We start from the raw sequence: 288,358 nt of genomic DNA on the forward strand, positions 1-288,358 counted from the left end.
CTAATTGATGTCAGAAGGGCCAGCCCACTGTGGGTAGTACCAATCCCTTGGCAGGTGGGACTGGGATGTATAAGAAAGTGAGGTGACCATGTGCCTGTGAGCTAGCTAGTAAGCAGCATTCTTTAAGGTTCCTGCTGCAACTCTGGCTATGAAGAGAGTTCTTGGTCAGAGGTAATGGTGTGTGGAAGAGGAAATAAGCCTGCCTTCAACTTTCTGCTTGAGTTCCCACCCTGACTTCTTTCAGTGGTGGACTGTGACCTTGAAGTATAGCCAAATAAACTCTTTCCTCTTGGAAGTTCCTTTTTGTCATTGTGTTGCCCACAGCAACAGAATGAAAATGGAAAAGAAGGAATTGCCTGCCCCACAAGAAACACACACACACACACACACACACACACACACACACACACACACACACCTCTAACTTTCATGTGTATATAATCATTTACGAACATCTACTCAAAACACAGGCTTGGGCAGACAGTGAATATTCAGCTGACCCTTGAATGACATGGGGTTTAGGGATGTCAACTGCTGAAAGTAGCAGAAAATTCAATTATAACCCCTGTCTCCCAAGGAACCTAACTAAGTAAGCTGCTATTGACCAAAAGCTTTACAGAAAAAATAAATAAATAAATAAAAAAAAATAAACAGTTTGTGAACAGGTATTGTGTCTGGTGGGAGTGCTGAAAACCATGCAAAGACAGTGAGAAATCACTTTTTGTTGTGATATGCAGTTTCTTGGAAGAAGAGCAGCTCATGTAGGGGCAATTTGTGTCACGGTGTTTTCAGTAGACTCCCAATGACACTTGCTGCCTCTGCACTAGCAACAAGAGGAAGCAGAAATGATCACACTAATAGGGTGCATGCTGCCGTTAGTTTTAGGCTGCTGTGATATGTTGTTACATCTGTACTTTGGTTTTCATTTCTTCAATTGTGATGGTGCCTGTATTTCTATAGGCAGCTTGTGATGGCTATCCTTGGCTGTCAATGTGATTATATCTGGAACTAACTAAAGCCCAAGAAGCTGGGTACACCCATGAGGGATTTTTCTTTCTTTCTTTTTTTTTTTTTTTTCATTTTGGTTTTTCAAGACAGGGTTTGAGGGATTTTTCTTAACTAAGTCTTTTGAAGTGGGAAGACTCACCTGTAGTGTGGATCTTTTAAGGTGGAAAGATTCACATTTTATCTGGGACACAACTTCTAATGGCATCCTCTAAAGGGTTCCGGGAAAGGAAGTCGTACTTTTTCCCAGCAATCTCTCACTGGTGACGGCAAGTTCATTCCTTTTCTGGCATTAGGGCCTGCTTCTTCAGAATTCCAGCACATACTCAAGACCAGTGAAGACATTCAGACTCCTAAACTGAACAACTACTAGATTCTTGGACTTTCCATGGGTAGACAGCCATTGTTAGATTAGCTAGACCACATGGGTATTGGTGGATTTTAGCCTTTTATAATAGATCAATATAAATTTTATAGTAATAATGATAAAGTAGATTTTTGTCTACACAGCTTTTTTTATATGTTTTGCTTAGTTTTCTTTCAGTGTTTCAAAGTTGTGCAGTTCATCTGTAAGCTTTTTAAAATAGGAATCTCTAAAATTAAACCAATAGCTGTGAAACAAAAAGTATTTATATCTAAGTTAAACCATGACATTCAAATGCATGTTGTTCATGGTTAACTATATGATTATAAACATAAAGTACACACAGACACACACACTCACAGACACACACACACACACACACACACACACACACACACACACACACACACACACACACCGAGTTTGAAAATTTTGTTTGTAAGAAACAGAAAGCCCAACTCAGAAAGTTCTGAACCATAATGGAATTCATGGATCCTGCAATGGTCTTTCTTCTGTTTGTTTTGTATGTCCCAAAGCTGGCCCTCTTTATGTCTATGAAATGTCTGTGGAGCACTTCTTCACCGAATCATAGCATGAATAGTATGACATAAATAAGTCCCTGGAAAGAGTGAGTTATTGGGTGGGACTCTATGTCAGCTTTTCGAGAAGCATGTAGTCTGCATAGTGCAAACAAAAGTCAGATTTTGTTACCAAGAGGCAGCTTAATGGAATCCAGGTAGCCCAGCTGAGCAAATGTCTTTGTCTTCTGCTCTTAGAAATGAACCTACGTGCATCACAAAAATCAGATTCTCATAATTGAAGTTGACCATTATTGGTTTCCTTCCTCCAACCATATTTTGATGGACTCTGTCTACTGAGGAACTAAGAATACCATTAGAACTAATTTGGCCATGCATTTCCATGCATGAGAAACTGATATTATCACAGTGAGTTTATGTAATTCCAGCCTAAAGCAATAAAGTTGATGCTTGAGATAGCCTGGAAGACCTTATGGAAAATAGATTCACAATTACAATTAGAATTATTGAAAAATGAGGAATAGCACATGGTTAATAGGAGTCACTGGGGCTGCTTAGAAAGCACTTTCATCCCAGTGTGCCTTCTTAGGTCAGTGTTGACCAGATCATGCAGAATACAAAGGATGGCTAATCCACTGCACCAAAGCTGGAGGGCTGTCCCCCTCTTACTTCTCACCTCATTCTCTTCCACTTTCTTCTTCGTTTCATTTTCCCCTCTCACTGATAAAGACCCACTGCTGGAGGAAGCATCTTGGACCTTAAGACACACCCCCTACACTCGTGTGTGTGTGTGTGTGTGTGTGTGTGTGTGTGTGTGTATGAAATCTAGTTATTATTCAGAGTATTTATTAGCACCTCTTTCACTGTAGTGGTTTAGTAAAGTGAAAATGTATTTTTATTAATGGTGTTGTACTAAAGTTGCTTGGGTGGTCAACACAGAGTCTTTGCTCCATTCTACAGTGCAAGTCTCCTTCTGCCCAGGTGTTACAGGAACCTTGACATCTTCCAGTAGAGTCTGTATCTCTAACCAGAGGATGAAAGGGGTGTTGCTGGAGGGCTTCTCTCCAGGCTCCACCAAGCCCCACAGTCCCACAATCCACATATAAAATAATCACTCAGAAATTTATAATACTTATAAACTGTATGGCCGTGACAGGCTTCTTGCTAACTGTTCTTATATCTTAAATTAACCCATTTCTATTAATCTATACCTTGCCATGTGGCTGGTGGCTTACCGGCGTCTTCACATGCTGCTTATCCTGGCAGTGGCTGCAGTGTCTCTCTTCCCTTCTTCCTGTTTCCCCAATTCTCCTCTCTCTTTGTCCCACCTATACTTCCTGCCTGGTCACTGGCCATCAGTGTTTTATTTATATAGAGTGATATCCACAGCAAAGGGGAATGAATGGTGACCCATGCATGAATCATGAGTCATCACATACTGAATGAAGCAGGACAGAAGCCCTGTACACAAATCCTGCCTGACTGTACTGCCCAGGACACAGTCCTGGGGCTATGTATGTACCAGAGAACTGGCAAATGATGTTGGAGAATGGATCCAGATGGAAAGAGGAAGATGTTCAGCTTTGATGTCTAGGCACCTCTGCTATAAACAGACAAATTAATGTTCAATTGCAACCCTGCTCTCATGCTCATACACATAGAATGGAAAAAATACATACACAAGAATGGAAAAAATTGAGCTTCAGAAGCTCAGTAATTCCAGCAGGAGGCTAAGATTTATAAGGCCAAACCTTTATTTTAAAACAAGACCATTTGCTTTACAGTTTAGGAAACAGATTTTTTTCCCCTCTCATACATTACATCCTGGCTACTGTTTCCCTTCCCTCCACTCCTCCTAGTTCCTCCCCCAACGTCCTCTCTCCCACAGATCAACTCTTCCTCAGGAAACAGAATTTTTGGGGAAAGGGAAAGAATATGATCAAAGTATATTGCATGAAAAAAACAGTTTATAGACAAAAAATTAAACAGAAATTACTTAATTTTTTTTAACCTGATAGGGTAGAGCATTTATAGCTTCGTTATGAGCTGAATGTGAAGTGTCCCCCACAGGCTCACATGCTTGAGTACCTGGTCCCAAGATGGTTGTCCTGTTTTGGAAGGATTTAGAACCTTTTGGGTATAGAACCTATCTGGCAGAGTAGGGATACAGAGAACAAGGCTCAAGGGTTATTAGCTTGGCCAGCCCAGGCCCTAGCCAGATTTCTCTCTGCTTCTTAATCAGCATAGAGAAGACACTACGCTGATAACCCATGCTCGCTCAGACCAAGCTGTTATGATAACTGTATCTCCTTACTCCATTAACCAAAATAAACCCTCCCTCCTGAAGTTGCTTGTGTCAGGTGTTGGGGGCACAGCAGTGAGAAAGTAACACACCACTCTCAGCATTTCCCAGGGCATGGATGTCTCCTAGCTGCCATACTGCAGCCAGTGGCTCTCATGATCTCAGAAAGATCAATGTGATTTTGTGATACAGTCAATGGGTTAGCATTGTGGCCCAGTGGTGGAGCATGTCCAAGAGCCGAGTTTACTCATAGCACTATAAAAACCCAACCCAACCCAAAACAATCCCCGGCCCCCAGAAAATTCCATAGTCAAAAGACTATGGACTATGGCGGGTTCAGAGTAGGGGTATCTTTATATTAACCAATAGGGAGAAAAATTAGGAGATAGAGAATAGAATCATGAAATTTTTTTGAAAATTGGTCTTCATAAAGTCTAAATCATGAAATGAGGTAGAAGGGATCTAAATAACTCTAGATTTCAGTCATTCTGGATGAAGCAATGACGTCAGAATTCTTTTCTTGCAAAGAAAGTAGAGGAATGCTGCTTGCTGGCTCATTCCCCTTCGCCTTCCATTCATCAACTGTTAGGTTCATTTTGGAGACTAGTTTGTCGAGGTCTTAGATAGATTACTTTAATTAGTGCATCTGTTTGTTTGGTTTTTCTATATATTCATTAATTCATTTATGCAGTAAGACTAAATTTTTTTCAGACATTTCATCTCTCTCTGTAATATTGGATTCCTTTCTAGGGGAGTTGGTGATGGGGCATGGATGGTGGTTGTGCCATATGTTTTGTGATGCTTTGTTAAACAGATCCATTGAAATGGGTTTGTTTTGAATTCCTCTTCTTCTGAGCCTATGCCTCTTCCTAGAGGAATATCTGCATGAAATTTAGCTAGGGTACTGGTTAAACTTGGTGTTGATTCCTGAATGAGTTGTTGAAGTGCTACTGTCTTTGTTCTGTGTGAACAGGACTAATGGAAAGACATTCCATGCTCCTCCTTGATTGGCAGAATTAATATTGTGAAAATCACTACACTATCAAAATTGATTTACAGATTTAATGCAATACCTATGAAAATTCCAATGTCATATTTCATAGGTTCAGAAAAACAATACAAGGATTCATACAGAAAAAAAGGATCATGAATAGCCAAAGAAGTCAGATGTTATAATTAGTCAGAACACTACTGGATATATTTCAATACCCAACCTCAAATTATACTATAGTGCTGTAGTAATAAAGACAGCCTAATATGGGCATAAAAATAAAAAAGATCAATACAATAGAGGACCTGGAAATAAAATGACAAAGCTACGCCTACTTAATTTTTGAGAGAGAGCAAACACACACATTGGAAAAAAAAAAACAAAACAAAAAAAAAAAAAACAGACTGTTCAACACATGCTGCTACAAAATTGGATTTCTACCTGCAGGAGAATGACATAGATTCTTATATCTTACCTTGTATAAAAACCAGTTCGAAATAGAACAAAACCCCCAATTTAAAACCAGAAACTTCTAGAATAAAGCAGATACCCTTTAAGAGACTAGGGAAGGAAAGAGCTTTCTGAACAGAACATCAACAGCACAGATGGGACTACATGAAAATCAGAGGTTTCCATACAACAAATCATCCCCATTAACAGATAGCCCACAGAATGGGAGAACATCCTTACCAGCCACACTCCAGATAAGGGGCTAATGTCTAGAATTTAAAGATTGCAGAAGCTAAATACCAAGAAAGTAAAACTGCCAACCAAATATATAGACAAAACCAAATAGGCAGTTTTCAAAAAAAAAAAAAAGGAACACAAGTGGCCAATAATTATTCTAAAAGTGTTCAATATCTTTAGCCATCAAGGAAATGCAAATTAAAGCTACTTTGAGATACCATCTTACTCCAGTCAGAAGGGCTATCACCAACAAATCTAACAACAAATATTGGAGAGAACATGGAGAGAAAGGAACCATTACCCACTATTGGTGGGGGTGCAAACTTAATACAGTCAGTGAATAAACCAGTTTGAAGATTTCTCAAAAAAGTAAAAATTGAACTATTATATGACCCAACTAGTTCACTCCTGGGCATAAGGCCAGATTATCTCATACCCTACCACAGAGATCTTTGTACCCTGAATTTATTTATTTATTTCTGCTTTATTCACTATAGCAAAGAATTGGAAACAACCTACTTGTCCATCTATAGATGAATGGATAATGAGAATGTTTTATATATATATATATATATATATATATGACTTTATAGAGTTGAATGCAGCTCATATATATGTAAATAATATTCAGTACTTAAAAATGTAATTCTAAAAATTGCAGGAAAATGGGTGGACTTAGAATGTCTATTATTGAAAGAGGTCATACAATCTCAGAAAGAAAACAAAGTATGCTCTCTCTCATGAAAAATCTAGCGAATAACATTTGTGTGTGTGTGTTTAAGCATATATAAACAAATACATATGTGGGAAGAAAACAAGAAAGGCTAAACTTTTGTAAGGGGATGAGGAAGAACTGAATACAGTCAATGGACATAAGTTGTGAAAGAAGATATAAAGCTAATAGCTTCTCTAGTTCTAAGTCTATTAGGAGTTTTTCATTTTGTGCCATGGTAAGTACATAAAATTATATTAGATAGTGAAAGTGTAAAATCCAATGCGAAACTACACAGCTTCTGTTTCAAATGGCTACTCTAACTGTAGAAAAGTACATTGAGTTGTATAATCTTTGCATCTGGTTAATTTCTATGGGTGTTTTTTTTAATTTATAATGATTTCTTTTCTTTTTCTTTCTTTTTTTTCTTTTCTTTTTTCTTTTTCTTTTCTTTTTTTTGGTGTTTTTTTTTTTTTTTTTTTTTTTTTTTTTTTTGGTTTTTTGAAACAGGGTTTCTCTGTGTTGTTTTGGTGACTGTCCTGGATCTTGCTCTGTAGACTAGGCTGACCTCTAATTCAGAGATCTGCCTGGCTCTGCCTTCCGAGTGTTGGGATTAAAGGCATGGCCACCACCACCCAGCTATAATGATTTTATAACAAAGTTTGAAAGTAAAAACAAGAAAAGAAAGTAGAGGAATTGAGCAATTTTTGCTTCCCTAAGATGTAGCTGAAAATTCATGTTTTAGAGTCATAGAGCCGTAGCTCAGAAATCACTAATGAAGTCTCTAAAGGCAAAGTCTCTAAAGGCAAGAAGGATAGAGAGATTGTGGGTAGCAATGGAAGGTACTAGAAGACGGACAGGAAGAAAGTACTGAGAGGCGAGAGAGAGAGAGAGAGAGAGAGAGAGAGAGAGAGAGAGAGAGAGAGAGAGAGAGAGCATACGTGCATGCATGCACACAGGCTCTCCTGTGTGGGGGCCTGAAATTAACTCTGGATAACTTTCTGTTATTTTTTACATCTTACCTTTGAGACAAGATCTCTCATTGAACCTTGATCTTGTAAGTATCCCTGTAGCAAGATGTAGTACTTTTGGGAATATACTCAGTGAAAGCTGAGTATGTTGGCTGTTCCTCTTCCTCCCAGCTTGTACATGGATGTTGAGAATTCACACTCAGGTCCTCATGCTTGCATAGTAAATACTTTATCAACTGAACCATCTCTCTAGGTCTACAGTATCAAAGTATGGTTCATGGGCTTCCTGGGGTCCTCAATTCCATTTAGGGCTCCACAAGGTCAAAATCATTTTAATAATTATATTACTATGTGGTTTTCTTTCATCCTCATCTCTCATGCTTCTAGGAGTATACACTGGATTTTCCAAGAATATAACACTGCATAAGAAGTAAACACGCATCTAGTTGTTTCTACCAGAGAGACGTGATGGAGCCTTGAAAAAAATGTAAAATGTGCACTTTTCTTACTATATTTTTAAATACTTTTTTTCAAATAAGTATATTATTTATGTCAACAGTCTTTTCATTACTATTTATTTTGCAATAGAGTCTCCATATTTAGCACAGGCTGTCTTGGAATTCACCATGTAGCTCTGGCTGGCTTGAGACATTCCATCCTTCCACTTCAAGTCTTCTGAGTGGTGGCATTATAGGCATGGGCCACTATTTCCAGTTTCCATTACTTTAAGTGAAGTCGACAATAAACAGTTTTAAAAAGTTCCCAGGTTCAATTTCTAATACAGTATACAGCCATACATATCCCACATTGAAGAAAAAGCCCTTTGAAACCTCAATCATGTTTGTGAGTATAAAGAATTGTTGATACTGAAAAGCAAGAGACTGATCTGTGGAATGATGGACCAGAACTGAGAAAGACTAGTTCTGCGTTTGGGGGCAAATAACTCTAGAGACTGTGGAACACAGAGCAGTATGTTGTTCTGTCTGAAGAGGAACTCTGGAATAGCCTAAGGAGTCAGGAGGGACTGTTGCAGACAGAGAACACTGGGACATTCAATTTTGCTTTAACCTATTTGTAAGCCTAAATAATTGCAACACTGCCATCTAGTGCTCCATAATGAAACTATTTACCCCTCCCCACCCTTGGTTTATAAAGATTGTTCCAGAACTGAGTAATTCTTTGGATTAAATAGCTCCAACTTCATTGCTCAATCTTATGTCTCCAATTACCCTATTTTAAATGTCTTAAGCGTCTTCCCCTCTTCTATGTATATGTAAGTGCTTCTTTCTTCTTAGGGTTAGGATTCCTACTGGTACATCCTTTCACTCTTTATATTCCTGTCCTTGCGGAGAGAACAGCTCACTTCAGAGTTGAGGAAATGGAACCAGTAACTTTTCTGTGCCCAACTTCTTTCTCCCCAAGAATGTTTTAAAAATCAGCTTTTAATCGTGGACTGTTTTGGCTTAAAGAAAAGTTGCAGGTTGGTTCAGAGAGTCCCAAAGGACACCCCTCCCACCCTGTCTCCTTGTTAATAGCAATCTACATTACTATGGTGTGCCCAGCCAAGCTCTATCCATGGTAGAAATGTTCCACATTTAGACAGATGGCCGTACAATTTCAGAAAAAGAGGCCTGGGGAGCAAAGAGGAAAAAGATAAGACAGGCTGTATAAAAGCTTACAACTCGGTTGTCATCATACCCTCCGTAGCCATGCTAGAAGCCAGAAAGCCATAAACCAGTATCTTCAATTGCCTCCTTCCCCACCCCCGCCACATCACACACACACACACACACACACACACACACACACACACACACACACACACACACACACAAGGGACTGGGAGAAATTGGTTAGAGGAGTATTCTTGGAGAATTATATAACTTAGAAGCCATGTCCATGTACTACATTAAAAGGGAAAATATTAACTTGGTCAGAACCTAGGGCAGTCCAAGTCCGTTAAGAACAAGGGTGAGCTGGGAGAAGAAAGCCTAATCCTTATCTTGGACAACAGGACTCCGAGTTTTGTCACAGCTGTGGCCACTTGAGCGGGGTCCTCCGGCCTAGTGCTCTTCTTATTTTCATTTGTGTTTGCACTCTGAGGCTCTGGGTCTGGGGTGAGAGGTCACCGGTCTTCACAGCTGCTCAACTCCCCTGGCTGAAGTCCGGGCCTCCCCATTAGCTCCCGTTAGCCGAGGGGGACAACTGTATCTCTGCAGCCATGGCTTTTCCTGTGGGGTTCGGATGGGCAGCAGCCACTGCCGCTTATCAAGTGGAAGGTAGGGGAAGATGCTTCTCCCTCACTGGGCCTGGGATGGATACTTCTGGTGGATTCTGCGTTCCTTGGGAGGAGGGTGCAGTGTTGAACAGGCAAAAATGGAAGAAAAACGCAGACGTCTATAAATGAAACTGTCTCTTTTTAGACAGAAGCGGAGGCCACATCCCCTCACTCCTTCCTCAGTGGCAGCGGGTGAGGGATGAAGATGGGATGCAGCTGCTTGGCACTCAGTCCTAGCTACCTGAGGAGTCAGTTCCCATCGGATCAGCTGCTTTTCTGATTGGCTTCTGGAACTAATTTGCCATGTGTTTAGAAAAGAATGTTTTCTCCCAGTGGCTAGGAAAGTATTGAGAAAATTCATCCCAAGAGCTCTTCGTTAGCTGGTAAACATGCTCTGCTCTGTTCCAAGGGAGCCAATGCTAGGCATTACCTTGAACATGTCACCCACTTCTTGGGTTAGTTCATATAAGTGGAATAATGGATTACCAGGTGTAAATGGTAAGTCCAAGTGTGCTTGGTGTCTCAGTACCAGTTTCCACTATTGGTGAAATTATTATGGCCACTCCATGTAGTTAAAAGGGAGGTTTATTTTGTGGGGTAACTTACAAGTGAAGGGATAGTTTACAGGGTCTGGGAAAGGTGTAGCGCAGTCCAGCAGAGAACACCGCTCAGTCTACCTCCAGCGTCCAGGGTCCATGAACCAAGAGAGCCGATGCATCCAGATCTTGGGTCTTCAGGGTCCTCTCTTGGCCCCGCCTTGTAGGTGAGACTGTTACTGAAGCCTCAATGGGGGTTGGAACTTCCAGATCAAAGCTAGAATAGCTACCCACTCCATTCCACCTATAACCTCGACAGATGGCATGAAGCCATTATGCCCACACCTGCCACACACATGATCTGGTCATCTCTAAAACAGAAAAATTGGATTTACTTTTCTAAAACACATGTATCCTCTTGTCCTGCTGAGGAATGAAGAATTCCCCCCCCCAACCCCTGGTTTTTCCAGGCAGGGTTTCTCTGGAACTCATTCTGTAGATAAGGCTGTCCTTGAACTCACAGAGATTTGCCTGCTTCTGCCTCTGAATGCTGGAACTAAAGATGTGTACCATCGCTGCCTGGCAGAATGAAAAGTTCATAACAGCTACCACAGTGAAAATGTTTATTTGGTCATAGAAGCATATGGTGAAACCCTAGGTTAAACAAAGGTAAAATGTTTCTTGTAGCTTTCTATAATTGCTGTAACAAATGATGCCATGCTGTGAGGCTTCAGCAACTAAAATTTGTTCTCTGACAGTCCCAGAGGCTAGTACTGGCCATTTGAAGATACAATTAGCTATACTGTACTGGAGTAGGGTAGGGCTCTACTGATCCACTGTAAGTGAAATTCTAATACAAAGAAGAAGTTTGGACACATGAAGAGACCCACAAGAACACCATGTAACGCCAGGCAGGCACGCCTTTAATCCCAGCACTTGGCAAGCAGATCTCTGTGAGTTTGAGGCCAGCCTGGTGAGTGCGTTCCAGGATATCCAGGGCTACAGAGAGAAACCCTGTCTCAAAACAACAACAACAACAACAACAACAAAACCCCCCAAAACCAAAAAAAAAAAAAAAAAAAAAACCAACAAACAGATAACAAAGAAATAAACAAAAACAAAAAAAAAAATCATGTGACAATAAATGTGGAAATTGGAATGACATAGCTATAAACTAAGAAACCCCAAGAATCAGTGGCCACCACCCCGGACTGAGAGGAGGTGGGAAAGGCTCGTAGTTGAGGTCCTAGTAGCAGCAGGGATCTGCTGACCTCTTGAGTCTGAGCTGCTCCTTTTTAGAAATGACAGAGATCAGATTTCTCCTCATTGTGTGGAGAAAACTAATAAAATGTAAGTGGTAACAGATCAGCCAATGAAGTAATTTCTAATTATGTAAGGGCTGGACTGCCCATCGGTTGCCGTGCGGAGTCATGTGGAAGGCTAGAGAGTGACACAGGATCAGTGTTATTTCACGTAGGGCTGAAAGGATGAGAAGGGAGCCATTTGAATGGAGGACAGGCTTATCTCTGCACAAACAAGGCTGCCTTTGGTCCCAGAAGCTTTTACTGCTATCTCCCAGACCTGAAAGAAGAGTTCTTGCTGTGACTGCCATGTCCAAGGCATCTTCATGGGAGGATAAGAGCTATGATTTAAGTGTCCTTTGGAAGAATGTCTGAGAATGCTCTGGTCAGCAGGGATCCCATGTCACATCTTCCCTGAATGGTCTCTTAGATTCAAGATAATTTTCCACCAGGTCAGGTGGATTACAGAAAGGGTGTCCTCTCACAGTGAAGGAGATGATCTTTGTTTCTTTTCTCTTTGGAAGGGGGGCCCAACAGGTTAGGGAGGAGATGGCATTTCTTTGGAATACAGTAAGTAGAACTAGGCTTTAGACACACAGGACATTATGATGATAAAGATGGGCTCTGGAGCAAGACTTCACAGATGCAGGGCCCACCTCTACTTCTTCCTAGCTTTGTGGTTTTGACAAATTATTTACTTCTCTCTTCTTCTTTTTAACCTTCATTTTTTATGTATATGGGTGTTTTGACTACATGCATGTCTAGGCATCATTTGCGTGTCTTGCCTGTGCATCTCCTGGGACTAGAGCTACTGACAGCTGTAGGCCAACATGTGGATGCTGGGAACTAAACCCAGGTCTTCCATAATAGGGGCAATTACTTTAACCACTGAGCTGTTTGCCCAGCTCCTCTGTTCTTCTTGTTTAGAGAAAAGGAACAAAATTTGGGCAAATTGAATTTAACAGAGTTTATCTGAATAAAGAAAGGATTCATGAATCAGAGCTGTACATATTCAGAGAGCTCCACGTAGTAATGTGAGCACACAGTGATTATAGGCAGATGAAGGGAGTGATGGGGCAATCACTGAATGGGCAGAGCTCAGCAGTCGCCTTTACCCATGTCTTACAGTTTGGAGCCTCTGATTTGACTGACAGCTTGGCTTCTAAGATTGCCCCAGGCTTTGCTATTTTAGTGCCTTCTGACAGAGATGTTGTACACACAGAGCTCTTAACAGCTCTGATTGCTGCACATAACCTGCACAGAGCCACACTGGTCAGTATCCCAGCAGGGATGGGTAAGGGCTCACAAGGCCCACCCCTAGTTGAGTCATGGAGTCAGAAGCTGCTGCAGGAGGGATACTCAGTTTTCTTTAGAGATAAGCCACCTGATAGGATGCCCATGACCCAGTGGCCATCCCTACAACCATGTACATATGACTGACACTGATTGAACTCAGTAGGGTATATATATGTGTGTGTGTGTGTGTGTGTGTGTGTGTGTGTGTGTGTGTGTATGTATATATATATGTATATGTGTGTGTACGAAAAGGACTTGAATTTAAGGGCAATATAGGGAGCAAGTGGAAAGGAGAAATGGATTTCAGCAAAATACATTGTACTTTATTATGTTTTTTAAAATTAAAAAAATCACAATTAAAAAAATACCCTCTAAGTTAGGTTGTAGTTCATTTACATTTAAGCTAGATTTCAATTCTCTTTGCATATAAAGAGCTCCGGGTGAAATTTTGTTGATTTTAAGTCTTCCTTCCTTGTTAGCCTCTTTGTCTTGAAAGTTCACGTCAATCCTGGCACTTCCATCATGGTCATCATTGTAGTAACCTTGTTTGGTATCCGCATTGGCTTCAGAATTCCCAGTGTTAAATTAATTGGATGACTCTTTGTCTTAAATTTTTTTTTGATTTTTATATTATTTTATGCATATAAGTGTTTTGCCTGCATGAGTGTATGTGTACCAAACGTGCATGTCTGGTGCCCAAGGAAGTAAGAGGTATTTGGATTCCCCAGAGCTGAAGGTTATGAGCCACCATGTGGGTGCTGGGGACTGAAACCCCATCTTGTACAAGAATAGCAAGTGCTGTTCATCAGTGAATCATCTCTCAAGCTTCTTTATGCTCTCTTCCCCACATTTTTTTTTTTCTATTTTAACCACAGTGAGGCCACTTGATATACCAAGGATACTGCATTTGTGATTCCTGAGTAGACACAACCTAATTGGGGAGAATATTGTGGTAGACATTAGGAAAATGTGATAAGAAATAAGAGTACTCTTCTAATCAAGAATGTCTATAAGAAAAATTTATCCAACTCAAACAACTAAAAGTTTAGGCAATAAAGATACTCCATCAGTATTCAAGTCCATCTGGTCATGATGTTCGGGGTTTGATGGCAAATAAGACTCCTAATCACTACAAAAACGATCTTATTAAAAAAGGTATCTATTTTTTTAGGTACTCTGACAATGCAGTTGTAGTCCACCTAGAGAACTCCTAAAAATATAGTTCCAGACTTGTTTTTCCAAAGATAATTTCTTTTAAAAAAGTTGTTACTTTATATGTATGGATGTTTTGCCTCATCATAGGTCCATATACCTTATGTGTTCTTGGTGTTCATGGAAAGAGGGCAGCAGATCCCCTGGAACTGGAATTACAAACAGTTATGAGCTGCCATGTGGGTGGCAGGAATCAAACCCAGGTCCTCGGGAAGAGAAGCCAGTGCTCTTCCCCACTGAGCCATTTTTCCAGTTCCCAAAGATATTGTCTTGAGGAGTCTTGTTGGATTTAACTGAGTTATTTTATTTAATCCTTCCCTAGATTCTGTCTAGTAAAAAGTTGTTCAAATAAGGCTAAAGGTGTCAAAAAACCACAAGTCTATGAAGCTCAAATTTGATAGAGAACTCACCCATGACCTCATATGCTGCAAAATATCAATGGATCCGATGGGTCCTTCAAAACTGTGTTTGGTGCTTCTCTGGGCTTCCTGCATATGTAGTTCAGATCTCTCCTCTGATGACAATCTGTTGAAAGGGAAACTTTAGACAAATTGATCTTAGTAGAGTTTATTTGAGCAAAGAAATGATTTATGAATTGGCTTGTTCCCTGAACCAGTCAGGATTCAAAAACTCTTAGCATAACAAGGGAAGATGAAATACTAGTTTCTCAGTTTCCTTAATTGTAGAACATGGAACTCGTGATGTTCACCCTATAGAAGTTGTCTGGGTGAGCATATGTAATTGGAGCACAGAATGCCTAGTGCATGTTGCTCATTAACACGAACACAAATGCTCACATTAACACAAAATACTATCATTTATTTTTCTCTGTCTGCTATGCATACCCCAGTCTGTACTGGTGAGCAGAGCACCATCATCTGCTTCATTTAGTGGGAATGTTCATTTCTTGCTTTGACTATAAGTTACACACTCCCCACTCCTTTCATGTTTTCTACTATTTCTTTGAGCAGTTGCTGAGAGAGAGAAGAGAGAGAGAGAGAGAGAGAGAGAGAGAGAGAGAGAGAGAGAGAGAGAGAGAGAGAGAGAACCTAGCCTTATCTTCCACCATTGTTTAAATTATGCATTCAGGAAGGACACATCCCAGATCAGCATGGCCTGAGTTTAAAACCTGAGTTCAGCTCATCACTTTTTCATTTGGGAACTCTTTGAATTTTTGTTATACTTCAGCTTATGGGACCTCTGCAAGTCACAGCCATTGAGCAATGGTATTTGTAAAAACAATTTAGCAATTCAATGATTTTGTTCTGAAACATCACCTCATATCTATTTTCCACCAATTTTTAAAGCATGACTGTCTGAGTAGGTGTATTTGTCTTCACTCTCTTGGGAGCTATGAGGGATTCTTGCACTCAAAATTGAGATATTGTGGATCTTTGGTTTGGAACCAAGGGCAGTGTCAGAATCTTTGCAAGTGGGGTTAGTCTAGAGGCACAGGGCCTGGCCTTGCCATCACCCTTCCCAATATATTCGTGGCTTGGTTATCTATTTCACCAGAACCACAGCCTTCCTCTTGTGCCTCTTATTCCTTCTGCCTCTCTTCTGGCCACTTCACTGTTTATGGTTCTGAAGAAGAGTTTAATGTTTATTATATAATGGTTTGCTGTGCAGTGCCTTGGGCCTTTTGGAGGAAGGCACAATATAAATCTCATAAATAAATAATAAATAAGTGGTATAAGCAGGAGGAAAATTATGCGTTTTAGGTGAGTTGTAAAGAACATTGCACAGCCTATAAAATGTATTTGTTGGAGTAAAGAGACAGGGAAGAAAACGCAGACAATCATTTTACATACTGAAGTGAGACTTGTCATCATTTTAAGCGTAGAAAACTCGCCAAGATTTTTAACCCTTCACGAGGCTGAGTCTGTACTCTTTAGGGCAGGATGGCAGATAAGGAAGACAGCTTAGAGGAGCTCAGTGATGGCATGTTCATTCCCTCTCTGTGCCCTAGAGGATCTGTGAAAATGACGTTTAGAACCTGATTCTATGACCCTTAGAAGCTTGTGACTGCAGGTGATTTTGGAGAAGGCTCTTAAGGGGTGAGTGTGCTCTGTAAAACCCTACAAGCCCCAAACTAGACCATTAAGGCTTCCTAGTGGGGCCTGGGTTTGTGGTTCTAAAGGAGGCAAAGGACTCAGCTTTATGAGTGTCATTATGAGTCGTTCATGCTGCACTGGTGTCTGTGTTGTGTCTACTTTTGGTTTAACTGTGACTTTGGCTTCACGGTTGCAGAAACCCGGGTTTGTCTTTCACTATTTCTTACTCTGGTTTGTCAAAGATAGAATCCTGTAGCCAAGAGATTTGAAGTTACGTTTACATTTTAAAAGCAGGAGAATGAACAGGGTAGTTATATGAGTAGGATTTAGGACAAGTTTATGACCAGTCTACACTGACTGTTTCTTTTCCCCTCCTTTTAAAAACTCAGTGAGTCCACACAAGAGGCATATTTTATTTACCTGCCGTAAATGCCAGCACAAACTCTACTTCCTGTTTTCTTTTTTCTGCTCAACCAAATCCAACTATTTGTCATGTTCCTCATGACAAATTTTCTACCAATTTGAATTAAAGATTCTGTTTGAGATTAGGTGAGTGGCCACTTTTGTATTTTTTTTCTGGAATAATCCTTGCTGGATAGAGCTGTTCTTTGTTCAGGTCACCTAAGAAAGAAAAAAGTAAACAAATTTTGAGTGTTTACCTCTTGTTGCATTAGGAAAACAAAGAAGAGAAAAATTTACACATGAGATCTACCATAGTTTAACTAATAGAGGTTGTTTCTGTCATATCAACTTTGACTTTTAATGCTGCTGTAACAAAATACCTAATAGAAGCAGCTTCATTTGTGAAAGCTTTTATTTTGTATCACAGTTACAGAGAGATTTCAGTCCACCATGGTGAAGAAAGCATTACAGCAGTCATTAAGGTGTAGGCATGCTCACATGGCAGCTGGCCAGGAAGCAAAGAAAGCCAGATGGGAACCAGTTATATACATTACCTTCAAAGGCCCACACCTAGTGATGTGCTTCTACCAGCCAAGACCCACTTCCTAAATATGCCACAGCCTAACCAAAAGAACAAAACACCAGTAGCTGGGGACTGAGAGTTTATCACATGAGCCTGTGGGGCAGGTTTCAGAGTCACTCTGTGGCATAATCTTTATTTCATTCTTCTGGTTTTAAATTTGAGATCCACAAAAATCTCAAATTACTGATTTTTTTGTTCATACCATGTTATTGACAATGGAAAAAAGTGTAGGTTCTGGGCAATGATGACCTTCAAATGTGCATCAGTTGATATCCACTCACAAACCTCATGCCAGATACAAAGAGTAGGTGTAGACTAGAAGATATAAGCCAGGGCAGGGGTGGGGGGGAGAAGCTACTGGGTCTGTGCTTATGATGGTGGTTGAATTTCAGCCTTGAGTTCAGAGAATGACTGATGCCTCAGGAGCATACCGGACTGCTTACAGACTGTGCAGCACTGCCTACTAGCTTCTTCTTCTTCTTCTTTTTTTTTTTTTTTATTATTTTACAACACCATTCAGTTCAACATAATAGCCACAGATTCCCCTGTTCTCCCCCGAATACTAGCTTCTTTGAGCCTCAGATGTCTCACCTGCAAATTGCTCGTCTGGTGTAGTATATGCCCACCTGTCTTCCTATCTCTTGCTTATTTCATTGTAGGAACACTGGAGACTCTTAACATTTTGTGATTCTTCTCTGGTTACTTTCCTCAACCTTTTCTTCCAAATGAATGTCTTTAGCAGTGTGGGGGAATTTAGCTGCATTCATTCCATTTTTTTCCAGCCCCTCTATTAAGTAAATTTGGTTGTACCAATCAGTTTTATAATTTTTAGGAACAAATTATTTAGTTGCCTTTTTTTCTTTAAAAAGTCATGCTTTGTTTCTCGAATACTGTTATCCTTATGACTCTTTAATATTGCTAGTGTGGAAATTAAGTTGTCAATCTAGCAGCTACACTTTTGGGTATTTATCCTAAAGTTTGAGATAAGTTTGTTGGAGAGAAATCTGCACTCTTATGTTCGCTGTAATGTTTCCCATAAGCCAAGTGTGGCATCAACCTGTGCTCACCAATAGATGAATAGCCAGGAAAACATGGTGTCTGTATACGATAAAACACCATGCAGCCTTAAATAGGAAAAACATAACATAACAAAACAAAACACAACCAAACCACTCCTGTCATCATGGGTAGAAATGGACAATCATATACTCAATTTAAAAAACCAGGTATAGAAAGAGAATGCTGCAGGTTCTCACTTACTGTGGGATCTAAAACAATCAAACTGTTAGGAGCGGGAAGTGGTGACTGCAGAGGTTTAGGAGTAGGGGGAATGAGGTGATGATGGTAAAGACTTAGGCAAGAATAATACATGTTTACTTAGAGCATGGCAAATATAGTGGAAAACTGAGTGCTGCACATTTCAAAATTGCCAAGAATGTACATTTCAAAGTTCTCAAATTAAAAAACTAAGTATTTGAAGGAATACTTAGCTGGTTCATGCCTGAAAGTGTTGCAGATTATAGCATCACTTTATAGTCCACAAACACATCTAACTATGACTTGTCAATTTGCAAAAGATAAAATAGCAAAAAATATTTAAAAAGAAAAAGAAGATTGAAAAAAGAAAAGAGGAGGGATAAAGAGAAAAAACAGCAAGAGGAAAAAATAAAAAAAACTTAATTTTTAAAAAAAGTTTATGATTTGTGAGACTTTTTTTGAGACAAGTTTTGCTGTGTAGTTCAGGCTAGATTCAAATTTGATACTTTGAACTCCTTTTGGCTCAGCCTTCTGAATGTTGGGATTATAGGTGTGGACCATAGTACATTCCCTTCCTAGTTTCACTTACTTTGGTTCTTTCATGTTGGTTGTTTTCATCTAGTGCCTGAAGATCCTAAGATATTTATGAATGAACTAATATGCTGATTAATCGCATCAGCCTACTTATACTTCCTTTAAACTAGATAGGCATCATCAACTAGAACAGGGATGCCTGCAAAGAACAGAATTCTGTTTGTTAGTTGAGGGGGTTGACAGTCAATCCTCACAGACGCTACAACGTATGTGGAGGAGCTAACCAATATTTAGATCTTAGAAATTGTCAGATGTGACTGTAGCTAGAGTTTTCCTGCCTTGCCCACAGTCAGGACAAATCTTTGTCACCCACCAGTCCCACAGCCGCTCAGACCCAACCAAATAAACACAGAGACTTATATTGCTTACAAACTGTATGGCCATGGCAGGCTTCTTACTAACTGTTCTTATATCTTAAATTAATCCATTTCCATAAATCTATACCTTGCCACGTGGCTTCTGGCTTACCGGCATCTTCACATGCTTCTTGTCCTGGTGGTGGCTGGCAGTGACTCCTTCTGCCTTCCTGTTCTTTCTGTTCTCCTCTCTGTTAGTCCTGCCTATACTTCCTGCCTAGCCACTGGCCAATCAGTATTTTATTTATTGACCAATCAGAGCAACACATTTGCCATACAGACCATCCCACAGCATGTGACTGCTTTAAAAAGTTTGTATTTACCTTCGTGCCACTGCTGCTGCCTCTCTCTCTCTCTCTCTCTCTCTCTCTCTCTCTCTCTCTCTCTCTCTCTCTCTCTCCTGCCCCATTATGCATGATATAATCCTTCCTGATAACATCTATCACTCTCATGAAGCATCTCTTAGGACATGCACATGGGGTAGAGGTAGCATTGTCTTGTTGATGGAGGAGGTGAACCCAGCAGGCCATCAGTGGCACAGATGATTCCTGGATTAATTACCAGGATGGGAGGTCACTCTGCTGTCCCCTGTGATGACTGCCTCAGAGGTTGTCAAGCAGAAGCTTTCCAATTTTCTCCAGCTTTCTCCAGAGTCCATGAGTCCTTTGTCTTAGCTTCTCTGATGAATTGGTTTTATTTCCATTTTCCAGAAGTACTTGAGTAAATGTGATGTTCTATTGGGACCTTTTTAATGTAAGCTCAGTTGTGGATCTTATTTACTGTCATTTCAATGGAGTGTGAGAGGGAAAAGAATTAAATATGTATGTTCCACTCTGTAATGAACTTGAAATCTTTATTAACATAAATAAAGACCTTAATATAATATTCATTTATGTATAAGTCTTTATTAACATGTATTAACATATGGGAGCGCTTCTTAAGCAATGAGGTATTATTTAAAACTAATGAACAAAATGAGTTCCCTCTTCTTTTTGCCAATATCAGTCTCCTGTCAGCACTAAGGCACCCAAGTTCTGGAAATTTTATTGGCCTACACTTTGAGGGTACTGTATATCTCTTTGGGGGTACTGTATATCTGTATATCTTCCTAGCTTCTTTACTAAATTTGTAGGTAGATACTCTAGTCATCAGTGTGAGTCTTTCATTGATGGTCTGTCTGCCTTATAGAAGAAATCCAGAGGCCTGACTTCTTTCTTCTGCCCAGTGAGAGCACAACGCAAAGATACTCCCCTTGAACCAGAAGGATGACCTCCCTCAAATCTGAGCAAGCTGGTACCCAGGCCACAGCTTTCAGCCACTCAGATTCTGCTGCTCTACTACAGCCACATGAACAAACAGAGGAAACAAGACAATACAGAATTAATGGAACTTCAGACAGTCTAACAGTAGGAAATGAAAAACTCAGCTAATGTGGGGAAATGTGCTTGGGGGTAGTGGTCAGTCAGCGTGTCTTGAGAGAGGCCATAGATCTGTGCATTTGCCTCTGGAATCATTTACTCAGTCATTTGTCATAATCTCTTACCTCTATTTCTTAATGCACAGAATTTTCTTTTTTTCCAATATAATATTTTTATTGATTATTTGGGAGTTTCACATAATGCACCCTGACCTCACTCACTTCCCAGTCTTCCCAGTCCACTCCTCTACCCTTGTGACCTTTTTCAAAGAAAAGAAAAGAAAAAAAAAAAAAAACAAGACAGAAAAATTCTCTTGTTCCTTAGTTGGCTTCCTAGGTAATTCTGAAAAGTAGCCATTGCCATAACTACTGGCTATGTGGTATTTACTGATAAAGTTCCAATTTTCTTCTTGTACATCCTTTTGTATTGACAGGAATCTGAATTGAATGCTTGCTTATTGTAGGCTTGAGAGAGAGAAGAGAAAGGATATAGATAGTCATAAAAACAAAATAAAGTCTTAAAAAATAAAATAATATATAAAAAATATAATAGCCACGTGAAGATAGAAATTACACAGAGAGTCTGGATTATACTGTCTTTGAGATTTTTAACTAGAGAGAGACATTTGATTGTAAAGGCTGCTGAGGTAAACCAATATACATATTTTAAAGGTATATTGACTACAAAATTTGGGTCTAAAGATATGTTGCTTTGGAAAGAAGACTCTGCTTTCCACAGGAAGCAAGAGGCTATGGATTTGTTTCGGGATAAGATGGATCAGATTTGATCAAGCCAGATCTCCTGAACCTTGACAGATGGTATCTGTCAACAAGGGTTATAGCTGGTCTTCCCAGGACTTGATCATTATCTTGAATTTTCTCAGTATCTCCATAAGATTAACAGCACCCACAGTCAACACAAAGTAGCCTAGAGGACTATGGCCACATCTCCCCTTTCCCAAAAGAGATTATGGATGTTTGTCTTTGTTTAAGACATTGGTTACAAATTGTTATTGGTCATAGTCAATCTCTTTCTAAAAGAACAAAGGGAAATAGAATATAGAAATGATAAGAAAAAGGGTAGATTATTGAATCTACTTTAATCCTAAAAACAACTGTTAATCTGAAAATACTTTACACTGGTATGGATTTTGGCTTATTAATACAAATTTAAGGTCAATTTTGTTACATTGTATGTATATTTCTACTGTTGTTTAAGGTATTATGTTTCTGCAACTCATTTAAAATTATAAAGTATCATTAAGAAGTACAGATTAATAGTCATCTATGATAATCAAACTTATAGTCTTGTTTTATAGTTAAGTTTTTTAGGTATACAAAGATATATTTCAATGAGATAAATAATCTTCAAACACTTCAAAGACCTACAGAATATGGCATTTAAAATGTTTTCTAGACAGTAAGACATGTCTGCTCCTGGCAGTCCCAATTACTTCAGAGAAGATGATGGAGTTTGCTTCTTTATGGCAAAAGTTAGCCATTTAGGCACAAAACTGCTCTTGTTTTGGACTGCTTGACAGTATGTTGTATGAACTGGACATGTAGGACTCATAGGAAGGTGACCACTGAACTTTGCAAGGCCAGATGGTCTTCAGGTTTCTGCTTCACAGAAGAAACTGCCAGAGGACACAGGGAGAGGTGGCAGACAAGCTTCACCAGAATGTGTAAATTAGTCCTTAAAATTTCCTGCTTCACTTAAAAACTATGCCAGAGACTCTAGGCCAATAGGCTGAAGATAGAGACCCCAATGTTACAGAGGAACTTTGGATGACTGTCCAGGCAGCCAGAGGTCTCTGTCATTTCTAGAATTATGGAAGTTGCTTGCAATGCATTTCCTGTTTACTCAGGTAATACTATATTCTTCTGGGGTCTTTGATGGAGTTGAAGACTAGATCGTTATAGCTTAGTCATGATAAAAGGTAAATTAGATATGAAATATTAGACTCACAAAAATAGGATAGAAGATAGAATATTTTCTTTAATTTTTCCAAATACAAATAGACTAGATATTGTAAATGTAATTCTTGTTTGATAACTGTTTTGTTATATGTAATTTTACTATGTTAAAATTAAAACCTTCCTTTTTAAGACAGAAGAGAGGAAATGCTGTGGGATAGTCTTTCTGTACCCTGTGACTATATGTAGCTCCCATTGGATAATAAATAAAGCTGTTTTGGCATATGGCATGAAAGCTTACAGTCAGGTGGGAAATCCAAGCAGAGATACAGAGAGACAAAGGGTGGAGTCAAGAGAGATGCCAGCTGCAGCTGAAGGAATAACAAGCAGACCAGTGATGCCACGGCCACATGGCAACATACTGATGAATAGGAATGGGTTAATTTAAGATGAAAGAGTTAGCAAGCCAGAAGCTGAAGCCATAGGCCATGTGGTTTGTAATTAATATAAGCTTTGGAGTGATTATTTTATAAGCATCTGCAGGACTGCGGGGCCAGGTGGGATTGAGATACATTCTGACTACATATATGTTTTTGCAAAAACAATTGTTCTAAGAAAAATTTAACTGTAGAGCCTGTAAATCATACAGCAAAAACTCAGGTGAATACTGGCCAGACAAGAATCTTAAATTTTGGCATGTATATTTTCAGTCTCTCCCTGCTCATTTCCAGAAGCATTAGGCATACACAGTTTTGTTTTTGTACCAGGATAGCAATGATCTGAAAACAGGTTTACCTTTACTAAGATATTTACAGATATCTTCACAACACATATAACTTCCTTTTCAGGATACGATACAGCATTTTTTTTTTTTTTTTGCATTTTCACTCTTCCCATTCCCTGTTCCCTTGTTTATCTTTTATAGTTGTGCCGAGGATGTTACACAGAAAGCTCAATGAGAGTCAATGTACTTAACCTTGAGAAACAAGAAACAAATCATGGTATCCCAGTAATTTATTTGAAGTATGGGCTTTACATATTGGCCCACGTTTGCTCACGAATTCTTTTGTCCGCAGTAAATCCTTCAGTTAAGATTGGGTATTTGCTTATTTGAATGGATGCATGTCAGCCCTGAGCTGGAGAAAGAAGGTATCAGTTGTGTTGTCCCTTCCTGGGCTTCCCCATCTCACAGGGCTTGCTGTCTAGCTAAGTTCATGGATGCACAAGATAAAGTGACTCTTCGACACTTACTAAAACATCAATAGATCCCAGAGCCAGCAGCATGCAGCTCTTGCAAAATCTTTCCCCTTATGCCCATATTAATTTAGTCAGTCTTTGTTTCTGGCTCATGTAAACATCTTTCTTATGCCTCTTTTCTTCATGATTTCTAGTTTTTCCATTAATTCTAGAGTATATCGTCTCCTCTTAGTCTCCCTCCTTCCTTTCCATGCCCCTCTGATCTCTTGTGTATGTTGCTTCCATCATTCTCTCTTACAGTTCTGCCATCTTCTTATTCTTAAAGGAGATCACAGCTGTGAATATGTGGTACATATTGCATTTACACCCTACCTCAACCACTTACCAGTTGTGAGATCTTGGGTAATAACTACACTTTGTAAGGCACCCTTTCCTTGTTTGTAAAATGGGCATAGTAAGAATGCCAATCTCAGTTCATGTAAATATTAAAGATGTTCAGTAGTATCAGATGTTTAGGGCAGTCAAACTGTGCTCTCTCTATTTTAATAATCATTAAAAAACCTTGATGTGTTTTTATTTCTATAGGATCTGAACTTGCACCGCAGAAAAAAAATTATAATCTTTTCTCAGATGAACCCCCATCCCCCACTGTTTCCTCTCTGTTTATTTTCTATTGCTACCTATTCTTTAACCAAACTGGAGCATGCGTATTTTTTAAAATGTCATGACCTTCATGCCTCTGTACCTTTGCACATGCTGTTCTCTTTGCTTGAATGCACATCTCACTTTGGCATGAGTAAAGAGATGCAGAGGACAAAGGTCCAGGTGTTCTCATTTTCAAGCCCAGATTTTCTGCTCTGTCTCACATCAGTTTTCTGGTTTGTCCTCTGTGTTACTATTCCAAGCCTATCCCTGGCAACTTAGTCGTGATAGTGGGAAGGTTGGTTCTTGTGCTAAGCAAACCCTCAAAAGTAGTATTTTTAACTACAAGCCATCAATTGATTCCTTAAAAAAAGTTTCATTTTATTTATTTGGTGTGTGTGTGTGTGTGTGTGTGTGTGTGTGTGTGTGTGTGTGTGTCAGAGGACAACTTGTGAGAGTTATTTGTCTCTTTCTACCATTTAAGTACCACTTAAGAAACTGGGGTCATCAGACTTGGTGGCAGGTACCTTTACCCACTGAACCATCTTGCCATTCCCTAATAATCAATTTTTATTTAAGGCATCATGCCTTTTAATCTGGGGGTATTTGATCATGACTCCATGCTTCCGACAATAACTACTATTATTCTGAGTGGTTATATGGGTACTGTCACCCTGCGTTTGTATTTTGGATAGGTTGTCTCTGTTGGTGACAGCTGGGACCCTGTTGTTTTTCTTTTATTACACCTTGTGGTCCTCTTCCTTGGGATGCCTGAAGCCAGCGCAGCAAAAGTGTCTTGGTGTTGCATCTTTCTCAAGGTGTCTGCTCTTCCTTTCATTAATGTAGATAATCAGAGTTTGATTGTAAAGTATGCCTGGGCCAAATACAAGGGCTTTTAAAATTGTCTGCTGTTTTAGATTATCCAGGTCACTGATCCCCCTTCCTTAGCATGGACAGTTGAGAGTGGACCAGGCTGAAGAATTTTAAGCAGAACTGATTGGTAAAATAAATGAGATTTAAAAATTCTTTACATTAACTATTAAAAAAGGAATTTCTTTTACTTCAAAATAACTCATTTTACATTTCAAAACTGTAAATATATTTGCTTTTAAATTGCTTCAAGACAAAAATATTTTCTATGATGCAGGCATTTACAGAATACTAATTATGATACACATTTAAAGAAGTTATGAGAAGAATCGAAAATAAAGATAGGAGGTCAGACAGCTTCAGATTCAATGTCAAATCTTATAACCAAGCCTATGTTTCATCTTGGGAACAGCCGGCATACGAGACACTTCAAATTCAGAAAATCTCTCTCCATAGAACAGGCTACAATTGTTTACCCTAATGAGCAATGGCCATTTAGAGAAGGTCATTTTTGGAATGTGTATTTAAGAATAAAAAGATTACTTCTTCTGCTCATCTTCCTATTTTCCCCATGCACCACTGAATGCTAGTAGAAATGTGTCTACATGCCACTAGACTGGGAATTTAAGGGACAATTCCTCAAAGGAACAATGTTGTAAATGGGAGTCAGTGCCACAAAATACCCTTCAGGTGCATAATGAGATAAATAGATTTCAGAGGTTGGCTTGGGAATTAGGAGCATAATGTAAGAGGCAATGATGAGTTCCTGGGCAGGTGACACATAAACAGGGCTTATGAAACATTACCCGTTTTACACTGGGATTTGCCAAGCTAAAGCTTAAAGTTTCCCATAGCACCTATGAATAATCATTTAAATATAAGCTTTGAGACTTGGGGGGAAAAGTACATTATTTACTCTAAAGACAAAAATCTTTCTTGGAGTTATTGCAGTCCGTCATGCAGATGCATAGCAGGGGAACTTAGAAAATGCAACATTTTCTCTTGATAGCCCATTACTTTATACGTCTCATAAATTATTATCCAGGGCTAGGAAGTAGTCCCAAGTCAGGGGCACACACTAGTGACGATGGAACAGAGTGTGGGGCACTACTGATCTTTCACAGGGTGAAATTATGCAGGAGGAAGGACTTTGCTTTTTGCCTCTGGTGTAGTGTGAAGAGAATGTGGGAGGAACAAGTGATAAGTAATATACTATAGTCTTTGGTTCGACTCCTGCTTAGGACTTGACACATGTTGGCCCCCAGAAATTTCTGTTACCCAGCTGGCTTGCTGAAGGGAGAACTGAGAAGTCCTTAATAGAGACATTACACATCTGAGGCTAAATATTTTCATAGGATACTTCCACTATTCTCTCCATGGCTCAAATAAAAGCCAGATGCAGCCACATTAAAGCCATGACATATTTGGCTTGTTGTTGAATAATGACTTTTCTCTTGTTTGGAGAGAAAAGATACAAAATGATACAGAAGATGTTTGTTCCCCATGTTTTTTAAAAAAAATACTGGTTTCCTTGGCAAGGGATGGGTAATTAAATTGAATTATGACTACTTATTCAAATTGCTGATGTATAGTTATTAGTTTATGCCAATTAAGCATGTTCTATAGAGGTTATAGACAGGTGAATAAAAAGATCATTTGAATAAAATCTAAGGGAAGGAGGCGGGCACACAAATATGATATGACATGACAATGTTTAGTAATAAACATACTATTGGGACAGAGGTTGGAGGAGTGTCAATTCAAGAGTAAAATGTGTGAGAGATCGTTTGTGGTGGTGAATTTGCATTTGAAGCAGCAAGGCTTTTAGTTTAGTTTTCAGGGAATGACCCAAGAGGTGAGTATTGGCAAATGAAACATTTTTGAGACAGGACATGAAAGTATGAATCCTTGAACTACATTTGGGGAAAGATATAGTCATGCCCCTAGAAGTAGTTTTGAATTTAAATACTTTAAAATGTATGTAAATCACTCAAAGTTCTTCTAATCATTTGGAGCCCCATATAAGACTACATAGGGAGAATATTTGCAAAGAGCATCTGGGTATGTACATGCTTTGAGAAGCATCCTAGATGACGTTTTGCACTTAGCTCATGCTTTGATAACTGGGTGAATGTCAGGATCTGAAGCTAAGTGGGTAGAATACATACATTGATGCTCATCATCCCTGGCTAATGAGTTAGTGTGAGAGTCATGTGCAGTAGGTATTTGGTAGCAGTAAAGTACTCTTAATCAAAGGAAATAACAGGATCAGTTCTATATATTGGAAAGAGGGGGGCCTGGGAACATATATCAGGATATCCCAGAAGATGAGGTAAATGATAATGATGGATTCTTTGTTGTGATATTGTGTCCCCCAATATACTGTACACCCTAATAAACTTATCTGAGGGTCAGAGAAAAGAATAGCCTAGTGGATCCATGTGGATCTCTGTAAGTTTAAGTCCACACTGTAAACAGAGCCAGGCATGGTGGCAAACAACTTTAATCCCAGCACTTGAGATCTCATGTCTTGCTTGAGAAAGACACACGCCTTTAATCCCAGGAAGTGATGGCAGGAAGCAGAAAGGTATATAAGGCATGAAAATCAGGAACTAGAGGGTCTTTTAAACTTTTAGACTTTTAAACTTTTAGGCTTTTAGCAGCAGTTCAGCTGAGATTCATTTGGATGAGGACACAGAGGCCTCTTAGTTTTAGAAAATAAGATCAGCTGAGGAATTGGTGAGGTGAGGTTAGCTGTGACTTGCTTTGTTTCTCTGATCTTTCAGCATTCACCCCTAAACCTGGCTCCCTGGGTTTGTTTTTATTAATAAGAACTTTTAATATTTGTGTTACAATACTTGGAGTTAAGTGGATGAGACAAAAAGGACACAACAAAAGATAAAGAGACATCATTGATGGAAAAGCAAAAAGACATGTTTATGATGCACTGTGGGGCATGGAGGATATAGGAAAAGACTAATATGTGTCATATGATGATTTTTATGATAATCTGCTTGGCTGATGAAGCTAACTAGGAGTCAGTCCACTGAAGAAGCATGTTCGGAGATTAGATGGATGATAAATATGTTACAGATTCAACCTGGGTTTGACATTCTCTCAGTATCTTAGTTAGGGTTTCTATTGCTGTGAAGAGACACTATGACCATTGCAACTCTTATAAAGGAAACCATTTAATTGGAATGGCTTATAGTTCAGAGTTTTAGTCAATTATCATCATGGTGGAATATGGTGATGCACAGGCAGACATAGTACTGGAGAAGGAGCGGAGAACTCTACGTATTGATCCAATGGCAACAGGAAGTGAACTGAGATATTGGGTATGGCTTGAGCATATATGAGACCTCAAAGCCTGCCTCCACAGTGACACACTTCTTCCACCAAGGCCATACCTACTCCAATAAAGCCATACCCCCTAATAGTGCCACTTTCTATGAGCTCATGGGGCTAATTACATTCAGCTACTATACTTGGGATTCTCAGGAAGTGTCTAGGAGGAAGCTGAAGATTCGTGTCTTCTTTTCAGGTTAGAGTTGCACCTAGTCACTGTGTGAAGCAGATGACTGAAGTCAGGATTGAGAGAGAATGCTTGTAATGAAGTTGTGTAGCTAAACAAGAGGAGAAAGTTTGGGATGTCGGTATTAAGTGATGTAGAAGAGTTAGAAAAACTTAGAGAAGCCACATGGAAGGACAATTTAAAAGAATCTTAGAATGTTTAGAGAGAGCATTAGAAATATTTTAGCTCAGTGACTAATATATTTTAAGTTAGCAGTAAGAGTTTTCAAGACTTACCTCAGAATTCTTGTATATGAGTGACCCAGATGGCGCCTCTGTGGTTTAAGGCAGAGCTGGGGAGTATTTTGTCTCATCCACTCAGTTTTCTTTTTCACTTCTCCTTCCCCACGTGGTAACATCCCTCATTTCTAGGAGGCATGTTTTTTTTTTTTAAATATAATTTATTTATTTTTATTTTATTTGCATTGGTGTTTTGCTGCATGTATGACTATGTGAGGATGTCGGATCTTGGGCTATAGACAGTTGTGAGCTGCCATGTGTGTGCTTGGACTGGAACTCAGGTCCTCTGAAAGAGTAGTCAGTGAGTGCTCTTAACCACTGAGCCATCTCTCCAGCCCCTGGAAGCATGGTTTTTAAAACCATAGACATACTTTTCTTGTTTTACAGAGGCTTCACAGGATCAATGTTTCACAAGTCATTAGCGACAGGAAGAATGAATTGATGTGATGAGTTGCTCAAGTATTAGACAATATGGTCTTCCAACACAGACACTTGTGCAGACACATGAGTTCAATGACAAAGAAACCTTCTCAGTTGTAATATTCAAGAAAGGAGTTGCAGAGGTGGTACATTTTGAGAAATTAAGACAACATGTAGGGACTCAGGTTCTTGCCTACTTAAAACTCAGAGGTAAGGTTTGTACAGGTTAGAAAAAAATGTAAAGTGAATTTTTCTAGTATCTTCAGAATGAAGGTACTTGGTATATATGTTACAACACAATTTCTTCTCACACCACAATCTAAATTCCCATATTGGTAGAAGTTTGAGAAGATCAGGCTGATGAGTCAGTGCAAAGAATATTAGTAACTTTCCTTTCCAGTGCACTTTGGTCAAGTGATTTGCTTAAGGGATGCTGCTAAGGTAAGATCATCTCTGCAAAACATGCAGAGTCTTCTTGTTTGCATGCATACTTATTTAAAAAGAGACTTTTAAATTTGCAAATGGAACACTCCTTCATACTGTCAGTTGCCATAGAGTAGAATTGATCTGTAGTTAGTACAACTGGTATCCAAAATGAACAAACACCAGAAAATTCTGTGTTCAGGGAGTCATTTGAAGGCACTGGCAGAGATCTGTCAAGACTGAAGACTGACTCAGGGGTTCCTGGGGGGACTTCAGGGACTATCATTTGGCTTATAAACCAAAGGAATTTTAAATTATTCTAAGTACCATTGCTGTCATCAGGCTTTCCTGTTCTTGGATTAGCATGCTGCTAAAAGTTCCAAGCCACTGTTCATTCTTAGAAAGATACTTATGGGATGTACATCTTTTAAAGTGCATTTTATTATACCAATTCTTTCATTAAGAAAATTTCTTATTGGCTTGTTACTAAGTGGTCTATTTAATAGTGTCAATAAATCCTAGAATTGGAGGCATAGTATTATAATTTTGGATGCTTTAATGGTCCAAGTTATTTAGTTACTTGACCTTGGTTCACTTTCTTGCCCTTTGTTTGTTTTAATAGCCAATGACCAGTTTTTAATCAACCACAGAGTTAATGTGTTGGCTCTTGACATGTGTGACACAATTCTGAAAAGCACTTTATTAGGACAACTTATCAAACAATATTTGAATGAATAAGTCAGTCCTATTCAACATAACAAAAAAGGTGGGCAGTTGCTAATTTGGGGTGTATTCAAATAAAAATTCATTTTCTTTTCACTCCAGCTGGCTTAGCTGCTGTGTGTACCAGGCTTGCCTCAAACTCACAGAGCTTTGCCTATTTCTGCCTCTCAACTGCTGGGATTAAAGGTGTGCACCATCATGTTAGGCTAAATTTAATTTCTTACAAAAGACTTGATATCAAATACTACTTTGAGTCAGCCATAACTATATAATAAGTCTCTAGATAGAGAATAGGATGGCCATACTGCAGACTCTTAACATAAACAGATGGAGTGGGGGTCGGGGAGATGACTCAGTGGGTAATGTACTTCTCATGAGGCTATAAGTTCACATCCCTAGTACTCACACAAAAAGTAGAGTATGGCAAGTTTAGATCCTAGGGGCTCACTGGTCAGCCAGTACAGTTGAAGTGTTGAATTCAAGACTCAGTAAGAAACCTTATGTTACAAAATCAGGTGAAAAAGCAGTTTAGAATGACACTTCACACTGGCCTCCTCATGTGCCTGCAAGGATGAGTATATGTAGTTGAAAGTTTTCCTGCTCCTTCCTGCTTGCCGTCCAGACAAATCTCTCTCACCCACTGGTCCCACAGCAGTCCTGCAGCTGCTTGGATGCAAATAAACACAGATAGGCTAGTATTATTTTTAAACTATGGCCATGGCAGGCTTCTTGTTATCTAGTTCTTATATCTTAAATTTACCCCTTTTTATAAATCTATACTTTGCCATGTGGCTTGTGACTCACCGATATCTTTACATCTTGCTTCTCCTGGCAGTGGCTGGCATCGTCTCCTCTGCTCTGGCTTTCTCCTTCCTCTCTCTCTAGTTAGAATGTTCCACCTAACCTTATTCTACCTCACCATTAGCCAAACAGCTTTATTTATCAACCAATCAGAGCAACACATATTCATAGCATACAGAACGATATATCCATCAAGTATATAAATGCATACATACAAATGTATGTACATGACATCACACACACACACACACACACACACAGAGGAGTAGAGGAAAGAATTTCAATATGCATGTCGTTTGAAAAATGAGGTAAAGGAATGATTATTGGCACCACTGTTTGTATTTCTACAGGCATAGGAGAGCTAAAAGCCAAAATTGCTTTCTCACATTTGTTTTTTATTTTATTTTATTTTATTTTACAATACTATTCAGTTCTACATATCAGCCACGGGTTCCCCTATTCTCCCCCCTCCCACCCCCTCCCCTTACTCCCAGGCTATCCCCCATTCCCACCTCCTCCAGGGCAAAGCCTCCCCCGAGGACTGCGATCAACCTGGTAGACTCAGTCCAGGCAGGTCCAGTCCCTTCCTCCCAGACTGAGCCAAGTGTCCCTGCATAAGTTCCAGGTTTCAAACAGCCAACTCATGCAATGAGCACAGGACTTGGTCCCACTGCCTAGCTGCCTCCCAATCAAGCCAATCAACTGTCTCACCTATTCAGAGGGTCTGATCCAGCTGGGGGCCCCTTAGCCTTTGGTTCATAATTCATGTGTTTCCATTCATTTGGCTATTTTTTTTCAATAATTGAGTAAAACCGAATTTTATTATAAGCCACAGTCATCCTAGGGACCTCCATGCTATATATATAGACTTTCTCACACTTGTGAGCAATGTAGTTTTATTTTCTTATGCGACCCTCAGTTGAGTCACACAAATCTTTGGTTGTTTATTATAAAGGTAACGAAACAGTGCAGGCAATTTTTTTAGTATAAAGAATAGATTTTTTTTTTTTTTTTTTTTTTTTTTTTTTTTTTTATGGCCGGGCGGTGGTGGCGCACACCTTTAATCCCAGCACTCGGGAGGCAGAGCCAGGCGGATCTCTATGAGTTTGAGGCCAGTCTGGGCTACTAAGTGAGTCCCAGGAAAGGCGCAAAGCTACACAGAGAAACCCTGTCTCAAAAAAACCAAAAAAAAAAAAAAAAAAGAATAGATTTTTTAAAAAGGCCTCAATTTCTCATAATTCTTATAATTTTATCATCACCATAGCCAGCATCACCACCATTATCACTATTGTAATTATCATCTCTGTCTTTATCATTATCATGTCATTCTCCATTAATACCATCATCAAAATTACTATTACCATTATCACTATTGTTATCACTATTCATACTACTATCATTGTCTTTGTCACTATCATATCTCATTTACCATTGTCTTCTTCCTCCTCCTCATCAGTCACACCATCATCACCATCTCTTATGCCATCATTTTCGTCCCCAGACCCATGTTCACATCGATATCACTATATTCACTAGCTCCTAGCATCATCATCACCATCACCATCACCACCGTCTCTCTCACCATCGTTCCTATAACCACTATCACTGCCATCATTGTCATTTCAGCAGTATCATCATTATTGTGGGTGGAATGTTACTTTGGGTCCTCTGAGAAGAGGTTACCAGGGAGATATTTTATAAGCAATAATTTTATCAGAGAGCAATGAAAGAAAATGAGAAAGGAGCCAAGAGAAGCTGGCGTGCATGCTTTACACATGAAGGAGAGAGAAAAGAAAGAATGCAACTACAGTGATATTAAAAAAGAAATGACTAGGTTTCTGGGGATGTATTGTTGATTTAAAGTCACCTGTTTATATCTTGCAGTAATAGCTCTGCCTTAGCTGGCTACCTACAACCAATAGTGGCTATGACCAACCCACAGATATATCTACTCAATGTAAATACTGTGATTTTTTTTTTCCCTAGGCTCATGACTGGTGCATTGGCCAATATTGAGCCCAGAGTTCTGTTCAGTGTGTGTGTATACTTAACGTATGTCACAGAGAGAATTATGGGATTTCAAAAGAACTTCCCATTTTTGATATTTTATTAATTTTTTATATTTAATTAGCATTACTTAACATTTTGAGGCAGGGGTAAAAAATAGTAGAAGCTATTTCCCTCTGCTTGGGTAACATGAACTGTTGTGGCTTCTCTGAGTCTTACTAGTGCTTGCCCAGCTTTTAGCTTGCTTTAATGTTCTCACACGGTTGTGCTATTATTTCAAGTGGACCTTCCCATGGAAAGTTTTATTTCTCTGCTCCAACTTTAATTTCTATTTAGAAACCTGATTTGATTAGAGTGTGAAAGTTTAAGTGTTTGTAACAGGATTCAATTAAAATAGGTCATTCTTGGGGCTCTGAAAATGGTAACTGGCCCTGGGCAAATTGGAACAAAAGTTATAAAATTCAGTTGGATGCATCACAACATTTAACATCTTTAAGGAAGACATTTTGCCTAATAGATTCAATTTAGAAATATTTAGTGTAGGTCATTGGCTTAAGTGCCTAAGAGTGTGTGTGTGTGTGTGTGTGTGTGTGTTTCTCTGCTTAGCTATAACAAAGATCAAGACACCTGGGCTTTGATTGACAAAATAAATAATTTGTGGTGAGACCTTGAAGAAAGTCAGTTAGTTTCTGTGACTTTATCAGTAGGTTAAAGAGGAGACTGTAATATTGGTGAATAATGTACTTAGTGATGTTTGCATAAAAGATGCTTTGTCACTGTAGAGTATTATTGAATATTTATGGTCTAGCAGACTGAGCCAAATGGCCAGGGGAAAAAAACCAGTCAGATTTATGTAAACCTTGTTCAGTGTTCCTGATTCTTCAGGATTGGTACTCTCTCTATATGAGCAAATAAATAAATGGCATAAACATTATTTTAAATCTTGAAGGAACATCAATATCATCTGGGGTGTTAGCCAGTACACCTGACCTATGTCATTGAAATGAAATGTCCTCCTCTGGGTAATGATTTCAACCTCATAAATATTTTTAAAGCCTGAGGCAGTGATGGTAAGTGATGTTTTCTTAGAGTTTTGTGTCTACAAATAAGCATAAATGATATCTTTACCTAAAACCTACAAGAAATGATTGTCTCTCATCCATAGGCTTACTCTGAGAACTCTCAGGCTGAAACTGCAGATCATATACATCCCCTGTCCTGTCTTAAAAAAAAAGAGTTTTACTTACCATCTGCATAGCAGTTTTCTACAACTTTATTGGGAGAAATTTGAACTTCAAAGAAATAATAATGAAATAGCTGTAAAGGATTCCTAGGGACTTAATGGATCTTACTGAGTTTTGCAACACAAAGAGGTGACAGGAGATAAGAGGAGCAGCAGCCATTTGTTTAGATTGAGTCACTGGTATTCAAATGGCTTTAGCCAAAGAATTCATAAACATGACAATGGGCCCAAAGGACCTCCCTGTGACGCTTCAGATCATTCTACCTCTTCTAATTAAGCACTTGTATTGCAACTTCCAGCATATACAGACCTGGAGCCCCACCTGTACTAAGCTCAGAGCTGTGTGTGGGATGGTTACTGCTGCTCTCCCTAGGCAATGGGCTGTGACTCAGTACTGCCTCAAGTTGAGCTATTAATTTCTATGATCCATTGATTTTTGAAAAGATTTTTTTTCTGAGACAAAAATGATACAATTGCCTGATATAGGCTATTATAAAATGAATTTTAACATTTGGCCAAGATGTAAATATATTGTGATTCTAATGAGGGTCTTGAGAACCTAACACACACACACACACACACACACACACACACACACACACACCACATAAATGGAAAAAGCTTGCCATCATGACAATGGCAGAAAAATAACAATAATAGCAGTCTTAAAATAGAACTGTTTGCTAGCCACTGTGTCAGACATTTTATCCTTTTATCCTATCCTTACAAAATCTTGTAAGGAAAATACACTTGCTCCTTGCATAGAAATGGACATAGATTCAAGGAACTTAAATGATCCAGAATGAATTTATATGTAGGAGTTACAACTTCACATTCCTGCTTGGATAAGTCCTGAATTCTTGCCCACTTAGTTGGGGGGATTCAGAATTCCTTCCAGTATAATATCTAGTCAAAACCATCTCGATTTATGTAAGGGTCCTCAAATATTCAACCCCCTCACTTCCTTGCCAGCCTTTCTAATTTCTCTTGGAAAATGGGACCTAGGATTTAAACCCAGAGTTCTGCCTCATATCTGGAGCATCACAGTAGTTCATAAATGATAAGAGAAAGAACCACTTACCCCCACATACTATAATTTTTCACTGGCAAAAAACCAAAACCAAAGCCCATCCAACAATAAACAATGCTATTAGCCTATCATATGATTGTCAAATTACACCAGAAGTCCAGAGAGGATATGTCAAAATAAGTCTATTTAAAACAAGGTGCTCATATTTTACTGAGTAAAAGAATTAATACTCTGCCCAATTCCTAGAACAGACTCAGAGTCCATGTTTGGGCTGAATTGTATCATGCAGTGAAAACTAGTAATTCATGCCTGATAAGAAGATAGTGCAAACTGAGTCAGTACCTGTAAATTTCAGAGTTGACTAGCTTTTGAAATTAGGCTAGCAAATTTCCAGGAGTTGAGATTTCTAATAGTGTTTCCTCTTTCATGTGACATCAGCAAGAAGCTGCAGATCATTAGCACTTTGTAGTTTTCAAATAGCAGAGGAGTAAAGAGTTAAAGGATTTAATTAAGTTTTGTGGAGGGCAGCAGAGGATTGAATGTAGGTACCTTTTGCATTTTTAAACATTGATATTTGTTCCTTGTTGTGAATATATATATATTCACAAATATTACATATATACAGAAGATTCATCCTCTGCCCACCCCCATGTGTGTATTTTTTTTTTTTTTTTTTTAAGAAATAAAGGTCACTGAAAAAAACTGTGGCACTTTGAGAGGACTTTTATATTGGGTTTTGTACTTGAGGCCATTTTATCTGTCTCAAGGCTCTGGAGCCGAATATGTGTTCTTCTCAAAGTGTGGAGAGTTCAGAGATGGAGAATTACCAATCTTAGAGGAATCCAGATACGTGTGAGCAGGATGTGGTGGGTGGGGCAGAAATTCACAAAAAGCCACTTGCCTGTGGCCTTGTGGGCCCCAGCTTGGACAGAGCTGTAGTTTTTTTGGCTTTCTTTTTCTCCTGGTGGGTGATGGGTTCTCACTGGATTCCCATTTTGGAATGCCACCACACCAGGTAGCTGCTTTAATACTCCCTCAGACTTCTACTGTTCTACGCAGTCAACAGACTTGGTAAGTCAATTATAGTATCTTAAAGGATGAAATTAGTTAAAAGAGAATTTTTCCCACATTAAAAAAGTGGGAAATATTTTTACCATGGAAGGAATTTGGTCTCTGCTGGATAATACATTAGGCATTCTGAAAATGGAACAATTAAATAAGAGGATAATTAATGTTGATGGGCTATATGTAACATCAATTATGAATATTATTTGTTTGATCATTTTTAGTTTAACACTAAAAAGATTGGTCAATTTAAGCACCAAGATAAAAGCTTTAGAAAAACCTGTGAAAATGAATCATAGAGAAATCCAGACCCAGACAGGAGAATTTAAAGGTGAACCTAACTCAGGATTGACTTTAGAAAAACCTGTTAAAACAAATTATAGAGAAATTCAGACCCAGACAGAAAAATTTAAAAATGAAATTATTTCAGGACTGACTTATAAAGTTACAGAAAGACAGTCTGTTTTCAAACAACCAAACTTAATCTGTCCAGTAACCTTATAGGAGCTACCTGTTCAAGGGTGTATGGACTCTAGTGGAAATGTTAGATTTAAGGAGATTTAAAGAAGCTATAGTATCATATGGCATGCTTTCTCTATTTGTAAAGCAGATGTTAAACTTGTGATCAACTTGTATAGAATTATCCCTTAGGACTGAAAAGAATTAATTACAGCTGTCCTAGACACCAAAGCACAATTACAATGGAGAACTTGGTTTAAAGAGAAAGCTAAAACAATAGAACAACAATGTAGGACTAGAGGTATGGGAATTTCTCAGGATCACCTTCTCAGAGAAGGTGATTAAACTTATATACAAAGACAATGTTTATATGATAACCAAACCTTAATTCTATGCCACATGGCAGCCATGAATGCATGGGACAGAATTGAGGAAGCAGGGAAGAAAATTGAATCATTTATGAAAGTTATACAAGGCCTGAAAGATTCCTTCACAGAGTTTTTACAAAGACTGTCTTCAGCAGTAAATAGAATGATACTAAATTCAGAAGCTAGACAGATAATAATTGAAACTTAGGGTTTTGAGATTGCAAATGCAGCATGCAAAAGAATGCTCAGGCCATTAAAGGCCAGATCAGCACTCTTGGAGGATTGGATCAGAGACAATATTGAGTCAAATGACCATGACGTTATGTGGATAGGAGAGGTGATATCAAAAGCTTTGAGGAAAAATAATACTGTCAGATATTTTAGTTGCAGTAAATAAGATCATTTAAAGAGGGAATGCAAACAGGGCACTCCTAGAAACAATGTTTATTCAAGGAAAAATGGCAACGTTCCTCCCTTCTGGAGTATGCAGAAGGTGTGGTAAGGGTAAACACTGGACCAATGAATGTAGATCAACAAGGGATAGACAAGGTAATCCTTTGACTTTGCATTGGAAAACTCCCTGAGGGGCCTCATGCAGGTCCCCACAGCAAATTCTGTTCAGACTTTTCCTGCCATCATAGGAGAAACCCCTTCTCAGAGCAATTAAACAACCACATGCCTATTGGAATAAATCAGACTGCTCAGTATGATAGAACAGCTGTAGTAGAGAGAACAGGAAATTCAGGAGAAACCATAAAGTGATTTTTTTTTTGGCAAACTTCTATAAATGAACAAAGACCAAAATTAAAAATACTAATAAATGACTTTCTCTTAGAAGGTCTTATAGACACAGGTCTGGACATTACAATAATTGCACCATAGCTTTAGCATCCAAATTGGCCTCTTCAGGAGGTAAATGTTCAGCTGTTAGAGATTGGAACATTACCTCAAGTGAAACAGAGCACAAGATGGGTCGAATGTATAGGACCAGAAGAACAGAGGAAAATTAAAGCCATATGTGGCTAAAATAGCTATGAATTTATTGGGTTGTGATTTATTACAACAATGGAATACCCAGATTAACATTCCTCCAACATCAGAAACAAATAATAAACTAACACATATTTCTGAGAGAAATATTAGGAGAGATAAAAAGCAGTCACCAGCCATCCAGATTGCACAAGAATAAGGCAAAACAACTGCTTATCTTTCAAAAGCACCAAACAGCTCTACCTTTAAAATGGTTAACAGACAGGCCTGTATGGGTTTAGCAATGGCCTTTAACAACAGAGAAACTGCAGGCTTTAGAAGAGCTGGTAAAAGAGCAGTTAAATGCTCAACATATTGAAGAATTAACCAGCCTTTGGAATTCTCCTGTATTTGTTATTAAAAAGAAATCTGGTAAATTGAGAATGGTAACAGACCTAAGAGCAATTAACAAGGTAATTCAGCCAATGGCCTCTCTTCAGTCTGGAATTCCTTTGCCTACTCTGTTACCTAAAGGATGGCCTCTTATAATTATTGATTTAAAAGACTGTTTCTTTTCAATACCCTTACAAGAAAAAGACAGAGAAAGATTTGCTTTCACGGTGCCTACTTATAATAATTCTCAGCTGGTTAAGAGGTTTCAATGGAGGGTTCTCCCACAGGGAATGTTAAATAGCCCAACCCTGTGCCAATATTTTGTATGGCAGCCATTGGAAGTAATATGTAAACAAATTCCTAAATCTATAATTTATCATTACATGAATGATATTTTACCAGCTGATTCAAATGCAGATACTTTAGAAAGTTTGAAGAAGTAAAGAAAATCTTGCTTTGTTGGGAGTTACAAATTGCTCCTGAAAAGATACAAAGAAGAGATTCTACTAATTATTTAGCATATAAAATAGGTCCACAAAAAAATTAGACCCAAAAAGGTGCAATTTGGGAGAGATTGATTACAGACTTTTAAAGATTATTCCGAGACATTTCCCATTTATAAACTGTTGTTGGGGCATAAAATGATGAACTGAGTAATTTGTTCAAAACCTCAGAAGGTGTTAAGGACTTAAATAGTCCAAGAGAATTATCAACTAAAGCTGAGAAAGAATTGGCCTTGGTAGAAAAGAAAGTACAGGAAGGACCCATGGATCATGTCAATCCAAAGTTGGATTGCATTTTAGTTATTTTCTACTCTAAGCTTTCTCCTACAGAAATTTTAATACAGAGAGAAGAAATTATATTGTAATGGATATTTCTACCAAATAAACAAAGTAAAAAATTAAAAACTAATGTGGAAAAGATCTCTGACTTGATTTTTGAGAGGAAAATTGAGACTTCGTCAATTAGTAGGAATAGACCCAGCAGAAATTGCTGTACTTTTAACTAAGGATTAAATTGACAAATTATGGGCAGAAAGTGAACCTTGTCAAAGAGCTTGCAGTCATTTTTTGGGAGAGATTGACAGCAAATATACCAAAAGTGATAGAATTCAATTTATAAACAGAGCTGATTTGATTCTGCCTCACGTTGTTTGGGAAACACCCATATCTGGAGATTGTACATTTTATGCAGACACAAACAAACAAGGAAAGGCAGGTTACAAGTCAGAAAATTTCAGTAAAGTGGTTCAAAGTCCTTATAATTCACTCCAAAAATCGGAATTGTATGTGATTCTGTTGGTTTTAATGGATTTTTCTGAACCTCTCAACATAGTTACTAACTCTCAGTATGCTGAAAGGATGGTCTTACATATTGAGACTGCAGAATTTATCCTTGATGAGTCATAATTAACTTTGTTATTTATTCAGTTACAAGATATAATCAGGAATAGGAAACATCCTTTATACATAACTCACTTATGATCCCATATGCGTCTGCCAGGCCAAGAAGTCATAGAAAGATCAAATCAAACTCTAAAGGATATCCTAATTAAACAGAAAGGGGTAATAAAAAAAATCCCACAAATAGATTATATAATGCTCTATTAACTTTGAATTTTCTCAATGTTAATGAAAACAAACAACAGCTGTAGAGAGACATTGGATAATAGAAAAAAACTATACAGTTAAATAAGCCTATATACTTTAAAGATGTGCTGACAAGCCGGGCGGTGGTGGCGCACGCCTTTAATCCCAGCACTTGGGAGGCAGAGCCAGGCGGATCTCTGTGAGTTCGAGGCCAGCCTGGGCTACCAAGTGAGCTCCAGGAAAGGCGCAAAACTACGCAGAGAAACCCTGTCTCGAAAAACCAAAAAAAAAAAAAAAAATAAATAAATAAATAAATAAATAAATAAAGATGTGCTGACCTCAGAAGGGAAACCAGGATATGTGTTACACTGGGGATGAGGTTTTGCTTTTGTTTCTACAAGAGAAGAAAAGCAATGGATACCATCAAAATTGATAGAGGTTCGATTTGAACAAGAGAGATCTCTTAATTTAAACTAACTCATACCACTAACAAATGCTTTTCATTTAATCAAATATAACTTGCCAAAAGGGAACCTCCCCAAAGTTAGGCTTTAGTTTCCTTTAGTTTGTTAGAAGAAAAATACAAAATCTCTGTATTATGTCAGAAGAAAGAGCCATCTGATGTGGGACAGAAGAAAACCAAAATTAAGGGACTATTCTATTGCCACTGATCTCAATTTTTTGGTTCTATTTTGATTCTTTAAACTTTTTTTAAGGTATAAATTTTATATCAAAATTTATAAGATTTATATATATATTAAACTTTTGTTATGATATTAATGGTCATATAGAATACTAAATAATTCTAGAAAAAAAGGTTTCATTAGCTGCCTATACATGTTATTGTATTGGAGTCTCTATCAGTTTTCTGCAGGGAATCACAACCAGGCCTAACAGCAAATTTAAGTCTCTATAAAGATGAAGGGCCCCACAACAACGATTCTACGTGGACAATAATAAGATCACTAAGCTGACAAACATCACCCAAGGATGGGCTTTGTACTACAAACTGCTCAGGACAATTTTGAGATGGCAAGCTAAGATGATGCAGCCTCATGAACTATTCAAGCAAGGACTTGAGATAAGCCCTGCACTTTTGCATTATGTAGAAACTAAACAACAAATGACACAGCTACCTCTCTTAGGACTTTATAATTAACCCATTTTTTTTAGGATCCCCTAAATATATCTTCACCCACAAACAGCAGGTAGCAATTTTAAGAACGTAATTCCCCCATTCCCAAGAGGTGGCTGGGTGATTTATGGTCTTTCAATGGGTTTTGGGTAATCTAAATGTAGGAGATTAGATTTAAGGTTCTTCTTTGAAAAAAAATATAGAAATGATAGAATAAAGGGTAGATTACTGAATCTACTCTGAAAAGAAAAAAGGGAGGATATAAACATGATATAGATAAAAAGGTAGAATATTGGATCTACTTTTAAAAGGCAACTATTAGTTTTAAATATTTTACATTGGACTGGATTTTTGTATATTGTATACAAGTCATATATATATATATGAATACAAATTTGAGATTGATTTTTGTCAGAAAATGCTGTATGTATATTTCTAATCTTGTCCAGGATATTGTACCTATACAGTTCATTTAACAATGTAATGCAATTTGCTAATTCTTGAATGTTATTATTACAAACTATTAGAATATGAAGAAATGAAAGTTTGTAGTTAGACATTACAATCAAACTTGTAGTCACATTAGGTATGTTTTCAAGGTCAAGCAGAGATATATTTTAGATAGACAGTTCATCTTCAAACCCTCCAGAGATCTATAGCATGTGGCATTTAAGATGTTTTAATAACATAGATTTTTTTCTTCTTTTTTTATGACTATGAGACATGTCTGCTCCTGGCAGCACCAATCTATTTCAGAGAAGGTATGGGCACTGAAGAAAATACATATGGAGTTAATTTTCATTGTGGCAAAAGTTAGCTGCTGGGCAACAAAGTGCCCTTGCATCAACTGCTGACAGTATGCTATCCAAAATGGACAAACAGGACATAAAACAAAGGACTACCGATTCTTGTCAAGACAAGGTGGTTGCAGCTTTGGCAACAGGCATCCTCTGAGGCCAGGACAATATAGCTCCATTACTGAAATGGCTTTGCAATCTGGAAAAGTTACAGTGCCCTTTGCTTTGAAGTCAGCTGAATAGGCAGTGGTCCTATGGCTCCTAGAGTGCAGTGGAACAGTAGCTGAAACAGTTATTCTTGAAGGAGTAACTAGGCTAACAGAGTCTAACCTCTCAATGGTAGACTGGCATTTAATAAAGGAGATGAAGTCACCCATAAGCCAAGAAGAATGGGAAGCTAAATTCCAAAAATATCAGCAAATTCCAGAATTTAAAATCCTGAATCCATGACAGGACACTGGCAGAATTCAAGCTTATCTGGTATATGGAATACTCACACCAAATGTGAGGTCAAACTGTAGGCCTTGGTACTTCCTATTTCACAAATGAGTCTGTCAGATATGCTAAGCCTGTAGGCTGAAGATGATGCCCCAACGTGCAGAGAAACCTTGGGTGATTGTCCAGGAAGCTGGCTGTTTCTGTCATAACTAATGTTTTTTTGTAAGTCACTTGTTTGTGTTTTCTGTTTTACTAGGTAATATTATTTTCTTCTGGGGTCTCTGAGGGTGTTGAAGATTAGCTAGTTGTAGTTACAGTTTTTCTTGTTAATGAATTCTGAAAAGAAACTCACTAAGAGGTGTTAAGTGTATAAGTTTGAAAGACATCATAAAATAGTTTTCTGTTGGTAATATAAGTTAGGATAGAAAGTGAATTAGGTACATTTTGGACTCACCAAAATAAGATAGATAATGGAATATTTTCTCTGAATTTGTCAAATGGAAATGTACTAAACAATGTTGATGTATTTATTGATTGTATATATTGTATATAGTTATTGTACTTAATGTATATAGTTTTTCTTATATTAGTTATAACTTTTAATTTTTTATTAGACAAAAAAATGAGAAATGTGGTGGTATTTTATTTGTGCTGAAATGTGATGGTATTTTATTTGTGCTTTAATACATAAAGCTTGCCTGGAGACCAGAAGGAATAGCAAGCCATTTTTAGTAAACAAAGAAGTCAGGCAGTGGTAGCACATTAACTTAATCCTATCACTTAGCAGGCAGGATCTCTGTGTGTTCAAGGCCACACGAGGGAACAGAGCCAAGCACGGTGACACACACCTTTAATCCCAGTAACAATCATAGGTCTATACAGACAGACAGACAGACAAAAAGTGACAGAGCTGTATAGGAAGAGAAAGTGAGTTAGCTGGGCTAAGAGAGCCAAGGAGAGAACAGAACAGAAAAGGCATATAAAGGTGAGTATATGGTGACATATATGGATCTACTTGCAATCTTCTACATGTTGACATCCAGTTATGCCAGCACCATTTGTTGAAGATGCTTTTTTCCCCCATTGTATAGTTTTGGCTTCTTTTCAAAAATCAGGTGTCCATACATGTGTGGATTTATGTCAGGGTCTTCAGTTCAGTTCCATTGGTTCACATGTTGGTTTTTATGCCAGTAACAAGCTATTTTTATTACTGTAGCTCTATAGTAGAGCTTGAAGTCAGGGATCATGATGCCTCCAGAGGTTGTTTGATTGTACAGGATTCTTTTGACTATCCTGGGTTTTTTGTTTTTCCATATGAAGTTGAGTATTGTTCTTTCCAGGTTTGTGAAGAATTGTGTTGGGATTTTGATAGGGATTGCATTGAATCTGCAGATTGCTTTTGGTAAGATTGCCATTTTTACTATGTTAATCCTACCTATCCATGAGCATGGGAGATCTTTCCATTTTCTGATATCTTCTTCAATTTCTTTCTTCAGGGACTTAAAGTTCTTGTTATACAGGTCCTTCACCTGCTTAGTTAGAGTTACCACAAGGTACTTTATATTATTTGTGGCTATTGTAAAGGGTGATGTTTCTCTGATTTCTTTCTCAGCCCCTTTGTCATTTGTATGTAGGAGGGCTACTGACTCTTTTGAGTTAATCTTGTATCCTGCCACATTACTGAAGGTGTTTATAAGCTGTAAGAGTTCCTTGGCTGAATTTTTGGTGTCACTTATATATACTATCATGTCATCTGCAAATAGTGAAAGTTTGACTTCTTTCTTTCCAATTTGTATCCCCTTGATTTCCTTTTGTTGTCTTACTGCTCTGGCTAGAACTTCAAGTACTATATTGAATTAGCATAGGGAGAGTGGACAGCCTTGTCATGTTCCTGATTTTAGTGGAATCACTTTGAGTTTCTTTCCATTTGATTTGATGTTGTCTGTTGGCTTGCTGTAAATTGCCTTTATTATGTTTAGGTATGTTGCCTATATTCCTGATCTCTCCAAGACCTTTATCATGAAGGGTGTTGGATTTTGTCAAAGGCCTTTTCAGCATCCAATGAAATGATCATGTGGTTTTTTTTCTTTCAGTTTGTTTATATCATGTATTACATTGATAGACTTTCACATGTTGAACCACCCTTGCATCTCTGGCATGAAGCCTACTTGATCATGGTAGATAATTATTTTGATGTGTTCTTGGAGTCTACTTTCCAATATTTTATTGAGTATTTTTGCATCAATGTTCATGAGGGAGATTGGTCTGTAATTCTCTTTCTTTGTTTCATCTTTGGCTTGGGTATCAGAGTAATTGTAGCCTCATAGAACGAGTTTGGTAACGTTCTTTCTGTTTCTATTGTGTGGAACAATTTAAAGAGTATTGGTATTAACTCTTCTTTGAAGATCTGGTAGGATTCTGCAAGGAAAGAGATACCATAATAAATGAAGACTCTATGGGAATAGGAAGAAGCAGCGTGCTAGAGAGGTCCCCAGAAATCCACAAAGATGACTCCACTATAGACTACCGGCAATGGTTGAGAGGGTGCCTGAGCTGACCTACTCTGGTGATCAGATGGTCGAACACCCTAACTGTCATGATAGAACTCTCATCCTGTGACTGATGGCAGCAGATACAGAAATCCACGGCCAGGTTCCAGCCAGAGCTCCAGGAGTCCAATTGATGAGAGAGAGCAGGGATTATATGAGCAAGAGATATCAAGACCATGATTGGTAAAAGTACAGAGACAACTACCCAAACTAGTGGAGACACATGAACTGTGAACCAATAGCTGAGGAGCCCCCATGGAACTGGACTAGGCCCTCTGGATAAGTGAGACAGTTGTTTAGCTTGAACTGTTTAGGAGGCCCCCAGGCAGTGGGACAGGGACCTGTCCTTGGTGCATGAGCCGACTTTTTGGAATCTAGTGCCTATGCTGAGATACTTTGCTCAGCTTCTGTGCAGGGAGGAGGGGCTTGGACCTGCCTCAACTGAATGTACCAGGCTCTGCTGACTCCCCAGGGGAGATCTTGCCTTGGAGGAGGTGGGAATGGGGGTGGGTTGGAGGGAAGGCTGGGGGTGGGAGGACAGGGGAATCCTTGGCTGATATGTAAAACAATTAGAAAATCTCAATAACAAAAGAAAAAAAAAGATGAGTATACAAGAAGAAACTCTCTTTGGAAGCTACAGAGTTGATGAGGTGAAGTTGGCTGGTGGCTTTCCCTATTTTCCTGATCTCTGTAAGGCTTTAACCCAAATTTCTGGCTCTGAGTTTTTTATTTATTGAAACCAAATAGAAATTCATCTACAGTGGTGGGCATATCTAACAGGTCTGGTTGGTCACCAAGGCATCCAGGAATGCTATCCATGACTCTTGTAGCTTAGTGAAAGGATGCTCCATAAAGGACTAGATAGATGTTTTGAGTCTGTCCTTAAGGGAGGCAGCCACAATAATATACAGCTGCAGTGGCAGGCACACAACAGTTCACAAACACATATGACAATTATATACTGCCTCCCTTCAGGTTAATTTATTTGACTTCAGTCATACATCTAGTAAATTCACTTTGCCAATTAGGAAGAGCAGGCATGATGGACATTCTCATTTTGTAGATGAGGAAACTGAGATAAAGGAGATTGAATGAATTTCCTAGGGTTATACAAGTAGTAATCCCTAGACTTAATATATAGAAAATATTAACTGAAAAGGCACAGAGAGGGCTTTGCTCAGTCATAGATGGCTTAGAAGTTTTTGCTAGCTCCATGAATGTTTCCAAGTCCTTGAACTCAAGGAAACCCTTGGTTCCTCATATTTAAAAAAAGGAATGGAATCACTATTCGTTATAAAGCATGCAAATTGCTTAGAAAAGTGCATGCCTATTATGAGTATCAATAAGTGATATATGCTACCATTATCTTGGTGTTTTCTGCACTTCACTCTTCCATCCTTCCAACTGTTTCTATCATTAGTATAGCAGCAATCAGAAGCTGAAGCCAGCACAGGGGAAAGCAGCGTCTTAATGGATGGAAGGAAGAGTAGTGGGTTCTTTGCAAAGACATAGAGAAAAGTCTCTAACTACATAATATGATCCCATACATAAATGACTGAACACAGAGACTTAATTGAAACTTAAAAGAATAATTATGGGCAATCAGCACAAACAGAAGCATATATTATAAGACAAAGAGCTGCATATATTATACAGCACTAATGAAGATGATGAAGGAGCCACAGAAGTCTTTGGAGTTAAGACCTCTAGCCATCAGCAAACAAACAACACAAGTACAGAGGTAGGGGCCAGAAGTTTAAGTCTAGAATAAGGTTTGAAACATTTCCTCTCACTACTTATCCTCCTAAGAATTTATTACTCGTCTGAATTATTGAATTAGCTGCTGTGATTGTTAATCTTGATTCCAACCCGAGGGATGCAGAATCACCACCATGATCATGCTCGGTCTTTTATAAGGATCTCCAATAGGATTTCTGTGTCAAGCCTAAATCTGCAATGATCTTGTCTCAAGAGAATCAGTCCAATAGCACCTACAAAAAAAATCTTAAAAAATTGAGACAACAAAGAAACCCCCAGAGGGGAAGGGCAGGTGACAACCCATGGAGAGATTGGCATGATCAGAAGGGAAGATAAGAGCTGTATGCAGCATATAAAAGTTAGGGAAGTAACGTGGATAGATCCTTCATGATTGCAGAAGATGCCAACCCTGCCACCACCTCTATCTCAGACTTCTGGTTGTGAGAACAGTGTAAATATAAATTTCAGTTGGTCATGATTTGTTACATTGGATCCAAAAAACAAATATAAAATCTATTTGCCATCTTGGGACAGGTGCTGTGACATCATGATACTTGCTTCATTACCTCAGCCCATTCTGAGATGTGAAATGAACACACAACCTCTCCTTATCCAGGTTCTGTGCCTACAGGGGTCCTGACTCAGCTACAACTTCTCTCCACTTCCTCTTCCAGCCCTTATCTTTGCCTTTACCTCCTTTTCTTTTCTTGGTTCTGGATTCACTTGTCACAAGTTTGGGCTCCCACTTGTCACTTCCCTTAAACTGGGGAATGCACAGCACAGCTCCAGATGGTATATTTGAACTCTGAATTGACTTGTGATTGCTCCCATAGCAAAATTCCACAGACAGGGAGCCATCAGCCACAGCCGTTAGTTTCCTTGTTCTTCTAGGGGCTAAAAGTCCAAGATGAAGGTGGTGTTGGCAGGTTTGCTTTTCCTGTGGCTTACTGCTTGGCTGGCAGACGGTCCCTTCCACGCTGTCCTCACACAACCTTTTCCCACTCTGACTACCTTATTAAACTAATTAACTCCATATTTTAAGCTATGGAGGCTTAGGATTTCAACACACACATTTTGAAAGAATACTATTTGGGTGTATAAATGCTGCCTTCTTAGGGAGAGGGTTTGAAACTACCTTCCTGACTTCTGGATACTGGATTCATGCCATGCTGACATGACCACATCAAATTTTCCTTCAAGAGAACCATCTCCCAAACATCATTAGAAATCTCCAGTTTTGACATGCTTGTAATCAGTCCAGGAACTGGGAGCCCTCTTTTTGAGTGTTTGCAACTGGGTCTAGCATCACAAACAATGTTTTCACATTGGTGCTGTTGACTTTGCATTTGGTCATCTGCTCCATGGGAAGGGAATTACTTACATCCATGTTTCTCAACTAAACGTTTAGTAATTCTTAGTATCATTCCTCCTCTTGCTTTTTTTTTTTTTTTTTAACTTATCTCAGTTCAATAAAAGAGTTATCTATTTAAAAGTATCATGCAGGTACTTTAAGTAGAACAATGAAGGGTTGAGACAAGAGAGGAAGAAAGTGCATTAAACCAAATGAGTTATACTTCCTTTAATTTGGTAGCCTACAAATTACTCATGAATCTCCGAACTCAATAAATACCCATCTTAATTTCATCAATTTTAACGATAGCTTTTAATTTTTAAAAAGAGATAACATTGTAAATAGACTTCAGTTACAGATGTGTGTAAGATGTGTGTATCTCTCTCTCTCTCTCTCTCTCTCTCTCTCTCTCTCTCTCTCTCTGTGTGTGTGTGTGTGTGTGTGTGTGTGTCTTGGGCACACAGAAGGAGAATGACAGATTTTACATGAATAGTTACCTTATTCAATCTTTGTTTGCAAAATACTTGAGAAGAGTTTGGGACATTGTATCTCATGAAGTAAGGCTGTAGAATAGTCTTGTTTTATAGGTGGCCACCTGTACCTCAGAGCTATAAGCTTAGGGGCAAAACTGAACTGTACCCCTCCCCATCCATCAAGTTTCACACTGGCATGAAACATCAATGACTGAGCTTGAGTATTTCAGGAGCAAATTGATTTCTGTGCACAGGACAGAGTCTGGTCTGGGGAAAACTGAAGAACTTCATTTCTTAGCAAATACACCTTGAGGGTACCACTTGTCTAGGACAAGTCCTGGTTGTGCGCTTTCTTGAAATACTTGGTTGATTGCACCATTGTAGTATGGTGTCCTGGAATGTTGCTATCTCTCAGTAACAGTGTGAGACATGGACAAAATTTCTTTTCAAAACAGAGACTTCTAAAAGTCTGCATAGTGAACTCTCCAATTGGAGAAAAGTCTATTTGACTTATTTATTCATGTGCATGTACAGTATGTATGTAGTTTATGTGTACGTAGTATATACACTGGTATATACACATGCACGTGTGGACGTACGTATGCCCGTGTGTTCATGATGAGTTGGCCAGTGGAGGATGCTGGGTGTCCTGCTCTGTCACTCTCCACCTTATTACCTTGAAACAAGGTCTCTCTCTAAACCTGGAGCATGTTTCATTTAGACTGGCTGGCGAGCCCACTTTTTTACATGGATCTAGGGATCTGAGCTCATGGCCTGATATTTGTGTAGCAAAAGCTCTTACCTACTCGTCATCTCTCCAGACCTTCTTTATTTAATTTGGAGACAGTCTTTCTTTGTAGTACTGGCTGAAACTTGTACTCAGTGGTATAGACCAAGATGGCCAAGAATTCCTTGAAATCCTCCTGCCTTCGCCTCCCAAGTACTGAGATTACAGGGATGAGTCGCCATGCCTGGCCAGAAAGCACATTTTAAAGCATATATCTCTCCATAGTGGTTAGTTTTCAAGTTTTTGCCTTTCCTTAAAACAGTTTCAGTATACATTTGCCTTAAAAGCATTTTGTCTTAATTTCCTATTTAATGTAGGATTTAGTCAGAACCTTAAAGAGTGTTCTGAGTGGATATATTGGAGAAGGTGCTTTACAGGCTTACTACTATTTTTTGTTTGCTTTCCTTCTCTATTTCCTTTATTCAGTTTTGTTTACTTATCATGATCTGTGACTCTCATTTGAAAACGTTTTTGTTGCATAACAGTTTATTTTCATGTGTATAAATTGCATGTGAGTACTCCCCCATATTCACGAGTGCATGCGTGTACATGCACACACACATGCACAAATACATACATGCATGTGCACACCTATATACAACAGAGAATAACATAATCAAGTCTCTGTCAGTTTTTGTGAGACCCTCATGTGTGTCAGCAGAATTTTCAAAATATCACTGTGTTTCAATACTCTATTATTAGATTCATAAAAGTTCTTGCCTCCTGAGTTGTTTTGGGGGACTATAGCTTATTCATATGAAATATCACTATATATCAAATGTAATGGCCTTTGCATTTGTTGTTAGATATCCTTAATGTTGTTTAATCTGCTTTATTTTTGTTGGTATTTGTTACATTTTCTCTTAATGCTTACCTTTGTTAAAACCGATCTATTTATCAAAATTATAGTTTTTTTTCACTACCATTGTTTCATAGAATGTTTCATTTTTTTCTGTAAGTTTCCTCTCTTATATTTTCAAATGCCATAGATTGTTTTCTTCTTTCATTTGTATTTTCCTATCTAGAGAGGTGTTCCCCTGTGGAGGTGCTATTGGCACCATACCCAGCTATGCTCATGTTTATGGTACCTGCTTCATGTTGACAGGTTTCTCTATTGCCTCTGCCACTAAATATTGGTAGCACCCCAGTTGTTGGGGAACCCAGACGTTCCTTTGTGCATTTTGCTTGGCCTACCAAGGGTGTCATATTGTGCTGAACTACAAAGAGTGCTCATCAGTTGAAACCCATTCTTCTAGTTTGTCCTCTTTAACCCTTTGTTTTTATCTCTGTAATGTCTGTACATAGTACTGCATTGAGGTGCAGTGAGGACTGGATACTGCTCAACAAGACAAGGTGCTTCATTCCATTTCTCTATAGTTTGTATCTGTGGCCTAAGGCCTATGCATTTTATTTTTTTCACTGCTTATTTTAGTAGTATTTATATCCCTGTTCCTAAAAGGCATACATTTATGACTATTACTTTATTTTCTGTTGACTGTACAACATTAACTGATTATCCAAGGTAAGTTTTTGTCTTCTTGTTTGTTTGCAAACTGACTATATTACATTCACAAAGCCAACATCTCTGTTTTTTTCTAATTTGGTTAAAGAACAAATTTTGTCTAAATTATTGCTACATATTTATATTTCACTGTGCAAGCTGAGTAACCACTGCTCTATGGTTACATTTTTAAAGTAGGTTTTGCTTTGTCTGAGAGTTGATAATTCTCTGTTGTCACTGTTAGCTTCCTTTTGTGTAATCCTTTCAGTAATTCATTTCCACCCTAGCTGACAGAAATGCTGATGGCATCTCAATATTTTCAAACACATTACATACTTTATCAATTCATTTTTTTTATGTTGCTCTTGGAAACATTCCTTCTAGAACCTTCCATCCTCTTATGATAAAGAGGTGAGTCCTGTGTGGTGTGGTGATTGACCCTGTGACTCTGAATGCCGAGTCCTTCTGGGTCAGCTTGGGTTGCAAGTCCTGCTTTTAGATCAAGCAATGATTAATGACTACTGCCACGAAGTTTCACACAAAATAGCTATGCCTAATATACTTAAAGGATGCTATTTTTAAAATTAAACATTTTTTTTTCACAACTGAATAACTTGTGGTGGCATTCAGTTGGATTTTCAGGCATATTTCATCTTTAAATTAAATCATAACTTGCTTACAAATATGAAGATGACTTTTGTACATTCTTGAAGCAATAAAGCAGTAAACACCAACATCCATATTTTGTGTAAAGTTTGGCACATGGAAAGCATTTTACCCAGCACATGATATTATCATATGTCATCCTTGTTACTGGACAGACAGATGAATCAGGAAAATGTGGACCCTGCCTGGACTAGATTTCAAAGCACAGGAGGCAAAGATGTTAAAAAATACCTCTGGTCCTATGTGTTGTTTGTATCCGAGGTGTCTAGAGCAGGTCATAATTATGGGAAGAAAGGAGTATTCCCGAAGACAGTGGTAAGATGAGGCCACTTTTGGGCATTGGAGGAAGCATGATGCACTTGTACACATATTTGCATCTCATTTGTTTTTTACTTGAGATCATTTCCTTTGTGCATAGGACAGAGGCTTACACACATTTTTGACTTCTCAAAGGACGTTGTAGCAATAATAACAGCAATGTGGTATGTGGTGCCATCTATAATCACTTCTTTTTTGTTTGTTTGTTTTTTGAGACAGGATTTCTTTGTGTAGCTTTGAAGCCTTTCCTGGATCTCACTCTGTAGACCAGGCTGGCCTTGAACTCACAGAGATCCACCTGCCTCTGCCTCCCAAGTGCTGTGATTAAAGCCATGTACCAACACTGCCCAGCCCTACAATCACTTCTTACAAGTCAAGAAGCCTCACAATACCAATCACCCTACCCACACCATGCATTCTTGATTACACAGATATGTGCAACTATTGCTGTTTAAACATTTTCTACATGTGCACTATGGTATAAAAAGTGTGTTGCTGTGGAACAATCTTTGTACACTGTAAATATGTTATTAGCTATATTGTTAATAAAAAGCTGACTGACTGATAGCTGGGCAGGAAGAGATTGGATGAGACAGCCTAAGACAAAGAGAATACTGGGATAAAGGAGTAGCCAGTCAGCTGAAGAACAAATGGGACACATAAAATGGGATAGAGGTAAAAGCCATGAGCCTCATGGCAGCACATAGATTAATAGAAATGGTTTGAGTTGTATGAGCCAGTCAGTAACAAGCCTGAGCTATCAGCCAATCATTTATAATTTATATTAAGCCTCCAAGTCAGTTATTTGGGAAGTAGCTGCCAGTTATTTAGGAGTAGTTAGTTGGGACAGGCAACTTCTGCCTATAGCATGTGATAGAAAGAAGCTAAAACCCCAAACTGGTCATGGTTTTTGGATATGTAGTTATTGTTCACTGTCTTGAGCCTAAAGTAGGAGAGGAGAGCTAACATGTACAGCATGTTTTAAAATCCATCATGTTCACTAGTGCTTTGACCATTGCAGATGAACTAGAAAGTCTGTGTAAAGTAACTGTGCTTTCATAACAAATACAGAGAAGTTATATGAATCATTAGCTAGAGAAAACACAGAGGCTCACTCATACCTGTCTGTGGGACCTCTGCAATTTCTGTTATATATTGCAGCCTTGGATGTCATTAATGTTAAATATCAAAATTTTAAATAAAAATTTTATTACATTTTATTTATTTATTGTTTGTATGCATATCCTATTAGTTACTTTTCTATCACTGTGATAAAACACCATGACTAGGGCAACTTATAGAAGAAAGAGATTTTTTGGGCTTGTGGTTTCAGAGAGTTAGAGTCCATTAAGATGGGTTAAAGGCAGCAGGTGGCAGGAGTAGAAAGCCAAGGGCTCACATCATGAACTGCAAGCATGACACACAGAGAGCAAACTTGAAATGGCAAGGGTCTTTAAACTCTCAAAGCTCATCTCCAGTGACATACTTCCTCCAAAGGTCACATCTTCTAAGTCTCCCAAACAGTGTCATCAAAATGGGGATCAAGTGTTCAAATACCTGATGCTATAGGGGACTGTAGGTGGAGATTTTCTGTCCTGCAGCCAAATAATCACCCAGAGGCTTAATATTAATTAAAAATGCTCAGTCAGTAGCTCAGGCTTATTGCTAACTAGCTCTTACATCTTAAGTTAACCCATATTCCTTATTTATGCTCTGCCACATGGCAGGACCTTTATTAGCATAGTATGTTTATCTCCTGCTCCCTCTTTGGTCTGGCTGGTGACTCCTGACTGTGCCCTTCTCTTTCCCAGCATTCACAAATTAGCTTTCCCACCTAACTTTATCACGTTCAGCTATTTATTGACCAGTCAGCTCCTTTATTAAACCAATTTCAGCAATAAATCTTCACAGTGTGTAAAAGGATTATCTCACAGCAGGAGACATTCTCATTGTGTGTGTGTGTGTGTGTGCGCATGCGCGTGCACGTTGTGTATGTGTGTGTATGTATGTAGACAGGAGTTCATTCTCTTCTATCATTTGGGTCTTAAAGATTGAACTTGTGACTTCAGGCTTAGCAGTGAGTGCATTTACTACCTCAGAGACTCAATATTTCCCATTTTTGTTGAAATTCCTTGTAATTTTTAATAGGATGGAAATTCAAAAGACAATTTTATTTTCTTCCAAATATTATTAAAGAATAAATAATATTTCTGGTTGAGAATATTACAGTATTGCTATCTGATGCTTAAGCTCATAGCAGCTCCTTTCTCTAGGCACTGTAAGCACTATATGGGAATCATGAATCAACTTTTCTCCTTATTAGCTACTGTGAGGACTAATACTTACCTTTCTGCAAACATCTACATCAATATGCTTTTTGTGTAAGTCACCTGACTCCTAATGACAGTATCAACTCTTGAGTATGCACTTTTGATTTTTGCTTCATGTTTTCACACAGTTTTTAACAACTCTGTCTTCATGCAGCCAATATTTGTTTGTATGACAGTGATAAAACTGTGAGTTTCTCAGAATGGAATGTATATGTAATACTTGTTAAAAGTATAAATACTGAATAAAACTAATTCACAAAGGAAGATTTTATATTTTTCCATACTTATCCAAGTAATAAGTAACAAAGGCAGGCATTTGCTCTGCTGGTATTGCTATAGGCAGATTGGCACTTCACATTGTGATATTCATTGGTATCTGCTGTACAATTTTGGGAAAGTCACTCGGTCTACTTGTCCTAGTTTTCTATTATTATTGGAACAATAATACTCATTTTGGGGGGCTGGAGAGATGGCTCAGAGGTTAAGAGCACTGACTGCTGCTCTTCCAGAGGTCCTGAGTTCAATTCCCAGCAACCACATGGTGGCTCACAACCATCTGAAATGGGATCTGGTGCCCTCTTCTGTCCTGCAGTCATACATGCTTTATACATAATAAATAAATAAATCTTAAAAAAATACTCATTTTGAATAATATTCATACTTTTAAGGATTATTACAAGGAATAAAATAATGGAATAAAAAATAAGATATTAGTATAAGGTTGACCCAAAACTAATACCTAACAAAAGACCTGCTATGAACAATGAAATGTGTTATACAGTTGGTTTTGTTAGATTCACAATAGTTGAAATGAAATTTATAACATATGTATATTTAATAAAGATATTTTATTAGACTGAAGGAGGGCCCACTCTTGACAGCCTCATAGAGTTATGGTTTTAACACATCTCCAAATCCAGTCCCATGCTCAAGGAGTAGGGGCTACAATACATGAGTTTTTGATAATCTAACTGAGCATCTAGCAGGGTGACTGTGGAAGAGGGAGAAGTTGGCCTAGGTGATAGTCATGGGCAGGGTTAGATGAGAGAAGGCCTTGGCTATCAGGGCTGGTTCATACTTTAGGACTTACAGGTGCCTCGTGCTCGTTTTGACCTGGAAAAGCTCATTGGAATGCAAACAATCTCAGTTTCCTGTCCCCCACACTCTGGCCATTCTGGAAGGCATGTGCTCTTTCAAGCCTATGGACCCAGGGCTGGTCACTGGAATCATACTCCAAGAAGAGATCAGCTTTGACTCTCTGCCTAGGCTGTATTTCCCAGCTAGGTTGGCCCCGAGAGCTTGTCAGAAACTTTCTAGAACTTCCACTTAACAGACAGAGCTACACAAAGTCCATGTTGAGCAGAGTTTTACATAGAGAGGAAGAGAAAAACCAAGGATCAGACTTCTGTCTTTAGTAAACTCCCCATGTCTCAGGAGCTTCAAGACCCCATACTGCTGTTCTATGTTCACATTTCCCTTCCTCTACTTCACTGTGTACTGTTTTCTTTCTCTAAAATGAGGGTCAGACTAACACCACCAAAGGCCTGGCTCTTCAGGTGCCTTTAGATTCTGTAACCCAGAGGAAGTGGTTATGGGGGAAGACATTTCAACTCTGAGTTGAGATGCCCCAAACTCCATCTCCTAGCCAGAGTGAGAAGGCTTGGGATCTGCTTTTCTGAGGCATGGAATACTGGCTGGGGTGAAGAGGACAGACAGGGTGGTGTATTGGCTGGTTTTCTTTCTTTTCCTCCCCTCTTATTGAAAACAGATTTTTTTTTCCAGATAGTATATCATGATTACAATTTCCCTTCCTCCTACTCCTCCCAGTCCTTACCTAACCCCCCTCACATCTGGATCCACTCCCTTTTTGCCTCTCATTAGAAAACAAACAGGCTTCTAAGTGATAATAATACAATAACATTAAAAAAAATCTAATAAGATAGAACAAAAACCAAAACAATGTAACAGGAGGAAACAAACAAACAACGATAACAACAAAACAAGGAAAAGAGCTTAAGAAAGGGTACAAGAAACAGAGATGCAGAGACCCCTCTTTTACACCATTAGGTATCCCATAAATACACTAAACTGGAAGCCATAATATATACTCATAGGACTTGTAGAGTAATAGGAGAGAGAGAGAGAGAGAGAGAGAGAGAGAGAGAGAGAGAGAGAGAGAGAGAGAGAGAGAGAGAATGTGTGTGTGTGTGTGTGTGTGTGTGTGTGTGTGCGCACAAAATAAGACTTAAAAAAGCCATGACATGACAGTGTAAGACAAGGAACCTCCAAAGATAGTATTGAGTTCATTTTGTGTTGACCATCTACTGCTGGGCATGAAGCTTACACTAAAGAGTAGTTTGTTTCCCCAACAAGATTCCTTTGTAGAAAACTAAATTTTCATTTGCAAGTGGTTATCAATTGGAGATAGCTTCTGGATTAGGAATGGGATTACGAGGTCACTTCTCTTTCAGTTCTAGGATCCCATCTGGTGCATAGCCGTGCAGGCCTTGTTTAAGCAATGGACATACTTTCCTCTTACTCTATCTACATCCTCACCAGCATGAGCTGCCATTTGTTTTATTGACCTTAGCTATTCTGATGGTTGTAAGATGAAATCTCAAAGTATTTCTGATTTGCATTTCCCTGGTGCCTAAAGATGTTGAACATTTCTTTTGGTGTTTTGCAGCCATTTGAACTTCCTCTTTTGAGAATTCTGTTTAGATCTTTACTCCATTTTTAAATTGGATTATTTGTTTTCTTGACATTCTAATTTTTTATAGTTCTTTTTACATATTATGGATATTATCCCTCTATTGAATGTGGAGCTGGTAAAAATCTTTTCCCATTCTGTAGCCTGCTGCTTTGTCCTAATGATGATATCCTTTGCCATACAGAAGCTTTTCAGTTTCATGAGGTCACTGTTACTAATTGTTGATTTTAGTGCCTGTGCTAATGGTATTCTGTTCAGAAAGTCTTTTCTAGTGCCAATGAGTTCAGGAATATTCCTCACTTCCTCTTTTGTCAGGTTCAGCATATATAGCTTTATGTTCATGACTTTGATCCATTTTTGAGTTGAGTTTTGTGCAGGGTGATGAACATGGATTTATATAGATTCTTCATGCAGCCATCCAGTTTGACCAGCACCATTCGTTGAAGATGCTGTCTTTTTTCTAGTGTGTATTTATGACATCTTTATCAAAATGTAAGTGCCCATAAGTATGTGGATTTATGTCTGGATCTTCAGTCTGATTCCATTAACCAGTGTGTCTGTTTTTATGCCAATACTATGCTGTTTTTACCATATCTCTGTAGCAAAATTTGAAGTTGGGGATGGTGATTATCAGCAGGTCTGTTACCATTCAGGACTTTGTGTGTGTGTGTGTGTGTGTGTGTGTGTGTGTGTGTGTGTTTCCATATGAAGCTGAAAATTGCTTTTGAAGATCTGTGAAAAATTGTGTTGGAATTTTGATGGGTATTACATCGAATCTGTGGTTTGCTTTTGGTTGGATGGCCATTTTTATAATATTAATCCTACTAATGCATGAGAACTCCTTCCATCTCCTGATATCTTCTTCAATTTCTTTCTTTAATGCCCCAATGTTTTTATCATACAAATCTTTAACTTTCTTGGTTAGAGTTACCCCAGGGTATTTTATATTATTTGAGGCTATTGTGGAAGGTGCTGTTTCTCTGGTTTCTTTCTCAGTCCATTTGTCATTTATATATAGGAAGGCTACTATTTTTGTGAGTTAAGTTTGTATCCACCTACTTTGAGGAAAGTGTTTATCAGCTATAAGAGTTTCCCTGGTGAACTTTTTGGGTCACTTACATATATTATCATATTATCTGCAAATAAAGATACTTTTGAGTTATTCTTATCTAACTTGTATCTCCTTGATCTCCATCAGTTTTCTTAATGTTCTCACTAAGACTTCAAGAACTCTATTGAATAGGCATAGAAAGAATGGAAAACCTTGTTTTGTTCCTGATTTCAGAGGAATTATTTTGAATTTCTCTAAATTTAGGGTGATTTTGGCTATGAGTTTGCTGTTCACTGCCTTTTTTATGTTGAATTATGTTCTTTGTATTCTTAATGTCTCCAGAATTTTTATCATGAAAGAGTGTCAGATTTTGTCAAAGGCCTTTTTTTGCATCTAATAAGATTATTATATGATCTTTGTCTTTCTGTTTGTTTATATGGTAGAATACCTATATTTATGTTGAACCATCCTTGCATCTGGGATGAAGCCTACTTGATCATGCATGGCTGATGACCTTTTTGATGTGTTCTTAGACTCAATTGGCAAGTATTTTATTGAGTATTTTCATGCCTTTGTACATAAGGGAAACTGGCCTGTAATTTTCTTTCTCTGTGGTATCCTTATGGGGTTTGGGTATCAGGGTAATTGTGGTTTTGTAAAATGAATCGAGCAATGTTTCTTCTGTTTGTATTTTGTGGAATAATTAGAATATTGGCACCAACTCTTCTTTAAAAACCTGGTAGAATTCTGTACTAAAATCATCTAGCCTTAGACTTCTTTTTTTTGGCTATAGACTTTTAATTTTTGCTTTTATTTCACTAGTGGTTGGTTTAAATTGCTTACCTGATCTTGATAAACTTTGGTAAGTGGTGTATATTGAGAATATTATCCATTTCATTTCGATTTACAATTTGTTTGAATACAGAATTTTAAAGTAAGTCCTTATGATTTCCTGGAACTTCTCAGTGTCTGTTATGTCCCCTCTTTCATTTCTAATTTTGTTAATTTTTATATTTTCTCTTTGCCTTTAAGTTAATTTGGATAAGGGTTTGTCAACCTTAATGATTTTCTCAAAGAACTAACTTTTTGTTTCATTTAAATTTTCCTTTTTTTGTTTCTATTTTATTTCATCCCTGAATTTTATTATTTCTTTCCATCTACTCTTTTTGAATGTGATTTCCTTTTGTTCTAGCACTTTCTGGTGAGTGATAAGTAACTAGTACAAGATATCTAGTCTTTTTTTTTTTTTTTTTTTTTTTTTTTTTTTTTTATGAAGGCACTTAGTGATTTGACCATATCTCTTAGAACCACTTTCATCGTGTTCCATAAGTTTGGGTATGCATTTTTTGTTCAATTCTAGAAACTCTTTAATTTTTTTCCCTAATTTCAATCTTGACCCATTTTTTATTCAGTATAGAGTTGTTCAGTTTCCATGAGTTATTGTTTCTGTTGTTGGTATCTTGCTTCAATACATGGTGGTCTGATAGGAGGTAGGGTGTTATTTCAGGTTTTCTTGTATCTATTGAGACTTGTTTTATGTCTGAGTAAGTGGTCATTTTTGGAGAATGTTTAATGAGGTGCTCATAAGAGGGTATATTCTTTTGTTCTGAGGTGAAATGTTCTGTAAAAATCTGTTAGGTCCATTTGCTTTTTATATTATCTCCAGCATTTCTGTTTAGTTTTTGTCTAGATGACTTGTTTTGGTGAGAGTGTGATATTGATATCTCTTACTATCAGTATTTGAGGGTCAGTGCGTGATTTAAGTTATAGTGGTGTTTCTTTTATAAACTTAGGTGCTCTTGGGTTTGGTGCATAGGTGTTAAGAATTGCAGCGTCCTCTTGGTGGATTTTTCTTTGGAGATAAGATAGTGCTTCTTATCTCTTCTGATGAGTTTTGATGTAAAGTCCATTTTATCAGATATTAAAATAGATACATCACCTTGCTTCTTGGGTCCATTTTCTTAGAATATCTTTTTCCATCCTTTTACCCAGAGGTGATGTGAATACTTGATGTTGACGTGTGTTTCTGGCATGCAGCAGAAGGATGGATCCTGTTTTCACATGCATTCTGTTAGTTTGTGTCTCTTTATTGAGGAATTGAAAACATTGATGTTGTGAGTAGTGTTTGTTTATTCTTGTTATTTTGTTGTTGTGGTGTATGTGTCCCTCTCTTCTTTTAATTTACTGATCTGCCAGTATTCTTGTGTTTTCTCATATGTGGGCAACCTCCTTAAGTTGTAGTTTTCCACTTAGTGCCTTCTATAGGGCTGGATTTGTATTTGGTTTTTTATCATGGAATGTTTTATTCTCTCCATCTATGGTAACTGAAAATTTTGCTGCATATACTATTCCAGACTGGTATCTGTGGTCTCTTAGAGTCTGTAGAATGTCTGTCCAGGACCCTCTGGCTTTTCAAGTATCTATTGAGAAGTCAAGTGTTAATCTAATAGGCTTGACTTTATATGTTACTTGCTCTTTTTTTCTTACAGCCTTTAATATTCCTTTTATTCAGTACATTCAGTGTTTTGATTATTATGTGCTGAGGGTAATTTCTTTTCTGGTCTAGTCTACATGGTGCTCTGTATGCTTCTTGTATCTTGACAGGTGTCTCCTTCAGGTTAGGAAAATTTTCTTCAATGATTTTGTTTTAAATATTTTCAGTGTCTTTGACCTAGGTTTCTTCTCCTTCCTCTAGTCCCATTAATTTTCAATTTGGTCTTGTCATAGTATCCCAAATTTCCTGGATGTTTTGTACCAGGATTTTTTTTTTGTAGAGTTTACACTTTCTTTAACTGAGGTATCCATTTCTTCTATTGTGTCTTAAATGCCTGAGATTCTTCCATCCCTTGTATTCTGTTGTTGAGGATTGCTTCTGAATTTGCCAATTTTTCTTTTCCAGATTTCCCTCAGTTTTTTTTTTAAATTGATTTATCTTTTATTGATTCTATTCCACTTTCAGGTCTTTAGCTATTTCATTCATTTCCTTCCACTGTTTGTGTTTTCATAGGTTTCCTTTAGGAATTTATTAATTTATTCTTTTTTTTTTTTTTTTTTTTTTTTTTTTGGTTTTTTGAGACAGGGTTTCTCTGTGTAGCTTTGCGCCTTTCCTGGAGCTCACTTGGTAGCCCAGGCTGGCCTCGAACTCACAGAGATCCGCCTGGCTCTGCCTCCCCAGTGCTGGGATTAAAGGCGCGCACCACCACTGCCTGGCCATTAATTTATTCTTTAATGATCCCTGTCATATTCATAAAGGCAATTTTAGGCTCTTCATCTTATGCTTCAGCCATGTTGCAACATTCAGGGTGTACTGTGGTAGGGTTGCTGAGCTCTAGTGGAGATACATTGTCCTGGCTGTCATTGTGTTTTTATGCTGGCATCCAGGCATCTGGGCTTGGAATGATAGTAATTTTAGGTGCTGATCTCAGGTCTTGTATTTGTTATTTGGGTGTTTTATTCCGTGGTTTCTGTTGCCTCTTCTGGTTCTCAGTAGAGTGTGGTGGCTGTGTGTTTCCTGGTAGGGAATTGTCCTGGGATTTTGCTAGGTGTGGCCACTAGTTGTTTGAGTAAAATGGGTTTCTAGGTATTGAGAGCTGATACTTAGGAATGGGGCTGGACTGGGAGTAGGGTGGCATGAGATAAGGAAGTCCACAGGAGGGAGGAAAGAAGGGTTTTCTATCAGGAATACTTAGTCCCCTGGGAATGGGGCAGAGAGTAAGAAGAGTACATAACAAATAGTCTGTTACTGACTGGAGATGGAACTGGGAGGTTGGATTTGAAGGACAGTGGGTAGCATGAAGATCTAAAGCTTGCCTACCAGCTTTCTGCCTACTTGCTTCTCTGGCAGGCTTGGCTGGCAGGTGATCTCTTACATAGGAAACAAACAATCAACAACAATAACAACAAACCTTACTAAATATGTGTTTTCTCTTTTAGGAAGAAACTATTAGCATATTTTGCCTACTTTTCTAGTTTGCCTCAGTTTTTTTTTTTTATATTCAAATATAAATGTGGACTTGGCATTTGGGGGCACGGCTATTTTTAACTTAGGTATTTTTGAAATTTATTTTTATTTTATTTTATTTTATTTTGGGTTTTAGAGACAGGATTTCACTCTGTAGTCCTGGCTCTCTTGGAACTCACTTTATAGAACAGGCTGGCCTCAAACTCAGAGATCTACCTGCCTCTGCTTCCCAGGTGCTGGGATTAAAGGTGTGTGCCATCACCACCTGGCAGTATTTTGAAATTCTGATTAGGTGCATTTATGTTTATCATTGTTAAATACTCTGTATAAACTAAGCTCTATAATATAAAGAACTGACGTTATACCTGGTGATTTTTACCTGGAAATCTACATTGATATTAATATAGTGATTCTTGTTTTCAGGGTAATGGTATTTCTATCACACTTTAATTATTCTTTCACAATTCACTTTAAAGTGAATTAATTTCCCGTGGCTAATCTAAAGTTGTGTTTTACAGTTTCATTCGACATGATAATTTCTGTCTTTCAAATAGGTTGTTTAGATTCATTTATATTTAATAATATTATTGACATGAGTAGAGACTGACTGAACATCTATTTTTTAAGATGTCACAAACCAAAGGGTCTCTAGGAGACTAGCTATATTTATTTAAAGGTTGAAACTTAACAATCTGAATTACAGAACACCAATATCTGAGCCACAGATTTCCTTAGGTTTGCATATTTAACATTCGATTATTTTTTGTAAATTTTTAAAATTTACTTTTGTTATTGAAAATAGGATTTTTTGTTTTGTCAAGTAATATATCCTGGTTATGTTTTCCCCTCCCTCTCCTCCTCCCACTTCTTCCTTACCCCCATGCCATCTGGATCAACTCTCTTTCTGTCTCTCATTAGAAAAAAAGAATAGGCGGACAGGGACCATGTTGATGCAAGAGGCCTGTGTGGCCATCTGAAGCCATGAAGATGTTCATGGTCCACACTGCCACCAAGGGCCATGTTTTGGTCTGTGGTCCTACTGCAGCCAGAGGCTGTATTGATGTCTGAGGCCTGTGTTACCACCAAAAGCCAAGCAGATGTCGGTGGTCTGTGCTGCCCCCTGAAACCATGTTGGTGTCCTAGGGTCATACTGTCACTGGAGGCCATGTTTACGTCCATGGTCTGTGCTGCTGCCTGAATGAAGTCTGTGTCCATCTTACTATTTGATTTCTACTTCTCCCATCTGTCTTTTATTTCCCTCCTTGTTTTTGAGTATTTTTAGGTTACGTTTTATGATTTCATTCATATTCTTTGCAGGTATATTAGCTATAATTTCTTATTTTGTTACTTTAGTGTTTCCTTTAGGGATTTTTACAGTACATATCTTTTGGCCTGTCACCATTAAATGATATTATACCACTTCATATATAATCCAGACTTCTTTTTTTTTTTTTTTTTTTTTTTTTTTTTTTTTGGTTTTTCGAGACAGGGTTTCTCTGTGTAGCTTTGCGCCTTTCCTGGAACTCACTTGGTAGCCCAGGCTGGCCTCGAACTCACAGAGATCCGCCTGGCTCTGCCTCCCGAGTGCTGGGATTAAAGGCGTGCGCCACCACCGCCCGGCATAATCCAGACTTCTTAACTACAGTCAGTTCTTATTTCTCCTTTTCATGCTAATGTTGAAATACCATTCACACTTATATATGTTAAAACCCTCACAAAAGGCCAAGTCATTATTCACTCAGCCTCTAAATCACCCTTCTCACTTTGTGTTCTCACTTCTGTGAGATTCACAATGCATTTAAAATATATTTCCTAATTTAATCCAAGAGTTATAGGTATTTAGAATATGGTTCAGAATATATGTTCCACAGGGTAATGTTAGTCCTTTTCACTAAAGAACAGGCACAGTTTCAGACCAGACATACTGCAATTAGGAGAAACTGAAATATTAAAATCACCCAATCAGCAGTATTTGTGTTGGAGCCCTAGTAAGTGCTGCCTGCTCTCTGTTCCTGACAAAGCTTCCACTGTAATTGTTAATTCTCAATTCAAAGCTTTGTTTCTCATAGATGTACCATATGTTTTGACATGTCTCATCTGGGTAATGTATATAGAATGAGCTGGTCCTCTTCAGAATCTTTTTGTCTGTCTATGTGATTATCAAGTTAGATGGATCATGTATCAAAAATGTACCTTTTAGCCTTTATTCATGGAGTAGTGGGGCATGGTGTATTCTATCTTCATGATTCTGAAACATTATGACTAAGATCAGTATGTTCTAGTGAAATACTTCAAAGATCCAGATACAAATGGCACTCTTACTGCTAATGATGGTGAGCTTAAGAAAATATCAGTGATGGGAGCCCAACCTTTATTGGTCCATAACAAATCCTATTGTTATGATTCATGAGCTGTTGGTTAATACTAAAAATAAAATTACATAAACACATATGTATGTGATTCATAGTAAAGCTAAGCCGGTAAACACAAAATCATAACTTATATTTTACTATTACATATGCTGTGGATATTTTGTGGCTTCCTATGCATGGAGAAGTTTAAGGTGTATGCTACTGCTCATTTTTCCCCAACTCTACATTGCATAATACTCCATAGGTTGCTTGAAACTTGCCATAGTGCAGGTATTTATACCAGAGGTATAGGCATCTGGCAAAACTCAGTTTCTGATTTGTCTTTTTGTTTGTGGTCCAGGCCTAAGTAAGTGATAGAGAAAATGTTAGCAATGCAGCTAGAAGTCAAGCCTTTCCTATCTGTGGCTGGTACATTGGGAGTAGCACAGAACACTGAGAAAATAGTCTGTTGTATAAAATGCTTATCTAACTCAGTAAAGAAATACTGGTGTCATGAGCAAATGAGTTAAGTTCTGAAACTTTTTTCTTTTCATTTTGTCTGTTTCTTTAACTTAAAATATCAATCAACAGTCATGAGAGAACTCACAACCTTGTTAGGTTGCAACCATAGGATGCCTATAGATATAAGAATTTGACAAAATGAAAATGTTCTATCAAAATCAATTGATGACAGGAAACTTACTCTAAGGGGCATTGTGTATTATCATTTGTGAAGTGTATTCATATATCTATTGATGATATACTTCCACATATTTATTAACTCAGCCAACAACAAATACTAGGAAGCACTTACAATGCTTAAATTCTCTCAGATTAAGACTCTTCATTTATTAATCCAGTGGTCAATCCATAAGAATGATACTGGAAATTTATGTTTTCATTTTTGTAACTATTCCACCAGCAGCCTTTTATCATTCTCTCTAATCCCACAGACGGACATGACAGGGGTGGCAATGGCATCTTTGTGTAGTTGTTAGTACCCTAACTTGATATGTTATAGTCACTTTTGCTTGTGTCAAACTCCACCCTTTAGTGATTCTTCCATCTCCTCTTAGTTACCTCCCATCATTTCTTTTATTACCAATGCCTTCCTTTTAACAAGCTGGAGACTACAGTTGATTCTGTTACAGTTAGTCACATGTGAGTCCATAGATTCCCAGTGAGGACCAGAGGGTGCTTGCTGTGGGATGTCATTCTGTATGCTGTGAATATGTGTTGCTCTGATTGGTTGCTAAATAAAATACTGACTGGCCAGTAGCCAGGCAGAAATTATAGGCAGGACAAGCAGACAAAGAGAATTCTGGGAAGAAGAAGGCTGAGTCAGAGTCACCAGCCAGACACAGAAGAAGCAAGATGACAAGGCAGAACTGAGAAAAGGTGCCAAGCCTCATGGCTGAATATAGATAAGAATTATGGGTTAATTTAAATGTAAGAGCTAGTCAGTAATAAGCCTAAGCTAATGGCTGAGCAGTTATAATTAATATAAGCTTCGGAGTGATTTTTTTTATAAGTTGGCCACAGGTCTGTGGGGGCTTGGCAGGACCAGAGATACTTTCTGGCTACATTTGGCGTACCAATGTAGGGCTCTCAAATTTCCATAGGCCTAAAAGAGTTTAAAGGGACTTCTAAACACACCATAATGGAGCCAAAAACAGTTTTCTACTTCATGTTTCATGTGGGTTGCAATATAGAGACACCATCCCACCATTCAGGGAGCAACATGTAAAGCTATGGAACACGTGGTGACATATAGGTTAATAGAAATGAGCTGAGTTTAGTTAAAAGAGCTAGCTAGCAGGAAAATTGAGCCATAAGCCATGGCCATGCAATTTGTAATTTATATAAGCCTCTGTGTGTTTACTTGGGTCTGAGAGGCTGCAGGACCAGGGGAAACACAGAAAAACTTCCAACTACAGGTCCTTGTCACTGCTTTTTGATTATAGTCTTTCTTACAGAGACATTATAGTGAAATATTTTAGGTTTGTAAGGGGATTATAGATTATATAATAGACATCCATCCATATATCTTCTGTCATGTTTAAGGAGAAACACATAGGAAATACCCTTGAAGATCCTTGTATTTCTCTCTAATTCTACTTCCTCTTTTTTTCTCCACATCTAAGCACTAGCCTAAATCCATCATTTTCAGATACAGTCTAGACTCAGGCTTCATAGTTTGTTTTACATGCTCTTAATTATACAAAACATAACAACCCTGTGTTTTACACACACACACACACACACACACACACACACACACACACACACACACACATATTCAATATATTTCATACTTTAGATCAATTTTAAGTTTATAAAATTACCGAGCAGAAAGAAATCTCCTCTGACTTTACCTCACAATTGGAAAATACATTTTCATTCGTCTTTCCTGAATTTCTGTGAAGGCCAGGGCTTTTACATTAGCAGTTTTACAGCTGATAGTTGGAATTGGGTAAGTTCCTCAACAATGTGCACAGCATAGTCCTCCTGAGAATCTCCTTCATTAGGCATAGTGCTTGATCCAAAACATCTGTTGAATTAATAGAAGTACGAACAAACATATTTTAAATCCTAGTATCAACAGTGGAAGCTCCTCGTGTCTTTCCACAAATAACAGGCTGGACCATTAAAGACTTCTCTGTCAGAAATAAAGGAGAATGGGTTCAACTGTAGGCAGCAGAGATAAGGTCTTCAGACTCTCATAAGCAAGGACGAGATTGTCAGTCACCACCAGGAGTAATGTTCTCAAAGCAGCAAAGCTTGCAACTCAAAGACATTTGTAAGCTGGGGACTGCCTCTGTTTACCGGCTGAGAGAGCTTCAGATAATGGACCATGAATGCCTGCTATGCAAGAGCACTATGCAATAAGTTTTCATTTGCTACTAGTCAGCCTTAGGGATCAAGGACAGTTAAACACATAACCCACTCATGCATGTTATTTTAAAGGCACATTTTAAAGTTATAAATATGGTACATTGAGTTAATGAGGTATGTTCTTTTGGTGACAAATATTTACATTCCACATATGCCTCTTGGTGTCAAGACACCATTTCATTTTCTTTCTTTTCTCAGGAGGCTGGGATGCAGATGGAAGAGGCCCTTGTGTCTGGGACACATTCACCCATCAGGGAGGAGAGCGAGTTTTTGAGAACCAGACTGGTGATGTAGCATGTGGCAGCTACACTCTGTGGGAAGAAGATTTGAAATGTATCAAACAGCTTGGATTGACTCATTACCGCTTCTCTCTTTCCTGGTCACGTCTGTTACCTGATGGGACGACAGGTTTCATCAACCAGAAAGGCAAGTGCTTCTTAAAAATAGAAGGTTGCAGCTTTAATTCAAGGTTACTGCTGCAGTCTGGCATAATTAATCCAGCATGCTGTTCTGCAGGGCAGCTTTGAAAATCACAAATTTTCAGAGTGATTATAGGATAAAATTTTTGAAATGGGTTTGCATTAGCTTCCTCAATAATATTTTTGTTTGCCTGGGCTCTTGAACTGTTGGAGGAGGAAGGAGGGGTATATTGGCAAGAAGAAGGCTGGAATAAGGGTTTTATTCAGGTAAGATGTTACCTCAGTGAAGGTGAATTCCCAAAAGCTGTTGTATTAAACTACTTTTGTAGTTGTGTCATCCATGAGGAATTATGAAAGCCCCAAAGAACCTGAAAGGCTTAGGAGAATTTCAGCTGCACTGAGCTCCCAATGACAGCAGAGGGCTTACGTCCCCAGCTCCCTGGAGCGCACTTAGTTGAGACGAGGTGTGAAGCATCCAGTGCATCATTACATACTGGGTGTATTGGTTTCTCTTGGCATCACTCAGTGACTTAGTTTCTCCGTGAGTAGAAAGGAATGCCACAAGAGTTTACACTTCAGAGAATTATTAAAGATTACATGGAATGATTTTGTGCTTCATATAGTACCTGGACTATCATAGACATTTATTAAGTGCTAGCTATTCTTATAATGCATAAATAAGAGAAACATTGACTTTTACATTGGATGCCTTACTTAGGCATTTTAACACCCACTTTCTCTCATTCTCAAACCAATAAGGAAGACACCATGATCATATTTTATAGATGTGAATGTCCAAGTCCACCTATTTGGCAAATAAATCTGAAATCTAAACTTATGATCTAGCTACACTTTATATAAATAGACTTGGAAACTTGGCCTGGGGACCAAATCTGGCCCACCACCTGTTTTTGTAAATAAAGTTTTACTGGAGCACAGCCATGACCATTTATTGCACATCATCTATGGTTGCTTCCCTACTGCAATGGCAAAAGTGAGTAGATGGGGTGGAGAGCATATGGCCTACAAAGTCCAAAATATTAACGATCTGGTTCTTTGCAGGAAAAGTTTGCCAACCCCATATTCTACAGCATATGGCTCCTAAACACACGCCCTTTATTATTACTTGGTCCTGGAAAAGAATTCACGCCACTCATAGAAGAGGTACTAGATCAAGCAAATGAAGTGCGCTGAGTGTAAAATATAGGGAGCATCCCATAAACACAGGATGGACAATTGCATGACCTGAGAGTGGCTCCACTCCCTATGTCACCAAACTTTCCACACTCTCAGATCCTTCATAATGCCATGTGTAAGCTACAGAAGTTAGTGCATGCAACAACTCATGATGCTAGTTCCTGCCTGTGCTTGGGAATTTGCAGTGTTTGTCTCACACGAGACTGGCTATTTCCTCCTTGTGAAATGTATCTACAATCACAGAGGCTTGTAGGACACTCTGGACTTTAGGGCTGGAGCTCCCCAAATAGGAACAACCCAAGATAAGGAGGCCTATTGCTGCAATTCAGGAGATAGTAATCAAATTGAATGTAGAATTATGGCACATCATTGATTGTTTTTATTTCTGACTTTGAACAAGAGGTGGTATGTTGGTCAGCTCAAAGGAGAACCCATATTTTTCTATCTTGCTCACCCAACATCTCTGCCTTCTTTTTTCTTTGGTACCATGATACCTCAGGCTCTGACAATTGACTCTGAGTGAGCTCAGTGTCTTGCTTCTTTCATTTCACTTGTTGCCAATTGTATTTGACTGTCTTTGTGCCTTTGTAGCTGTTAGCCTTCTCCCTTGCTCAGCATCCTTCTAGCCCTCACCTGTTTATTATTTTAAACAAGGACTTTTTGGCATATACAGACAGATTTGCCTGCCTCCTTCCTTTCTGTCCTCCAGTCTTTCCTATAAATACATCCACATCAACTTTCCTAAATCTTGGTCTAATTCATAGTAGGCTGGGTCATCTCCTGCCAAAACAGCATTTGAAAAACATTGTTTTCATTATTTCAAGGCTCAGTAAGAAATTTTCTTCCTCCTGTATCATTCTAAGTTCTATTTGACTTAGTTTTAACTTACTTCTGAGGCCTTCTAAGCTGCCATTTTCCATGGTGTATTTGTATGAAATCTCCCAAACACACAAGGTACCACCACTTATTAAACATAATACACATCTTTCACATTTGCAGGAATTTGCTCACACTCTTCTTCATGCTTAGAATGGCCTTTCTTTAACCCCCAATTACGTTTGCTGAAGGCTTAACCTCCCATTTAGGCTTTTTTTTTTTTTTTGCTCTAAAATGTCCATCTGTTCCAAGCAGAAGATAATCTAATCTCTATTCTCTCTCAGTCTCTCCCTCTCTATCATCTATCAATCATATCTATCATCTATATCTATCTATCTATCTATCTATCTATCTATCTATCTATCTATCTATCTATCATCTACCATCTCATAGCACATGCAAATTTCTCATACTCTTTACTGTTACTTTTTAGAGCACTTTGTATTTAATTCCACTCAGAGTGTATTGAGTATGACTTATGCCTAAAAGACTGTGCTATGTACTCACAACAAAGATGGAAGGGAATCCCTTGAATTGCTTATATTGTGAAGGGCAGATAATTCTGTCTGAAGAGCTCTGAAATCTAGTCTACTGCCTTCCAGAGAAAGATGCTGTGGGATGTCCTGTATGCTGTGAATATATGTTGTTATGATTGATTGATAAATAAAACACTGATTGGCCAGTAGCCAGGCAGGAAGGGTAGTGTAGGCAGGACAAGGAGAGAGGAGAATGCTGGGTAGAAGAAGGCTGGGGAGGGAGATGCTGCCAGCCACCACAAGGAGAAGCACGATGTAAGATACTGGTAAGCCACAAGCCATGTGGCAAGGTATAGATTTATAGAAATGGGTTAATTTAAGATATAAGAACAGATAGCAAGAAGCCTGCCACAACCATACAGTTTACAAGTAGTGTAAGTTTCTGTGTGTTTACTTGGGGGACTCGAGTGGGAGAGATTTGTACTGATTGCCGATAGGCTGGGACACAGGAAAACTTCAGCTACAGAAGGATTCAGTAAATAGTTCCTTAATTTATTAAGGTCAGTAACAATCATAAAAACCACTGAGTACAGTGATGATCTCCTTTTATTGAGCAGGTAGTACATGTCAGTCAGTGTGCCAAACACAGCACTTGCTTTTGCAGTTTTATGTTCCTATTAGGCCCATGCATGAGAGGCCTCCATAACATGGGCCATGGGCATAAGGCTGGGTTCAAAATTTCTAAGATGACAAATTTGGTTATTACTGAGTTCAGCTTAGATCTGCCATCAAAATCCTAGTGCTCAGTATGGAGTGCACCAAAAACCATGCAAAACCACCTGAACTCTGCTGTAATTTTGCTCATCAAATAAGTATAAGTTCCATGTTTCCAAGACTCTTTTCATTGGTGGAGTTTCCAATGAGCTTTCACTTGGATGATACAGAACATAATGATAATAATCTTCAGAACTGTGATTACCACCAGGGTTATAAGACAGCCCTACCATTCCCTCTTTGAACCTCTAAGATCCTGAGGGCTCTTACTGAGGTCTTCTCTACAACTAAACGGGCATTTCAAGTGGAAGTTAATGTATGTAAATATTTATTTCATTATCTTGGTTTGTCATATTTGATGAAGATATTCATATATTTTGCTACAGAGAAAACTGACCCAGACCAACTGTGGTTTTTAACTTATTGTATGACACATGATCTGCTTTTTCTCTCCAAAATGCCCAGATTCTGAAGATATTCTCTCTCTCTCTTTTTTGTTTTTGTTTTTGTTTTTTTCAAGACAGGGTTTCTCTGTGTAGCTTTGTGCCTTTCCTGGAACTCACTCTGTAGCCCAGGCTGGCCTCAAACTCAGAGATCCACCTGCCTCTGCCTCCTGAGTGCTGGGATTAAAGGCGTGCACCACCACCACCTGGCTGAAGATATTCTTTCTTAAGACTTATTTATTTATTCTTTGTGTTGCACAGAGGCAAAAGTATGTGTATATGTACATTTATTTACATGCTTGTAGAGGCCAGAAGACAGTCATTGTATGCCTTTTCTCAGGCTCATTATCCTCCACCTCTCTGTTTTTGAGATAGGGTCCCCTTTTGGCCAGCAACTCGCCAAGTAGTCCAGGCTGGCTGGGCTAGCCAGTGAAATTCAGGGATCTTCCTGTCTCTGTCACATCAGCTCTGATATTATAAGCCTATTCCATCACACCCTACTTATAAATTATTGTTTCTGGGAACTGAACTCAGGTCCTCAGGCTTACAAGGCAAGCACTGTACAGAGTGAACAATCTCCTGCCTTTTACCAAGGTTTTTAGCTAAAGAAGTATGAAGCTGTACCAATATATCAAACATTGAGAGACAGCTTAACACATGCAGAAGTTTGTGGACACACTGAGAGTCAGTGATCCAAGAGCAAGGAGGCAGAGAAACTGGAACATTGACATAGAGGCACAAAGGTTGCTGGAGCTAGTTGAGTGATCTGGGGGTGGTGAGGACAGACTCTTGCCAAGCGCACTTGGTGATCACCTGGCCATCACACACAGCTCTTTTTGTGTTTGGCCTCAGTCATAGCTGATGAATAATCTAAAGTTTCTTCTGAACAAGAAGGCACAGGATGTGCTTACAGGAAGTGGGATTTCAGCAAGCAGCTGCTCATTCTTGTGCAGTGATCTGTTGAAGAGATTGGAATGGTTTAAACTCAGAAAGGCCATTGTGTGCCACCCCATTTAAACATTTTCCCAAAGACCATGTAAAGATTAAAACAAAACATTCTTACTGTTGTTGTCCAGGAACACAAGACACTCTCTCTGTCTCTGTCTCTTTGTCTGTCTCTCTAGGTGTCTCTGTCTCTGTATCTTTCTCTGTCTCTCTGTCTGTCTGTCTCTCTTTATCTATCTCTGTTTCTGTCTCTGTCTGTCTCCCTCTCGCTCTCCCTGTCCCCCCCCATCTCTGTTTGACTACCTATTCCAAAGTTTGATTATGGGACATTTGGAACCTTGTTAAATTCTATGTTCTCAAACCAGGAGAATATTTTACAAAGTAAGATTCTGGCATAGCTTTTCTTTTTCAAATGTCAAGTTTTCAGGGTTTAACAAGAAAAGAATGAGTTGGCAACTGAAGCCACATAGCTCTGTATTTTTTAGCTGTCTAAGTGCATTTTCATATCTGCCACAAATGTAGGTTTTTATGGGATTGCTAGGAGACACAAGTCTTGAAAAGAAAGGGAAAAATGTGAATATACGTGCAGAAAATTCTTGTTCACTTAAGACATCAAGTGGAAGAGTACTTCGTAGGAATGGCTTACATAAGAAGACTAACTCACAGCTACCTTGTGTTTTATGTTCAGCCTAACTGTCGCCTGAATAATGTTTCCTTACATGACAAACATGTAATGTTTTGAATTTTAGACATCTTGAAGACTAGCTAGCAAGAGAAACTTTACAGTAAGGACATGAAGATGAGATTATCTTGGATGATCTGTGTGGGACTACTGTAATCACATGGATTATTAAGGGAAGGAGGACAGATGATTAGAGTCAGAGGAGATATAAGGACTGAAACAGATTGGAGAGGAGAGATGAGGTGAAGATGAAGAAAGGAACCGCAAAGAAGGCATGCAAGGGGACCCCTACCACCCAGAAAAGGCAAGGAGGTGGACTGTACTTGAAAGCTTGCCAAAGGAAGGTGCCTTTATTGCCATCTTGTCCAAAACCTCTTGAAAACTATTTGGATTTCTGGCCTCCAGAGCCATAGACACTTTATGTGCAATTTGTTACAGCAGCAGCAGCAGCAAAGAACTAAAACAGTCCTTGGACCACCCAAGAAACTGGTGGTATGAGTCTAGAGGTGCCTGCCACTCAAAGAATATTAGCACATATCTGACAGAGGTTGGACATGTGATCAAAACAAATTCTATTATAATTTCATAGTTGGATAATTTGGCCTGCCTGACTTCCCTTCTCTCCATCCCTTCATTTCTCCCTCCTCCCATCCCTCCCTTCCTTTCCCCTTTCCCTTTTCATTCCTTCTTCCCTTTCTTCCCCCTTCCTTCTCCTCTTTCTCTCTTCCTTCCCCATCTCGGTCTTACTGGAAGCATGCTTGCTGAAACTTGTAGCTATCTTCTCTTATAACAGAGTTTCCCTATTTCTCTGTTCTGTATAATCCTGTTCACTGCTGATGAGACAAAGGAAAAAAGCCCATTCCCTGTGGTGTCCGACTTCTGTGGCATTGAGAAAAAAAAAAAAAAAAAAAAAAAAAAAAAGATGGCCTTGCCCAGTTGTTTTTCTTTCTCAGGGAAGTCTGGATTTGATCAAATGAGAGGACTGAGTTGGCTGGTAGGTTGTGCAAGGATCTGAGGTTGTGTTGGCAGGTGCAACAGCATTTGGGAGACCACATTAAATGGGTCACATAGAGGCAACTCATTCTGAGATGGAGGCAAAGAAGAGCTATATTAAGAAGAGATAAGTCAGCATGTGAGAGGCCTCTGTGAGACAAATCACCTCAGAATTCAAGTTCCTTGGGATCTACTTGCAGTTAATTTTTGTCATTGGGTGTTTGATGTTGTCATATTATTTCAAACAATGATCACTTTGCCATGCCAGCCCCACCACCCAACTGCTACATGCTACCTTTGTATGCCAGTTAGTCCGAGATGGCTTATTTTTTCATACATCTACTCCAACTTTTCAAAGATCAAATAAACAGAAATGGGCTTATTTAAAACAAAAGTGTGGTATTAACTATGAGAGAAACTTGTAGACATTTTACTTCTTCAAATAGTCAATCTTGTCCTAACTATCTGGAACAGAACAGAGTCCAAATGACCATTCAATGTCAAGACCTTCAGATTGGTCACAGCTGGTCACTTGAGAACATGGAAGATTAGTTGCTACTGAATCTTACTTAGCAGTCTTATTGATAAGTGAAACTTAGTACCTTCAAAACCATGATCTTATCCAATTCTTATAGTCACTGCAAGGTGGCACTGTTAGCATCTCTTTTCCAAAAATGAGGACTGTAGGCATGCAGTGGTCAAGTGGTTTGTCTAAGTTCCTATGATTAAGTTGTGTGAATATGGTACCTTGCTCTTAGAATCTCACTGTAGCTGGACATACAGCTCAATGGCAGACTGCTTGCCTAGTGTTCACAAAAACCTTAGGTTCAATCCCTCCCTATTAACACACACACACACACACACACACACACACCACTCTACCACCTCACAGAAAAGTTGTAAAAGTTGTATTATATCATCAAGTAAACTGTATAAAGCTGAAGCAAAAAAGATGTTCCATTCTAGGATATTACATATAAATTATGCAACAGAGCATGAATACCTAAACACATAAAATGTATTTAATGCCAACTCATGATTATCATGTTGCCTGAATTAAAATTGATTGGTTACCATTAAAGAGTTCTCATAAAAGGATAATAAAAAAGATCTAATATTATGACCAGGTCTGAGTAGGTAGAAGCTGAGGCTAATGAGAAGTCACATTTCCTTTGGTTTAGGAACATTTGTAAACAGGAAAGATGATATGTTGTTGTGGGGGAAACCTCAGACTCAGTATGGGACTAAATATTGTCTATTCCATTTGAGAACACTCAGGCTCTCTTGATATCAGTTTTCATGTGTTTAATAGGAATAAGACTTAGTGCTAGAATTAAGTAAAAGCACATGCTATCTAGTGTATATATAGTATGGACTCAATAAAAGAAACTTATCTGCAAGACAAGCCAATGAAAAGTGTTCATTAGGAGGGGCTTAAAGCTTACCAATACCAAGGTTTAGTTAATGTACTTAGCTTAGACACTACAGTTACAAAGTGGGAAATATGGATTTATATTGGTCAAGAGATGAGTTCGGAACACTTTTTTATTGAGAGAGAAAAGGAAAGCTTCATATATATATGCATATTGCTTTTCCATTGATACCAAAAATCAACCATTACTGACTCAACTACTTAAACCAACACAATCTGTGACATCAGAGCTCTGTTAGCTGGAATCAAGATATCTGTAGTGCTGTGTTTCTTTTTAAAGTATATGAGGCAGTCTCTGTCTTGGTTCATGATACTGTTGACAATTGGCACTGAGGTCCTTATGTTCTTGCTGGCTATATTTTAAAGGTCACTTTTACTTGATTTTATTGGCTTAGGGGTGTCTTTATTCATCTTCAAAACCAGTAGTGGCAAATCAGTCTCTCTCAATATAGCAAGTCTCTACTTCTTGGTTTTTTTTTTGGTTTTTCGAGACAGGGTTTCTTTTTTTTTTTTTTTTTTTTTTTTGGTTTTTCGAGACAGGGTTTCTCTGTGTAGCTTTGTGCCTTTCCTGGAGCTCACTTGGTAGCCCAGGCTGGCCTCGAACTCACAGAGATCCGCCTGGCTCTGCCTCCCGAGTGCTGGGATTAAAGGCGTGTGCCACCAACACCCGGCCTCTACTTCTTGTTTATTGTTACATTTTCTGATCATTTTTTTCCATGCCATACTCTTCTAAGGACTTATGTGTTATATTGAGTCCATTTGAGAAACCTCATGTCAAGGTTTTTACTTCAATTGCATTTTCATAGTAGTCTCCTTTGACTCTATAAGGTAACACACTCATTTATTTTATGGGCATCTTTGAAAAAAAAGGAGTTATTCTGCTACAGTTATAAATGAATATGTTCACAAAACATGGGGTTTTTATGCATGACTCATGTTATTTTCATCTTTTCCACAGGAATGAGCCATGATTAAAAATACTCAGGTCAACAATACCCCAGTGCATAACAAGGTTTCTACTTTCTTCTCTCCATCCCCTTTCCTCTTCTGATGAAGTATCTGAACTTTCATTCCCCAGGAGTGACTTTTTTAAGAGAGTGACTATATAAACACTGGCCAGACAGCATATGAAAATAAAACTCTGACCCACATAAGAAGCCCAGACAGCTAAACCACAACCTCTGTAGCTGTCTGCCCAGAATAGTTAGAGTTAGCTAACAACTTCCACTTTCTATAGTTTTTGTTTCCATCATAGGTCTGCATCCAACTAAGACCAACCAGAGATAGCTAAATATGCCCCCCCAAACCAATCACAGAAGACACTCACTTCTATCCAGCCTTTTCCCAGCTACCTGTGCCACAACTCCAGTTAGAGCACGCCTGAAGCTTTCTACTTTTTCTTTTTCTTTTTTTCTCCCAACTGTCGTTGAGTACTTGCCAAATTTGAGTCATGACAGTTGACTTCCTTTTCTATAGAAAACTGAGTACATTGCCTGTTTTCTTCTTTCCATGGTCTTCATGGCTGTATCTCCTTGGGTGTTTTGGACATTTGGTTCTCCCTGTTCTCTTAAGGAACATTTTGTTCCTATTGCCTTATGATGATCATTTATATTCATCTAATAATAACAACAATATTAATTAGTAGAATGACAGATAACCTATGCTGAGCCCTTATGATGTGTTAAGGAATGTTCTTATTATATTCAGTCTATCAACTGATTAAACCCTCACACAATAATTTACTGAAGTAGGTATCTAGTATTATCTACATTTTATAGATGAGTACAGATAATTCAGGGAGATCTAGTAGCCCAAGATCATGGGGCTAGTAGGTGACAGAGTGTCAGTGGACTTTAAATAGGCTGGCATCCATAGTTCAGTCTTGAATTCATTATGGCATATTGTTTTCAGAGTGTGCTTGCAGATGCCCCAAGTTTAGGATGAGTATGACTTATCTCATTTTAAAATAATATGCTAAACATTATCTGCACTATGTAGTCTTACTATAGTTTACCTATTTATAAGCATATCTGTATTATTTGTAGAATTCTGATGAGGAAGAGGGTCCTGCTTTTATGCCCAGCATATAATTGTTCTTCTATCAATATGCATTTAAGCAGTGAACAAGGGGGATAACTGAATGGGTGAAACAGTGCAGAAGTCTGTTTCTATATTCACTGAGTTAGAAAAGAAAGAGGTCTTCCTTGTCAGTAAGCCTCCAATGCAATACTACATATGATTTTACACCATTTCTCTTGAAACCTCTTAACTCAGGACAGCTTTTCTCCTCTAAGTGCCTGTTCCTTTCATTCTTTTAAACATGAAGCCAGGTATAGTACTACCATACCCTCTCCTTAGAGAGTCACTTTCAAGGTAAGAGTCATTGTATGAGGCTAGTGCCAATATCTTTTTGGCCTTGGTTTCCGAGGCAGAGCCTCTTCAACTTAATAGCATTCTTCTGAACTCTACAACAATTTGGCCAGTACTCGATGGTTCATGCCATCAAGGAAGAATCAACTGAGAGGGAGGGCTTACTTGGTATTTTTGTAAATTGTCAGAATTGTAGACTGAACTCTATCAGGGAGGCACACTATGTGAGGACTCTTGGTATTTTTTATCCACATTCTGGGCTACATATTTAACTCTTTAGTTTCCTAAAAAATGTTATCATCATATTGCTGAGACTGACCTCAATGTACTTGACTCAAAATTTTCCAAGTATTTTGGACCACAGCATGTCCTCCTGTACCTGTCTTAGATGCTAAACCTTTGTGTGTACTCAGTGGAACTCTTTTCCCTGACTTGTAAGGCAAATCGGCCTGGCAAAGAACTGAGGCAATCATTTGATTTGCTTTCTTTGTTTACTTTTTAATACAATTGAGATCTATTAATTGATTCATTTTTTTGAGATCTATTAATTGAACAGATCTTTATTATTCACTGAACTTTTGATATGATTCCAGGATTTGAAAATTTAGAGATGAATTGCACATCCAAACCTCACATAGAGCTTGTGTTCTTATGGAATTGATTTCAATAAATACACAAAGAAACATAATGTTAGGTGAGAACAACTTCCTCAGATGTATCTGTTTTGGAGCAATTATCTTCCTATCCCTGCCTCCCCATCTCACCATCACTTCCTAATTATCCTGTATTCTCTGATATTCACCATGCTTCTTCCCTACCTTTCATTGATCAACTTAAATACAATATATGTCTTGTTTTGAATAAAACTCATCCTGATACCTGTCTCATAAAACATGTTGTTGGTATCCTACTAAAAATAACTTTTTGCTTCTTATATTTTCTCTTCCCAGGAATTGACTATTACAACAAGATCATAGATGATTTGTTAAGGAATGGGGTGACGCCCATAGTGGCCATCTATCACTTTGATTTGCCTCAGGCTTTAGAAGACCAAGGAGGTTGGTTGTCAGAAGGAATTGTTGAAGCCTTTGACAAATATGCTCAGTTTTGCTTCAGGACTTTTGGAGACAGAGTGAAGCAGTGGCTCACCATAAATGAGCCTAATATTCTTGCTCTTTTGGCCTATGACATGGGTATCTTTGCTCCTGGTGTGCCTCACTTTGGGACTGGGGGTTATCAAGCAGCTCATAATTTGATTAAGGCTCATGCCAGATCCTGGCATAGCTATGATTCTTTATTCCGGAAAGAACAGAAGGGTTTTGTGTCCCTATCATTATTTTTTTGCTGGTTAGAACCAGCAGATCCCAACTCAGTGCTTGACCAGGAAGCTACTAAGAGAGCCATCAATTTCCAGTTGGATCTCTTTGCGAAACCCATATTTATTGATGGTGATTATCCTGAACTTGTCAAGTCCCAGATTGCCTCCATGAGTGAAAAGCAAGGCTATCCATCATCAAGGCTTCCAGAATTCACAGAAGAAGAGAAGAAAATGATCAAAGGCACTGCTGATTTCTTTGCTGTTCAATATTATACAACTCGCTTAGTCAGGTACCAGGAGAATAAGAAGGGAGAACTCAGCTTCCTTCAGGATGTGGAGATTGAATTCTTTCCCAATCCATCTTGGGAAAATGTGGGTTGGATCTACGTGGTGCCATGGGGAATACGTAAGCTACTGAAATACATTAAGGTGAATGAATGATGTATTTGTGTCTATGTGTACCTAAGTCACACTCTGGGAAGTCATATGTATCCATGTGTATGAACACCAAAAGGGTTGATTTTAGGTGTTAGTATGTCCATTTGTTGTCTGGGAAGAGAAGAGTAAGATTTGAGTTCATTAGGATGAACTAGCTGGCTTTAACACTAAAATGTGTGGTTAAATTCTGTTGTGTCTATATGAGTAGCTTGGGCATATTTTTCAAGCCAGTGTCACTGTTTTGGTTAGAAAAGACATTTTAAGGAAAGAGAAGTGAATGTTTTCTGAATCTCCCCTATACTGGTAGCTGAAATTACAATTTCAAGGTACTAGTTTTCTGGACCCCTCCTGTGGGTGATAGAAAATGTACCTGCCGGCGGGACCAAGGGGTTAAGGAGCAGTGACAATCAGCAGATGCTGATGGGAAGAAGGATATTTCTGTCTTCTCATTATGTTAAGAGTCATTTGACTGTCTTCATGGACATTTGCACAGTTTTGCTTTTCCATTGTTAGTCATAAAAGGTCAGTGTGTGGAAAATTAAGTTAATAGGGTCAGTGCAATTTGATGAAAACTAGTTTGGGGGTTGTAGCTTCCAGGAGATAGAGGGTAATGCACCTGATTTTATGAGCTTTCTTTTCTTTTCTTTTTTTTTTTTAACATCTGTTTGAAATGAAACTTCTGCTCTCTTGTTCTAGGATACATATAATAACCCTGTAATTTACATCACCGAGAATGGGTTTCCCCAGTGTGACCCCCCATCTCTTGATGACACTCAGCGTTGGGAGTATTTCAGACAGACATTTCAGGAACTATTCAAAGGTACCATTTGAAATGATGAAAGATCAATTGTGCAAACTTAATATAATTTTCCCATGTGCTTATTTGCATTCAGCAAAGACCATTGATTTTGAAAGCTGAAATTCATGTAAATTAGTGTAAAGCCATGTAATTAGGAGAGGGGAGAGCAGGTATTTAGAAGAGGAAAGTGAGGATTAGGCCTAGTTTCTACTGTGCTGAAATTGAATCAAGAAAAAAGTGACTGTCTTCAGTGTTTCCTGAATTGTAGGTGAAGGTAACAAGAATAGGATGGCAGGGAAACCATTAGATATCGTAAAACATCAACACTTCTCCGCTATCACATACTCATTTGCATATTTTGATATCCTAACTGTCAAAAATGAGTTGACAGGATTTACAAGGATTTCAGTCTAGCATTTGAGCTACAGCTAAGTGGCCTGGTTAGAAACAGAGATATGTGAACAACTTTCCAGACAAGATGATGACGACGACGACGACGACGACGACGATGATGATGGTGATGATGGTGATGGCGATGATGACGACAATGATGATTAGGATGATGATGATAATGATGCTGACAGCTCTTCCAAGACAGTTCTTTTAATATTTGATAACAAATGATGAGTCATAATTATTAATTGATAACAAGCATTACTAATTAGTCTGCCACCTTGTCTGCCCTCCTGCAGCTTTTCTTGAAATATTGTTGTTTAGAACATTGCCACTGCCTCAGTTTTATTTCTTGCTCCTATAAAGGAGTCACAGCTGGAAGTAACATAAAATGAGACTGCAATTTCCTTTTTTTCAATCATAACAGCCATATTTATTTATTATGATTCTATTGAAAAGTCTAGGAATTAGTCTCTACAAAATTGCTCAGGAAACACCCAAAGGAATCCTAGAATGTGATGCAAAGAGGTATATTTCTAAAGTCTGACATTTGTGGATTGATTCTTCACTGAGTTCTGGAGCTTATTGAAAGACAGTGATCAGATTCCTATAATCTAACCCAAACTAAAGATATTTTCAAAAATGACATTCACAATGTGTTTTTGTTTGTTCTTTTTTTTTTTTTTTTTTTTTTTTTTTTTTTGAGTGAGAATTCACTTCGGAAAATAAAGGGCAATCTCTGCTTCTCTGAGATTCTTTTCTACTAATCTCTGTGAATGAGTCTGGTTGACCTGCTGGTGTTCTGAGGTTTCATCCTGAAGGGGCGGTAGGCTGTCATGTAGATTTGTGGGTGGTTTATTAGTTACTGTCATGTTGCTGTAACCAAATACCAGAAAGAAGAACTTTGAAAAGGGAGAGTTAGTTATAGCTTATGGTTTCAGGGTTTTCAGTCCATGTTGATTTGCTCTCATGAACAGGAGCCAGACATCTTGTCAGTGGGTGATGTGGGTGAGGAGTGTTGTTTACTCCATGGCCAACCAGAAATCAGTGAAAGGGATGAAGGTGCACTATGACTTTCTACTTTTTTCCCAGTTGTTTTTCCACACAGCCCCTGGGCTATGGGATGCTCCCCCCATTTAGGGTGTATGTTCTTCTCCCTGAAATGAACCCTAGGATAATCTCCTGACAGGCACACCCAGAGATGTGCCTCAACTGTCTCATTAAATCTAAAGAAGTCAAGTTCACAATGAAGATTTTACATCACAGAAGATAGATACAAGAAACCAGAACGACTTGTTTAAAATTAGTATGTACATGTTTGGGAAAAGAGACAAAAATAGGAACTAACCTTTTTCATTTTCAATTTGGTACTGTTTATTGCTAATTATAGAAAGGCGTCTTTGTTGGCTTTTGAAATGATTTTAAGTGCTTGATACAATCCCTGAGATTTCTCATGCTAAACACTCAGTGGTAGGCCTATAAATGTAGTCATTTAGAGATGTGGGTTGTAACAGAATGTGAGAACAGAAATTGTGATTAAATTTGGGTTTCTAAAGGACAGGAAAAAGAAACAGGACTGACAAGCAAAACTACTATTCTTCAGCATGTTGAACTTTCTATTGAGTCTTTAGATTATTGGCTGGAAAATTAACAGGATGTACACAGATGATGCTACCTCAACTTAAGATATTTATACTTTAGAATGGAGAGAATGATATTCACTCAGTAGAAAGGGAACCTGAAATGTTGAAGTTTGATGTTTTCCTGTGAAAATGCTCCATGGTACTATGTTCTGTGACACCAGGAACTGAGAACCACGTCTCTCAATGAGTCTCTGTCACAAGGCAGAACACTCAAGACCTTGGCATCCATGTTGCTTAGCTGGTGACAATTTAGTTAGGACTGGTACAAACATTTTAAACTTAACCGTGGGTTTATTGAGACATAACCCCATGTTATGTTGACTAGTGATTATGTTATATATTTAAAATATCATTTATTTTTAGCATGTGTTATCTTCCTCATCTTACAACATACTCTGTATTTTCATTATAACTAATACACAATGCTGCTTTTATTGTCTGATTTGTTGTCTTTTTGAGACAAGTTCTCATGTATCCCAGGCTAGCTTTAACCTCACTGCTGGTCAAAGCTGGTCTTGAACTCCTTTCCCTCCATAGTTATGTACCACCATGCCAGGCATACAATACCATCTTTGTTTGGGCTTAAAAAAAGATATGAACCTTTAAAATGTTTGGACATTTATATATTGGCAAATACCTATATTAATATGTATTTGTTCTGGACAAATACCTAAACGTGAGCGTGTTTACTTTGAGATGGGTATTGCTGAAATATTTTTAATATGTTTCTACACTAGATGTTAGTAATTTGCTTTGTGTGGTATCATTTTTCCAGTAGCAAGTCTCCTTTTTTCTGGGAGATGGTCATGGTCCTGATTTGTATGCTTAGCACAGGTTCAGCTTGGAAAATGGGAGAGAGTATGGTCCTCGTCAATAAACAATTGGTTGGTTTAGATGGAATCGCATGATGTGAACGGAGCCAATCCAAGCTTCTCACTGGATCCATTCAACTTGAATGGATCAGCTTGTTTCTTAGGTTGAAGAGGGTGGGAAAGCAAGATACCGGGCCAATGATGGCTGCATTCTGCCTTATGAACTTAGAAACAGTATGGAGGGAGCTAGTGCATGGAAAGGGAAGGAGCCAGGAAGCAGGAGGAGCTCTTTCATGGTGTTTAAGTCTTTTCTTCTAGTTTTTCCATGGAATCTTGTTTTATTCATTTCCTTGAGAGACTTTATTTTCACCTCCATAAAAGTTATTACTAAGTGCCTTCTTCATAACTCCATTCTGATGGGAACAAAAGAGTTTTATTGACGCCATTGTTTCACTTCAATCTCAAACAGTGATTTGGGTAATTATTCCTTTCTTACAGATGAGGAAACTGATTTGCAGAGAATCCACGGCACTTTCCCATATCAAAAAGCTACTAAACAACTTTTCCTGTGACAGGGAAGAATGTGTTATTAATATCATTATTGATAATTTTTGTATTATCTATGATCTGTGAGTTAAGGATTTTCCAAGACAGTAATTGTTGTCCTCTCACACAAGGCCTTTTCCTTAAGCTTGCAGTTCAGACTTTACCTAGGTCATTTGCCGTGGTTCTTCATGTCTCTGAAAGGGTCAGGGGGTTCTGTGATGTTGGGGAAATCTTAGGCCCATGTACCTGGCTTCTCACCAGCTGGAGCTACTCATGGATTTTTCTGAGACACCTTGGAGGCAGAGCTGATAATCTTAGCTGGCAAGAACTTAACCTAGTAAGAAGCATCCTGTGAGCAATTAAAAATAATAACAGTTCAAGGAAGACATTTGTGGGAAGCCCTGCAGGTAAGGGCCCACCAACAACCCAGGGTGTCAGATGGATGATGGTTTTGTGATTCCTGTGAACAAAGCCTCCCCAACTCCACGTCATGCATATGGACAGGCACATAATGACACTATAGTTGGATCGATGATATCTGCCTGCAGGGTTTTCAGAGCTCTCCAGGTAAAATCCCACAGCAATTTATTGAGCACTAAATGTAAGCTAATGTTTCTGGCTCATTTTGAGAAAGGAAAAAAAAAAAAGAGAGGGAAGAAATGGGGAGAGCAAGTAGAAGGATATTCACTAGTACCTTTTATTATTGCACTGTTTAATTCTATTTAAACATCTTTAAATAGGACATATTTTAATGAACATAGATACAGATAAGAGTAAAATGGCAACCCAAACTTGATAGAACCAGGCTTACATTTTAGATCTACAAATTGCTCATTGTGGGGCCCTTGGCAAATAACTTAACCTGTTGGTCCTCGATTTGTTTACCGGTGAGTGTGGGAATAATGGTTTCAGTGGCAGAGTTGTTACAAAGATTCCATCTCATCTAATAGTTTACAGCATAAAGCTCTGGAAGCCATTGTCAGGCACATTGGAGGTCCTTAACCAGTGGTAATTATTGTTCCAAAATGTGCATCCTTAAAATATTCTTATCACAGGTTATTTTTCTTGCTATTTAAAGTCTCACCTACATGGCTGCATACACATGAGCTGAACAAAAACAACAACAGACATGCCAAAGTGGATGAGAGAAAGCACACAAGACTTCAACCCTACGCAAGAACCACAGTCAACTAATGAGTACTGAGAGTCGAAATAGTCTTCTCCAAGGAAGAGCACGTCAATTGGTCATCCAACACCAAATCATCAGCCCTGAAAACCTACATACAAGTAACATTATACAGACTGAGCAAGCTGCACTTCTGTAATTAATATATATTCTCAACCATTAATGAAAACAGAGGCCATGAATTTGAAAGAGAGCAAAGGAGGCTGTACAAGAGGGTTTAGAAAGAAGAAGGAGAAGGAGGAGAAGAAGAAGGAAATGATTTATATTATAATCTCAAAACTGAAAGAAATAATAAGAAAGTATCATTATGTGGTCCGTGGGATGGCTCAGTTGGCAAAGGTATCTGCAGCCAAGCATGTAGACCTGAGTTCAAACTCTTGGACGCACATGGTAGAAGGAGAGAACTGTCTCCCACAGTTTGTCCTCTGATCTCCACCCCCACAACAAACAGTATAATCACTATTTAAAATGAGAAATAGCATTGGAGGACTTATTATTTCCTATTCTTTTCCTTCTTTCCACCTTGTAGCAGAAGAGTCTCTCATGACTGCATGCTTTATTACTCTTTGAAGCATTGACTGTTTGGCTATTTCCTACTAGAAATGAGTGGAGAGGCAAATTTCCTTCTGCTTATTTCCTTCTGAGGGGGCAGAAAATGGGGTGAAAAAACCAAATTGCTGGGAGAAAAAGTTATTTAGACGGGTTTTTGTATGTTTGGAGTTCAGTGATATACAAACACTTGCTTTTCGTACAACGTATGAGTCTTTATTCTATTCACAAGCTTAGTAGCAGTGGCAGATACTCAGAGCCAGTGGGCAGTCTTGAAATTCCCTGCACAAATGCTCATGGATGGAAACCTTCCATTCTCAGTGTTGTGAATGGGTATGAGGAAGAGGGAGGCCAGGGGAGGGGACTCTTCAGGGCTAGACTCCATCCAGCACAAACTAATTCTTACGCAAGTGGTTCCAGCCTGGGCTCCTGTTCTTCCTCGTATTTGCTTAACTTCTGTCTGCATCCAGCATGGCTTGTCTTGGTACAGTCTGCGTTTGTAGGACCTTTCCATGCTTTTTAATGGCCTGATCTTCTGTGGTTGTGTAGGACAGTTAAGCCTGTGTGAAGTTATGTAAAACCTGTTTTTGAGATCTGGTTCTGCCAGTTAGGAGCTCATTAACGGTGAGAATTTTTTTTTTTTTATAAGCATTCCTAGTTTTAAAAAGTTAGTTTGTTTAATTAGCATACAGAATAATGGAATTCCATATGATTTTTCCTCCTGTTCTACCATTCCCTCTTGTCTTCTTCTCCTATCTTCTGGTTTTTAATTTTTATTTACTTTCTGTTACAGGGTCTCATAGACCCAAGGCTGGTTTTCAATTTCTAATCATCCTGCCTTCATCCCTGGTGCTGGGGTTATAGATGTGTATCATCATGCCTAACTTGTCCTCTTCATATATGGGCATCATGGTGCTTTGTTTGAATTCAACCTTCTCCCCTACTGTCCTCCCTCTCCCTCCTCCCACTCTTCTTGGTTCCTTTCTTCACCCAAATTGTCGTCCTTTCTGCTATCATACCACAGATATGCCATTACCCTCTCTCTGGTACCCCCTTCCATCTCGCTGCAGACTTCTCCATCACCTCTCACAGACCCTCTCTACCTTCATGTCCTTCATCTAGAATCTGAGTAGGAGCTAAAACGTACTACTTGTCTTTATGAGTCTGGCTTATTTTGCTTAACATAATGGTCTCCAATATCAGCTATTTTTTTCTGCAAATCTCATCATTTCATTCTTTATGGCCAAATAAAATTCCACAATGTATATGCACCACACTTTCTTTATCTATTCTCCTGTTGATGGACACCTTGGCTGGCTGATTTCCCAAGTAGGCAAAGCTCTAGTCATTTAATCACAAAGATGAGGTTATTAAGAACATGCATCTTCCAAGAGACAGTGACAAATGAACAAGATGATGCATATAACGCCTGCATTGACTCTCACCATATTACAAAAGGGTCTGCTAATGGTGGCTAATTTTTTTGGGGGGGTGGGGTAGGGTGGGCATGAATCCTCTGAAGGCTGAGCTGTGTTTTTTTCCTAATTATATATTTAGCCCCAAGCAGTGTTCCTATTAAATAGTGGTGTGCTACACATGTTTGTTGAATTTGATTATGTCTATGAGGGAAGGGTTAGTCCATAGATAATGAGAAATAAATGATGAAATGATTGGGATTCTTCCCCTAAAGAAATATACTCTGCACAATAAAAATGCATTCTTCTAGAAAGTTTCCAAGGCAGCCCAACTTTCCAGTTAGATCCATGCCTGAGCTAGCACAGCGGTGGATGATTGCAGAGAAGGTTTGTTAATGACCAGCTTTAGGCTTTTAATGACAAAACCCCTCAGCAAGATGTCATCGAAGTTATTGAAGACTTCATGGAAAGTGTTGAAGCTGATACATGGTAACAAGAAGGTTATAAATCTTGCAGTTGGATATACCACCAAGACAAGATGCTGAGCACAGAGTCCCCCTGCTGTTGTCTGTCAGTATTCTCCCTCCCCCGTCCTCTTCCCCTTCCCACCGAGAGCTGGTAGAGGAGAAATACATCTATTTCCCTAAGTAGCGCAGACCTGGCAGCCACCTGCCTATGCCAATTTCAGATCACAGAGGCCCATTTAACTGGACAAAATTTGTTAATCACCTGCATTTTTCTAAATGTGCACGAATGTCCTAAGGATTAAGGAAAGATCTCAAAAGTTAATACATTGACCTTTCAGAAGCACTAACGAATTAAAAATCCATTGTCAGCTTAGAATAAAGACTCCAGTACCTGATGGAGATTCCCATACTGTAGCTATTGTTTTATTACTTCTTGAATGAGAATGATGCCATTTTAGCCCCATGAAATTATTCTTCTCCTAATACATAGAGGGCTCATGTGAGATATGTTTTCATGGCTTTTGGGGACATACTGGTAGCGTGTAAGATTGCCTTGATAATGTTGGCAAACCTGTGCTTGGCTACCTTGGATGGCTGCTGGCAACAATCAGTTACGTTTCTACTTTTATCAGATCAACTGTGTAGGTCTGCACATGTAAGTGAGAACACGCAGTTTGTCTTTCTGTGCCTGGCAGATCTCACTGAATGCCCTCAGGTTCCTATTGTCACAGATCATAGGGTTGCCTCCTTCTCCTTTTTAAAGCTAAGTAGTCTTCCATTGTGTATATGTGCTGTGTTTCTCCTTATGTATTTTAAAAAAGGGATTTTATTTTTATTTGTATTTGCCTGCACACAGTGTAAGTGCATTGTGTGTGTATAGTGTCTAAAGAGGTCAGAAGAGGACATCAGATCCTTTGGAACTGTAGTTAAGGGTGTTTGTGAGCCACGATGTGGGTGCTAGGAACTCTGTAAGAACAGCAACTTCTTTTGATTATCGAATTATTTCTCTAGCCCTCCCTACGTATTTGTTGCGGTGATTCCTGTTGACTGTAGGGAATATTGCTGTAATGAATGTAGGAGTGTGTGTCTCTTCCATATTCTGCTGGCATGTTCTTTTCATGAGTACCCAGTGTTAGTATTCTTTGCTGGATCTTAGGGTAGTTTTACTTATGTAATTTCAGAAATTAGGAGCAGAATAATTTGTAGTGTCTGTGTTCTCTATTGCTAGAGCACACATGAATTCAGGCAGATAGCCTGACCTGAGCCATGACCTCTGACCTTCCTCGGCTTCATTCCTTGGCTTCTTTTCCCTAGTGGCCTTCTTCACTTGTGCACTCTCTTAGACCTGTGAACGGGAGGGAGGAGTGTTTGAGAAGGAGCAGGGGAGTGTGTGTGTGTGGGGTCTGAGTTGTGTTCTGTTGCTGTGCCTTGTAAGAAGCCATGGTTTTGACCTTCTGAATCCCCTTCATCTGGGAACTGGGATAAAATCAGCTGCTATCTTCTTAACCTAGTCAGTCAAAAACAAAAGATTCATTTGTACCAATGAATGCATTGAAATCTTTTTTTTTTTAAAAAAAACATTTTAATTTATTCTTTGTGTCTTTTACATCATGCATCTTGATTCCTTTGTATCCTGTTGTATCCATCCTTTGCCCTTGCAACCCCACTTCCCCCCAAAAAAAAATTTTTAAGAGAAAAAAGAAAAAAAAAAAAGAAATGAAAAATCTCATCACGGAAGCTGCAGTGTGACACAGTGAGTCATACAGTAATCCCTTTTATCCATATATCTTTACTTGCAAGTATTCACTGCAAGTAAAGGCTGGTTTGATGCATCTGGTTTCTGCTACAGTGTTGATGCTGGGGCCTCACTGGGACTCCTCTTGGATATCCCGTTGTTGTCCTGTGTCATGCAGATCCTGCAGCTTTGGGTCTGCAGAACCAGTTCTTCATGTTTCCCAGCAGATCATAGATGGGGTGGATGCTGGGATAGGCTAACTCATAACCCTGGTTCTGGGCCTGGGGAGTTAGTTGCAGGGTTGGTCAGCCCAACAGCTCTCCCAACGACTTTTCACCACCAGGGTGAGCTCTCTAGCATTCATTGCCCTGGCTAGCTCAGCCCTTGCAGGGATGAGCAAGGGTCTGGGCCAGTTCTCCTGCTTTCATGCCCCCAGGGTTGGCTCTCCCAAACTTGCATCTTCAGAGCCAGCTCTATTATGTTGCCCAGGCAAGGTGTAGGGGTCACTCTCCTGAATGCTGCAGCTGGTGAGGGGCATGATCAGCTTTCCCACTCTTATGACCTCAGGGGCAGCTTTCCCACCTGCCACAGACAGGGAGGGACAGAGGGGCAGAGGGCATCTTTCCCCCACCCCCACCATCATATAGCAGATGGGGCTGGGGCAAGACCTCCCATGCTCACATTCTCTGACCTGTACACCCATACCCCCATCAATAAGGTCAACTTTACTGTGCTACCCAGGTGAGGTGTAGGGTCCACTTTCCCAAGTGCTATAGCTGGTAAAAGGGAAGGTGAGCTCCCTTGCCCACCACAGGTGGCAGGGGCTAGGGGGAGAGGTCATCTTTCCTTGTCCTCACTGCCACAGGACAGGCGAGGGGGGTGTGGTTAATTATCCTCCCCAGGCATCCTCAGGGCCAGCTCACCCGTGCCTCAGCGAGCATGGTCAGTTCTACTGTGCTGCCCAGGTGAGGTAGGACCCCATCTCCTGAGTGTTCCAGCCCATGAGGGCCAGGACCAGTTCCCCCTAGTATTGTAGCCAGTGAGGGGCTGGGCAAACTCTATACAGCCTTATCCTCTTGGCCTTTGGTGATAACAGGAGCCATGGGCATCAACAGAGACTGCAGTTGTATCAGGGTTATGGACCCAGACATGGGCCCCTGCTGCAGCCCAGGTCCAGACATCACCATGGCCCTCAGTCTACTCCTCGCTGCTTTCACCTCTTCAGATATGCCTCCATCTACAGGAAATGAAACCCCTCCCCTCTCTTCCTCTCTCCTCCCATAATACACCATACATTTGCTCACTGTAATAGTGCCCATCTGCTCAGCACCACAAGGCGTCAGGGAGGCCTGTGTTTTTTCCTTGGAGGCCTGCATTGGTCTCTTGGTCCCACTCAGCCCATCATGGCTTCCTCCTCTGAAATCTTTAAAACATTTGAGTTCTCTTTTTTGACATGGGTACTTCATGACTTTTTTGTTGTTGTTGTTGAGTAAGTGAATACATACGTATGTGTGCCTGTGCGTGAGGGTGTATGTATGCATGTGCAGGTGTGTATGCTTGTATGTGCATTGGCAGAAGCCAGCCTCATATATTCTAAATTGTCTACCTTGTGTTTTGAGGCAGTGTCTCTCACTGGGACCTGGGGCTCGCTGGTCCCTCTTGATTGGATGGCCAGTGAGCCTGAGGGATCTAGTTGCCTTTGCCTCTCTAGCACTAGGGTTGCACGCTTGTGCCTCCACACCTGGCATTTTGTGTGGGTGCTGGCGATCACATTCAGGTCCCCACGCTTGTGCAGCAAGCACGTTGGTGACTGAGTTACCACCCCGGTCCCATAACTTACACTTTGGTTAAGGTTATGCACCACTCTGATCTAAATGTATAATTTTTGTCCGAGTGTTTTTCAGTGCAAACGGAAATTAGTGCTTCTTACTGATATACCCTCAAAATCTATGTCTGTCAGATCCTGTGATTTTATTTTCTAACATGTTTTAAAACAATTGTAGAGAACTGGTACCATGACTAAGAGATACTTCAGTAGTATCTAGTAATATAGCATCCACACAGATACACAGATGTACATGCGAAATACATGTTTACACATATACATGCACATTCTCACACATACACACATACATATATATAGACATATAGACACACATACAGACATATATACATGTGGACACATAGACACACCCATACATACACACATATATACATATACGCAGACAAATACAAACACATATCCACATGCATACATAATACATATATTTATGCATAGATACATATACACACATGTCCACATACACACTTGTGCACACATACATGTACACATACACATTCAGATTTCATGACATATTTCACCAGACTTGCTTAAGTGTGGCTGTCATGGGAAGGGCCAGGTAGATGCTGTTTGCAGACCCATTCTCTAAGATACAGAAGACCTGACACACTGCCTCATGGAACAGGAGCGGTGCATGAAAGGAACAGCTGAAAATCCTACAGAAGAGTCGCCTGGAACCAGCTGGGATGCCCCAGTCTGCCATGTGCGCTGGCTGGTGAGCTCTCTGTGGGCAGGAAGCAGAGCTTAAGACTGAGGTGAGCAGGAACCAGAACTTAAGACTGAGGTGACCTTTGGCTTCAGTTGAGGTTTTTAATCTAGTTTCAGTTGCTGTGAAATATTAATTAAAGTCCTTCACCAGCCTGGAACCAGTGAATTTAAAATTACAATTACTATTAGGTTTTCTTTCTTTCTCTCTTTCTCTTTCTTTCTTTCTTTCTTTCTTTCTTTCTTTCTTTCTTTCTTTCTTTCTTTCTTTCTTCCTTCCTTCCTTCCTTCCTTTCTTTCCTTCTTTCTTTCTTTCTTCCCTCCATCCTTCCCTTCAGATTTATTCATTTTATGCATATGGTGCTCTATCTGTATATACACCTGCATGCTAGAAGAGGGTATCAGATCCACTATAGATGGCTGTGAGCCACAGTGTGGTTGCTGGGAATTGAACTCAGGATTTCTGAAAGAGTTGGCAATGCTCTTAACCACTGAGCCATCTCTTTAGCTCATATTTATTTTATTATAAATGTCACATTGCCTTTTTCCCATAAAGCACTTCCTCATTTCAAGTGAAATTTAGGTGATTGACACCACTCAGTGTTTCTCACAAATCTGCCCTGCTGTTTTTGTGGTGTAGCAGTCCACAGAAACTCAGTTTCATCTTTACGCCTGTAAAATGGACCCTCAACTAAAGCAGGTGAAGTTAGTTGTTCTGATGAAAATATAGCTTCCCAATAGAATAAGCACACTAAACAAAAATGCAGAAAAGTGGAGGAAATAAATGATTCTATGGTAATTTTTAATAAGTATCCATAGTAAAGAACCATGAAAGACAACAGGAATTGAGGAAAGGGAGGTTCCTCAAAGAGTCCCCAGTATAAGTGAACAGTCTCATAAACAATTGTCTATATTATTATTTATTATTTTTCAGTATTTTATATATATGAGTGTTTTGGCTACATAGACGTCTGTGCAGAATCTGCTTGCAGTGCTCACAGAGGCCAGAAGAGGGCATCAGATACCCTGGGATTGAAGTAACAGATGGTGAGCTACCATGTGGATGCTGGGAATTGAATCCATCTCTTCTAGAAAAGCAGCAAGTGCTCTTGACCACTGAGTGATCTCTCTTAGCCCAACAGCTGTCTGCATTATCTCTTGCTTCTAGATCTTCAAAATGACTTGAACACTCTGGTCTTCCAGGTGGGAGTGAACAAGTATGCTCTGAATGAGGCAGGAGATTTCACCTTAGTTTGGTTGGCAGGTGCTTCTTGGTTACTTGTGTTAGGGAGTGTTCTCTTGGGCCACTGTATGCTCCTGTGGGAAATAATGGATGACCAGGTGGTAGCTAGCTTGCCTAGGAAGCTTAACAAAGTTTCTAGTGTACTATGAGAGGCATTCCTCATAGTACAATGTCGTCTTTATGTTAGCTCCCGATACAGTATGGAAATAAACTTCTGGGTTCACAATGCTGGTTCACTATATCACTCAGTGTTGTTCTCATTGGCCCTATAGTCTTTATCTCCACGGCCTTGTCTTTTTTATAATTCCAACATTGCTCATGCTACTCTGTCATACCACAGTGACCTAAGTGTTCATTCACAGGCCCCTCATTGTGGGCGTTTCTGGTTAACCATATCTTCCCTTAGTTTTTCAGCAATGCACCTGACACTGTGTGGAGGAAACTCAACAGTATTACAAATAGAACCACGTGACATAGCTGCCTCGTGAGATTCTTGCTTACCTGCTGTCCTGTCACAATTAGGTGCTTATTGTATAGGACAGTTGACTAGATGCAACCTGAGAGACACTTTGATTCCTGAAGGCAACACTTACTGTAAACTTTGAGAGGGAGAAGGAAAACCATTTTTTCAGATGACAATGGAGGTTATTAAAGGAGTGACCATGTGCAGACAGAAGCGGTGTGCATAAACATTTTATTTATCATTTGGGAAGGTGAAATTCTGACCAGAACAAACATTTTGGAATTTTGAGTTACATACTTACTATTCACTAAGTGCTCAGTAAATGCTTGAGTAGCCAGGAGATTGGGTCTAGATGAGTAGTGAAACTGAAACACTTCTGGGAATTTCAGTAAACTAGTAGATTGGTATCACCATTGTGCTATTTTTAATTTTTTTTTAAGGATGAGATAATTGTGTTCATTTCCATAAAATACATTTTAAGTACTGGGCTTATGTGTGGGTATTAATTATACCCTTCCCTGTACCTTTTGTGACATTAGTAACCAGGGCCTTATGCATGTTAAGTAAGAGCTCCACCAGTGAGCTAGCTCTGCTTTTCTTTCTTTTTATATACTGATCAAAGTTTCCCCTCCTTCCTCTCCTTCCATTCCCTCTCCCCCCCCCAACTCCTATTTATCCCCTCCCCATCCACTCCTACTCTGTCTCCATTCAGAAAGGGGCAGGCCTCCCATGGGCTTGTACAAAGCATGGCACATCAAGTTGAGGTAGGACAGAGCTCTTCCCCTGCACAAAGCCTGGGTGAAGTAATTCAGCCTGGGGAACAGGTTCCCCAAAGCCAGCTGACTGTTTTTCTAAGTTTTGTTTTGGGGATGGTGATTTGTTGTTCTGCCCAAGCTGCTTGAACTGAGTTCGTAACTCATGTCAGACTTGAATTTGAGATTCTCCTACTTCAGCTTCCCAGTTTGCTGGACTGACAAGCTGAGCCACAAGCCCAGGTAGGCTCTCATGAGAGGAATAGATTGCTTAATTATGTGCCAAACTTTTAGACTACCTTTATATAAATCTGCTTAATTGTTGCTCTGCGCCTCAGTTTCCCCATTTGAACAGAAGAGTTGAATTAGGTTATATTTTGGGAATCCTGTCAGGTTAAGAACTCTGTGGCCCTCTAAATATTCTTTCTGAAGAGGTATACCTTTATTAGGACTCTTGATAATTTCTCCAGTCATGCAACTAAGCCAAAGAAATTGTAATTAATGGTCTGAGAAAAAAAAAAAGTCTTCATTCTTTGTATCCTGCCACTCTGAATTTTAACACCATTCTCATTTGAAAATAAAACTAGACCTTGCTCTTCAATGCCCTGTTTCTATTGATACTGACTTAGGTTCCAGGTAACATGTATTCCACCTTCAATGTGCATGTTTCCCTGGTCACTGATATGGAAATGAGCCCCGCTTCCCCCCCTTAGAAAGTTATCCCTCTAAGTTATTAGAGTCAGGAGTTCACCTTGCGTTGAAGTCGCACACAGTCACTGTGCAGACCATAGAGTTTCACAGAGGAAATTGGAAGAATTGATCAGTAGAGAGCATCAGTATCTAAACTCTGCATTGGGAGGTCTACCCAAGACACTGTACAGGGGTGCCATCACCCTTCAGACATCTTCAGGGCCAGTGCCATCTTTCTATCAAGTTTTAAGACAGTTACGTATGATTTTTTTCAAACTTTGCCACTCATCCCTAATTTAATTCAGCTAGGCAGTGCAGTTCTATTAACTTCCCTTAAATTTAATGTGACCAGGAAACTTTTGTCCCTGGGCAAGATCCTGAATTAGAAGGAAGGATCAAGCTGTGGCAATCAGAACCACTGCTCAGCTGCCATTCTGTGCGAGCTTTGCATGGGGGAAGTCTGCTTTTCTACTCCGAATTTCAAACACAGTTTATTATAGCCAAGGCTTCCTTTGTCTCAAGCTATCATCGTCTATTCAGCGTTTTCTTCAATACAATGAACCTATCTGCCTGGTTCTGTTCCCTTTGGAACAGAAAGTCACCTTTAGGGATGATCTGTAAACGTTATGGGTGGAGGTAGGAGACAGACACCCATCTCTTTGAATAGGGTTGTCTCCTCACCAGTGAAGTGTCCTATGTGGGAGTGAGATTAGCTAAAGAAACATCACATCCTGGGATTCCTTTATACTATTCTCAAGTTCAATTTTACTTTCTTTCTTGTTTAGGAAAGACCTTCACAGTAGTCACTGGCTCTTTAGAGGCAAATGAAACTATTATGCATAGAGGCAGAGGAAAGCATTTGAATCATGAAGAATTTTACTAGGGCTGGCAAGTGAAGGTGAATCAGGAGCCATAACAGTTTAGGGGAAAAATGAACAAGCCAGGAATTACAAAACAGATGATAAGGAGGAGTATGTACAAGCTAACCTTTCTGAGAACTGGAATCCATTGTTAAAAAATGGATTTAAACTCAGGCCCAAATGTTTTTTTTTAATTAATAAAATTTATTTATTCTGTGTGTGGTGATATAGTGTTCCCCAATATGTTGTGCACCCTAATAAACTTATCTGGGGCCAGAGAACAGAACAGCCACTAGATAAACATAAAGGCCAGAAAATGGTGACACACACACCTTTAATCCTAGCATTCTGGAGGCAGAGATCCGTCTGGATCTCTGTGAGTTCAAGGCCACCTGGAAACAGCCAGGTATGGTGACACACACCTTTAATTCCAGCACTTGTGATCTCATGTCTTGCTTGGGAAAGACACATGCCTTTAATCTCAGGAAGTGATGACAGAAAGCAGAAAGGTAGATAAGGCATGATGACCAGGAACTTTAGCTCTTTTAAACTTCTAGGCTTTTGAGCAATAGTTCAGCTGAAATCAATTCGGGTGAGAAATTCAGAGGCTTTCAGTCTGAGGATTCCTGGAAACAGAATCAGCTGAGGAGTTGGCAAGGTGAGGCTGTGGCTTGTTCTGCTTCTCCAATCTTTCAGCATTCACCCCAATACCTGGCTCCAAATTTGTTTTTAGTAATAAGACCTTCTAAAATTCATGCTACATATGTCCTGTTCACATCATGTATGTATTTTGATCTCATTCATTCCCTGTCCCTTCAGATCTGCCCTCCACCCCTGCACATCTCCCTCAATAATCAAAATTCAAGAGAAAAAAATGAAGAAAATAAAATGAGAAAATTTTTTTCAAAAGGAAGGAATTAAAAATCTTGTCATGGAGGCTGCAGTGTGACCCAACAAGTCATGCCCATATGCTCCTTGGTCCATACATCTCCACTTGGAAATGTTCATTACAGAGTCATTGGTCTGTTTTAGGCCCTTGGTCTCCACTACACGTTCGATGCTTGGCCCCCACTAGGACTCTTCCTGGACATCCTGCTGGTGCCCTGTATTGTGAAGATCTTGCAGCTTTGGGTCTGCAGGTCAGCGTTCTCCAGCAGATCATAGATGGGGTGGATGTTCAGTCAGGCCAAGTCATAACCTTGGGTCTGGTCCTGGACATCTGAAGAGTTGGTCCACCAGATGAGAAATGGGGACAGCTGTCCTGTGCTCACGATTTTGGGGGTGGCTCACGCATACCTCTGCTAACAGGGTTGAATCTGTTGTGCCACCCTGGTGCGATACAGGACCTGCTCTCCTGAGTGTTGCAGCTGATGGGATCGGTAATAGCTCTCCCTCTCTTATGAACACATGGGCAACTCTCCCACCTGCCCCAGGCATTGGTGGGCAGGGGGGAGGGCTTCTTTCCCTGCCTATGCCACCACAAGACAGATGAGAAATGGGGCAGCTCTCCCGTCTTCGGGGGTGGCTCACCCACACCTGCACTAACAGGATTGGCTCTATTGTGCCGCTCTGTTGAGGTGCAGGGCCTGCTCTCCCAAGTGTTGCAGCTGGTGGGGGTCAGGAACATCTCTCCAACACTTACGATCCCAGGCCAGCTCTCCCACCTGCCCCAGGCATTGATGGGTTGGGGCAGGAGGACTGCTTTCCCCTGCACATGCTGCCACAAGACAGATGAAAAATCGGGGCAACTCTCCCATGCTCACAACTTTGGGGCTGGCTCATCTACCCCTGCGCTAACAGGGTTGGCTCTATTGTGATGTCCCGTCAGCCCCAAATCTTAAATAATTGTTAGTGTCTGTGTTCTTCTACAAGTAATAATCCAGTCAAATGTGTTCCACATTTCAAAATGAATAGTAATGTGAGAATTGGACCACCACATAAAGATGAGTAAGTGAGTATATTTTAAGTGTATAGATTCATTAGCAGATGAGTTTTAAGTGGATAGGGGCTATATTGGTCTAGTTTCTGAAAATATTTTCCTCCTAAGATGTTCAGAATATGCTTTGACATTAACATTTCTCATTTTGTCTACAAATACCTCCAAAACTGTTTCATAAATTTTGGGAGGTGGCTCCATGGGTAAAGTGCTTGCTATGTGGAATGGCATGAGTTCAAATCCCAAGTCCCATGTGAAAGCCCTGCACAACTATATCCCCAGCCCTAGATGGTGGCAAGATGGTGGGGAGGAGTCCTTGTTTCTTGCTGGCTCACCATTCTATTCAACTGAGTTCTAGGATTGATGAGGGACCTTGTTCCAAAAAAGGTAAAGGAAGATGTTGGATGATGACTTGCGAATTACAAACACCACATGCATATACAGGAGAGCATCTCCTCCCCAAGCCAAATGCATTTCCTACAAACACTACAGAGAGAGGCATGGACACACAGACACACAGATACACACACACACACACACACACACACACACACACACACGCACGCACGCGCGCGCGTCCTTCTTGGCATACATATATTGTCTTGTTAAATTCATGACTGCTATATGGAATATGGCTCAAAAATATCCTTCAACCCTTTTACACATACTAACAGCATGGCCCCATGATTGTGTGTTCATTCTGAGTAGCCAAGCTGGCACTTTCACAAATACTTTTATGTAACAAATGTTTTCTTTCTTGAGTCTATCCTTTAAAGACAGATAGGTATTCAAAATCTTTGGCACTCTGTCATGCTGGACAAGTTGCTCTGTTTCCATGGACATCAGTACATCATCTCTCAAAATTTGCTTTTGATGGAGGTTGATGATATATTTCATATCTCAGAAAAATGCTTAGCACATAAGTCCTCCAAATACAAACTTTTGCATTGAATTCTTTGTTACCCAGTCTTTATTAACCAGGATCTTTATAAAAACTGTGACTTCCTGCATAGTCATCAAGCACTGGTAATTTATGCTCCTCCTGATGACCCTGAAATGCATTCTGAATAATTAGAGAAAGATTAAATTATAATCAGTTTAGTTGCAGTGTTAAGTGTATTTTAATTTATTCTCATTCTTTAAAAATTTGTAATCCTTCTGCATGTGGCAACAATTAACAAAAAATATTTGATTAGCTGGAACATGGCATTTCCTGACTATCTGATGAATAAAGACTTATTGTATATTGTTGGATCCAAGCTCTGCCCTCAGATAAACTAAGCTGTTGGTGCTAGGGGAAAATTTCACATTTGTCTTTTATCCATTCTTAGAACCAATGTATGGACTTACTGCTTGTTAGAAACTCTAGATATAATATTTGGATATCCTTGAACAAGAGTCAGAGTCTATGCAATGTCCTTCGTGCATATTGCTTTGATCACAGACCCTGTTGCTGGCCATCCCTTCTGATTGACATCAGATGTGGAAGTTAACCTTCCAGCATCGAGGTTGTCTATTCTTTTTCTGTGATTTTCTGAAGATGGGCATCCAAACAATATCAGTGTTTCATCTACTTTTGCTCTTATGAAAGATGTTTCTGACTTGTTTTCATGAGACGTTTAATCTGACATTGTAGTGGCACAGCTATTATTGCTCATCTACCCAAAGCACAACTATCTATATCTGTTCAACGACTGAAGACAAGTTTTGTATTTGATAAATTATGTTTACATTGTAGGATGAACTGAGCTCCCTTGAAACCTTGATTTTGGTATATTTAAATGGTCAATTGCACTATTTTATTGACTAAGGTTCTTTAAAAAAAATGTGACATTTTTGCCTTGCCCAGCCTTAGCACATGGGGACATGCTGAGTCTTGTTGCAACTTCCTATGCCATGTTTTAGTGATGCTCATGGGAGACCTGTCCTTTCTTGCCTGGAGACAGAAGAGGAAGGGATTAGGGGATAGGAGCAAGGAGGGAATGAGGGGGAGGGACGAGAAGGGGTGGATGGGGGAAGGCTGTGGCCAGGATATAAAAAAAATAGATGGATAAAAAATACCCCAAAAATGTAACATTTTCTTAAGTATGGCATAAGGTCACCTAGCAGAACAAATTAAATTTTGTTAATATAGAATGTTAAAACTTATGACCATTCATGAAATTGGAGCTATTTGCAGATTTTTTTTTATACTGACTCATTAGTCATAGAGATACAGTATTAAACACAAATGTTGGACAGTCTTTGAAGGATGTTTTAATGTCCCATCTTTTTTTTTTTTTTTTTTTTTTTTTTTTTTTTTTTTTTGGTTTTTTGAGACAGGGTTTCTCTATGTAGCTTTTGCACCTTTCCTGGAACTCACTTGGTAGCCCAGGCTAGCCTCGAACTCACAGAGATCCACCTGTCTCTGCCTCCCAAGTGCTGGGATTAAAGGCGTGCACCACCACCGCCTGGCTTATGTCCCATCTTTAACAACTACTATTTCTAATAATGGATTCTTATATATAAGGGTATATAAGCATATTTACCCTCAATAATTTAAAGTTTCCCTTTACTTAAGGGAAAGTTGCTTCCTTTAAAAAGACCTTCATTTTGTATTTTCATGTTAAACTTTATTTTGCTAGCACAAGCAGTATTGAAATTTTTCTTATTTAGATAATGGTAGGAAGGGCAGTTCAGAAATGGCAGCTTATATATGTTGAGAGTTATTAATTTTGTCAATTATTAAAGATGATCCATTTTTGTATATTTAGGTTCTTGATAAAAAAAGAAGAACTAGATAGCAAACCTGGACAGGAAGGGTAGAATGAAGAATAACACAGAGTCTATACCACAATTGTTGACATGGGCCCAGAGAGAATAACTGTCAGTCATATGAGTAGCTTTCCCAGTGTACTCCATGGAGTCTTGCGTTCTATAATACCTTTAGGGACCCTCTTAGGATGCAGTGAGGGAGTTTGAGAAAGTAGGGCCCCAGGGCACCTCAGTTCTTATTGGTTGTATATATTAGGAATTCTGAAAAAAAATTCATTCAAAGTAAGATTCTTGCTAAAAAAAGAAAAACGTAGAAAACCACTGAGTAATTGGGACCTTGTTACCACAGGAGAAGAATATCATGGTTCCTCTGGGGGGAAATGAAACTGAACTTCTGTTCTCTTTAACTTAAAAAATGAGTTATTTACAAAAACACACGCAAAAATACAGGTACCTATAAAACTGTGGCACAGATTTAATTCATGTCAATATTTTATCATTAATAAGTTATTATTGACCTGGGCCTTTTTGACACCCAAAATCTCTTTCCTTTCCTCCATCTGTATCAAGGGGTATCTTTTATCCTGAAGTTGAGTCTACATTGCCCAGTTACATAATTGATAACTGTCTATACACCCATTTTCAATGTTAGGTTCTTTGAGGTTTGTCCACGTTAGAACTTAGGGCTTCAGCAGATTCTTTCTAAAGGATATCAGTATTCTGATGTGTGAACAGATCATATTTACTCATTTACTACTGATGGATATTTGAGGTCCTTGTATTTCTTCACTTTACGCACAGGAATGTATTTTGTATCCTTAAATAGTTCATTTGCTTAAAAGGCATGCTTTTTAAGCATGGGGATTATGAACCAGCCCAATTACTCACCCACATGATGTCCTTGTGATAGAACGAAGCTCTCATTCTCAGAAAAAAAGTGTGCAATATTTTCTAGAAAATGATTATAAAGATTATGGCAACATGTAAAAATTTTCTATCACGGATGCCTTCTAGAGTTGTACTTGGTAAAACCTACATAATCATAACCTACATGGAGAAGACTACACAGTGCAAAAGTAATAGAACATAGAGTTTATGAGAGTTAGTGTACCTTCAGCTTAGAGGCTAAGCTAAAGCAAAGATGTGTGCTGTGGCTGGAGATATAGCTGAGTTGATAGAATGCTTGCTCAGCATAGAGTGAGTCCTGGGTTCCACCCCCAGTACTACATAATTCAGACATAGTGACACAGACCTTTAATCTTATCACTAAGAGGGTAGAGACAGAAGGATCAGAAATTCAAGGTTATTCTTGACTATATAGTGAATTGGAGGCCAGCTTCGGATAGAAACCCCTGACTCAAAAAATGTTTTCATCTCTTATATACAGATTTTTCTAATTAATGCAGGACCTGGGAAAATTGTGCCTCGTCCAATTTGAGAAGAAAAGAACAAGTGGACCATGGGCAGGACCATGTGGTATTATATAGAAATATCCATCAATTTCATTTCATTCTAAAATACTAACTAACCCCATGCCTCTTCAAAGTGGATATGTATAATACATGACTTTGTCTGGTTTTATCTGGTAACATAACAGTATGTAACCAAGGAAGGGAAGTCTTCTAAGGGAGGTATATTTGCCATTGCTCTAGGAAACTGCAGTTGACTGAAGTAGTCAGTTTTGATCCTTCCAAAGGGCTAATGCTTCAAGTCCAGCTTCACTAAAATGCAATCATCCATGTTCTTATTCTTACAAGGCAGCTTTTCCCAGGAGCAAAGCATTTCCATATCAGGTAAAAGAATGACTTTCCTGTTGTTTATGGAAATTTAGTGGACGTATTAGTTAAGTTTTTACTGCTGTGATAAAACACAATGATCCAGGTAACTTACAAAAGGAAGATTTTCTTTAGGCTTACAGTTCCAGAGGGATGAGAGTTCCTCGCCGTCACAATAAGGAAGTACGGCAACAAGCAGGCATTTTGACCGGAGTCAAAAGCTGAGGGTTCACTCTGGAACCACAGCAAGCAGAATGGGTAAAACAGGTATGGTGCTGGTCTTTGGATTCTCAAAACCTGTTCCTAATGATATACTTACGCAAGACCACATATTTCAAGGCTTCGAAAGCAGCTCCACCAATTATTGATGTAGTATTCAAATGCTAGAACCTATGGGAGACATTCACATTCAAACCGCCATGGGAGGGGACAAAATCTCACCTGTTTGGGAAATCTTTATGTTGTTGGCAAGATCCTTGTCATCAGATGCTACATGAGAAAGTGTAGTAAGCAGTCTCTGGGTACCTGAAATATCTTTTTTCTTAATCATGTTCCACATGACACTTAATGATGTGGGTGGAGAGTGGAGGAGATACATTTCAAATTTGTACATGACGCTATTTGTAGATGTCTAATTTCTCACTAAGAGGGATAAAATATGGTTGTTGTTTTTTCTGTGGTTTATTTTCTTCAAATAGATCTTAGCTTAAATTCAGTGTCTTATTTGCAATCAACGTCTGCCTACTTATCTGAAACTATATTCCTATTGTGCTGACTCTTACACATCTCCATGGATTATAAACCCAGTGAGAAAAGGAATCTTGTGCCTTCTTTGATTCTGGGACTCAAGGACATAGACTGTTTCCTAGCCTGTAACAAGAACTTACTGCATATTTGTTGATATTGTAAATGTAGTGGGCACTATTGAGGAATAGAGAGTAAGGCCTGCCTTGATCTAATGCCAAGATTAGAGGTAAAATTTGGAAGGACAGAAAACAATATGGTTCTTTAAAAGGTTTCCTAATTTAATATGTGATATTGTCACTTTCTGTTTATATCTGGAATCTTGTCTTTAATTATGGGCTTACTGAGCCCTATTATCAATATTCAAATTTGAAATCATGGTTAAAGAAAAAACAGTATGTTGTTTCCAATGTGATCTCAGATGGAGGGGAACCTGGCAAACTCTAACTTGTTATAGTTCCTTGAGAAGAACAGAAAGAAGATGGAAGAGATTTATTTTGTGTTTTCTGAAGGATGAAATTCAGGGGAGTGGGAGCCCATTACACCAAGGCAGGTTTTAGCTTAATGGAAGACAAAGCTCTCTAACCATCAGAGAAACCACATAAGGAAAGCAACATCCGTAGGAGGTCATTAGATATCTGTCAATAGATGGTGTGGAAGCAGATGTCAGACACTCATCTGTCAAAGATGCTATAACGAAGATGTCTGGTCCACAGAGGAGGGTCATTCCACAAGTATATGCAGTCACTTAATATTTATTGAGTAACCACAGCATGCTTGCTTCTGTGGGGATATGGAAATATATAAGTCACAGCTGCTGTCTGGATGCGATCACCTCTGGATTCTAATTTCAGTGAATGTTTGGATGATTCAGCCAAGGTCCTGATTAAATAATCACAGATTCTAACGAAATTGGATACTCTGGAGGAATGGGGGCTCTCCACACTGCTGCAAAACTAGTAGTCATTGACTTGAGGTCCACGGTGGTGGCTACAGGAGGGGCTACTACATTGCTGCTTCCTGCTTTTGTCATTTGCTCTAACCTCTATCTTGGCTTTTGTGACAGAGATCACAACATATAAAATCCTGATATCTTCCCTTCAGCTCACTTTTATTCTGGTTTTGCTAAAAGTTAATATGATTTCTGAGCTTGAGATGATGTGTATGAGCCTTATTTAGTGAAACTCTGTCAAGGTAAATATTTTTGCATTAGAATTGAACCTCCTTCCTAATTCCCATTGATGGCAGATATAAAGTAGGGACTTTATGGAATTATAAGTAAGCATGCTTAATTCTTTAAAGTCAAGTCTGTACCAATCAATCATCAAGTGTTTGACATGGAAACCTACTTTAGAAGATTAATAAATAAGCATCACATTGGAACACATCAATTTGGATGCTGCATTAGGATTTTGAAGTTTGGTTTAAATTCAGTGTCCTATGCATAGGCATGACTGTGTCTGCTGATGGACACAGATGCTTTGTGCATCACATGCTCTGCTAAAATGTGTGGTACGATCCCACTAATCCTGTAGCACCTCCCACCCATGACTGGTCCAAGCACAATCACAATAACCTAAAGGAATACATTGTACCCTTAGACAACTTAGTAGAACACTGGAAGATGTTTTGACTCTGAGTGGTCTCCAGCCTTCCAGATTTAATATTTGCCTTTATTAATATATTAAAACACAAAATGCAATTTTTCATTTATTATTTTTATTTTTATTACTATTATTTTTGCTGGTGGGGGCACACATGCAGTAACAACTGTGGTCAGAGAACCACTTACAGGGGTTGGTTCTCCTTTTCCCCAGGTAGGTCCTGTGTGTCAAACTCAGATTGGCAGCCTTGGTAATAAGCATCTTTACGCACTGACCCATTTCACTGGCTCCTTGACTGATCTTTAAAGCTTTTTTGTGTAGTGTGAGTTCTTTTGGCAAATGTGTCCTTGTGTATGTCTTGTTTCATTCATTGACCTTACAATTAATTCAGCCGAGAACGTTGCTCTTCAGATAGACTTGAAATAGTTCTGTTCTGAAGGAGGAATATGATATTGAAGGGTCTTTGATGGAGTTGGCTTTCCCAAGCTATTGCCTTGCAGTTGCTAAGGCTGATGAGTCAGCAAGGTCCAAAATGTCCATGTATGGCATGTAAATGTGTGTGTGTGTGTGTGTGTGTGTGTGTGTGTGTGTGTGTGTGTGTGTGTCTGGGCACACATGGGTGTGTGGGTCAGGTGCTCATGTGCATATGTCTGCATGCATGTGGAAGTCCCAAGTTAACATTGGATGTCTTTCTCAAGTAACTCTACACTCTATTTATTGAGCAGGGTCTCTCACTAAACCCAGACCTCAATCATCCTAGCTAGTCTGGCTGGCCAGCTTTCCCAGGAATGCCCTGTCTCTGCCTCCTGAATACTGGAATCATAGGTGGCTACCACACCTACCTTCCTTTTATGTGGGTTTTGTGGAGCTGAACTAGGTTCCTCATACTTGTGTAACACGTTTTATCTACTGTGTCACCTCCCCAGACTGGAAAAATTTTAACAGGATATCATCTGGGAAAGCCAAAAATTTGGCAAATTAAAAATATTAAAGTGAGCCAGGCGGTGGTGGCACACACCTTTAATCCCAGCACTGGGGAGGCAGAACCAGACAGATCTCTCTAAGTTTGAGGCCAGTTTGGGCTATAGAGTGAGTTCTAGGAAAGGCATGAAGCTACACAGAGAAACCCTGTCTCAAAAAACCAATATATATATATGTGTGTGTGTGTGTGTGTGTGTGTGTGTGTGTGTGTGTATGTGTGTGTGTTGAAGTGAAAACCTGAATCATTTGGGGAGAAATATTACCATCATATGACTCCTTTTTATATTTTTTTTTGTTTTCTGTTCCAGGTAAAGCAAAGGTTTGAAGCATTGCTTTTTAATTTTAGCTTCTCACTGAAATCACCTGGGGAGATTTAAACACTACTGACACCTGAGTTCCATCCTCAGGGACGTTAATTTATATGTCTGAAGCACTGCATTGGCACTGGGGGATTTTATGAGTTCTCAAGGGATTCTAATGTGCAGACAATGTTGAGGATCACTGATCTAAGGACTCTGAGGAGCTAGTATTGAGGAGAAGGCTAAAAGCTTGCAGGTGGTTATTTGTGCAGGGTTGTTGGTCTGGAACGTAGACGTGTGGTTCTGAAGGTTGGAACAAAAGAAGCAACTTCTAAGAGAAACTTCAAGCCACTCTCTCACTTCTGTGAAGCTGTTATTAAATGGTAGATAACCCCCTGAGAAAGATTTGAATTTTTTTTAATAATTTGATTATTTGTGAACTGATTTATTTGAGAGGTATTTCTGTTGTGTTGCATGTGAAGAAGAACTTGTACGACTGTCAAATTCTTCTCTGTCATTTTTTCCTCACAGAAGGACAAAAAAAAATTAAAAAATAAGATTAAGAAGATTCAGAAAATTCAATAGTCTCTATATAAAATATATCTTCACCCTCTACTTCTCTTCAGCCCTTTTCTTCTTTCTAACTAAGGATGGGCTTGTTTTTCTTGGGCCTTAGCATTGAGGGTGAGCAGTCTGTGCAAAGAACATCTTGTTTCCCTGTTGGTCAGCAAGCAGCTGTGTGGATGCTTGAAAGAATACTTGTTCTTATAGGGGTGATGCTTCTCTTTTAATCATGTCTGATTCTGCTGATGTCCTTAGGATATAGTTCCAGAAAGAAAATTGTTAATGTCTGAAAGCATTGATTTCTAGAAATTACTCTTTTCCTTAACAGTTATTAGGACAATCATTTTGCTATATTTTTATAAATATTCAATGTTCTCTTTAAAAAACACACTTCGATTAATTTGATATGATGTATTTATTTGCATGTATAGCTTTGTAATTTTCGTTTATATCCATCATCAAGAAGACTAAATACTTTATATGAATTTCTTCTGTTGGGTGTGTGCTCGTATCCCATGACCATTCCTGTGTGGTTTTTATGTTTGGCATATATTTTAAAGGAAACAATAGACATGATAATAAATAAAGGTCCCATTTTCAGCAATCCCCAGGAAGTTATTTAGATATAAGATTTTTATAAATGAAATGAAGTCTATCTAATTTATGCTTTTAAATATTGAATATATTTATTGTGATACTCAATACAATTCTTACATATTATTGTGTTTTTGTGTTGTGTATATGTATGGTATGCATGTGTTCTTGTATTTGCATGCACACGTATGTACAAGTGTGCATGCGCATGTGTTTGTGCAAGTACGCAGACATGAGGTTGACTTTCAGTGCCTACCTGAATTCCTTTATTCCTCTCATTTTTTTTTTTTTTTTTTTGTGTGTGTGATGCTGAGGATCAAACTGGGTCCTGAAAATGGTAAGCAAACACTTTACCTAAGCTACATGCAATCCCTCTACTTTTTTGGAAACATGGTCTCTCACAGAACCTGGAGCTCACCAATTTGGCTAGAGCAGTTAGGCAGAAAGTTCCAGAGATCCTCCTATAGTCACTTTCCTCGTGCTAGAATTAGAGGAGTGTGGCGCCATGGTAAATACATTATCAACACCCACTTTAAGTGTAGGCAGGATGAGGGAGGAAACACAGGCTTGCTACATCCTGACTAAAACCTATGTTGCTTTTATTATACCTTCAATGTAGGTAGAATTTAACCTTAATCTTCTTTGTCTGTCCCAAGGGAAGGAAAGTAGCCTGCTTTGTGTGTTCCTGGGTGTGGGTAACTCTGGGTGAAAATATGTTTTTCTGATTTTTCAGTGGGGGATACATTGAAGGTGTGTTATTAATAAACCAAGATTTTGGAGCAAGAAGGGCTATGAAAATTAATGTGTGAGATAATTTTCTAGTTTTCTTTGAACTTTTTAGTCAACTATCAGCATGTTTAAGTATCAAATATGTAAAACTTCTCAGTTCTTTGGAGGGATGACAGTTTTTCAACCCTCCATTTTACTCCCCTTGCCTATGTCGTGGCAAAGGGTTGATTTCCTCAATATGCCCCCTTTTCCCTCATTTACCTTTCTTCAGCCTGCTATTCTTTCACCCTTAATATTCTTTTGACTTCAAAATGGGCAAACTGTAAGGCTGCAAGCACAATTTAGCTTGGCTTCGAATAGCTTTGTACAAAAATGAGAATTGTGTTATACGCTATTCAATCTTAAGAAATAAAAACGATGCTCACTTTGGTGACAGGAAGCAAACCTGCATTTTAAAATGATGGGCTTTTAGGGCTCTATAGACGGAACCATGGAAATCACCGAGTCCGTCCTTCTTGTTTTATGGATTAAAAGTGATTGCACAATCATTCTGTCATAGGTAAAGTCTTCTGTTCTCAGGCATCTACTTCTTGCATCCTGCCTACTGTATTTCCTTGACTAACTTTAGCCAGAGTTAGGTAGACTAAAAGCACAGTAGAGATCACAAGTTTCAGGTTAGACAGAAGTGGGTTTAGACTAATGCTGGTTGTCCTGTCTTAGATTGTGGCAAGCGCTAAACCACTACTGGTTTTCCTGTATTAGACTGTGTGCAAGTGCTAAATAAGATTAATCATATTCACTACCTAAAGTTACTAAGGGTTGAGTTATGTCATGTTTACAAGATAGTTTGTTTGATAGCTAGCACAAAGTAAGCCTTTGAGCAGTGGGACTTGGTTTTATGGGTACCTTTTAATGTGTCTGTCTCTCCATTTAGATTGTGAACTCTTTGAGCCATCAGATTTTCTTCATCTCTACATAACCCCCCCCCATACCCTGGCCTAATATTTCATATGATTGCAGCATCAAGCCTCCAAGTCCTTGAGGAACCATTGCCTTTTCTCATCTTTCTTTTGTACCCCTTCACACATCTGAACATAAACATCTACATTCACACAACCATCTTTGCTTGCACCCATGTTCCAATTCCTATTTCTCCTTCTTACAGCAGCCAGGATTATCCTCTTACTATCATGTCATAGCATAACATATAAGTATTGTGAGTGGGACTCATAGCTACACATTCTACATGGAGTAAGAGTGGATGGCTCAGCAATGAAGAGAGAATCCTGCTCTTTTAGAAAACTGGTTGTGGTTCCCAGCACTTGATTGGCTCACCTATAACTCCAGCACCATGGGATTTAACTTACCCTTCCGGCCTTTGAGGTGCCTACTCTCACATGAATTTACCCTCCCCCTGCCACTCATACACATAATAAGAAATACAAAAATTCTTTAAAAAGGCTATCTCCTGTTGGCTTTCCTCCCTCCTTATGTTCCAGCTATACCTGCCTTCCCAGTGTTTCTCAAACACTCCAGGTGTATAAGTGCCTAGAGGAAGGGGTAGAGTCAGGGTTTGCTAATCCTTCCACTCTGTGTGGTCTCTACATTGCAAATTAGAGCTTGAAACCATTATCTTTTTCTAATGAGCATTTTAGGTCTTGCCTAAAACAAATTTAAAATGTTCTTAAAATGAAAATAATATAAGCAAATTTTAGAACAGAAGTTTATATATATATATATATATATATATATATATATGTGTGTGTGTGTGTGTGTGTGTGTGTGTGTGTGTGTGTATGTATCACACACACACACACACACACACACACACACACACACACACACACACACACACACAGTGTGACTAACAAAAGTGCCAAACTCAGGAATCTTTACAAAAATTCAATCTGGACTGGAACATCAGTCAAGTTATTCACGAGGAAAATAGAATTGGGCAGTGCTGAGTTCTGACTAGACTATTTTCTCTCTGGATTTCACTATCCCTAGCCAATGTGTTATTGACTCCTATTTTATTGAAGAGAGTTTTTCTCTGTGCTATGAGTCTCTGCTGGCTTTAATTCCCTGGCTTTTCATCTTTCAAAGATTTTAGCTACCTCATTCCAGAGATGGCTTAGGTGTCACATCTTAGTGTTTTCCAGAACTTCTGCTCCATATGAACCCTATCTAGTTTGTTTTGGGGAAAACTCTGACTGTATGTGGCTTAAGGCAAGCATGGCCAACTGGGAGAGAAGTGGGTACACAACCCAAAACACTAGCCTAGCATAATTCTGATGACTAGGCATAATGCTTACTTTGGAGTCACCCTTCAGCCAGGGTGAAAAGGAAAATACTATGGCGTTTATAATGATCTTAATTCCCTGAAAGGATGAAAGGCAGTTCTCTAGGAGGAAATAATAACAAAAACTCCTGATATGTAAGTAATAACATATAATGGTCCATGGATTTATTACAAACTTACTGAGCACCATGTAAAGATGAGTATTCATATGAGCTATTATTAAAATCCCACTTGGTCTATGCTCCATCTAAGACTTCCATAGTAACAAAACAGAGACCGATAAAAGCAGCTGCAGTTAAGTTAAAAGTCCATCCAAGTGTTCTGTCTTTGAAAAGTAGTAGAAATTTGTGTACTACTTGACGGTAGGAGAATTGTGGACTAGGACCCAAAATAACCAAGTACAGAATTAAGTCGAGACTTTTTGCACATGTGGTGACAGTTGTGATAGTCTTGGGGTGCTACTAAGGCAAGGTGGAAATGACTTGAGACTTAACAAGAATCCTGGGTCCTGAACCAAACTATGTGACAAATCATTCAAGACTCTGTCTTTACCTGAGAAATGTGGGTCCCGTCAGTTTCTGTAGGCTACAGGAAGTTTTCACTTTTGGCTACTTGGAATGAAGAAGCTATACTCTTTCAACACAGAAAGATCTCTTCTGTGCTCATAAATAGAGTGGAGGCTGATGCTTTGCTTTGAAATTGACTTTGGTGTCCACCACTGCTGCTATAGTGGGAAGGCTGTAAATGAAAGGGATGAATCCTGGAGTCCATATTGGCCACTAGGATTGTCCCTTGGAGCCTGTGGCCAGCCATGGTCTTGTCTTTTTGGAAGGTAAAAACCATTAGCTTTCTTAAATATATAATTTCTCAAGGACTAGTCACATCCAGCAACTTTCAGAGCACTGATATAAGAACTAAAATGTCAGTTAAGTAATATATGGCTTGAAATACAATTTCCAAGGGCACTGAATATTGACATCCTTTTGGTGGCATATTTTTCTCTTTTGAAGAAATCAACAAAAAGAAGCACAAGCAAAGCTTAAAATGCATCCAGATGGCTCTGGCATGGCAAGGCCCCAACAGCTTTGTGATGTTGCGGTCTGCTGAACCCAGCTCTGTTACAATACTTGCTCTTGTTTAGAGACTCAAAGCACTGCAAAGTTAACCCCAGTCCCTGGATAGTCTGGCCATACATCTAAAAACTGCAGAAGCACTCCTGTTATGTCTTGTGAGAAGGTGAGCTGATGAAAGAATTTCTTTCGGTGTTTGCTCTCACCCTCTTATACACAGGGGCTGCTCTCTACACTAACTGACTCCCTGAATGCCATTTGTTTCCCTTTCCCCTGTTCCACCACCATCGGACTGTGGGATTGTCTCTCTGTATATTTTGGTAACAACAGAATAGTCTTCTGAGGAGCTATATGCCCATGGCAGTAGTTGCCTACAGGCCTAAGTGTTGGGGGAAGGCATAGGGAAATTAGCTGGAAGTGGATGAAGGGAAGACTAGCATCAGGGGTCATGGAGGGCTCCCCACAAAGTGGGATAATCTGTCTTTGTTTTGTCCTTGTTTAGATCAGCCCTGGCTGATGGCGGTATGTAGCAATGCTCACAATAGTCTGAGACTCTCTTTTTGCAGACCTTGAATATTTTCTCCCCTCAGGGAAAAAGGGATTCTCCAGAGTAAAATGAATTATCTATTTGGCTAATTAGCTAGGACATAAAAAGATTCTCAGGAGGATTGTCCCCTTGGAGGATGCTCTAATGCACATGTGGTTTTGCAGCGTCTATTCTCATTTTCTATCCTGCTCACCCTATAGCCCATGCCTCACAAGGAAGGCAGAATTGTCAAGCAGGCAAAACTTCTCATTTCCTGAAATTTCTGCCTTTCCTGGCTGTTCCACATGACTTCCACATTCCATACTACATCTTCCAACTCTACCAATTGCCCGACTCAGAAGATGAGTATGCCATTCAGCAGCCCTATATTAGAATGGTCTCTCCTGTGCACTCTTTACTGGTGACACAGTTGGTGGTCAGTACCAGTAGCTTGATGAAATGTTACAAACTTGACATGCTTTTTGGTCTTCACCTTTTCTGACACCATCACACAATTTCTTTTGAATAATTTTACTTGACTCCACTTCATCTGCTTTGTTTCAACAAGACTGACTCTACCTTTTGCTTCAGAGACAAGCTGTCACTCATATCCATCAAGGAGAATCTTATTCTTGAGACATCCTGGATCATAGAGAGTGTCATGCTCAGAGATAAAGAGATGAGAGAAGACATGTTTTGTGCTTCTGTAAGGAGACATTTCTCATTTTTCATGAGAGCTACTAAAGAATACCCTAGGTCTTTCATTTGGAAGTGAAAAGAGAAGTTTCACACCCTGAAAGCTCCGTGCATCTATCAGGGGAGAGGCTAGAATGATGGGGGACACTGAGTGAATTTTGAAACAGGAACAGATATTGCTGAGAGGTGGGAAGAATTTGGATCCATAATGTGCTCAGTCAAACCTTACCAGTATGTTTCTAGACTTTAAATTCCTTTTTCATGGTGTGTGTGTGCACATACACATGTATGTGTATGTGTAGAGGCCTAAAGTTGGTGTTGGGTGTCTTCTTCAATTATCCTCCATATTATTTTTCATTATTATTATTTTTTTTAATGAAAGCAGGATCTCTCACTGAACTGGAAGCTTTCTACTTTGAACTAGTCTAGGTGTTCAACTCTCCTTAGGGTCTCTTGTCTTTGACTCTCACATACCGAGAGTTCAGGGAGCCACCATATATATCTGCTGGGCCTTTTATGTGGGTTCTGGGATGCAAACTCCAGTCCTCATGCTTTGAAGGCAAACACTTTGTCATTTGGGACATTTTCTCTGTTCCTAAGGTACTTCTTATGTATAATAACATTTATCATCCACTTTCTATCACTCTGACAAAACACCAGGGAAAACTACTTAAGTAAATACTTATTTCAACTCCTGACTTTCAAGGTTTCAGTCCATGGTAAGTTGCCTCCATTGCTTTTAGGCTTAGGATTAGGCTTATATCAAGGCAGAAGAATCATAGTTAAAGAGTATGGAGATGTCTATTCACCTCATGGTGACTAGAAGGCAGAGAGAAAGAGGGGAAGGGAGTGAGAGATAGATAGATAGATAAATAGATAGATAGATAGGTAGATAGATAGATGATAGAGAGATAGGAAAAAGAGACAGACACACAGAGTCAGAAAGAAAGGCATGGGGGGTGGCAAGGGAGGCAAGAAATACTACATACCTTTCAAAGTCATGGCCCTCATGACTCATGACCCAATTTTTTTCCCAAACAGGTTCTACCTTGTTACAGGTTCTACCCTGTCACAGATGATGCAGCTCTGAACATCAGTAGATTCACCTGCTAATGATGTTAGTGCTGATATGACCCCAGTATTACCAGATAGTGACCAAACTTTTAGGATAGCAACCTTTTGGGGGGATACTTCATATACAAATGATAGTAAATATAACTAGATTTTTGTTGAATTATATAATATGCTGTAATACTTGTGCCCATCACAGTTAGGCAACTTTGTAGATGAATGAAGGGTATTTATTTCCTACTCCTGGGATTTCAGAGAGCATCCCTGGCGTCAGCTGAGCTCTTGTGATGATCTTATGGTGGATGGTTCCATTGTGGTAGAAGTGGTGATGGAAGGAAGACCTTGCATCATCAGACAGGAAGCCAAAGAGATACAGAGGAATATTTGGGTCCCATGAGAAACATGGTAACACCTTTCCCAACCATGACCTCTGATACCTCAGGTGCTCCATTAAGCTTCACCTCTTGTAAAATGTGTCTTCCTCTCCCCCTCATCCCTTCTCTGTTGTTTCCCCATCTCCTCATCCCCATTCTCTTCCTCATACTCTTTCCTTTTCTCCTCATCTTCCACTTTTCTTTCAACATTGTTGTCCCTGCAACCAGCCTCTATTGTCACTGAAACTGTGTCAGGACCATGAGGTAGACCCCAGAGAAATGTAGAATGTCTGAGATTGGCAGTGAAGAGCTCCTTAAAAGAAATGGCATTCCAACTGTGCTTTGAGCCAATTAACCCAGAAGCCTCCTGTATGGTGGCTCAGAAGGATGAAAGAGGGGGTGCATGGTCAGCTGGATGTTCTCAGTGAAGTCCTCAGATTTTCCATTCTTATTTCCCTCTCAAGCACCCTGTGCTTGGCTAGCGACACAGCAAACACTTAATAAATACTTGTAGATTAGTTATTTTACACTTGTTTAATGCCTTCCTTTGAAGTGCCTCCAGTTGAGATTGCTTCCACAAATCACATAATGTGAGATAAAATGCCCTATATACCTGTCAGTTTTCTCTAAGACTCTTGTCTAAGTGTTATATGTACTCGGTTCATGGACTGGGCGTTCAGTGGCTGGAAAAATAGAAATCACCCCATTAGTCATGCCTCTGAAAATTTCACATTCTATATTCCACGTTTTGTGGTGGGTGATATTTAAAGCTGTGCTTATTTATTTATTATTTTTGGCCAGCTATTGTATTACCATGAGTGTATATTCCTTGTGGACATTTTGTGGTCTCAGATCTAAGGAAAATGATGATCCATTTGTTATCACTTTGAGGGAAGCCAAAAAGACTGTACAGGGAGAAACACAGCTTAATTAGCACATTGATGATTTGTATAACCCAGTGTGAAATATCCACTGGTATTAGAGGAAAGATCTAAAGAAAAGAAAGCTTTTGGCTTTTTTAATTCCTTTTTTTCTTACTCCAAATTCACAACCCAATTTCTATGTCTGTTAACCTGCAAACTCCAACAGGTAACATCACTGTCTCAGGCTTACCACATTTCACAGGATCAAGTGAGGAAATTCAGCAGTGCAATGATTCTTCTCCCAGGACAAATGTCATCTGCCTCATTCTACATCCAGGTTTACCCTTGGTGGGTACAGTGTAGATGCCCTTAGAGAGTGCACAGTATCTTCACTCTATGTTGGTTGAAAAAGTTGTAATTAAATGCAAACATATAGAGAGAACTTGGATGTAGCTGGTATTAGATTGCTTGACAAGGCCCAGGTTTGATTCCCAGGACTGCACAAAACCAAGTATGGTTATGCATATCTGTCATCTCAGCACTTGGGAGGTGGAGGTAGAGGGATCAGAAGTTCCTGGTTACCTGTTTACAGGGAGTTCCAAGACAACAAGGGTTATATGAGACGTTGTCTCAAAAAATCAAAGTAGATAAATAGGTAAATAAAAATCCACTTAGACAACTTTCACAGTGACTTATATTTTATCTAAAATCCTATCTATCTATCTATCTATCTATCTATCTATCTATCTATCTATCTATCATCTATCATCAATCATCTATATATATTACAAAACATTACATATATGTATATATACATATATTACAAAATATCCGGTCAGCTATGTCTTACCTTGAATAATTATTCAACCAACAGGACATCCTGAGATCCTCTATGAGTATCAGGTACAACACATTCAGTATAAAGAACTTACCAGAAATGGGTTTAAGTGACAACAGGTTGTTTGATCAAGTAGCAGAAGGTTCAAGGATGCCTTTCTCATTAGTGGAATGGAAATGCTCACAGGGATTGAGTTCTTTGTTTCTTGCCTGTGCATCTCTGCAGGCTATCTTCCACACATAGCCTCTGTCTCCTTGTATTCACTATCAGACTCAGGCTTATACCCATTAGATTCAAGACCAGAGAAAAGAAGGCAACGTCTTCCCACTGTTCCAGCTAATTCTTGGCTTAGCTCTAAATAGGCAACTCAACTCAGGAGTCCATTTTTGGAGCAATCACTCTAGCTTTAATTTGGCAAGATGACAGTTGTTGTCTGCATCCACACCATGGGTCATGGGAGGAAGTCCCAGCTCATACAAACCAGGGACTGCCTTCAATCTGGACAATGACTTCTATACAGAAATTGAAGTTGTTGATAGGAACCAGATGTAAGGGAAATAGGAAAACTTCAAAAAGAAGTTTACAAGAGAATTCCAGGAAACATGGCAATAACAGAACAAGGAGGAAGTGTTCCTGGAGCCAGCACAGTAAACTGCAGGTCTATAGAACACTGTTGGAATTTCAACTTTTAAGAATGGTACACTCTCAGAAAAGAAGTGTTATGTCTTTGGAATCCAGTTGAAACAGTAAAGACAGGCCAACACCATTCTAAAGCTCTTCCACCAGACAAAGATATTTTTTAATTATACATGAGATAAAAAAGTAAAAAGTCAGTATCTGATACAAAGGTTTTTTTTTTTTTTTTTTTGTTTTTTGTTTTTTGTTTTCCAGAACTAGGATTTGAATGTAAAGCCTCATACATGCTTGACAAATGCTCTACCATTGAGATGCAAATATCTCTAGCCCTGTATTTACCTTTTATCTTGGGACAGGGCCTCATTCAGTTGCTGAGGCTGGCCTTGAACTCATTCTATAGTGCAGGCAAGACCTGAACTTTTGACCTTCCTGCTAGAATTTTGGACAGATACCACCAGGTCCTGAAAATGATTTAAAAATTGAGAACCCTCCCAAAACAAGTAAATAATTTCCTTTTTTTCTTTATAGAAATTGTCTATAAAAGCTCTATGTTGAATTATTGTAAATTTAATCCTTTAATAGGAGAATATGCATCAGGTTATTTAATCAGAGAAATTCATAGAAGCATCTGTTAATATAGAAAGTTTTCACTGGATTCATTCATAATTTCTTTTGTTTTGTTTTGTTTTCAAGACAGGGTTTCTCTGTGTAACAGCCTTGGCTGTCCTGGAACTTTGTAGACCATGCTGGCCTTGAACTCACAGAGATCCACCTGCTTCTGCCTCTGCAGTGCTGGGACTAAAGGTGTGTGTGACCATGCCCAGCCTGGGATTCATTTATAATTTAGGCAGTGTTTCTGGAAAAACATATTTTTAAGTTCCTCAGTAAACTATAAGTAGAACTGTACTATCATTATACAAACCCAGCAGTTAGAGGGTGATGATCTTTCTTCAGGATTTCTCAGAGCCTACCCAGTCCTGACTGACTGTCATCCTTTTGTGTGACTGCTTTTTATGGGTGCTCATGAGGAGTCTTTTTCACTCTTGATCCATGCAGCCTCTTGATATCTTCTTACTAGCTGTAGTTCACATGGTGAAGAGACCACCTTCACCATGACTTTACCAGGAGAACTAGTCAGTCTTGGTGTAGTTCTTGGGAGGTCCTGTTTAAATCCATCTGTCTACTGACATCTGCTCAATCTCAGTATCTTTGCCATAGTCAACTGTGGCAGCAGGCTGATTATTTGCCATCACTGGTGTTTCTTACTTCTGCCCTCAGTTTTACTTCTCTACAGTGCTGAGAAGTCTGAAATACCATTGCTCCATTGATCAGACTAGAAATGGTCACCAAGCTCCCCGAGAAGGTATTATTGAAGGAGACATTTGAGTCTTACCAATATTATAGAAGATGATGATGCAGACGTCTAAGAGAAAGCAGTGCATACTGCTATCCAAATTATAAGATGGCCTCTTAATTGTGGGGAGGCCTACTGGGGTAAATAGAGTTGGTGGTATTCATTATGATGGATTATGAACTGTGTGGTCTGAAATGAAGCAGTTTCTGTGCAGAAGTAGTTGTCTTTGATTACTAGAGTGTCCTTTTAGCATTAACAATGCTTGCCGAAATCTTAGCATCCTGCTTCCCATTTTCTATCATGTAAGCCATTCATGGGATAAAAGTAAAACATCTAAAAATTGTTATGGTCATAAGCCTTTTGTTAAAAAACAAACAAACAAACAAACAAAAAAACCCATCTAACCACTCCCTCTTCCTCCCCATTTAAGATTGTAAATCAGTGGTTCTCAACCTTCCTAATGAGGCAACCCTTTAATACAGTTCCTTATGTTGTGGTGACCCCCACCCATAAAACTATTCTAGGTGCTGCTTCATAACTATAATTTTGCTAATGTCATGCAAACATCTGATATGCAGGATATCTGTTATGCAACCCCAGTGAAAGGGTCATAACTCACAGGTTGAGAATCACTGTTGTAAACATTAATTTCTGTTTATGCTCTAAGTGCCCAGTTTTGGACTAATTTCTACAGATTCAAACAATAATTGGGACTAATTGGTCTTTCCAACATGTCTGTTAATGAGTACTATAGTATTAGTACTAGCTTTAAGAGTATTACTGCAGGGTGAGTATCATCTTTTCTGTTTGAAAATGTCAGCATAAAGAGGCCTAATAACTTCCTGAAGGCTTTGTAGCCAACATATTGAGAGTCAGACCCATGCCAGGGTCACTACTACTACTGCAATTCTTTCTTTTTCTTCCTTCTCTCCTTCCCCTTTGCTTCCCTCCTCTCCTGTCTCTCTTTGTCCATGTATAAAATATATTTTTATCTTACTTACCTGCTGTGGAATAATGCTTTTGTACACTGGCTTAATAAAACGCTGATTATCCAGTAGCCAGGCAGGAAGTGTGGGATAAGCAGGCAAGGAGAGTTGTGGGAAGAATAAGGCTGAGTCAGGAGATGCCAGCCGACCATCCAGGGAGCAGCATGTTAACACAGGTAAAGCCACAGAAAATGTGGAGACATATAGATTAACAGAAATGGGCTGAGTTTAAGTGTAAGAGCTAGTCAGTAGTAAGCCTGAGCTAATGGCTGAATAATTTTAATTACTATAAGCCTCTGTGTGTTTACTTGGGTCTGAGTGTCAGCAGAATGGGTAGGACACAGGAAAACATCAACTACACTTACCTACCATTCCTCTCTCTTATTTCCCTTGCCGTTCCCTTTGGTCCCTTCTCCTTTCCATCAAGTCATCTTCCTATTTCCATGTCTTTTTAAAAATTATGTCATGAGTTTAATTAGAGTTGTTTGTATACTCATGGGTTGGGGATTATTTGTTAGTACATGAGTAACTTACCACTGCTACATCACTGAAGAAAGTGACTTCCCCTTTAGTAGCAACCTTTGACTACCAATAGCTCATGAGCCCTTTTAACTCATGATAGAATGTTGAAAGGCCCCATATTGTGCAGGTCTTATGCAGGTACCACAACTGCTATGAGTTCATGACAACAAAGGTCATGGAATGTCCAGAAGATTGAGTGTCACAGCACTCTTTCTCTACCTCTAACTCTTAAATTATTACAGCACTTCTTAAAAAGTATGACTAACAAACACAGGTCTTACCTTCAAGGAGTTCACCTTCTCATGAGTTTGTTAGTAAGTGGTCAAATAACAGCACAGACTTGTTTGCTATAATGTAATCATGGAATGCTTTAAAGAGGGATCGAAAGTCTATGGGATCCCATTAATTTGACAAGATAATTTCCCAGTGGAAGTCTCAATTGGGAGTGGGTTTTTTTCTGTCTAGAACTTTGTAGATACAGAGCCTGAACAAATAATTTAGAACATGTGGTGGGTAAACTGGCTGTGTGTACAAGCTGAAAACCTGGAACTGGCCCTAAAAGAGACAGTGAGGAGATCAGGCAGTCCTAAGTGGAAGAGCTTTGGGTGTGTTTTTACTTTGATAGAAAGAACAGTAGCCAGAAGTAAGAATAAAGATGGATTCATGAACAGTGATCCAGTTCTTGGCTCATTTCTCATGAAGGAGGAAGCTTAGCTCTTACTGAAAGTTGAGGGTCCCCATTTCCAAAGAATTATGTCTCAACAAGTGGCCTCACACTCATTGTACCTTTCCTGTTACTATTTCAAGAGCAATATGGGTGACACAAAAGGAAGAAGATTCATTGGTTTAAAAGTTTAAGTGGGGATAGAAAGATAAGGAAGAGGAGACAGTAGGTTTGGATTAGCCAAAAACTAAGGCTCTATGAGAAAGACTTCTATTAGTTTGAGAGCTACTGAAGATATATTATATTTAAAAAGGAGATTGAACAGAATACCCTGCATGGTTGGACAATGCTACTCCCAGAAGACATGGAATGCTTCCCTACACGATTTTTTTTTTTTTATATAAGAGAAGGCCCAGAAGCTCCCCCAACAACACAGAGTATTGCTATCACTCTTGGTTGCCCACTATAACTAGATGGTAAGACCTTAGTTCTGAAGATAACCACTCATTTCAGATATGTGTCATAGAGAAATCTATCACAATTGACCAGGAAACAATCTCCCTGCTGGCTAGCTTAAGTAGTGCTAAATGGTGCTATGCAGGCTGGTAGGAGAGAACAGAAATCAATGGTCTCACCTAATGCTAGACTTTGTATGCTTGATATTGACTTGTCTGGCAAAATGTGCTCACTGGTGGAATAGTGGCATGATGGTTATGGGGCTAACCAATTACTTTCTGATTGGATATCACAGGCTGTTGGGGGAACTTACTGTTGTTACCTTTGTTAAGTGGCCATACTGTTAAACTGCTTTCTAAATATTTATACTCAGAGACTTGTGTTACTCTCAATTGGCCAATGATTCTTGTTTTTACAGGATCAACATGCTGATCATGAGTAACTGTGAATACTTAGCTGTAGATGCATCATCTCAGTCAACTTTTCCCCATCCAGGGCTCAAAGGCTACCATGAAAGAGGATGTGGAAAGAATGTAGGAGCTGGTAGATGAGGAGAAGAATTGTGAAGTCATGACTTATGGACATAGCACTGAGATTGTATACACTGACTTATAGCAGTGGTGTTTGTCTGCATAAGAGCTGTACAAGAAGAGAGTCAGAATTCCAACATGGAATCCACTGTGCTTATATTTCCCATCATAGCCATTAGAGTCCCCACCACTACATTGCTAAGTTTAGCTCTCATCTTGTTTGTTTGTGTGTGTGTGTGTGTGTGTGTGTGTGTGTGTGTGTGTGTGTGTATCAGTGATGTTTTGGAGCAAATAGATTCAATGTGTATTCAGGACTTTTCATCCTGTTTTAGTTTTAGTGGCATGAGAACACTTCTTAAAACACTTAGATACTTACAGCCCTCTTGTTTTCTCTTGAACTTATCTATTACAGATTTTACCTTCACTTCTTTAATAAAATAGCTTTTTCTAGAGTATCCATAGTCTCCAGTTTCCCAATAAATGTTGATTCCTCAATCCTTATTGTACCTTATCTATTTACAGCAAATGAACATAGTTACTCCCCCATCCCCATCCTTACTTGAAACATACCCTTCCTTTGGATTCCAAGGCTTATTGTGTTATCTTCTTGTGGTGACATTTATAATCTAAAATATAAAGCTGGCCTGAAGATCAGAAGACAGCGTCAGCCACAGAGTGAAACATAGAGTTCAGGCAGTGGTGGCACACACCTTTAATCTTAGTACAGAGATCCTAGGCAGAGATCCATCTGGATCTCTGTGAGTTCAAGGCCACATTGGGCTACATGATATTAATCCAGTTTTAGGAGAGAAACAGAGCCAGGCAGTGGTGGCACACACCTTTAACCCCAGTTTTTGGGAAGCACACACACCATTAATCCCAGCACTAGGAATGTTGAGATAGGAAGTAAAATGGCTGGGCAGAGAAAGGCATACACGTAATAAGGAGACAGGAACTAGAGAGCTTTCAACTGAGGACTCAGGGACATTTAGTCAAAGGATTTGTGGAGATGATGAGGTAAGAATTCACTGTAGCTTGTTCCTTTGTCTCTCTGATCTTTCAGCATTTACCCCAATATCTGGCTTCAGGTTTTTATTAAAAGACCATTTAGGATTTGTGCAACATCTCCCTTTCCCCCTTCCACATCACAGTAGTTTCTTCTCATCTTCTTCATGGCATTTTCTTTATTGCCCTGACCTATAACCTCTGAACAGATCAGGACCCTATCTCATGGATGCTCTTTATTATGGATCACTTCCTGAATGATTGCATCATGAAGTTCCATGTAGCTGACAGTATGCATTTGTATTATGCTATTGTGAACTCTACCCTGAATGCCAGATTTGTCTGTTTCACTGTCTATCAAACATTTCTGTGAGAAATAAGCCCCTCACTCTAATAAGAAATTCAAGAGTGAAAGTGAAACAAAGGTTTTATTTTCTGCAGAAACAGGTGTCAGTCTAGCCAAACTGATTTTAGAGTCCCTGATTGTGAAAAATTCTTGCCCTCTTTTTATCTTTAGGCTAGGACTCTAGAGAGTTATAGTTTTCATGCTCACCTACTACAGCTTCTCCCCAGGTTCTCATCCCAATGGTTAAGGACACAAAGCCTCATTGAATATAAATCCCGAAGCTTGAGAGTCCCTACTTTTATGATTATGGGTTCAGCCAACAGCTAGCTGCCTGTAACTCTTCTATTCTGAAATGAACCAAACTCACTTAAATAAACAGCTAGCTAGAGAAGACAGGGATCTATTTAGTGTCTCTTACTTATCTGTGATTCACTGATGAAATCTTAATGCACCTCATACTGAAAACTGAACATAATGGGCTATTTCTTGTATCTCCACTTGGATTGTGTAATGGTTTATTTCAAATATCAACTTGCCCTAACCGAGAATCATCTGAGCAGGAATCATCAACTGGAGAATTATCTTGACTGTGTAAGTTGATGGGGGAAGACCCACGTCAAACATGGGTGACACTTTTTGATAGCAGCCTAGATGAGAAAGGACCCAAAGGAGGGAAGATCATTACCCTTTCCTAGCTTGACCTTCCCACACACCACCAAGTTAGTTTACCTTGCTGCTGTTGCTGATTCCTTTGCTGATATGAGAACCAGCATTTCTAGGCTTCCAAAATGGACTGAGGACCAATTCCTTTCCAGGAACCCTCCAGGCCTTTGTTGCTAGATTAGGACTGTTTAAGCACTCAACCTTGTGGACTGCACAATCTACTGGTGTTAGAAAGCCATTGTTGGATTACTTTGACGACTGATGTACTTAGCCTCTTGGACCAAGTAGCTACTACGTTCATGGCCACTCAGGTGTTAGATATCTGTTGTTGGACTGTTTTAACCATATTGCATAAGTCAACTTAAAAATCTACTTAAACACACACACACACACACACACACACACACACACACACACACATCTCTTCCTCTAGAGAAGCCCTGACTAATATAGATTCTTTATAGGTATCTTGATTCTAAGTATGCACTTAATGAATTTGAAGTGTCACAGTCATCTTCCCTGTTCCAAGGAGTGACAATTCTCATTGCTGTGGGTCAGGACCATGCAGTTACCTTTGACTCTCTTCACTTTATGCCATCCTTTATAATCACTCCCCTTAAACACGCCAAGAGGCCCCAGTGTTCCTATTCTATTACCCTTGAGTCTGCTTTGTTATCATCAACAAAAATGGCCTCCTAAATAATATGTCTACTTTATGCCCCCCTTCCCCCCCAGATCTCTACTCTTCACATCAGCCAATTCAGGGCCTGACACTTCTCTTCTCAAAAATACTCCAGGCATCTCACTCAGAATAGGAATCATAAGATCTATGTCCTTGATATAGCCTATAAGACCCTTGCCTGGTATAGTCTCTGTTGTTTATCTTTTCCACATTCATTTGCTAATTCAATCTATTTTTGCCATCTTTTTGTCCACATTGTTCCCTTGACTTATTTTCCATTGTCCCATCATTCACCCATGTTGTAAATGTAGATATACTTGTTGGTTGCCAGTTCCCTCCTAGGGCCTTTCTGCTTGGTTCACTCATAGATTCCTGCTGCCAAGGCACTGTTTTGGACTTGGTGGCTCATGGGCAATATTTGTTGAGTTGAGTGAATAGTGAATGAATGAATGAATGAATGAATGATGGATGGATATGGTAAAATATGAAACAAAACAGAGAAACTTATTTCCAAGTTTCAGTTGACTGGTTTTAACTGAATGTAAATTTTAAACTCCCATCAGAAAAGCTAACTCTTCACTTAACTTTGACACAATAGTTTTGACTGTTTCCATTTTTGTTAGGATTAACCAGGGAGCTGCACAAATGAAGAGAAGCCCTGTGGGCATTTGGCACTGTACATTCATTTCTTCTTTGCCAGTGGGGCTATTTTTGCATTCCACATTTCCTACTCCCACATGCTCAGGTTCTGGAAGCTACAAGACCAGACTAGGTAATTGAAATTTTCTTTTGGTTCTAAACTGTATATACCTTACATTTCCCCCATTTCACTCTGTATGTATTTTAGGAGTGCATTATCCCTTTTTGCCTCATCTGTATTGTTCACCTGCTAATAACTTGTAGACGAGGCTATTGTGGTCTATGATTTGGAAGACTGATCTTGACTATGTCTCTCAAATGTGAGTTATTGGTGGCTGGAGAGGCTCCTCATTTAGGACTATAATCCAGATAATGGAGTTGATGTGTGTATTGTTCAGACAAAGATTGCATTGGAGGCTACTGGTTTTCATCTGTACAGCTATGTGTAGTTGAGAGCTGTGAAAGCCACTGCCAATGACTTCGTTGCTGTTTGCACAGGAGGGTTGCTGAGGTGATTGTGTAATTAGTTTCTGAAGCTCTTGTCAGGTAACAAAGGGACTGGGCTTTGTCTAAAAACACTTCTCACCATAATTTTCAGTGTCCTTAGCAGCATAAGAATTTAGTTTTATTTTTGTCTAAACCAATATAGTTAAGCTTGTCTGAATCTGATGGTGTGTGTGTGTGTGTGTGTGTGTGTGTGTGTGTGTGTGTGTGTGTGTATGTGTTGGGTTTTATTCTATTTATACATGTAGGGTTGGAGAAAGATTTCATAGCTAGGTTGAAAAAATGTTGTATTAAGTAAATTCCCAGAAAAAGCAAAGCATAACAAAACAGAAAAAAACAACCCTTCCTTGGAAGAAGAAAGTTTATTTGGACCTGGAATGAACCTGTCTTAAACATGATGAATACCGCACTTTTCAAAGTTTTGCTTGAGAATTGATTTCTTTCCATATGCTTCTGGTGGTTTAATTTGATTGGCACACCATAAAATATTACTCTTTGATGTGGGAAGTTGTTCTTCTCATATAGGACTATAGGCGTAAATTTTATTTGTGTTAATAATGTTGAATAAACTGCATTTAGGTACGGGGTTATTTCTGGCTACTTTGCTCTTACCTAATTTGATTGTCCAGTTTTCAGACATGGATTTAAATCTTCCTGCAGCTGGGAATTCGCCACTCGTGTTGCATTTGCTTCTGTTTCCAGAAGCACAGAAATGGCCGAGCTAAAGCAGGAAAGCTATTTCAAGGTTTTCTTCTGCTTTTAAAATACCAAATGAATTCCACAGTGACCTGGCAATGAGGAGTCACTTTACTTCTTCCCTACATCTGTTGGAATGACAGCTTGGAAATACAAACTTCCGGCTTTGTATTCAAATACTGTGTGTACTGGGTGGAGAAGGCTATCCTGTCTCAGCTTTGCTTTTAGATAAAATAAGTTTTTGTTCTTTTATATATGTGCATACATATGCATAGTTGCATGTAACAACAATTAATAAAAAAGAGGCCATGAATTTGAATGAAAGCTGCAAGGGGTCTATGAGAGGGATTGGAGGAGGAAAGGGAGGGGGGAAATTATGGAATGATAACCTCCCCAAAATAAATATTAATTAAAAAATTAAGCAAGGCTGCTAGGTTGGAAGTTTTTGTTTGTTTGTTTCTTTCTTTCTTTGTTTTTTTAAGCTGGGTCTCATGTAGCTGTCACTGGCCTGGGATTTAATATGTAGCCTCAAACTCGTAGAAATCTGCCTGCCCCTTGAGTGCTGGTATTAAAGGCATTATGCCTAGCTCAGGGTTGGCTTTTATCACATTATAAATTTATTATTTTCAATATTAACTTTGACAACTATAATTTTTAATCATTGATTATTAAGTAGTCAACCTATAAAATGGTTACAGAGTTGGCAATGGTAAATATACAGAGTTCAGGTATGTTAAAAAGCTTACACTTCTACAGGTAATGAAACTGTTTGATTAGATTTTCCCATAGTTAGTGACAATTATAATCAACTTGGGCTAAATTTAAGTTCACTTTTGGGGGCATATTGTGCTTCTTAAGCTAACTGTTTGTTGCCCAACTCTGGACGAGTCAGGACCCTGAAGGCTTTTGTATTAACATACCTTAATATTGTTAAGAAGTGCTTATGGAATTGACTAATTGACCACATGTGTTTCCTGAGATCTGTAAACCTCTGCTGTGGCTTATTTCATTGCTATTTTGTTCTGTGAGTGAGTTTCTTATAGTTTGAATGTATGTCTGCCCCCCCCATCAGAGCACTCACAAGTGGGATTAGGACTTCATCAAAAGGCTGCAGGGACCTTGAGATGCTCTATTTTGCCTGTTTTGTCAAGTGAGGATGTAGCAAGGAGACCCTTATCAGATCCTGCATGCTGGCCCATGCCTCTTGGACCTCCCACCTCCTGAAGTTTAAGGCTTTGATATCTGGGAGTATTAATGTTGACTCACCAATGTGCAGTCCTCACAGATTTTCATCAGAAATCATCACAATTTACTCATGCACACTTATCAACCAGTATCCACCGAGTATTTAGATAGTACTGGGATGGGGAGAGTCGTACAGGAACATGGAATCAGTCTTCAGCAGAGTAAGTAAAACTGATGAGATAATTATATCTAATATTTATCAAATGCTTAGGCAGTTAAGAAGATGCTTAACTACATAGTACAAACTAACAATAAAGTATCCATTCATGTCTATAGAGGGATCTAGCAGACATATCATAGATGCTCTGAGTGAATTTATCTATTCAGACCAATCTATTCAGAGCAAGTTTATTTTTCATTTGTCAACATTAACAAAATGCTTCCATATTAGTAATTTCTCATTGCTGTGACTAAATCCCTGACAAGAAGCAATCTAAATGAGGGAGGGCTCATTTTGGCTTATATTTCTAGAGAACACCATCCATTATGCCAGGAAGCATGGCGGCAGCAGGAGGAAGTGGCTGGTATCACTGCATTTATAGTCAAGAACCTGGAAACAAACAGGAAGTGTTGCTGAACTATAAAACTCACCTAGTCTCAGTGACCCATTTCCTAAGGTTAGGCTTCACTTCTAAAAGTTCCACACCTTCAGAGATAGTCCCACTATCTGGGGACCAAATCTTCCAGCACTCGAGCCCATGGGGGACATTGTACAGGCAATCACAATAGGATTCCCTCATTTAAGATTGTGACACATCATGAAGGCAAGCAGTGAGTAATCCCAATGTTTGGTATAAGTACCTCATGAATAGGTACTGCTATCCCCATTTCTCAGATGAGGAAACCAAGACCAAAATAACTTGTTGAATCCTCACAGCTTGTAAATACCAGTTTTGGCATTTGAGTGAGACATCCCAGACCTATATAGCCTGTGGTCTGCATCACTACCTGTCCTGCCTCTCCATCATCCTGATCCTAGGATGTACCAGAAAGTGAGAACTAGCCTTAGGAAGTGAGCTTCTCCCTGCAAGTTTACATTCAGAGGCTCCAATTAGCATACTGAATGTTCTCATTTACTAAATGGGCTCTGAGTAATTGTCTGCTGGGGTTGGGGTGAATAGTGTCCCCAGGAGGGCTGTTTCACAGCTTGAAGCACTGGGCAGTCAAGCCTTCCCTGTTCATTCCTCTCTGGGATTGCATAGACTAGCACACTAATGCTGTTGGAAGTGGCTCTTAATTTGAAAATTCAAAAAGCTCTGTCTTTCAGAATGTACCAGAAAGAGCCCAGAGAGGAGGTCCAGATTGCCCTCTCATGGGAGAACTCCAGGTGGGGGTAAGGCAGAGCAAATTGTCCTCACCATTCAAACCAGTGTTCAACAGTGGGTAGCCTGTGCCCAGTTGTTTTTCTTCACTTCACAGCCTAAAGGAAGCATGGCTTCCAACAAGGGACATCTTGATCTGTCCAGACACTGAGGCTAACTACTATAGGCTTCAGTTTGTGTCAACCTGGACCCTTCCCACAAAGGAAATGGCAGCATGCAGTTTCTCATTTTTTTCCCCAATAGACACTACTTCTATCTTGCTTTTTTCTGTGTCCTGTTGTTCAATGAATGCTAGTGACCGTCATCTTCAGTTCTTGTATCAGATCATGCAGTGGAGTTTGGAAAGGGTTCGCAATCTGGTTCTGCTCTCTGAAGTTTGGAAGTTTGAGGAAGTCTCTTGGCTTGGTGTTCCCATTGCTGATGAAGAAACCTCCAATCTAGAAGAGTTGTTTAAAGGATACCAAGAGCTGGGGGCATAGCTCAGTTGGCAGAGTGCTTGCCTACCATCTCTGAGAGTTGTTTAAAGGATACCAAGAGCTGAGGGTATGGCTTAGTTGGTAGAATGCTTGTCTGCTATCTCTGAAACTCTGAGTTCCAATCCCAGCATGGCATGAAGCAAATCAGCTGTGTTGATGCACACTTGTGATTTCAGCACTTGGGACATGAAGGCAGGAGGATCAGAAGTTGAAAGTTGGCAAGAATGAGATGGCTCATGAGGTAAAAGTGTTTATTGTGTAAATCTAATGACATGCCCATTTCAATGCCTGAGTTCACATAAAGGTAGAAGGAGAGAAATGACTCCATAGAGTTGTCCTCTGAACTCTATATGTGTGTTACACAGCCCACATACCAAAACATATACATATTAATATAAATAAATAAAGGAAAATAAACCAACCCCCCCAAACAAAAAATGAAGACAAATCCATTCTAAGCTACATAGAGAATTTGAGGCTAGCCTAGGCTGTATTAATCCTATGTCAAAAACCTAAACCGCCCCCACCCCACCCCCAAATTAACAAACTAACACTTATCTGCTAGCCTCCTTGAATAAGTAATGTTTTATGATCATGGTCATTAATATGTCAAACATGATCCTTTGCTTTCTTTTTGATTTTTTTTTTTAAGCCAGTAGACAAAACTGTAAAACTGGTTGTCACCTTGAGCTCTTTTTGCCAACTTGTTAGTGAGTAGATTTGATAATTTCTCTGGTACCTGGAGCCTTACACTCATCTCATTGTAATATCCTTCCTTAACTAAAGGCTTAGGACTCCTAACTGGCTTCCTGACCACCCCTCTCAACTCTGCTACCAGGATTATTTTCAAGCAAAGCTACTTAAAGAAATGGTAGTTCCAGTAATTTTCATTCTAAACCTCCTACTTCTTTTATTTATTTATTAAATTTACTAAATTTATTTTATTTATTTATTTAGAATTTTTTTGAGACAGGGTTTCTTTGTGTAGTTTTGGTGCCTGTCCTGATCTCGCTCTGTAGACCAGACTAGCCTCGTACTCACAGAGATCTGCCTGGGTCTGCCTCCTGAGTGCTGGGATTAAAGGCGTGCACCACCACCGCCCAGCTTACTAAATTTATTTTACATCCTGACTGCAGTTTCCCTTCCCTCCTCTCCTTCTATTTCCTTCCCAACCTCCCCTCTGCCCTTCTACACCCCGCCCCCATTCACTCCTCTTCTGTTCAGAAAGGGACAGACTCCCATAGATATCAACAAAACCAGGGAGCCTGCATGGGACCAACCTAGGCCCTCTTCATAGATGTACAAATTGTGTTGGTTGGTCTGCTTCCAGGACTCATTACAGTGGGAACAGAGGCTGCCCCTAATGCTTTGGTTGGCTTTTGGAAACTTCCTACTTCTTAGGACTGTGAACAATGCCTCTGCATGGAATGGCTTTTATATACCTCCCTAGGGTCATTCTTCCCCTTCATCTTTATCACTGCTTTGTATCACAATAAGTTAGATGCCTTTTTAAGATTGTTAATTTTTGTGGCAACTTGACTAGGCCACGAGACCCTCAGATATGAGGTGTATGGGTGAGGGTCTTGCTGGTAAAATTAATATGGGGATTATAGACTGAGAGAAGTGGCTTGTTTTCCAGTGGTGGTGAGGGAAAATATTCATCTAGTCTTTTGAGGGCATAAAAGAAATTCAAAAGAAAGAAGTATAGGACCAAGTAGAGTGTGTGTAGTTTTCTGTGAGGAGGAGTGTCTGGGTTTTCCTAGTCAGGGACTTGGACTTGTTACTTGTCCACTTACTTCTCTGGGTCTTCCATTTATGTACCACACAACTTGGAAATGTTCAGCCTCTGTAAAGATTTGAGACAATTGCTTAAAATCAATGTCCCTACCCTGTTCATCTCTTCATGCTCAACCCTCACTAATGTATCTACAACAAGTTGTAGATGTATCTACAACTCCTATGCTTGTAGCTCAGTGGATATCCAGGAAGAGAAGGCAGAAAGAGTGTAAGAGTCAGAGGACCAGGAAATCTGCTCTGAAATAATATATTCCGTTTATGATAGGGAAGCTGCACCTATGAAATCTTAAAAATGTGGTTGGCTAAACAAAATCTCTCCAATGATAGGACCAGTTGACATGCCAGCATGGATAGGGGAAATCTCACAAGGCCCTATCCCCAGATAAGAGCTACAAGGAAGCAATGATGGCTGAGAAAGGAATAATCAATATTTTCCATGGATGACCCCCCTGATAAGATATTTATTCCCAGTGGTCATCTCTAAACACATAAACATTTAAGCAACACTAAATAGTCTCAAGACATTGGATTTATATATACATATGTGTGCTATAAATATATGCATATATATATTAATAATAATAAAAGGTCATTAATTTTAGAGAGAATGGAAGAGACATGAGAGAAGTTGGGGGTAGAGAGGGGAAGAAATGCTACAAATATTGTATTCATGTATTAAATCCTCAATGGAATTAAAATTAAATTAGATTAAGATACATTCTTTGGCATCCCCTTCCCCCAGCACTCTTTCTGAAATAGGAGTTTCTTGTCTTTGCCCTCATAGTCCAGTGTTTTCATCTGATCACTGCTCTGCAGCTGCTCCTTGACATGTCTGTTCTTTCCTAGAGAAGCCCTTGAAGACAGGAAGGGTTATCACCCTATTTGTTCCTGTATTCCAGTAGCTTGGAAGAAAAGCAATAGATATTGATTGAATGCAAGACTAACTTTTATACTTAATGAAAATAGGGTGAGATAGCTGTCCTTCAAGCATTCTCTTCAAATTGCTAATCCACTCCATTCTGCGAGAGGAGACTGTGCTAGAGTTTTTTTTTTTTACCAAATGCAAGGCCTTGGGCAAATGGAATGGCTTCACAGTGCCTCAGGTATCTCATTGGGTAAAATGTGAACAATAATAGGATCCATAATATAGGGCTGTAGGAAAGAGCAAGTGTTTCATGCATGGGAAACTTCAAACAGAGCTTTGCATCCTGTAAATGCCTGGCAAATGGGAATTTTGCTATTTTATTAGCTCCGAAAGGGAGCTAACAAATTCATCCTGCTTCTCATTTGAGAAAGCTGCTCTCAGATGAAGTCAGTGGCAGGCTGGTGAGAGAGGTGGTCTGTGGCTTTCCTTGACTATAATTAAGTAGATCATTGTTGGGTAGATTTATTGCAATTGGAACCATGGCACTACTTAGGTGGTGAAAATATGGAGTGTAAAGACTCAAAGGGTCCTACCATGAGCCAGAAGAAACTAAAGTTCTGCAGATGCCCCTCTCCCTGAGCCTGATGGTTCTCTCTGCACTTCAAAGAGAAATACAGCCCTTGCACCTTCTCTAGTCTCTCTCCTTTTCTGTTTATGCCTCATGGGAACATTTGTGTCTTTTTTAATGCACCAACTAAAACCCCATCATGGATATATTAAAGTCAGTGAGTTGAATAGAAATAGACTCTGCTTGGCCATACTGATATCAGACACATGTTCCATACGAGGCATTGGTACAGAGGTCCAGTGTCACCCTGTGTTCTCTGGCCTCCTGCAGTGTGGCCAGAAGTCTTTCAAAGCCTACAAGAAACAGATTAGCTACCGCTTTACTCCCTTATCAGGGTATAGTCATTCTGTGATTCTCAAGGTTCCTTTAATGTTAGACTGTGGACTGAAAAAGGAGAAGACAAAAATTGCAGTAGGGAAGACTCACGTCCTCCTGATTCTACATAATAATTAGGCTAAACTCTCTTATATAAAAACCTTTCCTAAAATACAGATTGTGGCTTTTGAATATTGTTTGAGTACAAAGATACATGGTTCCAAATTTTCACTTAGATTTTCAGTTTGGGGATTGGAGGGAGACAAGGGGAGAGAGAGAGAGAGAGAGAGAGAGAGAGAGAGAGAGAGAGAGAGAGAGAGAGAGAAGAAGAAGAAGAAGGAGGAGGAGGAGGAGGAGGAGGAGGAGGAGGAGGAGGAGGAGGAGGAGGAGGAGGAGGAGGAGGAAGGGTGGAAGAGAGGGAAGGAGAGAGGTAGGGGAGAGAGAGAGAGGGAGAGAGAGAGGGGGAGTTACTTATTTCAGTGTGGTAGACATATGATGACCATTCACTTCAGCCACTTAGTCATGAGAACTGTCTTACAGTCTTGGGCATGAATGCTTGAATGCTTTGCTCATGCTGAGGCTAATTAGAGGCCTTGAGATGCATCCTACTGCTTGGACCCTTGGAGAGACTAGTGATGAGGACACACGAACATTCTCTTTCAACCTTGATAAGGTGCATACCTTCACTTACATGACTAATTTGTGAAGACACATAATTTTCAAGTTTCCATTAAAAATTCCTGTTCCCTTGGAGATTTGGGCTTGATCTTCACAGGATGGTTAAGTCTCTGCAGGCCCAGTGTCTTTTATAGCCTACATCCTTGTGGATTCTCAAGCTAATTCTTGTTGATTCCGTCTTCCCAATGAGAACACTGACTCCTGAGGGCAGATAATACATGTCCTGTATGTCTAGATCAACACACATAGCCTGGAGTCTGGCACACAATAGCTTCTCAGTGGATAGTCATTGAGTAAATAATGAACAAGTTGTGTTTCTCAAAGATTTGGTCCAGATGTGGAATTCTAGGACCCAATTGGGAAGAAAAGTCATTCCCCACTCTGGGCGTTGTTGATAAATGAGGTCTACCTTCAGTTCATGTCAAATGCTTTCCTGTCTTCGAAGGGCTACATGGGAACTGCTTCTTTGAATTTTGGGTAGACTGGTGAGGTTTTGTGTGCAATAATGTTAGTGTCCCCAAAGTTTAGGCAGAACAATATTTCATGGCCCTCACTCTGAAGTCTACAATGAGTTTTATTTTCTGAATAAGTATTGATCTCAGCTTACAAAACATTGCAAACCCATATAATTAAAAAGAATGAGAGCAGTCATCGGTGGGCAGTGCTTGTTTGGGTATACAAGAAGCCCAAGTCTTCAGGTGTCTGCGATTTTATAATTGTACTTGCTTGGAGAGCTTATTAAAGCCTTGCAGGTGCACTGTTTCATCACAGAGTAGTGAACCCTTGAAAGATATGCATAATAAACAGAGTTTGAAATATGTTTTTATTCCAGGCCATATGGTCCTGTCTGGAGCTTCCTGGATCTTTGGGTCAGTTCACTGCTGAAAGATGGGCTTGCAAGGACCCACCTCTCAGAGCAGCTGTCAGAAGCCCCTAGCAGAATGAATCTGCAGTTGCATGATTATTTACTTTCTGTGGCTCTCAGACAGAAGCCCAGCCTTCCTCCAGAGCTGAAATGTGCTGAGCGAAGTCTCTTCCCTGAACAGCTTGTGGCCACATCGCCAAGCAGTGTCCTTCGTTGTCCTTAAAAAGCAGACTGGCAAGCCTTGTGCATTAGGCCAGGATGGGCAGTCTGGGGGAGGTGTTGCCCACCTGGGCTTGAACTTGGTGCCAGCAATGTGAAAACTGAAAACACACACAGTTGCATTTTAAAGAAGTGTCAGTGTTCCCCTTTCTCTGCTCTTGGTTCCTCATTTCCCTGCGTTTCTCAACTCTAAGCAATTACAATGGCTGCTGCTCTCAGGCACTCTGAGTATTATTGTGGTCATATGGTGAGTTTGCTTTCCCTTTGTCAGTGACAGGAGGTGGCATTGACATCTCTGGCAATGGCACTTGAGGAGCATCAGCTATGATCTATTTAGTATTCATTGTATACATATAGGGACACCAGGAACTGAAAAGACACTTGGTCTAGGAATTAAGGAATCAGAAGAATGCACTGTAGTTCTCAGCATTCAAAATGCATTTTTCCAACTAGAGGAAGAGTAAGTTCTGCATCTTCCCCTGATTACTCAGAAAAGTTGAAGTTAGAAGTTAATTTAATCACTTTGGTAAAAAAGTCATTACGCTTTTTAATAACTGCTTTCTGTTCAGTTTAATATCTACATACAGCCATTCTTTGTAAGCAATGTACATTGAGCACAGGGATATAGGATCTATGTACTTCTTGACTTCCTGGGTACAGAGTCTGGAGTACAAGATAGACTTTAAACAAGCAGCTACATGTCTCATATAATGAAACAGATGTTAATTGTGTCAAGGGAGAAATGGAAGAAAAAAGTTAAGATGGACTTGTGAAGATATAGTTTGAAAGACATAAGTCATTCAGGGTAAATTTCTTATTTTCATTTGCTCCCATGTTAAATGCTGTGATGATTTTAACATTTACTGTGATACCAATATTCCTTTACTACAACCATAGAACAGAACATAGCCTTTCACATGAATATGGAAATATCTGCCTCTGTTAATTCTATGTGGGACACCAAATGCTTTCTTTCAAGGCTACTTACTTTACAGTCTAGTTTAGGTGCTGTAGTTGGTTAAGGGACTATTTATTGTCTAGATAGATTAATATTCTTATGGACTATAAAATGATAGCAGTTCTATAACTTTATACAAGGTGTGTATTTTAGGGAAGGGATAAGAGCATATGATGAAAGATGCTTTCTCCAGGAACTCCAGTTTAGACACCAAAGGACAAAATGCTACCATTCAGATTCAATTGTTTGCCTTAGGAGAGGGCAGCAACCCTATTTCTCAACATCAAGAGATTTGTAGAATTATTATGGGAAAACATTCATGAGCAACTCCCAGAAACACATTCAAGCTCACACAGAGTCTCTGAGATATACTGGGAACCAGAGATGGATGTATGGTAGCAGATACTGATGTAGTAAGGAAGCTTTGTTGAAATATCACAAAGTAGAGAGCTCCAGGGAAGTTCAGATACACTATGGAACGAATAGGTGTACAGCTGGAATAACCACACAGGGACTGGAATTAGAGATTGTTTGCCATGAGAGATGGTGTCAACCAGATGAGGCAGATTCACATATGAGGTGAAGACATGAAATTAGTGATTACTGAGGTGTGGGTTGTTCATCCTAGACTTGTTGAGATTCTATGACCAAGGTATGGATGATGAAACCATTGTTGTATTGAGATCATGTCAAGACACTCCTTCATTTCTTTTTCCTCACTTCTCTCTCTGTCTACCTCTCCATCTCTCCATTTTATTTTATACTCATCATTCTTCTCCCCTTTACATTTCTCTTTCTTTTCCTTCCCTCATTTTTCCTTCAACAAATGCTCATTCATCATCTACCTGGGAGATTGGAGAACTATTCAAATGGTGGTATATTTTGAAGAAAAAGGATAAAGCCTTTTTTTTTTTTTAAATCACAAGAGTCATCCATCTACTCATTGAGATGAACAATAAAAAAAATTAATGTACAAGCAAGGCATTTCTATTTAATAAGTTATACAAAATTGTAGTACAGGAAGATGTGAAAAAGAATGGAGCACTTGGGAATCATTTCAATTGGAGCAATAGGAACGATCTGTTAGGGGGATGGATTTGAGTGAAGAGTGGAAGGTCAGCAGAGACAAAAGAACAGCAGAGGGAAGGAAACATCACAAAGGCCATGGGGTAGACATGTACTCAGCATGTTCTAGGAAGAACGAGAAAGCCAGGGTTTGTGAACAATGGCAAAGAAAGGAGAGGTGGATGTAAGACGGCAGGTGGAGTCTTTCATGGAGGTATGAAAGAATGGGTTTTGCTTTTAAGGGACCGATGTTACAAGGTGCTTCTACTTCCACCTACCTTGTGCTCTCTACACCATCTGGCACTGTACTTCCCACAGTGGTTCTGATTCTCCATGCTCTGTACAGTCCTCCTGTTCAAGATTTGCAATGTCCCATGTCCTTCTGGGTGGAGATCATAGGCTTTGGAGTTAGAGCCTCAGCTTCAGTTGTTAGAATTCTGTCAGCCTCACGCCCACATTTTGTTTTGTTTTGCTTTTCTTATTCTCTTACTTCTGTGAACAGTCATGATTTCAATTACCATCTCTGTGTGAGGATTCTAAAATTAAAATCACTGTCTTAGACTGTGCCTTTATCTTATATTTGGATGTCAAGAAAAGCATCTTAAGGTCATTATAACCAAGCTTCACTCTATTGTCCTTGCTTCTGTGCCAAAACTTGTTTCTGTCAAGTGTTCCCTAATCCAGAGATTGGCACAGTTGTCAACCAAGTCATTTCTTGCTTTCATAGCTCCTTCATCACCGATTGTCAGTGTGCTGCTAAATCTTGGTGTTTCAATTTGAGTCCATATGGAAGCCACTCACTTCTCTCTGTTTTTACTTACATCACTCTGTCATCCCTCTCTGACTGAATGCCATCACTCCTACCTGCTTGCTCTGATTCCATGCTTGCCATGCTCAGATCTGTTCTTCCCAGAGGTCACAGGAACCTTTTAAAAGTGCAAACTAGCTAAAATTATTCTCCATCTTAAAATCCCTCAATGATTTTCTATCTTTGTTGGAGTAGAACTCAAAATCCTTAGAGTTTTGGTGACAACTAGTCTTGGGTCTTCCTTGTGATTTTTACTGTCATTCTTTTTGGTGCCATTGAATCAATCACCTTTTTAATGTTTTGCTCATGGGCTTTTCCGTATCTGAGTTTCCACACATGCTGTGCCTTCCTTTGGATTGCTCTTTTTTTTGTTCTAGAGTGGTGAACATCTGTCACGATCTCTGGCTGCCCAGCATTGGTTGAATACACTCGTTCCACTTGAGAGACATTCAGACCTCTCAGTTTTAATTCTGCAAGGTGCAGGATGAGTTTCATTGGGTCTCCAGTTTCATTGGGTCAGGGTGTTATATGATCTAGCAGTTGGATTCATGCATGGGAGAATCTGATTCAAAGGTGAACAGCTGGATAAAGGCAGAGCTTTCTATGTTGGTGAGGAAGGAAGCAGAGAGTCCCAGCTCTTGAGAATGACAGTGGTGGTAAGGCCTAGTCTAGGGTACAGCATAAGCTGAGATATAAGTGGCTTCTGGGGTTGAAAGTAAGTTAGTATTTTGGAAGCAAAAGAAACAGTGGCACCCACTTCCATTGGTCCATTAGCAGTGGAGGTGGTTTCTTCAGTCAACTGGCTCCAAAGCATATGTTTGAGCACTGCTCCTGAAAGCCGCATTGTGGTCCATTTCCCTAGCATACCTCCCTTTATTCTCCATTAGTGTATTTTTTAACTTTCTGTTGTTGTTACCTAATGTCTGATAAAAATCAACTTTAAGGGAGGAAGAATTTATTTTGGCTCACAGTTGGAAGGCATTTAAATTCATCATGGTGACAGGAAGCCCCATGGTGACTGGATATTACTCAAATCTCAATATGTCAGGGAGGCATAAGGACAGGAAGTAGGTGGGATGATAAACTCAAAGGCTTATTCCTACAGTGATACACTTCCTCCAAGAAGCCCCACCCTCTAAATCACCTGGGGCACCCACCAGACTATGTGGGGGACATTTCACATTTAAACTATAACAATCAGTGGTAACCAATCAGAGTAAGACTCTGCTAAGAAAGAATTACCTTGGCTCATTGTTGGATCCATGGGCTCTATTTCATTAAGCAAAGTGGTCCATTAGCCATGTCCCATACTTTCTGATTAAAACAGATCTTCTAATTGTGGAGACTCCATGTGTGGGCTTTACTGCTACTGTCCTTTTGTGTTTCTGTCTCAACCCACTTACTTGCTGTATGAATCTTACCAAGACATCAGCACCCTTCTGTGTGTAGAATATAGATGATGATAATATCTGATAAGTTCTTTGCAAAGATGAATGGACTTGATACATAATGAACTTTTGAGATGGTATTCAAACACTCAGGAAATGCTACAGTTGTTTATGTCCCCTCTCTCTTTTCATTCTACTTTTAAGAGACTATGATTAAATGCTTACAGGGTGATAACTGGATGAACACCCTCCTTACTTATAGGCTGAAATTGTGAATTTAAAAAGTCATCATATACTCTGTACCTTGTTTTTTTTTTTTTTTTTTTTTTTTTTTTAGTTGACACACATTTATTTCATAAATATAGGATAGGTGTTGACCATCTGTCCTAGAAATGTCAAGGAGGATACTACTAATTCCCATTATTCTCTCAACTAGAGGAGAGCTACAGTCCCACCTGGTATTCTGAGAGCATCACCCAAAGTTCCACGTCAGTACTAACTTCTTGTCCTGACCCACAGCTGACCCATTCCCACAGAGCATAACCCTGTCCCAGATGCTGTGTTTTCCCTTGGCACCCAATTTCACTGCTTCTCAGCACTGAGCACTTTGTGCTGACTGTACGTCCTCTGAAAGCTGTTGGAAACCAGATGGAGGAAGAGATGGAACAGATTTTCATTCCTCACCCTCCCAGACTTGGAGAGCAATAAAAGCCACAATTGCAGCCACTGAGTAGTGTGTATTAGGCTTTGCTAGGAGTCAAACCTTCTTCCCAGAGCTATCTGTATTAATTTATTTATTGCTCACTGTTATCCTATGAAGATATGCTAATACCTCCATTTTTTGCAGAAGAGGAAACCAAGTTCCAGAGGGAAAGAAGGCATGAAAGAGGGTAGAGAAGGGACTAGGGGACAGAAAGAGCACTTTTGATGTTCCTCTGGCTGGGAAGAACATTGGTTCCTTTAACAGCAACTTTTGGCTGGAGCAGAAGTAACTGTGTAATTAATATAGATGGAGAAATTGTGGAAGGTGATGCAGACATATACCTAGTCTCAGATCAGCTTTACAATTATGAATTTTTATATGATCCCTTTTAATTGCTTGCTATTTGCAGCACCCCCCCCCAGTGTAATAGAAAGAGTAGGAATAATAGTTAATTAAGAAGTCTGTGGAGCTCATTTCTGGCTAATTGGCATTTTCCTATAAAATATTTAAAAATTAGCTCGGATATTCAAAGACTCTCTTTTCAGAGAGTTGTGGCTCTTGTTACCAAGAGTTCCTATCTATAGGTGGGGCCTTCTATGTTGGGATGATTTGGGTATTTTCACTAACTCTGTCCAGCTACTAATGCTCACTTGGGGAGAGGAGAGGAGAGTCTTATTGTGAATCTTTCTTGGTTTTGATCATCCCGATGCCTTTATTTTTTCAAAGAAAGGGGAAGCAGCCGGTGTGCCAGGTCTCCTGCAGGATGCTACCTAGCTAATGCTCTCCTTCCATTGTAATGAACTTGTACTGTTCAACCAAACTCGGAGAATCACATTTTCAAAGTTAGTGTGTGGGCAATTGCCAGAAAATAGGCTTCAAACTGTGTCCCCAGAAGGCTTTCTTTCTCTGGCTTTGACAGACTTTGAGAGAGATGCTTATAAGCCCCTAGCAAGACCAGGTGGGTGGTTTGGGACTCAGAGCCCAGTTGGCAACCACGATGAAAGAGCGTGGTGCATTAGTTTCCCGCGGCTGTGCTAGCAAATTCCCCTAAACCTGGTGACTTAAAGACAACAGAAATATATCCTCTCACAGTTCCAGAAGTAGAATTCCAAAGTTAAGGTGTCAGCAGGAACTGTACTCCCTTCCAGAGGTTAGGGGAGAGAATTTGCTCCATGATTCTCAATTGGCTTCTGGTGGCTGCTAGCAATCCTTGTCATTTCTGGGCTTGCGAACCTTTTACTTCGGTCTCCACCTCAACCTCTGCATCTTCTTCCTGGCATTGCTTCTCCCTTTCTCTTCTGTTGCAAGGGTGCCTGACACACAGGGATCACTACTACCCAGATTGTTATGTTGAGATTCTTAGTTATATTTGAAAAGACTCCTATATCCAGATAATATCACATAGAGTGCTTACGCTCCCCCTTTGGATGCCCCTATTTAACCCATTCTATGTGGCGACTGAGATTTCCTTTGATTGAATGGGAAGGAAGATAGATTTCAACTGAGCAGTGGGCTGAAATGCATGCAGGTACAGCGAGCATTTAGTATTTCTATGGTCTTTCAGTGGTGATCCATTTTTTTTTTTTTTTAAGGAGTTGTCTGATGGAACTTACTCTTCCATTAGCATAGTGCTTCCCTAGCTGGAGTTTCACACATGTCTAGGCCTCAAGCTGCCTAAATCTAGGGTTGAAGCACACTGTAGTAGATGCCGGTGCATGTCACTATCTGATGAGTCTCAAACTTGGTTAGATATAAAAAAACCATCAGGTATTTTGACCATCAGTCTTCATTGTCTAGGTGACTAGGTTTAGAATGAGCAGAAATTTGTTTTCTTGTAGTTCTGTGGGTTCCAGTTGCCATGGCTTCTTCTAGGCTCCTCTGTTTAGACTGCAGATAACCGTCTCATTACTGTGCCCTTACATGGTCTTGCCCCTGTTCATGTGTAATCCCAAATCCCTGTGCCCTTTCTGTCTCCCAGTCATTTTTTTTTTTCTTCAGCATGTGCTCTGTATTCTCCCAACAAATGACCATAGAGGGAAAAAGAGAAACTCAGTGTTAGCTGAGCATTGTGCTAGGGTTCATGCTATCTCATATGACCTTTACAACAGCCTTGGGAGCAGATCTCAATGTCTCCACTGGCATGTAAGAAATAAGTTTCCTTTCAACTCACAGTACGTCCCTTTTTCCAGGTAACCGACTTCAGTTTTATGGGTTGCTAATGCCAAAGAGCATTCAAAGTTGTCTCTCTGCCCTAATCTCAGTAAACCTGGCTATGGTGTATTCTGATAGCACTTCAAACAACTGAGACCTTTGTGAGTTTGTGTGTGTTATCAATCGGTTCCTTTTTCTTAATTATTTTCTATACCTGTTTGACTATGTTTGATTATCCAGTATGATTATACTTACATATTTATAATAGAAATTAGAGATTTGGAATGTTGGTACCTCCATTCAAAAGGATTTGGGTGTGCATCCTTCCTTCCATCTGCTTGGGTACTATAAGGGTACATTCATGCAAGTAACTAGCTTAAGTCCAGTCACTGTCACTGTTATCCCTAATAATGTGTGTCTCACTTAGGGTTTCTATTGCTGTCAATAAATACCATGACCTTGGCAACTATTATTAAGGAAAACATTTGATTGGGGCTGACTTACAGTTCAGAGGTTTAATCCATTATCATTATGGTGGAATAAGATAAAGCCACACCTACCCTCATAAGGCCACATATGCTAATCTTTTCAAATAATGTCACTCCTTAGGAGCCTGTGGAGCCCATTTTCTTTTTTTTTTTTTTTTTTTTTTTTTTTTTTTTGGTTTTTCGAGACAGGGTTTCTCTGTGTAGCTTTGCGCCTTTCCTGGAGCTCACTTGGTAGCCCAGACTAGCCTCGAACTCACAGAGATCCTCCTGGCTCTGCCTCCCGAGTGCTGGGATTAAAGGCGTGCGCCACCAACGCCCGGGAGCCCATTTTCATGCAAACTACCACATTGTGGTCATAGCTTTCTGTGTGGGGGATTGCACTTTAGGCTTTTCCACATGACATGATTCTGGAGCTTCAGAAAACAAAACAAAACAAATTTTCACATTTCCTAACATTGGAAAGTTCTACCAGACAAAAGCAGCTGCCAGATATTAGGCTGGTGGTGCCTACTTGCTCTTTGATTCCATTTGCTTGGAATATGTTTTTCCATCATTTCTCTGCCCCCACCCACATAATTTCTATGAAAGGTGAATTTTGTTTCTTAATCTACTCAGCTGGCCTGTGTCTTTTGATCTAAGAGACAAGCGATGCCATCAATATTTAGAATTATTACTGAAAGGCATTTGTAGATTGCAGTCTTTTTATTTATTTATTTATTTTTGATTTATGTTCTTAGTTGCAATATGTTTCATTAAACTATAGCTTCATTTGTTTTCTTTCTAGAGTCTCTTGGCCATGTTTATTCTTTTTTTTTTTTTTCTGTTTGGATCATGGAAAGTTTATTTTTCTCTTTCAAGTATGGCAGCTATTTTTGCTGCATCCAGTAGCCTAGGTTGGCCATCATTGTTCTTTATAACTTGCAGTACATCGCTCTAGTCTCTTCTGGTTTTCAGGGTTTCCACTGAAAAGTCAACTATTATTCTAGTGGGCTTTCCTTTATATGTGACTTAGAGTTTTCTTTTGTACCTGTAAATAATTTACAGTTATATATATGTAGTGTTTTAACTATAATATGCCATGAGGTCTTTATTTGGTCTTATATAGTTAGTGCTTGTTTCTTGAATCTGTATGAGTATGTCTTTGTGTAGTTTGGTAAAGTTTTCTCTTAGAATCTTGGTGAAAAATGTAGTCTATGCTGTTTATCTGGGACTCTTCTTCCTAGTCTATGCCCATAATTTGAAGATTTGATTTTTTTTTTTTTTTTTTTTTTGGTTTGTTTTGTTGACAGGATTTCTCTGTGTAGCCCTGAATGTCCTGGAAATCTATCTCTGTAGACCAGGCTGGCCTCAAACTCAGAGACCCACCTGCCTTTGCCTCCTCGGTGCTGGGACTAAAGCCATGCGCCACCACCTTCCAGCTTTAAGATTTGATCTTTTGATTGTTTCCCACATTTTCTCTGTTTCCTTCCTGTGATTTTTTTTTTTAAGTTTTCTTTGCTTAGTTCATCTAGATCCTCTACTTCATCATTGAGTCCTAATATTCTATCTTTTTTTTTTCTTTTTCTTTTTTTTTTTGGTTTTTCAAGACAAGGTTTCCCTGTGTAGCTTTGCACCTTTCCTGGAACTCATTTGGTAGCCCAGGCTGGTCTTGAACTCACAGAGATCCGCCTGGCTCTGCCTCCTGAGTGCTGGGATTAAAGTCATGCACCACCACCACCCAGGTCTCTATATTGAGAGAAGTAACTCAGATCCTGAAAGAAATGCTGTATGTTCTTTCTAATCTGTGGTTCATAACTTAAAATTCTCAGATGTGAGTAACCATGAGAATAGGAAAGTATAACAGGATCATAGGTGAGGTTGGGGGCTTGAGAAGGGAATAGCAGGATGTATTATGAAGTGGTAAATAGAAAAATTGGCATGGGGCTCTCTGCTAGCTAGTTTTATGTCAACTTGACACAACCTAGAGTCATCTAAATAGAAGGAATCTCAATAAGAAAATGCCTCCATAAGATTGGACAAGCCTATAGGGATTTTCTAAATTAGTGATTGATGGAGGAGGTCTCAGGATATTGAGGGTGGTACTACTTCTAGGCTGAGAAAGCTGTGAGAAATAAACCAGTTAGCAGCACTCCATGGCTTCTGTATCAGCTTCTGCCTCTAGGTTTCCTCCTGGTTTGAGTTCTTACCTGGCTTCTTTCAGTGAACTGTGACTTTGGACATGTAAACTAAACAAATCCTTTCCTCCCCAAGTTGTTTTTGGTCATGATGTTTCATCACAGCAATAAAGACTTTAACTAAGACAGACCCCAACTTGGGAGGAGGAAGAACTACAGTTATCTGTGGGTATAAGGACACAAATATTTAGAATGTAGTTAGGGGTTATGATGTAGGTTCTCTGCCAAGACCTATGACTACAGTAGCCATGGGCAGTTGGCTAGGCTGCAAGTACCAGGCATTGTTTCTGTCTTGACAAAGCCTTAAAGCCAATTAGAGAGCTGTTGGTTAAGCATGTTGAGTACATGAGGGTTATTTGGGTTAGTGTTTGCCTTCATTGTTTTTAGTTTGGCTCTTTCTCGACAAAGTATGTATAGTATACACAAACATTTATATACAGAAAGTTATATATATACATAAATGTGTGTGTGTGTTGCTTTGAATGTACAACTCTGCAGAATATAGTGCTAATGTGGGGTTCTTATACCTAGATGGGCTTAACTGGAAGTAAGCCTAAAAAGTTTTATCCCTGCATCTTCCAACAGTCTTGTTCCATATTATACTCTGACTCTACAATAGGTACCATTTTTATCCTAGCATGCTGTGTAGCTGTCCAAACTCCTATTGGTCTGTGTTGACTTTGCCTCCAACTCTGGTTAAAGAAAGAAAGCAAATTCTCAGAAGTGCTTTCTCCCCTGCCAAGATCTGGGACCTCATAAATCACGGTGACAAGAAATGTGATGATGGTCTCTTTCCGTTCCCGAGGAGATTGGGAGAGGAGAGGCGTGCAGGTTCCGGTGTGGTTTTGTAATTTTTCCCAGTGATGGCCTGGTGAGAAGGATTCCAGCAGGCTAGCTCCCGAACCTAACTAGGTAATTCTCCACTTGAGTGTTCCTGCAGTGAAAATGCAGAGACATCCACCAGTGTCACTCGGCAGTTTAGTGCTTGCTGCTGCACTCCTGGCAGTTAACAATGAAATTGTCACGATTTCCCTTTGTTCCCTTCCAAGCAGGCAGGGCTTCATTTTTATCCCCTGGTTTAGCACATGAATCAGTCCTTTTGTATACGATCAGTGGGGTTGTGTGTGTTTTCAGAAACTGTCTGGCTTTGTACCTGGCAGGCTTTCTTGTTGGGCTGTAGTAGTTCTACAAGTGGGAAAGAAAACATGCATGTTCTCACATAGCCCCAAACTGATTTACAAAGCAAAGGAGATTACTGTTTTCTATCTGAGTATTGGGCTTTTGTAGTTTTTAGACAGAGATGTGTCATTTTGTACTTAAATTGGATTCCTAAAAAAAAAAAATTATTAAAAGAAAGGGCATTTTCCATATTATTATACTTGACAAAGGCAGAGGCATACATGCAAATGACAGCAGATAAGAGAAGAAAGGATGTCTCATAAGTATTTTTAGTCTTGTAAGGCTTAATGTGTTTGAATGTTCTGTATTTTCATTTTCTAAGAGTAATTTCATTTAAAAACGTCAACAGAACTTGGCTTAATTCTTTCCCTACACCATTTATAAAACGCTCTCTAATCAAAACACGTTGCTTGTCTCTTGGTACAACTGTATCAGGGGTCATGCATCATATAGCCTGTCAGGGATATTTTGTCTGCATAGTATCTGACTCTATAAACACAACTCTTAAGACTTAGAGACCTACAGATATATAGTAGAAGAAATGTACAGTGCTCTTAATACACTTGAAAAATACAGACTGATACCAAAGAAAAAATGAGAGTAGAGCTTGATTTGATAAATATTTAGTTACAGGACTCGCTCTGGATGAAAGCAGTCCCCAGTGCAATTAAAATCTGATTTATTATATGAATGTTCATTTTCTCCTTCTTATTGAGGGATATGGCCATCTTGTTAAAAAAAAAAAAACCAGCCTTTCACTTCATTTCTAAATGGAGAAATGTGTCTTAGTGGGTCATAGACACAGTTTTCTGACTGATTTTCACAAATAATATGATTTTTTGCAAAGATTCACATGATCTCAAAATTCTGAGAGACATAAAATAGTAATTAAAAATATAAGCTCTATTCTCCATACCAAACAATGAAAACTATTGGGAAATGATTTAGAGATTTCTCCCACTTTGGTCTCCTAGCATGGAGTGAAATGATGAACTTAGAGAACTCACATAAATTCTAGAGAATTTATTTTGTATTTATGTACATGTGCAGTTTTGGCCCAAATGATCCATGTTTTTAGTTTTTCTTTCCTTTTTTGTTATTTGAGAATTTCAGTCACATATTTATAATGTGTTTTGACCAAATCTAGCCCCATTCCCTTCTCCTTAATTTTTCCTGTCACTCGATCATTTCCCTTCCTAACTCAATGTTTTATATTCTAACTCACTTCTCTTAGAGTTTTTATTGCTGTGAAGAAACACCATGACCATGGCAACTCTTAAAAAGAAAATATTTAATAGGGGTGGCTCACTTACAGTTTCAGAAGTTTAGTCCATTATCATGCATGGTGGCCCGCAAACAGACTTGGTGCTGGAGGTGAGACTGCTACATCTTGCAGGCAATAGGAAATCAACTGACTTACTGGGAGGTATTCCGAGCATAGAAAACCTCAAAGCCCACCCCCACAGTGACATACTTCCTCCAACAAGGACATACTCATTCCAAAAAAGCCACACCTCCTAATAGTGCCACTCCCTACGAGATTATGGGGGCCAATTATAGTCAAACTATCATAACACGGAATTCATTTAGTGCTGCCTGTATATAAATGTGTTAAAGACAATCTATTGGAGCAGGATAGCCTTTCAGAGGACATATACCTGAAAAAAATTGACATTCTGTCTGCCAGAAGCTATCAATTGCAAATAGCTCCTCAGCTAGAGGTGGGATTTCTTGAGTCCCCTCTCCCCTATCCATGCTGAGATTTTGTCTAGCTTAATCTTGTGCAAGTCTTGTGCATACAGTCTTGTCCTTTGGTTCTTAAAGGGCTGAAGCATCACTCAGTCTAGATGGAGGGCATAGGCAAGGAGATATAGAAAGCATGTTGAGTCTTTCCAAAATTCGTCTTGAGAACTTAGCTATCAAGATGATGGTACTATGAGGTAAGGACTTTGTGACATGATCAGGTAGTAAGGAAAAAGTCATCATCAGTGGGGTTGATGACAATATATGAAGAGACATGAAGGTGCTCATTTTCCCTTCCTGCCACACAAAGATACAGCAAGAAGGTGCCATTAATAAACCTGGATATAGTCCCCCACTGTAGCTGAAGTTTTCTCCAGTCCTCCCTGGGCCAGCAGCCGCTCAGACCAAATAAACACACAGAGGCTTATATTAATTAAAACTGTATGGCCTAATGCTGTAGGCTTCCTGCTAGCTAGATCTTAAATCTTAAAACCCATTTCTATAAATCTATACCTTGCCATGTGACTTGTGGCTTACCAGTATCTTTACACTTCACTTCTCATGGCATTGGCTGACAGTATCTCCTGATTCAGCCTTTCTGTTCCCAGAATTCTCCTCTCTGCTTATCCTGCCTATACTATACTTCCTGCCTGGATACTGGCCATTCAGCATTTTATTTATCAACCAAATCAGAGCAACACATTCACAGCATACAGAGCAATGTCCATAGCACTGGTTTCATACAGAGCGATATCCATAGCACCCCACAAGATGTTGAAGTTGCCATCATCTTGATTTAGGACTTCTTGTCTCTTTGAACTATGACAAATTATTAACCATTGTTTATAAGCTACTCTGTCTTTGTTATAGTGCTACAGTGGCCAGTAACAGAAGTTGCTATGATATTTTTAAGTTTTTCATACTTGCCTGTAGACATGGCCAGAGCTGTGTACTCACCTTTTTCAGTCTGGTGTATCTGATTTCAGAGTTATAAGACATGTACCAGTTTGCTCATGGGGATATAAGGGACAGGCTTCTTTGGGAATGCTACTATCATCTCTTCCAACTGACCAATAGATTTTTCTAGCTATTAGAAGCTATACTGTGATGGTGGATGTGTTTTTAACTGAATACACTTCTGAGTACTAGGAAAGTGTGTGTGTGTGTGTGTGTGTGTGTGTGTGTGTGTGTGTGTATACACTGGAAAAGGCACTGAAAATGTGCATTAAGAGAACAAAAGAATGAAAAATGTCAAAATGACTGATTACATTATTAGAATAATAAGTAACTTCTTTTAATTTTGGGATAAGGCTTCACTATGCCATCCAGGATGATCTACAATTCATTAAGTAGAACCAACTATCTGTGAACCTGCATCCACCCTCCTGTGTCAGACTTCCTCATGCTGAGATTGTGGGTATTGTGTCACCCATGCCTGTCTGTGACTTAACTCCTTAACTGAAACTCGTGCTCAATCAAGCAGAAACCTGGAAAGGGGCATTATTTTAAGTGACAAATATTCATTTATGCTCTGGTGTAGGACTTGATGCTTTGATGATGGTACATACTGTGGAATAACTAAATCAAGCTAATCAACATAGGTATTAGACACCAAATCTAACTTTATTTCAGTGTTGTATCTGTGGTTAAAAAGACAAAGAAGAATTTTGTCTATCCCCACTGAGATCCCTAGCTGGGCACTAGAAAGGAGTGTCCAGTGCTCTTCAGTGATATTTGTTCTCAGAACTTTCTCAGAAATGCTAATGACTCTTTCAAAAACCATTTCAGCTATCCATGTTGATGAAGTCAACCTTCAAGTATACTGTGCATGGTCGCTTCTGGATAACTTTGAGTGGAACAATGGGTACAGCAGAAGATTTGGCCTCTTCCATGTTGATTTTGAAGATCCTGCTAGACCTCGGGTGCCGTACAGGTCAGCCAAAGAATATGCTAAGGTCATCCGAAACAATGGCCTGGGAGGTCCTCTGTAAGGAAGGCAACTGGGAAGTGTCCTTTGCAGAAGCCACTGCTGCTGGCAAGATGGAGAGCTACTTTGGTGATGTTGTCTCAGATAACCTCAAGTTGCCTCTGTTCTCAGTGTTTTGTGATTATAAAGCCTGGATCCTAGGAATGTATGCCATGAGAATCTCTATTTGTTATCTGCATTTTATTAGAAAGTGTTATAGATAGTGAAATGGAGAGTCACAGAAATTGATTTTCATTAAAAAAAAAAAACTGGATATATTTGGAAACTTCAACTTTAACTCTTAGGAAAATTTTCTGAAAAAAGAATGGTAAGTTTATGAAGATAATGCACTGTTGACTTGTGGCTCTAACAGCAGAATTCTTCCTATAAGGGTAGATTTGTGCACCTGCTTACTTTGGGTGCATAGTTATTTTTTGCTTAGGAGATCTCTGTTAGTGTTTGATTCATTAAAATTTCCAGTATGTAATCTAGCACAAAATAGCAAAACTAAAAGCCACAGTATACATTTTGTCCAACAAAAGAACTGATAATATATTTAATGAAATGTATTTGTTAATGTGTTTACAATACATTTTGTTAATGATTTGTTAAATATATATCTTTCTTTTGTCTAATGAACTTTGGAAAATAATAAAATGAATTAAGCTTGAATGGAAGGAAAATATTTTGCTTTGCCTTACTTTGTTTGGCATGCCATTGTCAGAGATGGAACACATCACTTTGTGTTTGCTAGGCAGAATCTCCAACACCAAGCTGTACCCTCACCCCCAGAATCAGTATTTGGGTAATATTTAGCAAAATCCCAGATTCCAGTTACACAGCAACACCAAATTCAAAGCAAAGTGATAAACAGGACATGATATCCATCTTTTATGTTACTATATTTTTTAAAAAAATTATTTATTTTTAAAACATTTAATTATTGACAATTTTATGCATGTATACAATGTACCTTGATCCTATCTATGCTCTACTTTGCCCTCCCATAAACTCTCCCCAACACATTCCCATTCCTTCCTTACCATTTTCATGTCCTTTCTTCTTCTTAAAAAAAAAAAAAAAAAAAGAACAACAACAAAGCTATCTAGTCCAATTAGCATTTCATGCTGGAATACTGACTGATCTTGGTGGCTTGGTCCTGGGCAGGTAACCATAGTTGCAGTGAGTTCCTGAGTGCAATTTCCATGTTATGTCCAGAAGACAGCATTTCATCATACAGGGCCCTATCCTCTGGCTATTACATTCATCCCCCTCCCTCTTCTGTGATGTTTCCTGTGCCTTGGGTTGGTTGTATTTCTATAAATACTTACTTTAAAATCTCGTGAAATAAACATATGCTTTGAGTGGCCAACATGAGTGTAAGCAAAGGAGAGACAGAGATTTACTACACTGCAAACTAAGAAGTTAAAGATGCCCATGGGGTTGGTTGGAGCTGTGGTTTGCTGAGCTGTTTCAGTGGGAGTCAGTAGTAGGTACAGGATTTCTTTGGGAGTTTCATTTCAACCTTCAGCACACCTATCCTATGTGCAGTTCGGTCCTCATGTGATGATAGACATTATTATTAACCTTTTTGCAGATTGGGAAACTGAGGCAGTCCACTCCATATGCCCAAATCACATGTATATTTATTAACTGGTCCAAGGATGTCTCACATCAGCTCTTTATCCAACACATTACATGTTAGGATCCCCTGGGAGTTCTCTCTGTATTTTCTGGACAGGAAAAGACACAAAGGTGTTAAGTTGATGACCTAGCAAGAAACAGCAAGGGTTTCCTGTCCTCTCATGCTGCTTCCCCGAGGAAAATATGTATAGACTTGGCATCTTTGGAAGGCCTTTTCTGTGAGTAGATGAAATGTCATTTTTCCTCTTATAAACTCCGGTCAATTTCTGGATCGTTTTCGTGTTCATTATAAGGGAATTATTTACAGTGGAGAACACAATCTCAGTAACTTTGGACAGAGTGAGAAAGAATCGGTCATAGTAGTTCAATAAACATGGATGCACTGGGGAAAATTATATTAAGATTAAAATGGTATACATGGGGAATTCTATTACATCTTTGCCACTGGTTTGTTATTTTTATTGTTCAATGAGACATTATCTTACAATTTGTGTTCATTTAAGAAGCACATTTCCAAAGCTTATTTCATTCCTTTCCAATCCAGCCTGTCTTTTTCATTTTTACCATGCATCTTGTTTACAATTTATATGCCCTCTTATATTATCTTGCAAGGCAACTGAGTTTTCCTTTTAATTAGGATGCTGCTTTGAGGATTACTTATCCTGTGGGGCAAATTCACAAGTTTTACAACAATACAAATGAGCACTGTGTTTTCCTTTCAAAAACCAGAAAATTAATATTCCATTGTAGATAGAACAGTCTGTCACATTTGGTCTACCAGGTGAAATAAACATTTTCGTTGCACATGCCCATGCTTCTTCCCCGAGTTGCGGTCTTTTGCATCCCTCTTATGGCTTTCCCGGGGCAGCTCTTCATTCCAAAGGTGGACCACACTAGTGGGGCCCCTCAATTAGTCATATAACTTAGTATAAATTATCCTGGGGTTAAGATGAATAAACAAACAACAGTAACAAGAACACATAAAAACCCTGATGGACTTCCCCTTCTCTCCACAAAATTCTCACAGTCCCTATAGTATTTCAATTAGTATTATACTTAATGGTTTGTCTTAGCATTTAAGAATAAGATTGGTTCTGCTTTGCCTGTCCAAGAATCAGAATTTCAATTCTTTAAATTGAAAAGCAAGAGTTGTTCATTATGCTTAGCACCTATAGACATGGCATTCAAATTGTGGAAGGCCACCTGATAGTGGTGATGGCCATGCTTTATATAAAGGGAGACCTACAGATCTCAGTGATAGATTAGACAAACTTGAATTTCTTCTTCATTTCCCCCTTGATTGTTTTACTTTTGAATTTTTCTTTTTCTTGTTATGTGAACACATCTATCTTGTTTGCATCTTGATAATCACATTTAAGAAAATTTTTTATGCTTTTAAACCTATAGTTTATGTTTTAAAATAGACAATTGGCAGGTTGCTAAAAATATACACAAAATGACAAGGCTGCTTCATTCTGATAGGCAGAATGTTTGTCTCCTTACTCCTGAGAAGGGAGGGGTTTCCACCTGAGTCCTTTAGTGCATGAAAAGATGGAAGTAATTTCTCATTAAAGCCTCAAACCAAGAAGTTGGCAACCTCAGTGTTTGGCAGTAGAGTGCCAGTCATGTTTTTATGTCCTGGGAATTTGTGTGTGGCCTGTAGATTTTAATTATTTTTTACAAACTTGAGAATAATGAATACATTTGTAATATATTGAAAAAAATTCCCCAGTACTGACTGACCAAAAAAAAAATAGATTTATATGATAATCCTTAAACACCAATTCTATTACTCAGTGTTAGTCAGAAAGAAAATAGAATGCTGAGCCTTATTACTGGGAGCTCAGAATGTAAATCAAAGCTGATGGAATTAATACTGTTTAATTACTAGCAGCACACCTCACCTGGAGAACACATATTCATCACTCAGCATAATGTTTTAGGCTGGAGTTGTCCTGGGAGGGATGTGGTGCAAATCCTAAAGCATGATGAGCTCTAAATAATGGTGTTATAAAAGACTGCCATACCTTATCATGGCCTTTGGGTATGGGCAACAGCTGTGTACAGAGAGGCAGTGGGTGGGGTGGAGAGGGTGAGATCAAAGTGTTTACTTAAGGTTGGAGGCAGGGATGATTCCTAACTGTGAGAGGTGAAGAATGTGGGGTTTTTATATAACATTTTATCAGCATGTGTTAAATGATAGTGAGTTGCATTTCCATTGTGATATTTTTATATATGCCTAAAAGTTCACTTTGACACTACCCTGTAATTATTCTCTTATCTGCCCTCCCCACTTTGGTTCCCATATAAGGGGTATTTCTTGAAGTAGGAGGACTGACTTTTTATATGTCTGAGTATTGTTCAGTGACTAGTGCTTACCTTCTTGCCTGCATGGCAATTGGTAGATGGTATCCAGCAAATACAGTATTGTCATCACCAAGAGTTCTGAGGGAATGTTTCTGTAAATCTAACATTAACCCAAATTAAAAATCAAAACTGTTCTAGCCAAGTGACATACATCCACTTCCTGACATTCCATGTGCCTCAGCTTCCCCATGTGCAAAATGCCGAGACAGTCACATCAGCAAGTAAATATACAGTGTGTATTGACAGGTTCCTAGAACACAAGAAGGGTATGTTAGCTTGGGCCATCATGTTTCACTCTTAAATGTGTCTATGTCAAACCTCTGCAATTCATTGAGTCTGTTTAGGTTTCCTTTCATGGGTCTGTTTCACACAGAAATTTCTTTGCCTGGATTTCCATTAATTTGGGGTTTACTGCCCTGCCTGTCTATTCCTCTAATGTCCATGGCAGCCATTTTCCACTAGACCTCAGTTATTCAATGGGCCCAAGAAAAGATGCTGACTTTCTTTAGTTTGGTTGACTTGTTCGCTAGTAGGCATGTCATGACACTTCAAAGCTCCTTCAGTGATGTGCTGCACAGAGAAGATTCCATGTTTTATATCATCATTGCAGTTGGAGGTGTTCTGTGACTGAATCAGTATATGTTTACTAAACTCACCTACACAGCATTTTGAAGAGCCACAATGCAGTGGCTCTGAAGAATCACCTGGACTTTGTGTAGCTTGATAGAGACGAGATAATTAATTGTACATATGTAGAGGAGGCAATCTTTTTGGTCACCTGGGATGGTCATATATGGTTTCACAGTCAATGGAATATCATCTAGGCTGAGTGTAGTAATGAATGCTTGTAATGCTAGAACTCAGGAGGTGGAGGCAGAGGGATAGGAGTTCAAAGCTGCATAACGACTTGAAGCCAGGCAAGCACAATTTGTGCTACTCAACTCCTCCCCCATGTATGACTTTCCACTTGGATGACCTACTAAGGGTCAAGCTATTAAAGAAAACTGGCCCCCCACCTCCCAGTGTCTATCAGATGTCTTTCCTGAGCTTGCTCAGGTATTGTGAATACTGTTACAACTTCTATGAGTTCATATGTGCAACTGTCCTGCTACACCCAGAAGCACTACTTCCTTGCAGTCATTCATTATCTATGGCTCCTATAATCTTTCTGTCTCCTCTTCCACAATGATCCCATATACCTGAATCATTGAACATGGAGAAATCAAGCTGGTGCTCATCTGAGTCCTTCATCTTTATTTATTGGCTAGTTTCATGGCGCTGGCAGGCTGCATGCATGTAACCAGAGGAGAAAAGTAATCATCCATATTGCCTAGCTTTTAACCCTGTGAGCTACAATAATGATCATCCACAAAAGACATGTCCACTTGTACAATAATGATTAAAGTCATGAGAGTAACTAACTACTTTCTGAATGGATAAGTTTAACCTCATACCTGGCACCTTTATTGTGGCCAAGAATCTATCAGGAGAACCTACTACTGTTACTCTGCCAAGTGATTATAGTATTTAACTGATTCCTAATGACATCATTTTATTTGAAGATCAGTGTCTCTCTCAACCATCATCAGGGAAGATTCTTTTGCAGTAGATGGTGATTAACACAGAGTCCTGCCTGCAACTAGTCAGAGAGTGAAGAGAATAAGAGACCATGGAGTTCTCAGCCCTAAACTAGACAATGAGAGCATACCTTCTTATGAAAAAGCTCAGATACAGATTCAATGGTCAATATGACTTATTGGACATTTGGGTAATGAAGGCTAGGTAAGTCAACAATGACTCTGTGAAGGAGCCATCATGCAACGGATAAAAAGTGACCAGCATTTTCTTTGTTCTAACCAGAAACACAACCTACAAGAAGGATTTAAAAATGCTGATTACAGTTTTGAGATTAATTACTTTCTCTTGTCTAGAGTAACTAATTGGTGTTTCTGTTGTACATGAATTTTTCTTCCTAGCTCTTTTTTCCTAGTGCTGGGAATTGAACCCAAGTCTCTGTAGATGCTACAACAGTGCTTTACCACTGGGCTACTTCCCCAATGCCTGGTTTCCTTTTCTAATTAATATGTCCTCAAGTCCTTTGTTCTCTCCAATGATGGTCCTCATTAACCACTACTTTACCTTGTACTATTGTGGTAGTTTAAATGTAATTGCCCCCATAAACTCATAGGGACTGGCCCTATTAAGAGGTGTGGTTTTATTGGAGTAGGTATGGCTTTGTTGGAGGAAGTGTGTCATTGTAGAGGCAGGCTTTGAGGTCTCATATATGCTCAAGCTATACCTAGTGTCTCAGACCATGTCCTGTTGCCTGTTGGTCATGATATACAATGCTCAGCTTCTGCAGCACCATGTTGCAACATGAAGATAATGGACTAAATCTCTGAAAATATAAACCACACCAATTAAATGTTTTTCCTTTATAAGAGTTGCCAAGCTTGTGGTGCCTCTTCTCAGCAACAGAAAACCTAACTAAGGCAACCTGCCCTGGGCAGCAATGAGAAAGCATGACCCCGTTGAGTGCCATTATGACTGAGTGGGACAAGGAGACCCACAAGCCTGCCCATGGCAGCTTGCCTTGGGCTGAGAGGAGAAAACACTGGCCCACTGGGTAACTTGTGTCACTGGATGATTGGGCACTATTATGGTGAGCAAATATAAGGTGGGTTATGGGGGAGAAAGAGGGATACAGGGTGGTTCATATCCCATGGAAAGAGGGAGATCTGAAGAGGTGAAAGTGATGATGAGTGGACTGAGGTGGGTGGGGGCCATGGTGGTGTCCAGGCCTAGGCTGCTGCTACACCCTTGTCTGGGTCTGTGACCCTTCTGTAGCCATGGTCTCTGTTAATGTCTATGGCTCCTATTACCACTGAGGGTGGAAAGAACATAGCTGCACAGAATTGGCTCTGTCCCTTACTAGCTACAACTCTAGGGAAACTGGTACTGATTCACCAGCTGCAGACCAGGGAGAGCAGATCCTGCACCTCACCTCGGCAGCACAATAGAGCTGACCCTGTTTGTGGGGTAAGTGGGTGAGCTAGCCGGACAATGTGAGCAAGGAAGAGCTGACCCCACTCCCCTCATCTGGCATATGGTGGTGAATGTGATAGAAAGATGCCCCTCTCAGCACCTTAGGGAAGAGAAGGGGCTAATCCTTTCCCCTTAACAGCTGCAACACTTGGGAAAGTGGGCCCTGCACCTCACCTGGGCAGCACACTAGACCTGACTCTACTGATGGGGGCACAAGTGAGCTGGCACTGAGAATGTGAGTATGGGAGACCTGGCCCTGACCCTCATCTGCCATATGGTGGAGTGGACAAGGGAGAGATGCCTCTCTCTACCCCTTACCACCTGTGGCAGATAGGAGAGCTGCCTGGCCCTGAGGCCATAAGAGTGGGAGAGCTGTTCCTGCTCCTCACCAGATGCAACACTCAGTAGAGTGGCCCCTGCACCTTGCCTGTGTAATACAGTAGACCTGACTCTGGTGGTGGAGATGTGGGTGAGCCTGCCCTGAGGCTGTGAAAGCAAGAGAACCAGTCCCACCTTTTGCTCCTTGGTGCATAGGGTGAACTAGCTTGGGTAACACTGGAGCTCTCACCCAGGTTCAGAACCAGGGCTATGAGTTGCCTCCTCCCCCCCCCTCAAATTCACCCCATCTATGAATCTTCTGGAACATGTGAAGGGGCTGGTCATGTAGATCCAAAGCTGCAGGATCTTCAGGGCAACAACAGGCTATTCAAGAGGAGTCCCAGTGAGGGCCTAGTATTGATAGTATAGCAGAAACCAGAGGCCTCAAACCAGACCAACGGCTCTTTGCAATGAACACTTGCAAGTGAAGATGTATGGAATAAAAGGTTTACTGTGTGACTCATCTTGTCATATTACAATTTCCATGATTAGATTTTTCTCTTTTCTCTTTCTTTTTTTTTCCCTCTATTTCCTTTTCTCTTAAAACTTATTTCAATTTTGGGGGGTGGTTTGCAAGGGCAGAGGGCAGATACAAAGGGATGAGGAGATGAATGAGATCAAGATACATGATGTGTTAGCCACAGAGAATAAATAAAGTTAAAAAAATAGACCCTAAGACACACTACCAAGAGTTGGGTTTGTTTAGTTTTCATCTCCAAGTGAGATCATGTGACAGGTTACTTTTTGTGCTTGGCCTATTTCCCTTTATATCATGTCCTTCAGCTCCCTTTATATGTTTCCCTAAGTGATAGAAATGTATTAGAAATTCCTTCACATCATATGTTCTAAATGATAGATCTTATGCTTTTTTTAACATTTCATACAAGAATACATTTTTTTTACGCAATTCATGTATTGATGAGTATTCAGGTTAAACTGACTAACTGAATTAATTTCTTTTAGATAAATGCCCAACAGTGGAATTGCTCTATTTTTTTTTGTAATGTCAAGGCACTTCCACAATGTTATCAAAATGTTTGAACTAATTTACATTTCCACCAACAGTGTTCAAGGGTTCCTTCCCCTTCATGTCCACATCAATAATTGCTATTTTTCTCCTTTTTGATGATAGCCATTCTAACAGGAACAAATTGATAAAAACCACAATACTTTTATTCATGTATTTACTTGTTCAGTGGTAACTTCAGGTTTTATTCATTTTGTATTTTTGCTGTGGAATGTCACTGTGAATGTGTGTTGCTCTGATTGGTTGATAAATAAAATGCTGATTGGCCAGTAGCCAGACAGGAAGTATGGGTGGAATAAGCAGACAAGGAGAATTCTGGGAAGAGGAAGGTTGAGTCGGGAGTCACCAGCTAGTCACAGAGGAAGCAAGATGACAAGGCAGAACTGAGAAAAGGTACCAAGCCATCTGGCTAAAAATAAATAGGAATTATGGGTTAAATTAAGTGTAAGAGTTAGTTAGTAATAAGCCTGAGCTAAATGGCCAAGCAGTTATAAATAATATTAAACCTCTGTGTGATTATATTATAAAAAGGCTGCAGGACTATGGGTGAGAAATTTGTCCCAACTGTGGGCCAGGTGGGACAGAGGAAATCTTCCTACTACATATTTTCTCTACCTAGGGTCATATTCAGGGTCTGTGAGTAATTTATCAATGTATAAAGTTATTGATTTAGTCTATCTGATGTGGTCAGATTTGAATTTATAGTTGAAACTTCAGATGTGAAATGACTTTCGTAATCCTGACATAGGTCCCATAAGATATTCTATAGTGATCTCCACCCTCCCCCCATAAATGAATTGTGGTAGTGAGGAAATAACTTTTACCAATCACAGAGATATCAAGTAGTACATCCAGTATGGAAACCCATACAACATTTATTTGGATATCAAGCGTACTTTTTTTTTTTTTCTGGCAATGATATAGGAGATTCAAGCCTAGTGCCCAGGGCTAATGATTTCTAGAAACATTCAGACAGCTGCCCTGATATACAGTTTAACCACAGGCCCTTTTATATAAGTTCCTCTGTGTCTCTGAAACTTCATCCAATTTTCCATACTTTCCAGCTGGCTGTTTCATAGAGTGCTAGATGTTTAGCTTCTTCCCTTATAAAGACAGCCACCGTCTATACCAAACATTCTCTTTGTTTACATACTCAGGCCATTTTGTTTTGGAATCGTGTCTCCTAAAGTTTGGTACTTTTCCAAGAAATGAATCACCAAACCTAAATTTTCCCCATGATCCAAGTTTTGTATTTTGGCTTCCAGTTGAAAGATATGATGGTTAAGAAAGCACACGGAACCTAGAATTTTATTTCATCTCTGTACTTTTTAGAACATGTGACCCCAGCAACTTATATTTTTGATTTTTACTATCTACTGAGTATTAAAATAATACAGGGTTATTTAAAAAATGAGATGATACATGAAAGTAACCAAGTCTATATATAGTTCACTAATGATAATAGTGGTAGTTACTATTATTATTTTCTGCTGGTGTTGGTTAAAGATTGAAACAGAAGGGAGAAAAATTTAGCTAAGCAGTCCTTGCTCCATACCTGTCTTACTTTCCAGTCCTTCTCATCTAAACAAAAGCAATTGCCTTACATGAGTGGCATGCATTGGCTAGTCCAACAAAGCATCCATGTCCTCTTACAGCATAGGCACATTCTCCCCTGAACTGAAATTCTAACCCAATCTTAATTCCTCTTTTACTTTTCCACATCCATCTTGCCCAGGGAATGTAGGGTTGTTTTCTAGAAGACTGACCACTTTCCAAAGCACTACTTGCCACCAGATGGGTTAAGAATTGCTCTTCATCACATGTAATTCTGTGGTGGGCACTCTGTGGGTTCAGTTTCCATGTTCTGCAGAACCAAAACATTTTATTTACCATCCGTATAAAGAAGATCAGTGATGAAGTTTTCTGCATTCTACTGTGCAAATGTCTCCCTCTCTTTTTTCCCTCCCTATAAACTACAATACACACTTCTTATTAAACTGTGAATTGATTTGCATGGAAGACAGAACCAGTGAAAAGGTTTGGCAGCAAATAAACATTTTCTTTGCCCTCTGTGTTTCATTTTTGTACAGTAGAATGCATTCCTGAAAACCTTCCAGATCCACTATGTTCTGATCACACTGTCTATTATAATTCTGCCCGATGGCAAACTTCTCCTTATTGACTCTAAATTACATTTAATCCTGTTAGGATCACTTTTTATTGAAAGGCATGCGTTGTGATGGCATTGACGGGAATCCAGCAACCAAGATGCCCAGCCAGAGGAAAATAAACTCTTGGAGCTTTCTAATGCTTGTCATTTTCACGCTGGGCCCAGCTGTGGAGCCTCTTGAAGGATGGAGAGGATTGGGGTGCTCAGTGCAGATAATGGTCCGCTCCTGGGCGGTGTGGAGAGCTCTCCACCACAAGAAAATAATCTTTTGAGCCCAGTGGACTAAGAACCAAAGACCATTTTGAGCTAAGACAGTATAATTCTATTAGTGAAAAGCCCTTGCAGGGGGAAATTGCCTGTGTTAAAATCTGTGCACAAATTAAAATAACAGGGCTAAAGGGGAAAATATCTCTATAAAAGGCTTTATGGCTCTAGTGGATAATAATATCCTGTCACATTAGGATCTGGGGACCTAAAGATATAGTCTTTTTTTTTTATAGCATATTGGTATCCTTTTCTCAACTTTAGCTTGTGCAATAAATCTGTTCTTGAGGGCTTATTTGATGAATCTGAATGTTGTACCAACACATACTATTGCTTCTTATCAAGAAAATGCTGAAAATGAAGTCTGTACATCTTGGTTGCATGTTGATACCTCTTAAAATTGATGTCATCTAAAGAAATAATTTTTTCTAAGTATATTGAATGCATACATTCCCTGTAATTTTTATAGATTTTTTTTGTGGCAAGTACTGTTAATACTGCTATTTTGATACAGCATGTGAAATCCATTTAAGCACACACATCAATTTAGAATAGGTCATTAAAAGGAGTGAATAGTTTTTAAAAAAAAGAAAACATCCTATAATAATAAAGGTATTCATTTTATAAGGTGACAGAATTCTGAAGTCCTGAGGACTGTTCAACTGTTGAATAGAGAATGTCACATATCACAGTGTTACCCACAAATTGTTCATTCATTGGACAGTGGCTGTAACTGAAAGTTCACGGATATTTCTAATTCTGTGAGAAAGGCAACATGTTAAGTACTTAAGAACTGTACCATGTAAGTAAATAAAAACATAGTTCATAATTCTGCTAAAGGATGGTGGCAGCATTTACTCTAGAATTAAACAATGAAAGAGATGATGCTTTGAACTCTCATTGTTGGCTGGGGGTTCAATATCATAGCATTTCTCTTCAATAACACAAGACAGAAGCCAACAAGGTTATTATCTTCTGCCCATGTTCCAGCACTCTTTTTTTGCTTTTCTTTCTCTTCTTCATCTCTTTTCTTTCTCTCTTATCAATTATCTTCTCTTACCAATTCCTGCCCTTTCCTTCAGTGCCTCTACTCTCTCTCTCCAACTTCACCAGACATTTATTAAGAGCCTTCTTGGTCTAGGCATGGTGCAGGCATTGTCACAATTCTGTGACCAAGACAGATACACTCATGTCTTCATGCCGCTTGCAAGATGGTAACGGTACAGGGCTACCCAGTAAGTTCAAATTGTGTTCAGGGCACTCCTGAGGAGATGCTGTCTCATCCTCCTTTAAGAATTAAGTTGCTAGACATGAATAAAGTGGCTCACTGGAAAATCCTAGCATTCCTCCATCTTAAAAAAAAGAAAGAAAGAAAAGAAAAAAAAAACTAAAAAAAAAGAAAAATCAACAACCACATTTCCCCCCAAATCTCTAAAGGAATATACAAGAAAACAATGACAAATCATAAGCAGCCCTGGCAAGTACAGGCCATATGCATCCCAGGATAGCTGGGAGCATAGCCCAAGACATTTGTAGATGACATTACTGTGTTGCAGTGTCAAAAGTTAGGCTAGAGTCTAGAAACCCTAGATGGCTGTAAAGAAAAATACAGGAATACAAAACCTCCATTTCCTCATCTCTCCAGGTGAGGTCAAGTTGGGATTAGAGGAATTTTTCCCTGTGAAGAAAAGGTAAGCAAGGGGATGCCTCAGCTCCCATCACTACCATGGACATTTACAATCCTTACTACTGGAGACTCATGGAGTCTTTGAGCCCAGCTGAGGATGCTTCCTGGGGCTCATAAGCTGAGCTTTCCCAGCAGATACTACCCCGTGTCTCCAGCCCATGCTCCGCCACTCCTCATTCGTACTCTGTTCTGAGTATGGAAAGCCATTGCACTTCTCCTTCCATGATGCTCTGCTCCCCTCCACCTGCTATGCGATGGGCTGTCCCTGAGCAGAGCTTCCACTGGCACCTTACCACTACTGCCAAGCACTCATAGCCTCTCCCTGCCCTCGTATTTGGTTCTGCTCTACTTTCCTATTAAGAAAAGCTGTGATGACACCTGATTGCTTAGGACCCAGAGCCTTGAACTCCTGGAGCAATCACACATTTGGGAGGACTCTGTTGCTAAGTCTTCCGCACAAGGAGGAAGTCACTAGGGAATCTAAACTCTGGTACACCAACAAAGTGTCACACTTTTCTGGATTCACAGCTGATAAAGCATTTCACCTTCAGAGAGATACAGATTCTGCTAAAAGGTATGCACACACTTTAGTAGCATGAGAAGATACAGTGCCTTGCAGTCTAGGGCATCAGTGCCTTGGCTGGCCTGTATTATTTTTACCTTCTAGGTCAAACAATCACAGTGCTGTAACTATCTGTAATGCAATTGTGCTGACCTCTTGGAGGTGGTGCTGTTAAGATCACCTGCCTTTCCCAAGTAGAGACACCATTGTGTTGCTCTGCTGTGGTTATCTCAGTGTATCTGGTAGCAACTTGCCACTACAAAGCCCTTGCTTCTGCTACACCCAGCCTCAGAACCTGGATTTACTTCCATGTCTTATCATGCCAGGGTCCAGTGCCACCCCAGTGTAGTGTGTTCACTAGAGCTTAAAATACTGTCTCTCCCATTTGCTCACAGTTTTCAGTTAAATCTGTGACCTGGCTCCCAAGGTCCAAGGCTTTGGAGCACCTTTTTGTCCTCAGAGCCAAGCTGATGCTCTGAGCTATTAGAGTGCATGTTGACCTTGCCTTAGGTGTTGAACTATATCCACTAGGGCCTTTGGATGTAAGCTTGCACTCAGGTCAAATATGCTAGCATATTTTGTAAGGTCCTAAGCTCAGGGATTTGACTCTGCAGCTCTTGCAGAACACTGTCCTTCAAGCACAAAGAAAACATGGCCATCTTCATCAGCGCAGGTGTGACTATCACAAAGAACCTTCAATATCAGATATGTTGACATGATCTTGACTGCTGATGTTCCCTCCTAGAAGAAGGGTACGGGGAGGATCATTGGACATTCACCTGAGATTCCAGTTACTTCTTTCTACACCTCCTTCCAAGCTAAGTATAATTTTGTGAAGCCACATGTGGTCTCATTCTCCTGAAGTCATAATATATAGAGTGTGAAAGGGCAGCTTCAGGGAGATTCTGTCTATGCCACTATGGGGAACTTGTCATCCAGGCTGGGTTAGAAATATTTGAGAATATGGCTGTTTGGGGATCCTCTATGATCCTATAAGTAACCCTTCACACATGCAGTATAAGTGAGACCAATAAATTTTTAAAAATGGACTTTGGTAAAATTGTACTTGGATCTTGATGTCCAATCTGGGGTGAATGAGTATTTGTTTATATTCCCCCAGAGAAAGTTCTTGCAATAGTATCTCTTCCCAATACCCTGCCCTGGATGCAAGAGCTTGAGCTGTGGCTTGAGTCACTGTGGCTGCTGGTGAACTCTGTTAATTCTAATAAGGGAGCATCCCCTCCGATATGGCTTTCCATTAAGGGAAAACAAGGGCCACATCTGTAAGTCCTTGCCACTAGAATTATGAAGCTGCCATCACTAGTCCTGTAGCACTAAGCACATGTGCACATGTCGTCATCGTAATGTTAATGACAACTGAAGGAGCCTCAGGGAAACTCCACCACGCACCCACATAGAAGCTGAGCAACTTACACTTTGCAAATACTATTAGCTTTAATTGTTAACTGGACACTGCCTAGAGTCACCTGAGGGAAGAGCATTAACTGAAGAATTGCCTAGGTCAGACTGGCCTTTGGGTATGTCTATGGGGGATTATCTTGATGGCTACACTGTAGGTAGTACCATTCCCTGGGAAAGTGGTCCTGGGCTGTTAAGACAGCTAGCTAGCAAGCAGCATCTTCCATGGTTCCTGCTGGACTTTCTCAGCTGGGATTCAGATTCTTGGACAGAGCTAAGTCTGTGCGGAATAGCTGGCATGCTTGTCTTCAAGTTCCTGCTTGAATCTCTGCCTTGACTTCTCCCATTGATGAACTGAAACTTAGAAGCTCAAATGAATCCTTTCCTCCCTGTGTTGTTTTTGCTCAGAGTGTTTTATCACAGCAGCAGGAAGAAATATAGACACTGCATGACTGGTACCATAGTCACATCTGTGGGTACAAATCTTGCCATGTGAAAGCCACTGTGCAAAATAAAAAAAAAAAAAAGGACACAGCACTCCCTTGTGCAGTCAATAATGTAGGAGCATAAGGATGATTAAAAAAAGATATATGGCCCAACCAAAAGAACACAGTAACCCAGTAATTACCACCAAATAAATGGGAATGTATAGATTACATGAAAGAGAGTTCAAAATAATTATCTTAAAAAAACAAAACCTATTGAGACATTGGCCATTCATTTGAGAGCATTTTCCTCTGTAGGGTTCTTTCAGTCACTGTCCACTCCAGTCTTTGAGAGTGCCTTACGTTACCTTGTAATGAACTCCATCTATTTTCCACACAGAAAAAAGAAAACTCAGCAAGAGAAGGAAACAAAACAAGTGAGAGGAGGAACAAATAATATCTAATGAAACAAACGAGAGCTTCTTGTATTGGGAGGCATGTAGCTGTTTAGATCCATGAAGCTGGAAGGTCTCCATATAAATTTTAGCTGAAATAGGCCTTTCCAAGCCACACTGCAGTCAAATTATCCAAAGGCAAAGAAGATTTTTTTAAATCAACAAAAACAGAGAATTTTTAGTATTCTATGAGTGGATTTCTCAGCAGAAACTTTGCACTAAGAAGAGAATAGGATCATATACTCATAATGCTGAAAAAAAATTCTAAGAGCATATAGTCAAGAATGCACTACCCTTGCAATACCCAGAAAAACTGTCTTCCAGAAAAAAAAATGAAGTGAAAACCAAGGGACATCATTACTAGAATGACTTAAGGAATTTTTTATCCATCAGAAATAAATGATAATTATTGTCATGGAAATAAAATGTGAAGTTCATAGATAAGGGTAAACACACAATGAAAGTCTAAAGAAAGTCAAATTCTTAAACTTTGTCAACAAAAATGTAGATTTCTACATTCATGAAAACAGTATGATAATTTCTGAAGTTATTAGAAATAGGATTTATGTATAACCTAGGAGTGATTCTTAGACGTACTCAAAGTAAATGTAATGATTAACTTCTTAAGATAGTTGAATACCCATGCTCATTGCAGATTGCCTTCATGCCTAAGGAATGCTGCTGAGGCCAGGCATATGTTAGGGGTGTCCCAGAATGGAGGCTTACTGGAGAGGTCATTGCATGAACTTGTGAAGTTGAAGCCTGGATTGAGAACCCAAGATGTTAGAGATGCCAGAGTCATGGCATACCTGCCGAGAAGAGCAGCTAACAGGGAGTGGAACCAGACCACGAGAAAGAAGTGTGTTGCAGTTAACTAAGTTTAATGGAGTTGGAGATGTGGAATGCATTTTGACATTAGACATGGAGTTGCAGAGTTTGTAGTTTGCTCAGCTCGTTTTTGGTCTGGCTGTGGTTCAGCATTTCCTTGCTATGCTTCTTTCTCTGCACGTTGAAATGGTAATAAATAGCCTGTGCCATTATATGTTGGAAATATGTGATCTGCTTTTTGATTTTGATTTTTACAAGTGATTACAGTTAAGAGATTGCATGAATCTCAGAAGAGACTTTGAACTTTAAAATATTGTTGAGACTGTGACAAACTATGGGGACTTTTGAAGTTGGACTAAATGAATATTGCATTATGATATTGTTACAAGCTTATGGGGATCAGGGAGTGGAATGTGGTGGTTTGAAAGAAAATGGCTCCCAAATGCACTTGTAGGAGGTGTGGCCTTGTTGGAGGAAGTGTGTCACTGTGGGAGTGGGCTTTGAAGTCTTGCTCAAGGTTCCCTCAGTGTGACAGTCAGTCAACTTCCTGTTGCCTGCAAGATGTAGCCGTCTCTGCTCCAGCACCATGTCTATCTGCAGGCCACCATGCTCCCTGTCATGCCGATAATGGACTGAACCTCTGAAACTGTAAGCAACTCATCCCAATTAAATGTTTTCTTTATAAGAGTTGCCATGGTCATGGTGTCTTTTCACAGCAATACAAAAAATCCTGGCTAAGACATAGGTCATGGAAGCTCTAAAGTATGCATGATGGGTAAAACTTTACCGGCTGTCTTAAACTTATTTTATACTTTTGATTTTTTTTTTTTAAATTTCAAAATCCATCTGGTGGTGGAGGAGACACCATTATCTTGTCAGAGCTTAGGGCCTCTAAAGTCTTAATAGAGAACATGTGGGGAAGAAGTAATTAGGCAGTGACATTGAACAAGTAATTAGAAGTGTGATGACTGCTGTAAAGGAGAGAGGCAGAGTGCTCCAGAGCATCTGACGGGGGAGACTGTACCTCCTTTCACTTTTTCTGCATGAAATCCAAAACATGCACATTCTAAATGGCTGTGGAAGAAGGCAACTGAAAGAACTGCTGTTACAACTGACAACTGGGTGATGAATAGAGAGAGGTAGTCACTCTTGATGCCCAAAAAATATTGATGAAGAAACCCAAAAAGGAGTACAAATAAAAATCTTGAGAAATATTTGTATGGAATGAAGATGTGTTTACTCCAACAATTTTAGTCAGACAATCTTGATTTCAAGAAACAAAAATCATTTTCTTTATCTTTTGTCATTGCTACTTTTCTCACAGCTATGCCAACAATACCTAACAAAAGTAATTTGAAGAAAGAAGGCTTTGTCCTAGCTCATGCCTTGAGGGTACAGTCCATCATGGCAAAGTAGTCATGTCAGCAGGAGTGTGAGGCAGCTGGTCACAGTAAGTCCACAGTCAGGAAGCAGGAGGAGATGAATGCCTATGCTCAGCACACTTTCTTCATTTTCTTTGGTCCCCTTGCCTAGAGATTCCCTTCAGACCTGCACAGGGCTTTGTCTCCTATGTGTGTCTAGATCCTGTCAAACTGGTAATCAATGTTGGCAATAGCATCTTCCAAGGGCAGGGAGGAAGTGAAAGCTGTAATTTGTCTACCATGCATGGATCAGCTTGAACCCTGATTTTCATGGCTGTGAGCTCTCCTGGAGGCATGAAATAGTAACTATGTTAGGATTATTTTGTGTTTCTATAAGCAGAAATCCACCAGGATTATTTGTAGAAAGTTTGATAGAAATGCACATCAGTGACCACATTATCAGGTCATGGTGTTTAGCAAATGCCAGGTCCCCCACTTCATAGTCATCAGAAACATCTGGGAAGCTCATTAACATATGGCTCAGTGGCTCAGTCTAAAGTTTCTGATTAATTTCTGGCTTGAGTTATTAGGATTCATATTTCTAAATTCCAGGTACGGCTGCTGTTCCTGCACACTGAGCCCTGGCTGTGTACCAGTCACATGACGTCACTGATCTAGCAAGCAGAAGAGCCGAGCATATCTTCCAGCTTCACTGAGTGAATGTCTCAGTCACCTTAGTCTTGTCATTCAGTTTCTTCAGGCGAGTCTTCTCTCAATTGTAGAATTTGTTCTAACAAAGACACAAGAAATAAATGACATGATACATCTGAAAGTGTTTTATAACCCGAAGACACACCTTAGGCATTGAAACTCTCATTTTTTTAAATCTTCCATCATGATCAAATATCTCTAGTGTATTTAGTGAATAATTGCCCTGAGACTGGGGAAGGTACCCAGAGTGTCCAAGAGCAAACTTGTGACCTCCAACAGTGATGGATGCAGGATGTATGTAATAACACCCATTGCAATGCTTCAAAGCAGTTCAAACTAAGCAATTAGGTTGAGCCCTGTGCTGTGGTGCTTCTGTGCTTCTCCTTATTTCCCCAATTGGCAATCCATCTGTCCAAGTGTTTGGAAATCAGAGATGCCACTTTTCTCAGAATGATTCCATTCTGGGTGAATAGAAGAAGTCTCATGGCCAAATGCTGTTGAAACTTCAAGAGTGAATGTGTCAAGAAACAATGGTGTCATTTAAATACTAAATGCTACAAAATAAAGGGGAAAAGGCAAGTAACAAGATATTTTCAGGGTGTGAAATAACTAACTTTTGTCAATAAGTGTTAAAGATGCCAATGGTAGAAGTTGGGGAGGTGGACTGGTAAAGTGCCCTGTGGTATAATCATAAAGACTTGAATTTGGATCCCAGGACCCACATAGGAGGCAGGTGTAGGCATGCATAGCATAGCCCCGTCACAGAGAAGGGGCACTTAGGTTTCTAGATGTAGCTGGTCTGCCATTCTAGTTAATCCATGAGCTCTGAGTTCAATGAGAGATTCTGACTCAAAAAAAAAGAAGATAGAAATTAATAGAGGAAGACATATGATATCATCCTCTGGCCTCCACATACCCATGTGCACATGTGCATACACTCACTTGTACTCACAGGTGCATGAACATGCACACACATATGCTATACACACATGCATTATACACACATATTGTGTACGCATACACTACATGCGTATATGTCACACACACACATATACTACATACTCATATACCACACACAAATAATTCCCAATTCTAATTTGTTATGATGTAGTTAACAACCTTACAATATCTTTTATACAAATTATCTTTAAAATGTTAAATCTTAAGACACCTTTCACTTCCATTAGCTAAAATTCAAGCCCATACTCCCTTGACTGTCAACTTGTCCAGTGTGCTTTATCTTTAGTCTCAGCTGAGTGTGGCTGAAGCTGAGCTGTTCCAAGAGAGATGGACAACCGTGAGTCCTGGTGGAAATGTGAACATCTATGTGTCCTGGAAGAAAATTTTTGAGATGTATTGGGAAAACAGCCAATTTGAGAATCCCTTCCATTGGGGATTAAATAATCTTTTGTTTGGCCATTAAATTTTTCATAGAATGTATCATTTTCACATAGTGACAGAAAATCATTGAGAAAGGTACCACTTGTCCAGAGATATCACAGAAAACATCTGTGTGTCTGTTGTCCTGAGGCCACTTCTTTCAACTTCTGGGTTCAGGTCAGTGGCTTGCTAGGTAGCCTACAAGTTTTACATGAATTATGAGCTTTCCCTTAAGCTTTAGGGGACATGTTTACTTGTGTTATAATAATTATAGCTGGAAGATTTCCCATAGGAGGCTGACTTGTTCTATAACATTTCCAGGGGGAGAATAATAGATGAGTAAAAACATATGAAAAGTCCAGATCTAAAGGTCTAAGACAAGATCACAGAGGTGGTCCTCAGCATGATGAATAAGCCATCAGCAGCTAAAAGACACAAGCCAAAGCTAACAGCCTGGAGTCCAGTCCAGCACACAGTGTTCTATACTTGTTACACTACTTTCTGGCATTCAGTAAATATCCTTCAGGACCTCGGGTTTTCTTTTGCATAGAATTAGCTTACAAATATTTTCTTGATCACATGTGAATAGTAAAGATTTCCTGAGGGAAGAGCTCTTGACATTAACTAGGATGTGTGGTCTGGTAGAGAAAAAAGCAATCTTGCTCCCCATTAGCTGTATAAAAAAAAAGTCTGATATCAAGCTCCTGCTATGTTTTGAACCTTATAGATGTCTGTTTCCCCTGTTGTTCCATCACACTGTGTTTGGCTTCATGTACATACTTACAGGATCCATGAGTGCAGGTTCTCCATACTGTTTCTTACAAGTGTGGACTGATGTGGGCCACCTCCCCATGCACCTCTCGTATTTCCTTAAAATGTTTGCAAATTTAATCCTAGCATTCTTCTATTATGAAGATGGAATGAGGGGGCTAGAGAGAAGGTTCAGTGATGAAGAATGTATTTGATCTCACAGAAGACTGTAGTTCATTTCCTAGAACCTATGGCAGGTGGCTCACAAACATCAGCTCCAGGGAATTTGATGTCCCCTTTGGCCCGCTCAAGCACTGCACTCATGAGTACATATCCCTTCTCCCTTAAGTATAGATGGATTATAAATACTTTTTAAGTGAAGAAACACTGTGTAAAATTTCTTTCAAGATCTTCCATGCCATTCTGTGTCCTGGGGATATGATTGATTAGAAGTTAACACTGAGAAGACTTTAAAATGCAAGATTAAATCTATGCAAAGATCCATGACTATACCATCACAGTTCGTCCTCTTGAAGTTTGGATCTAACTTTTGATTTAGGCATTTTTGTCCCCCATGAAATATTGTGTGTTATGATGTAGCAGCTAATAAGACCTGATACAGTGACTTTAAATTGAATTTCATTAGAAAAAATAAGAGCATAAAATGTCTTCCTAATAGTCTTAATTAGGGAAAATGGAAGATCATAGTATTTCTGTCTTGATGCGCTAACCTAGATAATTGGGGTAATATGAAATCCGGGATGAGAAAAATAGGGAGTGTAGGAGCCAGAGGAAGATAACCCCTGAGTGCCCAGTTACTCGAGGTTTTTTTTTTTTTTTTTTTTTTTTTTTTGTTGTTGTTTTGGATTTGATTTTGGATCAAAAGATTCACCAGATGATAGGCAAAGACTTGATGTAATTATTCTCTTTCATGTGGACAAGTCAGCATTGTCCATCTCTGCCCTTGATTTGCAGTGACTGCTTACTGGGGAAAGGCATTGTTCTGAGCCTCCCTGCTTCATAACAAGGGCCACTTGTCCCCCTGATGAGGGCATTGTATGAAAACAGCACATTCATAGTTAGGCTCTGGCTAATCTCTCTGCTTTCATTCCTGGTCTCTAGTTTCTCAGAGCTCTGCCTGGGCATTTTAAATCAAACGCCCTTAACCTTGATATTCATGTATTCTGCTTGCCTGAAATCTCTGTTCATACCTCATGATGAAAGTGTTATCTTTCTCTTTTATATTTCAGTCTTGCTGGGGAAGGAAATTAAGCTAGATTCTCTAATTGGGAACCACATGGGGCATGCGCATGATGATGACTGTGCCAGGACTCAATAGCTACCCAGCACTCAGGAACAGAAGGTCGCCATTTTGTAAAACCAGAGAAAATGCTATTGGGCATTTTGTGGAATTGTCAATCAGGATAGAATGGACACTAATTGCTTCTCCCACAGCTGTTAGCACTTCTTTTCAGTAGCCAAGCAACCCTTAAGACAGGAGCAGACTCTGCAAGACATCTGAAGGTTTTACAGACCTAAGCACAGGCTTCCAAGGTGATATCAATGGAGAGTCCTCTATTGGTTAGCATAAGTAAAAGGCTAATATATGATCTGAAGAGAAACCAAATTATGGTTAACATAAATAATTAACTCTCGAGAAAAAAAAAGATTTTGACAGATAGTCTGATTCTATTAAAAGAATATAGTGATCAGGTAAACAAAATTGTCATATGTCTATGATTTGGGACAGTATTTTGTCCTAATATTATAGATTTGCTCTCATCCAGACAGAAAAACATTTCAGTAAATAGTTTGAGCTTTTCGACACTTGTTGTTATTACAAAGTTAAGAAAAAAGTATAAGTAACAGAGACAATGCAATAATAAAAGCAAAGCAAAACAAAAGCATCCAGATAATAATGGGTAAAGATTTGAGTAGACCTTTTCCTTAAAGGAGACATATAAATAAATGGTTGATAGGCATACCCCAACTAAAACAATCAATCAAACAAAAAGCACAAGCAACAACAGTAACAAAAACATCATCATTAATCATCAAGAAAATGCAAATTTACAAACCACAGTGAAATAATATTTCAAACCCATTAAAATGGTTAGTATCAAAGTCACTACTGGTCACCAGTCATGGCAGTCCATTCCTGTAAAACCCATGCAGGAAGACTGCAGAAAGTTTGAGAACAGCATGAGCTACATAAGGAGACTATGTTTCTCCTTGCAAACAATACAAATAACTACAAAATAAACCACAATAGAGGGCAAAGTTTAGTAATAATGATAATAACAAGACTGGGAAAGTGTGTATTGTTTGTAAGTCTGGAAATTGGAGCAGTCAAATGGAAAAGAGATGGAGGTTCCATTGAACTATCTCATGACCTGGTAATCCTGCTTCTGGTTCTACATGCACAACAAGATAAAATCAGTAGCTAGAAAAAATATTCTCATCCCCATGCTCACTACAATAACATTCACAATGCCCAAATGTGTCAATTACCAAAGTCCTTAGGTGGATAGAGAAAGAAATGTGGTGGATAAACAATGAAATATCTTTGGGTCATGGAGAAGACAGAACTTCTGGCATTTGAAACATTCTAGATGAAATTTAAGGCTATTATGTTACTTGAAATATGTGAAATAAAGACAAATGAAGCTAACAGAAATAGCATAAAATGATGGTTGCTATGAAAGACGGGGAAAGTTGTTGAACAAGGACAATTTTTCATTTCAAGATAAAACAATCTCTGGGAAGCTACTGTGTGACATGGTGACTGCACTTAATATCTATTGTATGTTCAAAAATGCCTGAAATAGTAGATTTTAAAATTAATTAATTTTTTTCCCAATTAGATCACAATTTCTCCTCCTTCCCTCGCTCCTCCCAGTCCCTCCCCACATCCACTCCTCCTCCTTTCTCTTCAGAAAAGTGCAGGCCTCACATGTATATGAGCCAACCATGGCATAACATATTGCAGTGAGTCTAGGAGCCTCCTCTTCTATTAGCCTGGATAAGCCAACACAGTAGGAGGAAAAGCTCCCCAAAGCAGGTAACAGAGTCAGAGACAGCCCCTGCTCCCACTGTTAGGAGTCCCACTGGATGACCAAGCTATACAACTGTACCATGGATGCTGAGCGCCTAAGTTAGTCCCATGCAAACTCTTTGGTTGGCAGTTCAGTCTCTGCGAGCCCCTCTGAGCCCAGGCTAGTTGAATCTGTGGGTTTATGTGTGGTGTCCTTGGCCCCTCTGGCTCCCATAATCCTTCTTTCTGCTTGTCCACAGAATTCCCCAAGGTACACTTTATGTTCGGCTGTGGTTCTCTGCATCTGTTTCCATCAGTTGCTGGGCAAAGCCTCTCTGATGACAATTTGGCTAGGCAACAATCTATGAGTACAGAAGAATATCACTAGAAAACATTTTTAAATGGTAGATCTTAATTTTTTATATCAGTGGTTATTTCAATGAGAATGGCCCCTATAGGCTCATGTATTTGAATACCTAGTCACCAGGGAGTAAATTGTTTGATGAGGTTTAGAAGGATTAAGAGGTGTGTGTAGGGGTGGTGGTGTTGGAGGAAGTGTGTCACAGTAGGTGGGCTTTGTGTTCCATGCCCAGTGTCCCTTTCTGTGCCTGCTGCTTGTGGGTCAGGATGTAAAGCTCTCAGAGACTACTCCAGTACCATGTCTGTCTGCTTCCTACCATGATGATCATGGACTAACTCTCTAAAAATAGTAATCAAGATCTCAATTAAATACTTGCTTATAAGAGTTGCTTTGGTCATGGTGTCTCTTCACAGCGATAGAAAAGTAACAAAAACAATATCTTACATAGAAAAAAAAGAACTAAACAAAATAAAAAGATGTTTTAAGAAACTTAATTGTGGACTACACACACATACACACACACATATATATGTGTATATATATATGTATATATATACATACATGCACAAAATCATTAAACAGTATAGTTTAGATTTATAATTTTTTGTCAACAATACTTTAGTAAATTTGGAAAAAAATGAGGATTAAGGAAATAAGAACATTACTGACAATAAAACAAAGGTTTAAAGAAGTATATGTCTATAATCCATAAATAAGTATAACTGGATTGAGAATGTATACGTCAAATATTTTTCATGGGAGTGTACATGAGTCATCTGTTGATATGTGATCATTGCCATAAAATAGCAGTGTTCTCAGCCCACATTAACTATCTCACAGTTCTCTTGGTTCATGATTTTAGATACAATTTATCTGTATGCTTCCTGCTCCAGCTCCTTTATAAGCCGGGGATAAGACATTGCCTTGGGCCTGAGGCTACACTGAAGGGCCAGAAGGGAGGACCTTCCTCAAGCTGGCTGCCCTTGATTTTCACAGGACTCAGTCCCTATAGTCTGTTGCTCTGACAGCCTCAGTCCCTTGCTGGTGTTTGCAAGTTTCTCTCTTTGCCTTGCCTTGCCATAGAGTAGCTCCCAACATGGACATGTCTTCCTGTAGAAAAGGTAAGTGAGAGAGGGAGATGAGACATTAAAGTTAAAAGCCAAAATCCTTTTGTAATCTAATCTTAGAACAGAATTTCTGTGACTTTGCTCTATTCTATGTAGGGGGATCGAGGTAAGTAAGACTGCTCAGTAGCATAGCAGAGCACAGAGTATAACTCTAAACCCAGAACCCGCTTAAGGGGAATGATTCAAGGTCATGGCTGCAAAGACAAAAAGATTTTCAAAGAAGCCTTTAGAAACTGCTTACCATGGAAGACATGCTCAAAAAAAAAAAATTCAAGACCATTTGAACCTACTGGTTACATAGACAGATTCTTTTCTCTGAATTTTCCGATTATAAATGTGTTAGAATTACCCAGAGTCCTTACATGTTCTTGAATTTTCTTCATCTTTTTAAGAAATAATTTTAAAGGCTAGAAAAATAGCTTAATGTGAAGTGCTTCAGGACCCATTTGAAAAAGCCAGGCATGGTAGCGTATGCTTGGAATCTTGGCTCTGGGGATGTGCAGACAGACAGACATCCAGGGCTTCCTGACCAGGCAGCTATCCTACCATGTTCTTCTAGCACTCATTCTAAAGGACCACTTTATGACAGACCCATTTTGTCCACAGCACAGGGATTCACTGAAACAGATACATGGTTAGCTCAGGAAAAGGGTAGTCTAGATGGAAGGACCCAGAGAGTAACACAGACCAATGAAGCTCTTCCAAGTTGATTTCTTCCAGGTGAGAGCCTGTGCTTCAGCCATGGCTCAAGAACAACACTGACTGGATGAATGCATTGACTATATCTGATACCAAGAGAAAAATGCCAAATATTAATAGGTCACAATTTCCAAGAAGAAAACATGTTTGATTTTGTTTGGACACAAACCCTCTTGATAGAAGATTCTCTTCCTCTCTTTTGTTGTAGTAATCCCACTGGTATTGTTTTATGGGACTCTCTTAGGCAAAATGAGCGAACTCACAGGGAAGAGATGTTCCATTTTGTAGAACTCTTGTCTCTAGATGTAAAGGCTGTTACTTAGCTCTCCCGAAGGATACTTTCCTGGATATTTACCTCTATGTCCAGTTCAGTTTAACAAGCATTAACAAACTCCATCCACTAGGCCAGTCCTCCTTGTTAGGCATGGCAACATGGATTTTATAAAACTTTTGTTCTCAAAAAGCAAACTGATTTATTCTAGGCTCTGAACTTAAGCATGGTATTTTCACACAGGAGGTACTTTAGCAAGATTTATTGAGTGAATGAAGATTGAAAAAACAGAGTTCTTTGACCCATTTGTGATTATGGACACAGAGAAGGGAAGTCAATCTCTGTATAATGAATCAGTGAATTGTGGGTAAAAGGCAACAATGTCATCCGTTATCTTGAGGTTGCCATAAATCTGGATATGTCCTCATGAGCAATCAGACTAAGTTTATCACCATTATAAATTAAGAAGATTAAACTAAAATTGTGCTTCTGAGATTCAGATTTATATTAAAGCCTGCCACTTTAAAAATAACCCTGGTGGATCAAGTTGACATCTTTGTACTAGATGGCTTGATATACCCGTGGCTTTCATCTGTGTATAATAGAATATTATCTGGTTACAACACATAATTCAATTAACACTACCCTTTACATTTTCCCATCCTTTGTTGAAATGCTTGAATATATTCTTTTATCCTTGTCTGTTCTTTTTCAATCTTGAAAATCATTGTCATTAATCAGTATCTTTTGAGGTTATCGCTTCACTTTGGCTACAACCATTCCTTTCTTATCAGTACCCACAATTCATCATCAGGCTGCTCTTCTCCATGTTATGTATTGCTATCAATATTCCATCCTTATATATTTTTAATCTCAGCCAGGAAGGTTGTATCATCTTTATTTCTGGTCAGATAAAATAAATGTTCCACTGGGTATGTAAATGATCCTGTAAACCAGATGAATCTAGGAGGTTTTGCTTTCTGGATTGAAAAAAAAAAAAAAAAAAAAAAAGAACTTTATCCTGAAATCAGATAGTACAGAATAAATGAAATGTTACATGCTGGCATATTTTTAAATGCTATTTTCTTTTTACCTCTCCGTGAATTAAGAAAAAAGATGACATCTGTGACTTGTGATTTGCTTTGGAAATGAAGTCCTTTCATTCCTTACAAAGGAGAGATCCAAAGAGCAGTGGGGCTTTAACTCTGTGTCTATCTCTCCAGCTGGCAGGTCAGCAACATTGGCCTCCACTAGCTTGGGGTGGAAGCAGATAGATAGCCTCCAACCCCACCTCAAAGCAGCTGAGAACATCACATTCCCCAACATTTTAACCAGATGGAATCTAATGATATTTTGTCCAACTCCTTATTTGTGTGGCTGAAGAAAGCAGGGCTCAAGGGTTTTAGATGAAAGTGAAAGGGGTCCTGGTTCTCAGTAGGGCTCAATTAGAGGTCAGGTTGTGGGGGTCCTTTCCACTTCATCCCGTCATCACACCATCTCTTTGGGAAATTTCCATAGCTCACCAAGTGTGTTTTTTGTGAGTGAATCACAGGATTGGGTAACATATTTATTAAAGCAAGTAAGAATATTACAGGCAGGAGGAGTAGTTTGTCGAATGATGGAACTGAAATGCTCATTTACAAATAAGTAGATGTTGGTAAAGGCAAAAAACAATCCACTCATTTACAAATAAGTAGATCTGTAGTCTGGGCCCTCTCAGCAGCTGAGTCCTCCACTGTTTCAACTCGATAGTTGCAATAGGACATAATGATAGCACAGATAGGAGAGACAATGCTTGCGGGAGGTGGGTCCCCCAGTATTGTTGCTCTGAGGCCTGGCCTCTCATCAACCACACTTCCCAAAGGTATTTAAGATACTTTTAAACATGTAAGAAACAAATCATTTGCACACAGATATTTCTGAATGATACCTGGTACCTTTTTTTTTTTTAAATCTTTACATTTATTTATGAAAGATCTGAGAGAAAATTCAGATAATTAATGGAATATAAATATATATTATATAATTAATTATATATATAATTAATGAAACATATATAAAGCAAAAGCCATGAATATCAGCAGTAATAAAAAATCACTCTGGCTTTGAGAAGAAAATCATAGAAGAATCCTCAGATTACGTAAATGCTGTAATACTGTTATGATGAGGCACACAGCACAATTTAGTTCTCCGCTTATGATTTTCCATGTGTGGTGATTGGTAAACATTTTCAATGAATAACTCTGGCATTATGTAATACATTTCAATCCCTGTCTCATACACAGCACCTACATATTTCCCAGTATAACTGCCTTGGCTGGTATTACTATGGTGACCTCTATCCCAACATCTTTCCTGTTATGAAGTCAAATAGGTCAGTACTTAAGTAGGGAGAAGTCTTAATGTCATTCTCATATTCTGGTGTCTGTAAATAACTCAACTATAGCTGAAATGATTACGAACAAATAGAACTTTAAATATATCTCCTACCTCGAGTTCAGACTAAGTGTGTTCCCAAATACTTTTCCATTCACTAAAAATAAATAAATGAGCAAATGAATGAATAAGTAGATAAGTAAACAAGAAGATAAAACAACAGAGAACCATGAAAGACAAATTTAAAAAGCATTGCATGTCAGCCATTTAGCAGGTGGCAAGAATTGGAACCTCATACCTGCCTTCTACTTAGGTGACATTTCTCTTTGTCCTGTTCTGGTAGTGCCTGGACTCATCCAGGTGTGTCTATGGTGTTTTTATTTTTGAGGCACTGAGAGAAGGTTCAGGATCTTTAAATTCTTCTTATTTTTTTCAAGTAGAAGATTAGTTTAATGAAAAGTATTCCTCAAAGCACAGTTTTCATTCTATTCTCTGGTGCATGATTTTTAGTGGGTTCCCAAGACTCTGAAGGTGAAGTTAACACAGAATTTCAGATTCTTCATAGTCTGGTACCCACTCAGCTCAGAAGTTGCCCATTCCCCCTTTTTGGGTATAAACAGGAATTCTTTGTTGAGGAATTTTTGCCATTCTCTGAGGTTTTTCCCTCTTCTTGCTTTAAGAACTGTGATTTGTTACGTAGAATGCCATTCTGCTATTATATTTTTTATTTTATTTCTTGTTTGTTTGTCTCTACCTCATTAATTATTTCCAGGTTTAACCTGTGTTACAGATGAACAACTTGTATATCCCTCATCAGCTTTCTAATTTCCAGCAGTTTCCCAAACAAATTGTATGCAGCACCACATCCTCATGAAATTGCCTAAAAGTACAGCAAAAGACTGCATTAAAATATCACACTTAACCCTGAGAGGGGACTGTACAAATACTCAAAGGAAATGGTTTGCAGTTAGTAGGCAATACAGTGAAAGCTAGTTCTTGTTTTTAAATGTTATGCCCAGAAGAGATCTTTGAAATTTTATAAACAGATGGATTCTTTTTGCTTGATTCACTAATGTTTTACAATTAACTAATTAACAGGTTTATTGCCAAAATTAGCAATAAAAAGTGTTCAGGAGCGTTGACCAAAGCAGTCTTTTGTAATTACATAGATAGCAAAACAGTCTGTGTGATAGTTTGAGGCTAAACGTTGCTCACATCAGAATTTCACCTGCTGTTTTCAAATAAAAGTTGACAAATATGAAAATGAACCCTGTAGATTTCCATACTCCTTTCATATACACAGGCCTCTGCCTTCATTAATAATAATTACAGGTACCAGACTAGAGGGAGAAGGACTGGATGTACCCAGGTTGCTTTCAAGTATGCAAAATTGCTTAGCAGCCACAGTTCTGAAGGACTATCAGGAAGTGCTTTTATGTATGGTCCATCTGCCTTTTTTTAGCTACGGCGACCTTAAGTGACCCGTCAACCTGATTTCTTACTGTTTCTATCTTGAGCTGGTCAGGGCCCCGTCTGGAGAGGCATCACCCCACTGCTGTGGTGTTCCTTCCCCACACGCCTTCTCCACATGCTCCAAAAAGCTCCTGCCATCTTTGAATCCTTGCTATTTCCCCAACATGTCTCACTGCGCCTCTTTCTTTGGCCTGAGCTATTTCAATGCTGAGAAAATCTTTGAGGCTCTTACAGGATTTTGTCTGAATATTCCCTCTTTGGGAAATGCATTTGCTGATTACTATAGGTGGAGCTAGATTTAGGAGGCAAAAAGTGTCCATCTTTTGATATTCCCTCATTGGACTTCTGGTAAAGAGGAATAGGCTTTGGGTTTTGAGATTTTTGTTTGTTTGTTGTAAGTTTGGGACTGGGGAGATGGCTCAGTGGACAAAGTGGTTGTGTATAAGCACTAAGACCTACACTAGTTTGTTTGTTTGGTTTGTCATCATCATCATTTTGTGTTGTCACCTACATCTGGGAACTGGACCTACCCGTAAGTGTGGTTCATACATCCAGTGGCCCTCCACTGGAGAAAATTAACTTTTCCTTTGCAAGTGGCTGTCAACCGGAGATACTCCTTGGTTAGCGATGGGAGCTCATGCCCACTTTCCCCTCTAAGCACTGGGACCCAATCTGTCTTGATCCTGTGCAGGTCCTATATTTGGATCCCTAGGGCCCCATACAAACCAGGCAGGCATAGAAGTCATCTGTAATCCCACCCGCCCTGGAGGCAGAGGCAGACACAGGATCTTCTGATGTGTTGGCTAGCTAGATTAGCTGGAAGAGGTGAGTCCAGGTTCATGAAGAGACCCTACCTCAATAAAAATAGTGAAGGGCAATGGAGAAAGACTCGACAGTGTTGGGGCTCCACAGGAATGTACAAGCAGGAGTATATGCTTCTGCACACACTACACATACCTCCACACATGCAAACACATGTGTAGACATGAACATATACTACATATGGAATTTTTTCTAGGTTAAATGGATACCAATAGGAGGAAAGAAAGAAAAAAAAGGAAGGAAAGAATTAAGGAAGGAAGGATTGGGGGGTAGCTATAAAGGAAGGAAGAGGTATAGGAATGGACAGAAAGCCAGGCTTTTGTGTGTTTCTGTATATTTGACCCACCTATTCTGTCCCTGGCTGTCCATGGTTTAGTCCACATTTCTCGGTTAATTTCTCAGAAAGTTTCAATTTGTTTTAAACTACTTGCTCCTATTTTTATGAGACTTGTGTTAGCCCTTTTCCTTTGTTTTCATTTTTTCTCTCTCCAATGGAAATTAGTCTCATTAGTTAGTTTATAAGCTTCCTGGGCCAGAGGTTTGAAAAACGCTCGGCACTGAAAGACACCAAGCGAAGTAAGCTCTACCTGAAGATGCCTTTCCTGCTGGAGGGCTCCTCTGGCCACACTGTGAGTCCTTCTAAGAATTCTCTTGCAGCTTCTTTGTCGCCAAGGCCCTTGATAAGCACTCTGTGAATGATGAATCAATTAAGCATTTCTCATGCCTAACAAGATTAAATATTGTTCTTATGACTTTATTGATTTATTAAATTAATTAGTTTTTTATTTATATCCTACCATGTTCCACAATACACACACGCACAATTAGATCAAGATCAATTGTGATTTCATAACCCTGTGACATGGCATGAGCAAAGGATGAAACTGCAACACCTGCATTTTGTTGGTTAAGCCCCGAGGGGCTGCTCTGTTGAGACTTCATCCTCAGACTCTCCTTGATGACTTCATGGAGGTTGATGATCCTCAACTGGCTCCTAAGGCACTGATTCAGATCTTCCTCACAAAGTCAATCTAGATATCTCAACAGATTTGTATGGCAATTTTATGCCCCTCCCCCCCAATTTTACTTGCTCTGAACAGCTTTGAAAGCTGTTCGTGTGCTTCCTGCATCCTGGAATGGTCACACACACACAGGGCCTGGGGTGTTGTATTGTGCCTGAGATCCATCCTCTATGACTCTACCAGAGATTTACAATCTATGCAATACTTGTCTATAGAAAAGCCTCCTCTGGATTTTGTGTGGGAGAAAATGGGAATACTAGCATTTGGGGATAAGTCTCCATCACATGGCCTAATCAATATCCTAGCCTCACTCTACCCTTATTCCTTCCACCATTACATTCTCATAGCCACTTGTTATCTTACACCTTGGGATCTAAAACAAATCTTTCTCTTCATTTATCCTCACCAGCTGAATATTTCTTTGTTTGGAAGCACCCAGCCCTCCACTAAGATTCAGCTCAAAGACTACCCACTCTTTTGCATCCTAAAAGCAGTGTGACAAAACACACTGAATGGTCATCATCCTCATACCATGTCAATGAGCACCAACCATGAGTCAGGGAAATGGAGTCAGGAAAGAACTATGTGAGCAAGGAATCTATCCATGTTTTTGTTTGCTTCACTCATCCTCTCCTCTTGATCTTGTTTCTTTTCCACAAAGCAGGGTGTCTGGCCAGTCAGGATATTTGAGTGAACACATCTTTGGAGATTTATTTTTTATTAATTTGTCATGATATTAATGACTATGGTCCATCTTCACAACTAAGGACTGTAACTCATCTGAACTTCCATGGATGGAAATTTTCAGGATACCACATTAGGAAGCTGTATGTGTTCATTCCAGAGGCTGAAGATATGGTCCTACCACTCTTTGAAGTCTGTTTTTTTAGAATTCCACTCTTTCACTTTTTCTAATTCTCTGTAGTTAATTTTTGTATTAACATTGTCTTTGACATTGTGTTAGTTATAATACTTCAATTTTTCACATAATGTATGGAGAATTAGATACACAGCTTCTTTACTGATAATAGAAATACTGATAATAGAAATACTGATAATGGCAGTTTTGTACTCAAACTCCTTATGTATAATATTAAAATGAATAGCATTATTTTACTCAGGTTTCATCAGGGAGCTGAGCAGATACTATTCAAGTAGTGTTAGAAGAAATACAAACCTTACTAACCATCATCATTTTTATTAAACAATAACTTGTTGCTCTCCTTTCATGGAAAATGGTGTATAGGGAGCAATATTACCCATAAAGAATGAAATTTTGTATGTATATGAGTGCTAATACAGTCACAGGGCCATGAATTAACAATGGAGGAGCCACAGCTAGTCTTATCAATAGTCAGGAGCCAGACCAACCTCCAAGAACTCAGGAGAAACAATTCTTTCATCTCCCTTCTTCTCAGGGAGATCTTATCAAATAGATGTGTATATGCACAGTGGGACCACTCTTAACTGATGCCTACTTAATCATAGTCATGTTTTTCTAAATTGACTTATTCGCTGTGTTGATTGACACTCACTATTCTGTCTCTGAAATGGATGCTTCAACAACCCACACTAACATGTAAGGCATTTTAAACACTTCAGTAGCCTTTTTAAAAAGTCAGTTCTTTGTACATTTATTTTTGGTAAAACATATATGAATCACTAAAATACTTTTGCTTCATTAAAATTAATACTTGGAGAGCTGGATACCCACTATTCAGCCTGAAAGAGGAGAAGCTCTTATTCCCTTCCATGTTATATTTGGGATCACTTTACCTCTGCTTGAAGTAGATCTTCTCTAAATGTCTTCTAAGGACATTGAGTGCAACCTTCATCTTCTCATAAGTGGTTTTTCTGAAAATGTCTTTACTTTGTCCCTTAATAAGAACTTAATTTTTAAATTTTCTCATTATACTGGCAGCACTATTCTAATATCATGAGGCTTTGTTGCTGCTAAAATCATCAGTTGGAGAGTTTTTCAGTCCTTTGTAGACAATCTGTCTTTTAAGAAACCACTGCTTGGTGTTTTCATGTTATTATCAAAGTATAGAAATCTTTTCATTTAGTATCCTTGGAATTTCTTCCAATTCTGAGTGCTGATGTCTGTAAATAGCCCTGGAAATTTCTTAACAATTATTTCTATCAAACATTATTTTTCTACCCTGTGGTGGTTTGAATAAGAAATGACCCCATATGTCAGATATGTAAACACTTGATCCCGAGCTGGTAGCACTATTTGGGGGATTACGAAGGTGCAGGCTTGCTGGAGGATGTAAGGCAGGAAGGGTTTTGAGAGTTTAGGGCCCAACTTCACTTCCAGGTTGCTCTCTGCTTCCTATGTGCGGACAGAAATGTAATCTTTCAGCTTCCTGTTCCAGCACCTATGACAGTGTGTCCCCTCCCATTATGGACTCCTCTTCTGGAACTATAGCTATACACTATTCTTCTACATGCTGTTTTTGGTCATGGAATTTTATCACAGTAAAAATAAATTACTGATACAGTCCCATGCTCTACTCTCTCACGGCAGAGGCACTGCTTTGCACATTCCAGGGCTAGAAATATCTTAATCTCCCCTTTCATTAGTATGAGACTATAGAACAGAGTGTGGACAAAGGAATGTGAGTGGAAAGAACACCTGTACTGTTCTAATGTGGCAGACTACGTTGGTACACTGGGTATAAACTGTGTGGTCTGAGGAGTGATCAATGAAAGTAAAAAAAAAAAAAAAGTACATACATAACCACTGGCGGTTGGAAATGGCCTGGACATCTAGTGAGATGTTAGAAAGGAAGAAAAGCAGAGGACTAATGATAAGGGTTGGAGACAGAGGCATGGAAGTGAATATTGGGGAGTGGTGCTAAGTGCAAAGATCTTTGTAATGTATGTTACAAAAATATCACATCCCAGAGAATCTGCCTTGGAAGAGGGGATCAAAATGATTCAATTGGTTGATATTATCAGCCTTTATCTTTGGCTACATTGACCTTGACCAGACAGACATGGATGGCAAACACAAGTAACAACTGTACTCTCCTTATGGGTGCTTCCCCAACAAGGCTGCCACAAAAATATCTACAGCTAAGTCTTCAATGATCACAGCACATTATTGATGAGCATCTGATTCCAAACCATTTCATGAAGAGACAACTTAGGTAGTCTGGAAATAAGTGACTATCTCCGAGGGAAACAGAGGCCTCTCTCTAGTCTCAGTGGGTACCTGCACTCACACAATCTCCCTCCTTCATTCACACAATTTAAAAATAACAAAAGATTGTTAGTTATTTTGAAAAATGTATACTGATTTATATTTGAGCATGTATTCCATGCTTTGGGATACATATCCCAATGTAATAATGTTTATCACTACTCCTTCTTAGATGCTTTGGTGTCAATTGGGTAACCTTTCTCCCACTTAAGGTACATTCTCTAGAAATCTCCCTTCTCTACCACTGCATTTTAGAGACTGATTCTCACAGATGATACACATACTTCTATCTTCAACTCACAGTATTATTGAGTGCTTCTAGATCTGTCACTCACCAAGTGTATAATATACCATGTGTCAGAGTAGAGGAACTACTTTACAGCAAAGAAAACATGAGTGGGTCTAAAGACATGAGGTCCACAGGTTAGATTCCAGGTGAAGAGCAGAGACCTTACACATCGGTTGTGGTTCTGAGGTCATCTGCAACATAGGGGCTGTCATTTGTCCCACTAACCATCCAGAGGAAGAGAACACCACCAAACCATGCATGGGCTATTTTCTAGGTGTATGTCTCTGTTGTTCTGTTACCATGGCAGTCTTTATAGAATCCTTGACGGTAGACAGCTACTTTGCCCAAAGGGAAACTCTTCATGGCATGGCTCATACTCATTGATCAAAGCAGACACATAAGCAGCCGGACATTTTGTTCCAACAATTGACAGCTCTCTCTAATGATTTTCTTTCCAGAGTTCCCCGTGAGAACAGCCATGGAATTAATTGACCTGTTCTACATCTTAGTTTCTTCCTCTGTTCAAACCTGCTACCTACTTTTTCCTTTCCCAGGTTCTAATGTCATGCACGAGTAAGCATCTTGCTCACTAAACACCATACTGAAGTCTGCTTTCTGGTGAACAAGCCTGTGACTATTATAAAAATGTAATCTATTCTAGGACAATACAGTCACAGTGTAAGTGAAAAAAGGCAGTCTCTAGAAACTTATCCAGAAACTAAACACTTTACGGAACTGGGAAAGAAAAAAATACAGCAGGCAGAAAAACATATACTCAGGTTAAAAATCACATTATGTTCTTTTCATGTGCTCTAGAAGAGAGTGAAGAAGGCTTGCTTGGGTTATAAAACAGAGAAGGAAATTGTGCCTGGAAACAGGTTCACAAGAGTACTGGTTGCTGCATAACCAGATTAGAAGTCTATTAAGTTTTTAGGAGACCTCTATTGCCAAAAACCAACCAACTAATAACAAAATTATGAATAAGAACCATTTGGTGTCAAGCTTACCATAGTGGAATTTTAGCTGCAAAATGTGAAAAGACCATAAGAATGAAAACATCCTCACATCCATTCTGTATCCAGGCAAGGATGATAATTGGAAAAGACTTACTGCACAGAAGATGGATCCAAGGACCATGACGCTAATGTCCAGAGATTCTTCTAATAATAACAGGGGGCTTTCACTTTACTTGATTAAAGAGCACCAATTATTTCTGTCTGCTCAGTAGATATCAAGAAACTGTATGTTGTTTGTGTCTTTCTCAATGTCCTTTCTCAATATGTCTTTCAGGATTGTAACATAGCAATTAATTTGTTCTTGGTTTACCCATGTTGGCTATGGCTCATAGGTCCCAGGGACCATGATAAACTATGTCTGAAGATGCTTACCCCACTTGGAATGCCTAGATGCTAAGCCGACGCCAGTGGCTAGACAATACTTAGTGATGGGATTCCGTGCCTTCTATGTATACAACAATTCATTTGACAGCTCAGCTGAAGGACAAGCAGATGTAGAGATAAAATTCAGCACATCATTTCTGTTTCTTCTGAGCATCTTCATCTTTATCCCTCATCCAGCAACTCTACAGATTATTTGTGGCGACTGGCAATCTACCAGTTCTGTGGACATCTTAAATGGGAATTTTTCTCTATGATTTGCCTGACTCATGTTGGACTTTGTGTAGATGATAGACACATTTATTTTGTTAAACCGCAACATCCAGACTGGCTTATTCTGTGCCAGACATCAGCCTTCTCACCTCCATGTCACTTGCCCTCTCTCAGGCTTTCATTCACTTTCTTTTTAAGATACAGTCTAGGTCATTTGTCCACATCTACTTTCACTTCAGTTACATTTCCAAGTTATCTCCAATTGTCTGTTTAACTGGCCCATTATATGTTTAACTGTAATCAATTTCTCATGTATGGGAGTACAAATGAGGTCTCCTACAAATATATATATATATATATATATATATATATATATATATATATATGTATATATGTATATATGTATATATGTTAATATAGTCATCCTTTCTCTACACTCCCATTTTCAAACATCTCTGAGTTGTTTTAAATGTATGCTAAACCTGTAGTTTTAAAACCATTCCACCATTAAAATTTTTCAATTTCTCCTTATTGTCATACTGTCACTTCTGTGTTTCTGTTTTGTCGTTTTTAGATGTGGTCTGCTGATTGTTCTTGGTGCTTTCTGGGAATTTCTTGAGACCTATGCTATCACATACCTTCGAAATGCACCTGTACGTGTTTGGACCATTTGAGTGGTGGCAGTGTCAACTTAGGACCACTGTTTACCCTGGGACTTTTATTTTTATATTCTTGTGTTTTTTCTCTCTTCCTTTTTATTTATTAATTTATTATTATTATTATTATTATTATTATTATTATATTTTGAGATTCTCTCTCTCTCTCTCTCTCTCTCTCTCTCTCTCTCTCTTTTAATTGTAAGCTTGGCCTTTAATGGCTGAGCCATCTCTTCAGCCCCATAGTGTCTCATTTTGAAGGCTAAGGTAGCCTGGAATTTACTATCTAGCCAGGTAGTCTTGAACTATCTACCTATCTTAGTATCTCAAGTGCTTGAATACCAAATCCCAGAATATGTACTTTATTTATTTTTTGACATGTAAAAATAGAAGGATGAATTTGGACTGCAAAATTCTGTAATAATGCCTAATGGTAAAAGTGATCAGATGTGCTGTTTTTCTCTTTTCATTCAGTACAGGAACAAGGTATGCATTCCTTTTCCTTCTCTAAAATTCTTGCTAGAGGCTATGGTCTGTGTGCCTGCCTTTATGGAGGTTATCTCCATAGGCTCCTTCTTTGTGAAGACTCCAGGCATAAACTCTAGCGCCTGCACCTTTGAAAGCCTCAAAGTGGAAGCAGCAAAAACACATAGAAACCCTTCCATGTAATCCGGACTTGGTACCCTCTTATCTTACAAAGCACCTTCTTTCACTTTGTCTTTGGCCTCTGAATTACTTCCTTTTGTGCCAGCTCAGCAACACCTTTTAGAAGATTGAACATATATGTTTTATCCAACACTTTAGTTCTTTCCATCAGGAGGTTTCTCAAAACGATCTAATCTGTCACCCTGCTTGGAAAAAAAAGTCACTTTAGCCACAGTTTGAAAATGCATGCATCCAGACACAGCTCTGCTGCTTAAACAACATGCTTGCTGAAGTTAAAGGCATCTGTTACCAAGTTCATGTGGGATAATTTTCTACATTATGACCCATCTGTAGATATGTTAGTTTGGTTAAATGTGTAAGAGTGTTTTTGTTATGAAATAATGATAGCAAGTCTTACAAAGATGTCTAATAAAATATTCTTGTAGGTTTCAATCCCTTGCGGTGAAGGACTGTATTAAATCTAGGGAAGATTAACAGAAAGATTTGGAAAAATTTGTAAGACTCTAGGAGGACTCTGACCTCAGATTCCTTTGCAGCCATTTCACATTCTTATTCTACTTTAAAGAAATTAAAATTGAAAGTGATGCATTTCATTTATAATTTATATAAGAAAGAGAGCAAAGTACTTCACTCAGGAAATTTCACTAGAAAAGAAAGCAGCATTGGATACAAACTCAAGATCAACCAGTAAGTATTAACTTATTGATTCTGAAATTTTTTTGACAAATTAAAGAGTGTGTTTTTGTTACTTTTTATTTTTTAAACAATAATTGACATATGAATGGGACTTTTCTTAGATTTAGGCAGTAGTTCAGAAAGTTTCCCCCAGCAAGGTGGCAGACAACAGAAATGAGAAGATGAAGAATTTAATTGCTTAAACATCCCTGAATTTACATAATTTGGACATGGTTTGGGTGTTTGGCCATCTGTGATTGGCTGAAGTTTAGCTATTGTGATTGGTTCTTGTCTAGCTAGTTTGTACATTGTTACCTTGTAGCTCATGACATAGGTTGTGGAGAAACAGAGTCAGCCTTGGGCCAAATGTAATTTAACAGTACATATGTATTATGCTTGTGATTCCTCAATAAAAACGTATTTTTAATAAACTAGCTCTGACTGTAGAAATAAAGAACACCTAGTATTCTTCACCCTAACAGCAAAATAACTAATACAATCAGCTTTTCTTTCTTCACATATTTGTTTTGTTTCTATTTCTGCATCCCAGAGGATAGCTTCCTCCTTCCGGAATCCTACTTGATGCACTCTGGCCTTTTGTATGTCTTGTCATGATCAAATGTGATAGTGAATACTTTATTTAATGCAGGCACTTTACATCCTTAGGGCACATGTACCCTTCTTGGTTTTATGTTAGCCTATCCAAGTTATATCCAACTTTAAATCGCCGATATTGCAGAATTCCATTTAGAGCTTATTACATACAGGGTAAATAATCTACTATTCCTAATCTACTGTAGGAGGAGTTTGAATAGTTTTTCCTCTTTCCAGTCAAACCAAATTTAATGAATCATCACCTATAATCATCCAGCAGTGTAGCTAGCTGCTCATGACTTTCCATCAGGCATGCTTACCTCAATGCTAGCCGCATCATGCCAGTGTTGTGGTTTATTTGTCTGGGATCTCCAATATCTCTCCACATTGACCCCTTTATATTTGCAGGGATTTGCATTTGTTAAACTGGAGAGCTCATCCTCTGTTTCAGTTCATTTCAGAACTTCCCAGAAATTTCCCTACCCATATTCACCCTAGTGACCATCTCCCAGGGTAATTTTTCTCATGTCACTTGGTATAGAAAGTTAGTATTCTCACAAAATTCTAAAATGTTTGCTATTTAAAAAGAGACAATTACTAACAGAATCGCTAAAATAATAAATACAAGTTAAAATGAAAGTGATCTCTTACCTCTGAAATTTTTACATGTAGACAAAAAAAAAATAACACAGTTGTCCCTTGTTGTTCTGTGTGACTTGGTTCCAAGAATATTATACAGGATCAAATCTCTTATATTATATTTGCATATAACCCCGACACACATAGACTTCTATATATGTTGTCGTAACCAGAATGCTTAAATTCTTGTGTTGGTTAGTTTTGTGTCAACTTTTACTAAGCTGGAATCATCTAGGAAGAGGAAATTTAAATTTATAAAATTCTCCTAATGGATTGTTTTGTAGACAAGCCTGCTGGTACATTTTCTTCATTAATTATTAATACAGGAGGGCTCAGTTCACTGTGGGTGGTATCACCCTTGGGCAGGTGGTCTGTGGGTGTTTAAGAAAGCAAGCTGAGCAAGCCAGTAAGCAGCTTTCTCAACAACTTCTGCTTCAGTTCTTGTCTCCAGAATCCTGCTTTGAGTTCCTGCTTTGACATCCCTCAGTGACAGAGTGTGGCTTGAGGTCTGTAAGATTAAATAAACCCTTTCCTCCACTGGTTGCTTTTGGTCATGGTAGTTAATCACAGCAACAGACACATAATAAACATGATACCTAATATCATGTATATAGTAAACAAATAAGAATTGTATTGTGTTGTTAAGGAAACACTGACTAGAGAAACTCTATATATCTTTGGCATATTGAATGCATTCCTGATATTTTCAAACAACAATTGGTTGAGTCCATGTGCCCCACTTGTAGGAGAGAATGAAAGGGACAGGGAGACATGAAGGAAGACAGCAAGACAGGATTCTGATCAAGCTGCAAATTTTATTTGCCTCAGCAAGGCTTATATAGCATGGGAGGGGGAGGGGCAGGAAGGAGGGAAGGGGTGCATGACGTGCAGGTGAAGGGAGACATGAAAGTCATGAGGCTGCAGGGTGTTGTGTTCTGTTGCTATGCTACCTGACCTACCTGACCTGTTCTTTATCTTTGGGGGCATCTGGTTTAGGGCCTGTGGCTTGTTCTCTGGCCTAACTAGTACTTTTCCATGGTTCATGTTTGGTCCCTGACATCCATGCATATAGGTCCTATAGATAATCATAAATGCTGCTATGGAAAGAACAAGCCCATGGCTATCTTTTCAAATATAATTTGTAAGTCTAACTAAAACTCCATATTCTTACCATTGAACCACCAGTCTCATTTCCTGGAAGAAGAAAAAGCTTTACATGTGAAAATGGTCACAGTTTTACTTTTAAGAGTAGAAATTTTGAACTACCTAAATGTCCAGAAATATTACACAGACATATCAATTGGATACCATGAAACCTTCAAAAATTATATCTGGAAAGATTTATAGTAATGTGTAGCAGTTCCCTTTTGTTTAGATTGGTTTATATGGGGCAAAACCTGAGAGGAAGGTTCGAGTATGGGTCATATCTTTAGGATAGAGAATACCGTGAGTGCGTAGGTATCAGGGTGCTGACACTAAAAGACAACATAAGGTTATGTTTTGTTTTTGTTTATGGATAGATAGAAATCAACCATACTAAGCCGGGCAGTGGTGGCGCATGCCTTTAATCCCAGCACTCGGGAGGCAGAGGCAGGTGGATCTCTGTGAGTTCGAGGCCAAACCTGGTCTACAAAGCGAGTACCAGGAAAGGCACAAAACTACACAGAGAAACCCTGTCTCGAAAAACAAAAAAAAAAAAAAAAAAAAAAGAAATCAACCATACTGGGATCTTTGGAGAAACATCTTTCTCAATTATTGAAGATGGACATGTTTATTTACTGGCCCTGGCCCCTCATTGATCAATATTGGCCTCCTGAAGCATCTCCAATTTAAACATCGAATCATCAGGAGGTTCTTAGTCTGTGGAACCAGATACTTTCATGTTTGAAAGGAAGTCTGCACGAGGTACTTGCTAAACTGCTCATTTCACTGTAAATATTGTGAGAAGAAAATAAGAGATGCAGTTCTATGCTCAATTGAATGTTGATCAATTCATGCTTCAGTAGTCTATTGAATGATGAGTCTCTTCCAGGTCCTAGAAAATCAAAGAATGTGATCACATTCTTCCTTTTTGGAGCACAATTCCTAGGGTAGTAGGAGGGTTTTGCGGCTCAGTTGGTTTGAGAGATGATTAAACCATTAATAGACAAAGTAAATACTGTGATTAGGGCTAGGCTGGAGATGAAAAATCAACAACCTAACGATCCTTGGGAAAGAAATTAGTTAAAGTATAGAAAAATGTCACAGGTGGAGAGCTCTAGGTAGGACAACTTATTTTATAGTTTTTTTTTTTTAAATTTTCCAAAATTTCTCTGAAAAGCATAAAAATGCTGGTAAAATTATCATTGAAAACATTAAGAAGATAATACAATCATTCCTCATACAGTTACTGATCTATATTCTAGCCCATTCTTAGTCTTTTGTCTGTGAGACGTTCCTTCTTACTCTTCTGTGCCCTCTGGGAAGTAGATGGAAGGGGGTTTTGCCCTTCCTCCCTCTTCTCTCTCTCTCTCTCTTTTTTTTCATGGACAGGAAATCTCTGGACACACATTTCCAACATTGTTCCCTTAGCAAGAACTTGGTACGTGGATGTTCCTGAAATATAACTTATCCCATTTGCCACTTGCTGACAGGACTAGCTATCTACAAAGTTGACTCTTTTGGGGGTTTAAAGGTCCCAGCTTTTAAATGAATGTTTTCAAAATAGAGTCCATTATTGCTATGTAGCACAGCCAGTTATTTGTTTAAATACACAATAAACTATGCATAGACTTACACTTTCAGTTTCCAAGGTGCCTACTTAACACTGTGATTGGCAACTCAATACTGCATCCTTGTCCCTGTGACAAGGTGTCACCAGAAACACAGATCTGTAAGAAACTGGCGCTTACCATCTGCTTCGTACTCAGGGTCTCCAAATGGCCCCAAAAGGTGGTGGCTGTTTGCAGTGCTCGGACTTTTGAATTGCATTAAGTCCCAATCTGAATTTTCTTTTTGGCTGACCTCTAAAGAACGGCAGAGGAGACATCAAATGCCCAACAAAGGAAGCTTTTGGGACAGTGGCTGCTCCCGTCCCGGATGCCAGTGTGACCAATTCAGCAATTGTCTCTTTCCTGGGGATAAAATGAACATCGTGTCAATGAAGCTAAAATCAGAGAATGATGATCTGAGAATCAGTGAGAAGGAAGATGCTGACCTTGGAGAGGTTTAAGAACGCCTTCCGAATAGCTATCCTGAACATAATTAAAGGCATTTTAACATTATAAGCCTTGAAGAATGCAAACCATCACTGCTGCACACCAGGGAGTTAAAGATATTGCTTTTATAGCTGGGGAGCTTATGGTCAGAAGCGATATGAAATATTAGAAATGTGACAGTTTTATAATAATTTTATTCTTGCTCATTGTGATCATTTTCATTGGCTGCTTTTTACCTTGGAATATGTTGAATTGCATTAAACCCCCCTCACTCCATCCTTGTCCTGTAATATTGAAGGCTGTGGTTATAAGCTGAAGAATCAGAGAGCATTACAGTCACAAGCAAATAGGTAATGGTGTGTATGATGCTTATTGTTTCATGAATTAGACATTCACAGTGAATTTGTCTCCCAGTTAATAGAGCATAGAGTGAAACACTGCCTCTTCGTTATTCTTATTTTGTGTCTTTTATCTCATTCCATTTCTTAGCTGATTTTTATTTTGAAAGAGAAGTCATAATTCTTTCTGTCAAATATTTTTGTGTGCTTTGTTTTTATTTTCTTGCCCATATTCCCCCCAGTGTTATATATATTATCTGTACTGAATCACCAAGTTGGAGTTGAAAGTGTAGGTCATCTGATTTGCTTATTTCCATTGCCCAGATGAATTAACCTAAAGTCCCAGGGCTCAAACGCTAAATAGCCAGGACTAGAGTCTAACCCCAAAAGCACAAACAGGATAGCTAACATAGAGCTCTTGCCAATGACAAAAGCTCCCAGCACGTTGAAGATGCAAACTCTTCAACAATCTAGAAGGAAAATGAGGCTGATCCTCCTATTCTTGTCATTGTCATTTTATGGAAGGATGAACCAAGTCACACTAAGTCGAGGCAGCTTATTCCAGCTTCCTCATGGTAGTGTGCTTTTAATGTGAAATGTTCCCCCATGGAGTCATGCATTTCAATGCTTGGTCTTCAGCTTGTGGCACTATTCAGGACCTTGTAGATGGTAGAGTTACTGGAGGAAGAAGTGCCTGATGGAGTGTGGTCCTTGAGGTTTTAAAGCCAGCCCCACTTCCTGCTCTCTCTCTCTCTCTCTCTCTCTCTCTCTCTCTCTCTCTCTCTCTCTCTCTCTCTGATTCCCGACTGGATGCACAGTGTCCATCTGATAGCATGTTCCTGAGGTCATGCCTTCCCCTCCATGATGCACTGTAACCCCACGCAATAGGAAGCTACAGTGGTCCAGTCCTCCGAGAAGTTGCTTTGTTTAGATACTTTGTCACAGCGACCTATAAACTGATTAAGAAAAGTGGAATGGGCTCCCTGATCTGAATAAACTAGACCGTCCGTCGGCCCTTACTCCACAAACTGATGAACATGGAAGTCTGAACTTGTATGACTTTTCCCCCTTTCTTTTCTTTTCCTGGGGAGCTTTCTGGGAAAGAAGTTATTTATATTATCAAATAGAGTCTCACACTGCATGCTGTGGGATTCTTTGATAGTGATTTATTGATTTCTGTTCAGGCCTACAAGGCTGTTCAACATCAAGTGATATCAAAAAAAAAAAAAAAAGCACTTGATATGTTCAGCCTTTAAAATGTTAGGATTTTGTAAGAATTAAAGTAGTGAAATAGAATCCTATCAGAATTTGCTGAGTAATTGCTACATCAAGTATAGAGTACTATTGAGACAGATCCCAAGTGGTGTTCATAAGTTTACTTAGATTTGTAAGCAATATTTGTGAGTATATCTAGGTGAAGTTAAGATTTACAAAAGTCTTGTGACTATTTGAAATTTCTGATGTTCTTAAACTAACTTTTTTTTGTTTGACGATTTCATCATGTGTATAATGCATTCTGAATACCCTCATTGCAGACTCACCCTGTCACTCCTTCAACAAGTCCCTTTCTCACATCTGTGCCTTTTCAAAAACCTCCTGACACACAGGTTTAAAGAGGGCCAGCTGCATAATTGTAGTGGCTGAACAGTGGATACACAATTGAAGTCTCCATCAGTACCTAACAGTTCCTTAGGTAGAAAAAGGGCTACGTAAGTCCCTCCCCGACCCACGATCTATTGCTGACTGGTTCCCTTGCAATGACGATGGCATTCTCTGAAGACAGTTTGTCAGCCATTTCGCTATTTATCAGACGCTTGCATCATTTCTGTTCACTCATTCACAATGTTTCCTAAGCCTTAGAGGGGATGGAGTAAAGATCTTGTTGAGTGTTGAGCACCAGTTAGTCACTTTTCTCAGCATCAAAGTCCTCAGCATCAAAGTTGAGCAGCCACAAGTTCCTACCTTGACCAGCAGTCACTATAAAGAGAAGCTTTTCTAATAAAGGCTGAGAGAAGCACTTGTCTATGGGTACAAATATAAATATTTAGAAAGGGCTTAGTCCCATGCCAATTTAGCAAAACAGAGCAGTAAGTTCCCCTCTAGGACTGTGATGAATGAAGTGATGTCATGAAGTTATTTATTTACTTTATTTTTTTTTTAATTAAAAAGGTTTACAGAACAAGGCATGAACTTTCTCCTATGGTTCAGATCATCATTTTTTTATCTTTAAAAATTTAATTAATTAATTTTATAGCCTGACCATCATCATTCCCTCCCCCCTCTCCTCCTACTCCCTCCGCTACCACTCCACCCCTCCTCTGCAATTACTCAGAAAGGGGCAGGCCTCCCATGGGCTTCAGCAGAGCATGACATATCAAGCTGCCATTAGACCAAGTACCTTCCCCTATGTTCAGGCAAGGCAAAGCAATCCGGCACAAGGAATAGTTTCCAAAGAGCCAGTCAAAGCACCGCGGACAGCCCCTGCTCTCATTGCTGGGAGTCCCACAAATAGACCAAGCTACATGACTGTCACACATATGCAGAGGGCCTAGGTCAGTCCCATACAGACTCCTGGTTGATTCAGACTGTGAGCTCTCCTGAACCAGGCTGTTTCTGTGGGTTTTCCTTCGATGTTCCTGACCTCCCTATTTCCTACATCCCCTTCTCCTCAGCAGAACTCCTCAAACTAGGCCCAATGTTTGGCCATGGGTCTCTGAATCTGTCAGGTTATGAATTCAATCTGAGTGCCTTGGTTCCCACCACAGCAGTTATACCATTATTGCATAAATGGGTATATATTCTTACCTGGCATATAAGTCTTGTAACATTAAAGGCCCACAGCTGGGTGAAGTGTTGATGAGTTTTCTCTTTCAGCAACCTATATAGTACCTTCTGACACTGTGTTTGGAAGTGAGCAGGGAAGGAGATTCCAGTTCAGTTTGAGCTTGATTTCTCTCTATCTTGCAACCAATGTATGTGATGTCTTTAGCAATATGGTTTTACCATCTAGTTTTGGTGAGCAATCAAGAACAGTTTCAATAGCCAGTGTTATATGGGTGGCATCTTGAGCCTTTCTAACCAAATCATATAGAGGTATTCCACACCTGGCACTGGTACTTTTGTTTGATAAGCAATGGTTTCTGGGATTGGCATTATCCATTCATGAAGGGCACTCTCATTCTAAGGCTTTTAGTTAACATATAAACTAGTAGGTTTCCATATACAAAGATGTTTACATTTTGATTTTTCAAATTACACATGAGTGGCATGGTATTTCTTTAGACATGCAATTGACTAATGAATTACTTGATGGTTATGTTTTAGGGGACAGTAGCACATTAATTGCTGATGGCTGAGAAATTGCTTCATTTTTTGTAAGAACCTTTGTATTGACATTTGTAAACCAAAAGTTCATATGTGAAGATAGTTCTGTATTACCCACTACATACTATAGGGCCTTGATAAAATTATTCCAAGCAGAGTTACCATCTTAAAGAAATGTGAATTCAGTGAAGAAAACAATACACAATAGCATAAAAGATCCCTTCTGATTATTTTATGGCTGTATACAATAGCATAATTACTTTCAACGAAGTAAAAAAATTCAGATTCTGCTAAAATGAGAGTTGGCTAATGAGTGACATATATGTGCATCTTGTTATAAGATGGATATAATCATCTGGACAGATGTGAGAAAGGAGGGTAGTTTTCAGATGAAGTTAAAAGCATGTACAACTATTTGAAGGCTGGATGGCCACAGGTAACAGTTTGACCACTTTATTTAAGTGTTAATACTAGTTATTAAGGAAACCATAAACAGGACAAATTTCTACTTTTCTTCCAAGCTCCCATCCAGTTTTTATTTGCTGTCATAGGGTTGGAAAAGTGTATTCCAAAAGTTTCTGTGTAATACTTGGTCCTCAGCCTTTCACATTGTTGGGAGGTGGTAGAACATTTAAGAAGTGAGGATGTTCTTATGTCATTGGATGACATTCCCTGAAACAGGATGGTGGGATGCCAGTCTCCTTCTCAGCCCGGAGCTGAACACCCTGCCTTCACAAAATCCTGCCATGATGTATTGCCTACCCATGGGTTCAAAGCAATGGGGGCAAACAACACAGGTACAAATCTCTAAAACTGCATATTTTAATTTGTTCTATGACAATATCATACACATATATGATGTATCTTAATAATATCCATACTCCACTTCCTCTTCCCTCTCTTTCTAGTCACCCTTTTAACATGCCCCAACCCACATTCATTCTTACTTTTTTTTTTAACCAAAGCTCACTGTTTCCAACTAGAGCTGTATATATGCACAAGAGTATGGGATGATCTCTTGGAGCAGGGGCAGCCTACCAGGGGCCACATCCTTGAATAAAATTGAATTTCCTTTCCAAGTAGTTATCAATTGTCACAAGCTCCTCATCTAACTGTGGACTCTCCTGTATGCATTCTAGATTGTTGACTGGCTTGATATTATTCAGGTCTTGTGAAGGTTGAAAGTTGCTGTGAACTCATGAGCACAGCAACCATGTCATGTTCAGAGGAAGGCATTTTATGGCACTCCTCACCATCTTCTGGATCTTACATTCTTTGTGGTTCCTTGAGCCTTGGTGAGGGGTTTCATTTAGAGCTGAACACTCAATAGTCCCTTGATATCAGGTCTTTGACCATGTATGAGCTTCTACACTAACTGCTACTCCCTGTAAGTAGAACCTGTATATATGTCATACTCCTTTGGTCATTCTTTTTTACTTTGCAAGTCAGAAAAGAAATAATTCTAGGGTCTGCTATTCCTCTAGAAACATTGTGGTAGCCAGATTTTGAATTCTTTCACAACTGGTTAAACTAACCTGACTACTCTTGTCCATGTTGTGTGAAGTGAAATCTGCCAAGTCTCATTGGACAATTTTTCCATAATTTTCATCACTGAGACCACAGTAGATTTTATCATAGCTGTAACCCAGCCTTTTGCTTGAGTTTGAGAGGCTGTGTTAGCAACAGTTGTAACACAGTTTCTAGCCAGGCATGCTAGAAACTACACAGGAAGTAGAGGCAGGTGAATCTCTGAGTTTGAGGCCAGTCTGGACTATATAGTGAGTTCCAGTCCAGTCATGGTTGTACAATAGGACTTTTCCTTAAAATTAAATAAGTAAAGTTACTAAATATTAATTTCTCAAACTTGACAAAATTACAGGCCATCCAATGGTACATGTAGAATATATGACAGTATATGTATTATGAATAACAGGCAAAATGAATGGCTTCTCCAACAAAAATTTTATGTAAGTCAGGACTTGGAGATATTTTGATATTTCCAAGAATTGTCTTGGTGAATTGACCAAATTCTTGATGAATGTTTCATTTCCTGAGTAGTTATTTCATTCAACAGGAAAATGCTACATATGTTTTAGTTTTTCACTGTGTTTTCTGTCACCATTTTCAGAATCAATTTGAAGCCATGGCTAAAAGCTAAACCAACACTTTACGTAGTTTGGCCAAGATAATAAGATATCTGCTTTCTGTAATGTTGATTCTTGGGCATATTGAAAATTGATTCACAGCCCCTGCTATCACCCTGTTTTATTTTTATTTATACTAGAATGCAGCACTTTGGAATGCAATATGGAGACAGCAGGCATTTTCAGACTGTGCTTTATATTAAATTGATAAGATGTCAGACATGTCCTCAGCTCAGAATCAGACATATTGTAGAAATGCGTTAAATAATAGTTATAGCCATTTTGTTGAAATGAATGCACTCTACTACTGTACTATCTCTGTAATAAAAGGTGGTGATTTGACAAAATGTAGGTGACAATAAATATGTATTTAGTAGAGAATTTCGGCACTAATATAAGCACAGGAAAATGATAGGAAATGAAAAAGGCTCCTGAAATGACCCATGCCTAACCATCAGTGTTGGTGTTGTCAGCCTACCATCTTCTGTTTGGTAGAGCCCACCTTTATCAGCACTTCCTGTTTGCTTGCCTTCCCTCACTGGTGGGACCTCAATGTATTTTTCCCACACTGGCTCTTGGAACCTACTCATTAACCTGTTGAGGATGCTTATAAAAGACAAGGCAATCAAAGAACATACCCTTTCCTATTTTCTCTGTTTTGATTGCTCTGCATGTGTATGAAGACGAGTTGCCTAGAGTTATAGCAGCCATCTTCAACCAAGAGGATGAATTCAGGAGCATCACAAAGAAGCCACACAGAGCACTGATGTTGCTGAGTGGCTGTATGAACCCTAACTACATTCAGGCCCTTTTTGTTTGAAACAAATCAAGCTTTATGTGAGTCTTCTATTCTTCAGTTATTCTATTTCTTGAAATCAAAGTCATCTGGCATAACTTCATAATACTGAAACCTTCCTTTCAGAATGGAGCTTTATTAGGGCAGGGATCAAGTATTCATATCAAATTACAGTGTCTCAAATATGATAGAAATTTATTTCTCTCTTATACTCAGTCTGAGTTGCTGTGATGGTAATTGATGGGCCATGTCTTGGCATGTAAGCAGGATCCCTCCAGCACATTGATCTTCTCTAGAATACTGTGGTGGTTTGAATAAAAATGGCCCCCACAGGCTCATATATTTGAATGTTTAGTCCTTAGTTGGTGAAATGTTTGAGCAGAATTGGATATGGCCTTGTTGGATGAAGTGTGTCACTGGGAGTGGGATTTGAGGTTTCAAAATCTCACATCAGTCTCTTTCTTTCTGCTTATGGATCAGGATGTAGCTCTCAGCTACTGCTCTAGTGCCTGTCTGCATGCCCTCATGCTTCCAGACATGATGATAATGGGTTAAACCTCTTAAAGCCCCCAGGTAAATGCTTCCTTTTATAAGGATTGCCTTGGTCATGATAAATCTTTAAAACAATAGAACAGTGACTAAGACAGAAGCTGTCCTCATCTCTAAAGTTCAAGATGGCTCTTTACCACATCTGTATTCCAGATAACAGAAAGGGACAAAGAAAGTATGGGAATACATTCTTTTTAAAGGCCTAGCCTAGAAGTCATACATACTTCTTGGCTTAATATGCTAGTTGAGACATGGACACCTGACTAAAGAATCTAGAATGGCCAAGCATTGCCATTTTTATTCTGTACAACTCTGCAAGTTATTAAGAGACCAACAGGTATAAATAGATTCATGAGATAAAAGTTGAGCTCTTGTTCCATGCAGGCACTCCATTAAGATATTCACTGAATTATCTCATTCACTTTTTACAATAGCCATACCATGTAAATGCAAAATTATCCCCATTCTGTAGATGTAGATAACAAACCCAGAGGGTTTATCTATGTTGTCCAAGGTCAAGTATTAAATGGTTGGTGTGACTTACATTGAAACCAGAGTCCAGTTCTAGATGCTTTACTCAGGACCTTCAACTTGAGTCTCAGGTGCTCCATCCTGATCTCACACCCAAGGTCACCTTTCATCTCTCTTCAGGGTTTGCTTGCAAATCCCAAAGGCTTTTGTGTTCTCTTCCTCAACCACCCTTTGTTTACATTTTCTGCTTCTGATTCTACTTCTTCCTGTCTCTTTAGAGCCCCAGCTCAAACATGATGCACTCACTCATCTCTGCCCTCATTATTTCTAGTGCCAGTTATTAATCAATTGTTTCTCCTTGATTTTCATTCTTCTGTGATTTGGGGGCTCTGTAGTCACCTTTCTTCTTTGTCACTCTCCCCTAAGGCATACCAAGGAGAAGCAGCGGAAGAAAGACTATGTGAGCATCACTGAAAGTGTTGCTTCCTGTTTACTTTGTTCAAATTCACCCCATCAGTATCATCCAGGGGACGACTCTTTACTCTAACAGATGAGTACATGCTTTCCCAACATCCATAGGACTAGCCTCATCATGTACCATTATCATAGCAGTCTCAATTGTGTAACATCGGTCCCTTCATCTCCCCAAGCCTGAACTTTGGCCTCACTGGGTCTTTCTGCTTTGTTTAATGTTAACAACTTTCTTGCTTAGATTTCTCAGGCTTAGGGTGCACCATCTACTTGGTGCAATTTCTATCTTCCTAAGACTCCACAGTTTCTTATTTCCACTTATTCCCTCATCAGTGCCAATTCCTCCATATGATAGACATGAATATATAGCCACCATTGCTTTCATTTGTTCCTGGTCAACTATGCATTTACTTAGCTTTATTTTTCTGTGGTAGTTTTGTGTTGCCATTTCTCAAGGAATCAAGAAACTTCACAGACATTCTTTGAGTGAGGACAACATGCCACATCTGTATTTCCAGATGCTCCATGGTGGGCACAATCTAGTGAGCACAATGGGGACCTGCTCGATTGTTGCATCTGGTCCGTATTTCTGGAAAAGGATGTGGTTGTCAGTTGACTGAGTGGCTATCACACTTGAGTCCTGGTAGGCTCATAAGCTCTTCAAGTGGGAAAAGTTCTCTATTCTCCTTTTACTCTGAGACACTCATCCAACACCCCACTCAATGGGATTGGAAACTGAAGCTAGGCAAGTGATTTGGCCAAACTTTCAAATTAGACTGTAGCAAGGATAAGAAAATGAAATTCTTGTACTGCTGTCTCCTGAGCACCCCACCCACCCCAGACAAGAGAAGACAGAATGACCCTTGAGGCCAGGGTTCTTTCTTCTCTCTGATCATTTTTATTAGAAAGTAGAACCCTTTATTTGCCTGACCTGCCATGTTGGCACTTTCTAGAGGCATAAATTCACTTCAGAGAAGGAAATAGAAGTAAGATCAAAGTCTCATATAATTTCCTTTCTCCAGGGGAGAGAAATCCTCTTCTAGCAGGCTGCTCCTCAAGAATATTCCAAACTATGCTTCTCCTGTAGCCTGTGGGCTAGAAGCAGAGGCAGGCACAGGGTGGTACTTCCTGTAGTCACTAATGATCTCAAGGACGGCTTAGCAGCTGCTTGGAGATCCTGAGGGGTGACCATGAGCCATGGGGCTCCTACCAAATGTATGGAGGTTCTTGCAGGTTTCAATCAGATCCTATGTGAATTTGGTTTGAAGTCCTTATTTGGATTCAGGCTAGCAAAGGACTGTGTCTGAACATTTCTACAGACAAGATTCTCTTGAATGTGACTGGCACTGTGAGATACCTCCATAATTGACTGACGATGTGCATCTTCAAGCCTGGTACTTGAGTCATGTTATTTTTTACTGTATATTATGCTTTGACAATGGCAGACTTGCAATGGGAGAGGTTGGATGATATGATAAGTTGCTTTGAAGATTGAGTGATATTTAATATTTTGAGTAACTACATCCTGTTGAAGTGATTTGGCTCTTCAAGGACATGTTGTACATGTTTAAAATGGGATGTCTGGGACTGCCACAGCATAATTGACTGTGAAATAAGTCCCTTCAAAAGGACAATTACTCCTAGGATCTCGAATGCAAGTCAAGTCTCCCATGGCAGTGAGAAGGATAGTCCTGCTTGGCTTTAGTCAGGAATGAAAAGAGCAGCGGTTCTCTTGTTAAGTAAGGACCAATGTCTGCATCACAAAATTAGCACCCAGCCTGACAGTACAGACAGAGCCCTGGTGATCAGCCCCAAATAGCTCATAGGATGATTTCATGAAAAACCCCTCTACCCCTCCTTCTGTCCATTCATTTGTTCATTCATTCATTTGTTTATTCATCCCATCATTAACTATCTCCTCACATTAGGCATGAGTAACCTACTCTGTGCCAGGAAAATAGACAGGTACTAGAAATAAACATAAAGTGTACTCTAGTCATTTGATTAAGTGTGGTGGTATTGTGTTCACCAAAATATTGTGTACTCTAATAAAAATATCTGGGGTCAGAGAACAGACAGCCACTAGATACAAAGGCTAGAAAATGGTGGCACTCACACCTTTAATCCTAGCATCCCAGAGATAGAAATCCCTCTGGATCTCTGTGAGTTCAAGGCCACATTGGAAATAGCCAAGCATGGTGACACGCCTTTAATCCCAGAAAGCCAGCCTTTAATCCCAGGGAGTGGTGGTAGAAAACAGGAAGATATATAAGGCGTGAGGACCAGAAACTAGCGGCATTTGGCTGGTTCAGGATTTGGCTGGTTAAGCATGTGGCTGGTTAAGCTTCAGGCTTTTGAGCAGCAATTCAGCTGAGACCCATTCCAGATGAGGACTCAGAGGCCTCCAGTCTGAGGAGACAAAACCAGCTGAGGATCCGGCAAGGTGAGATAGCTGTGGCTTGCTCTGTCTCTCTGATCTACCAGCATGGACCCCAATAACTTGCCTCGGGTTTGATTTTATTAATAAGAACTTTTAAGATTCCTGCAACATCTGGCGCCCAACGTTCGTGTTACGAATTCATGAAAAAGCTGTTTGCCTGTGGCCTTGTGAGCTCAGGCCCAAGCTATACTCAGGCGGTTGTGGTGGCGCACACCGGTAGGATTTGCTGAAGGAGACAGAGGCAGTAGGATCCCGAATTTGAGCCGGCCTAGGAGGCTTGGGAGAAGCTTTGGCCTGGACTGAGCCACAAACAGTGGTGGGACCATGGAAGCATTGGCTACTGCTCCACATTGCCAGCTCCTTCTCATCATGTTGGTGACTGCGGTGATGCTGCTACCTGGGACGAAGGGTTTACTGCTGCTGGTTCAGAGAAGAATTGCCAGGACCATCGTGTTACAAGAAAGCATCGGCAAAGGTCAGTTTGGAAAAGTTTGGCAAGACAAATGGTGGGGAGAAATTGTTGTGAAGATTTTCTGTTCTAGGGAAGAATGTTCATGGTTCCGAGAGACAGACATTTATCAGACTATGATTGCTCCAAACCACAGAGGAGACAAAAAAAAAAAAAAAAAAAAAAAAAAAAAAAAAAAGTCTGCAGGAAACCATGACCATGCCTAACAGTGACTTTGAAATCTTCAAAAAGATGACAGGATCCTACAACAATGATTCCACATAGACTATGATAAAGCCATTAAGCGGATTAACACCATGGAAAAATCGACTTTGGACTACAAACTGGTCAGAACAATTTCGAGAGGACTAGTTGAGATGATCCAGCCTGACAGACTACTCAAACAAGGACTTGAAACAAGCCCTGAACTTTCCTATTATGCAGAGACTGGACAAACGATACAGGACTTGATGATTAACCCCAAAATTTTCTTTTCAAGATTCCCTAAAGATATCTTCACCCCTAGAAAGCAAAAAGAAAAAGAGAATATAGATATGAGATAGATCATTGAATCTACTCTGAGAAAAAATATAAAAAGAGAATATAGATATGAGATAGATCATCGAATCTACTCTGAGAAAAAAGATAAAGAAATAATAGGATAAATAGGTAGATCATTGAATCTACACTGAAGAAAAAGGGGAAGATATAAAAATAACAAAAGGTAGACTACTGAATCTATTATGAAAAGAAAAAAGAGAAAATATGGATATGATAAGATAAAAAGGGAGATTATGCAATCTACTTTTAAAAAGGAACTACTTGTTTTAAATAAGATAAGTAATGAAAATTTTTTGGTCTGAGTTTATCAGATGTTACTGGACTGGACATTGTTAATATATATAATGGAGTTTTCATATGAATCTGTCATGTTAATGGACTAGACATCATTAATGTAAGTTTTGGCTGTATATATTGTATATACTTATTGGATAGTTTTTTCTTGTATTAGTTAAAAGCTTTTTTTAATTTTAGACAAAAAGAGAGGAGATGTGGTGGTATTGTGTTCACCAAAATATTGTGTACTCTAATAAAAATATCTGGGGTCAGAGAATAGACAGCCACTAGATACAAAGGCTAGAAAATGGTGGCACTCACACCTTTAATCCTAGCATCCCAGAGATAGAAATCCCTCTGGATCTCTGTGAGTTCAAGGCCACATTGGAAATAGCCAAGCATGGTGACACGCCTTTAATCCCAGAAAGCCAGCCTTTAATCCCAGGGAGTGGTGGTAGAAAACAGGAAGATATATAAGGCGTGAGGACCAGAAACTAGCGGCATTTGGCTGGTTCAGGATTTGGCTGGTTAAGCATGTGGCTGGTTAAGCTTCAGGCTTTTGAGCAGCAATTCAGCTGAGACCCATTCCAGATGAGGACTCAGAGGCCTCCAGTCTGAGGAGACAAAACCAGCTGAGGATCCGGCAAGGTGAGATAGCTGTGGCTTGCTCTGTCTCTCTGATCTACCAGCATGGACCCCAATAACTTGCCTCGGGTTTGATTTTATTAATAAGAACTTTTAAGATTCCTGCAACAATTAAGTAGGAGAGAAAGAGGGAGGGAAGGAGGGAGGGAGGGAGAGAGGGAAGGAGGGAGAGAGAGAGAGAGAGAGAGAGAGAGAGAGAGAGAGAGAGAGAGAACTTTACTAAAGGTATACTATACTACACTGTACTATGGTCTAGAACTTACATATCTAGGAATCTTCACTACTCTGTATAGTAGGTGTCATGCCCATTTCACAGAGGATAAAACTGAGACATACAGGAGTGAAGACTGTAACTAGGGTTCTGGGTTTTAGCTCACGTGAAATGCGTGTACCTTTGCCACCTTGATGGCATGCAGGAGAGAAGCTCAGCTGAAATGTAGCCAAGAACTGACCCAGATCAGGTCTTCACACATTCCCAAACAGTGAGAGTCTCCCTACCAGTCAGACCACTTTTCTTTCATTCTTTTTAATGGAGAAATTGTTTTTCTTTTCTTTCTCTAAACCAACCAAGGATTCTGAAAGCTTCTCAGCAGGTTTTAGAGAAAGGAACATACTGAAGTCACATCGAATTAGAGGCACATTTACAATGACAGTCTGCCAAGACCCAAACTTAAGACACTGGATTGAAGACCCCCGCGCCCAGCCTAGAAATATAAACTGTTGTTTGACCTAAAACTGCAGCTGATATTTTTGAAATGCCAAATTAATTCAGAAACCCCATGGATGGCTCTATGACTCAGCCTAGCAGAGGATAATATGACAACTGTAGGCTGGCCTTCTGAGCCTAGGGATGCCTTTCCTTTATCAGTGTTTCTTTGCTCCATACTGATAAGTGCTCTTATCAGTCATAAGACAGTTTCCTTAAAATACACAGGTATCCACACACACACCACCTCTCTCTCTCTCTCTCTCTCTCTCTCTCTCTCTCTCTCTCTACATACACACAGTAGTGATGATATAATGTTTTTCTTACTAACAAAATATCTCATTCATACTTCGTTCATCATATGAATTAAATCTTGGTTTCTCTGACTAATGACTTTAATTTTTCCTACATATGGCTGCCAAGCAAAAATGTCTTAAACCATCACTTTCCTCATCCACTATAATATTGCAACTGCTTTTCTGATATTTGTGGCTTGAATCAATTACACCTCCACCTTTTTGCCTTTCAACTGGGAGAAGTTCAAAAGCTGAAAGCTAGATTAAACCTGCATTTCCCAGAATCCTTTCCAGATGAGGCTCTTGGTTTAAGTTGAGCTCCACTGATTTGTGTAATGTTTGGGTAGTACTCATGGAGAGGAACCCGTGTCTCTGCCCTTCTTGGGGCAGGCAAGTGTGGGTGGATGTTGGTGTTGCCATATTTTGTTGTCCAACATTATCCTCCTGCTGCAGTGGCTTCTGGACCATGGCCGGACTCCATGGCCCTCAGATATCACAGTTTGGCTGGTAGTTTAGTTTGTTGCTGATTCCAAAGTTGGTCATAGAGGGGCAACCTAGGATCTTCTTATTAACCAGCAGTAGGAATGTAATAAGTACTTACTTCCCTACCCTAATTTTTTTTTTCCTGACTGAAATACCTGGTTTCCTTTTTGATTGAATTCCAACTTGTATTGAAATCTTAAAGACAGTCTGAGTTTCCCCTCAACTCCAGCTCATTAAAAAAATTAATAACTTCAAATTTGCTGCTTCCTAATTTTCACTCAATAATTCCCTATTTCTGTGCTTTCTGTCATCATCTCATTTTTTCCTGTTTTAAATGTCTTTCAGGTCTTCTTTCAAGTCTCAGCCCCAATGCCACTTGCTTTGTTTTAATCATAGTTTTACAGGAAATTGAGACATTTATACCTTAGGTGCATTCATTCCGTGTGTTTTAATTATGCAGTAACCAGAGATAAGGATATAAAAGGCAACACCATGGTTTGGAGGGGTCTATCAACCTGGGGGAGGGGAGAGATGAATGAGTGAGTAAACCAAGTCTTAAGAGGCAAGATTCTATCAACACACTGATCCTTCCCTAGAAGGTTGGCACAGTGCTGGCGTTAATAAACGCCTGCTAATGTGGTTTGATGTGAGGATGAAATTATGAATAGGGAAATTCGCAGGGCAGCACTTGATGCCATGAAAGAGGCACTGTCAGTTCCACTTTATGGATTCAAAGTCTACGTTGCACTTCACTCGCTCTAGGATAATGGTTTGCTACCACTTTGATCCCCTTCGAAAGCCTCTGCAATTTCTATGGAGGGAAATATGCTGATTCCTTCCTTTCTTCACACAATTCAACACTGCTTGCATTAATTCCCTCAGAAGACACCCCCCACCAGCTTCCATCTGAACATTTCAAAACTATACTTGATTAACTGCAGGATTAGCTCCTCCACACTTAAAGGAGAAAAATATTAATAAACTGGTATTTTTATGTACCATTTATGTTTGGTGAAATTAAGTGCATACTTACAAAAGGTTTAAATTGAATTTGTATTAAAACAAACAAGCAAGAAAAAAGACAACAAACAGGAAGAAATCATTTTAATTCCCAAGTTTGTCTGCCTCAGAACATGGTGCTTGTCAGAGCCAGCCTCTACTAAACACATGTACAAGTTGGAGTGACTTACAGGCTCATTTCTTTAGGATTTCCACCTGTGAACAATTAAAGAGCTACAGCACCAGAGCCTGCTTTTCATGAATCATTTTCTTTATTAATTATCACACAGTCTACTCCTTGCCCAGCAATCGAACGCCAAGCCAATATTAACTGTACTTGGTAAGAGCTCTCCCCCTGCCCCTGTCACTCCTAATTGGATCAGGTTAACTCTTCCTTTCCTGATATGGCTGGCTCATTCTTGGTTCTCCCTTTTCCTCACCTCCCTTCAACCTGACAAACATCCTGGGGATGGCATATACCTCTAACTAAAGTTTTAGTTTTAACATCAAACTTAACTTCATTTCCCTATGGTTCTTTCCTCTGGAGTTTTGATTTTGCTCAAAGAGCTTCTAGAACTTATAACTGATCATTGCTTTTTTACTTAGAAATACAAAATCAGAATCCAAGTAGGTGTGTGTGCTTCAAAGGGATGCATTGAAGCTTTAATCTGTACTGTCTGAGCCCCTTATTGAGAAATAGGGTCTTTGTACAAAAGCAATCAAGTTAAAACTGTGCTATGTTCAATCATCCTGATTCCTGATCTAAGAAGAAGAAAGAAGAGAAGCAAGGATGAGATACCATAGAGGGTCAGAGACACAGACTGGTGGAGGATGACATTGGGTCATGGAGTCCAAGACTGGAGTCATGCTGCAAATGGTAGTGCATGTCTGGGAACAAAGAAAAGCTTCTGGAGTTGAAAGGACTCATAACCACAGGTTTAGAAAGGAGTTTGGTTCTGTTACTACCTCATCTTTGGACTGCTTGGAGAATAGTGAGAGAGAATATTTCTTCTGTTTTGAGCACTCAATTTATATTATTTGCACCTGCAATCCCAGAAAACTAATGTAGAAACTTAAATAAGATGTAATCTGTGTCTGGCCATTGAAATCAAGAGAAGCAGAGCTGTGAGTGGGGTACGGACCTGTTTATTTCACAGGGGAGATACCTGAGTCTAGACATCAAGGGATTTGATCAAAGTGACTCTGTTACCAGGTGACTGAGCTCATTTTTTGTTCTTTTGACTAAAACCCTCACATTCTGTATTCTATCTTGTTTGCCTGACACATGGACAAGAAGTCTTTGGGACATAACTCATTTCAGTCCTTGTCACTGTTTATATATAGTCTTTTGCAAATCTGAACTCAGGACTGAAATCAAATATTTCATCTACGATCAGCATAGGCAAACAGGTGTCCTATTGAGGCACACAGATAAAGGGACTTACCTACTGTTCTCCATACCCCATATCCACTGGCTTCACTGTAGTCCAATTCACCACGTACTCTCAACAGAACCATGCCAGCAGCCTCCTGTGGGTGACTGCATGGCCTTGCATATGCCATCCTCTTCTAAGATTAGCCAGACTATCTAAACATTTGATTCACACAATAGCAGCTCTATCCAGAGCATCTATGGAATACCTGCAACCACAATGTCTTGCAAACAAGCCCTCTGACTTAATTTCTTGTAGCCACTAACCTTATTCCTTATCCTACAGCTTCATATTTTTGCTTCCCCCCTTGAATCTATCAAGAACATTCCCAATTCTCACTTTTCTGCCAGCTCTTTCATATGCGTAAACATTCAGGTGGCATCTCAGACAATTTCTCTTCAGGATAACCTACCTGACGTCAAAGCACCCCTGTCTTCACTCAATTGGGGTCTTTGGCTTTATTTTCATCATAGACTTTGTTGTATTTCTTTTTTAAAAAATATATACTTATTTGTTGTGTATAGTGTTATGCCTGTAATATCCCTGAAGGCCAGAAGAGGGCACCAGATTTCATTATAGATGGTTGTGAGCCACCATCTGGTTGCTGGGAATTGAATTCAGGACCTCTGGAAGACCAGCTAGTGCTCTCAACCTCTAAGCCACCTCTCCAGCCTCTTTGTTGTATTTCCAGTTCGTGTCCTTATTTATTGTCTCTCTTACAAGTCCCTGAGATTCAGGAGAAAGAAAGCATTGTCTGTATTTTTTCCTCTGTTGAATTTCCAGCACATAAGTTAATGTCTGATAGACAATTAATGCTAAATAAGGATTGGATGAATGAAAACAAACTTAGGAGTAACAGCCAAGCTTTCCAGAGCCTACCACACATCAGCTGTTCGTCTGAGGTGAACATCAGTGATGTCATTCACTCCATCCCTGTGAATTAGAAATAATCTTAATCCTCATGGTAAAGATGAGACACTGAGGAAAAATGACATTATAGGACATGTCAAGGTCACACAGGCTGTGTCAGGGGCAGGACTCAGACCTAGGTGTGTGGATGACTCGTTTGTCCTCAACACTATACTCTCTGCTCACAGATTGCACACAAACTCGAGTGGTCTCTTTTGTAGCAGGCAGTGATAGTGTCAGCAAGCAAGTGTGCAGTCTGAAGGCAATGGTCTTTTCTGTTTCATGGGAGTTGACCAGATCAGTTATCAGATGAAGCCACGGCTTAGCACATAGAGTTAGGAAATGGCCCTATGCTTGGCAGTCTCATTGGATTCAAGGGCTTTCTTCTGGCATCATTTACTTTGGTGCTTTATGGATTGGGGAACAATCCAGACAAGTCAAAGGGTCCCCGGATAGCAGAGAATTCTTAGAAACAAAGGGTTCATGACAGTATTGTTGCACACTTCTCCTCCTCCTCGTATGCCTCTGGTTAATTTCTACTCCTGCATTTGCAGAGCTGGCTGAGACACAGGCCCCATTTAGCAAAAACGATGAAACACAAACGTTTATTGAAACTGTGTTTCGAATCAACAGGGTTTTCCTCAGATTGAGTTGCCGCCAATTATCCTCCATGCAATTATGGTGATCCCAGAGGCAAGCAGATGGGGAAGAGTTTTGTTTTCAAATGGAGGAGAAACCAATATGTAGGAAGAAAAGGCAGCTTGTTCATTTGAACAGACTCCAGGTGGCTGGTTGCCAACAGGCAGAAAGCTGGGGAGGCTGGTCTGGTCCTGGATCAGTCTGACTGCCCACAGACCAGAGCAGCCACCCAGACCAGGCGGTTCTCTGCTCACCTCCTCCCCTCTCAGCCAGACTGGCTGTGGGAGTGGAGGTAGAATGAGCAACAATCTCAGAGGCCCTTGTAGGTTCAGGTTCTGACTTCAATGCCGTTGCATCTTGAGTCCTGCTATTTTGTTGTTCAAGAGCAAAGTATTTTGCTGTTTTTTTTTTCCAGAGAAGAAAACTCAAGAAGAGACAATCAAAACCCCAAATTATGTGACCACCATTCTTGTATGGCCTTGGTCATTTTGGAATTTTGCAAAACCTAAAATCCGTTTCCTAAGAATTATATTGTATCAAACTTCTTGTTAGACTCTACTTCCTTGGTTACTATTCATGAGGAAACAGAGAACAGTGTTGTGCTTGACATAATTATTCCACTTTGAGTTTTCAATCATAATTATATTGTGTACTTAGGGTTCAATAAAAAACTTAATAGGTACCAGGTATGGTAGCAAACTCTTTTAACCCTACAATTTAGGATCAGAAATAAGATAATGAATTCAAGTCCAGCATGTGCTTGTCCCATGGTTGGGGGTAGAGGTCAGTGATAGAGTACTTGCCTAACTGACACAGGTCCTTAGTTTGAGTCCCAGCACTAAAAAGAAAAACAGCCTATTGTGAAGTTCTATGAATATTAGTCTTCAGAAGGGGCTTGTTCCAATTTTGACAATACAGTAACATTATTGGATTGAAATAAATCCAAAGCACAGGGAATGTGGGAACGATACTCACTTTTACTCGGGAAATTAATTGTGGTAAGACAGGTATAATTAAATGATGGAAATTTCTATGCAAAAATCATCCTATCTCATAAGCCAAATGAAAGTGCTTAAATTTTAGTTTACCACCCATGTCATAGTGATTTGCCATCATCTCTCAGAAAGGATAACTGTTTCCCAGCAGAAAAAAATAGGTTAACATATTAATATAACTTCAGATTCAATTCCTGTCTGGTCACCTAAAGGCACATAATGTCAGTAGGATTACATAGCTCTCTGAGATTTTGGTTCATTCCTCCTGATTCAGGGAGGCCTCTCAGATTCTTCAATGAAATTTACTCATAGATCTGAAGCATTCTTTGGTGGTTAGAGCGGGTAATGCCCAGAGAGGGTGTAGACTTCATAAGGAGCTGATTGACTCTGCTCACCAACATGAGATTGCCAGAGCTTTGCTGCTGATGTCATACACGGTCAAAGTATGTACCTTTCCACAGAGGGGTACAGTGGTAACAGGCAGGGCTACACAAAACATAATCTGGCCATACAACAAGATGTATCGTGTGTGTTCTGAGTGTGAAGGGAAGAAAACACAGGAAACATTTCAGAAGCAGGAGACCACTTTTGGAAATGCTACAAAAAGACAATGGATATTGCTCCTGGTTTAATAGGTGATCTTCCCCTTGAAATAAAGCTGCAGGGCCACGTTTGTCTTGGTTAATAATGTCAAGGGAATGAGGAGGCTTAACTATAATAACAGTAATAACTATGTCACGTAACTGCAGAGGCAGGATTTCCATCTGCAGCCTCATAGTATATGACCTTTGTTAAGCTTCTACCTGTTGATTTTTTTTTCCAAAGTAAAATTGGTTTGTCTGTTCTGTTCAGGCAGTGGAGGCTCAAATAGTCCATCTTTCCCTGGTTGTGCCAATGTATTGTGGGTAGTGATTTGGTGTCACAGATATAATTTTGGATTCAATTAGAATTTCAGAGAAAGGAAGTTGGACATTAGCAAACACATTGTTCCCTCCACACCGAATGAGGAACTTAAAAGCTGCACTTCAAAACATTCTTGTCTGTTGTTTCTTCTCCTCTTTTAAAAGAATTCATAAAACCCCAAAATGATGCCTGCATTTTCCACTCATGATGTTTTGTTGACCTTCCTTGCTAGAGTTAGCCATTGTATGCTCTTCAAATATGCTTGCTGGTCACACCTGCCTAATGTTTGACAGTGAGTTCATTACCGTGTCTTGCCTCTACTGCTGGCTTATGAATTCTTTGTAGAGACCAAGTCTTACTGATCTTTGGATCACTATTTACAGAGGCTGATTAATGCACAGTATTTACTGTAAGTGCAAGCAAATGCTCAACCCGACACATGTTTTGTATTCCTAAATGGTACTGCACATTCTCCACTTCTCCACATTTAGTGCCATGATGAGGTGGGCTAGGGGAAGACAGAAGCACAGCCTGACATAGTTAGAGGGTGATTATGTTGGTGAAGATTACTTCACTCACTAGTTGGGTGCATAGTGGGTCAAATCTCTTGTTTTATAATTAATAATCTGGAGTTCTGACCAAGCCACACGAGGCTGGGTGGTAATACACCTTTGCCATCATTCTTTATCCACCACACTCTGGTTTACTTTTCTATTCAACATTTTCCATTAACTTGATGTGTTTTGTGTCCTATTTCATCACCATTTTCTTTTGCCCTTTTTTTCCTCCCTCTTTGGCTGCAATTTGAGCCTTTATTCCCATTGGGGTCCCATCTTTGCTTAGAGCTAGCCATGTTGAGCTATTCCCCAGCAGTCCTTAACAACAATCTACAATTACCTTTCAGAGAATTTGTGAGAAAAACTAAGCGTTAAAGTCTAAGGGATCCTAGACTGCCATATCAGACTGTGTTATAAATGCTTGATGGATTATTAATTATATCTTGGCCCTGTCTTCAGGGGTTTTCCTGTCACATGAACTCACCCTGACTTTCAAGACTCAACGGATGTTTCTTAGTCAGAGTTTTATACTAGAATCTCTCTTAACGACTCTGTCCTCTGAAAACACAGTGCTACCTGTCCATATTCCTCTCTAATCATATGCTGCTTTATGGAATCAGCTGTATCATCAGAGTCAATTTTTGACTTTTTTTTTGCCCTGTTTGCTTAGCGCTTAGCTATACATACATAAGACACATAATAATGCCTGTGATGTTTAATAGTGAATAGAATCCTCTCTGGAATCTCTGGCCTCAAAAAGATGATGATATTAGAATGTTTTCTGATGACATGTATATTTCTGTAGTGATCCCTGATGGCTTTTCTCTGTCTCCATGTCTGCCTCCCATGGTTATGTCTCTTTTCTCTACAACATGAACAAAGTAAAGTTCTGCATTCTCACTTTATATAAGAATATACTGATAATCACAGAACCGAAACAGTTGTTCCAGCTCTCATGTAGCTTAAGGGTATTGATGATGATGATGATGATGATGATGATGATGATGATGGTGGTGGTGCTGGTGGTGCTGCTGGTGGTGGTAGTGGCAATGTCCATGACTGCCAGTCATTCTCCAATGGAGAATCTTCAAGTGTCAACGATGCTTTTTATAGGTTGTTTCTTCAACCTTCTTGTGGGGAAGACTTAGAGACTCTCTTCCCTTTCTTAAGTTTGCCCACAGCACCTGACTGGGCTCAATTTTGCCATCACTGCTCTGATATGACTCTGAACAGTCCAGCAGGGAGAGATGCCAAAAACTTCAGCCAAAGCATGACAATGAATATTTGACACTCCAGTTCTGATGCTGATTTTAGACACACACACACACACACACACACACACACACACACACACACACACAAAGCTACATCATGGACCATTGCACAGAAAGAAAGAAGAAAGCCAGCAAAAGATCAGAAACAGCAGGGTCACAGCAGGAAACCGCAATGGTGTGAAGTATCCAAACGCGATGCCTTCAATCATCCCTCTCAGAGATCATGTTGATGGGGCTTCCATGCCATCAGCAAGAATTCTGTACTATTCTAATATCAGACACTCAAACCTTTGCTCCAAATTAGGTCAAGTTTACTCAAGCAGAGCCAGAGTTAATGTGTAAATTTCCCCCTAGGGTATCCTTCATTTTGGACAAAATGACTTATCACCTTGGAAAATTTTCAGTCATTCTTGAGTGGGCAGGTTTGAGAGATTTGTAAGGGTAGGGGTGGGCAGGAACTTTCTAAGTGTTATTTCAAGGAAATGCCACACATAATGATTGGATATACTCCCCTTTATTGATTGAGTTGCAGTAATCTCTGTTATCCAACTGCCTCTTACTCTATTATCTGTAAATGTGCAAAGTAAGACGTGATCTCCTGGGTTCTTCCAGCCTTTATGCTATTGGATCCTGGGATTCATTTTTTGTTCTTACTCATCCACCATTCCATCAGAAACTCAATGCTCTTTTCTGTTTGTTACTGACTAATATTATTTGAAGATGATTATATTAGAGTTTTATAAGGAGGGAATGAAAAGTCTCTTTTCTTACTCTGCATTCTTCCTCCCACTCTTTGAATCTGTCATCAACCATGTGTCCATCTGTCATTTTACATAATACCTCGGGTGATAACCTTGCATATGTATCTCTGGTATCTGAGAAGTTAGGTAATTATCCCCCCTTCTGCATGTTCTTTTTAGTTTTAAAGTAGGGTGGTGTTACTGTTTGAATCTGAAATATCCCCAACAGATGCATATTTTGAATACTTTATCCTCCAGTTTGGTGATTATTTTTCAGAATTAAAAGAAAAAAATTTGAGAATTTTAAAGATGAATATGATATATATATATATATATATATATATATATATATATATTACCAAATCTACCTCTATTCTCTCTCTCCATCTCCTCCTGTACTCTACCCACCACTCTTCATTCCCCACTTAATATGATCTTTTTTAAAACCACTGAACCTATTAGTGCTTCCAGTATGGACATAGGCATAGGGTCTGTCTCCCACTGGAACAGAGGAAGCCTATTAAAGGCATCAGCTGAAGAACTTGACTCTCCATTCTCTCAGCAGCAATCAGTTGGCCATATCTCCTCAGCTACTCCCGATTCTTTTCTATATCCATGCGTGATATTTTAGCTGGCTTGATCCTGTGTAGATTTTGTGTGTGTTTTCACAGGCACTGTGAATCCATGACTTGAGCAACTGTGTTATATCTGGAAAACACTGTTTTGCAGCAGCCCTTAACTACCTTTTTTTCTGGTTCCTCAATGATCCCTGAGTTTTGGGGGAAGAAAGTGAGATAGAGATGTCCCATTTAGGGATAAACACCCCATTTTCTTATTCTCTGCACTTTGACTAGTTATGCATTTCTGCATTAATTACTATCTTTTGGAAAAAGAAGCCTCTCTGATAAAGGATGAATGTCCCACTAACCTATGAGTAAAGACAAGTATTTAGAGGTAATTTAATACTGTGTACATTTAGCAGAACAATAGTTGCAAGTTCTCCCTTAGGACCTATCACTTATCCAACCATGGGCTTTTGGCCCAGTTAGTCATACAAGACCTGAGCTATGCTTTAGGGATCAGGCTTTAAACCTAATCAGAAAGTTGTCGGATACAACCATAACATTTATGCCGCTGTCACCTAGTGAACACATCTTTCCAGGCCAGTTATTATTGTAGCTGGCAGGGTTCACAGTTGTGTAAGACCGTTGATTGCTTTTCTCCCCAGTAGCTTACCTTGTAGTACTGCAAAGTTAACCAGCAGGGGTGAAGCTTTTAGGTCAGCCCAACTTAATATCTCCATAGTGTATGACTCTAATACATGGTGTCTTCAGCAATAAAATCTTACTTTCGAGTTCTGACAGGGAATTAAGAGAAATGGCAACAACTTGTATTGTTTTAGGAGTCCATGGACCTTACTGGCCAACAAAGGGAAGTTACCTTTACATGACACTGAATTTTAAGTTTGATAGCCTGTAATGTCTAGAAGAGGCATTGCCCTTCATATAGGGTAACTTCATTTAAACTCTTTTAAAATATGTATATGTATATATTTTAAGAAGCTTTTACAATAGTAGGTTTCCATATGGCTTTTTCAAAGGTCTTTAGTGTTAGGTATCCTTCCTGTATCCCCACTCACTTGACCCTTCATTATTTTAATTTCTCTCTTAATTACCCATTTGTTCTGTTATGACCACCTCTTGAAATTTCTTCATGCCTACTTTTGGATTTCCTGGTTTCTGCAAGTACTCCAATTTAAGGACACCTATCTAAGCTATCTCCATCAAATCCATCTCCTCAGAGCTCAGGGAATCCCATGGAAGAGAAGGCACAAGGAATCGGGGAGACAGAGAGGACAGGAGTTCAGGAGTTCTCTCTAAAACAACTGAGTAGAGCTTATATAAAGTCACAGACACTGAAGTGGCAATCACGGGGGCCTACACAGGTCTGCACTAGGTTTTCTGTATATATACTATAGCCTTTAGTTTAGTACTTTTATGAGATTCCTAATGTGCCTCTTCTTGGGACTTTTATTTTTCTCTTGTCTTGTCCAACTTTGGTATGATGATTTTCATTTTATCTTATACTTTATTGTGTTATATTTTGTTGCTATCTCTTAGAAGCCTGTTTATTTCCTAGTGGGATACAGAAAGAGAGTGGATCCAAATGGGAAAGGAGGAGGGCAAGAACTGGGGGAGGGGAGTAGAGGGAAGGGAAACTGTATTTAGATTGTATTGTATAAGAAAAAGTTAATAAAAACCATAAAGACACAAAACTAAAGAGTCAAAGCTAGGATTCACATATGACACAGAATAAACACTGTTTTTCTTTCTTGGTCGTTTTTTTTAAAAAAACAAATATTTATTTGTGTGTTTGGGCATGTTGGTGCAGGTGCCTGTAAAAATCATAAGAGGGTATCAGATTTCCTGGAGCTGGAATTACAGGTAGTTGTGCACCATCGATGATGCTGGAAATCATGTTCCATTTTTCTGCAAGAGGTATAAGCACTCATAACTGCTAAGCCGTCTCTTCAGCCCTGGTAGTGCTTATTTTGACGGCTGTTGGAATCTTTAGACAGGTAGTCCTGTCTGACAGGACTGTGTCACTAAGGAAAGGTCTGTGAGAGTTATGCTTGTGTCTGGTGCTTCGTTCCAGACTCCTTGCTGCTCTGTCAGAAGGGAAGAGTCACCACTCTAAGCTCTTGTTTGCGTGAGCCCTGCTATGGCTTTCCTACTAGGATGAATCAAGCTCCCATGGAAACTGTGAGCCAAAGTAAATGCTCCTTCTCTTAAGTTGTTTCTGGGAGGTATTTTGTCACAGGGAAGAGAAAAGGAACTATTGAAAGTTTTAATCTTGTTTACTGGTTACCTTGGTAACTTTAAATACTATGCTTAGACTTTCATTTATTGCTGTATCAACTTTAGTAAGATGGGAGAATCTTGTTTATGATGCCACTTGTAGAAAATTGCTGTGCTAAAGTCATTTTAGAAAAAGACCAAGTCTAGTTCTGTACTGAAGGTCACTATATTTATGAAAAGTACCTGTCATGGGAATGGCAATAAAAACTTTGAGAATAAGACAGATCAGAAACCAATATCTTAGAAGGTTTGGTAAAGTTAAAAACTGATAAACTTAGGACAATAAAAATGATGTGATAAACAGTAATTGAGAAAATCACTCACTTAAAAAAGAAACAGTATCCAACAATTAGCCGAATTAGCACCTCTATTGATTCTGGGAAGTATTTTCTCCCATTTAACCTACTCAGATCAATTAGCTTGGCATCTGCCTGCACCTTCATATATCAATATAACTGTTTTCTCCCTAGCTAACTGCTACTTAGGAGATAATGGGAGGGGTGGGCCATTTTACAAGACAATAACATGGTTCCTGGAGAAATAAATCGAGACACTGAAGGAGTCAGATTTATTTCCAAAGAAAATGGAACATCTCTCCCATGGTGCCTCATACACCGGTAGTTAAACAATTATGGTTATTTTTGGACACAGAGTTAATTACTTTGAAAAGTCTGCCATACTGTCATTGACAAATACTACCCTTAAAACCCCCAGAAATAACAAGGCCGTCACTCAGAACAGCTAAAATGGCCACATTTGACATTTCTTATTGCAGGAATTATGTTCTTCCTGCAAAGTTACTTGATCTTTCTAATCTTAATTGAGCCTTAACAGGGTAGGCTTCAGAATTTGCCCAGAGGTGGGGACTGAACACCCCACTATTTTCCTTGTTAGGTCTTGTGAATATTCTGCAAGTGACTGTCCCCCTCCATTAGCTGTCAAGTACCTTTCTTTCAATGTTAAACCCCTTGATTTTCAATTATATTTAGAAGCTAGGCTGGCCCTGGATGTCAAAGAAAGCCATCATAATGACCAATTTCTGAGCTGAAACTCAGTTTGCTTTCTTCAAGTTCGAGCTTTCTGCTGGAAGCATAAGATCACAAACAATGGGGACTGCAGAGGGTACAGGTGTTACAGATGCCAGATTTACACAGTCATAGAAAAATGTCTCCGAGGAATATTGAACGCCAATGAATATCCTGGCAAAATATAGTTAGGCATAACAAGGCAGACAACAGAAATTAACTGGGAATTTAATTAGATTTGAAATTGCTGCAATGGGTCAGCAGCAGCAAAGAGAAAAGATTGGAAAGAAACACACTGTGCATATCTCACGATGGGGTGGTTTGCTTTCTTGGTATCCTTTATTCAATATCTCTTTCATAGGCTATTAAAATCAAACTTCAGCACTAAAGAGATGGCTTGGAGTTAAAGAGTGCTGCTGGGCAGTCTTTCAAGATTGGTTCCACATCTGGTGTCTTACAAATGCCCGTGACTCCACTTCTAGGGGATGTGATACTCTCTTCTGGCCTCTGTGGATGCTGCACTCCTGTGGGTATACCCACACCATAAACAACACACACATTTCAAAATTAAAAAAAAAATTAAAAAATTTAAGGGACATTATGGATTTAGAAATTTGAGATGACAGTACTCCTACCTATTTTCTATTATTACTTCATCTCTCATTTCTTTCTTTTGCATTTTGTAATTAAAAAATGGTAAAGCTTTTTTTTTTTTGCCTGAGGGGGCTTAATGAAGAATAACAAAATTCTGTGGCTTGAATGTGTCCCCTTCAGAATTCAGGTGTTTCTGGTTTGAAAAAATGGGCCTGTAAGAAGTAATTAGCCTGTGAGGGTTTGTCTTTCAAGAATGGGATCAGGGCTTTATAAAAGATGGTTCACAAAAGTGTTCCCAAGTCCCCAAGTCTTGCCCTTCTGCCTTCTCCCATGTTAGGCTATACCAGAAGTCCTTTAACTGAAGCTGGTACCTTGGATTGTGACTCCCTAAGTTTCAGAACCACGAGAGATAAGTGCTGTTCTTTATAAACTTCCACGAAGCAGTTTTATGTTATAGCAGCACTAACCGACTAAGTCAGGGCACATAAAAAATTTAATGGTATTGGAGAACAAAAAGTTTGTATATAGTTATAATATTGTGTTTCCTAATGATGCCTGGTCACCCAAAGAACGTCCAGAAGTGATCAAGGAAATGGGTTTAATGAAGAGGATGCTCACAAAAGTAGGAGCTGAGTAATGAACAAGAGCAATGGAGGTTTGGAGTATGTTGGGATTAGGAGAGTACCCATAGCAGCATTCACGGTCTCTGGTGCTGCAGGCATCCAAAGCAGTACTACAAAGCAATAAAACAGAGTAAGCTATTGATAGAACCAACAACATAGACAAATCTCCAAATAATTATGTGGAACAAGGGGATTCATACTCTGTGATTCCATTTATATTAAAATCTAATAAAGGTAAAATTCATCTATAAGGACAGAAATCAGAGGTTGTCTGGGGCTATGGTCTGAGCTGATGGTAAGAATGAACTCAGTAGCATCTTGCGGAGTGAGGCATTTCTTTCTTGACTATGGTCATGGTTATGCCGATGTATACATTTGCTAAAATTCATTGATCCAGGTCAGTGCAGTGTATTTGACTGTGTGAAAATAAAGCTCATTAAACACATTGTGAAATAACTTAAAAATGTAGTTCAAAGAGAAGAAACTAGGCAAATAAGATGTCACTATCCCTACCTTCCACTCTCCGAGTATCTGCTGCTGTTTCCCATGGATTTCCTACCTAGGATGCAAGGTAAACGGCAATCTAAGATACATTGTTGAGGCCAGTCTTTCTGACGCAGAGTAAAACAAGAAGTGGATCTGCAGTAGCAAGAGGAGATGATCCAGCAGCAACCTCATGAGTGTAAGACCATTAAAGAGCCTCCATGGAGGAAAAATATTAACATTACATAGGAAAGTATCTCTTGATTGAAAGACTTACTAATGATTCAATTGGCTACCTAGAGAAAATTGATTGAGGGTCTTTCGTTATGCTAGGAAAGAGTAATGCAACGTGGTAAAAGCATCACCCACAGTAGATCCCTTTGATTCCTCTCAGTGCTCACAGAAAACAAACTCTGAGTTTGCACCTGTGTTCAGTAGTGAACTAATGCTAATGTGAATCATTTGCTTTTGTGTGGCATTCTGACTGTCCCTGTATTTTTCCCATTTAATTACTGCTTTTGGAGACTTGACAAATGAGACTATAAAATACCCAGGTTCCTTCTCTATGGGATACCCTAATGGTTATGTGACCAACCTCCTACCTGCATGAATGTTAGATAAAATGTGAAGGGATCCTTCACAAAGTGCACGCCTCACAGTAATGTATTAAATGCCCATGTTCCCTGTATAAGTATTTATTTTATATTTTATTTGCCTGCAGTCACCAAGTTAGACAAATTCAGTTGGTGATTCAAGCATCAAATAATAAATAATTTTAATGCCAAATAGTAATAAACTTAATTTTAACAACCATGACAAATGTCCAAGTTTACAGAGTTAAAATACAAAAACAATTTAGAAGAGGTAAGCAATTCTCTGCAATGGTAATGCCGCATTAGTGTTTGGAGAAATATGGGACTTCCTTGTTTTTCATTAGGCTATTTTAATTTGTTATTGTTTAGTTTGTAGTCACTTGTGTTTTTCTATCACTCTAGTCCTTCTTCTCAGTTCTCTTACTATGTAGATGCCTAAGCTCATCCTCACAAAATTCTCCTACAAGCTAATTTTCTATACTCACTAGAATTGTCTTAGATATATGATAAAGGAGCCTTTGAATGGCTACAAAACAAGTTTTCATGAATAACCTTTTTAACACCAATTTTTCTTTTACTATACTATTTGGAAACAGTAATCAGCTGGGCTTTCAGTTTTGAAAACATCTTTCAGTTATTTATTTGTAAGTTTCCATTAACCCATTTCCATTTCATAGGCTTACACACTCCATGTGGTATCAGTTTTTCAAGGCAATGTTTTACATATAACTTCTTAGAGAGTTTAAATAACTCCTGCTTTCAAAGATGTGGAGAAATAAAATTAAGCAATATGTACCCTGGTTAGTGACAGTCATAGTTATGAATTCCGGCCTGTGGAGTTTCATTCATCTACAGGAATCAGTTGCTTTTCTTTGGAATCCTTGTAGTTGACCTCCTCTTTTCCTTTTTATTGATGGCTTTGGTTTGGAAAGTGTGGTAAATGAGATAAAAAACACTGTGTCATCCCTTATCTGATTGGGCCCAACCAAGAAATGTAACATATGTCTGAATCCATGTACAGTATTTAACATACATGTTGTTGGTTTTTTACTCTTTACTCTTCTTTGGGGGCCCACCACTCAGCTCCCATATAAATCACATGGAGTCTTATTATTACTTATAAATGCCTGGCCTTACTTTTCTTTGCTGTTGGCCATTCAGTTCTTTATTAGACCAATCAGGTGTTTCAGACAGGCAAAGTAACACAGCTTCACAGAGTTAAACAAAAGCAACATAAAAGAATACAAAACATCTTTGCATCAGTAAACAAATATTCCACAGCATAAACAAATGTAGCACATCTTAAAATAATATTCTACAACACACACACATATTGTCATTGTTTTTGATACAAGCATGGCTATGATGTGTTTTAACATATAAATTTAGGCACAGTAAAATATCAACAATAACCAATATTAATAAGGTAGAATAATTATGGCAACATACTGCAATAAAATTGCCAGCATTGTACTTTTGCACTATGGGGCCATTATTAAGGAGAATGAGGATTACTTGAAGAAAAGCAGTGTGATAGCATAGTAGGTAACCTAATGAATGCAAGGCTACTAAGCCAATTTACAGGCAGGCAGCATATACAACAAGTATACACAGGGCCAAAGGTCCAGGTGAGACAGAGCTGGATGTCTTGTCATTTCATCATATTACTTAAAACAAGATACCACCATGGTACCAAGAGTCATACACATTTTAAAACATGTACTATCTCTGGAATTTTCATTTAATACCTTTGGATCATAATTGGCCCAGGAAACTGAAATCATGGAAGGCCACACAGTGGATAAGAGGAAATCTGTTTTGTCAGTTTTTTGGAGTCTGTAGCTGGGGCTTTGGACCTTATAAATTCTTAGCAAGATAGATAAAATGATATTTGCTTAACTATTGAGTAAACTGAGGACTTGGACAGACTTGTTCATTTCTACAACCTCTCTGGCAGTCAACAGACAGCTAGGACTTACCATAGAGGTGTGTCTGGCTCAATACTCCTTTAAAACTAGTGATCATATTTTCATTTAGATTTTGTTTTTGCACCCAGGATTGTACATGACTGACGTGGGAACACCCACGAGTGGCAGGAAGACAGGTGTGCATCCTCCATATCAGAGGCTCTATTTTCACATTTCCTTTCTGACACAAAGTGCTGTCAAAAATTGTTAGTTGAGTAAAGAATTAATTACTGATTTCTATATTTATGTTTCCAAAGTTTCAGAAAGCAGAATAAAGCAAAAAGAGATGTTTTTTCAAGTCTCCAAATTCAGGTATTTTAACTGTCAACAGGAGTAGACAGTATTAACTTGGGTATTCAAAAATATTTATGGAACAATTACTGAGTACTCTATAGAAGCTATCAACTGCTACTTAATAAGTTATCTCCAAACTTAGTGCCTTGTGATAACACATGTTCAGCATCAGGTTAAGTAGATTAGGTTTCTAAGAATACATTAATTGATTCCCCTGATTTGACATAGCTCACAAGACAAGAGTATGGTAAACATATGCTTGAGTTTTCAGTCATTGTGAGTCTCAGACTTTAAGGGAGATTGCTTTAAAGTCATTTGCATAGATGCTGGCAGATCTGAGAGTATCCACTTCCAAGCTTATTCACATGATGGTGTGGAGCTCAGGTCTGGGTGGACATTGGTTGGAAATGTCAGACTCAGGATACGGGGCCGCTCCTCTTCCAATCTATAGTCAAGGGTAGGAGGTAACACAAGTCCAGGCATAGCAAGAGGTGGAGAGTATTGAGCTACATCAGAGAGTCTGCCTGCCACAACCAGTCCCACTGCATCAATAAGGAATGTCTGATTGACAACCATCTATGTGCTCAGAATTGATGAGATTTTTGTGAGGCAGTAAGGAGTTGGCCATGACAACCAAAGAATAGGTGTGAATCATTTTCCTTTCCCAGGAGGACTGTAATAGAGCTGAAGAAATGGTAAATAACCAACAGCAACAGTTAATTAATACCAGGTTGCATGTAATTCTTTGTACAAATAAGTGGAACTTGCCCTCAAGGAGTTTCTCATTACAGATGAAGCATGTGCTGGAATACTTATAATTTAAGTACAAAAATCTCAAGGGCTATGAGGAAGAGACTGCATCGGAGTGCAGAGAAATCATGATGCCAGCAAAATTATTATACTGTTTAAAACTAAAAACATACCTTGGAACCTAGTTGTAATTTTTAGGTTTCCAAGAGAAACTCCTTATTGCTCTCACGCAGTTTAATTCATTAGCTATTTGCCTTATGCCCTGCCCCCAAATATAATAACAGAATTTCTTCTGTTGGACAATATGCCAAAGTTTGTTATAATTATTTCAATATTCATGAATTAATTAAAGGAGATTCAGACATTAAAACCAGATTTAAGTTTGCTGTGCCAGGTTACAAATGTATCACTTATTTTTGTTCCTTTAATTTATTCACTAAGTACTTGCCCAAGGACCTACCAAGCTCTGGAATCTACTTAAATCTGGAAGTCCATGGAGATGTGGAAGTAAAGAAAGCAGAAACAGATTTGATGTGCTGTGGTTCTGGTTCTAATGGGAAAAGGTCTACACCTGATCTTGAATTAAAAAGACCAAATCAGAAAAAATATGGGTCACATGATTAACTCATTTTCCCCTATTTGAATGTCAGCTTCTTAAGAACAATAATCTCATTCATTTTCTTACACCCATATTGTAAGTGCTAACTAAAGTTCTTAGCAGGACAGTGACCAATAAGGTTGTCTAACTAATGCAAAACAGTAAGCAGAGTACTGAGTAGTAAGTAAAATAATGCATGGTACAGAATGCATAAAGGGTTACTTCCAGTCAGGTGGTTGTGAGAACTTCACTGAAGAGTCTTAAATTAGAGTTGAGGTCTGAAAACTAAGAAGAATAAGCTGTATAACTATCTGAAAAAAGAACATTCTAGACAAAAGTGAACAGCTAACACAAAGAATGTGAGGTCAGAGTTGGCTTGGTGGTTTTCATCAGTAGAAAAGACATTGTGATGAGAAGTAATGAGCTGTATAAGCTGACTCACATACAGAATAGGAGATGAGCAAGGCAAGGTACCAGGAGGCCTATTAGGTCATCACTTTCAAATGCAATACAAATCATTTATATTAGTTACTTTTCTGAGCAAAATGAAAAAATAAATAACTGCTATCAATCATTGAAAGGAAGAAGGATGTATCTTGCTCACAGTTTCAGAGGGTTCAGTTCATCATGGCAGAGAGGATGGAAAAGCAAATAGCTCACATCAGTAAGGAGAGAGAGGGCCAGGGACATATCTAAGGCAAAGTGGAGCTTCAATGCCCATCCACACTGTCCCACATCCTCCAGCCCAGGGCCCACCTTCTAAATGTCTCACAATCATCAATCAGTTGTTTAAATGCAAGAGACTGTGGAAGATGTTTCTCCTTGAACTCAAACATCACTGGAACGTTTAAACTGTGTGGTAGAGATACCAGTGCAGGAGAGGGAACAATGCTAGTCATGGATGGGTTGAATCAAGTAGAGTGCTTGTGTGCATGTATATAATTGGTAAGGCCAAAGCTTAATGGCATTGCTTCTTTGAAACAATGCCGACATTTTCTTAGATGTGGACAACTAAATCTGTATCAGTTTGGGGACTGCTTTTACAACATAGCATGGATGAGGGTCTTGGACCAAAGAAATTTGTTCTTACAGCTTTGGAGGCTGGAAGTTCTAGTTCAAAATACCTGTCAGTCAGGTTGAGTCTTCTCATGGTGTGAAGGTGAATCTGTTTCCTGCTTGCTATTTGTCTCTTCAAAAACTAAATGTCATCAAAATAATAGTACTTCAGAAGTGAGGCTCATGAAAGGCGACTAGGCCATGAGGCGTCTCATTTGTGAACAGGATTAAAGCCCTTGTAAGATTTCTATGGAATTCAGCATGGAGGTCCCTTAAAAAGCTGAAAATAAAACTCTTACATGACACGGCTATGCCAGTCCTGGAAATATATCTAAAGTGACTGAAGTCAGTGTGCTAAAGAGTATTTTGCAATCAATGTCCATCACTGTGCTTTTTGCAGTAGCAAGTTATGGAATAATCTAGCATCTACTTACAGACAAATGGATAAGGAAAATATGGCATAAGCTCACAATGGAGTTTCATGAGTCACAAAGAAGAGTGTAATTATGTCATTTTCAAGACAATGGATGCTACTGGAGATTATTGTATTAAACAAAACAAGAGAGAATCATAAAATATGTTTAGTCTCATATGTGGAACTTAGATATTTTACACACACACACACACACACACAGTCATATATAAAGACATAAAAGTCTTGGAAAGGAAAGAGCAGGATAGAAAAGGTAGAGTAGAGGAGTAGAATATGGTACATGAGATACATCAGTGAAAATGTTTTTATAAGCTTATAACTATGGGCAATGGATATATGGCAGTGAGAAACTCGCTTTGTGCAACATCCACTTGCTCCCATTACTCCTTCATGAAGGTACAGCACCACTCACTTCTATATGTTCAGCCCTCATCAGGCCACTGAACCAGCCAGGCACCTTGATCTTAGACTGCCCCCACTCCAAAACTATGAGAAAGAAATTTCTGTTCCTTATGTATTTCTTAGTGCTGGGCAGCAAACCCAGCATCTCTCTCAACTTCTGGTGGTTTGCTAGTGATCCTTGACATCCCTGGTCTGGTAGAAAATTACCTCTTCTCTCCTTTCATCTCCATATTATACTCTCTCTCTGTGTGAGCAGGTTGTTGGACAGGGGCAGAACTCACAATTTCTCATGTTAAATGGGATTTGACTGGAAAGTGATGTCAGGTGCTGAGAAGGGAGAGTCTGGTCACAGCTGGGCAGATCTCATGGCAGAAGACTTAAAAATGGGTAAAGCTTTTTGCAAACATCAAAGTTCAGGATTCTCTGGGGGCTCCCACGCCATTTGGCTAAGTAAATGGATAAGAAAGTGTATTATAAGCACACAGAAGCATTCATTGTTTTCCTCTTCACAGAGGGGAAGATCACCAAGGAATTCCTAAACTCATATTCTGATCAGTAACTTCAGCTATTTCCAGATGGAGCTGACAGCTACCCTGGAGGGAGCACTGACTTAGAAATATCCCCCAGTTCCCAGGAAAAGCATCTCTCTTTTTTCCTGTCTTTGTTAAGGCAGCAGGTCTCGGATGCTATTGGTGAAAGCTTGCCTGTGCCCAGGACTATGACATGAAGAGAAGAGCAAAAAGATCATCAGAGTCAGATGATTTCTAACTTTTATCCTGGTGTGTTTCGACATTGATGGGAAGGACCCAATAAAATATAATTATCACATTGTTTTAATTTATCCTCACGGTTTCTAGACAGACTCCAGTGTGCTGGCCTGCCCCAGTGCTCTCACCTTTCTGCCCTCCAGCTCTCACAGATGTTCCTTACTTCCTGTCTCCTTTCTTATACCACTTGCTTTATTTGCCTAGACTTGGAGTATACAAATGCCTTTCTTGTAAATCTGAGTCTTCCTCACCTCTCTTCCCCACGCTTGCTGTTCTATTATCCTAAGTTTTTAGGGAGTGAAGAAAACCCGTTTCAGTCTTGTCTTCTGCCGCTCCCCACTTGCCTGCTGCTTCCTTTTGGAACAGCTTTCCACAGGAGTAGGCAGGCTTGGATGGAGCGATTTATTTTTCGCCAGGCAATTTTAGACTATTCCATGCATCCCCACGAGGGGGCGGGCTACTCATGTTTTATGCTTCAGAATTTTGGGAACAGCTCACTCACTTGAGGGAATGCTGTCTGAAGCGGGTGGGGTGGGGCGGGGAACACATGGGTAAGAGGCTTAGCCTCAGCGAAGTGGAAGGTGAAGGTGGTGTTAAACTCTGAGCATTAAAAAAACAAAACAAAACAAAACAAGGACAACACAGGAGAAAAATTCAGAGAGGATAGGTAGGGAAGTTTTGGAAGAGATGAAGCAGTAGTTATTTAGACGTTGGTGACAAACGTTTTTAGAGTAGGAGGTATCTGTACAGATCTGTACAGAAGGTACTTCTGCTGAAAGACGAGTGGAGCCTTTTTTTTTTTTTGCTGTTCTTTGTCTAGAGAAAACTGGAGTTAATCATGTAGAAGGTTCAAATAGGAAATAATATACTAGCCTTTTGGTCGGTAGCCTGTGGTTCTGAATATTTTTTAACACAAAGAGGGAGAGACTGGGATCTCTAGCTCTGGAATCTCTGTCCACTGCTCTCTTGTGCTGTTTAGTTACCTTAGAAACATTTCATTGCTTCCCCGTGCCTGGGTTTCCTCATCTGTATATTAGGAATGATGACAGACCTCTGAGGACTGCCGTGAGTTTCATAGCTAAGAGCCATACCCTGTTTATTAGTTCTTTAGGCCAAAATTCTGTGGTTCTGAGAGCATCACTAAGGTGTGCTTACTACCTTATTGTCCCTATGTTATACACCCAGAAAAGGAGGCACGGAAGAGTTTAGAAATTTTCCAAGGTCACACAGGTGACAGTGATACAGTCAGGACTTGAACCTATTGGACACTCAAAAAACAAACAAACAAACAAACAAAACCCCCAACCTGTTAGTTATCTGCCCTTTACTAGGAACTTCTGATAGCCATGTTCACTGGTTCAGGAGGTGGCCATTTATTTCTCAAACTATGGTTTTGTGTAAGAGACAGGGAGGAGAGAAACTACCCACATGGGATAGTTTCACTTCGTGACAGAACTTTCTGGATTTGCGAGAGGATTCTGGGAAAGTTGGGCTTCAATAGCTTGATTTCAAAGTGTGTATGACTAGTCTCTGGGGGGTGAACTTTTCACTCTGTGGAAAACATAATGTGGTGGCCCCACTTCGGAGATCCTGGTGGGACCTCAATCCTGAGCTCACAATTCTGGGATGATGGATACGCTGTCTTTAGTCTCCATTGAACATCTTTACTCTCATGGAAGATTCTGGAAGCTGTGAGAATGGGGGGCAGCAATGTGGAGTAGCTTCTGATACATGATTGCAATCACCAAAGTGAGACATGAAAACCCTACACAGGGCATGTTGCATGCTTCTACATCTCTAAAAATAATAAAGGACATTTTAAAGGTGGGAAACAGGAGGCCTGTAACATGTAGGAGGATTTCAATATGAAGAAGAGGCCAGACTTCCAGGCCAAATGATTTCTCTCAAAAGAGGCATCTCAAACCTACTGGTTTAGACCTGGGGTAATAAGAGAACTGTCTATATCGTATCATATTGTATCTTATCTATCTATCTATCTATCTATCTATCTATCTATCTATCTATCTATCTATCTATCATTTACCTATCATTCCATCTATCTCTATCATCTATTATCTATCTATGTTTCAATTAAATGATTCTAGTTTATGGAAGGAATACATCACCTGTAATGCATAGTATTTATTCCCGAGGCATCTAGCCCACATTCCTATTAAATCTGCATCCTTGCACCAAAGTTTGATTGATGTGAGAGGTAGAAGCTGTAGACAGGCACCAAGTTATAATTCAAATTGAATTTATGACTCTAGCTTGATCCAAAATGATAGTCAACACAAGTTTTCAAAACCTATTGTATCTTCTTTGGAGGCTATCTAGTGTCATTCTTAAAGATTTGCTAAATGAATATGAATTGCAGAAATGTTACTAACAGCCAATGTTTTTGTTATTCAACCCAGCACTTAGAAGCACAAGGGTTTTAAATCTATGTCCAGAGTCCAGTTAACTATTTAATGTCATGCCTAATTATCTGGTGTTTGCATACAGTTGATACAAATCCTGTACGGTACAGAAGGACTCATTGCTCTACTGATGTTCCTAGATGATTACAGTGCTCATGGCTTTCTTTCAGACATTCCCAACCATGTACATTTGGAAAATATACGTAATTCTTCTAGGAACAAGGCTAAGGCTCCCCTAAAAGATGAACCAGAAGGACTATAACTGCCCTTTGTGTTTAGAGAGGATTCAGGCATGGACTGTGACTGCTAGAAATAAACATAATTCCTTCAATTGTATTCTTGTCAAGGTCACTAAATTTGCTGTTTGCTTTTCATTGGCACACTGTAAATGTAAGCAATAAGTGATCATTTTGTCTCTGCTATGTCATGGAAATGATGGCAATAATTGACCCCAGATATGACAAATAACGGTGGAGTGGGAATCATATGACCTAAGGTAAGAGTAGTTGCTAAGAGTGAGAGTCTGAACATTTGCCCATATGGAGTAAACTTTACTTGCGAAAGCTTTTTTCAATGATCACCCTTCCTTGGTGTTTTACAAGGATTCACTGTTACTGAGGATCAATGAAACTAGAATTTATGGACCAGAGTCTGGAAACCTTTGATGCAGGTATATGAAGAATGATTAGTAAGCTTAGATCTGCAATGCTTTGAGTTTCAATGAGCTTTGCTGGCTTCCCCAGAGCAATTTTTAAAATGATAAAATTCCAGTCCTGAAATATAATGATAATCCCTCTAACGTGCATTAAGGGCTTAAATTTTAGTAGTAGATAGACATAACAGAATCAGCCAAACAATTTGACACATACAAGGACCAAATGTTTGTGCCTTCTCCAAAATGTATGTGTTAAATACTAATACCCAGGCTGGTAGTGTTAGGACACAGAGCCTTGGAAATAAAGGAGCTGTGGAGAACTTTCTTCTGCCATGGGAGCACATTAATGATGCCCATGTTTGAGCCAGGAAATGGGCTCTCACCAGATAAAGACTCTATGTTCTGGATCATTCATCTTGCACTTTCCAGCCTCTGGAACCAAGAATGACAAACTTGTTGTTTGTAAGTGCCCCAGCACATGCATGGAATTTTGTTATAACATCTGAACAGACCAAGAACTAAGATGGTGTCTTTTGTTAGGTTTAGTTTCATAATAGTATATGTGCTGTGTTTGTAGCTCTGAAGCTAAGCATTTTCTTCCATTGAGTTTTCAAAGTTCAATTGTCAGGGGAAAAGGCAAGTTGTTCTCTGCAATTAAGTTTTGAACCAAGTAGAAGTTGAGCATGAGAACATGGGTGCAATCTAAAACAACATCAAGGGACAGAGATAAATCCTGATTTGCTGCTCTTGAGATTTTCTTTTCTAAAATGGGACTTTCAATTTAATAGTGGAGTTTTAACTTTTATTAAAGATAAATACATTTGGGATACAGAATGGCATGGTACAAAGTACATTGGATCAGATCTAGACTTAATGGGTGAAAAGCTATGTGAGGATCAAAATAAAGTTAAAACCTCTCTAGATCAGAATGTCCATCTTTTCGGTATGTGGAGTGCTAGGCTTGCTCATATACCAGTTGACACTTGATACTCAATGCTGTGATGTATAGTGACACTCCCTGGGGTCTAGAAGAAAGGTGATTGGGACCCTCTTTTCATTGACAGCACCTCCTCAGTGCTAACGACTTAGTGATTATTGTACCAGAGGAGGAGCATCCCCAAGGGCACTACACTGGACCTTGATATGCAGCTTGGTACAAATGCAGTATCACAGAGACAGTGATGGATAGGAAGCTTAAAAAGCAACTCTTCAAACAGAACATCTAAATAGATACAATTCATCGATATATTAAATGAGACATTATTGGGAAATATTATAATTAGATAAAAGCTGGAAAGTGGGGGAGACAAGAGAGAATAAAAAAAGATTAGGAGGTAAGAAGGAAGGGAATAATAGGAAGGAGGAGATGGTGGTAACAGACCTGTGGAAGGGGGGCTAGTGACTCTGAGAGTTGATGTGACTTTCAGATCTGTCTTGCTCTGTATGACTTTGGGTAGTGTGTCTCTCTGATGCTCAGCTTGTCCATCCATAAATGGGGCTAATAAACACAGTGTTTCAGCTTCTGCTGTGGAACACTTTCCTCCAAGTATAACAACCATTACCAACTTCATCAGAGGAGCTATGATGGCAAGCAAGAAAACCTCAGTTTTGGACTTGTTACTATTCCTTTATAGAAAGAGAGGGTAGAGAGAGGTTCACGAGAGCCTCACCTGAGATCTCAGCTGCTCCCACTTACACCCCCTTATCAGCTGTGTGTAATTCTGCCCCAGCTGCACAATTCTAGGAAAGTGGCAGAATATACAGGAGGTGAGGGTTACCTGAAGAAGAGAATCCATTTATACAGTGATGAGGAGTCCTCATCCAAGCTGGAGTGAGACTTTGTGGTAATGTGGCTGTCTTGGGGTTACTCCTGCTCCTGTAAGTAACCCCCTACTCACACTGCAAGTAAGCTCAATAAACTCATTACTCACCAAGTAAGACCTAGATGGAATGATTTCTTTGGTCTGTTTTTGGTGCTCCACCTGTGAGTAGACATTTGATTATCTCTGCAGAGGAAGTCCATGTGATAACTTCCTTTCCAGTGGGAAAACTTTGTTGGGCTATGCGAAGGGACACAGGTAGGAAGGTATTATGTTTGGAGGCTCGTGAAATCTCTATGAACTTTCTAATATATTGCTGCTGCTGTTGGTAGAATTCAATAGTCCAGTGTCTGTGAAATTCTCCAAAAACATCCCTGGCACCTGGTAAACAGTAAATGGGAGGGAGAAAAAAGTCAGCATTACAAACATTTAGTAAGGGTTTATTAACATTGTCTTCCATTTGTTGAGTATCACACTGTCATTGCCACAGACTATAAAGCCAGATATTGAAGTCCACTTAATGAGTGACAAACAGAAAGGCATGGAAGTTAAATGGGCTACACTATGCATCTGGGAAGAGCATAGAGTCCAAGATCTGACCTGTGTAGATAGATGCTCTTTTACTTGCAACTTACTAAGCAATACTTTGGCTCTTTACTATACACACTTTATTTATTTTTTTTGCTTATGATAACCATGAAAGGTAAGTATCGATTTTTATTTTAAAGGATGTTCGAGAAAGTGATCTAGACTTATATTTCTCAGATTCCAATGCTCACCCTCTTTAGTAAGGACACATGGATAGATATTTTGTGAGCTGTTAAATACACAGCTGTTGATGTAACCAACCGTCTTATTAAATAAGAAACACAGAACCAATGTAAAAGAGAAAGCCGACAGGTCAGAGCTCAGAGCTAAAATCTTACCCTTCCTCCTGCGAGCTCCTAACTTCCCGAAAAAGAGCTATTTCCCTGTGTGTAAGTTGTTTCATAGTCTTTTGTTCTGCCTTCTCATTGGTTGTAAACCCAAACACGTGACTGCCTCGTCACTGTCTGTATGTACAGCCCCCCAGGTCTTAAAGGCATATGTCTCCAATGCTGTCTGTATCCCTGAATACACAGAGATCTATGGGATTAAAGGTGTGTGCCACCACTGCCACGCTCTTTCTATGGCTCTGATAGCTCTGACCCCCGGGGAACTTTATTTATTAACATACAATCAAAATCACATTTCAGTACAATTAGAATACCACCACACACAGCAGCATTTACATACTTCGCTTACATTGTTTGAATGATTGGCAGTCAGATACAATATGAAAATCTAAACTGGACAATTCCAAAATAAACAGTTTCTACATTCTACTTTGTATGCTAGTTCAAGTAACATGATGAAACGTGTCGTATTGCTCTATCCCTCTTGTGATATGAATAATCCTTTGTTCAGTGTATCCACAATGTATATGCTACTTTCCCATTAGTTACTTGGTTATCAGCTTTCTTATCAGCCAAACTAGCTGAGTATCACAATTTTTGTATCCAAGCAAATCTTATTTTACTTAATGATACCTTCAGAATACAAGACTAGCACTTGTCTCAGTTAGAATAAGGCCAGAAAGCCATAAATTACCCATTTTAAGTAAAGTAGTTAAAATTCTCAGGTTAATGGGAAAACAAACGTGTAAGTTGAGGTTGTTAATACCTGTAGTAAGAACAAAACTTCTGGCAGTGAAATTGTAAACAAGGGAAGTAAATCCGTGTTAGTTTTGCTGTCATACTGCAAGCCTATAGTCATGAGCAGTATGTGATATGTGCTTAGTTAAGGTGGAAGTGACATTAAATTATAGAACTGGTGCTGTGCTCAGTTCCAGCTCCACCTAGAGATATTTAAATGTGTGTTCCACAGATAAAGGATAACTATTATGAAGTTCTCTGCTGTACAGGACTGGATAATGAACACATGATGAGGGTTAAAATACATTAGTTGGTATGTGACTTAAATTTTCTAGAAGTCACATTTCTAAATTAAAAAAGTAAGTGAAATTAATTTTGGTGATGTATTTTATATAACCCCACAGACCCCCATCATTTTTATTGCACCTAAATATATAATCAGTATGAAAATCACTAATGGTTTATTTTATGGTCTTTCTTTCCCTTACACTTGGTACTTCTCTTTCATAGCACATCTCATTTTGGACTAATGACCTTTCTCAATTTTTTTGGAAAATGTTTTAAATTATATTTATTTATTTAGTGCATTGGTGTGTGTGTGTGTGTGTGTGTGTGTGTGTGTGTGTGTGTGTGTGTGTGTGTGTACATGTATTACCAAACACATGTGGAGGTCAGAAGGCAGCATGCAGGAGTCATGAATGGTCTTCCATCACATGTATCCAGGGATTGGTGGATAGTGCCTTCTCTCATCGAGTCTTCTCTTCTCATTGGCCCCTCAAATGTCCATAAGCCAACAGGAGACAAGTGGCTGCCATATTGATCACAGAGCTTCCGGCGACTGATGGGTGATATTACTCTGTATGCTGTGAATGTGTTGCTCTGATCAGTTGGTAAATAAAATGCTGACTTCCCAGTAGCCAGGCTGGATAAGCAGATAAGGAGAATTCTGGGAAGGAAAAAGAGAACTGAAAAGCAGATGCCAGCCCGCCGTCCAGGGAGCAGCATGTAATGGCATATAGGTAAAGCCACTGAACATGTGGCAACATATAGATTAACAGAAATGGGCTGAGTTTCAAAGAAAGAGCTAGTCAGTGGTAGGCCTGGGCTAATGGCCGAGCAGTTTTAATTAATATAAGCTTCTGAGTGATTATTTTATAAATGGCTACAGGGTGTGTGGGGCTTGGCAGGACCAGTGAAAACTTCAGCTATAGGTGACTGGCCAGATTTTCTGATTCTTCCAGCTGTAGAAATTATTGAAGTCAGTAACCAGAGAAAAGTTGTCACAGCATAGGAGAAAGGAAAATATGATCAAAGATTTTATGAGTTAATCCTGTCAGTAAAAATTTGGACTTCCCTGGGAAAATCTACAAAGCAAAGAATAACCCAACTTATTTTGCCTTTAAGAGAAATGTAATTTTTTCACCCAAAACACAAACCTCGTTAGTTTCCCCTTCCCCCAAGCAAATTAAAAAAAAATCAAAATAGTTGGATTTCATGAGAAATGGAGGGAAATATTGAGAATTCATTTGCAAAATGGGTAGAGAATACAATACAAGGAGAAGAGAAAATGAGGATTTGGGGTAAGTCATCAAAGCCTCTTATCACTGAAGCTGTCAAATTTATAGAGAAGCTGTCATCTGACGTGCACTCTGTTGAGTTTGCTTTGGTGGAGAGCCTCTTGTTGTAAGGTAATTTTATGAAATTACTCTGAAATGCATAGATGAAGCCCAGAGACTACAGCATGTGCATTTGCCTTTCCTATTTACTTATGTCACATGGACCTTATGTCAGAACTCTTAAATTTAGAGACTTTTAAGTTCCACAATAAACTAGATAATAGTTAAATTTGACAGCATGAGTCAAGGAGTTTCAAAGAAATGCTAAACCTCTGACATTCAGAAGCCACAATTACATAATATTTCACTGGTGTCTTCAATATTTCCAGAGGGCAGTAATGGCATTCTGAAAGCCTCCTCCCAGATCCAGCCACAACCAGCTCCGTATGTAAGTTCATAGCTCAACGAACCAAAGTATTTGATTGCAATACTGGGCGGTGGGAAGTAATTATAGTTCTAGCCACATTTAAATGTTACTTCCTTATTTAATAGCCTTTGCTTGGGTTTCCCCCTCCCCATCTAAACCATTGTTTTGTCAACCCCTTCTCATTATTATTGTAAGTCTAGAACAGTCAGAAATATCTGTTATTAAATTGCTGAAAATTTCCTGTGTAAATTTGAAGAAGAACATTTCAATTCGATCAGTATGGGGGCTAATTATTTTAGGCAAGCTGTCATTTAGGCTCTCTAAAGTGGATTTTATTCTTGCAGTCAAGAACATTGCTTAGTGCAGAATTAATTAATCATTATAAATATAAAACCTGCAGTATCAGCTCCTATGGTAGGAGAGATTTCAAGAGGCAAGGTTGAAAGAGTCAATAGGCTGCTGAAGGGAAGATACTTACCCCCCCACACACACCTACCATCTGATAAAAGGACAATTAAACACTGCACTTCATCTTTTTATAGAGCCTGGCTTCAAGTACCAGTTCAAAAACTGGAAGTGTCTACTTTTCTGAACGGGGTGTTTCCTTTGGCTTCTTTCGTGTCCATTCTTTTGAAGAGATTTCCAAAAAGCAAGATTAACAAAGAAATGGAAGAAAATTGGAATTTCCTTTGGCTGAAAGAAATGTAAAACTAAAACAAAACAACAAAGCCATTTCATTCTCTTAACACTCTGCCAAATAGAACATATGCCCTTAGTGGGCTCTGAGCTTCCCCAAGCACCCAGTGGCTACTTAAGAACTGTTCTGTACAATGACTCTAATAATTGTGTTCCTCACATTAAAGCTCACAGTCCTTCTGCTACAAGAGAAAATGCTCGATGTCCCCCATTATCCTTCCCTGCTTGTCATAACGGATCTGCAATACTGTTTCATTTTCTTGACCCACAATGCAAGCTCCACTCAAAGAGGTTATCAACCAAAGCATGGGGACATGTCCATAAGGGTAAAGAAGCCAATTGGCTTATCAATGTAGATAACACTGAGATTAACTAACATTTCATAAGCCAACTGTATGCAACTCACTCTGAATACCTAAATGTGATTTCCTTGAATGTGCCCTTTATATGTCTCATTTAAGCCTTACCATTCATGAGCAAAAGCTTCCTCCCACTCAGAAAAGCTTACTCAACTTGTGTTAATACCTTAAACTTTTTAAGTCACCTGTTTATTTAAAAAGTTCTCCCATGTTGGGACTTTTGCCAGGAACTCATGGAAGAAGACAAAATTCACTGCTTCTCAAACCGATGTGTGTACATAGCATTTGGTCATTTTGGCACACTGCAGATTGTGTTCATCTGGTCTGGGTGTGACCTGAGAGTCCATAGTTCTCAAAAGGTCATAAGTGATGATGTGAGGACTGCACTTTGTGAACAAGGATAGTGTTCACATTTAAAACAATTTTCAAGGGATAAAGACCAAAAGGATCACACAACACTTGTTCTGAAGACTCAGTGAGTGACTGCAGCTTTAGAAGCAGAGATGTCTTTTCAAGGTAGTGACATTTTTTTTTTACAAGACAGGGTTTCTCTGTGTTGCCCTGGCTGTCCTGGAACTCACTTTGTAGACCAGGCTAGCTTTGAACTAAGACATCTGCATGCCTCTGAATCCCGAGTGCTGGGATAAAAGGTGTTCACCACCATGCTCCACTTCAAAATAGTGACTTTTGAGTTGGGTCTTTGATAATGACTGAACAGAAGTGTGTGTTAGAGGGCTCACTTGGTGTATCAGTTACTTTTTTTTTTTTTTTTTAGAGACAACAAAGCCAAAACAAAACCATGTGAGCAAGGGTTTGTTTTGACTCACTATTTAAGAGGCCACCATGGACTGGAAGGCATGGAAACAGGGAGTTGAGGCAGCTGGTCACATTGCAGCTGCTGTCAAGAAGCAAAGGACAGTGAGTTCTGTTTCTCAGCTCATGTTCTCCTTTTCATTCAGTCAGAGGGTTAGTGCTACCAACAGTTACTGTGGGTCATTCTACATTAATTCATCTAAGACAGATAGTACTTCATAAAAATGTCCAGAAGCTTTTCTCCTAGGATGCTCCAGGTCCTGTTAAGTTGATAGTATTAATCAGCACACTTAGTATGTCTTAATTTTTTCATGAATGGTTGGAAAGTGTCCTCAGTTGCCGGGAAATGTCTGCAGGCTTTTGACGCTCTTAGAAAATATTCGGTGGTGACTAGTGTATTTTACTGGTATCTGCATTTGCCTCTGACATGCTTTTGCAAATATTCTTTCATAACAGGAGCCTTGACTTAAATCAGGACAGGTGAGAAGAGAAAAGCATGATGCAGCCTGTGTGATCCAGAGAATTAATAATGCAAGAAGCCCCCCATTTATTTTAAAGATATCACTTTGTGATTTATATCACAACAATTATATTTCTAATGGGATTTTAATTGATTTTGAATTCAATTAAAGGAAACCTATTTTTAAAGCCCATCTCAGCTACTGCCACCTCAGGAGTCACAACTAGGCTAGCATACTGTAAGTCATTAAAGCATATTGTGTGACCAGCTTGGGGAATTTGAGAATGACCTATATTTATTGTTCTTTAAAAATTACCTTGATATGATTTTGATTTTTGTGCTTATTCAGATTGTCTTGTTTTTTTTTTAAGTCCATCTCTCTGTGTGTATATGGTGTTTATGTGTGTTTATATGGTGTGTCTGTATGTGGGTTCATACATAGATGTCAGAGGATAGCCTTTGGGAGTCAGCTCTCTCCCTCTGTCTTTATGTGGTTTCTAGGAACTGAATTCAGGTAATCAGGCTGGTATAGCAAATGCTTTTTAAAACCTGCTGAGTGATCTTCCAGCCTGGCTGTGTCTACTTCTAGTAACACAAATAAGTGGTTTTCACTAGACAGAGTTCAATGATCTTTTTGGGAAAAGATATTGGTTCAGATTTTAGGATAGCAACATTATTCTAGGATAATCTTTCCCCCCCAAATCACACATGCTCTAAATTCCTCAGGAAGACATTTTCAAGTGGATTTAAAAAAAAACTTGGTTCAGTTATATTACTTATAAACATGAATGTGGGAATTTTTCTTTTTTGTCCATTGAGCAAACTCAACAATTGAGATTCTTCAGATTAATGATGAAAAGCTGCCCTCGGCCAGATTCTCCTGCTTCTCTTTGTTCTATATTCTCTGTTTTCAACTGCACAAAGGCTGTTCTATCACTATACTTTAGTACCAGCATAAGCTCTCTCATAGTGTTACTCTAATATTTTGTAAAAGACCAGGTCAGATCCAAAATAGGAAGGGAGGAGACCAGTGCCTTCCAGAATGTGTTGACAACTTTGTGTCAAGAGGTAGCCCTTCTAGAGATAAACTGCTGTAAAAAGATGAGGAGTTTTGGGGTTTTAGGTGGCAAACAGAACACCAACTCTTCATTTCTCTAGGTCTATTTACATGCTGTTTGGTTACAGCCTGTTGGATACTTCTTCTCTTTCCATTTTAAAGTCCTTGATTTCAGTAATACATACTATGCACAATAAAGGGGGCTGCTTGTTTTCCAGTGTTCAAGTAGTCAACATATTGAATCTGTGCCCCCTTTGAAGTGAAATTGAATTGAAATGATATCATCTTTATATCTCTATCTATCTATCTATCTATCTATCTATCTATCTATCTATCTATAGATATAGATACAACTCATCACTGACTTATGCCTGTTAGACCAGTCATCCATGGAAACCACACATTGCAAGCTTCCTTAAACCCTGTGAAACCCCAAAGAGTCACTCACCTGTATATCATTTTTTTCCCCTGTATTTCTGGTCCCCTTGCCACACACTATGGTCATTGTAATCAGGAGTCTGGCTGAAAGAGAAAATTTGTTTATGCATAGGCTTTCGAAGATGGTTTTTCACACAAAAAGGCAAGGGTGTTTGTTAAACATCACCCGAGTTGTAGTTTATAGAGAAGTCTGGCTGTAACATGACTGAGGGGGATGGTTTAGTTTCCCAGGAAGCATATCAAAGTCTTTTGGGCTCCAGAATTGATAGGCCAGAGATTCGAAGAGGGAGGGAGACGAGAAGGAGCCAGGTGGGAAGAAGGGGCCAGGAGAAGGCAGCAGAGAAGACAGCATAGAAGCCCAAGAGAGGGAAGGAGGGAAGAGAGGTGGGAAGAGGAGAAGGGAGGAACAAAAGAACATAAGACATGAGGTCAGAATGTAATTTTTGTCTTCCCCTGTGTGGCCAGTACCATAGTTACAGTTGAGAGACACAGTTAAGGCAGGGGCTTAAGGTCTCTCAGTGAGAGCTGGGGACAGCAGTATGGGATTTTAAGCCCTCCTAGGTTACTGGAAATGTTGTGGGGGATGGTTCAGTGGGGGAAGATGTGGGCTTGTGCTGGGGAGGGGCGGGGTTGAAGCAGTCTATTTACAAAGGTCAAGCATTACAGGTCACTAGTAGCACGTGCCGTGCCCTGTCCAAACAATTTCGACAAATTCATCTATAGGCCAGGGCATTCTGGCACAGCTGTCCTGTGACCTGGAGGGAGGAGTGTCCAAGGGCAAAACAGAACTGGAAACTTCTTTTCTGCCTGGTACTATGAGGCAAGTACCTTCCCTGGGACTTTAGATCAAGTCTAAAGGACTACGGGAAGGAAAGGAAAATGTGGGCTGAGATGCCGAAGACAGATGAAATTGTCATATAGCAGAGCCAAAGCTCTGGGAAGTTGCTCCCATCAAAAGAAACTCAACCTGGTGGAAATTAATTCTAAATAAAACTCACGGAAAAATCTTGTTATGGTAACATTGAATCTGTTCGAATGTAGGAATTAAGGCTCCTAAGCAATTTGAATTGTTCAAAAATAGCTGCATTTTTACATAAAAATAATTGTACGAGTCAAAGTATATAAACACTCACCAATTCTCTTGCCATTTCAACTGCTATTTCAACCTTGAAACCTTTGCTGTTCCTCTACTTGAAGGTTTTATTGGCTGACCTGTAGCTTTGCTTTGGAACCTGCTTCTAATTGTTGTGGATCACAGAAATTACTAATGCATAGAGTCACAGAATAAAAAGGACCTGACGGACTATCTTTTCCACATGTTCCCCAGAGGCTAACACAATTGCTGATGGAAGAAAATCCTTTCACTTTTAAAAGAGAAAACAAAGGACTGTGCAGATTTTGTGTATCCTGAGAGTAATCAATGCATGTTCAGAATATCATACAACGATGTTGTCTCTCACTTACAAAATTGAGATGACAATCTCACGTTGTCTGAGGGTGGCATTGGCTATTTCTTCCACCTGTCTTGGTTCCTTTAGAAGGAACTCACATCCTTGAGATAGTATGATGCAGGGAGAACAATAAGCAAATGATTTTTATTGTGTAGCTTTGTTCTGTTCTTAGGATTGGCGGTGTTTAATTTTACTGGGGCTATGCAGTGCCTAGTCTGTTTGAGACTGAGTAAATGGACTTCTGCATTTGAATTTGACCTTACAGGATTAGCTGAAATAGCAATTAGGTTACACGGAAAGGATTATTTCTTTTAATTTCCATTTATAGCTGATTTCAAAATGAGCAGAATAACAATATGACTTTTTAAACATTAGGATATATACCAGTATCCTTATTGTTGTTGCTCTGTTGTGATTTCACCTGAGACTTCAAAATAGGTTGTGAAAATGCAAGCAGGGTGTGTGGGGGGGGGTGGGCGCTGACCTCCACCGGAACACAAGAAATAAACTATTTTAGCTTTGTGTCTTTAAGTTGTTCCTACTAGATATAAAGAGCAATGGATTCCATGACTTCAATTCTTCCCTTTCCTTCCCACTCCTCACCTTTTCCCGTACCTTCTTCCTCCTCCTCATTTCCTTCCCCTCTCTTCAATCCATTTCCTCTTTCTCCATATATCTCCTCCTTCTTCTCCCTCTCCCTCACTCATCTCTGAGAGGGTCGCTGATAAGACTCTGGAAGTCTTCCTTCCAGGTGGCTGCATCGTGTAGCCTAGGAGTCAGTACCTTCCTCCTGCTTTCCCGCATTATTTCTCTTTGTCTTTTGACTTGTCAATTATGGAAATTCTGATAACAGTTTCATGTTCATGATATGTCAATTCTGACTTCAGTCTTGGAAGAAGGGTGGCTTTTATATTGATGATTAATGCATTGTAAAAATCTTTGAATACTCAAAAAGAAAATATAGCATGAAATCATCCCCGACACATGAACAAGAAGCAGGAAGACATTTATTAAAGACTTCTTTGTATCTTGATTGCTTTCTTTCAGAATCTAGAGATTATGGAATAAATGTGAAAAGCTGAGAAAGCAGACCAACCAAATTCAAGATGCTCCAGGTAAACCTAAGAACAACATCAAGAAGTGTTTTTAATATTTAGCCTTGGTGTTAATTAACTGTGCTGATCTAGTTTGGAGCTTTTTGGAGGGAGCAGCTCAGCTGCCCTCTGTGTCCACAAAGAGGCAATGGCGTGGAAGAACCACCTCATGAAAACAAGTGTAAAAGGATTCCTAAGATAATTTTTATGTCCAATTCTTCCCCAAACTTCATCCTGGGAGGGAGCTATATTCTAACCAATATAGATGTAAAGTATTAGATAAAATCTAACTTTCCTAAGGGCAGTGACAGGGAAGAACTACTCCATTAAAATAGGAGTAAAAGCATTCTCAAGAAAATTCAAGTTTCTACCTCTTATCCAAACTTCATCCAGAGAGGGAGCTATCTTCTGAATGATATAGATGCAAGATATTAGACAAAATCAAAAAATGGCTTCAATTTTTTTATGACTAGTCTGGTAAGGGGGAATGGGGATGGGGGTCCCACCACATTTCATTTCCTGGAAGAGGGATTTGAAAGTCATGGTGAGCATTTCTCCAGGACTTCTGCTTTGAAGAAGCAAGACTTTCTTTGTTCACAAGATGGAAAGTAGGTATTGCTCATGCATTAACAAACGCATTCCAGTTTCTCTTTCTGGATCAAACTGCCTATAACTTGACACTTCCAGATAGCTAGCATATATGTGGATCTGTCTCTCAACCTGATTCTAAAGGATGGACTGGAGTTTTCCTGATAATACGGATGAAAAAATGGTGTTCAAAATTCTCATTAATAACAAGTGTTTGGTCTGCCTTAGTTGGGGCATTGTCTTAGTTTTTTCTACTGTTATGATAAAAACTGTGACTACAAGTAACTTGGGGGGATTTATTTATATTTATACTTTATAATAACAAAGGGAAGTCAGGGCAGAACTCAAGGCTTGAATCTGTAGAAGCAGAGGCCATGGAAGAATGTTGCTGAGTGGTTTGCTTACCCCTACTTGCTCAGCATGCTTTTTTCTTTTTCTTCTTTTTAACTGCTGAGGGTTTGTGCTGACAACAGTGGGTTGTGCACTCATACAACTATTACTAAATAAGAAAATGCCCCTACAGACTTCTCAGTTGGGGGTCCCTCTTCCCAGATGATGTTATGTTTGTCACATTGAGAGGAAACTGACAGATGTAGAGTATAGGTTAGAGCATTGGAAGGCCCCAATGTGACTACACATTGAGCTGGCTTCTCTTCCACTTTTACCTACAGAAAACTGTTCTGTTCCTCCCATTTTTTGACCATGTCAGACATATGTCTTATTGTTTACCATCACCAACTCACTCATATACAAAAGAGTTTATGCAGCACAGTGATGGAATAAACACAGTGGAAACGTTTATGTAGGGAATGACAACATCAACCCTGGATATAGCAGATAGCTCTAGATTCAAATCCTGTTTCCTTGCCTAACTAGTTATTGACCCAATTATTCATCTATGTGAGTTTCTTGCAACAAAACCTATCTCCGAGGGCTGTAAAGATTAAATAAGATGAGATATATACCTTACTTCATTATCTCTCTATATCACTGAGTAGGCATATAGTAGAACTCAACTGTGAATTATTTTCCTCATTTCTCTCCTGTGGAACAGGTAATGTTTATTTATATTCACCCTACACTCCCACACAAGCACATCTTCTGTTCTTCCATAGCATTCTCTCACTTCGTCATAATCACTTGACCTATTGTGGAGAAAGGAGTAGGTTTTGTTGGGAATGCAAATTACCCAGTGTTCCATCTATCACCTAGACACTCCATGAAAATTATACTTCCTTGATCCTTACCAACAGAGCCCCACTGGAACACTGCACTTTCCTTTATGATATACTTGCATTTTAGAGTGTGATAAAATCATCCCAAGAAAATCAAACTCCTCATTTGCAAAATTGTTGGACTGTCTTTATAAGATGCATAAGGAATATTTTTTTGTAACAAAATTCTATACTTCTATAAAAATGCCACTGTATTATTACCCTTGAAAGTACTTTGTTTACAGGTCCTGCTTCATGTAATTTCTCTAATAATTGGCCAAGGCTTGTGTTTACAGTACTTTTATATTTTTCTTTCATTGTATATAATGATAGGGGATAATAGAATTCTTTTCGCTTATCAGCAAAAATATAGCCTTGGTGAATTATTATGAAATTATGTAGAAACACTGAAGAAGCCTATTTAAATGTGCTATTGCCATGGTTAGGGCTCTATTGATTAATTATCTCATTCAAGTTGAATTCATGGGTTCAGCTCTACTAATCTTCACAGAGCAGGTTATCAGAAAGGGTATGCTGAAATTTGTAGACTTCAGTGGAAACTGCTACCAATAGATGGAATATTCCCACCATCAGGAAAGTCACAGCAGCTCTCAAGGCCTTTCAATAGATTGATTCACTCACAATGAAATTATCTAAAACAAATTTTCTCACTCAAAATCAACTGATCAGAGAGTTTCATCCCATCTTCAAAATACTTTGATAATATCACCTAGGTTAGTGTTTGATTGAGCTAGAGTAGCCACAATGACACAAAATACCATCATAGTCATCAACTGCAAAATCTTTGTCAATCAGAGATGTAACTTGGAGCTTTCCCCGAATTACAACCTATATAGGAAAACTGTTCCTTTCAGTGCTAAAAATTTAATCTCTACATACACTCACAAGTTTTACTATGCTGTCAAAGATTCTGCACTCTTGTTTCTATTACAGGTCTAGCATGGAATTTTGTTTGGAATTTTGTTATTACTCTGTAATAATGTGAATGGGGAGGGAAAATGCAAGAATATTAAAATAAAAGGAAATATAAATGGGCATTTTGAATAAAAAACACCTAGGTTCATTAAAGGTTACTGAGTTAATATTTTCTAAAGTAGGATTTATGGAAAGCAATTATCTTAGAATAAAATGCCTAGTTAAATGTAGTATCATATATCATTTATGCATATATGTATGTATCTACATATCATCTATCATTTATAATCTATCTCTCAATCAGTGATATATTGATTATCAATTTTCTGTCTGAATTTATATACAGCATGTTTTATTAAATGTATAAGTATATATATACATATTTTAGAAACGTATTATGTATGCATATCTACATGTGCTTAAATACAGAGTTTCTGAACTAAGATGGAAGAAATGTTGGAAATATTTTCAAAAGCAAAGCTTCTTTGCTGTTAGATACTTCAGAACTATCATCTTCAAAAGGGACATTTGGAATCTAGCTTTCATTGAGTGCATTTGACCATGGGATTCCTTTATTCATGAGCTATGCCAATGGATTGTCTTTTACTGAAATGCAAATTTAAAATCTGTGCACCAAAGTATTATTTATGGGGTGGGAATGAGAAGGATTCGCAATTAAGCAGCAGTTTTAACCCAAATGAACATTGTACCATCACATGCCACAGGTCGTGGAAAACTTTGAAGTTGTGAGTCCAACCACTAACCCAATGGATAATACTTTTTATTTCCTTTCAATCACATAGCTGGTCAGTACCTCCTGTATAGAAGAAGTTACAGTCTCACAACATGATCCATCACACTGCCTCCTTCATTACTTTGATAACGTCATTTGTCATTGTCAAATGTCTCCAACAAAAACAGTCTAAAAGGAAAATCAACAGGCTAACACAGAAGGCAACACCACCCAGCATGGTCTGACAAGAAAGTGCACAATGTCTGTTGTGTGCATGAAAATGAAAAGTTAAGCACCCTTCATGCAGGGGATGGACAGGGCTCAAGCCACTTACTACACCACAGCATTTCTACTTGTAAGAAAGTTGTACATAAACATGAGAGGCTAGAACTGCTTTAAAAACAAGTGTGCATATGGGGAATTACAGAGATCCTAAATTTTCAGATCGATATTTTTGAGAAAAGTTCACTCATCTGAGTGTGGAACCAAGGACCTGCCACATACAGAGGTGTAAAGATGAGGAAAGGCCTGACATTGGAAGCATTCTGGAAACTGAGTGTTAAGTAGAATCAGAACACAGTGTGAGTATTGGGTGAGAGAAGGAAGATGTGACAGGTTTAATGTGTTGCCTCAAGATTTATATGTTGACATTATAAGCCCTGTGTCTTAGAATGTGACCTATTAGAATAAAGGTCGTTTCAAAGGGAAGTAAGTTAAAGTGAGGTCATAAGTGGACCCTATTCCAGTGTAAATGGAGTCAAACTCACAAGTAATGAAGACTGTGGAGGAGGCTCAGGGTGAGGCAGCCACCTATAAGCCAAGAGAAGATGTTGGAAACAAACATATTCCTCATGCCCCTCCACCGCTGCCCTGCCAAAGCAACCAGGCTTGCTAACATCTTGATTTTGGACTTTGTCCTCCAGAGCTGAAAGACATTGCATTTCTGTTGCATGTGTCACCCAGTGTGTGGCACTTTGTTTTGAAAGCCCTAGAAATTATCTGCAGGAAGCGAAGCTGAACTGGGAGTTAAAGCTTGACCATGAGAACCTTTCAGTTATATATTCATCAGCCAGAATGTTTGGAAACATCTGGAGTGTCCTGAGCTACTTACCAAGCTACCTTGAAGTGGATGGAGCAATTTTAGTCTGGGAGAGGGGAGACATTTGGAACCCAGAGTCCAGGTCTCCATCAGTGGGCTTAGTGAAAGATACTGAGGCCTGACTTCTGTAAGGAGCACACAGCTAGTTTAGAAAATATTGAAAAGCTAACCCTGATCAATCTGAAGGTATGGGTAGCAAAAGGAAGAAATCATAAGAACAACAAGGTTGTAGTAGGGGTTTTCTTCCTTGATTGAGCACAATAGATTGGTTTGGGATGTTTTCCTTTTCCTAACCATTGTGGCTTTTCAGATACAGTTCTCTCTCTCTCTCTGTCTCTCTCTCTCTCTGTCTCTCTCTCTCTGTCTCTCTCTCTCTCTGTCTCTCTCTGTCTCTGTCTCTCTGTCTCTGTCTCTCTCTGTCTCTGTCTCTCTCTGTCTCTCTCTCTCTCTCTGTCTCTCTCTCTCTCTCTCTCTCTCTCACACACACACACACACACACACACACACACACACACACACACTTTCTCATACATTACATCCCAACTGCAGTTTCTCTCTCCTCCATCCACTCTTCCCAGTTCCTCTCCTACCTCCCCTCTCCCCCAGGTCCTCTTCTCTTCTGTTTCCCTTCAGAAAAGAGCAGGCCTCCTGGGCCTAACATGGCATAACAAGATGCAGTAAGACTAGGCACAAATCATCATATCAAGGCTGGATAAGGTGACCTAGGGGGAGGAAAAGGGTCCAAAGCACAGGCAAAAGAGTCAGATACACCCCCAACTCCCAACTCTAAATTATACAACCATAAGATATGTGCAGAGGATCTAGCTCAGACCCATACAGGGTCCCTGTGTGTCACTTCAGTCTCTGTGAGCCCCTGTGAGCTTTGCTTAGTTGATTCTGGGAGCTGTGTTCTTGTGGTGTCCTCTACTCCTCTGGCTCCTACAATCCTTTCTCCCCTCTTCTATGGGGTTCCCCTGGCTCCACCTAGTGTCTCTGCATCTGCCTCCATCAGTTGCTGGATGAAGCCTCTATGATGATGATTGAGCTAGGTACTGATCTATGAGTACAGAGTACAGAAGAATATTAGAAATGATTTCATTGACTTTTTTTGTCAGTTGTGTTTGGTACTATGCTAGGTCTCTGAGATATCCAGCTTCTAGTTCCTGGCTATCCAGGCAGTGTTAGACTTGGACTCCTTCTCATAGCACAGGCCTCAAGTTGGGCCAGGTGTTGGTTGTCAATTCACTAGTTCTGAGCCATCAGGTACAGCTCTACTTATGTCTCCTACATTCTCTTCTCTGCACTAAACTCTTCATCTGCTGGCTTTCTTCATTTCTTTTTCTGTTCCCTTGAAATACAATTGACAAATAAAATATCAACACATTAAAGGCACACAACTTGTGTTCCGATATACATTTCAAAATGATTGCTACAGTCAAGCTAATTAAAATGTCTGTCATCTCATATAGTGTATATGTATTGAGGGAATGCATAAGATACACTCTTGTAGCAAATATCACATATACAACACATTATCATTGGTGACAGTCACCACCCTGCACATTAGGTGACAAGAATTACACAGAAATTGCCACTTTTTGATGATATTCTTTCCCCAAATATCTGCCTCTAAATCATCATTTGTGTATGTTTCTTTTTAAATGACTAGTCAGTTGTTGTATTAAACAACAAATTTCATTATGGTGTTTTTGTATGTCATAGCCATATTGGCTCATGTTTACCTGCCATTACCTTCTCATCTCTTTCCATACTAGTTCTTTTCTCCAAATAGCTCCCCTTCTGCCTTCATAGCATATTTATATCGTGCAGAGTAAAATTTAGAATATGCACATAAAACATGTGATATTGGTCTTTATTTCCCATTTTTTTTACTACCTTTTAAAAATTTGGCTATTTTCTATTTTTATCAGACTTACTGTGATCATATTCACCCCTGTTTTTTTAGCTCCATCTGCTCTTCTGACACACTACTGTTCCCAACTTGTCCTCAGTCCCCTTCCTACTTTTATCCCTCCACCCCTCACTCTGTCAGTCTTGTGTAGCTGGTCACAGCTGCTGAGTGCTCATGATGGCCACAGCCATGGCATGTCCAGTAGATGGTATTTTATGACAATCCTCCTCATCTTTTGTGTCTTAAAGGTTTTCTATCATATCTTCTGTGATGTTCCCTGGGTCACAGAGTGGATGATATAGATGTTTCATTTAGGGTTGAGCACTTAGTGTTCCCTAAGTGCTATCAAATAATATCTGCCTTTCTGTTTGAATTCAGCATTATGTTCTAAATGTTTACCCGTGTTGCTACAAATGGCATAAATTTTATCTTTTATAAACTAAATACTATTCTTGTGTGCTTGTGTGTAAGGGTGTGCCATGTTCTTTATCCACTTGCAAATTGACAGTCACTTAGGATATTTCCATATCTTGGCTCTTGTATGGCTTCAGTGAACAGAGGCATGCATATCTTTTCCATATTCTTGTAGATAGTAACTGACTCATCTTGTGCCCAGGAAACACCATATTGTTTCCTAGCCAGGATTTTCTATGTGTCAATCTCACTAAACAAAGCCTTTTGCTCAGGCATCAACTGAAGGCCCATGCATATCCTTCTAAGAGGAGTTGTTTCATTTTCATAACACTGACTCTTGGTCTTTTAAGTGTCCACTCTGTTTGAAAGAAGTTTTGGGTTCTGAATCTGGAGGCCTATGCTGCTGTGTGTGTATTCTGGTCTATTGTTCACTACACATCTTGAACTCAGAGCCTCACAGATAATTCATACCCCAAATGTGGCTAGATTTTGTCTCTTGGATTGACTGATCCTTTTCTGGAGTTTGTCAGTTTCTAGTCCTTAGTAGGTACTTATTCAATGATAGATAATTAAATAAATTATTTGGTTTAAAACTGAAGGGTATCTTTGTAATTTCATAAAATTGAAACTTTTTCAATGCCTTATCATTTCACCTTCCATCAAAAAGAAGAATCATAATGGTTAATTAATACCATTGTGGTTAAGAGATTATTCATAGTAATACGAAAAATAATTAAATTTCAGGAAATATAGCAAATGGGCCAATAAGCCGGTTAAGTGGATAAAGGTGCTTTCTGTCAAGACTTGTGACCTGAATTTGATTGTTGGGACCCACATGGTAGAAGGAAAGACCCAACTCCTACAGCTGTGCTCTCATCTCCTCATGGGCACCATGATGTGTGTACACACATAGACAACACACAAATAAGTGTAAAACATTTAATTGTGAAAAAGATTAACGTTTAAGTTCTTATTTTATCAAAGAAGATATTTTGGATTGTACAATATTTTTAATATTTTTGTATTTTATATGACTATTTAATATTTAAAAAAAAACAAGAATAATGTGGACAAAAGAACACCAGGACAGGAGCTTTGTGACAATGTGCAATTTCCTGTCCCCCCCTCTCCCTGTGCAGTATGAGACTGTGATGTGTGTTACCTGTGTGACAGAGGATAAGGCAGTCTCCGACCTTTGAATAGCTTAAGCGTTTAGACACCTGATGGCAATCTTTCATTAAATTTGGTGTACTCGCAGCGGTTCTGGCAGGTATGAGAAAACACAATTTGTTTTTCTTCAGCAATCTTCATACCGAATATCTGAAAATGTTTCCCAGTGACAGACAGAACTGAGAGCTTAATATCTTTCCAGATGAGCACGGTGGCTTTCACCGAGGGAAAATGATGTGGGTGGATGAGTTCAGTGAAAAGTGAAGAGAAGAGGAGAGGAAAATGAAGTTTATGCATGGTCCAGATACATTTAGGGACTTGGGCAGACTACTTAGAGGGAAAGCAGGGTGTGATGCTAATGGGCAGGAAACATGTTCAGTGAGGTTTATGTTGTGTTAAAATGCAGTGTAATTTTGTGAGCCAGCTCTCTCCCTCTTTCCTCCTTCCTTGATTTCCTCCTACTGCTCTTGCCTCAGGCTTGGAATAAAAGATACAGTTTTGGGCATTGGGGTAGATATTTCTCCTCAGCAAGAACGAAAAGGACAGGATTAATTGAGAGTGTGTCAAAACAAACTTTCTATTATCTTCCTGCTCATTTCTTGGATCATATTTTCTGTGACCTTGATTATATAATATTAGCTGAGAACTACTTTCATCCATCATCTCCGTGTTAAAACTGTATTTGTGCAATGTAGGTTTGACTGTTGTGTCTGAACTGCAGCACCTAAGACAGGGAGGAGTTAGTAAAATTGCCAAGTCACATTGGCAAGTATCCACGGAACCTTTTCTATAAAGAAATACTGCCTGTGAGCAGCAGGATGAGTGTATGAGAATGTGCACAATACCATTGTTTATCAGCCCAAAGCTGCTCAATGCAGTTCTAAAGATGACCAGAGGAGATAGACAACCATACTGTGCTCCATTTGTTCAATGAAATACAACTATGAAAATGAAGTAGCTAAGCCAACATGAATTGATGGGAATTCATAATACAAGTTTCCACAGCTCCAAAGAACATATAGTTCTATTTGTTCATATTTTAAAAGTAAGCAAACTATAGTACATTATGTAGGGACATCTATATATAAATATATACATACAAATGCATATGATAAATCTATAAAGAAAAGCCAAAGAATAATGAGCAAATGATAAAATAGTGATGAGGGTAGCTGTAATCTAGATGTCTCTGTGTATCTTACTCAGGTTTTGAGTTTCCTTTCCCTTTCTTTGAGGACTATTAGGAAGAACTAATGTTTATTGTTTAATAGTCAGTTTTATCATTCTTTTCCTCCACACACCACCTACCTTATTAATCACTGAAAACCACTTCCTTAAGATGAAAATTAATTTGTAAATAATTCTGACACTTTTAAACATTGCCTTTCACTTTAATTTTTGTGTACGGTTATGTGATGCACATTTTTTAAAAATAAAGAAATAGTAAATTATCCCAGCAACTTATTGAACAGCCCATCCTTTCTCTGTCTATCTGCAGCACCCACTCAGTCACTCATCAAATTTTCATATATGCCATGGGCCTGCTTCTGGCTCTCTACTCTCTTCCACTGGTTTTGACAGCCTTGCTCGGGATCCCCCTAGTTCCACTCACTTCTTGTTCAAACCACTCTCCACTTGATGACTTGAGTCAGCTGTACAGTGGTGTGTGTGTGTGTGTGTGTATGTGTGTGTGTGCATCCAAGCATACACGTGCGAGCTCATATGTGTAGGCAAACATCTGCTTATGCAAGTTTTCTTTAAGTACCAATTTGTTTGCCCTTAGCTTCTTAAAGTTGATATGACCTTCTCCAAAGTCCCTGCCATTTTCTTTTCCCATCATTCCTACACACAGATGAAGCACTTGAAGTTTAAGGAGCAAGGGCACTCCCCACTCAGTGAAAGGGAAGAAGTAGCAGTATGGCCTTGCTACAGTGTTCAGACAGTTTCCACACCCCACATGGCAATTTTTTCCTCAGTGCCTCTCATTTCTTTGCATCCAGGATTTTCTCATTTCTGAAAAGAACCAGTTGCCATTCGTGCTATTTTTCAACTATTCACGACATCCCTACTAATTCTGGTTAATGAGTTTGCACAGCCATTTCTGTATGTACCCCCAGCACATGTCTTCTTCAGGCCGAGCCTCTCCCAAGGCTCCACTCTCCGAAAAAGCCTCTGTTGATGCTTATTTTGACTTCCTTCCTATAAGTGAGGACCTGAAGACTCCCCCGACCCCGCCACTCCCCCATCCCCACCCCTAACCCTTTCCCCACCTCAAAGAGCATAGAATCCCAACACCTCCTTACTACACAGAACTCAAAATGAAAGAATTATTGATAAGGACTGATTTATAAGGGGAAATAAGTTTCAAAATGAGACCAAACATCAATATGGATGCATTTTCTGGGTTTCTGGCACACCTTCTGTTTTTCTCTCTTCTGCCTCAGAGGAGACTGATATCTATCTCCCGGTGTGCTTGTGGCTCTCCTTCAAGTCCTACTGCAGAGTATCCTGATGCTCTCCCAGCCCCTTACTCCACACTTTTTCCCTCTATTGTCTTCTCTTTGCAGAGAGCCGCCCCTGTCTACAGCACCCTTCCCACTGGTCACTATGGTGGAATGAAGAAGATAAGCGACTTTGCCAGCCATGGGTCCTTTTTCCTGACTACTCCCTTCTGTCTGGACCTCTCCTCGCCTGTTTTTCTCCCTGTTCCTGTGACAGGGTGCTTGTCTATGGTCCTGACTGGCCTCACCTTGCCTGTCTGCTGGGTCTCTCTCTCTCTCTCTCTCTCTCTCTCTCTCTCTCTCTCTCTCTCTCTCTCTCTCTCTCTCTCTCTCCCCCCGCCCCCAGTAAGGGATGATTGCATTCTGGTTCCTCTTATTATTTTGACCAGTGATTATCTGTGTGCCACCTCTGTTCGGTGAGGATGTAAACCCTGCTCTTTATTATTATATCAGCTTTCCATGAGAATGAAGAACATTTGCCGTCATCTGACGTCCCCCCTCGTGTTACATTAGGTACTTTGTCTTCACTAGAACATCATCTTGCTATGCACCCAAACCTTAACTATTGTGTCTATACTTGCTGTGATGTGACTGCCTGGTTACAAGAACTTTCATCCAGTTTTTCTCATCAGCTATTAATTTCACGTCCTTATTCACCACACTAGACCATATAATGATTTACAAAAAAGCACATGTCTGGCTGACAACGAAAATGTGTGTTTACATGAAAATTTGTAACCAGTTAAGGGTCTTTCCTACTCCATGTTCTGATTTCTGAACAGAATGATTATTTTATCCCCAACTTTCTTTTCTCATATTAAAAGAAGGACTGTGTTCACACAGCTCGATAAAAGTAAGTGAGAATTATGCTCAATTGCTTTCTCCATCCATCCCACATAAGTCCGTCACTATGTTCTATTGATTTTACTCCGAAGTCTGTTTCATATTCATGCATTTTCCTCCTTCCCACTGTTACAGACCCAGTCTGGTCTCCCCTTATTTCTTGCTTAGCTTTCTAAAATCAGTCCTGGTTGGTTTCTCTGTTTTTGCCTTCCTACAATTGTGATCACATAGAATCAGGGAACTGTTTATCGTAGAGATATGCTGCCGTTCTCCTGTGTGTGGCTCTTTACTGCCATCCTTGCACACCTGGATGGACTCCAAAGCCCTAGAAGTAATGTGCTGCCCACCATGGGCACTTCAGCCCCTTCCACGCCAGCATTTTCATTGCCTGTTTCCCAGTGGGTGCCATTATTTCCCCAAAGCTTATGTGACTCTTCGAATGAGAAAGCTGATTATACCTTGTTCTGTTTTGCAGGTCAGAAATCAAGGCCAGGGACAGGAACAAACTGGATGACGACCTATAGGGAGAATGAGCCTCAATTTCTCTTTGTTTCTCAGTCATCAGATTCAGATAGTCACTAAATGGTACGAATTTTATCTCGATGATGCTTCACATAAGCAGTAAGAAGATACCATAGCAACCTAAACCTAATGATTACCAAACTGTGTTTAATTTCCATGTTGCTACAACATGATTGCTATCCTCCACCATGGAGTCTTGTCTACAACATTGATATACCATCCATGCTAACCAGGTCTGTTTTATTTTTGCCACTCAAATATTAACTATTTTTAGAGCTAGAAGGCAATGAGGGGAGATTTGGAAAAGAGGTAAGTTTTCTGTACACTAAGGAGCTTGCTTATCTGTGGCTTTGAATATACTTAATCAGCTACTTACTTTATATCAATCAGTATCCTGAGAGGATAGTGTATTAATAACAGTACATTTTCAGTATTATCTATTGAGGACTTTTCCTCCTCCTCCTTCTTTCCCCTCTCCTCCTCCCTTCCTCTCCCGTGTGTGTGTGTGCAGATGCACGAATGCCACAGTGTTTATATAGAGGTCACTAAACAATTTTTAGAAGTCATGTCTCTCCTTCTACCATGAGTGATCAGACCCCCAGGCTTGTGTACCTACTGAGGTACTTAAATACTTCAAGCACAGTTCTTGAGATTTTGTACATTTTATTCAACCCCAGGAGCATCTCTATGATGTATGAACTGTTATTAACACTGTTTTGATATGTGGGGAAACTGAGATATGGAGAGATCAGAATTTGTCCACAGGGAGTAGAATAACTCAGGGATAAGCCAGCTGACTTGTCACTAGAGATTCTGAATTTAGTCAAAATAAATTGGGAATTTCAACTGGGACTTTTAAAAGAAGGATTTAAGATGTGTAAGAGAGATCCATAAGTATAAGGCAGTATGGTAACTGTTAGGATCTCTCCACTGTTCCTTTTTTTGTTACCACTGTATGGTAGATGTTTTCAAATATACTTTTATCTCCATGACATACGAATTCATAAGTTAGAGAATTATATCAATTCTGCATTACCTTGTGGGAGTTATTTCATTTCTCAGATTCACATTTTTCTTCACAAATAGGACATAGATAGCAATATCTATATTAATGTTACAATTAGTGATAAATAGTTAATGTGTACCAAATGTTCTGCACATCTTTGGCCAATATAAATACTGTTTTAAGTTGCCAGAGTGCTAATAAAAGGACTCTGATACAAGCATCAGATATAAATTAAGGAAGGAACTATTTGTTGTCACAGTAGAGATGTTCCCCTCAGATATCAATACACTTCAGTTGGGTCTGACAAGAACTTTCAGAATTGTTTAAATAGAAGTAAGAATAACCTGATCCCCCATCTCCTCCTTTTCTCGATGCATACATGCCATACTCTACCCCATAGTTTCTATTGACATCCATCCTGCAACTCTGAGATGATCCTCTCAAATTCTGAAATAAATACTACAGAAGGCAAAGAAGGCAGATGGCAAATAACTGGGCCCTTAATAATGCCAGCAAGACATTGGTTCACCCAAATACGAGTCTTGTCAACCTCTAGACTCTTCACTATGTGAACCCACACTGATGTTCCACTGCTGAAATCTGTCTGAGCTTAGGCTTTTGGTTTCTGCTAACCGCAGAGAATTCTAGACAGGAGGGCTGCCCATGCAAAGGCTTGTAGAGAGATAGGAGGAAGCGTGATGGGTCTGGAAATATTACATTGAGAAATGAGGCCAGAAGGTGGGTCAGTGCCAGCTTTTCAAGGGCACTGACTTCCATTTTAATGAGTTTGGACTCTAGCCTGTAGGCAGTAGGGAGCAACAGTTTTTTAGTAGAAAAGTGACACGATCAGATTTGCATTTTAGAAATATGACTTTAGCGGTGAGGTTGAGTTTGGATAGGAGTGGGGGAAGGCTGAAAGCAGTGGTGAGAGTCAGTAGGTACCTGCAGTGGGATGCAGTATGGGGTTACTGCATTTGGACAACAGATGTGGAGATGGTAAGGTAGGAACCTGATCTCATTTTCTTCATATCCACCCTGTCATTATGCATTCACTGTTGTGGATTCTCCTTGGCTGTTCATTCTGGGTTCACAGATGCTTCTCCCAGGGCAGCTGCAGACTGGAAGACAGGTGACTTCTGCCATGCAGGTGCCTTCACTGCTGAGCCTTCAAAATCCAAGATATGAGGCAAGAAGCTTTCTAGACCACACATTTCTCATCTACCTTTGTTCACTCCTCAAGGTAATTCTCTTCTGCTGGACACTAACAAGGAACACCAAGACTGTGGTTGTCATAGCCTGTGGTTCAATAGGTCATTATATCTATCCTTCTAAGTTTTAAGATGAGTCCCTATGTAGCACGAATCTTAAATGGTCTTATTAAGAAAAACAAACCTGGGAGCCAGATATTGAGGTGAATGCTGAAATATCAGGGAAACAGAACAAGCTACAGCTAACCTCACCTCGCCAGTTCCTCAGCTGATCTTATTTCCTCAAACTGGAAGCCTCTGTGTCTTCATTCAAATGGATCTCAGCTGAACTGCTGCTAAAAGCCTAAAAGCTTAACAGCTTAGTTCCTAGTCCTCTTGCCTTATCTATCTTTCTGCTTCCTGCCATCACTTCCTGAGATTAAAGGCGTATGTCACCATGCCTGGCTGTTTCCAGTGTGGCTTTGAACTCACAGAGATTCAGATAGATCTCTGCCTTCTGAATGTTAGGATTAAAGGTGTGTGCGACACCATTTTCTGGCCTCTGTGTTTATCTAGTGGCTGTTCTGTTCTTTGACCTCAGGTAAGTTTATTAGGGTGTACAATATATTGGGGAGCAAAATATTAACACATCCCTATGCTCCTGCTGAAGGCAGAAGATACCCCAGCTTCCAAATATTGCTGTGAAGTTCATGTTTGCTACTTCTTGTATCAGAAAAACCTCCATGTAGAAACCCCAGAGTTAAATTCACTTCCTGCTTCTCTGAGATGTTTCTTCTACTAGAGAAATGTTGCAATTGAATAGGGCAGAAATATATAAAACACTTGCAAGTTTGGATTTAAGACAGACACTTAAACATTTTAAAACTCAGACCCTTACATCCAGTATTTGTCAGTATGATCTCACTTGCTACACCCAGTTTTGTACAAATTTGGATGATCAATTAAACATCTGTTAATTGGACCAGGAAAGAGTTATAACATATGTGTTGTGTTAGTTTTTTATTGAGCTCTGAAATGATAGAAGCAAATAGAGATCTATGGGGTTTGGCTCTGTGACTACCAGCCATAATTCCCATCAACACAAATAAAATTCACACACACACACACACACACACACACACACACACACACACAATTTACTATGAGTCGATAGGGCAACAGTATCCTTAATTTTTTATTAATTACAAGGTTTGGAGTAGATTTTAGAAGTTAGAGACTCTAAATTATCTCCCCTAATATTACTAGTTTATGAACGAGCAAAACTCATTTGCTTTGTTTGAGGCTAAATATAATAGAAATTGTTTCCCAAAGTGCTGAGCTAGATCTCACCATGTGGGATCTGCTACCAGGAAGGTATCTCGGTTTCCAGTTTATTAGGTTGGGGTGACCACAGCAGCAATCCTTTGTGGCTGTGTTGCAGAATCCTGTTCTCTGAGTACAGCAGTCATGACTGTCATCATCATAGAATTGTGACTATTTGAAACCCCTTGATATTGGGCCTGCAGACACCTGCTCATTTAATAAGGAGCTGAGTAGGATCATAAGAGTCTCACCCGAGTTTTCCACTACTTCTCCCTGCCAGATATACATAATAATTATCTCTGAAATGCATTTGGTCATATGGTCTCCTATTCTTGGGGAGAATATTGTGTGTGAAAGGAGCTAGGCAGCTATGGAGTAATCATTATCTACCTTGGAGTGAGACATCCTGGTGATGTGGCTGTTTGGGGGTCACCCATGTTCCAGTAAGTAACCCCTTACCCATACTATGTAAACCTAGAAAACTAACTGGTTTGCTAAGTTGGATGTTGGTGGAATTCTACTTTGTTCTCAGTTGTGTGTACTATCTGAGGTAAGCAGTTGTGGTTTTGGTTTTTTGTTTTGTTTTGTTTTTTTGCACGGGCGCGGGGGGGGGGTGTTATTTCCAATTAAAGTTTTTGCAACAGGCTGTTTGATGATTAATGTCATTTGTTTAAAACCCATTGAATGCTGCTTAACCTAAATGAATGTCAGATTAAATGTTGCTTATTGTTACATGGTAGTTTAGAGACTTGGATTTGCTGTCTACCTCTAGCACGGCTGGCTGGCTGGTTAGCTGGTCTACTGTGATGCCGTAGTAATTCTTGTAATGTTTTGCTTCAGGAAGTTATGTGTTTGTCAGAGCAATGGAACAGAAAGGTTATTCTTATTGACTCTCATACTTATGCACAAAAGAAATGATTATGGTCTTTATTCTTATCCAAAAGAGGTAAGTAGATCTTGGTAGAGATGATCTAGAAATGCCATTAATTCTTGGGGATCTGGGAAAAGAAAGTACCAGGTGTCCTGGATATACGAGATAGACAGAAATTATAGAATAATTCACTCTAGGACAGGGCAGATTCTGATAATGGAGAGATTCCAAATGATGCTTGAATGGATCACAGAAGAGTCAACTGTCAATATAATGTACATAATCAGCAATTGTACATTGACTTCATACATCCATTCACTTTTCTGGTACTTAGCACATAAGTGTTACAGATGAATTTCTGCTGTCTCTGGAATTGCAATGCACAGAGGAAAGGATGAGAAACCAGCAAAGAAATGACTGCATATATTATAGGTATGGGTAGGGAGACACTCATAAGCAAACAGGGTAGAAAAGAGGAATAAGGGGGAGTCACTGTGGCAGAGGGAGTATGGGGTAAGTTCTCTGTTGACTGCTTATAATTTCTCTGTGCATTTGAAATTGATGTCATGGGGACAGGAAGGATAAGGCAGGAGGTGTTGGAAGTTTAAAGGGAAGGAATAAAACTGTCACCTAGAATCATGGGAGAGAAAGCTGAATTGGGAACTGTGGTGGGTTTGTCAGTAGCTTTAATGACCCTCTTGAGAGCTCTGGTAATGATTGCAAAGTGACATGAATAAGCATGTGTGTATGTTTTTCTCCCAGCTACTTTCAATCACCCTGGTGTGAGCACAGGGAAAGGGGAGAATTAGATTTACCCAATGTTGGGCCTTTGCCAATGGATCATGATGGAGGAGGGGTGAAGCAGCTTGAACCTCTTAGCAAAGCACTGTGGAAGATAAGAAAGGTATAGAGAGAAACAATAAGAGAGAAGAGAGCACCGGCAGTGATGGTTAACTAATGCATGGGAGGCATTGATTGGGTGTCTGAGTCATGATTCAAGTTACAGAGAGGAGATATGGGAAGAGGAAAGTATACTTGAAATGGAAACTGTGGCCATGACAGTGTCCTGAGGATTTGGTGGCTGAAGCTGGGTGGGCAGCATCATGAAAAGGAGATAATGAGACCTCTGACAAAAAGATAAAAATAACAAAAAAATTCTTTATGTGGATATTAAAAATATTGTCCTTGTCATGATTCTTTCATGACAGGAATAATAATGGCTTGATAATGTCATAGCCATTAACATCATCAAGAAAACGAAGGCCTCTGGCCAAGGGCCAGGCTATAAAGGACAGCGTCAGTAGTACTGTAATACGATGAAGGTAAATATGAAATGAGAATCCTGTAGCCTGAAGATTTCCTGTGTTCCAGCCCGCAGTCAGGACAAATCTCCCCCACTTGTGTTCCCCAAGTAAACACACAGAGGCTTATGTTAATTATAACTGCATGGTCATGACTCCAGCCTTTTGCTAACTAGCTCTCGTATCGTAAATTAGCTCATAACTATTAATCTATATATCGCCACATGTTCCGTGGATTTACCTGCGTCCCATTACATGTTGCTCCTTGGGCGGCTTGCTGGCAGCTCTTCCCGCCTTCTTCCTGTCTCTCTCTTTGAATTCCCCGCCTTCCTCAAAGCTGCCTTGCCATAGGCTAAACGGCTTTATTTTTCAACCAATCAAAGCAACTCATATTCACATCATACAGAAAGACATTCCTCCATTAGAATCTCATGAGTTGGACAGTGACCTAGAATCTAGAGAGATCTAGGTGTTCCTCTATGTCCATTGGCATAGATGTGTGGAGGAGTAAGGAGCCATTGTTTACAAAAGCTATGGTAGATACAGTGTGCTTGACAGCAGTTGCGTTCCAGAGAAACAGAAACTGTTAGGTTAAATGAGGAGTTTCTAAAGCTGAGTGATAGGTTCTAAGACTGTAGAGGAGTGAGCAATAGATCTAGACTGAACCGCATAGAGTTATAAGGAGATGAAGTATGACCCAAGAGGTGGAGCATATGATATTAAGGGCCATGAGTAAAGGCGAAGAAGGAGAGTAGGCCATTTCTCATGTCTTAGGCTTATTGTGGTGATAAGTTTGCTGTAAAGGAAGGGATGGGGGGTCTAATTTGGCCAATTGACAGCTCCACAGAGCACAGCAGTTCTGAATGTGTGATAATTAAACCACACTGGGCTGGGCTGAGCTAGTGTAGACCTTTACACATCCAAAACAGTGAATTCTCTCACAAACTTGACTAAATCAAATCAAGTAGAACAAGTATCTGGAGCATTAGGGTAAGGAAGATCTGAAATGAATTAGTGAGGTCAGCCAGAAGCACTTGATAGAAGGGCACCCCAGGTTGTGTGTGTGTGACCTCTTCTTCATTTTACAAACAAAAATATAGAAAGGCAAGTGGTTTTGCTCACCATTCTTCAGTGAGATCAATACACACCCCACCAGAACAGACATGAAACATTGTTTAGATGGCACTTAGCACCAAACTGTTATTTTGTGTCTAGGGTCAACTGAAGAAAATTAGCTGTATGGAAATGTAACCTGGGCTTGGCCATTTGCTATGGCATTTTGGGCATTTGTTTTACCATGTTTCAGCTTGGGTTCTCTAAGATGCAGGCATTAAGATGGGTTTGATGGGTCAGAGCTTTATTGGGGGCACTTACTGGTCCCGAATAAAGCAAGCAGGGTAGCAAAACGCAAGTCTGCCATTTGAGAGGAAATAGAGAAGGGAATGCCATTGGGTGGTAGGGACTTCAGATTTTTACTGAATTTTGAAGCAAACTTTGTGAACTAGGTGAATTCTGCCCTGGGCAGGCCTGGTCCTGCTCTAGAACGCCTGTGCTCATTATAGGCTGGGCCAATCAGGAAAGTACTGCCAGAAAGCATGAATGCTGTGGGGATCTGAAGTCATGGTGGCTGGACTCTGTTCTGCAGCTGGTTCTCTGAGAGGGAGACAGCTCAGATCACCTCTATGGTCAAAGTTCATTTTGAAAGCACTTAGTATTTTCTGGGAAATATTAGTACAACACAAGCTTAAGTATTTCAAATGTGTGGTTTGGTCACCTTTAGTGCATTATAAATGTTATGAAAAAACTACTTTCACCTGCTTCCAAAACATTTCCATTCTTCCTTGAAGGAGACCCTGTGACAACTGCACCTGTATTCCCCACTTCCCAGTGCCTCTGCTATTAATCAATCTATTCAGTCATTATGTATTTACTGAATACAAGTATTTTTGGAAATGGAGTCATATGATATTTGACATCTACATCTGTCTTCTGTCTCTTAGCATATTTTTAAGGTTAATATATTTGTTATTTTATGTGGTTGAATACTCACTATATGGATATACTACATATTTTTTGTCTATTTTCCCATTCATAGACATATGAGCTTTTCCAGACTGTGACTATGGGCTTTTCTTAATAGTACTGCTGTGAACATGAGTATACACATATTTGTTTGCAGCATATTTTTGAATATATATACATACATATATATATATATTATATGATGTGTCATCAGATCATCAGAATTCCATCTCCAATTTCTTTCCTGGAATGATCAAACTGCATCTTCAGCTCATGAGTTTCATATGTTTCTCATGTATCAAATGGGAGGTATTAAAGACTGTCCCTTCAGTGTTGTTGAGGTTAATGAGCAGATGTTCAAAGAACACAGAGCATCATGGCAGGGAAACACCTGATGCTCATCATTTGTATCAAATATAATGTATTTATATAGCAGACTGACTTTATCCCCCAAATATAAGATATCTGCATCTTCTTTTTATTTCCTTTTCATTTCTCAAAGTGTGAAATTATGACTATTCTTTACTTTTAGAGATAAATGGACCACATTTCATCTTAGCTTATGGGAGTCAGTTAAAGCAGAGACCATGGATCCAGAGTAAAAACTGTGACCTAGCATGCGTCTAAAAGATGGCAAACATTCCTATTTCCAGTGGTGACACTTCCTGATTCACTGGAAGAGATGTCCTGTACACACTGTTGTTAGGTTGTGTTGCTGGCCACCACCTGCCACAACCCACCACTTCTGTGCAAGTAGTACTAGATAATCATGCCCTGTTTTTTTAAGAGGAGAAAGGAAATGTTACGAGACAAAAATAAATGAACGAATAAATGAATCAGTAAATAAATACAAGACACCAAAATACAAAACCAAGTAAAAATAAGAAAATTACCACTTAGATGCTTCTTTTGGGTGAGAGAAGACAAAACAGAAGCTTAATTAATCCAAAGATGATTTGGAAAGAGACTGATAGATAGAGCCACTGACAAAGAGCAGGCTAGGTTATTGTTAAGGACCACTGAAAAATATGGCCTAATTTTCCTAGTTTGCCTGTGTTGAAAATACTAAAAACAGCTCCATTATTGGCCAAAGTGATGAATTCCCACAAGACAGCACATTTTCAGACCACTCTTTGGCAGCAACAGTTTTTCTTTCCTGCATAATTTTGTTTCCTTATGGATTTGTTGGCTTCCCAAATAGTGTTTGTGGATACAGAAAGGGGAGCTCTATGAATAGCCATTTGAGAGAAGTTCTCTCTTGGTGACAACCATTGGCTCTCTATAGCTTGCTTGGTCACCTGGAGCTGGTTTATAATAATCACATGGACTCTGGGGTGGGGTGAAATTTCCCCAATTATATGCACATACAAAATGGAGACTCTGAGCTCATGCAATTAGCTTACTTAAAAGGAGTTAGAGTTGAACCAGGAATATACTCCATCTTCTTTATTTCAAACTTTGTTCCTTTCCCTCCTGGGTTGGGGATCTCAACCTTGGCTGCACATGAGAATCAGCTGGGAGCTCTCAGAAACTTCAATGCTTAAGCCCAAGACAAATTATAAAGTAGAATCTCTGGGGGCCAAGCCTAGGCGTAAGTACATTTGAAAATCTCCCTGATGACTCCAGTGCATAACCAAGGTTAAGGACTGCTACTCTTAGCTTCTTTCAAGCAGAAGAAATGAACTGTGGTATTCTATAAAGAGAGTAGTTTGTAAAAATTATTTTAACATATCCCAGTGGTTTTCTCATCTGCTTTATTTTCTCCTGATAGAACCACTCATATGTTTCACAGATGAGAGCCAAGGTTTCTTTGCTGAGGATGGTAGATGGATGCATTTTTAGCCCCCCTTCTTTATTAACCCTCAGGCCACCTCATCACTAGGAGATGGGCTCTGAAGCAATCCGCAGGACAGTGACCAATATACTTCAATGCATCTCATGCAATTGATGTTTTAAACCACTCTGTAGACATCTGACTATCAAAGTACCATGGGCCTGAGTAAAGCCTCACTTTCATGGTTGATTGTGATGTTTCTGCCTCTTATTCTATAGATGAATCTCAAATTTCCTTCTCTTTGTCTATGGATTTTCAGGAAGAATCAGAAAAAGAGGTTCATTATCAATAACAGAAACATAAAATTGTCAATTATATATTTTCTTTAAATTCATTTTGACATGTGAGAATGCACATATGCACTTGTACACATGTGCAGGATCACACACACATATTTAATTTCTTCCCATGCTTTCAGGGTGTTTTCTAACTGTATGGACCTGTAACTAAGTATTCCAACTCAAACACCCAGAGAAAAATGGCAGCAGGTACTACTAGAAGCTTCTATGTTGGATCTTATGGGAAACTAGAGAGTGTTTGTTCTAAAGACATTTATATTTTCAAAAAATTCTAAGCTCCACACTGGCAAACAAACAGACAGGCACATATTTTCTGGGTATAAGGTATTTCAGTGAGGTTCCTGGTGATGTGGAATTTATTTTATGTTACTCAATGTCTTGGCTGTTTGGGTATTCGTTGCTTATTTAGGCTTGACCCAGCTATTTAGCTTAGAGCATCATTATGTTGTCAGCGAAGACTCACTCATCTTGAAAAATGAGGTTATGGATTGGAATACCAACCCAGTATTTTTGATCATGAACAAAGCTGCTTCCCCCTAACTCACTTAAAATGCAGAGGTGATCAGATAAATATGGGAGCTGAAAAATTTGCATAGGAGTCAACGTGTCTCCTAGATGAATATATGCACTAGAATCTCTCTCATGGATTGAGATGGACCCATCTGACTGATAGGATAAAACCCAACACCTTCCAGAGAACAATATTTTCCAAAAATAAAAGGACAGATGAGTGGCAGACCCTAGGCATCACTATATGAGCATGAACCAAGCCTCTACATCTCACTTTTACTGTCCTTTAGAATCAAAACTGATACTTTTAAATGAATACCTCCTTCATAATTGAAGACCCCAGAGTTATTGATAATGTAGGCAGAGGGGTATTTCAATGGATATTTGAAATTGGGGTATACTCTTATGCTGGTATAGTAGGATAAATGGGTTTCAGAATCAAGGATCTTGACGAAATGATAATGTATTCCCATTTTATTTCTTTTTGACAAAAAAAACCCTTGTAACATTTAGAATGTCTTTCTTATGGTCAAATAGAACTCATGATATTACGAACAACATCTTACAAACTTCCTGGAAGACTAAGCTCCGGTTATTATGGAGCTGCTGGTGCAAGTAGTTGGGAATGGGGGTGGAGTTCAGTAGATGGTGTGGGGAGGTGAGGGTTGATTAGACAGGGATGATAAAAAATGAGTATCCAACTAACTTAAATCAGAATGAAACTGCCACAGAGTAACCTTTGGGGCATGCTATAGAATCTGTGTGGAAAAAGTTGAATATCACATATGCTATGATGGACATGGCCCCAACATTTAGGAAGGAAACTTGGAGAAGAGACTGCAGTAAGGGAGTAGGAAGAGATATAGAGAGTCTTAGTGGATAGTTACTGAGAGACTGCAAGAGATTACTGTCTAGGGTCAGATAAGTAAAACAGAAGATTTTGCTTCCTAAGCATGGAGTTGATTAAGAAATAGAGACAGTAGTTAGATAAAGGGCAGAGATAAACAAAGATGAAGCTGATAGAAGGTGTATGTTTGGTTGCCTCAAGTGAGATTCCTAAGCTGGTGTTTTAATCAGGTGCTCGGTCTCACCAGAAATGACAAAGATGTCTCTCTAGAAAAGATGGGCCAGAAAACAAGTGTGGTGGTGGTGGTAGTGGTGGTGGCCTGTTGGTGGATACTCAGTGAGATTTCAAAGTTTGGTTATTGTGAATAGTGGTGGTATAAACAGTGGTGTGCAAAAATCTCCTTTATTAGAAAACTTGGTTCTACTAATAATTTTTTTGAGGAACTTTCATACTTATTTCCATTATGCTGCAGCTAAATTCCAAAGACTTTCTCCAGTTCTACAGATGTCTTCTGTCTTTGTTGACTCCTTTGCTGTCCGGAATCTTTTAAATTCGATTCCATCCCATTTATCAGTTCTTACTTTTATTTCTGAGCTACTGAAGTCCTATTCAGAAAGCTATAGCTTTTGCCTAGACCTTGAACTGTTTTGCCTGCATTATCTTATAGTGGTTTCTGGTAGTGGATTAATATTTAGAATATATAAAGAGCTACCAATAAAACAATAGAAAAGTAAATAATTCTCTCAACAAATGATCCATAGAAATGAACATATACTTTTGAAATAAAGTAAAAAGACAATAAGCTCATGAAATGTGTTCTGTCTGATTTTCAGTAAAGTAAACCTTTGTCATTTATTAGTGGCCCATCATGGCATTTCTTAAAGTCTCTAGTTCCCACAATGACAGTATTTGGAAAGGTGACATGCCTTCTCTCACAGTTCATGCTTACAGGTGCTTCCTGGTATGTTGAAATACAAGGCAAGTTGTCTGCCTTTTTCATCTGACACTAAAGTTTTACCACTCACTTGAGGATCATTTCCTTCCAAGAAACAAAGGTTTTATCACTCACTAGAGTAACTGTGTACACAAGATGAATAGAGAACAACAAACCCGTGTAGAGACACTGGTGTTGGACATCGTATTAGGCAACTATACTGAACAATCCAAAATTGCAAAAGAAAGGCTTACAGTTCATTCCTGAATTAGCTAAGTATCAACGAAGTCTATGAATCTCTAAAGGCTCGTGCCATAATGTTTATGTCTCTTCCTCCCTAACCATATCTTGAACACAAAATTGTTTTTAAGTACTAAACACAATGACTTATAATGTGTTCTCAATACATATTTGACTATTTGTTGAGTGAAATGAATAGTCATTGAGAAGAGCAGCATAGTGCTTGTTAAAAGATTTGTGTATTATTTCTACTTTATGTGTATGAGTATTTTGTCTGCATGCATGCATATGTCTCTCTCTCTCCCTCTCTTTTTCTCTCCCCCCTCTGTGTGTGTGTGTGTGTGTGTGTGTGTGTGTGTGTGTGTGTGTGTGCTTGTGTGTGTGCATGCATCCAAGTGTCTGGTGTCCACAGTGGCCAGAAGAAGGTGGTGGATACTCTGGAACTAGAGTTAGCTGTTGTAAGCCACTCTGTGGGATTCTGGAAAACAAACCTGGGTTTCATGCGAGAACATGAAGTGTTCTCGGTCACTGATCCAGCTCTCCAGCCCTAGAACACTACTCCTCTTGAGCACATCTCATGTTCTTGGACCTAGCTACATTAAGGAAACTTCTATGTGGCAGATCACATCCTAACATTAACTGTGTATATTTTTTTTATTTCTTACAGTGTTTGGAGGGAGAATATCTAAGACTTTGTAGAGGGTGACAGTTTTGCTGTCTCTATGTTAAATAAAAATAATATCTCCCGTGTAGTATGTAGTGCTCGTCAGCATAACAGTTCCTGGTTTTCTGTATAGTTTCTACTGTTCAATTTCTTCTGTAGCCCCAAACTCCTGAAGTGTATTGTGCTATTATGATATTGGGTATCAGAAAAGGTTCATATGGACAAAATACGTCTGGTTCCTTTCTTACAGTCTCATGATAAACTAAGTGTGGTCTACAGGGGTTTCTCCTGAGTCTTCTCACTGCCAGCTTCAATTGTAATGTTCTGTTTTAACATCTAGGACAGAGGAAGGCTGTCTCACTGAGCACTGATAAAGGCCAGAACTGAGTTAGGAAAAGGAGAGTCCCTAGGACTGCTGTAACAGAACACTGGAAAATGGGTGGCTTAGAACACCAGAAACCTTATTCTGTCATAGTTCTGAAGATCACAGGTAAGATGAGGGCACCGCGGGAGAAGTGGCAGTGGAGTTTCACAGTCCCAACATTTCTTGGCTTGTAGACAGTTGATTTTTTTTTCATATTATAAGTCATCACATATATCTTCTTTGATCTTCAGTACCCTGTGTGTACCCATCTTCCTTTTTTTCTTGTAAGGAGATAAGTCCCTCTTGGTCTGGCATGATCTTATCTTTAGTTGACTGCACCTGCAACAATTATAGTTACAGAAGGTGTCACAGTATGATGTTCTGTGAGTTACACATTACTGGAAAATACTGCTACAATTTAAGGCCCAAGAAGCTATAGAGCAGTCCTACCAAAATGGTAATATCCAGGATTAAAGAACTTGTCATGGGATAATGTCAAGGGAAAGAAACCAAGTATAAATATCTCTGCATTAAAAGACATGTGTTGGGGTGGAGGAAAAATTGACTATGAATCTTTTCCCTATCTGGAGTGGTGAATGTTATTTATTCAACCTCAACTTTTGTGACTTTGTTATGCTCCCCCCACTTGGACTACATTGAAAAGCTACAGATGTAAAATGAAACATACTTTTATTTTGCAGAAAACTTCTGCTTTCATCAAGTTATAGTGACTTGATGTAGACTTTCCTGAAGATCTTGCAAAGGAAAGGATTTACACTTGGTACTGTACATGAGACAGCTAAAAATTTACAGCCCAATTTTTACATTTTATTTATTTCTTTTTAAATATCCTTTGACAGTTTTCCTCTCTTGACTTCCTGGATTCTTCCAGTCTACCTAGAGTTCTTCTATGTATGCCACTTGAGTTCTCCTCTTATTTTTCCTCAAAATGTACATACAATCCTTCACACATATCTTCCAGAACAAATACCCCAATCATTACCATATAAAACTGTATCAAAAATCAATTGGAAAGAATAAATGCAAAGGCTGCTGTTCACTGCATTCCTGTGCTTGACAGTGAGTTACTTTGACAAAAAAGAACAATTATTTTTATCTTCACGTCCTCTGTAGTTCTAAGAATCATTGCCTTAACTGTGGCCTAACATATGCTGGCACTCTTGGTACATAAATCTCTACACTTCTCTTTCACTGGAATATTGCTGGTGCTATCAAAACATCTCCTTAGTTGTCTTTTTGAAGTGCCTAATTTCTGACGAAGTTATTAAGAACCCTAAAAACAATTTTCTAAAGACTCACTTCTTTCTCTTCATGAACAACTCTGTAAACACATTTCTGTGTACTTCCAGAGGGAATTATTCAGCCCAAATGTATTTATTAGATGACAACATTGTAAACATTATTAGATTTAGAGATATTTGAGACACAGTCTCTTTCTTATGCCCGGTTTTATTCAAATTGTGATTATTTTAAGAATGAGGAGAGATACATTCTTTTCATTTACTACAATAAATTAGTCCTTCAGTCTTCATGGCATTTTAAAAAGGTACTTAACTTTGAGTACATTTTAATTTGTTTGACATTCGGTTTCTTCATCTATAAAATGAGGGTAATGAGTATACAATAGCCTTTTTGTGAGGATGAATACAATATTTTCTGTGCACAAATATAAGGAACACACAATGAATGCTCTTATGATCAGTACTTGATATTAAATACAACAGAAAATGGTCTGAGATTACTAAAGTGGGCTGATTTTATCTGGAAGAATCAAGGAAGGTTTCAACAGAGATGGAGATTCTGAGGTGTTTGTATGAAAATGATTATCCCAAAGGGTGAAACAAAATACTCTTACAGAAATATATTGCTAAAGTGAAGAGAAGACCTGAGTGGATTCAATGCAACTGTGCAAAACATTGAGTACTGGGAGTGGGGTAGTCATTCTCAAACTTTTAGAGCAAAGCAACACAATCACATCCTCTTTCTCTCTGCCTGTCTCCAAGGCTGGACCGCAGTGGTTAGGTATGTAATTTATAGTCAGTAGGTATAATCACCTGGTAGACACAAGCAGGTAGGAAGCATGAAGCTCAAACTAGTTGAACTTCCAATTAAAGAGTCCTACAGCTTGATGTGTTTCCTATGAGCTGTTGCAAACACACGTTTGACTCTTCTAAAAGTACAGATTAAAAGGAAGCAAACTTCCAAAATTAGAATCGTAATTAAAATTTGACTTTGATCAGTAGCTGCTGAGAGGGTCATTAAGAGGCATGAATGTGCTGATGCAGGGGGTTGTTGGGCAAATACGGTGAGGAGGGAAGTGGAGGAACTTGAAACAAATAAAACATGTTAAGAAGCATTATCAAATTGCAAATATCAATTATTATGGGTGTATGGATGAGTGATTATTATATTAAAAACATTCTTGGCAGGTGGCCCACATGGGCATAGATAGCTGCAACTCCATCAGAGCTCAGATTTAATTTGATTTTTGCAAACATGTTTTTGGTTTCTTTTGCTTTGCTTGGTTTCAGAGAACACTGGACAACAGCTGGGAGAAAACTGCATCTAAACCTTTGTGAAACTTGTTGAAAAAGCATTCTGCTTCCAGCAAAACGAGCATGCCATTTTAAAAGATGTGCTGGGGGGGGTGAGGAAGAGACTGAGACATAGACACACAGAGAGGGAGACAGAGAGAGGGAGGGAGGAGAGAGGGAATAGAGAGAGAGGGAGAGGAGGGAAAGTCGGTGGTGGTTCAGGGCTTTCATGCTGCATACTAGGGACATAGGGCTGATACTCTGTTCTCTAGACTTGAGGACCAGTGTTCAAGGAGACACAATAAAGATCTGAGGGCTCCCTTTTATTTCCTTGATAAAGAATAATGACTCACAGGCATGGATGATGAGGGTTGATGTGGCAACAAGGTGCAGGAAAGCTAGTGGTTTTAGCTCTCTGTGAGCCAGCTGTGTGTTGTGGCTGCCAGCAAGACTAATATGATCATAGGCTGCAATTACAGAGGACAGGAGAGAGTGATCACTCCCCTTTCTCTTCACACCTGGGATGACACATTCACTTTCAAGGGCCTGCAATGCCCCCTTGTCTGCCTGACATGCCCCTATTTATCTTCCCGTAGCCATCTCAAGGTCACCTCTTGACACCTTTTCTCATTCCATGTTCATCAAGCCTACTGAAGCACTGCCATGTGTGCTGGCTCAGTTGTACCAGTATGTTCATCACTTCCCATTGCCATAGTGTTTATGTGTCCATCTGCTCTGGAGGGCAGGGTGCATGTCCGATTCCACTTTATGTCCATAGGTCTCAGTGTATAGTCGGTCCTCAGCATGTGTTGATGTGATTGAGTCATGTAGGTCAGTTGGAGCTTGTTTGAAGATAATCAAGTAGATAGGCAAAAAGGTGCAAAGTTAGGTTGATAGTGATCTGAATTCAGGCCCTGTCACAGTTAGCAAGTTGACTAGAAGCCTGTATCTCCCTGATCAACTGGAGGAGCTTATATACTAAAAGACAAAATCACAGGAAGAGTCCGAGGAATAGACTCCTGCAGAGGTTCTTAACCTCGTCCAAAAGAAAGGTAAGAGGGAAAAAATACTACAATTGGAGAAAGCAATTGTTTCATGTTGAGAAAGGAATTCTGGAGTTTTTTCTTTTCCCTTATTTATTTGACAAAATGAATCTGTAGGTTTTCAAAGGGAAGCCCTTGACTGATGATGTGCCTGAAATGGAGGTATTTTTAGAGAATCTTTGAATGTTTGGCCAAAAGATGAAAGCCCATGAATAGTGGGGGCCAGAAATGTAGTGTTGTATGCAACGGAAGTTAACATACAAGCCAAGCCAAACAGAAGAGACTTAAGATACCACAATGAACTAAAAGCAAAAGAAAGGGCATGCAGGAAGTTTAAAATGGTGGCATAGAGTATTCTAAATTCAATTCATCACAACCCAACTTATTATAAAGATGTACGTGTGTGTGTGTGTGTGTGTGTGTGTGTGTGTGTGTGTGTGTGTGTCTGTGTCTGTATACATGCATGTAGGTATGCATTTATCTCTTACAGCTTCTATACAATGTTTGCAAGTTACTATATAAAATATGCTAGCAAAAAAGTACACAAATATTTATTATCACATTTTAAATATTCTTAGGACTATCTAACAGTAGAGGACAATAAAGGTGATGAATGCAGAAACAGAAACACAGCACAAAGAAGTTATGGAAAGATAACATAGCTTCTTAAAATATTGTATAAGGAAATGAAGACTGATTGATGAAAATTGTGCTAAATATTCAAGTATTCATAGGTCTATATTACCAAAGAGGGTGTGTTCTTTCTTTATTTCCCCAGTTAAATAAGTATAATACCAAGCAGAGTACTTGCTAGGTTTTTTTTTATGGTTGCAATTAATATAAATTGGCTTTGCCTAATTTTAGACAAAATTGAATTTGTGAAGGTGTTGGGGGCTTACAGAGCTGAAATTTAAAGTTGAAGAATGAAGCATTTCTGGGACACCAGGATCTTCAATGCACATTCACTGGAATAAATCAGTTCCCACTGTTTTTCTCTCTTACCTCCTAACACTGAGAATTAAATCCCTGGGTGATAGATTTGGATTGTCATAGCTGGGATCACGTGGCTGCTCCTTGACTAACAGAGAAGGGACACCTCGACGGATGAGCCCATTAAGACAGCAGACACTAGAGAATAGAGAATAGCAATTCCCCAAAGGAGAACCAAGGTGTTCTCTTCAGGAAATGTATGATGAAAAGCTGCAGCATTAGTCATCCTGAGACAATTCCAGAAATTCCCTTTGACTCAAGGCACTCATGTGGGGGCTGAGTGACTATTTGCCCTGAACATCTTAAAAAGTTTTCAATAATTGAGTGAGTAATTTGGTAACATAATCCTTTTTGTGTACCCTGAAACATTGTTTCTTTGTGATTTTGTAGAAATGATCAGATCAAGGAGACTCCCTTTAAGAGGAATAAAATCATCTTTAATGTTCTTGTTCACAAGCTTATTTGCAAATGGCCAAGATACGCCTTCACATATGCACATATAACATACATAGACATATAACCCCTAATGTAAAGAGTTTGTCATTAAAGAAGCAGTTACATGTAGTAGCATTTTCCCACTCAGAACTCTTCCACACTGCCAGCAACCTTCATGCCTTCTGTTACCAGGCAATTTAGTTACATGAAATAAATACATACATATGTGAGGAAGTTTAAATACCTTTTTCTAAATGTAAATTAGGGATCATTATACTACAGCCATAGTTTGGAAAACTGGCTTATATTGGTTTAAAGTGAAGATGAAAATATTTCCCAGATAAAATAATTTATCCTTTGAATACTAGAAAGGCTAAAATAATATTCTTTTAAGAATTAAGATATTTGGGTCCTATTTCCTGACAGTTATCAATGATGGCTTCTATTCACAGAGTTATGAAGGATTACAGAATTATGAAGACACAAGACATATTGAGATGTTTCCAAGTATATGTCCTCAGGACACAAAGGAAATGACTTTAGATGGATTAGAAAGATATAAAATTTCATAGTTTGGAATCTGTTCATGAAAAGATATAGAACATGATGAGGCAAATGTTCTAGGAAAAGTTTATCTACCACACTGAAGTGTGAAGAGAAGTCTTGCTTATATGGTATGGACAGAGAAATACTAGATGCTCAGGGCGACTTTAATGGTTCAGATGTTTAAGTGGTTCTCAATTTACCTACAGAACTTATCTAAGGAATGCTTTGAACTGTCTCAAGGAAATGTAATTTCCTGATACATCAGTCTTAACAGTTGAGAGGCAGAACACTTGGGCATCTCAGGAGCTCAGGAGTATGGACTTCTCTCATGGTGCCCTGAGGATGAGGGCAAACGGTTTCGGGGGGAAAAAAATGAGAGATGTTCGAAATTAGGATGGTCTGTGACCTGAAGCTTCATAACACAGTGACCCTGAACATCTGATTGCTAGTACGGTTTAAAATTTGATTTTACCTTCCTTTCTAAGTCTTCAGTATTAGGAAAAATAAATAGACTATGCTTATACTGTAAAGAGCACCATGGCCAGAACAGTGCAGGTGTGTGTTTGCATAACAATGCCATTTCTGTATTCCCTGAATCAACGTTGTTTCATTATGTAATTCTGAATACATCTCATTGTCAAATAAATTTCACTCCCGTGAAGATACATGCTTCACCATGACCACAGCTATTTAAGCTAAATCTTTATCCTCTAGCATAAAGAAATTTCTTAGTTCCTGTGTATGTCTGAAGTCTTTGGTCATTTCTTTGATTCTCTAGAGAGTTCTTTTTTTTCTGTTGCCACGATGACTATTTTTCATGATGACTTTAGCCATAACCCAATGTCACTGACTAGCTTCCACAACTATTTTCATGTTTCTTGACTGCTTCTAAAAGGAGCATGTTTTCCTAGAGTGCAACATAAGCTTGCAATATCAAAGGCATCAGATCCTCAGCATAATTATAGTCTAAGTTTGCAGACCAGGTATCCAAATCATCTTCCTTTCATTAGGGGAAGGCTTGGTTGATTAAAGCATTTGGTGCAGCATCTCACACAAACATTCCTGAGAGTATGTTGAAAAGAGGTGGCTGTGGAAACCAGCTTTCTGCAGCCAGAAAATCATCTTCCAATAACACAACACCAGAGAGAGAAGGATACTTCAGACTCCAGACCCATGTGCATGGGTCTGTGACATACTCTTTCCAGTTCATGGGTCTGAGACAATAGCTGGAGTCAGGATGACATTTGCTCATTCCTCTACCACCTGGACATACATGAATGATAGTATTCAAAGTCCATGACATTGGCAAGATTATTGGAACTTCTCAGTGTGGTGATTGCAACCTTATCCTCTCCTCACTTAAAAACACAAATGTGTGCAAATGAGTAGGAATGTGGTTTTCCACAGCATGAGGGTTCTTACAAAGAGTGGCTTTAGGTGTTTCATAGGCAGGAATCATGCCGAGGAATGTAGTTACTTAATCTTATTTAAATTCTCTTCAATTCTTCAGATTATATCAAGAAGAAAGACTCAGTTCATTGCCAATATATCATTAAATTGTCTCAATTCTTCCTGCCTCCTTTGGACAAGAGCAAAGTCCAGTGTTGACTTGGAATTGTCAGCCAGCAGTATCAAGCTGGTGTAACTTCGCAATATTATCTAGTAATTTTATTTATTTTTAAGTTTGTCCTCTATGTTGGCAAATGACACTGACTTTCTGTTTGTAAGAGTGATAGAATGTCCCCTTAAGTTTATTGAGTCAAGAAGTGAGTGCCTTTAAAGAAAAAGACAACAACAACAAGATCAACAAAAGAACATTAAGTTCCTTGCAAAATAATAATGCAGATTCCTACAGAAATAACCCAGATAGGTGAAACTCTGAAAGTATCATATGGAGGATCCAAGCTTAGAAAATAGTCAAGAGGTTACCTGAACTGGTCTATTCCGGTAACCAGATTAGTGAATACCCTAACTGTCATCACAGAGCCTTCATCGAGTGACTGATGGAAGCAGATCCAAGAGTCCAATTGATGAGAGAGAGGAGGGATTCTATGAGCAAGCAACATTGAGATCATGATGGGAAAACAGATACAGTCAGCCAAACTAGTGGAAACCCATGGACTGTGGACCAATAGCTGGGGAGCCCCCATAGGACTGGACTAGGCCCTCTGGATATGCAAGACAGTTGTTTAGCTTGAACTCTTTGGGGGCATGCATGCAGGGGGATCAGGATCCATCCCTGGTGCATAAGTGGGCTTTTTGGAGTCCAGTGCCTAAGGTGTGACACCTCACACAGTCTTGGTGTAGTGGGGAAGGGCTTGGACCCACCTAAACTGAATGTACCATGCTCTGCTGACTCCCCATGACAGACCTTGACTTGGAGGAGGTGGGAATGGGGGTGGGTTAGGGGGGAAGGCTGTGGGGCAAGAACAGGGAGGAGGAGGGGATCTGTGGTTGGTATGTATGTAAAATGAATTAAAAATTTCTTAATAAAAATTAAAAAAGAGGCCGGGCGGTGGTGGTGCACACCTTTAATCCCAGCACTCGGGAGGCAGAGCCTGGTGGATCTCTGTGAGTTCGAGGCCAGCCTGGGCTACCAAGTGAGTCCCAGGAAAGGCGCAAAGCTACACAGAGAAACCCTGTCTCGAAAAACAAAAACAAAACAAAACAAAAAAAAAATTAAAAAAGAGAAAATACTGCTTTCAAATAATCTTGAATTGGCCTTGATTTTTCTTAGAAATATGTTAATTTTTAACATTTAATACTTTGATGGTTATTAAAGTATTTCCTATGGTATATTCAAAAAATGATGAAGACATTTGAGTGTCCCATCCCATTCTTGTTTAGAGCTGGGATGTCTGTTCTTTTTACAGTGCAAAGAAATGCAGAGCTGAGCTTTTTGATAGTAATCATTTGGGACATGTTTCATATTTCTGATCTGTGGCTCTGGTGTTTGTTAAAACAGCAGCAGTAAGTGATTCTAAAAGGCCTTTGTTGGAAAGCTGGCTTGCTTTCCACATAATGCTTTCCTTTATATTTCATTGTAATTGAGTTTAGCAGGGTATGTGGTGGCCAGGTATTTCTGGGTTTTTGTTTATTTGTTTTTGTTTTCCTTAAGTTCTTGTCCTTGGAATATGAACATGCTTCAGTTCTGCTCTGTTTCCTTCTGAACTGAGTATGGTAGAAACACAATGTGAACTATGCAGATGACATGGTACCTTTTATACATTGAGCCAGCAAGATGAATGTAGGACCACCCTGACTGTTAGGATGGTTTATTAGACCAGAGACTTTCAGTGGCCCAGGTTGTCCACTTAGGAACTGTTATGTGTCAGAGGAATAAAATCTTTTTTTTTTTTTTCCTGTTAAGCACTCATGTTGCCTTAGTTAGTCTCTCTTTGAGTGACAGCACTATGTGGGACTCCTCCACCACCCAAACCACTCTCTATTAATGTTAGAGATAATTAATTGGCATAATGAAAAAAGGTGGGAAAGGTGTGTCAACTTGTGCCTTTGTAAGAAAATTACTTTTGACTTCCTTACTGTGGTCCTCTCCCCTATCAGCCTCGAAATGAGTTTGAGAGAAGAGTATTCTGGAGCTTCTATTTATAGACTAGACATACCTTGTCACAAACTGATAAATACCAAACTTGTTGCTTTCCAGGGTAAATCAGAGACTGACCCTGGGGAAGTTAAGAAGAAAATGTCATCAGAATTTAAGACATTTCACATAAACGTATTAAACAAATGGAAAACTGTTTCATTAAGACAGTAAGTTAGACCTAATAGAGCTGTTAAGAGTTTTGGATATTTTTCTCTTTATTTGTGCTCCTCTTGAGAGTCAGGTCCTTGGGAGAGAGAATCAATTTAATTAGATATAGCTATTTATTTGTTTATTTATTCATCTGTTTGTTTACTTACCTAGTACTGTAGCTTGAACCTAGGGCCATGTACATGCTAAGCAAGTACTCTAACACATTGAGATGAACAGACACGTACAAACATACACACACACACACACACACACACACACACACACACACACACATACACACTCACCCTTTCTTTTACTAAGTTGACCAGGATGGTCTTGAGCCTACTCCATAGCCCACACAGCCTTTGTTTGTGATTATCCTGTCTCAGTCTTCCTGAAGTTAGGTTTGTAATCCACCACCAAGCCCAGCTCTTAGCATTGGTCTTTTTCCAGGCAAACGTGAGATGGTTTCATTGTCAGGTCCATCATGAATTGACTGAAAGGTAGTTCTTCAAAGTAAAGTTGAAACTCCACTTATCTGTACTCTGTGGTATGCTGGAGGCAGCTTGCATTGGCTCAGGAATCCAGGGTTCCTTTCTAACTCCATCCCCAGGAGCATATCTCTGGGTTCTTGAAAAGGGCCATGCTGTGATTCCTTAAACCATAGAAGTGCTAACCACTGCACATAGAACACTTCCTCACAAACCTGGGAGCTAAACACATGACAACACACTGCAGCCTACACAGCTCTCCCTGCTTTCTCTCTGGGTGTCTGTATCACCCCTAGAAAATAGGCTGACTTTGCATAAGACTGAGGAAGATGGGAATAGTCTATTGATTTAGAAAAATAACACTTCATGAAAATAAAAGTTTTATCACATAAACATGTGGCCAAATCAACATTTATTTTGTGTTATTTGATTTGAACATTACGTTTAGTACACATAGAACATGTGTCAGGCTAAAATGGAGTGTGGTGGTACTAGTTCAGCTTGAAGACTTGTTAGTGAATTTTCCAATCAGCTTTTTGTTGGTGTTTGAAATGAAAACAGCTCTGCTTCGGTGTCTTAGTACTTCTCATCACCTAGTCTCTGATCACCTCATATGTAGAAGCATTGCCTTAGAGATACTGCAATTCAACAGACCATCAGCAAGGATGCAATGGGTGGTTATTCAGCAGAAATGTAAGAATTTGGAGGAAAATATGGTGTATTTTACTTTTATATTATTTCACAGAATTACCAGAATACAGAGGATATGTATTTGATTTTATATTTATATTTGAATTTGAATTATAGGCCATTTCCCAGATAGTTTAACAGACTATGTCAGACATTTTGATAATTTATTTTGTTTGATAATACAATGATGAGAATTGTTATTGTTATTATAGTTAGTAATAGTAATAGCTTGTCTCTCTCATCTCTGTCTCTGTCTCTCTGTATGCATGTGCATGTGCATGTACATGCCAAGGAGGTGTGTGTTTTTCAGAGAACAACTTTTGGTAGCTGGTTCTCTTTCCTCTTTGCTCAGGCAGGGTATATTTTGTTCTCCTGTGATGTGTACTCTAGGCTAATTGGTTTCAAAGTCTTAGACAAGTCTCTTGTCTCAACCTCTTATCTTTTTTCATGAGTTTTGTTATTACAGATGTGTGTGTGTGTGTGTGTGTGTGTGTGTGTGTGTGTGTCTTTTTTTCTGGTTCTAGAGATCAAACTCAGGTCCTCAGGCTTATATAGAGGTGCTTTTAACCATAAAGCATCTTGCAGGCCCTGATCAGAATTTTAAAATTCAGTTTTAGCATAGTATTGTTTTAATTAGTCAATGAATTTGTATTAAGCGCTTATAAGGAAACTTGTTTCTCAATTATGTATTGTGGGCAGAGCAAATGATATTACATTACTGACAAAAGCTTGTTTTTAAAAGTTCATTTCTGATTTCTAATTCCTAAGGAGTTAGTTTTTTCTTTTAGATTTTTATTTCTTTATTTTATTTTAGTATCACTAAAAATATAAGAGAATTGCTTATTTGTATCAAATGATAAGTCTGAGCGGAAGGTGGATTTCTGAGTATGTGCTTCAATATAGTTTTTAAGATTTCAGGTCTAGATACATGCCACTCACTATGTGCCAAATGCTTTTCTCTAAGTGCTTTGCAAACACTAGTTCAATTCTATGATTGCTGTATGATTGCTGAATGATTGATGAACCTAAAATATAGAAACAGCAAGTGGAGTTTTCACTTCACATAGTAATGGGAGAATCTCTAACACGTGTAGTGTGCTCTATATTCTTAACTTCATCCTGTGTTGTCTTCTTGAGCCAATTTTAGGATCTACCATAATTCAAGAGGGGTGAGTGGGAGCAAAGCTCTGGGTAAGGCAGTGATAATGTGTCAAACTAAATGAGTCTGGAAAGTGGTTATAGATGTCTTCAGATGCCTCTAAAAGATACTAGATTGGTCAATGTAGAAAGATAAGAGGCTGTGGAACGCTAAGCCCTAAACGGGACATCTTTTTCACACTCCTTTCTCACAAGGCTCAAGATCATCTTGGAAGAAGGGGTGGAAAGATAGTAAGACCCATAGGATATGGATGGATACAATGAAACAATGTCTCCCAGACACATCAGGGGAGTTACACATATTAACTCAAAGCATGCACAAAATCTGTAAATGATAACTTTAGATTGTTAGAGGGAGAGCCAGCTCTTTTTTAAGTGTATAATTCTTGATAGGTCAATCACCCCTTAGGGCAGGCTCCAGACTTAGGAGTAGTTGGGCAACACACATAGGAATTGATGGGTTTAAAATCAATAAAGAGGACATGAAGTTGGCTGGGTAGGGAGTTAGGGATGGGTCTGGAGGTATTGGGGAAAGAGAGGTGAATATGATCAAAATGCATTGAATGAAACTCACAAAGAATTAATGCAAGTGTTATTTAAAATTTTCTGTAAAAGAATTTTCAAAGAAATTCCATTAACAATAACCAAATTGAAAATAATACTAATATCTATCAACAGTAAAATAGTCTTAAAAAAACAATAGAAAAATTATACAGTGAAGAAGTGAGCAGGTCATTATTGTCTACAACCATATGAAGAAGCCTGAGAAGCTTGAAACTAAGCAAAATAATAAAAACAAAACAAAGCAAAACAAAATAACCACCACTGTGTTTGTCGGGGTTTCTATTGCCATGATGAAACACCATGACCAAAGCAACTTGGGGAAGAAAGGGTTTATTTGGCTTACTCTTCCACGTTAGTGTTCATCACTAAAGAAAATCAGGACAGGAACTCAAACATAACAAGAACCTGGAGGCAGGAGCTGATGCACAGGCCATGGAGGGGTGCTACTTGTTGGCTTGCTCTCCATGGCTTGCTGAGCCTGCTTTCTTATAGAACTCAGGACCACCAGCTCAGGGATGGAACCATTCACAATGGACTGGGAACTCCCCCATCAATCACTGATTCAGAAAATGCCCTATGGACTTGCATACCGTTCAACCTTATGGAGGTATTTTCTCAATTGAGGATTCCTCTTCTCAGCGACTCTTGCCTTTGTCAACTTGACAAAAAATTAGCCAACACAAACACCTTCAAACAACAAGTAACACTAAAGACTATGAATTCTCTGTTTAAATTTAGATTTGTGATGGAATGGTATTTTTCCATTTTTATAGATAGAAAACTTTATCAATGTGAAACTGATTTGTGAGTTCAGAAGCTATAGATATGTTTTCAGTAAAGGAAGGATAGCACCATGAAGGAAGGACATGGATTTTTTCCATTGTGCTGGTAACCACCATTCCTTCATCAGTTGGAAGTCACCCAGGCTTTCCCACTTATTGAGGATCCCTGGAGCTCTGGCATGTTGTGATTTTTTTCCCCATACTATAGTAAACTTTATAGCAAAGTTAAAGAATGTTGACTAGGCAAACAGTAGGGGAAATAGTATCACTGGACTCAGAAACAGAAATAAGAAAAGATAACAAGTGGAGTTAAGAAGAAAATTGTTTATATGCGGAAATGTTCTGAAATCAATCATTACCAGTTGGAAGTAACTGTTGGTTGTGGGAAGGCTTCTCTGTAAAGGGTCAGACAAGTGATAAATATTTTAGGCTCACAATGACCTTTGTCACCTATTCTAATTGTTTTCTTTTAAGTGGCTCTTCAAAATTAAAAAAAAAAAAAGTCATTCTGCGTCTTCTGGCTAGGGAAACATAGTTTCCTGCATAGTTCAAATATGGCCCCAGGGTAATAGTTTGTTAGTGCTTTATGAGTAATGCTCAAGAGATTAAGAAGAGGAAGAGAGGGGAATCTGTGATGGTATGTAAAATAAATAAAAAATTTCTTAATTAAAACAAGGTTTGGAAAGAGATTTTGCCTTCTCCATTTCAAGTAGTGTTTCCTCCAACAGAACTTATCTGACTACTTCTGTGCTTTAAAGTGGGCAAGACAGCCAAACAGACCTGCAAGTCAGAGCTTAATGTGATGAGAACCCTAAGGGCTACATTTGTGTTTGTGCTTAAAAACAGAAACAAAACAATGTGGACTTTCTCTTTTTGTCAAACTTCAAGTAAAGAAGAGTTTTACCTAGCAGAGAAGGAAAGGTGTCTTACATGAAAGATCCATTGTGAATATAGCCATACAAGCACAAGAAGGTACTAGTTAGTGATCTGTGAAGTTTATGCCATAAGAAATTTATGTGGTGGGACATCATAATCCTGAAATCATAGGAGACCAGGCTAGAGTGATATTTGCCAAACATTTCTCAATACAGCATGCAGAGAGAATGGAAATAATGCATGGGTCTGGAGTTCAGGTTAAACAGAAAAAGCCACCTGTGATCAGAAGCAATGAAACTGTAGCACCTTGATTCTTCTAGTTTTTGAAGTCTGGCAATCTTGGCGGATGGACTTGGAGAGTCACTTAAGGCTGACACTTGTAGATTAGTTCTGGCATTGGTCAGGTGACTTAACTCATCTGGGAATTCTTTAGTTTCCATTTCCTCCCCTTTGCAAGATGTCGATCGTCCCTGAAAGGAATAATATAAAGATTGAAATTGAGACACTATCAAAGCTTTTGCTAGAGTCAGTGCTCACCAAATCTTTTCTTTCCTACACCACTCTACTCTCCTTAATCTTGACTAAGAAAGGGCCTCTTGACAAGTCAATCCAGACCCCTTCCTATACTAAATTCACTGCCCTGAGCTGGAGCTGGGACTCATCTGGAATGGAAAGAAGAATGATCAGAGAAAGCATCAAATAATGAGTGTGTTTACTGCTTTGACCCAGTACCTTGAAATGAACCCTTTCCTTTATGAATAGAGGGATCTCCAACTATCAGGACACTTAGATATAGGTTTCTCTCTAGGAGTTAGAAAATATTCTCTTTCTCACCCTCTCCTCTGATAAACCAAGGGTTGTAGGGGAGGAGTGGGCTGTGCCCTAAAGGTGAACTAAGGACTTTGATTATACATGGCTTTAGAGGAAACTCATCAGCTGATTTCAACAGGAACATCTGTGAGTTCATATTGGCCAAGTCCCTAGAGATTTCTGTCCACTGCTGAACATGCTACTTCCCAACTGTTCAAGAAAGAGGCTCAGAGCTGTGCACATATTTTGAGATGCATTCTGCTGATTGGATTATTTTTAAAGTCAATTTCTTATCTAAAGTATTTCCTTTAATTGCAGCTTTTGGGCCTGATGGTAGTCTCAAGTGAAGTTGGTCTAAGTGTGGAGTTACAGAACACTTTGCTACAAAATTGAAAGTAGCCACATCACCCTGCTACAATGAGGAAACTGGAGTTCATTTAGGTGAAAAAGTACTCAAGCTAGACCAGGATAATTTGTGATTTTCCTTCTTGCTTTTCTCTTACCCTTACTAACCTTCCTCCTCCCTTTCCTACTTGTTAAGTATCTCCCATATCATACGCACTGTTTTCAGGTTTAATGGCACAAAGAGACTTCTGGTATACACTGCTGAGCTCCAAGTCTCGCTCAGCAGCAGTGTAAACCAATTATTTCTCCAGGTGTATGAGTGATTTCTTAGAGATGCACATAGGGTTACCAGGGAATTCAGTGGGATGGGAACTAAATTAGACTTGCAGAGTGAGGGGGGTTTATTTCAAGGGAGTCTCAAAGGATCTGTTGGCTCTAAGTGGACTTTGAAGGTAGTGAGGTATGAGTTGAAATGGGAGAAATAATCTTCCCCACAGTGGGAGGAGGAGGAGTATCATAGCACCAGCCACGTATTTCATTGTCCTTAGTTTAGTTATTCATGGAGAAGGAAAGACAGAGACATTCAGAGAACTAGAGTCATTAGCTGTGGGTGGGGTCTGGGCTGAATGTTTCCAGGTTCTTGGACCCTTATTAAAACTGGATTCTTCCAAAAAGTTCACTCAGTTTGCCTTACTGTGCATGTACCCCAAACCTGTCTAGACTTTATTAGCCCCTCTCTCCAATTCAGCATGTGTTCTGGGACACTTGTAAATAGAAATGGGGTGTTATCAAGGAATTGCTAAGAGAAATAAGTTACTTCCATTGTTTAAAGCAAGTGTACCTGATGCAGGCAGACCTTCAGGTGATAGGTGCATTGTGCAGAGAGGCATGTGTATACACACGAGGGTTTCAGGCTGCCAAGTGCATTGCAAAATGACGATATGTGCATAGCTCAAACCAAGACCATTTCTAGCTTGCTAAGCTAGTCTCTATGTTTGCCTGCCTTATAGTGAAAGATGAAGCACACCTGCTTTTCTAGTATACATACACATGCAACCCTTGTCTTCCTAGCCCACAGACTGATGGTTGAGCATCACTCTCATGAAGTAAAAAGGATAGAGCCACAGTTGCCAGCCCTCTCACAAACATTTGGTCTAGAGCTGTTTTTATTGTAGCGATCTCTCTCTCTCTCTCTCTCTCTCTCTCTCTCTCTCTCTCTCTCTCTCTCTCTCTCTCTCTCCCCCTCCCTCCCTCCCTCTCTCCTGAACCTTAGGCTTTGCTAGAAATTTTGATCCATCTGCCTCAGCCTCCTGGATGCTGCTGGGATTACCAGTATGCACCACCAACACCTGGCCAGCTGTCTGAGCTTTGAAAGGATGGTGTAGAAGTAAAACTGTCTAAGATGCCCTTCTGCTCATAAAGGCATTCCCACCACGTACTCACTCATAGGGGGTTCGTTAGGAGAACTCTTTGCCTGAGTTGGCTTTAGGAAATGCAATCCTTTCTATTGATTCAACACAGATAAATTTTATAGCTACCTCGCACCATCTTTTCTGGTCTCATTTTATCAGAGGTGGTGCTGTTCTGGAAAGAGCTGTGGAGTCAATAAACAAAGTTAACTAAGTACAGGACTTTCTTCTCTCCTGTGTGGGAGCTGGGAGCCAGCATCCAGCAAGATCCTGAGATACAGCCTCCCCATAGGTTGTACCCAGGGGCTTCCATTATCTCTAAGCAGCACACACTCCAGAGCATCTTATTAATGATATTTAATTACATTGAAATTAATGATGTTTTTCCATCTGATCCTGGGAAGATTTTACAGCTGGGAGATAAGGCTGGCAATGTTGACTTCTCTGTCTCTATCTCAGTAGGCAAGTGGCCCCACCCCTTTATCTCTGTTGACACTGTTTTCTGCCAGATGTCCATTTTTCCACCTGCACTTCCCCTCTGATCATCACCTTCCCCTTCCCCAGAAATTATTAGCTACCCTAGGCCCCCAAATGATCCCTCTCCACATGAGGCTTTCTGAGGATGTGGACAACACATTTTTTTTTTCCCAGCAGAGGTTAATTTGCATATATCCTGGCCATAACTTCATTAGGTTTGGAACATAGAGACTGTCAAATGAGTGCTATCTGATGATTCAAACAATACAATAATTTCAGCAGACTCTAATCTTATCATTGTATACTTGAGTGCTCTGGCTTTTGCTGATGAAAATCTTTACAGAAGTGGAAAGGAGTATTCACTTCTCAGGTTCAGGAATTGTTATTATTTCCCAATGAAAACAATGGGGATTGTAGATAGGATTTACAGAACTTGAACTGTATTGATGGTTTTTTGTTTTTGTGTTTGAGCAAAAAAACAAAACAAAACAAAACAAAAAACCAAAACAGGTATTTAGGGGAATTCAACATTTCTCCTGTGCACTGTAATACAATAGCATTGAGAATGAAATGTTTAAAAACCAGTAGAGGGCATGATGATGAAAGTGAATTGGATTGTGGAAATTCTTTCTGAGTTCAAAGTCTTGTACTAGTTAAAGGTTCGAAGAGTAATTGAAAATATACTCTATTTGTACTCCCCTGCCCCCCTAGGAAATGGCAAGAAATGTACTCCTTGAAGAAGATTTCACTGTATTGACAACCTGACCATTGATTTATTTAGTGCAGAAAGCAGAGCATTACATCAAATGATTCCCCTGTTTATTTCCTTTTCTTCTTATCTCACCATCTTCCTTAATCTCCTTTCTGCAATCACAACAGCAACAACAACACCCCAAAACAACTGAATAATGTCTATCTAGCAACCAATAAAATAGTTCCTGCTGGGACTTAGAGGTTAAGAGCACTTGCTCTCCCAAAGGAGAAGGATTTGTTTCCCAGTATCCACATGGCAGCTAACTCTAGCTCAGGTGATCTTGTACTTCCTTCTGACCTCTGTAAGCACTAGCATGCATACATGCAGGCAAAGCACTCAATCAAAAAAAATTAAATCTAAGAAAATGAAATAGCTCTTGTATCTATTCAGGCAGACTTCAACATATTGGAGGGTTGAAAACCCCCAAGTTTTATCTGTATTTGACCTCATGATGTCTTTTTTTTATTTTTCAGTACTCTATTGGATCTTTGTTTATTTATTTATGCAATCATTGAATATGTGTTTAAGGACATCTACATAGCACATATTATGATAGTCTCTGGAAGACTAACAATGGGATAATCATAATCTCTAACATTATAGATACTATAATCTAGTGAAAGCTGACATTGATCTATCTGTCTTAACAACAGAAAATAAAATTTGTTGTGAGAATTTCTAAGAAGAGGGGTATGGTGTCAGGGGAGTTTATACAAGTAAAGTTTGGCTGTGGGTAAAGAGGAACTCTTATCCATCTCTGCTTGGAGAGTAAAATAGTGTAAAAACTATCAGAGCTGTGGGTTTTGTTGTCTGGTTATCCTTTGTTTTACTTCTAGTATCCACTTATGAGTGGGTACATACCATGTTTGTCCTTCTGAGTCTGGGTTACCTCACTCAGGATGATATTTTCTAGTTTCATTCATTTGCTTGCAAACCCATAAGTCCAGAGAAGCTAGCTGACAAGGAAGATACAAAGAGGGACCCATGGATTGCCCTGCAAAGGGAACATAGATGAGATCTCCATGAGTGAGGGGTGGGCAATGGAGGGTAGGGAATAGGGGATGAGAACATAAGAGAATGGGATGGTTGAGCTGGAACAGGGATGGAGTAGGAAAACAATTAGAAAGATACCATGATGGAGGAAGATATCATGGGGGAGAGAGAGAAACCCAGTGATAGGGAAGTTGCCAGGAATCCCCAACAATGACCACAGCTTGGACTACTAGAAATATTGGAGAGGATAACCTGAACTGAACTGGCTTGCCCCAGTGATCAGATCAGTGAATACCCTAACTCTCACCACAGAACTTTTCTCCAGTGAATGATGGAGGCAAATGCAGAGATCCACAGCCAAACACTAGGCAGAGTTCCAGGAGTCCAGTTGGAGAGAGAGCATCAAGATCACGATGGGAAAACCTGCAGAGATAACCAAACCAAACTAGGGGGAAACTCATGAAAGTTGGATCAATGGCTGTGGATCCTGCATGGGACTGGACTAGGCCCTCTGCTGGGCGAGACAATTGTGTAGCTTGATCTGCTTGGGGGTTCCCCTGGCGGTAGAATCAGAATCCATTCCTGGTGCATGAAGGGGCTTTTGGGAGCCCACTAACTATGATAGGACAACCCTTGAGGCAGGGGGAAGGGCTTGGACTTAACCTCTACTGGATGTGCCTCCCCATGGGAGGCCTTGCATTCCTGTGGGGGGAGTGGGGGGTGGGTTGGGAGGAAGCTGGGGGGCAGGAGGAGGGAAGAGGGGGATCTTTGATTGGTGTGTAAAATGAATAAAAAAAATTCTTAATTAAAAAAAAAAAAAAAAAAAACTATGGGCCGGGCGGTGGGGGCACACGCCTTTAATCCCAGCACTCGGGAGGCAGAGCCAGGCAGATCTCTGTGAGTTCGAGGCCAGCCTGGGCTACCAAGTGAGTTCCAGGAAAGGCGCAAAGCTACACAGAGAAACCCTGTCTCAAAAAACAAAAAACAAAAAAAACAAAAAAGACAAAACAAAACAAACAAAAAAAAACCCAACCCAACCCAAACCAAAACAAACAAACAAACAAAAAACTATGCAAGCCATGTTAAAATCAGAAATACCACATGACCCTGCTCTAGTACTCCTGCACATATACCCAAAGCACTCTACCCTACCACAAACATACATGAACATCTACATTCCTTGCTTCACTATTTACAGCAGCTAGAAAATGAAACCAGCCTAAATGCCCACCAACAGAAGACTGCATAGCAAAAATGTGACACATGTACACAATAGAATTCTATTCACCTATTATAGAAAATAAAAATTTTAGGAAAATGGACATCACTGGATTGTAATATATTGATTGCGGTGACCCAGTCAGAAAAAGACAAATCATATATGCTCTCTTGTACACAAATCCTGTACTATTTCCTGTACTTTCACATGGAATAGAAAGTTTTTTCCAAGTTGCTTGATTCCAAAAAGGAAAGATAAAAAAAAAATCCTAGGGTATTTGTCCTCATCCAGCCCTCTTGCTCTCCTTCATAAGCTTTGTCATCATTAGTGAAAGTTTGCTTTCTAGATGTGGGCTACAAGATATTCGGTGACAGGCTCATGTATTTATCTGCACTTTTCTAGTTTGAATAAAAGGATAGTAGAAAGTGTCTTAAACTTAGGTTTAAAAGATTGGGCTTTTCAGGGTGAGTTAACAGCTTTCAATCTCAATTTACCTCATGAACAATAGCTACGAGATTTAGATTAGGTAGCAATGACAATGGTCATTTACTTGACATTTTATCAGTAACCAGAATTCATGTTAATATAGGTTTTAAAATATTGTTATGATACATAATTGGTGCTTTGATTTCAATGGCTCCTCATCCATAAATTCAGTCAACGTGAATCAAAACTACTCAGGAAAGCATTGTGTCTATATTAAACACGTGCCCAGTCTTTTCCTTGTCACTATTGTCTGAGCAATATAGTCTAACAATTACTACAGCATGCACATTGCATTGAGGTATTGTAACAATCAAGAAGTGATTTAAAGTACAAAAGAGTAAAGCATAGGGTATGTGTCGATACCACACTGTTTAGCATAATGGGCCTTGATATTTGTAGGTGTGCTGGAACCAATTCGCCATTCATAGCAATGGAAAATGTACTCGGTCATCCAAATAAAAACAGGAATAATGCTTGTCCTTGACCACTTGTGCTGAGGTACCTCACTCTTCTCGACTTAAGTAGAACATTTGGGTAACTCTGTTTACCAGCTTTATTTATTCTCTCTTAAATTTTAGTTCAGTTCATTTATCATGAGTGGACACAGATGGTGATTGCCAAAACAAAACTGAATCACTCACTGAAATGATTCAGATCCTCAAAGACCTTCATCTGAAATGTCAATGAAGAATTAAAAAAAAATAGCAAGTTGGATCATTCTTAGATGTGGCAGTGAACTACAAGTTCTAAGACTTTCTGGACCTCAATATGACTGGAAAATAAGGTCCTTTTGTTAATTTTTTCATTTCTGTGACTAAAGGACTAACAAGAAACCTTTTGTGTAGGAAAGGTTTCTTTTTTGGCCACAGAGAGCAGCAGCCCTCTATGGTAGGGAAGCAATGGCAACATGAGGTCTAGTGTGGGCAAAATCATAAACAGCTGCTT

At 39.3% G+C, this 288,358-nt stretch overlaps 1 protein-coding gene across 2 annotated transcripts; it reads left to right on the forward strand.

The window, feature by feature from the left end:
• Window positions 1-9,534: 9,534 nt before the first annotated feature.
• Window positions 9,535-149,434, forward strand: LOC114690923 (cytosolic beta-glucosidase). Of its 2 annotated transcripts, XM_037209028.1 has the most exons (5): window positions 9,535-9,850; window positions 68,056-68,283; window positions 79,415-80,211; window positions 80,917-81,040; window positions 148,574-149,434. In XM_037209028.1, exons 1-5 carry the CDS (start codon window positions 9,793-9,795, stop codon window positions 148,774-148,776), a joined length of 1,410 nt encoding a protein of 469 aa, XP_037064923.1. In that variant the 5' UTR covers window positions 9,535-9,792; the 3' UTR covers window positions 148,777-149,434. The 2 variants fall into 2 exon arrangements, with proteins under 2 accessions (XP_037064923.1, XP_037064924.1); XM_037209029.1 differs by lacking the exons at window positions 9,535-9,850; window positions 68,056-68,283 and adding an exon at window positions 79,082-79,158.
• The last annotated feature ends 138,924 nt before the right edge of the window (window positions 149,435-288,358 follow it).

Source organism: Peromyscus leucopus, chromosome 10, assembly GCF_004664715.2.
Source record: "Peromyscus leucopus breed LL Stock chromosome 10, UCI_PerLeu_2.1, whole genome shotgun sequence".
NCBI classification, from domain to species: domain Eukaryota; kingdom Metazoa; phylum Chordata; class Mammalia; order Rodentia; family Cricetidae; genus Peromyscus; species Peromyscus leucopus.

Coding starts and splice junctions, on each gene's coding strand:
- LOC114690923 (XM_037209028.1), top strand. CDS start 9,793: ATGGCTTTTCCTGTGGGGTTCGGATGGGCAGCAGCCACTGCCGCTTAT. Junction 80,212..80,916: donor AGCTACTGAAATACATTAAG/GTGAATGAATGA, acceptor CTCTTGTTCTAG/GATACATATAATAACCCTGT. Junction 81,041..148,573: donor ATTTCAGGAACTATTCAAAG/GTACCATTTGAA, acceptor AAACCATTTCAG/CTATCCATGTTGATGAAGTC.